The sequence below is a fragment of the Podarcis vaucheri genome (assembly GCF_965113315.1).
Source record: "Podarcis vaucheri genome assembly, chromosome: 1".
In the NCBI taxonomy this organism is placed as follows: Eukaryota; Metazoa; Chordata; class Lepidosauria; order Squamata; family Lacertidae; genus Podarcis; species Podarcis vaucheri.
In genome coordinates, this window is record NC_138759.1 from 69310591 (window position 1) to 69590427 (window position 279837).

A 279837-nucleotide genomic window follows, 5' to 3' on the forward strand; every position below is an offset into this window, starting at 1 on the left:
AGCATTAAACGTCTGTCTGCAGATAGTAAACTCAGTCCTTTACAGCAGAATGCAGCAGAAACAACTGCGGTTGGAATAGCAACATCAAAGGTTTTATTTATAAAACAAATAACAAAACAACAAACTACTCTCACAGCCATCTTCTTCAGCAGGGGAGCAAAGAGAGAGCAGAGAGAGGGAGGAGACATTTAAATAGTTCCCATACTCATACATCAATTAAGTAATTAAAGGTAACCTGCAACATTATGCAATGTGAGAATGAGACATTACAAATACTAACAGTAGCATTGTTGTGAGGGACTTCTGGTGAGGGGGGTGATGGCTGCTGTCAGCTTCCCGGAAGAGCACCTCACTTTCATCTCAGAAGCATTGTCGAGCAGGGACAAAGGAAGGGGTATGTGGTGGGTTCGGGCCGCCCTGGATGTCACCACTGGGGGGGTGACAAAATGCTGGGTGGCACTCAATGAGGGGCCTGCAGTGCTCCAGAGCCATGCGTCTCTCCTGGGAGAGACGCGGTGGCTTGGGTGCGCGCAGGCGCAGCACTGTCCAAACAGTCCACCCGCTGCCTCCCCCCCCCCCAGCTATAGGGTGGTTGAGTGGAAAGAGGCAGGCAGACTCCGGAGGCCCTACAGTGTGCCCTGCCCCTATGGGCAGCTCGCCCCGCCCCTGGGCGCGCTGCCCCAGGCACCCGAGCAGCTTCCTCCGCCACTGTTGTAGAGTAGTTTCTTTGTCTCATTCCAAGGACACAGCGATAAAGTTTAAACTGGACCTTTTCTTAACAGCATCAGCCACTGCCAGTTACAGCAGAAGGAGGGAAAGCAAAAAGAGAAAACTAAACTCACAACTGAGGAAGGCTACTTTCTGTTCCTAGATACAGTGACACTTTAGTGCCTTTTTCTCTCAGTACAGTGAGTATTAATTAAAGGCTATTGCTTATCATAACAAGAAGTCTCTTCTGATGGGATTTCTGGGTGGAAATGGTGACCACCAGCTGCTTGGAGAAGGACCACTGCCACTGTGGAACAGGAGCAAGCAGTAAACAAAAGTAGGGGAAGACTGAGCCCAGGGGAAGCAATTTTGTGTTACCCTTCAGCAACTCCCCTCCATGTTAAGTTCAAAGTTCACTATATGAGAATTTTCAGAACCGGCGTAACATACATTAGCACATATTAACTGGAGCTGGTCCAGTTAAGTTGACCACGTTTTATGCATCTGGCCAAAGCCAATTTATTCCATTTTCATCACACTTATCTCACAAGGGTTATTGTGGTATATATACCGGTAAGTAATATGGTGAACTCCATATAGTGGCAAGTGATATTAAAATGTTTACCCATAGTGGCAATAACACTTCTGTATGTAAAAGAAGGCTCAAATTACTAATAGAAGAATTGCAAAGAGGAAACAATAAGCCACCAAATAAAGGGGAAAACTGACTGTGATTTCCATACCGGGGTGGAAAGCTCTTGCCCTTATTCCTTATTATCACATCGGACAGGAAAGCACTTAGAGAAATTACAGTCATTGCAAAATTGTAAAGGTAAACAAATGTGCAAAGAAAATACAGTAAGAGAAGTAAATAAATTATAATGAATGAGATTCCCCTCCAAGGTTTTCCATAGGCTGTAGGCATTTATAATTATAGGAGGTGGTTGTTATCACAGTAAACTGCAGAGGTGGGATTAAGTGTGCATATAATTAACACATTCAAAACAAGGTAATTGTGTTCATAAACTAAATTAAGTACTTTAAAAGTGAATTACTTGGGTGACACATGACACTAAAATCAACTGATACCTTGAAATGCCACCAGGTTGGTTTGGTGGCATTTTCCAAAGTGCACGCAGATATTTCATCATGTGTGTTCTAATTCAAAATAATCTCTATAAAGTAGAGTGACTTGGTCAGGCTCTGTGCTCCATTAAATGTTTCATATAATGGTTGAAAGGCACCCATGAGAAGACAGATGTGCCTTGAGTGATTTCCTTTGGACTTAGAGAAGATTGATAGCATCAATGTCAATATTGTTGATGGGAAATGTTGAAGCTTAGTGTCAGGAGGGGAGAATCAGTATAAACTGGGTACCCTATACTGCATAAGCGGAAATGTTCCCACTTGCCTTATGCCAACATTATAAACAACTAGGGATGTAATTCAATATAGCATGCATCTTTGTTCAGCTTTCATATGATCTCAGGCCTCTTCTGGTTCACTACAGTTTCAGTTTCACAATGTTGGTGTTCTTTCGATTTGCCATGCTTCATCTGCAGTGGATTTTGTAAACAATTTCAAAACATTTGAACCAATAACAAGGTGTTCACTTACAAAATTGATTGGGTTACTTAACCTTAGTTATCTGACCTTACTTACCCTTCCCCCACAACCTGTAGTGTGGGTGTGGGTGTGGGAGAGAGGGGGGATAAAAACCAACCATAGCACTTTTCAAGGGTTATTTTGAATAATGGGTATGTGGGTGTCTGGTTCTTTGTGTTCAAGTGAACACTTGCTACTGCTGTTGGAAGTGGTGTAGACCCCTCAGTTCATTATAGCTAGCCAACTCTGGAAAGGAGATCTCTTGCATGAAGTGAAGCTAATGCAGCAGGAACCTTTTATGATGGAAAGATGACTGGCATCAAGTGAAGCTAATTTTTTTTGTTAATTTCAGGAAAGGAAGGGGCAGGGCACAATAATCCCATGGACACTTGCAGCATCTCCTTCAGTGTATGCTTGCTTCAAAGGTGGAATGAAACAATGAATTACATGCTTTGTTAGCAGTTTTGAAAACTGCAAACCTGGTGCACATCCCTGGATGCAAACCAGTGCCTTGTATCTGATGCAGAACAAAGTAACCATCCCGTCAGCACAAGTGGGACTTCCCCTCTTCCGCCTCCCCGACACCCCTTTAAATCTGTTTTGTGATTTCCCTCTACCTCTGGAAAAGATCTGGGGAGAATGCAGGGCAGACACAGGAGGAGAAAAGTGAGGAAGTCCCATTGTTTGTTTGTATGTGTGTGTGTTCTTTATTGAAAAATAGGGGGGGAATTATACCCATTATAAAATTATAAGCGCACAAGGTAAAATAAGCCATGAAAAAATGACAATTGTTAAGATACACTCTTGTAATAAAAAAAGACAAAAGAAAATGAAATTTATAAATTTACAAGGTTATTATTTTACTTATTCTAAACTTAACCTAATGCAGTGTTTATAAAAATGTCCATGGCAAGTTTGTACATGACTTGTTCACATGTTGCAATATTATACATATCTTCTGTCCATTCAATGAAGAGACCCACATTTTTATTTTTCCAGTTCATCAATATCATTCTTTTTGCCACAGTAAGGGTGGGGAAGTCCCATTGTGCCCATGGAAATCCTTGCAATATGGGATGGCTGCTGGATCTCAGCCTTTGTCATTAAGCAGCTGTCACTTGCTTTATATGTGAAACATGAACAGCTTTCTTTTGTCTGTCCTAAACTGTCTTTCTTTTTTCCTTATCTCTTTCTACTCAGGTTCACTTTACTCTTATCAACATCTCTTCCCCCATTTTTCCCTCGTGTTGTTGTCCCATAATTGTTGGTTCCCATTGCCCTATCAGTCAATGACTTATTCTCACCCTCTTTACTGCCCCCACAATTCACTACATCCCCAATATATTGCGTTTCAAGCCTATACAAGTTTACTTAGAAGGAAGCCCCATTTAATTCAGTAAGGTTTACTCCTAGTTAGTGGGTGTAGAAATGCACTGCTAATAGTATCTCCATTCTTCTTTCAGTATCACCAAGTTTTTATTGGTAGGGTGTGTTGAACCTCTCCCACATTGCAAAGAGGACCAGCTTTACTAAGATGCAATGCAAAGTCTCTGCTTCAGGCAGAAGGTGTCAGGAGAGAAGCCATTTCCCCATTCTTTCCCGTCTACAAACTCTTTCATTGTTTTTAATAAAAATGGCCAGAGGTGGGAAGGAAGAGGGGATCATTCTGACCTTTCTTCTTATTCTTCGTATGCAAAAAACCTGTCAAAAGCTGGTAGTTCTTGTGGATAAAGACCATGTGATAATGGTCTCACAGGGCATAGGGACCTGGTGACAGCATGAAAGGATAGCTTTGTAGCTTCCTGGAAGTCACCACTCTTCTCAAGGATGAGACCACATTTCAATTGCAGTTCAGGTGCTAGCCCATATGGTGGTACCTCTGGATGTGAACAGGATACATACCGGAGCCCCGTTCGCATCCTGAGCAGAACGCAACCCATGTCTGCATGTGCGTGGGTTGCGATTCACCGCTTCTGCACATGCACACAATGTCATTTTGAGCGTCCGCACATGCGCCAGTGGCAAAGCCCAGAAGTAACCTGTTCCATTACTTCCGGGTCCCGTGGAATGCAACCTGAAAACGCTCAACCTAAAGCAACTTTAACCCAAGGTATGACTGTAATGTGTTCTATAGTATTTTGCTTCTCAAGTCAACAAGGTTGCAAGCCAGAATGCCCATCTGTTCAGACAGGAAGCAATGGTTAACAAAAGTAGCGAGTTGATGGGGTGGTGAAGGACGGAAAGATATCTAGGAGAACAAGACCTCAAAAAAGATTTTCCTCTAATTTCTGGGTAGGTAACTCCAAGTATAAGATATATTTGAATTGGAGTAGCACCTTCTCATTTCCTAGACATTAACTGCCCCCAGTCTAGCTATAGTCAAGTGCAAGTAGCATACATGTGAATCTGTATAAAAAATGCATCCAGCCAGTTCAATGACCCGATAAGCACTGAATGTGGTTATACCAGCAGATGTACATTTACATATGTACCATCTATATCCTGGGGTGTGCTCTGTGCTGTGGCTAAATAGCAAGGCAAATTTTGGGGTGATTTTGCCTCTTCCGAAGTAGAACCATTATGTCAACAAAGCACTCTAAGTCAGATCATGGGCCCTGAAAAGCTTGTTTTTTTCTGTACATCATCTCTATGTTTGTTGTGTTTCGCTGTTTCTGTATAGCACTGAAGAGCTCTGGGTGATATTTTTTTGTTAAAGTAGAGTAGCAGACAGGTGTGGGTTGTTGTTTTTTAAGCTAACCAAAGTTAAAATTTTTAAAATTGCCTGCTGCTCTGCTTTCAGGAGGGTAAGGAATCACTCACAGCTCTACAGCACTCCATAGGCTCCAGTAAGGGTAGTCTCATTTTGTGATGCCTGTTGGAGAACATCCTCTCCCAACACAAACAAGTGCCAGAAAGTGAATCTAGGCAGTGTGAAGATGCTCGTGTTTTTCTCTTAATGTTTTAAGAGTAGACTTAGTCTGTTCTTCAGGGCTCCTGTTCCTGCAAATTTCATCCGCTTCTGCCAAAAGAAGGGGAAAAGCAGAGGCTTTTTTTCAGCCAGAACTCACCAGAACTCAGTTCCTGTACCTCTCAGGAGGACACCATTGCCATTATAAGAGAACAACTGAAGCTTTCATGGTGAGTTCCAGCATTTCTTTTTCTAGAAAAATAACACTGGAAAAGTATGGCAATTTTTAGATTCTCCATAAAACTGAATGGGGAACGTACAATTTAATGTTACACAGAGTGGCACAGAATCCAAATCACAGATCAGCACAACAGAGCACAGGAAAAAAAGTACAGATACAAAGTGAATGAGGGGGCATGCACTCCCCTACTATATGCACAGAAGCCATCTTCTGTTTATGTAACCTTCTTGCTGAATTAGAGCTATTGAGGTCAGTAGATATTTAAAATGTTTGACTTTAAAAATAAAATCTGGAATTGCAGTTATTAAATACATACCAGGTTGCCCGCTTTCATGAAAACAATTGTGCATTTAGATATTAAAACAAAGGTACTATATCTTATCTGAATTGGAAGACAGATTAGATCACTTCCTTACAGCTACTAACCTAAAGCTGCTTTGAACCACAATTCTACTGATGAAAAGTACTTCTTTTATAGATAATAAACTAAGTAACCAAATAATTATGCCATGCCTACTCTGCAGCTGGTTAAAATGATGATACTATGCTTCAGTGATATGAAAAAGTTCTTCCTGTGAGTCACAGTTACAGAAATGCTATCATCAGTAAGCTATCTACCTCTCCCAGATTCATTAGGGAATAGCTCCACATCTATCATCTACAGGTCATGTGGCAATACTGCTTAACTACAGAGTTCCACATCTGGTGATATCGATTGGAAAGACAATTACTATTCTTCTCATTGTATAGCTAAAGGAATTGATGGGAATATCCCTGTGCTCATAAAATAGATTAAGGGACATGCCCAAGGTCAAATTGCAGGTCAGTGGCAGAACAGGAAATAAGAATTCCAGCCTCATGATTCCTAGCCTAGACCTGTATCCAGTAGGTCAGGCTGGTTCTCAAGACATGCCTCACTTCCCAGCTATTCCTCCTGTGCAGAGAGCCAATCAAAGGCCCATTATTAACGCTCAAAGTTAAAAGCCAGCAGTAACACAAAAGTGCAGGGCAGAAAATTGCCTGCCAATTCTCTTCAGAAAAGAGCTCATTATCTTGGGCAAAACATAGCTTATTCCAGAACATCTGTCAGGAAAGAAGCTTATTTCTGCAGACTCCAATGGTGACATTTCTATCGCTATAAATAAGGTGCAAAAATATTATGCTGCATATAGAACACAGTATTTATATAACATTTTGGGGTATCTTTACTTCTTCTTTTTAAGCAGGCCATGGAACTTGGTTCACTAGAAGAAGGACTGGAGGCCTAGTCAAGTGTTTGCTCTAAATCTTGGTGAAGTTTTAAGCTTACACATGCAGCTAATAAGAATATAGATAAGGATGGCATATGAAGGTCATGTCTTGATCAGGTGCCTTCAAGGAGAATTAGTTTTAACTAAACTGGAAAAAGGTCCTGGAGATTTGACATGACTTGGAAAGGATGTTAAGGAAAGGAGAGAGTGCTATATATGGAAAGAGGAGTGTGCAAAGGTCAAGAGAACAACGGGGTGGTATCCAAGCCAGATGATAGTTAACTTGTAGACCAATGGCAGACATGTCTACCCAGAAGTTTTCATCCATTTGTGTTTAAGGGGACTTACTCACATGTATGCTGGCACAGGGTTGCAGTCTAGGATTTGGCTTAGGGTTAGCACTGGGGGAAAGCAAAGATATTGTGACTAACAGCTTGCTGTATTTGAACATAATTTTTATAAATGTCAGTTGTTTGTGGATATTGATTTGGACATCTGGGGATTTTATATTGACTTTGTATGTTTAGTTTTGGAGGGAAAAGTGTGTGTTGTTATTGTATTTTTCTTTTTCTTTTAAAAAAAGGTATACAGTGGTACCTCGGGTTAAGTACTTAATTCGTTCTGGAGGTCCGTTCTTAACCTGAAACTGTTCTTAACCTTAAGCACCACTTTAGCTAATGGGGCCTCCTGCTGCCGCCGCACCACCGAAGAACGATTTCTGTTCTCATCCTGAAGCAAAGTTCTTAAGCTGAAGCACTATTTCTGGGTTAGCAGAGTGTGTAACCTGAAGCATATGTAACCTGAGGTACCACTGTATTTGTTTTTGCTTTCTTCTTTGTTAAATTTGACTAGATGGATAGATAGATGATAGATCAAGACAGACAGACAGATAATTGATGAAAGAGAAACTGCCCAGCAGAGAAAGGTTAAAATGTGAAAAAGCTGTTCCTAAATGTGCACCAACTTTACAGAAAAATGACTAGTGGACAAAAGACTAAATGCAAAGTATCTGTGTTAATTGGAGATGTCCTCCCACCCCACCCCAGCATGTTGAAATGCAGTTGCAAATCCATGTTCCTGCATGGCCACCCATTCATTTAAAAAACCTGGCAAGGATGCTTAAAATAAATCTGCATCTCTTCGTTTTGTACAAGCACATCCACAGCCTGAGAGACACTCAAGAGCCCTTTAAGTGGCATGTGTGAAATCTGTTGGTGTCTGACTGCCTCCCTAACTAGTCCTTACAAAATAAAGGCTATATGTAAAGCTTTCAGATAAACATCACAAAGTATTATGTAATGGGCATTTCTAAAGTCATTCCCCATAGTTCCCACTAGATGTTATTTCAGTTATGCTCCATATTGACCTCATTTTTATTTTTATTTTTTTGCTGAAAGTTTAATTTCCCGCCCTAGGACTAAGCTTCTAAGTTCATTTAGCCAAAGTTCATATTAAAATGACCTGTTGGCAAACAGTAACATCTGTGCACATTCCCTGAGATACAAAAATGCTCTTTCTGAAGATCCTTGCTTCAAAGCAAAACTGTAAAGCCCCTACATTGGATGGTCTGTTGCATCTGGATGCTCTGTGCCACATGGCAATGTGGTAATCATTTGTGATGGCAGCATGTAGAGAAAGCATATTACTTTTAATGTGATGTCACATCCATGTATTGGCTTATAGCACAAATATTTAAAGCCTATTTACACCACTAGCTGCGGCGGTTGTTGTTTTCAGTCAGCTGGTGATCGCTTTTAGGAATGCTGCCAAGAGCAGAATAATTGTGTGGTTGGAGAAATACTCGTGTGGGACTTCCGGGTTGGTGCCTCCGGTAATGGCGGAATTCCTCTGATCGGGAGGAATTCGCCCCATGGGAATTTGGGTCTGTACCGCCACAGCGAAGGTGGAGACCCGTAAAAATCACAGGCGGGAGAAGCCTGTGAGCATGGGATTCGGCGGGCACCTTTTGCGCCTCCCCTACTCGTGGGGAAACCCGGTTTCGGGGATCCGGAGTGACGTGGGGTGAGCGGCGCAGTGCTTCGAATTGTCTGCTTCTTCCACGGAGCGAAGCCGCATAGCTGTCGCTGGAGAGCACTGGCATTTTCCTGTGGACAATTTGACTCCAAAGTAATTACCCGTGAGTAGAGCTGAAGTGGGAGAACTGGATTTTTAAATGTTTAATTTGGTATCGAAACGGGGAGGTTCAATACAGGAAGTCCGCCTCCCCCTTTTGTAAATAAACTGAAGCAATGAGGCTGCAAGCTGAAGTCTTGGAAAGCCTTTTGTAAAAGACTAAATTTCCATCGGCAAAAAACATTTTTGGAGACAGGAGAAGGGGGGGAAGTAGTGGACTGAATATGCCTGTAGGAGAGAGTGAAGAGAGTTAAAATGCCGCTCTGACCCTGGAAAAGGGCTCCTAGCAGGATTGATGTCTTTTGGAATGTTCATTGACAGCGTTTAGAACGTTCATTGACAGGTAGCTAAACAAGAGAATACATTGTTTCTACTGTCTCCGGCTGTTTAAAAAAAAAAAAAGGAGTAAAAGTAACTGAAAACTGAAACTAACTTTGGATTATTGGAACTGTGTTTAAAAGAGGACATTACTGACTAATACAAATAGAAACTGTTTTCCCCTAGTGGAAGCTTTTGAAATTGGTTGCTTTACAGGAGCTGGGCTAGGGGAATTTCCAGCTGCAAGATAAAAAATTGTGAGACTCTGGGATCGACCTTGAATTTCTTAAGTGTTATGGCAAATGGAAAGGAAAAAACAGACGGAATGTTGACAGAAGAGGCCTTAGCGGTCGCGTTAGTGAAAATAAACGATTCGCTGGAACAGCTTCACAAGAAAACAGACGTGATAAATGCGAAAGTGGATGCTGCAAATATTAAAATCGACTTAATTGCAGAAAGTATAAATAATCTGGGACAAAAGGTGAATACCAATACAGAAACCATCCAGAAATTGATACAGGAATCTACTTTGATACAGCAAACTGCAGATGAAGCCAGGGAGAAAGCCCTTGCTGCTGAATGTAAAGCAATACAACTGGAGAGAGAGAGAGTCCCATCCATACAAAGGCAACTTGATGAACATAAGCTGACATTTGTTATGATTGAACTTAAAGAAAAACAGATGAATTTGAGGACCAGAGCCCTACCTGAATTGGAAAAGGAAAGCTTGACAGAGTTTCAGGAGGAGACAGGACTAACATCGGTTGAGAAAGAGAGGTATTTGGGGGTTAGTATGACCGCCAAAAATGTGAATCTATTTAAGGATAACTGTGAAGGACGTTGGATTGAAGAGAAGGGGGATTTGGGAATATGGACAAATCTGAAGTTCTTATTGTTGGGCCGAGTTGCTGTGGTGGGGATGAGGGTTGCTGTGTTGCCGGGGATGTTGCTTTTGTTTCAAACATTGCAAGCTTTGGATGGGATGGATTGTTTCAGGAGGTGGCAGAGGGATGTTTCCAGATTTGTTTGGCAGGGCAGGAAGCCTCGAGTAAAATTTAAGATATTGACGGATGCCAAAGAAGGAGGTGGACTTGCCCTGCCAGACCCCTAAACTTTGTTGTGAACCATCTGCTTTTTGCTGGCTGAGAGAATGGCTGCTTCTTGAAAACACTGAAGTGTTGGATAATGGCAGATGAAGTTGATGGACTATATGGAATTGGCGTAAATGACTGGCAAGATCCGAGACCAGGGAGAAGAGTCGGTGGAAGAAGATTGGAAAAAGTTTAAAGACTATTTATAGAAATATTGTAAAATTAATGAATGTTAGAAGAATGTTGGAATGAAGTTATATGGCTTCAGTAGAAATGTTATAAGGAATTAAGTATAAATAGATTAATAGAATATTAAAGGAAAAAATAAGGCTAGAATGTGTTAAGATAATTATAGGATAGAAAACAGAGGAAGATGGAAAAGAATTGCTGAAACAATTAATAGAAGTGGAATACAAAAAGGGAGATGTGAGGAGGTCATTGGAAATAAGCGAATGAAAGATAAGATATTGAAAATGTTTGAGGTGTTTTTAAACTGTTTTTGTTTGTTTTTGCTTTGTTTTGTTAGTTTAATGTGTTAGTGTTATGTAGTGTTTTTGTAGTGTATTTGTATTGTTCTTTTTCCTTTCTTTTTTGTTTGTAGTGTTGTGTTGAAATTGTTGAAAAAGTAATAAATATCTTTTTTAAAAAAAGAAAAGAGAGAAATACTCGTGTGGGAAGGAGCTACAGGACGGACCTCTCCTATGCAGCTTCAGATATTGAGGAGTGGAATTCAATGTAACCTTAAGGAGATTGTTCCATTTCTGCTTGCCCAGTGAAATAGTCCCCCCCACCCCCTGTTCTAATGGTTGCTCCAACCCCCCACAGCAGATTTGCAAATAGGCATGGGATTAGGAGACGTAGGGAAGCCCTGTTGTACTAACAGGAGCTCTTGCAACGGGCTTCTGCTAATGAAACTGAGTAGTTGAATTCAGCCCCAAGATTGCTGGCCAGCAAAGAGCCTTGTTGCAGTGGGGAGCCTCCATCCTCCATCCAGTGGGTCTATACCTGGCCTCCTTGTATGGCCTGCGAGGCCATTTCAGCCAGGCCACGCCCACCTAGTCCAAATGCAAGGCCCAAATGGGTTTCCGCGGGTAGCCCAAGAAATGCAACATGCGTCACCATTCTAAACTATTCATAACCAGCCCTTATCTACCTGTGCTATCAGCATTATTATGTTTGACCCGCATCACCACGAACCAGTTTGGTGTAGTGGTTATTGTGTTGTATTAGGGTTCAAATCCCTGCTCAGCCATGAAACTCACTGGATGACCTTGGGCCCATCACAGTCTCTTAGGCTGACGGTCTTGCAGGATTGTTGTGAAGGAAGGAACAAAACCATGTATGCCACTTGAGCACCTTGGAGGAAAGGTGGGATATATATATATAATAATAAATAATAATAAATGAGCAGGTTTTGTAGGTGAAGATGTGGTTTTTGAATGAGGTGGATGTTATCAATAAAAAAAACACACCAAAGCACTTCACTCAAGTTCAAGCATTGTATAAGCTTGTAAACAAGCTTTGTTGTAAATTCAACAAAGCAGCATCTTCTATCAAATACTAATATATCTTCAAAATTAATAAAAAAAATGTAGAGCTTGGTTCAAAAGGTATTTCTCAATGGGACTCCCATGTATAAATTCTGTTTTGTCTCCACTTGTTCTTCTAAAGCCAGAAAAGCATTTTCTTCCTCGTTTAAAATTAAACTAATGTAGTCATAGAGTTATTGATGCATCATCACACATTTCCTGTCTCACAGGTTTGGAATACAGTACCATTTTAAGGAGGATGCTGACTAAAACATTGACCTGATCTCACGTGTGTCGTTTAGTCATTTAGTCATGTCCGACTCTTCGTGACCCCATGGACCAGAGCACTCCAGGCACATCTGTCTTCCACTGCCTCCCGCAGTTTGGTCAAACTCCTTTTGGTAGCTTTGAGAACACTGTCCAACCATCTCGTCCTCTGTCATCCCCTTCTCCTTGTGCCCTCAGTCTTTCCCAACATCAGGGTCTTTTCCAGGGAGTCTTCTCTTCTCATGAGGTGGCCAAAGTATTGGAGCCTCAGCTTCAGGATCTGTCCTTCCAGTGAGCACTCAGGGCTGAATTTCTTAAGAACTGATAAGTTTGATTTTACACATTGTGTGTTACCTACAGCTGCTTCTCTTGCCTGCAGTGTTTGCATTGCAGTTTAATAGAGCATGAGAAATTAGAAATCACATAGAATACTTATAGGACTTACTGAGATGCCAGGATTCTAAAACTTGAGTTTTCTGTGTTGAAAGCAGCTAGATCAGTGCATGTTCTCCATCAATATGCATAGGTCTAAGGCAGCAAGGCTCATTTTGTTCCTTTTCCACAGCTTTGGTCTATTTTTTCACGTGTTAACAAGCAGCGAAAGAATAAGCAGAAAGACAGGATCCTGTTTTTCCATCATATTTTTTCAGTGTGGCACTCGGTTAATCTGGGACAGAACAACACTTTGCCAACTTCTGTCCTCCAGTGAAACCTTCCACTCCTTTTTAGCTTGGCTGTGGTACCTAATAAAGGAAGAATAAATGAGACAAGAAGCTGGGAAAGGTAATAATCATGGTCTAGCACAAAAAGCTCTTTGATCTTTCCTACCTCCTTTTTATAGCATTGTGAGACAAGTATGCCTGCATATAAACTGTGGCTTGAAAATGCCAGATGTGAGAGTCAGACCCCTAGAATTAGGCTTGGACTGCCAACTGGGCAAGAGGGACACCTGCCCAGGGTGCTGTCTTGACTCAACCCCTAGCTGGCCTTTCTTTCCAGCTGCCATGGGGCAACCCTTTGTGATTGATAGCAGCCACCTGAAGCCGTGCTCCCTTTCTAAGCTGATAAGAGGGAGCTGCTTCTTTATGTGTTTGTTAACTCTGCTCTGCCCTGCACTGCCCTTCCTCCAAAAAGACCTCAGGATACCAGACATGGCATAACCTACTTTCATTCTCATAACAACCAAGAAAGAAGATTCCACCTAAACATTAGGAAGAACTTCCTGACAGTAAGAGCTGTTCGACAGTGGAATTTGCTGCCAAGGAGTGTGGTGGAGTCTCCTACTTTGGAGGTCTTTAAGCAGAGGCTTGACAACCATATGTCAGGAGTGCTCTGATGGTGTTTCCTGCTTGGCAGGGGGTTGGACTCGATGGCCCTTGTGGTCCCTTCCAACTCTATGATTCTATGATTCTATGCAAGACATAAGAACATAAAATGAGTCTTGCTAGATCAGATTAATAAAATAATGTATCTAGTTTAGCATCCTGCTTCCCACTGTGGTCAATTAGATGCCTCCAGGAAGCCCACAAGCAACAGCCCTCCCTCTTGCTCACCAACAGCTGGTATTCAACAGTTGCCTCCTTCCTTTCTCCATCTCATTTCTTTAGTACAGTGGTTTTCAAACTGTGCTCTGAGAAATCATGGGCACGTATCAAGGAGAGTTATTTGATGAAACCATACAAGTTTCCTCAGAAGACACCACAACTATTTGTGATCTTTCCATCCAGAGCTGCATGAAAGTGCTTGATCGGCTACAACAGGTATGCAGTGCGTCCTCTAGAATAGGCTTCAGGATCTTCTACAGTATGAATGAGGTCCTCTGGTTGTTGCTGTACTCTGACTTCCATCATCTTCAGGCAGCATGGCCGATGCTCAGGGATGATGGAAGTTGTAGTCCAGCAACTGGTTCTCCAAGCCTGCTTTAGAATCATAGACTTGTAGAGGTGGAAGGGACCCAAAGGGTCAACTAGCCCAAGACCCTGCAATGCAGGAATAACACCTGACAGATGACCATCCAATTTCTGCTGGGAAACTTCAAACAAAGGAGAGCCTGCCATCTTCCAAGGTAGTCCATTCCACTGTCAAACAGCTTTAACCACCAGAAAGCTCTTCCTAATGTTTAGTCCGAATCTTCTTTATTGTGATTTGAATCCATTGGTCCAGGCCTTACCCTCTGGAGCAGCAGGAAGCAAACTTGCTCCATCTTCCATGTGACAGCCCTTCAGCATGCAAGGGTTCCCTGAAACGGCTCACAAGTTACTCAGTAGATAGGGTAATATGAAAAGGATATTCAGAATGTTTGGAAACCACTGTTTAAGGAAACATAAATACCACAATAGTCCGGAATTATCCAGGGACAAAAAACAACCCACCCACCCCTCAGATTGTTCCCTCCCAGCCTCCCTTCGGTTCTGTATGCTTATCCATCTCCAAATTGCCTAAAGATCTGAGTCAGGGTTTAGGGCAGCAGACATCTGGCAAAACCTACTGTGAATAAAGTTAAGCTCTGCGTGCTGAAATAAGCACAATGACACTTACATAAGGGATTACACTTCTCAAGCAAATGGAAATGGCTATTGGAGTGTGGGGGAGAGGAGATAATAAATACAGCATACAGGCACAGCAGCTAAGTGACATGGAAACAATTGTAACTTCAAACCTGCGTTACCGCTCAGATTATTTCTTGACATACTGCTCTCCTCTCCTATTTCAAGTGTGGGCTATGCCATAATACAATGCAAAAGGCTACCCTGTCTCAAATGCAGACGTTTTGTACCTGCAGACAGAGCCACAGCTACTCAAGTGCTTTCACATGCAATCCGAGCTTCTGGCTTCCCAACTTTTAGTTCCTTAGCATTGGTACGTTGCGTCTCACATTTCACAATACACCAAAGATGTGTATCAACAGCACAGTATGGCACATTGTGTGGTAGCTGATTCTTCTTTCTGTCATGTGGGTTTTTTATGTGCTTGGTAGTACAGCCAAGAGGAGAGTTTACGAAAGCTTGGTGAAAAATAGACGCTATCCACAACCGCTTTCCTTACCTGCCCATTATGTCTATAAATAGTTATAAGCATGCAACAAACAAAAATGGCCTCCACCCTCCAATTGAGTTCTCCATAAGCACTTTTTTAAACACACACACACAGTTACGTAAAGGGCCTAATCTAGTCAAGTGAGTATTTCTCTCCTTTGACCTTAATTATTTATGAGGATGATGCTCATCATCTTATATTCCACACAATGCCTTCCATGACCATGTTAGTTTGCTTCAGTCTTTGATTGGCCATAAGGCATGAGCTCACCTTGACATGCCTCATGCTACAACTGCAGGGAATGGCTCGCGATTTGCCCAGGGCTACCGAGGAAGAGCAGGATTTCAACTCTAGAGTGATTCCAGCACTGTGCCTGCTACAAACAGAATTGCCACTGCATAGGTCTCCCTATGACATTGTTCAATTCTGTGCATTCTGTGTCATATTCTTGAAGCTAAATTCACATGTGCTATTTCCCCAGATGCAACTGACATGCTTCTCTGCTGTTCTCCTCTTTTGCGTAGTCAGCTGTGTAAACTGAATCTGATACGCTACCAGCCAAAGCAAGTGAGAGGGCTTTTGATCTTTTATTTCCTTCCTTCCTTCGCTAAGTAATGAATGGCCCAGTACTAACCATGTTTATTCAGAAGCAAGTTTCATTGAAACCAACTTCCTAGTAACCAAGTTCACAATTTGCAATCTTGCAGGCCGATCTTGTTAATATTTACTTGGAGATATAAATCACACAGACATCAATCGGACTAACTCCTAAGAAGGTATGTACTGTATAGCTCAGAAGTCCTACATGGGAGTAGGCCGCATTGCATAGGATTGTGCTGTTCAAATCAGAACTTTAGCATTCTAAAGACACCATTTCCCCCTGTAATTCCATTGCTTTTCTTAATAATATAGTAAGTAGATATTTTGCAAAACTGCAAATGGATAAAAATAATATCCAATGTGTTATTAATAGCTTGCCTTGAAATTTGTTAGTTGAAAGCTGCACAATTATACCTGAAGTTCAGTTATATTTCTACTGTTGTAAAGGATGAAATCCTTAGTTTTTACTCTTGAAGGTAGATGTTACTGATGTCTGTGGATACCTACCAAATTATAGAAAGGAATTATGCTGGTCTATGACCAAAATAAAATTTGATACTGATACTGATACAAAGGAATGATATGTTTTAAAGTGTCTAATTATGGTTTACTACATAAACATCAGTATGGTAAATACAGACTGTATCCTTTTAGGAAATGTTCAGCAGCAGAGGATGACTATTTAGCTGAAAACACCAGGTACTGATAATACAAAAAAGTGTTACTGAAACAGCTGAAAATGCTACATTCTGCTGCGTTCTTAAAGGTCCTCTTTGTCAGCCGGGGATGGGCAGGCAACTCAATTCACTTCACAGTTAAAGATGCCATCCTTCAAAATTCGCAATTGTCTGACCTTTGCAATGCAGTTCTCAAGCCAACTAATGTGTTCAAAAATACATATACTATTCTTTATTTTATTCATTTATTTCATAAAAATGATACATCACTTGATTGTAAAAAAACCAACAAAAACCTCAAAGCAATTTACAACTAGGGTAAAGTGTGCATAAAAACGCATGTGTCTGTGAAAATAGCATTCAAAAATACATTATATTAAGGGAATATTTTGCTTTGCAAAGATGTATATATCAGGCAAAATTGGATATAAAATGCATATGAGGAGATAGTCACATTAAGAAGCTGATGAGCTTTTATGCAAATGGATGCTGAAATGTGGATAACTAGAATTAAAGGGTGGAAAATAAGAAACTGAGAGGAGCTACAACTGACAGATAAGCCCATTCTAATGGTCACCATATTAATTTATTCTGGTCTGTGTTCCTGATTTGAACTAAATGTCAAAAAAACACTGCAAGCCATGTTTCTTTCTCCCTTTTTTGGCCCATATTTGTTTGAGCTAAATAATGAACACACTTTCTCGCCACCTTATAGCTCCCACCTACTAATATTCGTTTGAGGGAGCACCAAACACTTCTTTGGGTGTTCCTTCCTCCAAGAAAGTTAACACTCCATGCAAGACAAAGTGGGAGCATGGTCTCTCCCACCCCCTCCATTGCTCTCCACTGGTTGTCTCCAGTGTGCAGCAGACCTTACTGGTGTGGAGCAGACCCCATCTGCAGTCCTCCTCAACTTGTGGAGGGCCACGGCAGGGAGAGATTTAGGACTGTAAGAGTGGTGCACATGCTGAGCCAAGGGGGCGTCCTCTCATCCTCTCAAAGACGCTGGGCTTTGGGAAGGAAGTGTGAGGCTCTGACAGGGTCCTAAAATCCTCCTTCCTAAAGCCTAGTTAGCACTCTCCCAGCTTTGAAAAGGAAATAGGAGGACTCTAGGACCCTGCTAGAGCCCTCACACCTCCTTCCCAAAACCGGGTGCCTCCTTACCGGCCTTTGGGAAGGCAGTGTAAGGGCTGGGGGGGGGGAGGTGTGCCAAATTTTGTCCTCACACAGGTTGCCATACTACCCAGGTCTGCCACTGGCAACAGGGGGGTGACAGCAGGGATGAGAGGAGAAAAGCTTGTCCTAACATATTCCTCCATGTAATGTTAATGATATTGAGAAAGGAATGCTTGAAGGTTTCCAATCTCAGGGATATCTCATTTACTTTCCAGACAGCACATTTGTTGCAAAATTGGCAGGTGGAACACGGTTGTACAAATGTGACAAGACATTTACTGAATGTCGCCCTGGCTCCATCAGACCAAAGGTGTTTTGAACTTACATTTATCAAAAAGTAGCTACTCAAAGGTCTTTTGAAACTGAGTGGAATTCCAAATGCTGCATAGAATAGGGTTCAAAGAGGGGAATGTTGGTGGGCATGCATGCCTGAAGTTGGTCTTTGGGTCATGGTCATAGTCTGTGAGGTCAACAGTGAGGTTAGCAACTTTGCACCTGCATGCTGTGACTTTCCAATAGTGCCCGTCTGCAAAGGTATCTGGTTTTAAATAGCAACCACAGAGGCCCAATCAGGTCTGCTCTTTCCTTCTCCTCCCTGTTCCCAACCAATCACTCCCATGCAAGCTGCACTTCGCCACAGGTGGAAAACATCCTTTGACACCAATGGAATTAGCACCGCTGGTTCCCCAATTCTGAAACTTTGAAAATTTATTTGAAGGGTTTCCATTCCCCCTTTTCAGACTCTTAACCAAGAGTACACCCCTAACTAGTTTACCCAGTTGGACAACCATAATGCATTATAAATGGGGCTGCCCCAGAAGATGACCCAGAAATTTCGATTGGTACTGAAGAGCAGCTGACTGTCTTAAAGGACAAGTTACAGTACATTTCTGTCCAATTCAGAGTGTTGGTACTTACCTTTAAAGCCTGAAATTGTTAGGGGGTCCAAATATCTGAGGTAGAGTCTTTTTCTTTAGGAACCTGCCAGGGCTTTCAGATCTTCTACTGAGACTCTTCTCTGAGTACCATCTTTTTCAGAGTTATACTGTTCGGTTACATATAAGAGGGCTTTTTTTAAAAAAAATAGTTATGGCACCATGATATGGAATATCATCCCAAAAGAGGTGCACCTCGCATTTACACTGCAATCTCTATTCTTTTTGGCTAAAACATTTAAGCTCTCCTGGGCATTTTAACTGGTTAAGGCTTAGTCTTGATGGGGGGGGGAAGGTGCTGAATGGTTTTTAAAGATTAATTTCATTGTGGTTGATTTGCATTTATGATATAAGTGCCTTGAAATTGAAAGAGGATGAAGGGTGTTTTAAAGGAATGAAATAAATGTGAAGTAATATTGCTCAGTTGTGGATATTACAGAAGGAGTAGCAAGATATTGTTCCATTGTTACTGAAACGTTATTCAAGGCAGCAGGGCAATAGCTCAATTAAGGCACTGGCATGTGTGATGGGAAGGTTCTTACACAGCATTGACTTAATCAGCACTGATGGATTACTTTGGCTTAGGCTAAGACCTAATTTAAGTCCATTTTATTTAAAATATACAATTATTCTGCTATTGTTTGGGGGTTGCTTATGGGGAAATGGGCTTGCTAGACATATTGGTGCTTCCCAAAGTCTTCTGTTGGTTTTGAGCAAATTACATTAGGTCTTCTGCATCCATCATCCATTTCTGAGAGGAACAGATGCTACATTTTTTTTGTGGTGTGGTTTAGTTTAGTTTGCCTTCAGTGGTTCATTAATAGCATTTAAATTAACCCCACCACCACCTGCATGACCCCATGTACACATGCATATGATATCTATTGCTGTTAAGGGCATCAGGGAATCAACTGGAATCTATTCCAAAACACTCTACAGCATACATACTTGTGAGTGAGTTATTAATCACCCAGTGTTGCTGCTGTGTCCATCCTTATTATTAATCATCATCATCAAAGGAGCAAACTAATTATTTCATGGCAAGTTACACAGCTGCCTTTAAAGAAAGGAAAAAAAGATCAAGGTGCTAAGTGTTCTGTTTCAACTGGAAAACATAAATCAAATGAATTCTATAAAGAAATGCATACTGTCCCATGTTTACATTGCAGAACTGAACGGTTAGAACTTCCCATTCAACAATCTTTGATGTGAAATAAAAAGGTATGAATCTGAGGAAACAGGTTATTCCAATATTAAATGAAATGCAAATACCCCTCTCTTGCTGCTTCTTTAAAAGATAAAAGTAGGAAGGAGTCAGCCTGAAATCTGCCTGCCAGGGACTCGCTTTAACACGTTTCAATGTCAAAGCCACAATTAAGATGCAATCAAACGGCTATGATACAATATAATCTCCCTTTCTCATTCCTTCAGAGAACCCCGCACATCCTTTGCAGTCAGTGGGCATCAAAACGCAGCTGATTTCTTTCCTTCGAACTTTTTGTTTGAAAAACAATACCTATAGGGTGAGATGCTTTTTACTTCAGAAAAAAAGAGAAGCCGGTGTTTTTAGGTGCACAAATGTATGTTATGATTCCCGGTGACCACAAATTAACTACAAACATGAATTTTATTATTATATTTTATCAGAATGAAAGCATGTGCCTCCTTGAGTCGTTTTGAAAAATAGATCTTTGTTGGGAGGGGGAAGCGGAGAGATCCAGGAACTCCCCGTCTGAGCATCTTGCAGAAGACAAAACAAACAAACAAACAATAATAATAATAAAAACCCGAGGGAAAGCCCAACTCTGCGGTCCCTGAGATGACATGTGGGGGGAGGGGGGAGGCCGCTGCTATACCAGGGATTCGCAAACGGGCAGCGAGTCCGAGTCCTGGCTGTGCATGGAGCTCAAGCCCGTGTCGGAATCCTCGTCGTTGTCGTCGCAGTCTTTGCGCAAGCCGCGCGCAGCCTGCTCCCCCCACACCTCCGCCGTGATCGGGGCCGGGTCGGGGGGAAGCTGGCCCCCGTCGTCGTCGTCGTCGTCTTCGACGGGGAGCTGGAGAGATGGGGCCGCCTCCTGCTCGAGCTCGCCGCCCGCCTCCTCCTGGACGTCGAGGGAGCGGATGGTGTCGAGGAGGCGCTGCAGCTCGCTCTCCTTGTCGGCCCAGGCGCGCTGCGTCGAGTCCAGGTCGGCCTTGACGGCCTCCAGGTCGGTGCTGAGGCGCAGCCCGATGTAGAGGCTGGTGCTCAGCTGCGTCTTGACGCGCTCCTGCTCGACGTGCAGCTCCCCGCCGCCGCCCACCAGCTCGGTGGTGTTGCAGTCCGTTTCGGAGAGGCTGGCGCTGGAGCCCTTGGCGGCCGCCAGCTCCTCCCGCCGCCGCTTCATCCAGCGCTCGTTCAGCTCCTCCTGGATCTCGCCGGCCAAGTGCTCCAGCAGATCCTCCTGGCGGCGCCACTGTTCCTGCAGCAGCGCCACCTCCTCGCACTTGCGCGCGTATTCCTCCAGGTCGCCGTCGAGGGTCGCCGCCTCCAACCCCCCCTGCGCTTCCCCTTCCTTTTCCTCCCCGCCGTCGGGGACCTCCGTGTCGCCGCCGCCGCCGCCCACCAGGTAAGTGTCCTGCACGTAATTGACGCCGTGGCGCTTCATGCGGTCGAAGTGGATCTTGGCCTCGAAGCGGTCGATCTCGCGATCCAGCTCGCGGAGGCGCTTCACCTGCTGGCGGATGGTGTGGTCCTGCGACAGCACGAGGTGCACCAGCGTCTCCATCCTCTCGGCGGCCGGCGCCTCCTTGGCCGGCGGCTCGTCGGGCTGCCCCGACGGCTGGCCCTTGCGCTTGTTGATCTTGGCCAGCTTGCGGAAGGCCTTGCGCACCACGCGCCGCTGCCGCTCCTGGGTCAGCGCCAGGCTGGCCCGCGCCGCCGCCGTGGGCAAGCCATGCTGGCAGGGGCTCTCCTTGCTGGGCACCACGCGGGCCTCGGCGCTGCGCGGGCCCGTGTTGGGCAGCGACGCCTCGCTGCGCACCAGCACGAAGCGCACGTTCTCCTGCTCGTCCCCCCAGGCGGCCCAGAGCCGCAGGATCTTGGTCTTGTTGGGCAGGATCCGCTCGAAGCCGCGCCACTTCTCCACGATGCAGTAAGACTGCGGGACCCCCGACAGCATCCCCCCGCCGCACTCCTGCAGCGACGCCTGCTGCTGCTGCTGCTGCTGCCTCCGCCGTCGGCTCTGCTTGCTGTCCTCCAGTAGCACCCGCACCACATCCGAGCAAGTGGTGCGCTTGGAAAGCCCCGAGATCAGCTTCTCCTCCTGGCAGATCCACACCGAGATCTTCCTTCCCTCCGGCTCCATCAGGGCGCGCCTGCGCTGGGGGCTTGGAGCTGCTGGGGCCCGCGGCTACTCCCGCCCAGCGGGGGATCCCCCATAGAAGCGCTCAAGGGTGCCGCGGCGGGCCAAGTCGGACGGCCCGCGAGCCCAGCCGAGCCATGGCTCCAGCCTCTCGGCTCTTCTCTCCCTGCCCGACGCCGTCTCCTCCTCCTTCTCCTCTTGGCTAAATGGATTCCACTTTGGGGCTCTCCATGATCCAAGTCCTCCGCTGGCCGCGTAAGACGCAGGCTCGCCTCCTTTTGAAGCTTTGCAATCTTTCCCCTTCCCGTCACTCTCTCTCTCTCCCTCCGACACACACGGCGCGTACGCTCAGCCCGGGGAGTCCCGGGAAACTGCCAACTTCCAGAGTTGCAGCTCCTCCTGCTTGCTGCTTCTGTTGCTGCTTCCAGCAGCGCCTCTGTGTGTGTCACAATCGGCTTTGCCTGGGAGTCTGACACTGCCCTTCCTTTGCTGCCGCCTTTTTCCTTTCCTATCACGTGGTTCTCTCCTCCCCCCACCCCTCTCACACTCACACACTTTTCTCTGTGTCTGCCTGAGCAGCTGTACTGTTTGATCCAAGACGATCTCCCTCTTATTGATTTTACCCCTTTCAGGCAAATTCACTCTCCTGCCTGGAAAACAGAAAGGCGCCCACCTATGCAATTGGATCAAATGGCTTGCCAGATGTTAATGTGGGGGGTTGGGGGAGGGAGAGTTGGAAATGCTGCTATCCTGACATCCTACAGCCTCCAAAAGAAAGAAGGTGGGAAACAAAACTTCAAAGCAAAAGGCCAAAATGAGACCACATTTCTTCCGTTTCAGTAAGGTCCCCAGCCCTGTAATTAAAAGGAGTTCATGGGTGCCAAAGCACTTTGCAGATTAAAATGCAGAAGCAAACAGTAAAACTTGCTAAGTGTTATTAAAATCCTTCCTTGCTGCCAGGGCTTGAAGAAGAGAAGAATTAGGCTATAAGGCTGCAGTCCTGCTAGGCATACTAAGAGGAAACTCAGCCCCACAGAGAGCATAGTAGGACTTACTTCCCAAGTAAACGTTGTGCTGTAAGAATAGATTTGGAATACCAAATAAAATGGGCATGTGGGTGTTCTTTTTTAGAAAAATTATAATTGTGTCGTATAATAATAAAACATTGCTTTTCCCATAAAGGAGAAAATAGCAAAATGGTGATGATGGTGATCAATCCCATGACATTTAAAGTACCTTAAGTTTTCCCATCAAGCACGCAATCACAGGGAACTTTCTCCTAGTTCCATTGAAATGAATGGGGAGCTGTGCAAGTGAGCATCTGTGTGCTTCTTTCACTACTCTTATTAATTTCAACTCGAGAAATTCCTGGTAGACACACAGATCGGAATAAACAGAGTTTGAATGGTTGCCACCTTGGAGAGTGTTGTCAGTGTCCATGGTTCCTGCTTGATTTGTGGGCACCTATAAAACTGCCCTAAACTGAAAAAGAATGAAATTGGTATAAATGTATGTGTGCGTTCCCCTCCCCTCCCCCCAAGTTCACATTTGCCTTAGGACAGATGAACACAATTTCCGAAATGATGGGTGGGCTACCTGTGGTTTACCCTGTTATTTTTTTTCATTTCTCACATTGTGTACAGACCTCTTTGTAGGGACTATGCAGCATTCCTGGCACACTTGCAAGCCTAAGGGATGGCAAGGCTGCAGTCCATCTTCCTGGTGGGCAGGGTGTGGTTTTTTTTGGGGGGAGGGTTTGAGCAGGAACTTAAGGGAGCCGAGTTCCCTTACCTTTAAAATAATAATAATAATAATAATAATAATAATAATAATAATAATAATAATAATAATTTTGTCTGTGAGGGCTGGAACGGATATACACCCAATGCCTGATCAAAAAATCCACCAATATCTGTAATCAATAAAGTTGTGGCCATTTCTTATCCTTATTTATTAACTGCTTGAGTTTATTAGTCACATCTTACATTTAGCCATTGCCCCGTGGTGAGGGTGGGTGGGAAGGTGGCACTGCGACTCGGCCCCTCAATAAACAAACAAAGAAAGAAACTAACTAACTAACTTTGTGGTGAGTTCCCCCACCCTTTTCCCAGAAAAAAGCACTTCTGATGAGTTAGTTCTCCATGTACAGATGACTTTTGATATCGGAGCATTGTCAGTCAAATACTCTCCCAGGTGCATTCTGCATCACCCCAGCAATGTCTTCCCTTCATGCACATTATTAATTACATTTATATCCCCCCTTTTTTTAACTAGAAGAAAGTCAGAGGGAGTAACCAGGCCGCCCCTGAACCTTGGGCACTTCTTAGCTTTAACCACAAGCCGCATTGGGAGCCATTAGGACAGCCTTCTCCAACCCTAGTGGCTTCCAAATGCTAGTTTCTTCCAAATGCTAGGTACATTGAACTACAACAGCCACCAGCCCCAGCCAGCATGGCTAATGGTTAGGCATGATGGGAGTTGTAGTCCAGCAACTGCTGGAGGGTACCAGCTTAGGAAGTCTGCCTTAGGCTATCCTTTAGATCGAACCTGCTAGCAGAGCAGTGTGGGAAGAAGAAGCCGCAGGGAGAGAATGCCCTGTAGCCTGCATTCTGAGGTGGTGGTTCCCCTACAAGAATACCATCCCGCGTGCAAACCCAGCATGTTTGGGCGAGCTCTGCTCAACTATAAAGCATCGCTCTGCCCGTTGTGCGGCACTGAGCTGTAGCGTGGCATCCGTTGGATAGACTGCGCTTTGTGTGCCAGGGGAGGAGGGCTGAACACCTCCATGGCCTGACGGCAAAGAACCAGCATTTGGAAGCTTGTTAAAGTGTTGGGGCAGTTGGAGTTTGCAAGGGAAGCACATTAAGTGGGTTAATTAAGTGCTCGTCCGTGACGTACGAGTTGCTTCATTACGACTCCACCGTGATCGCTGTAGGCTGTGTGCAAGCTTAGGCATATTTTATTGGTTTGGTCATGCTAGGTTTTCACTTGGAAGGGTTTCTTCAAAAGCATAATACCTCTGCATATGCATATATATATATATATATATATATATATATATATATATGCATGCATACGTGTATATATAGTACAATGGTAATGACCTCTTGGCAAATCCTCCTCCTCTAGAACCATAGGGCTCTGTTTAAAGTTCCACACACTCCTGTTTGGCAGAGGTTTATCCCTTCCCTGCCTAGCCACCATCCCAATAAGAATTACAACCCCTGCCAGGAGTAAGGGATTTCCATTGGGATTGTGACTGGGGAGACAAAGGTTAAACCTCCCATTCCCAGGCACTGTTGAAAACCAGGGGCCCTTGCACCTAGTTTTATATTTAAAAAAAGAACAGCAGACCACACAGTTGCTAACCACACAGTTTCTGCAACGTGTAGCCTGGCTGTAATTCATGGTTATAAAGCAGTTTTTTAAAAAATAAAATAAACAATGACCCAAAACAAAACATGGCTTCTGAGCAATGAGATTTGGACTCCTAGTTTTTAGTGTTGTGAAACTTGGGACTCCTGATCAAACTCATTAAAGAAACTGGGGATTCAGGAATGTTTGTGGAAGCTAGAGTAATTCCAAGTAGCTTGCGATCTGGGGAGAGAGACCCTTAAAGTCATGTAAACTACATTGCACTGAGTTTAGCTATAACACCGTGAAGCAGGAAGGGGCACATTCAAGGAAGGACATGGTAAGTGAGAGGTGGAGAAGGTCCTTAGCTCAGTGGTGGAACTCTTCCTTTTCAGGCAGAAGGTCCCAGAAGGTTCAATCCCTGGAATCTCCAGGTAGGTCTGGGAATGTTCTCTGCCTACTCTTTTCCGGAAGGGAAGTTAGATAGTTTCGGCATCTCATCCAGTGTAGCATAGTGGTTAGCATGCCAGACTAGGACCTGGGAGACCAGGGTTCAAATCCCCACTCAGCCATGAAGCTCACTGGGTGATCATGGGCCCATCACTGCCTCTCATAGCCTAACCCACCTCACAGGGTTGTTGTGGGGGGAAATCAAGAGTGGGAGAAGCATATGTGTCACCTGGAAATCCTTGGAGGAAAAGTTGGGGCATAAATGCAATCAAGAAATGTAGAACAAGGTATGGTTTATAACAGGAATGGGCAACTCGAGAGCTGAGGGTCAAATTTGGCTCTCCAACCCAGGCCTCACACCATCTCCCCAGATAAGACCCTTCACTGGCCCTGCTTTGCACCCTCCCTGAGTGTTTTTCCTGGCTGGAATACATCCTTGTTTCTTGCTTGTCGGGATGGAGGCTAGAGAGGGGTGTGCAAGGGTGTGGAAACTTGCCTACTTTTCAAAGGTAAGACTCACATTTAGTTTCCCTGCCTGCCTTTGCCTCTGGCCCCGCCCTCCACTGCCACATGGCCCCTGGAAGTTTGCCAAAAGCGGAACTTGGCCATTCTACTGAAAATGGTCCCCCATCCCTATTTTATAAGATCTGAGAGTATTTTTCCCCTGTTTTCTCCCCCTGAGCAATTCATATGGAGGTGTTGATTTAGGACTGGTGTTTAACTTGGTGACAGCTGCTAAGATCCCAGTTACATCACACTGGAGAACCTCTATTAATCTGCCACTCTGTAATTGGCTTTATACGACACATCTGGAACTGGCGACAAAACGTTGCCACGGGGAGCGCTCAGGTTCAATGATTCAGCTGTCTCGCTTAGGAAATAGTGAATTGCCTTTATGCGTAAACAGACTCCATAATTTGTGAAGATAACATAGAGCGGCTACAGTAGCTCATGGAAGAAGCAAGCTGTGGCACCAAATCCAAAACTTAGCAAATGTTGAAGGAGGAGCAAGAGGAAGAAGGCAATGTGCACAGAGTTAGGCCTGCAGCAGACACTCCCAAATTCTTTGTGTGGGGCTGCTGGTGTGCAGGTCAGGCTGCAGCTGGCTCTGGTCGGTTCACAGAAGTCCTCAAGACAGCTTTAATGAAGTAGGTCTGGGACAGATATCTGACAGGGAGGATATTCCAGGTGTGTGCAGGAGCACAGAGTGCTGAGGGAAACGAGATGACCTTGAGATGAATATGTATGCTCAGGATTAAAGGCGTTGAGCAGGAATGTACTGATTATATATATATATATATATATATATATATATATATATATATATATGGAGGGGGCAGGATGTCCTCCCAGTGGTTAAGATGTGCTTCTGAAAGAATGTAAGGGCTCTGCACCTGGGAACCATGGGAGATTGTTCCAGGAGTTGTGTGCTTGTGTGTGTGTGTCCTCAATTCCAAGCTTGAGAGGAGAACTGAGGTTGCCATTTTTACGCTATGCTGCTGAGGAACTTGGAGCACTCCCAAGGCACCATGAATACAGGAAAAGGAAGCTGCCTCAGACTGAGTCAGACCTTTGCTCTATCCTGCTCAGTACTGTCTACACTGGCTGTGGGTGCTGTTCTCCAAGATTTCAGAAACTGAGTCACTTCCAACCCTACCTGGAGATGCTGGGGCTTGATCCTTCTGTGTGGAAAGCAGATGCCCTTCCACTGACCTAAAGATACAGCCTTTACTGACTACAAGGAACAACAACAACAACAACAATTTATTACTTATACCCTGCCCATCTGGCCGGGTCTCCCCAGCCACTCTGGGCAGCTCCCAACAGAATATTAAAAACACGATAAAACATCAAACATTAAAAACTTCCCTAAACAGGGCTGCCTTCAGATGTCTTCTAAATGTCAAGTAGTTGTTTATCTCTTTGACATCTGATGGGAGGGCATTCCACAGGGCGGGCGCCACTACCGAGAAGGCCCTCTGCCTGGTTCCCTGTAACCTGGCTTCTCGCAGTGAGGGAACCGCCAGAAGGCCCTCGGTGCTGGACCTCAGTGTCCAGGCAGAATGATGGGGGTGGAGACGCTCCTTCAGGTATACTGGGCCAAGTCCGTTTAGGGCTCTAAAGGTCAGCACCAACACTTGGAATTGTGCTCAAAAACGTACTGGGAGCCAATGTAGGTCTTTCAGGATCGGTGTTATGTGGTCTCAGCGGTCACTCCCAGTCACCAGTCTAGCTGCTGCATTCTGGATTAGTTGTAGCTTCCAGGTCACCTTCGAGGGTAGCTCCACATAGAAGATTCCTCCATCCCAGCTCCAAGCTCAAGAGGAGAGCAAGAGCTATTCCTTATTGCCCAGAGACTGGAGAAAAATTCTCTCAACCCTCTCCATGCCTCTGAGCTTGCATTCTGAGGTCAGAAGCTTGATGAGAGGTCAGGGGCAAGGCCCCATTCCTTATAAGAGGCAGAGTCCTTATGACCACACATTTTTGGTTAGCTACCAACACCAGCCACACAGTGTGTAAATACCCCAAGAAAAGCTCAAACCAGAGTCTGAGCGGTTGGAATGCAGAACAAAGATCAAAATTAGCAGTGTTGCAGCCAGACAGGAAAATACAGAGTACAATTGGATCAGAAAGGTTCCTAGTAGCTTAACACAAGGAAGCACTGTGTCCAAACCTGACAAGTCATCTTCTTCGCTCATTTAGGCTTGGTAGCCTTTATTCTTTATCTCCTCCCTTCTCTTCTCACTGTCATCTTTTCCTCCCAAGAAAAAGCAGTGTTACTCACAAGAAGGGTTTCCAGAGAACAGGAGCCTTGCCAAAATTTATAAGCTTCTGTTAGGGAGTTAAGAACATAATGATAGTCTGGTGAATCAGGCCTGTGGCCCATCTAGTCCAGCCTCCTGTTCTCACAGTAGCCAATCAGATGCTTGTGGGAAACCAGAGAGCAATACAGGAGCACAAGAGCATTCTGCACTCCCATGGTTTCCAGAAACTGGTATTTGGAAGCATTGCTGCTTCCAACTGTGGAGGTAGAGCATAGCTACCATGGCTAGGAGCCATTGATAGCCCTCTCCTCCATTAATTTGACCCATCCTCTTAAAGCCTTTCAAGTTGGTGGCCATCACTGCCTCCTGGAGGAGCAAGTTCCATAGTTTGACTATGTGCTGTGTGGAGAAGTAGGAGTCCTCTCTTCCAGCAGGGGGCAGTGGCGCACCGGCTAATATGTGGAACAGCTGTCGCTTCCTCAGTGAGGAGAGGACTGCTCTTCCTTCCAAGTTGAACACCATCATGGGTGTTCAATTTTGTGCTGAAGCACCTGCATGTTTAAAAGAAACAGAGTAGGAAGAAAAGTTACACTTGCCTGCCTGAATCATGGCATCCTGAATGAAATGCTAAATAATAATAACAATTTTTCATTTCATACGAAGACATTTTTTCCAGAAGGTAACGTTCACTTTGTGATACAGTTACTGGATCCACCACATCAAAATATTTGTAACATTCCTTGATTCAAGTCAGAAGACAGAAGATTCCGACTAAATGTCCAGAAGAACTTTATGACGGTAAGAGCTGTTTGACTGGACTGCTTCAGAAGGTCGTGGACTCTCCTTCCTTGGAGGTTTTTAAGCAGAGGTTGGATGGTCGTCTGTCATGGATATATTACTTGAGATTCCTGCATTTCAGGGGGTTGGATGATCCTTCCAGCTCTTTAATTCTAACCAACAATCATCCAAGACCAGGTAAGTATTGTTCAAAATGAACTTTTTTCCTGTTCTTCTGATCGCCGAAGACTCATAACCACAGTATTCTGAACAGCAAACAATAATCTTCCATGTACATCTCTTCTACCATATACTCTGAAAATGCTGGGGAAATGAAATTAATAATAATAATTATTTTCCCAGCCACTCTGGGTGGTGTCAAACAAAAGATTTCAAGCCGGGGATGCAAAGGAAGAAAGGAAAGAACCAGGAGTATGTGCTGCTGATTATTTCCTTTTAAGTCTTGGTGATGTCAGGTGATTGTCAGGTAAGTGGTCCACAGAGGACAGGGGATTCTCCTCCCCACCTGCTGCATATGAATACACCCCGGCCTGGAAGCAAGTCTTACCAAACTCTGTAGGATTCACTTCTGAGTAGATGTGCATAGGATTCTGCTGTTGAGTCCCACTGAAATCAGTCCATACATTATTACCAGTCTGTGGCCTGGTTTCTTAAACGTTATTAAAAACCCTCCTTTCAGTGCTGAATATGATCACCTGCAAGCAAACAAGTAAGGGTTTTTAAGTGTGCAATTTTCTTATTAATATCCAGTTTGTTTGCAGGAAATAGAATGCTGCCGATGGCAGCTGAGCCAAGGTGAGCTGCAGCTGAGCTTCAATCCACCCCTTTGAAATGAAGCTGCTCTTTGTTCCTTTCCTGAACAGCAGCGCCATTTGTTCTGCGTCCCTCCCTGGGCTCCTGTTAATCTTATTTTACGAGGCTTTGCCGTGGACACTTTGCACTTGTTGTTTTCCTTATGGCGAGACAAGCAGTGGTGCAGCTGAAGGCACAATAAGGCCATTAATCAGGATCCGCAACAGGCTCTTCAAGAACCTGCCTGGGATTTGAGAGGCATGAATAGGGAAGAGGCTACTTGACCATACATATTCTCTCGCAGATGTTTCGTTTCTCTCGCACCTATTTGTTCCTGAAAGCATAAAAGAGAACGACCAACCCAGGTTGCCTCGGGAAATCTGCCACTCTTCGTTGGGATGCAAATCATGAAACACTAACTTCTCAGTCCATGGTTGTGTGGAAGAGCACAATGAGACATTTCCCCACTTGGGCTTTGTCCTATATTTTGCAAATGGGAAAGAATTTCTTTTCAAAGAGCTGGAAGGTACAAGTTTAGCTAATCAGGTTGATAACTATTGGCTGCTCTGGCAATCTGGAGAAGTCGCACTAGCATTATGTCCTAATTCTTTGCAGATGCTAGTTTTTGCAATTCACTTTCAGTTTCCATATGATGCACCATATGATGCAAACCAGTTTTGTTTGAATGACGTATCTGGAGGGCAAACCCAGGCATCGAGATAACCAAACAAGTAAAGGTAAAGGACCCCTGACCATTAGGTCTAGTCGTGGTCGACTCTGGGGTTGCGGCGCTCATCTTGCTTTACTGGCTGAGGGAGCTGGCGTTTGTCCGCACACAGCTTCTGGGTCATGTGGCCAGCACGACTAAGCAGCTTCTGGTGAAACCAGAGCAGTGCACGGAAACACCGTTTACCTTCCTGCCAGAGTGGTACCTATTTATCTACTTGCACTTTGATGTGCTTTCGAACTGCTAGCTTGGCAGGAGCAGGGACCAAGTAACGGGAGCTAACCCCATTGCGGGGATTCGAACTGCCAACCTTCTGTTCGGCAAGCCCTAGGCTCAGTGGTTTAGACCACAACGCCACCCTCATCCCTAACCAAACAAGTGGTCCTATTTTGAATAGTGGACAGCCTTGGACCCACAAACCTCATTGACCACCAGGCCTCTCTCCACATTTGGCTCACAAGGTTGTTTCAGCCAAGTCATGGCCACCTGTTCCATTGCATACTGTCAAAAAATGTCACCTTTACGACAGGTAAAGATGAGACAGCAAACAACACTGAATTAAAGCCACCTTTTGCAGTCCTGGTTTGAATCTGTCATTCTTCAAATTTGGCACCTTGCTTTGTCGTGCTCCTTTGCCATATTTCAAACAGTGAAAATCCAGACAGAAAAGTTGAGCTTTTTCTTAGTTTTTTTACTTTGGCCCAAATTCACAAAAGAAGAAGCCTTTTTACTGGGAATATTAGAACCAGATATTGCAAAGGAAAATAAGAGAATCTTTCTTTATGCGACAGAAGCAGCAAAAATCCTAATTGCCAAAAATTGGAAAAATGAAACAATCCCAACAAAAAAAGAATGGCAAGATAAGTTATTTGATTATTTAGAATTGGCTAAACTGACACAGGCAATTAGAGACCAATCCAAACAAAAATTTCAAAAAGAATGGGGAAAATATAGTCAATACATGAAAAAGCAGTGCCCTCAAATTAATACTTGGACTTGTCTGGACTAATTTTCACAAAATAAGATATAGTGTAAAAATGTAAGATATAGAGGAAAAATAGAGAAGAAGAACTGAGAAAGAAACAGTTTATTAAGTATACAACCAGACCCACTTTGAGGGGTAAGGAAGTCAAATAGAAATGAATAAGAATTGAAATAGGAATGTATGTGTATCATTTGTTCTATATGTGTAGTTATATTTTTTTGTATTCTTGTCTTGTGAGTGATGTCTGTGTTGGTGTTAGTATAGTAAGTTAATAAAAGCATTTAAAAAGAGAGGAGGAGGAGGAGCTATTTTTAACAGAAATCACCAAAAACGACACTGCCAACATGGATTGCCATAGGTCCAGATTTTCCCAAACATTTTGGTGATTTCCACCCAGATACTGCTTCAGGGTGGAAATTACAGACCAATAATAATAATAATAATAATAATAATAATAATAATAATAATAATAATAAATAATTTATTATTTATACCTCTCCCATCTGGCTAGGTTTCCCCAGCCACCCTACTTTTTGCCAAGGATTAAATAGATCAGAAATTTGCATCAGCCACTAGCCATAGCAATAAAATAAAATATACGGAAGATAGAGGTAAAAACTTAACTATACCATATACATTTTGGAGGTTTATGTCAATAATCAAATAATAGAAGGATCTGATACATTTAGCAGCTCCTGACCACTCCCAAATGTATCTGATCCATGCTGAGTGCAGCAGGACAAGGCACCAGATTCCAACAAGTGTTGAAGGTAAAGCCACAGCTGCAAAGGGACAATCTGGGGTGTGCTCCCCCATTGCTTCTTTGCAACCACAGCTTTACCTTTCCTGCACTTGACATCATATGGTATCTGATGATTAGCAGGTGGGGGATCCTGCCTAAATGACAAGGTGACCCACAGAAGGTTCACTCTGGCCCAAATTGGTCCCTCCATCCTCGGACAGTGTTTTCTGCCATGGATGGAACAGGGATGTGTGGATTAAGAGGGGAACTGCAAGTCTATTTTGAAAGATTTTGCTGTGTTCATGACTTGAAGTTTACAGGTTAACTTTTACAATGGCCATTTCCTGACTGATATAGGAAAGATAGACTGCTTTTTTTAAATAAATAAAAAGCTAAAAGGAGCACACATTCTTCACTGTCTTTTTAGTGTCAGAGGACATTTGGTTGGTTTGCAACTGCTTCAGCGTCTCCTCTGATGTTTCCATGAATTAATAACTAAGTCATTAAAGAAAACCTGCCCTCCATCTTGGGACTGAGAACATCTGTGGACATGATTCACCAGATGATACCTTATCTCTGAATGGAAGCAGCAGGTTTGTGTTTCTTCTTGCCCCTTTGCCAGAACAATTTGCCCGAGGAAGGTTTGTGTATGCTTGGAAAGCCTAGAGTCTGGATTTTCAGTACTAGTTGGTATAAATTAAGACATTGTTGGTCTCACTTGATTTGCGTGTCTTGCTTGCTGGGAGCAATATGGCTTCTACAGCTAAGGATATTTTCATGATGCCATTGAGGTGCATGCGATATGAATATAGTGCTGTTTTTCGTAACTTGAAAACAAAACTAGCAAGGAGTTGTGGGGAGAACCTACTGAAACAAGCCAAACACCAATCCATAGCTCCAGAAGATGTTGAGTATAGGGCAATGGTTCCCAAACTCCCCTGCCCCATAAACCACTTGGTCTGTGGCATGCAATGATTTTTCTGCCTCTAATAGCAATTGGAATCCACTGTGCCAGATGCTGTATGGTTTTTAATTGTAATTTATTGCTGCTTTCATTACATTGTATTTTATTGTAATTACAACTTGAAATTCTATGAAATTAAAATTGTAATACAATAAAACAAAATATAAGAAATAAAGAAGCGACAAAAACACAAGAAAAATAATGGATATGCCACAGACCACCAGTGGAGTAAAGTAAACTCCTACTCTTGAATGAAACAAGGAACAGGTAAGTATGAATGAGACCCCTGGACTGACCCATACATTCCATCTCTGCGTGTGTTTCAGAACCAATGAAAACTGAATTGGTTGGGTCCAATTCAGTTCAATTTTTTCATTGACTCCAAAAGAAATGCACATTCACATTATGCATAATGTAAGTTTTTGGTTCAATAATGGACCATTAAAAAAATAATTCAGTTCATTATACTTTTACTGCCTGCAGTTCCTAGATTTCAAAGTAAAGCAACCCAGAATTGGGGTTTCTAAGGCCATCACCCACCATCAATAGTGCTCATTCATTGAACAGGTATATTGCGTGTAGAATTCAGGACAGGCCACAACACTCTTGGATACCAGCCAAAGCTAGAAGAATTAGGAAGAGCGAAGAAAGAAAAGGAAAGCTAATATTCTCAGGTTCGGAGGGCATGTTGCCAGAGGTTGCTTCCACATGGCATGATACTCTTGCAGCCTAATGTGCTGTCAGCATTTTGTATATTAAATTCCTGCAGGTGGTACCTTCCTGCCCCTCCAAGTTTCAAGGATAGGAGAATGCAACAGTTGTGCAGTGTTAATACTGATTTATCATATATGTACGTTTGCATATGTTCTCTTAATGTCTGCATCCTCCTTGTTGACCTCAGCTGGGCTTGGATGCAGCCCAAAGGCTCGATTGTTGGAAGCTACAAATCCAAAGGTTCTTTTCAGGCAGGCAACATAATACAGCAACTTCATATCCCAGGTATAATTGCTTCGGCAACTGAGGCTCAATATCAACCTTGGCATAGCTTTTGGCACACACCTCCAACTTGCACGGGATCACAAGCTTATAGACTGTAGCTTATTTTAGGGGGTGGGGGGAGGGCTAGTACAGCTCTGAAAGACAGAGAATAAAAAGCCTAATTGTCCAAATCCAAGGCAGCAGAAAGGAAAGCAATCCTGCAATTGGTTGTAAGTTCACAGATACTTGTTGTAAGATAACTTACAAGGTTTTCAGGCCTGCAGGGTGACATGGTTATCCAAATATCATCCAGTTGATGTTCTGCTGCATCCAGAAACTGGAGAAAGGCTGAAATGCAGGTGTGTGGTGGTGGTGGGGTTGCTGAGATAACAACTGCATGCAAGATCGGTGTAATTTCTTGAATGTTTGCTAAAGCTTGAAAATCGCAGGATGTATGCTACTCCAGTACAATACAGTACAGTTCCCATTTGTGAACAGGATTAGGTTTCCTAGAAATCTACGTCCTTTGTGGATATAAAAGGAAATTTATCCATGACAGAAAATATATTGATGTTTGTGAACATGATTACAACTGACATACATATGAATATGGTTGAACTGACCAGACTTTTGCTGGGCTTTCAGCAACTGTACATCATAATCACTCATATTTTGTGAATTGAATATACACTGGAAAATGAGACTGGGAAGATTGGATGAAGACATACTGTGGACAGAGTTCCCAAAATCTGTTTTTCAAGTGCCCTAAAAATCTACTGGAAAGATTTGGAGGCTGTTCTGGAAAATCCTGAGAATTTGTGCAAGGGGAAGGGGGAATTGGCAAGAATCATTTGCCCCTCATTCTGTGAGCAACTGCTGCTGCTGCTGGACTTGTCTCATCAGGATGGAACACAGGTCAGGTCAGCAATAGCAGGCCAGTTTTCTGTTGCAGTTTTACAGATGAATTTCATGATGGGTGAGGCAAATCTGGTTTCTCTGTCAAATAGGATACATTATGAAAGCAACACCATGGTCCATTGTGCAGCACACAGTACCACAGTGTGTGTTACTGTGAATGAATATTTACATATTATTAGACAACACACTGCAACCTTCAGCACATTATTCCAAATTGGAACATGAATGAATGTGAAAAGTTTCAAAAGGTGAAAATTTGGTTTCCCTTCTGCTAGCTATACAAAACAAAACAAACAAGAGAGGAAAACATGAGGAGGGAAGACTGAATCTAGCTGGAATGGGTGCTGGGGATCATTAATTTATCACAGCCAGCATTTGCAACAAAGGCTTTATTGAAAATTTCATAAACAATTGCTCTTTCATGACTAAAGGTTTAAATTGCAGAGATTTTTGGGCCCTTGCCATAGGGTTCAGCTGGGGCTGCTGTTGCTTTGAGCTATATGGCACAGTTTTCAAGGCTCTCTCCCCTTGGAGGAATTCACATCTAATAATATATTCACAAGACTTATTCTTCCGTTATTAGCTAAGTACTATATATATGTGTATGCCTTCTGGTGAGGAGTTGGAAGGAAATTGAGATTCTGATTGTTAACAATATTTCATGACAATAAGAGGCTATATCTTGTAATATTCAAAAAAGCTTCACCTATGCAACTGTGTTAAGTGGTTTGGTGTGATAGTCATTGACTCTCTCAGGCTATAATTCTGTGCCCAATACCAAGGAATAAAACCCTTTATTTTCCACCATTTAGCTTCTTTATTTTTGTCCCCTCCTGGCCTTCCTCTTTCATCCCTTAACTTCTTGATTTCTGCATCCTCCCAGTCCCTAGTCTTGGTGCCACCATACTCCTGTGTTAACATCTCTAGAGCCCCTGTGAAATATCTCCATCCTTGTACGCCTTTCCCCCAGTGAGCAAGAGGGTGGCATTCAACAAGGCCTCCACCTGCTTGACTTTTCCACGGTTTGTTGTTGTTGTTAAACTCTGCATACTGCCCTTCAGCCAAAGATTACAGGGCAGTTCACAACAAAAATACAAAATGTGAACACAAAATGCAGACGAAAGCAAAGGCACACCAATAACCCCCTCCCACAAAGACATTTAAAAGGTTTGAGCAGCCAAAGGCCTGCATGTAGAGAAAGGTTTTCATCTGATGCCTAAAGATATGTAACGAAGGCGCCAGATGAGCCTCCCTGAGGAGAGCATTCCAAAAACGAGGAGCCACCGCAGAAAAGACCTGTTCTTCTGTTGCCTTGGATTTGCGTCACAGAGTGCGCCATGGGAAAGAGTTGCTTCTCTGTTTTCCAAGCAGACTTGGAACTCAAGCTCCAGGACCGGCAGACTGGATGACGACAGAGGTAGCCGCAAAGAATGAGAGCGCAAAATTGTAGCAGCGAGAAGAGCTACACACTCTTGCGAACTGTTTGCCAGAAGGCTTAGTGAATCATGGAAAGACAGAGAACCACCACCAAGGGAGTAGATCAAAGAAGCAGAACCAGCTTAGGTTCCTCAGACCTTTTCTCTGCCTAGTAATTAATAGTAATATTTACGGAAGGATGATCACTGTGTTCTAATTGCTTGTAAAAAGAGGATACATTAATTGGATTTCCCACCAAGGGTGGGGAAAGAGAAATACATATTATTCCCATGTCAAAGCAAGGGAAATTTTAAGTGTGCACTGGCTGTGAAAAAGGTGGACAGAATGTCTAAGGCAGAGATGGGCAGCCTGTGGCTATTCAGATGTTGCTGGACTCCATCTCCCAGTGGTCATGGATGATGGGAGATGATGTCCAACAGCATCTGATTACCATCTTTACATGTTATAGGAAGGATCAATGCCTGTCTTTCCACAGCATGTTCACCATGTATTTCCTGGTGCATTTGAAGGGGGAAATCTAATCATTTGACTTTTTTTTTTGTTGCGCCAGTGCAAACAATGGTCTTCTGAACCCTGCATCCCAGTTTGCTAATAAGGTTGAGGTAGTCTGCTTTGTTTCACTTTAACATTCCTTTACACCTAGGGAATGGGCCATGTGAAGATGTCCTCAGTGCCAAGGCTATGGCCTGCATCCATCTATTCCCTGTGCCCAACTCTTACTCTTAGCTGTGCGATATAGGGGAAAAAAGAAGAGTGCTGCCATGCTAATATGTGGCCTATATCTGGGCCCTGGGCCAAAATGGGGAGGCCAGTTGCTCTCTTACACTGGGACAGTGTTGAACCTGTGAGTCAATGTCTAAGCAGAGGTTCATAGGATCAAACCATTAGGGCCGTATGTCTGATCTGGTTGACAGGAAGCCTGGTGTATTTGAAACAAGGCTTTGGATCCCTGTGAGAAAACTAAGGAAGGAAGACAACGCCTGAGTGAGGAAGCTGAACTGCACATTTATGCATGCAGGAGTGGCAGGCACTTAAGCAGACTCCCATTAGCATTACTTGGCTGTCTCTTCCTTTTCAGCCGGGGCTGGAAATTTCTTTTGAAGGGAGATAATTTTATAAATTGCTGAATGCACATTTTCCAGAGCCTCTGGCATTCGGCAAGAGACACTTTGCTTTTAATTTAGCCCTTCTGTTCCTGTATTAAAAGGATACATTTTCAAAGCAATGGGGGCACAGTACTGGTATAAACATATCCTCCTCACAGATAAAGAGCATGTAGGATGTAACATAGATGTAGATGCTTTGAAAGTTCAATCCCCACCCACCCAGGGGCTGGAGAACAAGTGCTTCTCCCTGACTCCGAATGATATGACAATAAAACGGAAACACGCTTCTTGAGTCAAAGTTCAGCCGTTGTTCTGCTGCTGGGTTGAAGCAAGCTACGTTTCTCACAAATTGCTCTTGCACCATGCCCATAGCCATGTCCCTCTGGGTTGGTTGATATAGAGCACTGAGGTAACAAGTCCTCTCTGACTCTCCTAAATGCCCCACTGTTTGTGATTGACAGCTACTGCCGTGAAATGAGTTGTGTCAGCTACTGTTATCAAAGATGGCTATTCAGTATCAATGAAACCCTACACATATACACCTGACCATTCCTGTCCCACCTAGAATAAATCTCACTATCCCATTTATTTGGAATTAGTATTAGTAGAATGATCAGTTGGTTGTATTCAGATCTTTTGAGGAAGATGAGCTAGGGAGAAGGGTACAGGGAGAAGAAAATGGCTGTTATGTTATAGTGTTCCAGTGAGACTCACCAAAAATATGGCTGCCCACTGTTGGAGGTTGGATATTGGACTAGATGGCTCATTGGTGTGCTTCATCAATGAAATGTATTATTTTCCTAAAGAAATAATGCATGCCAATATATAGTGTAGGAACCAGTTCTTAATAAATTTGGAGGTTCCAGCTGACAATGATTTTATATTAATAGGTAACACCGACCACAATATTTGGCTTGGATCCAGAATAGGTGCTTTGTAAAATAGCTCACCTCCATCCAAGCTTCTTTGTAGGTCGCCCAGCTTGACACATCTGACTGAATCGGCTTTGTTTAACATCTCCCCATTCACTATTGTGAAATTTTAAACAAAAGACCCCACCCCTTTTGAAAGAAGTGATGAAATTTGCAGGCATGGTAGCCACTCATGATTGGATAAAGCCTGCCAAACTAAAGGGATATAGGTCTACCTGTGCGTGCACATACACCTGAAAGGAACCACTGCTAACTCTTTTTTGTAGAATTTGCAGGTAAAATTGCCCCTTCTGATAAAATAAGTTTGGTCAAATTTCAGAAGGTGGTTTTCTTGCAAGAACAGGCTTTACGTTTCTGGAGTGGCTAAAAATAAAATCACTTAATCTTTCCTGTTATTTTGTGGATATTTTGTAGGAGAGCAGCACACACACAAGAGAAATACCCTTAGGTAAGAAACCTGCTAAACAGCAGACAAAAAGGTCCGTGAGCTGTTCTGCAAGCTTCCTACAAGCTTGATGTATTAGTAACAAAGGAGCTGTCCCACTGAAATCTCCTTCCCCACTCTGCCATTTCCCTTGAACTTTGAGAAGACAAATGCTTTGCCCTTGCGGAATAGCATCTGCATCCCAAGCCATGGGATTGGTGAGCACTGGTGAAGCTCCCTTTGATTGCAAATTAGACCTATCAGTTGCCTCCACCCTCCTGATCTGGGCATTTTTCTAGACGTTTTGATTTTGTGAAGCTGCTGCCTCTCCCACTTTCTCCACACCACAGCCTTAAAGGTTAAGCTTTGAGGCATCATTTCACTTTTCACAGACCTTTATCTGCAGAATTTCTATTTCTTCTTAATGCCTGGGTCAGAGGCCACAGGGTGCTCAGGGGGTTCTGCTTTGACTTGTTCCTGCCTTGTAGAGCTCTTGCAAAAGCCCCCAATCCTTCCAAGGCATCTCACCCCATCATTTGGGAATTGTACCAAGCTTTAGCACACCTGGACAAACAGGGATCCCAATTCTCTCAGCGCCAGTCCTTCCGTAACTAAAACAGCACTTTCTGGCACAGGATATCAACAGGCTCAGGGAAGCCCCAAGTTTGAAAAGATACAAACCAACTTTAGCAAGCCCACCTTTCAAGTCTGCAATTCTAAAGTGGGGAAGGGGAAGGGGGACCTGAAGGTGGTCAAACAGTCTCATGACAACAATCAGAAGAGTGGAGCAACTCTCTTGCACACCTTCATCCTTTCCCATTCATTTTTATTTTACAAATGAAAAACAAATTACGCCAGCTCCTGGGCTGGCATAGTTTTCTCCAAGTGGTACTACTGGGAAGGGTATGGATCCTTTGGATTGATGCCTTCCCCAAGCCTACGCCAAACACACTCACCCTCTCTAAGGTTGGACCCCTGACTTTGGAGAGAGAGAGGTTCTTGATGACCTCTGGGATGACTTCTCAGGGATCATAGGCCCGCATGGTCTGAGGGGGAATCTCATTAAAGCAGACCAGTGAGAACCAAGTCATGTCGGTGGCCACTGAATGCTGACTGAGTGTTGGAGGGAGGAGTCTGCATTGCCCCACTGTGTTGCAGGTGCCCCTTGCCCTTTTTTCATTTAGGTAAGGAATAATAATAATAATAATAATAATAATAATAATAATAATAATAAATTTATTTATATCCCACCCTCCCCAGCCAAAGCCAGGCTCAGAGTGGCTAACATCATACAAGTAAGACAATGCATAAAAACAACTGATCAATAAATTAAGATACAGCCCACAATTAATTCAAACAAATTAAAATTAAAACTGGACAAATGGCAATCTTCAGGTTAAAATTGAAGGCGGTTACCAACTGTTTCCACTAATATTATAAGCATCTGTGAGCAGGCTGGGAACCTCCTTCGTGCTTGTTCTTATTCAAGGAGAAAATGAGTCAGAATGAACCCTGACAAAGGCTGGGGTTCAGGCTGCTGCTGCAGCAAATGTAAAGAGTAGCTTTGCAGCACTTACTGAGCTTGAGAGTAGATGAGAGGCTTTTCACTTGTTTTAAAGTTGTTGCAGTGTTTCTAGCTGTTTTTAATTATCTCATATGTAAATTGCCTAGAGACAGTGGTTTAGAAGGCCATTGGCAAATTAATGATGATGATGGTGGTGGTGGTGGTGATGATGATGATGATGATGATATGTGCACCATGCACTTCCCTTCATCAGTGCTCTTTACCAGGAACATCAAAGGAGCAGCTTGAAGGCTGGAAAGTAGGAGCCAGAGCTCAGTGCTGAAGGGGAAGTTGAGGAACAGGCTGGTTGCCACAAAGTCATGCTCTTTTAAAAGCTGCTAGTTGGCAAATTTGATTCAAGAAGCTGCTGGCTTGGCAGGTCTGTGGATTCCAAATTTCCCTTACTATCTGCATTGTCAAAAATCCATCTATGACCGTCTGTTTTGTGTTTTAGTATCTTAGAAGCTTCAATAATATACTAGTTTTGTTTTGTTTGTTTGTTAAAAAAACCCAACCCTTTTATTTTCATAGGTTACATGAGAGCATTTCCACTCAGGACATTAAAAAAAGAGAACAGCAGTACATAACCCATAAAACAGAAGAAACTAAGAGGTACCCATGTGTAGACCTTGCAAAAGTCTTTCCAACAAATTCAGGGTAGTCAATAGCTGAATTAAAAAGAAAAGAGGCTCCCCTTTTGTTCTCTGAAATATTTATATTAAAAATAAAACTCCATCAATCTCACACAAATGCATCTTTGTGGTCCCCCTCACACACCCCCTACATATTCTTGGTTTACCTGCAAGTCGTCTCCACTAGGGGATCTGCCAATTCTTTTATACCAGGCTGTTAGGTTAGTTCCTCTAATATTCTTCCTAGGGCTGCTAATTAATATCCTATCAGGGATTTGTCTGGCATGTTATCATCCAAAATATCACACTTGAGAGTGAACAAGTTCGTTCTACCAAGCATATTGAGTATAATTCATCCCCTGCCCCCCATTTTTGTCAACTTTGTATTATTGTTAATAGTTTTGAATGCCACATAAAAAATTAAGTTATCCCAGGATGCAACTCTTACAGTAAAAGGGTGGGGGGAAGAGGTCAATTGGGGAAAGGCAACCGGTGTGGACTTGCTGCCCTCTAGTGGCTCATAGTGGAGGGGGAAAATGAGTGTGTGTGTGTTAAGAGGAAAATCCAAAATTGGAGAATGGGGAAACTAAGGTTGAGTACAAGGCATCTTTCATTCTGTGGTTTCTGCATCTTACATGCTCACCCACACTGTCATGAGCATGGCTGGGTACCATGCTCAGAGGGCATGTCACAATTGAGAGCATTGAGAGCAAGGGGTCTTCCCATCTATGGCTGCTACCATCACCAGCTTGAAGCTGCTGTTCTCTAGCTTGGTACCACCATTGCGATGGTAATGTAACTGACCCCCTTCCATAGCCACAGAAGGAAGCCCTGAGTTCCATGCAGACCAGAGTCACAGAGTCACTAAGGCACTGAGCAAAGCCGGTGGGATTTATTTATTATGGGGAGAAAACCTGGGGAAGGGGGGGGAGAGATTTGAGAGGGAGAGGGTGAGGAGGAATGGGGCACCAGAAAGACACTGGTGCTTGAAGGTGAACTGGTTTGTCTTTCTGACTCTGACTCCAAGGACTTTCCTGCACACCAAGACAGCTGTGGACTTCCAGTTAGAACTTTATTCTGGTATTGAGGGGCATGGTTTTTTTTTTTTTCCTCCTTTGGTTCTGAGCACACAAACTTCTGCCATTGTTACTGCTACTGCTGCCTCTCTGGGGTTGTTTGAGGTGGTGGTGGGGCAGATTGCAGGGGCTCTGGATCTCAGCCTTATAGTTTGGACCTAGCCATGGCACCAGTTGTGATCGACACAGAAACATGTGGCTGGTCGCTGCTGGGAACTGAAAACTAGACAAGATGGACCAGCGCAGTTCTTAACGTTCTGACCTTCCGCTCTGCACCACTGGAGCTTGGAGGGTGGCTGAAAATCACATAGTTTTGCTCTGCGTGAAAGGATTTCCTGCTTGCTCTTCACAAACAAAATCTGCACACAGAAATTATGGAACCCCAATAGTATGCTATTAAAGAAAGGTTAAGACAGAGATCTGTAGCCAAAAAAACAACAACCCCTGAAATCATCATAATCTTTCACTGCAGCCTTCTTCAGGGAATACAAGTGCAATCCTCCCCATGTCTAGTCAGAAGTAAGGCCATTGAGGTCTGTGAGACTTTCTCACAGATAAGTGTGTATTGCAGGGATGTGGGACTCCAACTCCGTCAGGCCCCAGACAGCAAGGGCAGTAGTGAGGCATGCTGGGAGTCATAGTCCAATACCTGTAGAGTCACATGTTCCACACTCTGCTGCACTATGAAGGCAGCCTTAGTCTTTGCCAGTCATGCATGTTCAGAACTCCCACTATAGTTATTAAAAAACAAAATCAAATCCTGAGAATTTCCCATACATTTTTAATTCAGAGCTTCAGTGAAACTGATCTTATAAAAGTCCTGTAATCATATGGTCCAGTTTCTTGTCTTTGGATAATTTATATGATGCACGTACATCATAGACAAGGAATTTCACAAAGAAGCCACGTATGTACAAAAGCACTCACAGACATAAGTGCTTGGTGGGAAAAATGTTAATTTATTATGTAAGGTACTGCTTTTTTCTTTCTATTCAACCGTTTTGTTTTGTTTTATTTTAAAGAGAAACAAAGGGGCCATCCATAACAGAAGGTGAAATGTTGATTTATATAATTATCGTTAGCAAGATTCATTATAGCTTTCTGCAGTGGTGAGCACTAAATAATAGAATGTGAAATTAACTCTTCTTCACCCAAATACTAATTCTCCTTATCCTCAGCCAGTGCTTTTGTGGAGCTGTAGCTTTTATTCGAAGGCATTCAATGTCACCTTTATTAGCCTGATCTTCCATTTCAAAAAATCCAGACTTAAAATCCCCAATTCGTATAAAGGATAGGCATGTTTGACGTTCATTTAAGTGGACTTTGAGCCTGCCCTTTTCTACAAAACCATTATGAAGAATGTCTGTGCGATGTTCGGCTGACCCTGTGTAAATATGAATCTTCTGGGGAATAATTGGGTTGTCAAAAACAATGGTGAAGTAGCTTTCTGCTGTCACATTCATACCCCAAAAGACACCCCTTCCAGGGGGACACACATTGGCCGGTATGTAATTTCCATATATTTGCATGTTTGTGAAACAGGAAGCAGTAAGGGCATCGCCCAAACTTCCAATGTCTTCATAAAACTCTGAATCTGTGTGTTGTACTTCCAGCTCGTGAAATGAAGAAATTCTCCCTACATGCTGGAAGAGAGAAGGCCAATAGAAAATAGTTTCTCCTTGCATTTTGGTTTTATGAAAATATGTCATAAGCCAGTCTGCGGGAATAACATCATAAAACATCAAGAGAAACCGAGCTAGTTTGGTGAGATCAGAGCTATGATAGAGCTTCCCTATGTAGCCTAGCCTTGAAAATGCTATTGTGGTCCAGGATTCCTCCATCGTCCTTACATAGCTTTGTATAATGGACACAAAACCAGTGGCACAGGCAGTGTCATCCTCTAGCATCAAATAGTACTGAGAGAGATTGGCACAAAAGTTAACTAAATAAGCATAATCTACGTTCTGTTTGGATTTATATTTGATGTTTTTGCCCCAGAGATCTACTTTCAGATTGTGCACAGGAGGGTAGTTTTCTAGAGAGCTTTGTATGACAAGCAGCCTTCCTGCTTTCACATGCGCACTAAACTGAGCCTTCATCTCCTCAGCGTTTTCCTCGTTCAGTTTAGAATCGTTATTGGCTAGGTATATAACTACGGTGATCAGATTTAATTCTTCTTGGCGGCAGTGACTGAAAATGGAATCAATGGTCTTCAGCAAAAGGTGTTCCTTCTTTTTGTGGAAAGCAGAGATTCCAATGGTCAAGAATCCTAGAACAAGTAAAGACTATAAGAATATTGAGCATTTGTACAGCATTTTGTATATTCAAAGCACCGGGTGCATTATTTGAATATCACAACAATCTTGTCAAAATAAAAAAATTCCTTCCAGTAGCACCTTAAAGACCAACTAAGTTAGTTCTTGGTATGAGCTTTCGTGTGCATGCACACTTCTTCAGATATGCATGCACACGAAAGCTCATACCAAGAACTAACTTAGTTGGTCTTTAAGGTGCTACTGGAAGGAATTTTTTTATTTTGACTACGGCAGACCAACACGGCTACCTATCTGTAACAACAAGCTTGTGGCTTTCTTATTATTCATGTCAGCTCCCCATCTGCAATATGGGCAGGGCTTTTTTCCCAGCTAGAACTCACTGAAACTCAGTTCCTGCACCTCTTAGGTGGGCACCATTGCCATTCTAAGAGAACAAGAGAGGCATTCACTGAGAGTTCCAGCACCTCTTTTTCTAGAAAAATAGCACTGAATATGGAGGTGAGAGTGTAAGCTCAATCTACAGCAGCATGGGTCAAACTCTGCTTGTGCAACAATCCTTTCCTGGCTGTCTTCTTTCCCACTGCCCCTCCCCAAAAAGCTGGTCCTGGGGGTGTAGTTGGGGCTGCTGCAAATGAGCAGTAGTGTCCTTGGGTCTACAGTTATGCCTGTGAGTTCATGGCAGAGACTCCTTCACGACTCAGCCTTCTGGCAACTGTGAAAGACCAGCCCTCCTGTCCATAAGAGGCACGCCAAGATCCTGCGTTTCATCCTCTCCTGACCAATTAACACATGCCTTTCTCATGGTTACCTCTTTCCAAAGCAAACAGGTGGTTGCTGGGGTGAAAACTCAGTGTGGCAGATCATGGGCGTGATTGGCTTATTTCTGCTGACTTTGCTAGAACATACTTCAGTAACCACAAGCTATGTCTTAAAGGCCTGTTGACCATTTAGATCCCTGACCACTGGCTGGGGTTGAAGGGAGTTGGAATCTAACAACATCTGGAGAACCGCTGGTAAGCCACCCCTGATATACAGTGTGTTCAGGGCTAACAGTGAGATGAGCGCCGCAATCTCAGAGTCGTCCATGACTGGACCTAATGGTCAGGGGTCCCTTTACCTTTTTACCAGGTGGATGATGGGAAAGTTATTTATTTTTACATTATTTCCCTCCACAAACCATTAAGGTTTCAATTCCCCTCATAGTTACTTACTCTTTACTGAAGGAGGTGATCCCAAGAGATATTTATACTGAATAGGTAAGGGACCTGTAGCACTTTCCATTACATTGAAATCTGGATTGTTCTTCAATATAATATTTTCTGAGTTGATTGTCTCCATTCTATCTGTATCCTTAAATATAACAACAGTAGACTGTTTTTTATATCAGCTGTGAGGCTTCCTTTCTTATAACTCCATCACTGTGTGAATCCTATGTTATATTATTATGCAGAATTCTATACCCTACAAGATGGCATGTCCCATTCCTCAGAAATTCTGCAACTAAGCCCAATATGCAGCATTCCTTCATCTGCTTTACCCTGTCTTGCATTTTAGATATTAAACCCCTGAAGGCAGGGTTATGTTCTCTTGCAAATTACAAAGCTCCATGCACTCTGGTAGCACTATAATAAAATATAGAAATAAATGGTATAGTTCTGAACAATGGGCTGAATCCATATATGCCCATGCAGATGAACTAGTAATGCATCCCGTAATTTGATGTACACACACATTGCAGACACAGCTATTAGCTTTCCACAGGGCTTAGCTTATTGTCCAAGGACTTGGGAAGGAATAGACTGTCAGGTAACCAGAATGTACGGCATGCAAGGACTTTGATAATCAATAATATCACATTGAACTTGGCATATCAGCTGAGGGCAAGTGCTCAGGAAGAGGGGAGGAGTCCACAGAGTTCCATAACCAGGTGTCACCATGGGAAAGACTTTCTTACCCATCTCCACATAATTCACCACTTCCACTGATGGAGCACTGAATATACTTTCAAGAAATTTCAGTTCTCAGCCAAGAATATACAGTGGTATCTCAGGTTAAGGACTTAATTCATTCTGAAGGTCCGTTCTTAACCTGAAACTGTTCTTAACCTGAGGTACCACTTTAGCTAATGGGGCCCCCTGCTGCTGCCACGCTGCCGCCATGCAATTTCTGTTCTCATCCTGAAGCAAAGTTCTTAACCCAAGGTAATATTTTTGGGTTAGCAGAGTCTGTAACCTGAAGCGTCTGTAACCTGAAGCGTCTGTAACCCGAGGTACCACTGTACAGGGAAAGGTGCTTCCATAAGTATCCAGCCAAATCTGTTCAGGGCTTTTTCCTCACCTCCTCTGGAGATGCATCATCACATAAATGTTGTGTGATGTGCAAATAACCTTATGGGGAAATCCTACCGATAACTCTTTGTCACCTACCTTTAATCCAGATTCTTCCCATTTGGGACAATTGCATGTTTCCTTGCTTTGTTTCCAAATAATAGCATACAATACAATGGAGAGTCCAAAGAAAAAGCATAACCTAGAAAAGTTCCCCCAGTAGCAGGCTAGTGACTTCTTCAGGCTCCTGTGCACCATTGCCATTTCCCACCAAGGGCCTGTTTAAATGGAAACGGCCAGTCTTAATACTCTTGCTACAGCAAGAAAAGGTTCTGAAATGGAAATGAAAATTATTTTGTTTCAATATATGCGCATTTTTTTAAAAAATGTGTTCACACTGAGCAAATGTTTTAGAAGCAAAGTGATACAAAATTCCTTTTTGTTAAATCTGGGTATACAGTGATATTATGATCACAAAAATGCTAATCATTTAGAAACATTGCAAAATCAGCTTCTCCCTTGGGTGTGGAGTGCAAGTCTGCTCAGGATTTTAGGCCAAATTTAGACCTTATGTAAGAACATTGCATTGGGGTTCCTGCAGATTGCTGGAAAGAATATCCACACTGGTTACAGAGGAGAAAAAAGAACTCCTGTCAACAGGTTTGCATAGAGATGTTGCTGAGTTCCTTAATCCCTTACCTTGGAATATGAACCTCGGTGACTCACCCTGCTTACTTTAAATATAAGATGAGCATTAAAACCCTCTGAGCTCTTTTCTGGCTTGAGTTTTATGAAGACCAGAGAAGAACTGAAGTAGTCTCTACTAGCCAGCTATCCCCACGCATGCTGGTATCCAGCGCCTCGTCCCCCCACCCTACAATTCCCCTTAATGTTTTTTATACAGTAAAGTATGTTCGTCCTTTTAAGGAAACACAACAGGGCTTACCGAGTGACTCAGCTCACTAAGTACTTGTGCAGCAACGACTGTGCAGGAACAGAGAGGGTGTAAAACAATTGTTCTCCTCCTTATGAAGCTTTGGGTCAGTGGCATCCTTCAGGGTCTGGTCTGGTCTGGTGGGGCCCAACTGCAATTCCTTCTCTCTCTTCCCAGAAGCCTCCAACTGCTACAGAACCTGTCAGCCAGTCAATAGAACTAGAACCTTCTCCTACGATCCTCTCCCACCACTGCCTTTGGATGGGCCGTTGTACCTCAACACCATGTGATAAGGTAGCTCATACGAGTTTATCTATGACCTATATGAGATACCTGTTGTCCAAATATTTTCTCCATTCCAATTGTTTTTTAAACAGGAACGTTATTTCCCTCACATACTTCTAGAACTCCTATTTCTGCAGTATTGTGCAAAGCACAGGGCCTTCTATTGAGCTATGGACCTCCCCCCATACAGGGGTGAATAACTGCAGGTCCAGGGAACAAACACCAGCCCTTCAGAGTCTCCCCAGGCCACAGCCCTCACTGACTCCGCTGGGCTCTGTCTCTGAGCTCTGGCAAAGACTCTTCCTTACCTGGATGGAGGTGGGGGGGGGAGAGAGAGAGAGACAGAGAGAGACAGAGAGAGACAGAGAGAGAGAGCACCAATTGCTGTACAATGAAAAGAGTTTCATCTGATCCTCTGCTCAATTTTGCCTCTAGTCCCACCTACCGCTGGCAGGCAGCCTCAGAAACAAATGTGTCTCTTGGTCTGAAAAAGGTTCCTCATTCCTGTCACAATATGCACATAATAGTGAAGGCTGAAAGCTTACCTTCCAATGCTCTGCAGCCCAAACGTGGGACACCATCTTCTGGGTCCGAAATCCCATGTGAATCGTGTGACCCATGTGAGATCAAGGACCTGGAAAAATGCTTTTTGGGGCACGGTGCCCAAAAGCATGCATTCTGGGGTGCCATGTGAAATCGCAGAGCCAGAAAAAAAGTGGTGTTTTTTTCTGAGTGAAATCTTGGCCCCAAATCACATGAGAGCAACATGCCCTAAATGGCCGCCATGCTCTCACAGAAAAAAGAGATGTCCTGGTTTCTCCAGGGCAGTTGACAGGTATGTGAAAGTGCTTGTATTCAGCTGTTGGTGGGATTCAACGAAGGGGTTGCAGGCATGGAACAAGGTTTGTTCGCAGATAAGCAAATGGACAGTTTCTTGGACATAAGAGCCACTCACCCACAGGGCCCCTAGCTTATCACGATTGGCTGCTGCTACCTTGTATGTGTACAGTATAGTCACTTCAGCCCCGATAGTGCATTCCATGTACACCTGCAGACACACGTACACTTGTAATCCTCGATATGCAAAGAGGAAACAGCACTTAAGCCTTACCAGTTGTATGTTGCCAGGTAAAGGACCTCTAAAAAGGACGACTACAGACCTGCCCTTTTCACTCACAGCACTCTCCCACAGCAAGTCTCCATCCCTGTAGCATGCAGACTGTGGACATAAGACCTGTTCCTGGAAACATTTTAAACATTTTTTAAAAAAGTTAATCTGTGTATGTCCATCAGCGCCAAAGGTCATTTGTGCTAACAAGTCTCCAGTGAGGCCTTTCCACTTCACCCAAATGCCAAGTCAGTAAATCAAGCCTAATAAGGATGTTTTGTGTTGCCCCTTCTGGTATCCGAAAAATAAGTGTGTGTGTGTGTGTGTGTGTGTGTGTGTGTGTGTGTGTGTGTGTAAGAGGACATCTCCAATTCCTCAGGTTCCAACTAAAGAGCTTGTAAGCAGTTGCCAGCCGATGACAGCTAATAAGCCAAACTCAGATGCTGAATGCACAGGTCTAGCCCAACACCCCTGCTGAGTCGACAATCTGGAATTTGGCTTCACTGCCTGTGGCTTTCAAGGATTTCGACAGATGCAGCACATTGATTTAATGTTTAAAAGGGACCCCTGCTGCGGCTTCTGCAGCTTGCTCTATTGCCTTGGGAGTTAGGCGGCAACATAACACACAATAGGAGTGATGCCACTCAGCAATTCTGTGCTTATAAACAACATTCAGTGTTTGGGAACCTGGGATTCCAGTTAAAAGGGCGTCAAGATTTTTTGGCACTTTCATTCCTCCCATCTGCAACAGGAAGCCATTTCCCTCTCCTGTATGAAGCCACAAAATTCTTTATAATAGCACTTATTTCTCTCCCAGCCCCCCTTCCCTATTCCAGGAGTGTCTTCCTTATCAACTTGGTTGAATTAAAATATTTAGCCTTCCGTTAGAGGGCTGTGTTGCACTTCTTACTTCAAAATCAACAAATTGTAAGGTGAACTTCATAGGCAGCAGCTTTTTCAGATGAAAGAAAAGAGAGGTCTGTGGCCCTTAAGAGATTACCAGATTTTTTTACACCCTAACTTTTTGAAGGATTACAGTTCACCTCGTCAGATGGAAGCACTGTTATAGGCCTAGCAGGGTGAGTCTGGGGCTGAATTCTATCCCACCATTATAATGAGAAATGAGGGTGAGGGAATAGATTCTGTGGATTACAGTTAGAAAATGGTCCAATGATCTGATCTGAAACCTGTGTCAGCTTGAAGATGGCCCTTGCCGCTTTTGTGGTAAAAAGGCTAGGAAACGGCTTGTTTAGAATGCTTGACGAGACTGGCATGTTGACAGGTGCTGTGCCTTTTTCTTCCATACACTGTGCTTGGGTGATTTTTTTGGAAAGATTTTGCAGTTTGAGCTGCACCTTTTGGGAAAGGAATTTGTTGTGCTGGGTCAAAGAGAATATCTTGCAAGTGATTTCATCTAAAAGCAGTGTGATGTGTTTGTAGTTTATACTGAAAAGGAATTTTTGTGGTCAGTGCTAGGCAATGGAATTTAAGAAGGGTGTTCTCCCAACATGCTCAATACGAATCTGTCATCAGAGAAGTCTAAGTGGAGAGGAGCCTTGAATGGAATGCTGGGTAGAATGAGGGTGGATTCAGATGTGGGGAAAATCACTTTAGTTTTCCTGATAATAATGCTCATTCTTCTGTCCTGTTTCCTAATGTTCCTTTGACACTGCAGTACCTGTTGCATAATGGTTCTCTGGCCTTTTGACTGATGTACTGGCATGTTGCACTAAATTTCATCCACATCACTGACCATGGTGTGGCACAACAACAAAAGTCACTGGACAAGGTCACTAGCCCCCCACCCTTTCAGCACATGCATGTTTCTGTCCCTCCACGATTCCCCCATGAAAACACCAGGAAATAAACTGCATGCCGGTACACTGGCCGAAATGTTGTCCTTCGATTCCTTCAATTTTCTGAGTTGATGGAGTTGCAAAAGGTTTTTTTTTTCTCCCCTGGAAGCAATTAATATGGAAATGAGCACTGTCTCTGCTCTCTACAAGAAAGCCAAGGCTTTTGCAAGTTACTTCTTGGAATCTTGCAGATACAGTGTGGCTGGTATGGAACATTGCTTCCTTACAGCAACATTCTCTTTACAGATGCTTCCAAGATGAAGGCCTCACACGGAAAATGAGTCCTTGGTGTGTGTGTGTGTGTGTGTGTGTGTGTATACACACACATACTAAGGACTCATTTGTAGTGTAAGGCATGCATACATACATACATACATACATACATACATACATACAGGTATAGGTATAGCTAGATTAAGTGGATAAAAAGAATATGGATTTTTTTTAAAAAAATTATGCATAATGAGCACCAGTCCCATAATTAACACCCATCTGGATGCACCCTGACTTTGCCTTAAAAATATGTTCTGGAGGAATGGGTCCAACTGTTCTCTTGGGTTCATGTTTCTTGTTTCAGGCAGACCCACCTACATGAGACATTCAGAGATTTTCATGCTTTGGGCTATCAGATTCACATCATTTGAAAGACCTGTGTTGCTTGAAGTGTGTGGCTATCATAGCCAAACATGTTTGATAATTCTAAAACTTAGTTGAATTATTTTTATTATTATTTTTGGCCACACAAAATAGTGAGCAACTTTCTCCAGAACTCTTCACCAGCTCGGAGTTTGGGGGGAGGCAGAGCAGGGGGATGGGGGAGAGAGAGACAGTGGTGTGGTGTTCCATGTTGTCAAGTCTGCATTAGCTTCCAGAATAAGATGGGGTATCAGAAGAGACAGTAGACCTGAAGATAAAATCCCTTATTTTTGAAAATACAAAACCCTGTAGTCTTCTATATTTCTCTCTAGCTGTAATCTTCCCTCGAATACTCAAAGTCTTTGTTACTAACTTTTGATATTATGGTAGGCCTAATAAAGGTGTTGCCCTACTATGTTTGTCTTTTTTAATGGGCCTGCAGAAATACTTTTCTTTTTCTGGATGATTTATGATGTTACTGATCAATATTAACCACTAGGTGGCTCCATTTACACGGCAACTCATTTATTCTTTTGACAAATGCAGAAAACCCACCTGCTGGTGGTCAGATGTGCTTTCCAGCAGAAGTGATACTGGTTTATGCATATGGGGGCAATTATCATACTGTGAATCACAATGAGGCATTATTGTCTCTGAGCCATAACCTCATTGTATAGAGAAAACATATAGGCCGTACATAATTCAGCCTTGTAAATAGCCCAGAAAAGTTACTAGCCTGCCATTTCCTTTTACTAGCCAGCTCAGAGACTTGTAGACTGTGTTCCCATGCTAGCCACAGCATGATGACACAGGATACCAAACTCTCAGCAGCCCAGTTTGGGGTTTTTTTAAGCTTACTACCAAAGATGTTGGCAAAGGAAGGAGGTGCTCAGGGTGGGCTTCCATTCCTCCCTAGTGAGTACAGAAATGAAGTTGACTGGTGGAGGAATGGAGAGGCAGTGGCGTAGCGTGGGGGGTGCCAGGGGTGCCGGCCGCACCGGGCGCAACATCTGGGGGGGGCGAGTCCAGAGGGAAGGGACAAGTTCCTTCCTCCGCCGGGCTCCCCGCCGCCACCGCCAGCCTTGCGCCCTAGTGCGCGCGCCCCCCGCCGTCGCTGTGGCTGCGCTCCGCTCATTGCTCGCAGGAGGAGCAGCCGCTGCAGCAGCGCCGCCGCCACCGACGCCTGGCCGGGCACGGGCAGCCTCTGCACCCTGCCGCCGCCGCCATCCCCTCGGCCCAGCCACAGGCGGCGGCTGCTTCTGCCTCCATCCTCCTCCGGGCAAGCAGCGTTGTTTGCACGGCAGCGCCAGTGGCAACTCGTAGGTTAGGGGTTGGGGGGCGCAAATTACTTGCCTTGCCCCGGGTTAGGGGGCGCAAATTACTTGCGTTGCCCCGGGTGCTGACAACTCACGCTACGCCGCTGTGGAGAGGTCCAGCCTTCCATTGCCAATTCAGTCAATTGCCTGCCTGAAATTCTCTGCATTCACCTGCTCACCTACACTTCCCTTACGAGGAATATGCCAAGGTGGGGAGAGGGTGAGCTCTTTTGTGTCTTACATGCCCAGCATCTATTCAGAGGGAATGATTTCACCTGGACTCGCTAATCAAAGTGCTATGGGGGAAGGACGTGGAAGTCATGTATTGCCTTGTTGTTGCCTGTTCAGTGCTCTTTGCTAGTTTGGACAGCCTCCAAAGTGCTTGGTGCACTTTCCCAAAATTGGATTCCAAACTGGATCTTGGTCGTGTATACAGGCCCTTACTATGGAGGCACTATCTCGTTGCCACAACTCACAGCCACAGATAATATTTATTCCTCACAAACTGCGCTGACTTTAAAAACATGTGCAAGGCTCTTTCACCCCTTATGCAGACCGTCTAGCTTGACATCAGTGCTTTCCCTTATACTGAAGGTGCTGTTGTGATGGAGACTGCTGATGCTACAGTGCAGAGAACGAGACCATTTACCCTTTCTTGATGATGGAAGGCCCTATTGTTCTGTGACAGCAGATGCCAAGGTGGCTGATAGCTCAGTTGGTAGAGCGTGAGACTCTTAATTTCAGGGTCATGGGTTTGAGCCCTACGTTGGCCAAAAGATTCCTGTATTGCAGGGGGTTGGACTAGATGACTCTTGTGGTCCCTTCCAACTCTACAATTCTGTGATTTTATAATTTGTGATTCCTCGGATGTTGGAGTGCAACATCAGTCCCAGTCAGCATAGCCACCAGTCAGAGATGATGTGAGCTGTAATCCAGCAATAACTGGAAGGCCACTGGTTATTTCTCCAGTTGTAACCCTTAACAGTAAAGCTGTGAGGTAAGCCAGTGTTGTTGTTCTCCTATTGCCATTGGCCGAGATGGAGTGACTCGCCTGATGCAAGATTCAAACCAGGAACTTCCTGGTGGTTGCAGCCCTGTCTTTTACCAGTACAGTGGTACCTTGGGTTACAAACGCTTCAGGTTACAGACTCCACTAACCCAGAAATAGTACCTCGGGTTAAGAACTTTGCTTCAGGATGAGCACAGAAATCGCGTGGCAGCAGCGGGAGGCCCCATTAGCTAAAGTGGTGCTTCAGGTTCCAAATTGTATGTTTGATAAAGGCTGGCATTTTCCATCTAGATTCCTTGGGGGGTGTGTGTGTGTGTGTGTGTGTGTGTTGTCACAATTAAAGTAATAATTATAAAAATCCAGGCAGTTTTTTAAAAAAACATCCATTACAATATAACCTGTAACAATAGGCACTTTTGTCAGCATTCCCAAGGGAGGAGGAAGCCTAGAGGAACAAATTATCTCGTCATGCTTACAGATGGCCTCTGCAGAATAGAGTAATATAGTTGGCAGGTGCACTTAAGGATTTTTATGACCTCAGCTTTCTTCAGTAACTGAGTATAACTTTGCTTGCTTTTGTTCGCACATAAAAGTTTCTGCAGTTTCCATAAATATAACTAATGTTGTGTCCTACAGTACTGTATAGAACTGATTCTGAGTTAGCAGGCAAATGCTTGAACATTCACATTTTAAAATCAATTAAAGTAGTTATTTAAACAGAAACAAACATTCTGCTAAAGGTTAGTCTGAATTAAAGTAAAAACAAGTAAACAAGTTTTAGTGTTGACAACAAATAGCATTGGTGGCAGAATTAATTCAGAACTCAGGAAATCAACCACTGAAATAGTCCATCTGCAGATTTAAAAACAAAAATATCACAGCATTTAAAACATGCTAGCTTTTTAGAATAACCAGCTTAGTAACAGTTACCCTCAGAGACTGATTTAGCACAAAGTTATTGGCACCAAATTCACATTGGCTCAACAGGACTTGTGAATTGGGAACATGTGCGCTGGATCATGACCTTACGATATAAAAATAACGATCTTCTCAGCACTGAAATCTTTCCCACAGAGGAACATGTTGCTCAACTTTAGATTTTTTTAAAAACCCACATTTTAAAAAAGAGCCATTAGTGAGTGGATCTCCTTGGTGGGAATAATTTACTAAATTAATGCGCTGATTGAATATTTTAGACAACAAGACAAAAAAGGTCTCCCAGCGAAACAAAACATCAAAAACAGCAGCAGCTCAGTCACATTTAAGCAGAAAATTAAAACAGCACACAGTTTTCAAAAAGAAACTAAGTTTCCATGTTTTTGCAAATCAGTTTTCTGTTAGATATGGAGCAGTAAGCAGCACTTCCATAGCCAATGGATAGATTGCACTACAGAGCATGAAACAAGCAAGAGAGATTTTCTGCAATCAAAACCAGACAACCGATCAGAAACTTTAATCTTATTCATTTTGCTCACCCATGAAACAGGGGAGGGAGGGAAATGTACTGGATCATCATGAAACACTCTATCAAAACAAAAGCTTCCACATCTGTGACAGGAAAGTTACCAGCTGCCATATGTCGCTCCAATATGCATATGCTAACACAGGCCCGGCCAATGGAGTTCCTACAAACTCTTCCATGACCCTGTTGTCCCACTTAATGAATGCCCCATTGTCAGCAGTGCTAATGCTATGCAATCTGTTTTGCCATATTGCAGCACGTAGCCCTGCTCTGCTCGGCGCAGCGCATTTTGCCACATAAGGGTAACTTGCCGGATGCCTTGCAATCTGTTGCTCTTGAAGAGGGGAAGCTCTGCTGTCACAATTGACGCAGCCTGTTGGGCCACAAAGGAGGCAACCTCATTGTTCTCCATGTTAGGTATTCTGCTTTGTGGTTCTTCCCCGAGAGCAGCTGTCTCAGAATCTCCGTTTTAAACAGACGACATGCCAGTGACTCCGACTGTTGTATCAAAACAAGCAGGTTCCTTTTATGCGATCGCCACCCAGCTTTTTCAAACCGCATTTCAGCTACGTTCAATTCAATATTACAGCCATGCCGCAGATTCTGACACACTTTTATTGGTCTCAGATGGCTGTATGTAGTTACTGTGCTGTGACTTTTACAGTCAGCAAGCTGTTCGGTGGCAGTAGAATTTGGGTGTCTGTTGCCATAAACAAATCTACAGGGGGTGATTCAGGAATAAAGTACTCTTTATCCCAGAGTGGCAATTTGTTAGGGAAATAAGTGCCTGGTGCAAGATGAACAACTTCAGGGTTTGAAGCAGGGCTCCACTCTTTCATTCCTTTTCCTGATTGATCACTAGTCAACTAATGAATCAACATAGTGATTAATCAGTGTGGACCACTGATTTTAATTACTAGGTCTGATTGCTAAGGGCAGACAATTATTTTGGGGAATTTGCTCTAATACTTGTGATAAGGAATGGAAAAAAAATAGTAAACATGTAGTGGTAACTTTTGATAAATTTATCAAGTTTTCACACATGTCCTTCAGCATCTCAAAGACACCTATACTGACACCTATAAAATGATCATAGATAATTCAACACATTAGACTGCAAAGAAAACAAAGTTGAAACATCTTAAAAGAGGAAGGCTTTACAACCACTGTAATAACAGAATCTGTATTCGAATGATACATCTGTAACAGTGGGGAAGGATTGCCAATTAATGTGCCTATCTTGCGTATCAAGACAGGGCTGAAAAGCTATGATTACTCAATTAAGATTATTTACGTTCCTGGAAGTCTTACCAAATTATCTCAGTTTAAACTCGGATTTGTTTCACAGAAGCAACGAGTTAGTGTGGGACTGCAGGGAGCTAATCATCATCTGTGTTTGCAATTTGGGGTAGCTGGCTTCGCAAACAGTGACACAATGGGATTTCGAAGGTGGCAGAGAAAGCCATGAAGGAAAAGCAAAGAGAGTGACTGAATGCAAGGCATTCAGGCGAACCCCCATCTTATCCTTGTGCTTCTTGAGATGGGCTATATAGGTATGAGGAAAATCAGCGATCCTGGGATATCTGTGATAAACAATGACCATAATCAATAATTTACATCCTATGGAAAGATACATCTGGTATCTTTCTTGTTTTATATCTGCATGTAGAGTAGGGCTGTGCAAGCCACACACACACACACCCCAATCTGGCAATTTGGATCAGGCCCCAACTCCGTTTAGATCAATATAGATTCTCAAATCTGAATCAAAATTTCAAAATCTAAACCTTTGTTCCTCTCATTTATTTACTTCCACTGTGAAACCAAAATAGCCCAAACCTCCCCCACCATACCCCATACAGGTGCATGAAATTTTGAGAGATGGTAGTTCCTCAGGAAGGAGTTAACCTTGCCAGATTTCAGACAGGTAGATCCAGCAGTTGAACCGAAGGATAGCCAGAAGACAAGCTGAACAAATGAATGAGGATGAGTCTGAAAAAGGACTGGGAAACAAACAGGTATAGAAGAAAGGCTAGGTAAGGTACTGAAGGATAAACAAAATGGAAGCTGAAGAGATGCCCCCCACATTCCACCAAACTCTTTCTAACATTCAGAAGAGGCTGCTAGTTTTGACATGTCGTGTCCCTCCCCTCAAGCAGCTGCCCTAAGTTTCACTTTTTTTCTATATTAAAAGAAGAAATTAACACTACTGTGAGCTATAGACTGAACTGTGCTTTGCCATAAAAACCACTGCAGATTTTTTCTTTCTTGCTAAGACAAGTACAGGCTGCATAAAAGGCATTTTTAAGTACACTACTGACCTGGAAAAGAAAAAGGCTCTGTGTTCTACAGTCAGACTTCAGCCTACCACTTTCAAATATGCTTTTAAACAGGACCACTGTGGCCTTACCCCTGCCATTCAGAAGAGTGTTTTAGCAATGTCTGAATTTTTTCAGTGTAGATGAGCTGCTCAGTTGGCTTATGCTTGCTAATGAATTCTGCGACCTGACTCTAGTATTTGCTGTAGAACTTCTGACAGCAGTGTGTAGCCTCTACGTTTTTGCTGGGGGTGGGGAAAAAAACAGACACACCAATAAATTCCAACGACACAAATAAATCACCAGCTTTTATGCTGAATAAATAGGTGTAAAATGAATTATTATAGACACAATGCTTTGAAGTTATTGTATTTAAAAAGGCATTGGTATCTAGGTCTGTGTGTATGCATACCTCAGGAGCAGGTATTGGCGGTTCTACAAAGTTCTTATCACTGTGCAAACTCTGTTATTCTGTTACTAGAGGTCCATAGAATACAGTGCATCTTGTACAGGTCTATTGAAAAAAATTAATGGGCCTATAAGATAAACAGAACAATGTCGCATAGTTGAACTGGTACAGTTTTTGGATTGTAGGTAGGAGACTGCATATCAAATGCTTCAATTTGTTTTTAAAACACCAGACAAACCTCCTCCCGTGTAGAAAACTAGTGTGTCATGGAAGGTCTAGTGTAATTTCCTCCATTATATTCTTGGTTACTACATACAGGGACCTTTTAATATGGGGCACCATTCAGAAATGATCCCTCATCTGTTCTACACCCCTTTTAATTTTTTGCATGTCTTTCAATAACATGTCCAGAATGGCTTGCCTAGACACCTCGCTCTAGCTCTCTTCTTGTGCTCACTTTGAATGTGTGAAGGGGCAAGCGAGAATGTGTGGGGCATGCCCCACCTGCTTGATGCACACTGCCCTCTCCATGTCTCCATCTTCACTGGCTCCACCTTGACCTCCACAGGTCTGAATGGGGAATCGTCATCTGTGATCAGTGCAATGCACTTAAGAATATTCCATTCAACTGGGAGCCCTGACTGCATGAAAGATTCTGTGTTTATTATTGTACAATTATTAGTTATCTGCCTAGGAATAACGCAGCGCAAAACAAATAGTGCAATAAAGTATCAAATCAGATAAAACAACATCAGCACACAAAGAAATAAAAGATACAACCAAAGGGTTGCAATAATCACACAGAGGTGAAAATTAAATGCTCAAATGCTATCAAAGTAGGGACTGGTTAAATATGATCAATGTTAGCTTTTAAGACATTAAGGGTAGTAAAATATTTTTAAGGGTGAACAAAAAGGTCCGTGACTGGAGCCAGAGAGAGGTCACTGCCAAATGTGTGAAAATCTTCCCTTCAGATCTTCCAGCTCAATGTAGGGCTGGATCCAGTGAGAATCTTGCATGTGGAGCCTGAGTACACAGCCCCTCTCCCTGTCCTTTGAATGCACTGAGGTTTCCATGTAATGAATTAAAAAAAACAAGGTTTGGTGTGGTGCAGTGCTGGTTTTGCTGCAAAGAAAACAATCAAAAATTTCTCCACTTTCCTGAGGTGTAGCTGTTCCACTTCAGTTGTGCTAGGGTTCCCGTTAACTGGGCTTAATTGTTCCTCCCCAGAGCTGTGACCCAGGAAGGATCAATGGTTCAAATCCCAGATGGCTTTTGTTGTCTTTCAGAACTAAGTTACACGAAGCCAGCCCTGGGTGTTTTGTTGCTAGGGGCAATCAGAAAATGCCTCTCTTCCCCTGTGCACCCTTCACTTCTCCAGTGGCAGTGGGTGCACAGGTGATGTGTGAGCCGCAGGTGCACAGCAGAGGAAGTGGCCAAAAGTGCAGGAGGCAGATGTGCCTCCTCGCCCAGCTATCCAAAGCCTGCCATCCTGAGGTAACTGCCTCACCTTGCCTCATGAGCCAGCCAGCCCTGCATTAAATCACACATGGAGCTCATCTACACAGCTGCAAGTAAAACGGTTTAAATGTGTTGTAAAGTGCAATATACAAATGTGACACTATATGGCGACAGTGAGCTATGCAAAATTCAAAGTATTTTTCAGAACGTTTGTAAAAAAAAGCATTTTCAGAGTTTTTTTATATGCGTGTAGATTCCACCATGGTTAGAGAAACCGTAAGGCAGCCTTTCTCAACCTTGGCTCCTGAGATGATGTTGGACTACAGCTCCCATCATTCCTAGCTAGCAGGACCAGTGGTCAGGGATGATGGGAGTTGTAGTCCAACATCATCTGGGGAGCCAAGGTTGAGAAAGGTTGCCATAAGGGGCATGTCAGAAGATGCAAGAGCCGCATTAAGAGCTTGTGGAGGTCAGGCAACAACAACCCACTTCAGACTTCCCTATCCCTACTTCCCCCATCGCTCAGTTCATGGGCCAACAGTATGCCATTCAAGGCAGGGAGATCTCAGATTTACTTCTGTCCTTGCACAACCACCACATAGACCTGAAGCTCCCAATACAATGTACCGAAAAGGTAAACACTGCCCCTTTTTCAGTGTGTGTGTGTGTGTGTGTTAAAATCAGACTGTTAACTCTCAATCTCTTTCAAGACTTTGGTATTTCACTAAACAATTATTTTGAAATGCAGGCCTGCTAAGTGGATTTGTGAGCCCCAGGGCAAATTTTAGGTTGCTTGCCTTTCTGGTTTTAATGCACGGATGGGCACAGTAGTACAACATGGTTAGGCAAGCCAGGAGCCATCTTTTTGTCCCAATGCCCTCTTCCCCTTAGCAGCTTTGTTGACATCAAGTTGCACGAAGGCTACAGAGAGAAGAACTAAAAGAAAACACTTCACCCACACACGAACAGTGCATAAGTCGGCTGCCAATTATATATCAAAACATGTTGGTTCAGACAAATCTTTAAAGCACTGCTGAGGTCCAGTTACTTAGTGAAAATCTAAAAAGCAGAAACAAAACATGGCAACTTTAATTCTGTTTCAAACGTACATAGCTATTTAAGGGAAATGTCCACATTTCTGAAATATTTGAATGATCTCTGATGTCCTGAAACAGCATTGTTCCCTGTGGAATTTAAATCTTTCAACTGTAGCAGCTTTACCATGACTGCCAGAGAAGCAACTGTGAAGAGAAACACTGATCATGGAAGATCTGCAGAGCTATACAGTCAACTCTGTGGTGATCTGAGAACAAAAGGCGGGAAAGACTTCCACCTCAGGAAAGTGTATTGGTGAATAAGTTATGTAGAACAAATATCCCTCAGCAGGAGTGTATACTGAGAGAATCAGGAAGGCAACATGAACAGCATAAAGTACAGAATGGAGACAGAATTTCTCAGGAAAGATGGGAAGGCAGAAATATCTATATAAATGTTGACTGATCTGTGTTGCACACACAACACATGCCATACAAATTAATTTCTCTCTCACCATAACTGCTATACAGATGTACTTGAGAGTAAACCCAGTTGAATTAAATGGTGCTTATTCCCAGGTAAGTGGTTATAGTATTGCAGCCTCAGTATATAATTCTACTGATTTTTGGAAAAAAATGCATATCCCTCACACCTTGTTCTGAAGGAATTTTAACATCACAGCTCAGTAGTCTGCATATTAAACAGTTGCTTGAGGATGACAGAACAGTTCAAAAGTTCTTGATCATTCTGATGAAAGCAGCAGACTCCCTCTCTCCAGCTTCACCTCTGACCTTCCGTCTGCCTCCATGAATATTTCCCACATCTTCAAGCCTGCCTGCCGTACATCATTGCCATGACATTTCACCGTGTAAATGAAATAGTTACTAATGTGCTCAACCTATCTAGTATGGCTAGTGCAGGTTTCTTTTCCATTCATTGCCTGGGCTGCTATTTATGCAGCCTCTATGAGTGTTGTGGAAACATATTAATGATTTTATATATATTCCCCCTCATCTCTCACTGCATCTATCAGTTCCATTATCCTGTCAAAATAGCACTACTTGCTTCCAGGGTTTTAAAGAGAGTCGGGATAATGCCATGTAATGAGGGAAAAGGTATTTCCCCCCCCCCCTTATGATCTTACTTCAAATGATGCAATACTCTTACTTCATGAATCTCACATTACTTCATTTTTTAGTCGTCCCCCCCTTCCTCGGTAGCTGACTTGTGTTTTAGTGTAAAAGACTTACTTATAGCATGAGAGGATCCTATGCATACTTTCTCAGAAGTAGGTTTCATCATGTTTGATGAGTCTTGCTCCTAGGGAGAGATACAAAGCGATGGAGCCAAAACATCACCTCAGCATGATTTAAGTGGAGTCAATTCAATCATAGAATCGTAGAGTTGGGACCATCTAGTCCAACTCCCTGCAATGCAGGAATCTCAGCTAAAGCATCCATGACAGATGGCCATCCAACCTCTGCTTTAAAAACCCCAAGGAAGGAGAACCCACCACCTTCCGGGGGAGATTGTTCCACTGTCAAACTATAATAACAAAAGGACTTGTGACACCTTCAAAGCTAACAAATTTATTGTGGCATCAACTTTTGTGGACTACACAAAACACAACCCCCATCGTTCTGCCCGGACACTGAGGTCCAGCGCCGAGGGCCTTCTGGTGGTTCCCTCGCTGCGAGAAGTGAGGTTACAGGGAACCAGGCAGAGGGCTTTCTCGGTGGTGGCACCCGACCTGTGGGACGCCATCCCACCAGATGTCAAAGAGAAAAACAACTACCAGACTTTTAGAAGACATCTGAAGGCAGCCCTGTTTAGGGAAGCTTTTAATGTTTAATAGACTAATGTATTTTTATATTCTGTTGAAAGTCGCCCAGAGTGGCTAGGAAAACCCAGCCAGATGGTTGGGGTATAAATATTATTATTATTATTATTATTATTATTATTATTATTATTATTATTATTATTCAAAATGCCACAAGACTCTTTGTTCCTTTTGCTGCAATAAGCAGGCAACCCCTTCAGAAAACCTGTCATAATGACGTCCCAGCATTCTCTCTCAAAGGAGATACTGCTAAAAATTGCACACCTGGGCAATGCAATTTGTAAGATGTAGAATATTAATGGAAGCATTGTTGGTCTCCATTGGACATCATCTTTCAAGGAGGGGCAACTCTTTTAAGAGTTTCAGCATCTCAAGAGTAATTTGATTTTTCACCCCAACTACTGAAGCCCCTGTGGTTGTAGGACTGCCTGGCAATGTGGTGGCATCAGTGTCGTGGAACGTGGTATAATATAGAACTTCAGTCTTGACAAGTGACACAGTCCTTTCCTTCAGTTCCCAGGCAATGTTTCCACAACTGACGGTTTCTAGTCAAATTAAAACAGATGCAACAATGACTTTATTTTCTTTATTTTCAATCGATACTGTATGAATACAAAGTTTCTAGAAAGCTACAAAAAAATCTACCACTTTATCAAGAAGGCATCAAAATGTGTCACTTTGCAAAGACATGGAACACCTGCAGTAACCGACACAAAAATAGCATTTTTAGAGTGATGAAATAATTGCACTTAACTGTCATGGATATTAAAGTTATCACACATATGTACCGCGAAAGCTAGAATACATATTTTTTACAAAGCACTTTTATAAAAAAATTCTCTGCACACAAACCCTATAATTTTCATATTACTATCATACTAAAGATAAATTCACTTTAAAGCCAACACTTAAAACATTTTTTTTTAAAAAACAAAGAAGGTACCAGTACCTACACACAGACAACAACAAATACAAGAATACTGTACTGCCAAAAGGTTTGATTGAAACTCATTTTGAAAACTTCAAAATATGTTAAGACAAGATTTGAAAAGTTTCATATATATTTTTATTTTTTTAAAAAGAGCTTTCCCTCCGTGTCTAAGCAGGAGGTACTTTGTCATCCAAAGGCAGATTCTACAACCCCCCCACCCAAAAAAAATAACCAGCAGCAGTACAATATTAAAGTAACCACTGACCATATATGAATATGCTTAAGTCACAAACCCAGTTTATACACATTACACAAATAAACAAAGTGAGAATTCCATTAAGTCATTTACAAATGTGAACAAATGCATGTGGCAAATAAAAAAAAAATCAAAAAGAAAACTGTTTTACATAAAACGTACTGATATTAAAGAATTAAAGGCTATTCAGGCTTTAAAAACTGTTATAAAATTCTTTTGTCTTTTTTCAGGCACATATCGTTGTTTTTTTATCCGCAGTCATGAGCCTGAAGCAGAGGCCCATTTGCAATAAAGAGAACAGAAACAAAATGCTGAACAAAAATAGAACTTGTGTGAAAGGAGGTAACTGGGGCATATCCTCTCTGTGAACTGAGTGCACTTAAAGAGTTAACTGACAAAATGTGTTTAGTTTGTTATATATATATATATATATATATATATATATATATATATATATATAGTATCTCATTGCCAGACCAACTTCCTAAGCTAGAGATCAAGACTTCCAAACTTCTTTTATCTTTCAAATTATCCTGTCTTTTTTTTCAGGGGGCTGGCCAGAAGGAAGAAAAGGAACAGATTTAGAGAGAGAAAAATCAACCTGAGTAAGGACTGAAATGAGGACCACTTTACATGTTACTTGCTACCCACGGTGGCTGAACTCAAACCCTTCTCCATACCAGTGATCAACGGATCAGGGAGCGATATTTAAATCCTAAAATTGCAGAGTTGGAAAGAGCCTGAAGGGTCACCCAGTCTAACTTCCCACAATGCAGGAGTCACAGCAAAAAAATTCCCTGGCAGGTGGCCACCCAACCTCTGTTGAAGAGCCCCCAGTGAATGTTTTACCATGCACTGTAGGGGCCCACAGTAGACTGGGCTCGGGGAGAGTGTCAAGGGTGTGCTGCCCTGGTGTGCATTTAGAACGGCAGACATGGCAGATGCAAGGGAGTGCTAGTCTCTGTTGCATGGACTGCCAAGCAAACAGAAGAGCTTCTCAACAGCAGCCACAGACAGAGAAGGTATATTGGTCCCTAAAGAACCATATGTTGCATGACCTGTGTGGATGATGTGGGCCAATGTTAGTGCATTGCTCTGGAACGGACTTCTACTAAATTCTCAAAGACATCCCAAGTCATGGTTTGTGTTTACTATTATTTAGAGTACGGCAGGCAAACCATGGTTCTGAGCTACTTGTCTGCTTTCATTTCCCACCTCTGCACATTCAGCTTCATAAGTTCACGCCCATTGCCAGAATGCGGCAGCTTCCGGAAGCTGAGCAATGCCCAACCTATGGTGGTCTGTTAATTCAGACATCCGAACCATAGGTAGTGGAGAATATGAATCACAAACCTCCTCTGAACCAGAGTTTTAGATGATGCTTTACTACTAGATTGAATTAACATAGCCATGCCTTGTAGACACCCCACTAAGCCATAGTTAAGCATCTTTAATCATGGTTTGGCTTGATGTCCAAACTGAGCCATAGAGAAGGAAGAATGCCCTAGGAATTAGATCAAGGAAAGAAAGTATAAAGATTTCAACTTTTCAAGTTCTGCAAGCCAACTTCCATTCAGTGTAATAGTTCACTCTGTTACTTGAAGGTGACAAAACAGGAAAGTTGAATTCAATGCAGTTGCCAACCTGAACGGACTCTAGCATGGGTAGGAAGTGGGAAAATAGTTACCAAAGTTGCAAATTATTCAGTATAGTGGTACGGTACCTAAATAAAATCATTCTAGAATTCAAGTAAGAACAACATTACATTTGTAAAGTAAGCTATGTTTCAACTGCCGCAAATTGTACCATTATCCCCCCCCCCAATTTTGTACACCAAACAATAAATAAATTCATTCATTTGCAATAAAATATACTCCAGCCACTTGCTTACCTATATCTGTTGCAGCAGATATATTCAATCGCTGTATATTCAATCTATTTGGACACCATTTACACATAATGCAAAGCCAAAATACACCTTGGCATGAATGAGCAAGCATGTGGGTGCACAGTAAGGAAACCACGGCTGCTTTATTCCTCCCTGGCCACGCCGCTGCCACATTACCAGTAGCTAAGCCACAGTTTACCTATGAACCTGGGCTCATGAATTATCTTGCTTCAAGGAAAACACAAACTGTAAGCAAGGTTTGTTCTTGGTGTGCCACTCCTGGGTTGTTTGCAGGGAGACAAACCACAAGCTTGGGTCCACATGTTGTGCTAAGCCAAACGATGGCTTAGTTCCTGGTACCGCTGCAGCAGCAGAAGTGAAGGAGAGTGAAGTGGCTGTGATTTTCGTATTGTGCCCCAGGACACTTGCTCATTCATGCCAAGACCAAGTTCGGCTTAGTGTTAAGTGTGACTGGGGCCCGTGTACTTCTGAAGCCAAGCAATCCTCACTAGATGAAGATGTCAGAAGAAAGTGAACAAATACAAATTTAAGAAAAAGGGAGGGGTATAACTACATATATTTACCACTTTGTGTGCCACATACTAATTTTAAATAAAAATTATTTGATTTTTGTCTATTAAAAACAAAAGTGTATTCACAGCTACAAATCTCCTCTGCCAAGCTTTTGGTTTTACTGCTATTAGTTCTCAGTGATTATTAATTATGTTGTATCCCTCTGAACCAATGTCAGTGCTGTTGATGTCTCTCGAAAAACATGGTGGTATTAAAACGGCACTCTTTCCTACAATGAAATAGGAAATGGTGCTGTTCAAGGGTTTCCCCGAGGACATTTATTCCTAACAACTTGGTGCTAAAAAGCACAGGTCAAATGGACTGTTTCATTTTCTTCTACACTTTCATTTTCAATTTTAGGCATCCAACTGCTCAACTTTGTAAACAAAACAAGTGCAAATTTAAAGAAGAAAACCATCTTTGCAGATTTAGAACTACTATAATAATGATGATGGTGATGATGATGATGATAAAGTCAAATTTGTCCTTTGCCTGAACTTCTGCTATTTATATGGGCTCATGTTACTCAGATGCAAGACTGGATGGAGAGGGACATGGCAAAGGGTGAAATACTGACCGCTTTCCTATCCTTGCCAGCCAGCAATGCTGCATAAACAATCACAAACGGTTGAATAACATAGAGAATAGTTTTTCCAGCATGATGCACTCTTGTGATTTGCAGAAAGCACGCTACTATAAAAAGTACTCTTTTGAGAATGGAGGCCTGTTAGTTTTGACTGTTTCCAATAAACCAAAGGCATTATGGTGATCTCTAAATATTTTTGGTCTCTACAAATTGTCATTTATTATGGCAGCACTTTTCTAAGCTGGAATTTCAAAACCAAAGGCACTTGCATGCGAGAGTGCAGAGAGTCACAAAGGTTTAAGTATTTGGTCATGAGAATTTAAGAAGGCAGCATTATTATTCATACAATTCACTTTTTGCAGAAAATTCTAGCGCTGTTAAAAGGTTTCATTTTGGTATCGATATTCCAACTATGTAGTGACGGGGTGACTTATATAGGACGGTGTTTTAGGGCCAAGCAGCCAAACGGCTTCTCTTCGGGAGATTTTTTTTTCTTTTTCCTTTATTTAAGTAAGCCAATTAATTTACTACATAAGATTGGCATGATAAGCTAAAAGGTACTTCTACTATAGCACTAAGGCACTGCATATTGTAATGCTTTGGCAGCTCGGAATTAAGAAGTTCCTACGACAAAGTAACAGTTAACAAGGGAGATGCTTCCAGCTTACAAAAGAGCTCACAGTTTACAGGCAGCCTTTTGGACTACACAACCCACATAAACATCTGACAGACTTAAGGCTTTCCAGAAGAAACATGCACAGGGGGTTTACACCCAACGTAAAGGTAAAGGCAAGGCAAACAGCTCCCGGGAAGGTTTTACAAAAGTGGAGATGCAAGAAACATTGTGACTCTTCAAACAGCAGAGTTATTACATACATCGTGTCCCAGACTGCATTAACACAAAAGAGAGAAGTGTACCTGGTTTGCAAACTGACTGCTCTTCCACACACCTCAAGGGGTTGCTTTGAGATGCATGTTTATTCTATAAATGTCCAACTTCTTTTAAAAAAACAAATCCATCAAAACCAAAAGCCTCGTAAAAGGTAACATTTTTTTTAAAAAAGTAGTTTTAGACTTGTAACACCAAGTGCTTCAAAATAAAGGGCTACTTTAGATGAGTAAGATGCAGTGCTAATTCTCCGTTAGTGTTAAAAACTGATGAAGAGTTACAGCCATATAAGCATCTGATTTTACAGTTCACAGAGTTAAAATGACTGAGAGGTTCATCTGCTTTAATGTCTGTAGGACAAAAGGCGTGCAGCTTGCAGAGCCTAGAGGCTATACAGTACTGGACTGACTGCAGCATGCCATGAGAAGGGCTGAATAGGAGTCATGAATGGAAGACTGCATGCAACTTGTTACAGTTTTGCAGTGTTCCAGAAGTTGAGTAGCTCCTCTGACAATTGACTAGGGCAAATCTCCAAGCTATTTATACCTTGAGCATTTCCTGCCCCCATGTTGGATTCTAACAGGGTGAAAGGTTTTATGCAGGCATAAAGAAGTTTGCTTTCTGAAGCAGCAATTATTCTAAGCAGCACACTGAATATGTTTCTTAAGTATGCACGAAGCTGCATTTCAAAGTGCAACAGCTACTGACCTAGTGCCTTAATGTAAAGAAAGACATTCTCCATAGTTCATTTCATCATCCTGTGGGCTATACAGCTTCTCATAAGTGGCTGTAGGCCAGGTGTAGGCAACCTAAGGCCCAGAGGCCGGATGCGGCCCAATCGCCTTCTCAATCCGGCCCATGGGCGGTCCTGGAATCAGCGTGTTTTTACAGGAGTAGAATGTGTCCTTTTATTTAAAATGCACCTCTGGGTTATTTGTGGGGCATAGGAATTCGTTCATCCCCCCCCCAAAAAAGATAGTCTGGCCCACCACATGGTCTGATGGACGGCGGACCGGCCCACGGCTGAAAAAGGTTGCTGACCCCTGCCGTAGGCAGTAGGTGGAGAGAGGCAAATCCTTGAATGGAAACTGTAGCAAAGTTGTTGTGTTCCTAGCTCATCAAACTATACAAACCCCACGTAGTGATAGATTTCTGGGTGATTTGCAGTTTCTCACTACCTAACACAACTCTCTTCTATCTAAATTCGGCTGCTGAAATGAAGGCAGCTAACTAAAAGTAGACTTTTGTGTGAAAGAACTGTATGTTCAGTTTAGTTCTACAACTGAAGCCAAATCTCCAAACTCAAAATGTGCTCAGATGCACCATGTTCCTTCAGTCTAACTATGATATATTGATTTATTTTTTACTAGGCTCTGACTGATAGATTTTGGGGTTGTGGTAAAAAGGTAGACCCAACAAGTCTGATGTTTGCCCGCCCTGTATTATAGGTTAACATTTACTAATAACATAAACCAGTTCCAAGACACTTTTTCAGCCTTTCATCATGTCGGGCAATAATATATATTTACAAAAGCTGCCTCTGAAGGGGAATCAAACCTCGTGTGGTGATAATAGATTTATACATCTGTGAAAAAAGCTCTTCCTCACTTGTTCTTAGGAGCACCAAATGTTTCTACAGTGATGGAGGGGATGTGGGATGCACCATGTCTAGGAAGTCTGAAAATGGATTGTAGGAATTGATAATACGATCCAGTGTAAATTCATACGCTTCATGGTTTGAGGCCATTAACTATCAGAGTTTTCACCTTATTGAGTGAACAAATCCTGTTAAGATGGGCCTTCACAACTTGTGATCTGCAAGCCACATACATTGTCAGGCCTGTTTTGGGTGACAGTACTCACTGGTATGAAGTGCATGTTGTTGTTTTTGCTCATGGGAACCATTTTGTACGCGCTCCCATTCCATGTTTATATGAAGATTGTCACCTCTCTTCTAACCCCCCAAAGTACTGCACTTTGTGGTCTGTCAAGTGGCTTGACAACCCTCCTGTTTTTGCATTTTCAGGCAAGCTGAAAGAGAAGGAGATTTCAATGGGGCTCATAAAGTAATAATTGTGTCTTTTTTGTTTGGCAAAGCCTGTGATTTTCTAGCATTTTAAAGACATTAAAAACAGATGAACCTTTTGATTGTATATCTATTATCATCTCAACCACAGTGCTTTTTGTGGTCTTCAGCTGACAGTTTAATTGTAATTCAACAGTCACTTTAATTCCACCCTCCCTTTACATTTGCTTATCACTAATTTTGGTGTTGCAATTTATAGACTCATTAGGAAAAACAAAAACAAATTGTTCATATAATATATAACCACACACAAAAGATTACGTACACCGTAAGTCTAATTTTTCAGTATTTACCTAGTTATTGCAAAACGAGTCATCTTTTAAATAAACAAATGTCCTTATTAGTACAATACTTTATAGCTTTTTAATGCACTAGATATAATTAGTAAAAGGGAGGAAGTCTTCTCGCTTTGCAATACCTGCTTGAAAAGTTAAATGGGTTAGAAGGTTAGTTTTAATACAGAGGGAAGAATAATAATATTTTTTGCCTACTTTTAGGACCTGTCTGCTCCCATCAGGCATTTTTAAGGCTATGTTTGTCATTTGGCTTCAAACAGAAATTGAGTTGCAGTTATAAAATAATTTAGTGAATTACATTCGTTTGTATCGTCCACAGTAATCAGTTATGAAGATAATTCTAAGAAGAATTTGTGTGCTAATTTATGTTTATAGTTAAAATTCATTTCAATTTCACTAGCATCTTAAAAACAGGGTTTTTAAAAATTAATTTAGACAAAACACCTCATAAACTCTTATAATTGCTGTTAAGTTTTCCCATGGCAAACGCTCTGTCTTATATTTTTCTAACACAACAACAACAAAAAATTAAAACTTCCACAAAGGCCTTGAAATTCTTAAATATAGTCTTCCCAAGGAACGGTGGTTTTTTTTAATATATAAATTTGAAGAACACTTTGTTTTAGAAAGAATTTGTACAACTGTACCAGAATTTCACAGCTACAATATATATTGACACACTAAAATGAGGTTTAGAAAAATGTAGGGGAAAGCTCAGCCAGAGGAACTGCCACTTAGTGTTGAGGTTGACAGTCTGTGTTTTGATAAGGAGTTAAACAAAACATGTCTATAAATAACTGTTCAGTCCTTTACAAGCCTGTAGATGTGATGCTGTGCACCATGTTCGCTGTTTGAAACTTCAAATACACAAGCCATGCAAAGTAGGGTTTCTTGCGTGTCCCTGTTCGTTACAACCTGTTTGTGTTTTTATACATATAAAGAAAAGGAAAAAAAGACAAAACATTAGAAACTGGGTCATTTGCTAACACAGGAACAAAAGCAAAATATGTAATTGTAATCACTGGAGATACACACACACAAACACACACACACACACACACACACACACACACAATTTCACTCTCATATCTGAAGAGACATACACCTCTCATCTGTCAAGGTTTCTTGGTTAATGCCTCTCTAATGCTGACTTTTGACTCAATGCATATAGACATTAAAGAGTACTCTGCGGGTATGAGAGATAGACATTATTATTATTATTATTATTATTATTATTATACCATATTTTACTAGAGTGCATAATCCTATCTCCCTTATCTCCAGCACTATGTAGTCTGCAACATATTGAGTAGGACTTCTAATGGAAACCATCTCAACTGGATTCTGACCTAGGTTCTGCAGTTCCATATTTCTGACACAGTTTCTGGAAAAGAATCTGGCAAGGCAGGATCTGCTTTTTGGGAAGCTTCCAGAGGCATATTTTTGGAATACTTCCCGAGAAAACCAAGCTGCTAAGATTTTAAAGGAACAGTTTGCAGGAATCTCCTTTCTCCTCTTAGAGAATGTGCAAAACTGCACAGCAGTACATTGATAAGAGCAGAACCGATCTAGAAGCAAAAAGCCACCGTGAGCCAAAATGTTCTGTTCCACTTATCCCTGAATTTAAGGCCAAGCAAGAAAAAGAACACAAGGCTACGATGGAGCTTTGCCGTTGTTCAATCGGAGCTGCATAACCCAATCTTTAAGGGCTTGGAAGAAGGGTACTGGGTAGGAAATCAGAAGCTAGGAGAGAGGAGGGAGAATGAAAAGAAGGAAATATAAAGGTGAGAGGGGTGGGGTAAACAACAAAGAGGGATCCCATGCAGGTCAGTTTTCCAGAGCCCAAAATGTTCTTAGGGTATTCAAAAGCTACTGTGATAGATCCATTCAAAACAGGTGATTAACATTGAACATAGCTTGAAACGAGTTGTTTCACAAAGTAAACTACCAGGTGTCCCAGAGAAGAACTATTTTCTTGGCGCTCTGAACCAACTAGGAAGTGAATTTACCATGACTTCCATGTCTCCAATCACAGTTATGGTGGGACAGCCAGTGCGGACACCAGGCCCAAAACACACCCAGGCCAAGGAAAAGATTACTGCCCCCCTGTTACTGCAAACTCTATTGCTAAATGAGCAGTGGGTGAATTCTAGAAGTAGAAATATTATTTACTACAGCTAGATTTCAGCCTCCTTTCCCCGCTGGGTTCTAGGTCCAGGGTCAAGGCAAAGAGGCTAATGAGTGGCCAACGAGATAAATGCATCCAATTCTCCACCACAGAGGTCCAGTTTATAAATTGTCTCTGGTGGATTTGCCACAGAAAAGCCACATCTCCATGGCTGCCTCCTATATTGGATCAGTAACTCACAAAGCTGCCTAGCACAGGGTGTTTGGACCGCTGTGTAGATTTAGTAGCAAGACTGGAGGTTCTGCAAGCCAAGATTAAAGCACAGAACCTACATTTGGCAGTAACATTGTACTTAACTCAAGGGCATGTGTCAGAGCTGCTTCCAGATCCCAGCTCACATAGGACCACGCTAGCCAGCGTTCACTTTATAAAAGTCTTTATTGAGTTACAGGTTCCATTTCCGAACTGCAGCGTGCAGCTCTACGTCTTCTACGCTAGACCGACGAAGTCCCGTCTGACTCCCCGCCTCTTGCACACCAACTTAATACCCTAGCTTTGCTCCACCTCTTGCGCCTTTCCTTCCTTCGCTGGGTCCCTCTGCCCCCCATGGTCTCTTCCTTCCGGGACTCTTCTGACGCTGACGCTGACGAGGACCCCCCGGACCCTTCTGCCTCCTTGCGGTGGGCTTTAGGACCTGGCTCCCTTTCCGGGCTGCTTACTGCGCCAGCTTCCGCTGCATTTGAACTTGGCGCGCGCGCCCAACTCTCTACCTTCCTCTTGACCGTTTCCTCGCTCCCTGATGAGGGCGTGACCACTCCTGACTCATGCCCTCCCTCCTGCTGAAAGCCTCCGGAACCCGATGCCTGTTCCCCTTTCTCCTCGCTGCTCTCAGCTGGGAATGTTGGTCCCGACCTCCAGCTGCTGCTCTCTGAATCCCCTCTGGTCCCTTCTTCCTGGGGTGTCCCCCTGGGTCCCCCCCCTGCTCTGACCACTGGTGCTCCCTTCTGAGAATCTTCTGACTCACTGGACAGACTCGGAGATCTCGGGTCGTCATCATCACTCATCCTCCCTTCGGATTCCTCCCCCTCGCTCTCTGTTTCCTCCCTGTCCTGCGTCTCTGCTCCTGAACCCCTGACAGCATGGAATTTCTAATCCTTGCAAAAGGAACCAAATAAAAATCTGCCTGCTCCCAAAGAACTGCAGAAAACTGCCAGAAAAAGTGAAAGAGAGAAACGTTACCAATAAAATTGTAAAGTTTTCCAACACGCTGTTCATCATATATTTTTCTGGTAAATGCTTGAGCTTGTGGATGAAATTGATCATATATTCACACATTGGAGAGCGGTTTATTCTAAACACAAACCGGCCATTCTCAAACCGTGCGTATTCAGTCTAAGGACAAAAGGCAAAAGAGAACAGAACAGAACTGTCAATGAATGAAAAGCTCTTTTTATTTTTAAATGTGAGCCACTGTATAAAATAAAGACACTTTAGGATATTAAAATGAAAATTTATTTCAACTAAATTAAACATACCATGTAGCTAAAATATCGGTTTCTCATAAAAGGAACATGAGGAAATAATGTATTGCTTATAAAATAACCTTAAAGGCTGCCTTAATATTGTGGCTCTGATATAAAATAGGGCTTGAAGGAACAATTAAAATCCATGTTACAGGGGCTTTCCTGTTTTCTCTGTTGAGTTGGGAAATGTTTTGAATGTAGTATTAATATTCTCTATTCAATGTGTTGAGCATTCTCAGGCTCACAGAATAAATCTCACATGGAACTCTTTTTGGTACTTTGCAACTCCAGGAACTTTGGTCAGGGCCACCACTTAATTCAAGTTTTGTGTGCATGTGTGCACTGATTCATTATGGATCATTTGTGAGCAGGAACAGAAGAATGGTGGATCTTTCCAACTGAAATGTAACCCCTGCACTAAAATCCCACTACAGGGAAACATGTGTGCACATGCATGTATGCAAGTATACACATAAACACATGCACAATATACATGTATAAGGGTAAATATAGGGTGCTGCTGCACGGTATGCAGGATGCCCTTCAGATTATCAGAGCTACCAGAGAGATTCGTGGCTTTGCATGTGCCCTCCTAGAGGAGTCTCTTTCCCCTCTTCCAAATGGATAAGTAAATCAAAACTGGGTTGTAAGGAGTCTATTCTATTCAGCCCATAGTACAAAATTATGCAGAGATCCACCAGGATCCTGCATTAGTATTAACTGCAAACCAGGAGTAGCCCATGCAGAGCTCTCCCAAGCTTGTTCATTCAGCCTCAGGCGGCATGGCCAATGATTGGAGATGTAGTGTGGCAACATCTGGGTGTCCCCCAAATTGGCTTACTCTGCTGTAAGCTCAGTGACCAAGGACAGCTTGGAGGAAAAAAAACACTTCTAGAGAAAACAGTGACCTGGCAGTAATCAGGCAAGCAGCAAGTTTGAAAACCATACCTCTACTTTTTCTACCACTTGCTTCCCGAACGAGCAGACTTTGGTGGAACAGGTGATTGTCATGTTTTCTGAGCTCTCATACTGACTAGTTACACCATAGAATGCTCCTGTATCATCTTGGATGTTGCAGTTTAAGTCCGCCTGCAGGAAAAAAACAACAGATGCTTCCTCAACTACCGACATTATTGCAAAAAAAGGAGAAAGTATTTATTATGAATGTCATTTGAAATAAAAATTGATCTGCTTTAGCAATCCCCATCAAAAGCAGACTTAAGAGCACAAAAGAGCAAATTGCATTGATATTTCCTGCAGCTGCAGAAGAGTTGCCAGCAGATTTTGCACAGCAGCTTTGCAAGATGGGACTGGGATGCAGATAACACACCTGCAGCCCCAGGCAAATTTCAAGGGAGTGCCCTGAAACAATTCTCATTGCCAAGGACAACAGCTGCACTATTTCTCTTAGGCCTGGGTTCTGTGCTTCCAAATCGTAAAAGCTTTTGACAGCCCAGGGACTAACCCAAGGAATTAAAAATATAAAGATACAGCAGTTCCATGGAAAGAATAAGGATTTCTCGGCTTAGACCCTGAAGATCAGACTGGAATTGGATTTGGATAGCTAACCCAGCCACATAGTCAACTAACCGAGGTCCATAAAAATAACCCACCACTACAACCCGAAACGATCAGCGACATATATTCTCCAGCCCCATATTTGGCTGGAAATATGCTCTTCAAGTGAAGGATGAATGCTTCTGTAATGCATGTCTGAATGGTGCCTTTGCATACTGAGACTAAAAAGCAGGTGCAAAAATTATTCTGTGTGCCTAAAATTTGCAGCAGAAGGAATGGCTCCACCTCCATCATCCAGCCTGGTCACTGAGATCCAGCACTGAGGGCCTTCTGGCCATTTTCTCACTGCGAGAAGTGAAGCTATAGGGAACCAGGCAGAGGGCCTTCTTAGTAGTAGCGCCCTCCTTGTGGAACACCCTCCCATCAGATGTTAAGGAGATGAGTAACTATATAAACTTTAGAAGACATCTGAAGGCTATATAGGGAACCTTTTAAGGTTTAAGGGTTTATCATGTTTTTATATATGTTGAAAGCTGCCCAGAGAGGCTGGGGCAACCCAGTCAGATGGGCGGAGGACAAATAATAAATTGTTATAAATTGTTATTATTACTGTCTGTTGATTACAGTATATAATGCATTCATCTATCAATATACTATAACTTGTTGGCATGGAGCGCTGCAAGTTTTGCATATCAAGACCCTCAACTATTGGACACGGTGTATCAAAAAGAACCCCACAACATGCCCCAAAACTGAGCTGGCTGAAGACCAGAAAAACACGCCACATGGGTAAGTGTTCTCGGTCTTTGGGAAAATGAGGAGGCAGCCTGCATGTGTCACAATAGTCTTGCCTAAATAGAGTCTTCAAAACAACAGAAAAGCAGCAAATGCAGAAAGATTACAAAGCCCTTTTCGACAAAAAGAGGGGGTTTCCCAAGGGAGCAGCATAATTAAAACACAAATATTCAGTAGTTAAAATTGAACATGGAGAGGTCACTTGTTAAACAGAACAGAGGCTTCAATTACAGTGGAAACGCCGTGAGGCGTCAGTCATATGAGCGTATTAGACTTCCCCTCCTTCTCAATGCGCAGGGCTCAAAGAGCAGAGATTCCAAATTGTGAAGCAATTCACACACACACACACACACACAACTGCATCATCTGGATCTTTGGCACACTTTGCTGTCAGTTGTGTGCTGCAGCTTTGGAAACGCTTCCAGGTCTGCCACATGGCTGGGCTTTTGATGACCAGGCCAAGCTACTCTACTTCCCAGCTGCTCTCTGGCTCATTCAGGGGAACCAGCGCACTTGCACCAAGTTGCAGGCGGGCGGGCAATGGCTTGTGAAGAGCTTTGCATGAGTGCCATAAAGCTCGCCGTGCAGCAACGGTCCTCTCTGAGGCAACTGAGGGGGCGGAAGCAGCAGGAGTGGCTTCTTCCATCTCAGTTTTGTTTCAAATGTGTCTGAAACGCTGGCTAAAGATGGTCCACACAGCTGACCTCATCTCTCTCCGGCAACTCGCTTGCCAAGTCTCATTCCGTTATGCAATAAAAATCACATCTAAGAAAGGGGGGGGACACACACATTACAATAGCTTTTTTGTGAATGAAGGAGACAAAGAATCAACATGCCTCTAAAGACGGCAGCAGACACACATGAGGGACGTGGGAGGAGACCATGTGGCTGAGCTCTTTCTGAACACTAACCACACTGAATTCATTATTTGTTAACAGTGCCTGACAAAGGAACAGCATTATATTTTTCAGGTCACAGCTATTTTACATGATAAGAATAGGAACAAACCTAACCATCCAACTCATGTTACTTTGCCACTAATTATGGCATATATTTACATCTATAAAATGAGAGAGATTTTTGGACATGATTTAATGCCCTTTTATTGTGCAGATTCCTTTATTTCCACTCCACATTTGAATTTCAAAAATGCTTTGGACTTCAAAGCATCTTTTTTTAAAAAAGTGCACTAATTACAATACACATTATTTTCTAGAACTGCTTGTTTGCATTGCAGATTTCTAAAATGATAGGTATTCATTAAAATGCACTTATTAATATCACCCACACTTCTTAGAGAGTTTTGCTCTCCATTTTGCAATGGTGTTCAGACGCACAAATAGGTTTTCATTACAAAGCAATATTGCAATCGTCTAATATTGCAACAGCACAATTCTAAACATGTTTATTCAGAAAACAAGGCTCATTGTCTTCACTGGGACTTACTTGCGGGTTGACATGCGAATGCGTTTATAAAAGTAATCAATCCTTTCAAAAGGAGGTTATGCACTGGACTGAGCCAGCTCAGAGTATGTACTTATAAAATATCTCAATCTTTCATTTCACCTGATATGAAATCATCCATAATATCTCATGCTAACAGGTTTAGTTAGAAAACTGTGCCAAGATACCGCACAGATAAATAGTACACAAAATATGAGAATGTATAGTTAATGATACATTTGTTGATATAAACATTGAGCCTGGCGCATGCTGGGAAATACTCTGTAGTAGGGTTCAGATGTACTCATCTCAGCTTAAAAGGCCAAGATATAAACAAGACTTCTGCCACAGGGTCACAACTATGAAAGGACACCTCATGAAAAAAATGGTATTGTAGATGGAGACATGCCTATTCAACACTTGCAGCAAACTGTGTACATGGTTACACCACAGAGCTACAGGGTTATAGCCACCTTCTCCAGCTGCTTTCTTGAGTTTGATGTAATATATAAATAGGGCAAAAATATGTCTATGTGTCCAATCCTTTCCTTCAAATCTGCAGTAAGAGGCAAGTGGTTGCTCGCATCAGAGTTTAGGGCTGTCAGAGAAAATGGAAGCGGAAGTTTTCTGATGTTCATTTATTCATTTCATGTCCAGGCCATAAATCAACCCAGTGAATACAACCGGTATTCGCTGTTGCCTTCTTACTACAAACTACATTTAATTGATTACATGTCCCTACCCCAATTTGCATTGAATTTCATTTACATTGAAATGAATGGGCTGGAATAAGGTACTGTGATGTAATTTACGTAAATTATGTAAGTTCCACAATAGCAGACGGTGAGAAGGACAACAGTTTTTGATGGAAGTTGAACTGCAGCAGAACAGGAGCACTGCTGCATGGAACAAATATAGGTAAGAAGGGAAAACGATGTCTTCTTGCATATTTTTCTGGGTTACAAACTTTACTACATGTTGCACTTAGCTTTGCCTCTTCAGATCTCGGAAGGCTCACTCTCTGCCAGCAAGGAACATTGGAAAGGCTTGAAGCACTTGGTGGCAACTAATATTCCCTGCTTTCTGCACTCAACCACCGGGAAAAATTAGGAGAGGGAGAGAACCAATGGAAAAAGCCTAGACAGCAGTTCCTCCACCCCTGTAATTATGACTCAGCACAGAGAAAGGCACAAGATGAAGAAGTACTTAAGCCCCTTCACCTTAGGGGCTATAGGAAGGGACCCTTCATAGTTCTAAACAGCAAGAATGGGGTTCCTTTTCACATGGTAATTATAGCATATGGAATGGCTCTAGGATGTTATGGCAAATGCATACCACGGGAGAAGAGTCTGGGCAGACAGACCTAAACTGTGTCGTTTTACCATACCTTCAAGGTCCTAACTTGCTGCATGTGTCAACAGTCCTTTTATGACCATCCATTATCTGTTTGTGGATCAGGCATTCTTTGGTGGGAGCTCTCAAAAATCTATATTAATGAGGCTTTTAAAAAAATATATATTAATGAGGCTTTTAAAAAACATTCACTTTCCCTCCCTTAGAAATGTTATCTTCCAGGGCAATGGGGCACACAGCATGCGGCCTACTTAAATGTATGTGTGATGGCAGCCCTCAGTTTGACTTTACAAAAAGCACTGGCTACACAACAGTCATTAACAGCAGCATTTTTGTGACATCAGGGATTCTTACATGCAGGGATGTCTTGATGGTGCAGTCAGCATTCCTAACCTGTTCCACTAGATGGCAGGTGACAGTTTGCAAATTGTTTCAGTACCAGTTGTAGAGTGAGCATAATGTCGACAAGCAGTAAAGGAAGCCTGCTCTTGGTAAACTGGATCAGTTTTAAAAATGTTGTGCTAACATGCTAAAATTAGCTGCAAATTACGCATGCCTTTGCAGGGCTGGCAAGATTGAAAACCTGTCACGCTACAGTTCTGAATAAATATTCTGCCTTGGTTTTTGAATAAGATTTTGGCATTACTTAAAAAGACAAACTAGATTACCCAGTGGCTGATCGGAACCATGACACTACTACGACAACAGTTATCTGTTTTGCTGTAAGAACTGTCAGGATTGAAAATAAATTTATTAAATCAAGCGGCTGTTCAAAATTAGTGGCAGCACTGAATACTTCAAATAGTTTTGATTGTGATGACTGGTTAAAGTACAGAGACACTGGAGTTGTATAATACTATTTTGACACACTGCTGAACTGTTTTATTGAAGCAATGTTAAGTTTTAACTTTGTTTTCCCTTTACTTTTATTCTACTGTACTGGGTTCACCACCTGAGGTTCCTATGGGATGAAGGTTGATCTAAAAGTATAAATGAATGGGAGCATAGATTTGTAAATCTGGTGGGATAACTGCTGACCTCTGCCATTATTGAAATTTTAATTGGTAAGAAACAGCTTTAAGACAACCCCGACTGGCTGAAATCCAAGGCAGTTCTTTGTAGCCATCAGGGGCTAATAACCATTGATGGACTAAACCTCCATGCATTTGTCTAATTTTCTTTTACAGACATTTTAGTTAGGGCCCTTCAGCACATATTGGGCAGAAAAATACATTAATTTCATCTTTCCCCCTCTGTCTGTACTGAATCAAATGCTGTCAATTATATTGGATGACCCAAAGTTCTAGCATTTTGAACTGTCCCTCCACCCACTTTTCCTACACCAGCCAAGGAAGTACATTAGAACATAAGAAGAGCATGGCTGGATCAGGCCCAGCATCCTGTTCTCACAGTGGCCATCCAGATGCCTATAGGGAACCAGCAAGCAGGACCTGAGCACCACAGCACTCCCCCTTTTCTGCGGTCTCTAAAAAATGGTATTCAGAAGCATGCTGCCTTCAAGAACGGATGTAGAACATAGCCATCAAGGTTAGCAGCCACTGATAGCCCTGCCCTCCATGAATTTGCACACTCCTCTTTTAAAATCACCCAAGGCTATCACTGCCTCCTGAATTCCATAGTTTAACTATGTGCTTTCTTTTGTGTCGCTGTCATCTTTCAATATTCATCTTCGTAGGATGTCCCCACGTTCTACTGCAGGCATAGGCAAACTCGGCCCTCCAGATGTTTTGGGACTACAACTCCCATCATCCCTAACTAACAGGACCAGTGGTCAGGGATGATGGGAGTTGTAGTCCCAAAACATCTGGAGGGCCGAGTTTGCCTATGCCTGTTCTAGTGCAATGAGAGAGGAACTTTTCTGTATCCGCCTTCTTCACACCATGAGAAAGATAGTAGAACATTTAGGAAAACAACAACAGCAGAGTATTTTGAATATCTCACCCAAAATTTTACGAGGAAGAAGGCATTCTGAGGTCCTTTTCCAAACAGCTCCTTCAAGCCGCCCTTCTTTTCAGGGAATTTGTCATAAATCTGGCGAATGTCTACCGATTCCAGCAACGGATCGCTGTAAGAATGGTTGGCATGCCCAATGTGCACAAAGAGGTGTTTGTTATACTGCGAAGTAAAGAAATAAAAAGCGTTATTACTGATGTCATAAGAACTTTGCATTTCAAATGCAAATAACATTTATTTGCATTTGTCAGGGCTGTACACGCTTTCTGTTTGCACAATACCTAGAGGAAAGATGTTCCATGTAATAAATAAACGTGCATGCTAAAATCAGAAGAAAAACAGGAAAATAGGTGATTTGGTGTCCTGAAATGGAATGCAGTGCAAACAATCAGTCATGAAACTTATAGTGTGAGGGAATCCGCCTATGCCTGTCCTAAATCTCAGGTTTTTGTGCAGAAAAATGAGGATTAAAAACAGAATGGATGAACTACAGGTGACCAGCAGAAGTGGCACAGGCTTTAGGAGCCACCTCTGCACTGAGACAGCAGAGTCTGACTTCTGCCTGCCTCACCAGCTTGGTAGGCTGGAGGCAAAGTCACAGCACAGCTGAAAGGAAGCACAGCAGGAAGATTCTTCACAAACTTGCTTTGAAGGTGATGAAGTTAAGTCTGATTTCTGTACAACAGCTGCTAAGAAAAACAGGAGGTAGACAACAGTTTGCAGTTTTTAATTGGATATATATAAAACTGAAATGCCTGGACACTGATTTGTGAAGTCTCTCTTCAAAAGCCTGCATTTATTTATACAGCGGTACCTCTGGTTACGTACTTAATTTTTTCCAGAGGTCCGTTCTTAACCTGAAACTGTTCTTAACCTGAAGCACCACTTTAGCTAATGGGGCCTCCTGCTGCCACCGTAGCACAATTTGTGTTCTCATCCTGAAGCAAAGTTCTTAACCCGAGGTAACATTTCTGGGTTAGCGGAGTCTATAACCTGAAGCGTATGTAGCCTGAAGCGTATGTAACCCGAGGTCCCACTGTGTTCTATCTTTCTTCCATGGTGCAGAAGGCAACACACATGGAGGTTTGACCAGTTTAGTTTTCATTATATCATGTGCCCCCAGACTAGGTCATTGAACCCTTGCTACATAAGGAATTGTTCTGTTCACTTGACAAGTTTTATTTGTCTTTAGCTGTATGACTCTAGATGGATATCAAATATAGTTGACAGGACGGAAAGTCTGTAAATTATTAGATCAACCCTTTTCATGACAGTGGCATTGAGGTTCTAGGCTGCATCTCTGTTTTGCAGAGAATTCAAGGTAGGGTGGATGCTCTTGTATTTTGGACTTGTTGCTCATTTGTCAAAAATCATGGCCACTGGTGAGATAAATAATAAGTAGCTGAGTAGGTCTTATTGTCCCTAATGAAGGGATCGTCAATGGTTGCACCTGTGGAGGCCTTCCCTAGTTGCTGAATTTAGGCTTGAAAAAAGAATTAAGTTGTAGCCAATAGAATATTTCTGTGCAACATCTGAATCCGAAGAGGGCTTGCAAGCCCTGAACTGGTGGCCCGGGCTTGGTAGTGAACTGGATGAGAGTTGATAAACTGACTCTGAATCCTGGCCATCATGGCACTGTGGCTGGGTGATTCCAGAGTCTGGAATATAATTGGTCAACTGCCTGCTTTGGAAGGGTCAGATTCATAGTCTAGAGTGCTCCTGGATCCATCTGTTGCTAGAGGCCATGGGGACCTTAGTGGCCAGGAGTGCTTTTTACCAACCATGGTTGGCAAAACAGTTGTGGTGCTGCCCTGGAAGATGCAGCTGGTGCAGAATGCAGCTGCTCAACTGCTGACTGGGATGGAATACCACCATCATATTGCTGAAAGAACTTGCCTGGCTGCTAGTTAGCTATCAAAGTTCAATATGCTGGTATTGGTGTACAAAGAGCTATACAGCTTGTGCTCTGGATACCTAAAATATAGCCTCATCCCCTACATACACAACTGATCACTTCCCCTGCCCCAGTAGTGGGCACACATGGGCACCTGCCCCGGGTGGCATGGATACACTCTTCACTGCTGATCCATTCTGCACAGTGTCTTTCATGTGGTGGCACCCACCCACTGAAACCTCCTCCAATTATATATTAGGCAAGCACCTTCCCTACTGTCTTTTTGAAACCTGCTGAACGTGTTTCTCTTTCAGCAAACCAAATGGAGATCTTTACCCCAACTGACAACTGCATCGGCTCTGAATTGGTTTTATGTTCATGCTGCTGCTGTTTTTTAAATGGTTCTACACACACACACACACACACACACACACACACACACACACACAGAGTTTAATACATTTTTAAAATTATATTCATACATGAAATGCACAGTAATAACTTGTGCTTGACTGTGGCTTGTGTGTGTTGTCTACAACAGTTTCTTTGGTTTGCAAACACACCCATAGGCGACCCAATGTCTTGCTAGTGGACTTCCCACAGGCATCTGGTTGAGCACTGAAGGAACAGAATGCTGAACAAGATAGTCCTTTGGTCTGATCCAACAGGGCCCTTGTTACATCCTTAGGAATCTGTCTACCAGTTAACTACTTAAAATAACCTCATATGATAAAAGGTAGAGTAAAACAGAGAAAACATATTAATATGTACCTGTAGCCAGCATTGTCATACTTCAGTAGCTTCCCTTCCAAGTCAGGATTTAACACTATATCAGATCTAAATTCAATTCGTTCAATTATGAGCTAGTCCCACAGCTTTTCAATCAATTAGGAATATTTTTGTCCAAATTCCCCTTTCATAATAACCTGAATTATGTTACCTCCAAATACAAGTGGAAAACCTATCCAGTCTTTGCTTACAGACCAGAGGGGTAGCATCAGCCAAAAAGTGTGTTTCTTCTTTAAAGAGTAGAGTTCATAAACAAATGAATGGAGGGAGTGAATGCATGAATGAGCAAACACATGAATGAATGAATAAATGAATGAATGCTTATGAGTAAAAGCCTTTGAAAGGGCAGGCTTAACTTGCATACCGATCAGTTACACAAGAATTACAGTAATTATCGTCCTATTCTGTAACAATAAGTAATTACCATACAGCATCTGCACAATTGCTAGCTTTACCATCTTGCTCGAGATGCCAACTACAAAAGCAACAAGCTTGTTACCCTCTTTAAAACTCATGTCTAAAACTATGTATGTAGAAGTTTTTATGTATACACCAAACTGTACCTCTGTAACACCGCAATTTAAATTAGACTTTCAGGCTTCAAATCGCTCTCCTAAAGCCATCTATATTGAAATAGCCGTAGGGATGCTTACTGGACTTCTTCTCAACAATACCTTAGGCCTCTGAAGTTAAGAATGTGGGAAATGGTAGAATGTTGCACCATCTAAGGACCTCAAGCCGGTCAGAAGTTGGAACAATCACAAATTAGGGATATATTGCCTAAATAACTCTTACAGCTTCCTTCTGAAAATCACCTTGATTTCTAGGAGCTTTGCCTTTTGACTTGTCATTGCAGAATATTCTCTAGGAATAAGTTGGCGCTGGCAACAACGTTTATGCAATGCTTTAGAGTGTATAAAGTATTTCACACGCATTATCACAGCAGAAGCTGCAACCTTCCAACAGTTCAGGGCTGCCACTGAGATTGAGGGGGCCCAGGGCTATGCAATGTCAGCGTGTTGTGATTGCAAGCCGATTCATTTGTGTGTGTGACACAAGCACATCCTATGGCATGTATGCGCAGCCACCATGGAACTTGGGAGAGACCAGCCCTTTCATTGGAAATATTGGGGGGTGCTATCCTCCCCACGGTACCTATGCAACAGTTTGGCTTCACCCCCAAAGGCGCACTCCTCCATTGTTTCCTGAAACAGACAGATGCTAACCAACCAACATTATCACAGGAATCTTTCCTGTAATCCTGTGAAGTAGGTCTGTCTTATTTACTACATTTATATCTCACTTTCTTTCCATGAAACTTAAGACAGCATACATAGGATGAGCTTAGCTTCAAAGCAAGATTCCTGCATTCTGTATCTTCAGCCATAATGAATCCTATCCCTGTATTGTATATAGTTTGCTGAGAATGACAAGATACATACATGTGAGATATAAACCCAGTCCATCCTGGCTCATAGTGTATGCTCTTAGCAACCTCACCAACTCTGAATGTACTTCCCTTCTGCTTTATTTAGTAAGATTTTCTATGAAGGTCAATTCAGGGAGTGGGAGAAAAGTTCTCAAAAACTCATGTTTCATTTTTGTGGGCACAGAATTCCTTATACACAGTGCAGACCTACACATGAGTACTGCAAGTCCTGCATATAGAGTTTAGTGGGGCAATGGAGAAAGAGACTGAAAGTCACAAAATGATTGTGTTGTTAAACTTCTAACTTAGAAACCTAAGAGACACATTGCAAAAGACAGTGTGCTTTTCAAATCCAAAGCAAAGTTAAAGGCAGCTGTGGAGCTACTACAGTTGTTTGCTGATCTTGCCAAAAGTACCAGATGCTGCTGCAGCAACAGCAAAAATTCCAACATGTTTCAGAGGGACAGATGGTATGGCATCATCTCACAATATTCGAAGGACATAAATGTTTATTTTGACATTGCATGTGTGATTATTTTCTCCTTATGTTACTGTAATTCCTACACTAAACAGAATGATGACTAATCCCTTCAGTCACGGCATGTTTCTAATGAACGACAATGACAATGTAGTAGGCATTAAGTGAATAGATTTTCTTTCCAAAAAAAAAAGAACTCATGTTGGTTTAGAGACAACTGTACACCACTTATGAGATCACTCACACTTAAAAGAACGCAGTCTTAATCTCCTCCACACCCTGGAGAAGAGGAGCAGGGAGGCTCTGAATGGGCAAAGGAGCAGAAATAAGCAGGGAGCAGACTTCTCAACTTGCATGCTGATCAGTGGCAGATGGTGAGTGAGGGTCAAAGCCCTTCACAAAAGGCTGTGTCATAAAGGGGCAACTGAGGGGAGAGGAAAAGCCAGTCCAGGCTACCCCTTTCCACCCTGTCCATCCCATCCTGACTGCTGAAGACCCCACTTCCTGGCCTCTCTTCCTCCTCTCGATGCAGTGAAGAGCTCAGGGTCATTTTTCTTACTTCCGACAGAGAACCTTCTGGCACATGGATGGCTGAATGCCACAGCCAGACAAGTGGAGGATCTCTTCAGTGTGGTGGTGTTATGTACTGAGAACAATAGGATCCAAATTGCAGCAGTCTGATTAGTCCTAGAACAATAGGATTCAGAATGCAGCAGTCTGATTGGTCCTAGAACAATGCAGCAGTATGATTGGTTGGCAGGAACCACCCAATCCTGCTCCAGATTGAAGTGAATCCACAACCTGATTGGCTTACAGTAGAATTCCGGAATTAGCCAATCATGTGCAACCCATTGTGTAAATAATGTATATAAAGCAGATACTGTGAGGGGACTTTCATTCATTCCTCCTCACCACTATGAGCTGAATAAAGAGCATGAAATCACTTTGCGACTCTGAGTATATTTCAGGTGGGCTGAAACCTGGAGCATTGATGTACACTTGGGTGGGGCATGACTCCCTTCCTCCTCACTTTTCCAGGACTGTACTTGAAAGCTTCAGTAACAATACCTCTTACAACTCAGTTTTCAGTAGAAGCTCATAAAATACAACAAATACCTTTCATTTACATCATTATCTTTTCTGCCTGTTATATGCTAGGTTTGCAGAAGGTCATTTCTAAGGAGAAAATTGCCCACCCCAGTACTTAAGAGTTCAGGACTGAGATTCCTTTAACATTTTGATGTTATGGCCCTTGTACTTGTTTTTAAGAAAGAAGTTTAAGAAAGAACTTGAGAACATACATTCACGGATTGTTTCACCTGTACTATCTAAAGTAACCTCTGTAGCTTTGAGATGGCTGCCTCTTACTGAACTCTCTCGTATTTGAAGAATGCTGCCTGAAAGGCCATGAAAAATGGCTCTTGTCAAATAATACCAGGAGAAAAAGAAATTATAATCCATTTAGGAATTCAAAGGAACCAAGACAAATTGCTGGTGTCAGGGGATGCTAACATACAAGCTGTGGCAAAACAAAGACAAATCGCCTGCATTTGTTTTACTTGCTAACATACAATTAAGCATATCATAATAATGTGTTTTATTTAAAACTCCCATCCCATCCAAAACTCAACAAGCAGGGTGGAAAACTTCAAACAGTGCGAGTGTTTCATTATATATATGTTGAAGGATCCTGATGTGCTTCAGTTTGTGCCCTCTTGTGCATGGAAAGTCAATAAAAACAAGAACTACCCAGTCACCACAACATAATGCTAAGAAACCTTATGACAAAATGTAAGGTACAGTATGTTTGCTGTTCCAATTGTATTTCAGCTGCATTTTATTGCTAGTCCAAATGCATTTCAGAGATTCTGTGTGCCTCTGAAAGGGCAAATGCAGCCATGGAGAGCAATTGGGATGGAGGCTGTGGTGCAGAGGGAGTTTTAACCCTTTCTTTCCATGCTGTTAATCCAATTCCAGACATACATACAAGCCCACTGGAACTGGGAGAGGGATTCAGACTGAGAAAAAGCTGCAAGGAAGAGAGTTAAAAGCACCGCTCCTATAAGGCCATAGCCCCAGTCCAGATTATTCCCTGCCTCCATTTTCCAAAAAGAAGAGTCTGGTGATCAGATTGCGGTTTTCCTGTCACCTTCTACCGTTTGGTTTTAGGAGACAGTTGAAGGCCCAAACTAGCAGGACCATGTGCTGTATATTGCGACCTGTCCTTCTGGGAAGCCACAGCAATGCCAGGGACTGGATGCCATGTCAGTACCGCTGCCCTCACTGATCATTACGGCTCTTAGGACTGCACATAACATTTTCCTCTTTAGAAAATGAAAATATGGAAACAAGGTCTTCTAACGACCTGCTGAAGCAGAACCAGCAGAGGGAGCTAAAACTGCAAACTTTATTCATGGTGCAATCTTGTACATGCTTACTCAGAAGTAGGTCGCACTGAGTTCCAAGGGACTTGTTCCCACATCAGTGTCCACATCAGATTGCTGCCTTTATTCCAAAGTAGTAGCTACTTTATCAAACGCATCTTAGCAACAATGGAAAATCCACACCAACCTTATGCTCCCTATTCTTAAAGCAGGTTAACATTAGCAAAGGGCAACCCCGCTTTGCTCACTCTAAATTTTTGGCTAATATGCCAGGCACATAATCCTGGAGAAAGTGATGGCTATAATCCTGATGCTTTGATGAGGACCCATTAAGTTCACCGTCCCTGTTCCTTGTTCATAACATTATCAGTATTATCTACTGGCAGAGCAGTTACAGGACATGAGGCATACCCAGCCCTATGTGGGAGATACTAGGAATTGAACCTGATACCTTCAGCATACAAGGCAGTTGCTCTGCCCCTGAGCTGTGGCTGCGACCAGCAGTTCCCCCATATGGAACAAGGGTGCGAATGACCCATGCCTGCTCGTGTGAGGGGTGGGCAGCTTCTGCAGCTTCATGGATTATGTAAGCACACCATTAGATTTGGCTCAATGAAATCATCTCTGGACATATACTTAGAATGGTAAAGTTGGAAGGGACCCCTAGGTTCATCTAGTCCAACCCCCCCTGAAATGCAGGAATCTCAACACGCTGTCCCCCACCCAATTTGACAGACCCTGTTTAGCTTTGCAAACATGCCAACAGTTTTATTGCTGCACCACTAGGAGGAGGGTACCACTTGTTAAGTGTGTGGCTTGGTCATGGGTGACCTACACCTCTAAACCAGGTGTGGTGAACCTTTGGCCTTCCAAATGCTACTGAAGTAAAGCTCCCTTCATCCCCATCCCTGGCAATGCTTGCTTGAGCTGATGGGAGTTGTAGTTCAGCAAGTGGAGAACCAGATGTTCGACATAGCTGCTCTAAACCCTCCAGCTGGCAGGCAATCTCTTATAAATCTCTTTTCAATGACATGAAAAAGGAAACAAACACTGCTTGCTGTGGAAAAGGGGAATCTTTCTATCCTTGGCCTTGTATTTCAGCTGGTGAACAACGAAGAAACTTCTACTCTGCTTCACAAACCACTCCCACCCTATGTTTTCTTATGTGACTTTTTGGCCATATCACCGCAACTGCGGATGGCAAGAACTCAGTAAATTCCACATTCAAGAGAATGCTGAGACCCAATTAGGATGTGATGATCAGGTAAAACCAAGTCACCCTCCTATTTCAGCCAATCAAGTACATCTATACAGCTGGAGAGGCTTGAGCTTTCAGGTGTGAAATGCAAGACCTGAATCAAAAGCCTTTTCAGCACGTGGACAATCAGTGTAAACATCTGTCTCCAAAAGGCTCTGTTTCAATAGTTGTATGTTGTCTTCTAAGGGGAAGGTCATGCCTACATTGAAAGCTAAACTTCATTCAACATGTTGAACAGCAGTATTGAAAAAGCAACCATATTGTGCATCTTAATTTCTGTACTGTTGTGCTATTTTCCGCTCACAGCCTTATTGCTATGAAGAGTACTCTGATGCAAGGTTGCCACAGTATGTCTCTGATCATTATTGTAGGAAAACACTTTATTGATAATGCCTACTTGCAAGGATACACACATTCAATTGTTCCCAGAAAAGAGTTATAGAAAGCATAAGATGAGGCTCCACTCTACAGATGCAAGGTATTTTGCAAGGTATTTGAAGCAAAGAAAGGTTTCGTTTTCCAGGTTTTTCATAAGGGCATTCACTTTTCATAAAGAAATAAAATCTGCATAAAGCAGCAGGTTTAACATGCCCCCCCCGCAAAATGAAACCAAGATGACAATTGACACTGAAAATATTATCACCCTCAGCCTTCTAAGCTCACCAAATCTCTGTGCTATTATAAATAGATGGATAATGATGATAGATATAGATAGCTGAAGTCTTCTCAATGCCTTAAAGCTGATTACAAGAACAAACATCATAAATTCATATGCTCTATTCCTTGAAAGCAGCTAGAGTATATTATAGGACTTGTGAGGGGCACCATGAACCATCCCTGTTGATCACACAAACAGAACATGTGATTTAGAAGTTTCCATGGTACAGGCAGATGTTTGCATTGCATTAGTGGAAAGATGTGATACAAAACTGCAAGAGTAAAGAGGCACAACGACTGCTATAAAGGATATTTACGTAATTCAGGGTAATACTTACAGAATCTGGATCTCTTTGTTGTTCAAGAAAAGCTGAAAATTCCACCAATCTGAGTTTAGTTGTTCCAATAGATCGACCTTGCCAAGCAGGAACTGAGGGGGCTGGAGCCGATGCAGGTTCAAACCCTGAAGCATAAATGATCAGCAAGGTCTTTGCTAGTTTTAGATCATGATTGCATTGTATTATTTATTATTGTGGATGAAGAAAACTTGATGCCAACCTATTTTATTATAACTGTTAAAATTCAACTACTTTTAAGCTCGTTCTCAATTGCTTGGAAATGTGGTTATTTTACATTCATAACATTTGTGTTTTACTTGTTGTTAAAATTATATTGCTGTTTCCTCCCTCAAGTATTACATTCTTCTTTGTAAACAAAAGAAAAGCCTATCCAATATTTTGTATTTGATGTATCAGGACCGTGCAATTCCTTCTATAATACCGTATTTACTCGAATCTAATGCTCACCTTTTTTGGCCAAATTACATTGCAAAAATTAAGGTGGGCATTAGATTCGATGGCACATTTACATTCGCCAGCAAATACTTTTTTTGTTTTGTTTCAAGGATCTGAAAATTGAGGTGTGCGTTAAATTTGATAGTGCATTAGACTCAAGTTAATACAGTAATTAGACAACACTTTACAAGAAAACATTAAAATAATCACAGAAACCTCAGTAAAATAAGTATAAATGAAGTAGTCCAAGACTGATGCAACTCTGAAAGATATGCCATTCATTACTGGGAATGTTTGTATACATAAGAGCCAAGGAGACCAATCTTAATGAAGTCTATAATCATTTTAAGATAAAGTCAATCGAATGATTTTATATTCCTTTAAAGGTAAAGGTACCCCTGCCCGTACGGGCCAGTCGTGTCCGACTCTGGGGTTGTGTGCTCATCTCGCTTAAGAGGCCGGGAGCCAGCGCTGTCCTAGGACACTTCCGGGTCACGTGGTCAGTGTGACGAAGCTGCTTTGGCGAGCCAGCACCAGCGCAGCGCATGGAAACGCCATTTACCTTCCGGCTATAAAGCGGTACCTATTTATCTACTTGCACTTAGGGGTGCTTTCGAACTGCTAGGTGGGCAGGAGCTGGGACCGAACGACGGGAGCTCACCCCGCCACGGGGATTCGAACCACCGACCATACGATCGGCAAGTCCTAGGCACTGTGGTTTAACCCACAGCGCCACCCGCGTCCCTATTCCTTTAGTTTATTGCATACGAGGCCAAAGGGTATGGTTTTAGATTTAGAAAGGACAAAGAAATGTGCCATTTCTTCACAGATGTTCCTACAGTGAGGAATTCTGGAATAGGTAATGCCACTATGGCTCTAAAAGGAGATGTGGCTTAGATGATTCGCATGCATATTCCATCATCTCTGCATAGATAAATATTGCATACACAAATTCACAAATACATTCATCCTAGGTAGATGACCAATGAGACTACTGAACTCCCTTGTGTAATTAAAGGCTGCAACCTGTGGCAGGCACTAAATACGGAGTAGGTCCAAAAAAATTGGATAAACGGATAAATCTGTAATTGTTACCTGAAATTGGAGTTGCGACAGTTGGCTGTATAGGGTAGGCTTGCTGGACAAATGGCTTTATGCTGAAATAAACCATTGGACAATGACTTCAGATATTAACTAAAATATTTAATAACAGTAACAAGAAAGCACATTTTGTTTCTAGTAAAGACAACAGTGTAAACCTCCTTTTAGAATCCCTTCCAGTTGGGATTCAGGCCTCATCACAGGACTGAAACTGTCTTGGTCGCACTGGTTGATGATCTCCGGCGGGCTAGGGACAAAGGTGAGAGATGTTTCCTAGTTCTGCTGGATCTCTCAGCGGCGTTTGATACCATCGACCATAACATCTTTCTGGACCGTCTTGAGGGGCTGGGAGCTGGGGGCACTGTCGTACAGTGGTTCCGCTCCTTCCTCCTGGGCCGTGTTCAGAAAGTGGGGAGGGGAATGAGTGTTCAGACCCCTGGGCTCTCACTTGTGGGGTGCCTCAGGGTTCTGTCCTCTCCCCCATGCTTTTCAACATCTACATGCAGCCGCTGGGAGAGATCATCAGGGGGTTTGGGCTGGGTGTTAATCAGTATGTGGATGATACCCAGCTCTACCTCTCTTTCAAATCAGAACCAGTGAAGGCGGTGACGGTCCTGTGTGAGTGTCTGGAGGTGGTTGGAGGATGGATGGCGGCTAACAGATTGAGGTTGAATCCTGACAAGACAGAAGTACTGTTTCTGGGAGACAGGAGGCGGGCAGGTGTGGAGGATTCCCTGGTCCTGAATGGGGTAACTGTGCCCCTGAAGGACCAGGTGCGCAGCCTGGGAGACATTTTGAACTCACAGCTGTCCATGGAGGCACAGGTTAAATCCGTGTCCAGGGCACCTGTGTACCAGCTCCATCTGGTACGCAGGCTGAAACCCTATCTGCCTGCGGACTGCCTCGCCAGAGTGGTGCATGCTCTAGTTATCTCCCGCTTGGACTACTGCAATGTGCTCTACGTGGGGCTACCTTTGAAGGTGACCCGGAAACTACAACTAATCCAGAACGCAGCAGCCAGACTGGTGACTGGGAGCGGCCGCAGAGACCACATAACACTGGTCTTGAAAGACCTACATTGGCTCCCAGTACGTTTCCGAGCACAATTCAAAGTGTTGGTGCTGACCTTTAAAGCCCTAAACGGCCTCAGTCCAGTATACCTGAAGGAGCGTCTCCACCCCCATCGTTCTACCCGGACACTGAGGTCCAACACCGAGGGCCTTCTGGTGGTTCCCTCACTGCGAGAAGCCAAGTTGCAGGGAACCAGGCAGAGGGCCTTCTCGGTAGTGGCGCCCTCCCTGTGGAACGCCCTCCCACCAGATGTCAAAGAGAACAACAGCTACCAGACTTTTAGAAGACATCTGAAGGCAGCCCTGTTTAGGGATGCTTTTAATGTTTGATGTATCACAGTATTTTAATATTCTTTTGGAAGCTGCCCAGAGTGGCTGGGGAAGCCCAGCCAGATGGGCGGGGTATAAATAAATTATTATTATTATTATTATTATTATTATTATTATTATTATTATTATTATTATTATTTTAGAGAAGTATTTCTTAGTCTGAATTAATGGTCTAAAGCAGGCTTCCTCAACCTCGGCCCTCCAGATGTTTTTGGCCTACAACTCCCATGATCCCTAGCTAGCAGAACCAGTGGTCAGGGATGATGGGAATTGTAGTCTCAAAACATCTGGAGGGCCGAGGTTGAGAAAGCCTCATCTAAAGCTAGTCCATCCTGGGACGAGTGTAGTGTAGAGATTAAAGAGTTGCAGTCCTGAGGAACAAACACAGATTTATAAAATGGAGGAATCCTCTCTCCTTGCTCAGCAACTTCAGATTGGCACCTCAATGTGTATGGGCCAGTGGCCCACCTTAGGGCCACCAAATCCATTCCCCACCCCACCCCCCTTTTCTGCTCCATAGCTGCTTGCCACTAATATTTTGGTTCATTGGTCAAATCAATAAATACACAAAGCTGGGCTGGAGAAGTGTGGAAGCCCTTCTTAGCAACTGGCCTTCTGGATATTTGTGACATGACACTCTGCCATCACCTCCACAAAGAGTGTGATTGGAAGTGGACCTCAGGACTGTGCGCATCTATTTGTTTGTTTAAAGTTTATTAGCCGCTGTTCAGCCAAAGGCTTGAAGTGGCCAAGAAGAGGCATGTAAATGTACAATGGGAGTACCATATTGGTCTGAATATAAGCCACACTTTTTCTCCAAATTCTGACAGCGAAAAGTTAAAGTGCAGTTTATACTTGTGACTTTGCCTTTCCCCCAACAGCTCTGGGGAGGCTTGGGAGCAGCAGGTGGGCTGCGCGCCATTGCGCCACGCTGCTGAGCTGCTCTTAGGGAGGCCTTTGGCAAAGTGGCACGGCTCCCCCCCCCCGGGAGTAACCTGGGAGTGCGGGGCAGCGGTGTGCAGCCCGCTCGCCACTCCCAAGCCTCCCTCGAGCTGCCAGAAAGAAGGGGGGAAGGCTGGCGGCAGAGCAGTGCGGCTCTCTCTCCCCCCCCCCCCCGAAGCAGCCCGGGATTGTCTTTTTTCCTCTTCCCTCCTTCAATTTTAAAAGTGAGGCTTATTTGCGGGTGAGTCTTATATTCGGGCCAATACGGTAATTCATTGTTCTACTGAGGAAAGCATTCAGTCAGGGGAAGCATTTCGGCTTGCCAGATGAAACAATCCCTCCAATCCTCACCCAATACACTGTTTCTTACGCAGGGGGGTTTCTTACACACACACACACACACACACACACACACACACACACCTTTTTTCCCTGGGGGACGGAGGAAAGAAAGCCCTGTTGTGCAAGTGGAGGTCCTTATACAGGGCTTATGCTGATGGGACTCCTTAGTCAATTCCCGTCCACAATAGGCACAAATTAGTGCCTGAGCTGAGGGACAGGTCAACCTTTGCCAACCTGGTGACCCTCGGATGTTTAGGACTACAACTCCAGTCAGTGCAGATGCATAGCACAGTTGTGCTGGCCGGGGCTGATGGGATCTGTAGACCAAAACACTTGGAGGACCATAGGATACCAAATACTGCCCCAGGCTGTGTAAACACCACACATTAAAGAACCACCAAAGGAACCTGGGAACTGTACATTACCCCTCACAGAATTACAGCTCCCAGTTTTGGAGGAGGCAGCAGGTGGGGGAGATTGCTTTGAATGCAGTTTGTACGAAGCCTTTGAATCAAGGAACTTCCTTGACCCTGGGGGTAATAAACTTAATAAAGGTGTTGCTGTGTAATGCCAGGTCAATGGTGAATAAAACCACTGCCATCCACGACCTGATTGTGGATGGAGGATTTGACCTGGCTTGTGTGACAGAGACCTGGTTGAATGAGACAGATGGGCCTGTCCTTGCTGCCGCCTGCCCACCAGGTTTCTCTTACGCACAGCAACCCAGGTCATGTGGGCGGGGAGGGGGGGTTGCAGTGATTTTTAGGAAGTCATTAGTCTGCACCAGGCGTCCTACTGGGAAGACCCAGTTTTCTGAGTGCATGTTCTGGAAGTTGGGCAATAGGGGCAGTACAGGATTCCTTTTGGTGTACCGACCTCCCCGCTGCACCAAGGATTCCCTGTCCGAGCTGCTTCAGGTCGTGGCGGATGTTCTCCTGGAGACACCTAGTTTGGTTGTCCTGGGGGATTTTAACATCCACGCCGACACGACCTTACAAGGGGCCGCTCGGGACTTCGTGGAAAGCATGGCCTCCATGGGGCTGTCCCTGAATAAGTTGGGCCCAACTCATAGTCATGGACATGCCTTAGACCTGGTATTCACCTCTAGCGACGTGGGTGATCTGACACTAAGTAAAAATGAAACCAAAGAAGTGCCATGGTCAGATCACTTCCTGGTGCAACTGGACTTCTCCGCGACCCTTCCCCTCTGCAGGGAGGTGGGACCAATTCGGATGGTCCGCCCCCGCCACTTAATGGATCCAAATGGTTTCCAGAGAGTGGTAGGGGATGCTTTATCCCATGTTGATGGCCTTTCAGCTGATTCCCTGGTGGCCCGCTGGAATGCGGAGTTAACCAGGGCTATCGACTGTCTGGCTCCGAAGCGCCCTCTCCGATTGCATGGAGCCCGGACAGCCCCGTGGTTTTCTTCGGAGCTGAGGGCGATGAAACAATCGCTGAGACGGCTAGAGCGTCGGTGGCAGAAAACTCACTCCGAATCTGACCGGACACAGGTTAGAGCTCAACGTCGAGCCTACCAAGTGGCGATAGCGACGGCGAAGAAGACTTTCTTCACCGCCTCTATTGCATCTGCAGAAAATAGTAGCAGGAGACTCTTTCAGGTGGTCCGCAACTTAACGGAACCACCTTTACCATCGGGGCCTTGTAAAGACCCCAAGATCTCCTGCAACGATTTTGCAACGTTTTTTGCAGATAAAATCACTCATATTCGGAAGGAGCTAGACACCACCGTGGGAGCAGGGCTGGGGCGGGAGAGTGCTAGAGCCCTGTCTGGTCAAGTTGCATGGAATCAATTTCAATCCGTTACCCCCGAGGATGTGGACAGGCTGCTTGGACGAGTGAAACCAACCACCTGTCTCCTTGATCCTTGCCCATCCTGGCTTATAAAAGCTAGCCGGGAAGGGCTGGGCGATGGGCTCTGCGGGGTGGTGAATGCTTCCCTCTGTGAGGGAACATTCCCAGATCCGCTGAAAGAGGCGGTCATTAAACCGCTTCTTAAAAAACCATCTTTAGACCCGGCCAGTATGGCCAACTATCGCCCAGTCTCAAATCTTCCATTCTTGGGCAAGGTGATTGAGCGTGTGGTTGCTGAACAACTCCAGGCACGCCTGGAGGATGCGGACCATTTGGATCCCTTCCAATCAGGGTTCAGGCCTCATCATGGGACTGAAACTGCCTTGGTCGCACTGGTTGATGATCTCCGGCGAGCTAGGGACAAAGGTGAGAGTTGTTTCCTTTTTCTGCTGGATCTCTCAGCGGCCTTTGATACAATCGACCATAACATCCTTCTGGACCGTCTAGAGGGGTTGGGAGCTGGGGGCACTGTTATACAGTGGTTTCGCTCCTTTCTCCTGGGCCGTGTTCAGAAAGTGGTGGTGGGGGATGAGTGTTCAGACCCTTGGGCCCTCACTTGTGGGGTGCCTCAGGGTTCCGTCCTCTCCCCCATGCTTTTTAACATCTATATGAAGCCGCTGGGAGAGATCATCAGGGGGTTTGGACTGGGTGTCCATCAATATGCAGATGATACCCAGCTCTACCTTTCTTTCAAATCAGAACCAGTGAAGGCGGTGAAGGTCCTGTGTGAGTGCCTGGAGGCGGTTGGAGGATGGATGGCGGCTAATGGATTGAAGTTGAATCCTGACAAGACAGAAGTACTGTTTTTGGGGGACAGGGGGCGGGCTGGTGTGGAGGACTCCCTGGTCCTGAATGGGGTAACTGTGCCCCTGAAGGACCAGGTGCGTAGCCTGGGAGTCATTTTGGACTCACAGCTGTCCATGGAGGCACAGGTCAATTCTGTATCCAGGGCAGCTGTCTACCAACTCCACCTGGTACGCAGGCTGAGACCCTACCTGCCCGCTGACTGTCTGGCCAGAGTGGTGCATGCTCTAGTTATCTCCCGCTTGGACTACTGCAATGCGCTCTACGTGGGGCTACCTTTGAAGGTGACTCAGAAACTACAACTAATCCAGAATGCGGCAGCTAGACTGGTGACTGGGGGCGGCCGCCGAGACCACATAACACCGGTCTTGAAAGACCTACATTGGCTCCCAGTACGTTTCCGAGCACAATTCAAAGTGTTGGTGTTGACCTTTAAAGCCCTAAACGGCTTCGGCCCAGTATACCTGAAGGAGCGTCTCCACCCCCATCGTTCTGCCCGGACACTGAGGTCCAGCGCCGAGGGCCTTCTGGCGGTTCCCTCATTGCGAGAAGCGAAGCTACAGGGAACCAGGCAGAGGGCCTTTTCGGTGGTGGCGCCCGCCCTGTGGAATGCCCTCCCATCGGATGTCAAGGTGATGGAAAACTACCTGACATTCAGAAAACATCTTAAGGCGGCCCTATTCAGGGAAGCTTTTAATGTATGATATTTTAATGTTTTTTTGGTTTCTGTGGAAGCCGCCCAGAGTGGCTGGGGAAACCCAGCCAGATGGGCGGGGTACAAATAATAAATTATTATTATTATTATTATTATTGATCCAAGATGAAGGAAGATCCAACTATCAATGAACCATGGGGTTTTCCAGGACCAAACCAGACGTGATATGAAATGGATGCAAGCATTTACCATACCTGACTTTTGTTCTTTAGTTAGCAGCCAGGGTGGGGAGAGGGGGCAGAAAAGTATCCGGACCATGATATGTGAGGGATTAACTTAGCCCCACTCCCCAGGGTTGTGGTCCAAATAGAAACACATCCCTTCCTGAAATTCTAAAATCTGCTCCTAATCTCATTGGATGTAGTGGTGAGGCTGGAAGTAATTTCTGTACAGCTTGAGTATCCCACCATTGACCCTAATTGAAACAGCCTTTGTTTTAATCCTCATTAACAGGCACTGTGGTGACTGGGTAAATGTGCTGGAAAACTAGTATTAAGTATAGAAAGCATTCTGGTCACACAAATGCTTCATCTATTTCCCATGCCACCACTGCCACACTCATCACGTTCTTTAGTTATAGCCTCTGGGATTGAATTCCTCTGGCTAGGTACACACCCTTTTTGGATATACACATGCATTCAAATGAACACATACCTACCAATGTGTACTGCAACATATACATACAAACAAGTGAAAACAGTGGCGCTCAGTCTCAGTTTTCCATCACTTACTCTTGTGAAGATCCAGGCTGTCCTGTTTGTATCATCCCTGGCCAAAACTGCATGGGAGTAAAAAAAATAAAAAATTAAATATTTTTATTTTAACGCACACAACTTTTTTCAATTGCTCTCTTTCAGGGCACATTTCCTATATATATTTTCCACCAAAGAATTTTATAAGGGAAGGGGGAAGTACATTTTATAGAGAAATTAATTGATCCATCCTTCATTTCCTACCAATCATTGTTCTGAAATGTACTTTTTTATTGTAGCCAATTAACTTACTCCAGGTGCTCCAGGAAACGTCGGACGGGGAATTCCTGGCAGGCCCAACTTATTGTGAATCGCTGTTGCAGATACTATTTGAGCTGATGACATAGCGGCCATGTGCTGGAGTGCTTTGTCCTTTGCAGTCTGATCCTTCAACATGACAATTACAGGCATTCATTAATAGAATGGACACAACAAATCACACCAAGCAAGCACAGCTAGGAAGCACATATGCTAAAATTAATTTATTTTTTTTAAGCACAGGAAATGTGAAAAATAAAAGCATACCATGCCGGGGGGGGGGGACGTAGCACAAGGGGTAAAATACATTTGGATTTCCTCAGGGTAAAGTTCTCTGCTCCATATTAACATGACTCGGTTTGAGTATGAATACAATTCCCTACTGTAAATCGGTAGGAAGTCAGCTAGAATTTAACCCAGGACTGAACTTTATTTCCCCCCCCCCTCCCCACAAGAGTCTGAACCATCATTTGAAAGTCTTTGTTGAGCCCAAACAGGAACACAACAGCAGCAACAAAATCAGATGACTAGTTCATAATAGAGATTTGCCTAAATACGCAACAGCCCTGATAGGGGTAATGATCTGAAGGCAGCTGAGGCTACTGTCTTGCTAAAGCTAAGGAGGTTTGGCTCTGGTCACTGCCTGCAGGTGAGACTACCTGGGAATTGCATGTAAGCAGCCTTGGGCCCCATGACAGAAGAAAGGTGGGTTATTAATGTAGGAAATGAATAATGTCATTGATTGCAACCAGATGGGAACCTGAGACCCTGAAACTAACATCTATAAGGATTTTTAGGTATTTCTGGAATCCACCTGGCTTCTCTTTAACAGCTCTCTCTTCAAGAGCTCGGGATAAGGAAGCATGTTGCTTTAAAGGCCACACTTCACTCTAAGAGGCTGGAAGAAGAATAGGAAGGCAGGGCAAGGCAAGGCATGCACTGCACAATATTTCACACATGCTGTAGTGCTAAGCTACTGCTGGTGCCTATTAAAGTTGTGGAAAACTGAACCAGAGGATTTAATCCAACCAAAGTTAAATACTTTTAAAGCCTATTGCTTTCAGCAGCAGAGATTTAAACCTGTACTTAAGGCTTCTGTTGAAACCAAGCTTTCCTTAGGTCTGACTGTGCCCTTAAGGGCTCCACACCCACACCCAGTAAAGTAGGAACCCCAGAAATACTTGGGAAATACTTGTTTCCATATATGTTACTACATATACTATTTATGATACTAAATGCTAAATAGGTTTATTTTATAACAACCCTTAATCTATAAATGATACTGTTCAAAAATCAGTGGTGGACTTGCTCTAATGCAGAGTTTCTCCAACTTAGGTCTCTGACTGTTTCTTGATTACAACCCCCATCATCCCTAGCTAGCAGGACCAGTGGTCAGGGATGATGGGAACTGTAGTGCAAAAAGAGCTTGAGATGCAAGTTTGGGAAACCTTGGTCTAAAGGTAACCCTGGTTATCCCCAATCCCAATTATCAGCCATGCCAGGGTCAAGCTAGAACCATGGGCAGGTGCACCATGGTTTAGATGTGTGGTCTGCAGAGCAGGATCCCTGAAGTAGGTGGCTGGAGCTGGGAGGTACTGGAGTCTAAAGTACAGCAGGCACTGCTCTCTTGAGCAAGCAAGGGCAGCTTGCTAAGCTCCTGGCACTTATGCCGAGTAAAAAACTGAAGAGGGCTCTGAGGCTTGAAAGTATACAGTCCATAGAAGCTCAGGTCCCAGCCTGAAACAATCAAGTTCAGATCCCAGCCCTGAAGTAAATGACCTTTGGGAGTAGACCAGGCAGCAGTTTTATATTTCTCTCTCACCCTATTCCAAAGGCTCATGCTAAGGAAGCTAAACACAACCCAAACACAATGAAGCCCTTGTAGGAAGGTACTCAAATCCTACACAGGCCTGCAATAGCACGTCTAGCCTTAGATTTGAATACTTGGCTGCACAACTGGACAGGACCTACATGTCACTTGCTGGCTGCTTGTGCATAACAGAACCAAGTGAGTGAAGTCAACTGCACAAGGAAGATGCATTTCCCTGGCCTCACTTTCCCTGGCATTTCCCAGCATTCACACACTGAGCTCCCTCACCTCCACCATCACCATATGGGACCACACTGCAGGGAGGTGGCTCCTGTGGGCGGCTCTCTGTGAAGCGGCCTGTAAGCCCTGGATTTGGGGTCCCATTGGGTAAGAAGATACTGGCAAGGCATGGGAAACTGTACTATGGACCTCCAGGTCTTTCTAGGGAACCATTCACTTGTTACGAATAAATCTGGCTTCAGCAGAATTCTGTAGCAGCCTTATTTATACATTCCACGCCACAAGTTCCTCTTGCTTTGAAGGAGAAAATGTTTTGGGCGAAAGCTAAACTTTGGGCATAAGACTGAACGATAAAGGAACACAAGCGCTAAGAGGCAGATTCATTGTTACAAGCAAAATCGCAAGCATGCTAGCCAGGAAAGCATGCCATCCAATATGGTATACGAATCCGCACACATAATTCCCCCCAAAGCCAGTAATGAGAAGTTGAGCAGCTTCTTCATTTCAACAGCTCCTTTAGAAACAGCAGAGGCTAACAGTACAGTTAAAGCTAGCTAAAAGAAAGAAAAGGGGGGGGGAGCCTGCCAAGCACAGCTGAAGTATGTAATACTTGCTTTACTGAAAAAAAATACTTACCATGCTTGTTACCTGGATGCAACAACAAAAAGTTTGTTAAAATGCTTCTGTACAAGTGTAGTTTCTTAGCAAAATATGCTCTAGCACAATTAAAATTGGAAGGTGTTCCTAGTCATTTCGTACACAGAGATTAACAGTTATTATTAATTTTCACCAAGGAACTGATTCATCAAAAGAAGAAAAGGACTAATTGTATTAATGCCTACCACGCTGATAAAATTAAACGACCAGCTTGGCAGCTGCTAGGTCCCCATTTAAAAAGCTGTGGAAACTGCTGTAATAAAACTATTACAGGTTGCCTATTTTATGCTGGTTTGCTGGGGGTATGGGCGGCAGGGGGAGCAGCTGCTCTCAGAGGTATCTCCCCCCCACTGCCCCAAAAAAATCCTGAGCAGAATTCAAGCGGAAACCTGATCAGGTGTTAATGCTTCGAGAAGCGACATTAACACCTGTGGACCCATCTGTAGCCTGCTCTTCCAGAGTCACAGGGGAACTGGCTGAGAGCAATATGGCTGCTGAAGAAACCCGGCTTTTAGCAGCAGCGGGGAGGCCGTAGAGTGAGAAATCAACTTATTCAAACAATTATGCCAACTGCTTGACCTATTTTTCGACTCCTGAGGTTTTGGGGTCTTGCATTATTATTCCAAATAGTTAGCAAGGAACTCTTCAGAGTGAAAAACGAAACGAATCTGCCTCTTTCGACCAGATTTATAATGATAAAAGAGGGACTCTGTTTTGTTTTCTTCTATCACAGGCAACACTCGGTGACTGTACATCTGTTAGTGTCATGGCTGGGCCAGTGGCACTCATGCCAGGAATGAAGCTTGGAGCTTCCACTCCGTAAGCAGGCAGGGCAAGAGAGGGCCAAGCTCCTAACCAGCCCAGAAGCTTCAGGTTGTCTGCCAATTGGAGGAGCAACGTCACATGTCCATATTCCTTTTTCGTTCCCAAAGAGAGCTTTTGCTGCACAAGCATGTACAGACCCCGAGGGGCTATATAATTCATTTGTGGATCAATGAAACTGAGGTCAAGTGAAGGATTATATTATTCAAGAAATTTATAACAGCTGTTTTATCATTTCTTTTAATTACATGCCATTGTATTTGCAATCCATTTGGTCAAAAATTAGCAAATAGATATGTGCATATACATTTTATATGTATCTGTGTATGTTGGGTGTGAGTAGGGAAGAACAGCTAACATAACTGCAGAACGTACATAAAAAAGTGTGTCCTTTTGGAAAGAAATTTTCTATTCAGTAGAATGAAAAATGGGGATGGGAGAATTTCTTACTTGTTTGGAGTCTTAAATCATTTCTTGTCTGAGGGAACCCCAGGCAAGGTGTGGTTTGTTTGTTCCAGAATAACTAATGACCCACTATTATCTGGATTAAATGGCTAATTTGTAAAATAAAATATGATGTATAAAAAAGGCATATTCCAGCATATTACAGGGCATGGATAGGACTAGGTAGCATTCAGGGTCTCTTCAAATCCTCTGATTTTATTATCAACCCTACATAATGAAAAGGAAGCTTTACCTTCCTCACTCATATGCAGCTATTTCTGAGGTAACTCATAACAACTGATTAATCACACATTAAAATGCTACATGACAGTCTGAGCAGCTAGTGAAGAAGACTACATCCAATTAAAACTGGATGGGGAATTTAGGCAGGCAGATTAGTAGTAATTACTGAAACTGGAATTTGGCCAAGATACATGACTTAACACCCGTATTCTCCACCTCTGAGTGCACTGGGATCTTTAATGAACACAAGCGATCAAGACCTTGACTTCCTAAGAAAATGGGTGTGTGTTTCCACTGTCATTTATGCTGCAGTAAATACAAAATGGCTTAATTGTAGTCACACAGAATTATGCAGTCACTAGGCAAATGTGGAGCAGAATTTGTTTAGATTAGTTTGCCTTCAAGTGCCATGATTGGCTTCTGGTGCTAGTAATGCTAACATCATTTTCCTGTCGTTTACAGTAAAGTGTTCCTTGGCTGACTCTCATCTAGTATTGATCTTTGAAACCTTGGAACAGGCAAGCATTCCCCCAAGGTGACCCTGAAACAGTCTTTGAATGTCTCTTGCAATACATTATTTTCCAAAAGGGGGCGGGGCTTAATTTGCTTCCGTATTTTGTCATTTTTGATCCATAAATTTCTGATCTGAATAGCAATAGCTAAATTCTTGACTAAACTGAGAGGCAGTTTTCATATTTAGACATACAGGGACCATTGCAATACTGTTCCCCAAGAAAAATGATCGCCGCCCAAGCAATTATCTACATAGCCTTGTTCCCTAAAAAAAGTCACCCCCTCCTACTTCTGGGAGAGAATTTGGAGGGTATCACATGTGAGGCATGGACTCCAATAAAATATGTGGATAGAGAAAGTGGTTTGTGGGCGATGTTTTCACATAAATGGCCAGAAGGGATGGGATGGAAGCCTAGGCTGGGAGAAGTTGGTTAAAAAGAAAGAAAGCGGTTACAGTTGTACCTTAGTTCTTGAACGGAACGCGTTCCAGGAGTCTGTTTGACTCCCAGAACCATTCGAAAACCAAGGCTACAGCCAATCGGAAGCCGCGGAAGACGTTCAGCTTTTGAAAATCGTTCGAAAACCAGAACACTCACTTCTGGGTTTCAGTCGTTTGGGAGCCGATTTGTTAGGAGCCAAGGCGTTTGAGATCCAAGGTATGACTGTAAACCCAATGGCATTGCCTTTCTGTCCAAGCTGTTGCCCCTGTTTGGCTCCACCTGTAAACGTGTGGAGGAGAGAGAGGATCCCAAGAGCTCACTTCACTTCACTCCACTCCACTCCCTGTGCTCTCCAGATTTGTGATGTGTGGTTTCTATGTGCACAAAGTGGTACACACAGAAATTTTTCTGGAAGCCTAATCATGCAGGGTTCCTGATGATCGGAAAGGGTCTACAAAGATAGCCATGTTCAAATATATAAAAGGATGTCACATAGAGGAGGGAGAAAGGTTGTTTTCTGCTGCTCCAGAGAAGCGGACACGGAGCAATGGATCCAAACTACAAGAAAGAAGATTCCACCTAAACATTAGGAAGAACTTCCTGACAGTAAGAGCTGTTCGACAGTGGAATTTGCTGCCAAGGAGTGTGGTGGAGTCTCCTACTTTGGAGGTCTTTAAGCAGAGGCTTGACAACCATATGTCAGGAGTGCTCTGATGGTGTTTCCTGCTTGGCAGGGGGTTGGACTCGATGGCCCTTGTGGTCTCTTCCAACTCTATGATTCTATGATTCTATGAAAGAGAGAAACCCCATTGCTACCATTTGCCCGATGCACAAAAGTCAGGCGGTGGGGGTCTTCTGCCACTATCCTGCTCTCTTTCCCACGTGTTTCCTCTACGTGTGAAGCCAAACGTAAGAATGAGTATGTGAAGAAAGATTTATTTGAAAATGAATGGTTATGTGTGGCCAACTGCATGAAAAATAGAGTGGTAATGAGCATTGCAGATGGGAGTAGGCAGAACAGCAGGAACAATTGTTGCATGTGGACAGAAAGGAGGATGCTGGGCAAGTAGGGGCTATAAATCAGGTTCTTGGAAGAGATGGGTGATCTTTGGTTCAGAGAGAGGGTTTCCTGCTCATTGAGATGTACCAGTTGTGACCAGTTCATAAGCAGTGACTAAACCAGGCATAGGCAAACTCTGACCCTCCAGATGTTTGGGACTACAATTCCCATTATCCCTAGCTAACAGGACCAGTGGTCAGGGATGATGGGAGTTGTAGTCCCAAACATTTGGCAGGTCGGAGTTTGCCTATGCCTGGACTAAACACAACAGCCCTCTCCCCACTGTATCTCCAGTGTCTTATATTCAGAGTTCTATTTTTCTGTTTCTCTGTAACAGAAAGTATCATTTAGTGATTATGGTGGATAGCCACAGATAAGACTTGCACTCCACAAATTTATCTCATTCCCTTATAAATGCACTTTGTGAGTAACTGCTCTGTCTGGCACACGTACTCTAACAATAATTTTCATTGGGTGATCCCAAATTCTAAGGTTGTGCAGGAGTGTAAGTAAGATGCCTCTCGATCCATCTCTTCTCCTCATTATGGAATTTTATAAAACTTCCTTATGGGTCTCCCTTTCATCTTTTTTTTATTCTGAACTACAAAATACAATGCACCCTGAGCAAAGGCTAAAGGGAAGGCAATCCACCTCACTGAGAATTTTGGTTGCTCTTGCGGGGTCAGACAAAGTAGCTGTACATGATAAAAGGGGAGGGGAGATGGGGGGGCATGTGTGTAAAACACAAAAAGAGCTTTGGAGCTGAGGAAAACAGGAATCAAAGTGTTTGTGCAGAGCACAAGGTGCAGATGATGATCCTATGCATTCCACAAAACTCTTGAGGCTGCATCTGTTATGAAACTGAGTGTAACATGTTCATGATTAACAATTTTATTGTTTTCTACTTTGATTACTACTTGTTTTCAAGTTGCAAGCCATTAGAGAACATTAACAGATATGGGATATATTAAAATTAAATGTAAACCAACATTTACATTTGTTCCCTCCCAACTCTACAATGTTATTACATCTTTTAATGAATCAGAGCCCTGTGTTCCCTTGAGTGCCAATTGGTTTTGAAGTAAATGCCCTAAAAGATTAATATGCTGGCCATGTTACATCCACCATAGTTTAGTTTGCTGTATACAAACTTCTGCAAGCCTCTGACTAGCACCCTTCCTCCCTTCTCATTTTCTGGTTCAGAAGGGTTTGGAAAATGTTGCTCCATTTTTGCTTAGCCATAGTTTGTTGTATCATCTAAACTGACAAATGTGCTTAATGTTAATTACAGCTTTAAAAAACTAAACTAAACTACAGACAAGCATGATGTCCAAATGTGGTCATTCCATTTTTTTAAAACCTGTGATAAAACAGGTTGGAATGGATTTTTTAAAGGCAAGAAATCAGCAACTTTTGTTCATCATCTGTTCTAAAACTAATGTACACTTCAAAATAATTCATTGAGCCTAAGCAACCTACTCAAAATGATTTCGTATCCCAGGGAAATGAAAGAGATATGCAATATAACTTTTCAAAATATATTCTTGGTATAATTAAAAGAAGGGATAATGTGCATTTTAAAAAATCAACAGCATAAATTATGTGGTATTACATATTTTCATTAAAACCCACATAGACATCTAACAAAACATTACTTTAAAAAATGTTCAGGCAAAGAAGCTGCAATTTGCTCTTGAAATGAATTTTACAGTAAAGCATGAAATACTAGCATAAAACAGCTTTCTAATAAGTAATTTTACAAATCTTAGTTCTGCATTTAGACTGTATTGATTAGAATAACCTCTGAAATTATTTGCTGGAGCTAAAAAAAACAAACCATGGAAGTATACAATTGTACTGGGCAAAAGACAGTTGAATAATTGTAGCCATGATCTCCAATTTGCTTATTATTAGAGAAGACAGTAGTAAATACAAAAGCCGGCTATTTCAGCCAGGCAATAGCTAATGCTAAGAGAGAACCCACATTCAAAGCTATTTCAACTTGCTGCCTAATGAGGAGCAATTAATCCATCTTATTGTATCTCAAAATGCAGAAGACTTCATTCACATCAAAGGGAATTTTCCAAGGCTTTTATCATTGTTCATTTATTAAAAACAACAAGAAGAAAAAGGCTCTATAGAGCTATCTTTAGCATCCTAACTGTCAACAGTATTTTCTTTTTACATGCAGGCAGCACGGAATGTACACTAATGGATTTTAAAGCACCACATACATGCAAACTGTAGGCATTTTTAAATTTTTTTTGGCTTCCTTTAATGAATTTTAAGCTTACATGCTAATGAATACTGGAAATCAAAGCCAAATATCTCGTTATCTCTAGGACAAAATACTCTTTTAATATCCATACACCTGCTCAGATCTTTTGGGGAGAGATATCCACATCTATTCCTCCCCCCCAAGTATGAAACTGTTCCAATGTTTACAGAAGTAACACATTATGGCACGCCAATGAAAAAGGAGGAGTTGTGACATTTCCTAGTTTTAGTGGTATTCTCTTCCTGGACTATCAAAATTGCCATCGCTAACATTGAGGAAGTTTCCATCACCTATGGAAGGAAACATTTTCAAACTTGGGTTGGAATGTGTAGACTTCTCCAGACTATATATGGGGTATTCCAGAGGTGTTTCCCACAGCAAGACAGGGCAAGGACTACCATGTGTTCCTTAAGACTCAGGTTCATGCACCTAGAAACCATCCTCTCCAGTATGTGCCTAAAGGTACAGCTGTTGCCATGATAAAACGCTTTTAGAAACCGCTTGTTTGAATGCATATTTATTAAAAATGTATTCAAACTGGCTGTATTCTTCTTGATTATTAAGGCAAAATATGTAGTCAGGCCACACTCTGATTTTAACCCTTTTATCCCACAGTCTTTTGTGGGCAAATGGAGTCGTTCCCTTTGTGGGCAGCTAAGTTTGTATTTAAGCCATTTATCATTTGGCCTTTGGTTTTTATATTTTGGGACTTGATCCTAATACATTATGATGCTTGGGCAAAATATCCTAGAATTTCTGCTTGTGCAACAGGGCTTGCCTCCCTCTGCTTCCCTCACACACGCCCTGGATCCTGGAACAAATTTAGGAGTTGTGCAGGGGAGGAAAAAAGGGGAAGTCCCATTGTGCAAGTAGAAATCCTTGTGATGATGAGAGGCACCACTTAGTACTACTTGGGATAAGCCCCAATGGTTCTCATCATTTCTTCATTTGCCCTTCAATACTGGGTTGCAGCTCCCACAGAACCCAGCAGCTGCCCATAGAAAAGCACTTGGAACAGCTTGCTGGTGGAAGAGATGAAATCTTCCCTGTCCCCCTTCAAGATGTGCACATGTGGATTGGACCTGATGGCTATGTGACAAGTTATGGCCTATCAAGCATCGTATGTCTGAGCTTGTGTTAACTGAGATGGCAACTGTTGGATTGACCACTTCTGTTTACATGATGTTTCTCCCTTGGGTATCATAACTAGAGAGGATGGGCTTGCTGTTTCCCTCCTTGATTCTGCTTATCTCCACACCTAAGGTAAGGGCTAGTTTTCCATATCTGCTTCAGTGGCATTTCTAGATTTCCTAGATCCCCTGAAGAAAGGATGTTGGCTGCACATTGCCCTGCTCCTATAACATGGCACTTATAGGGAACAGTATGCTGCAGGATCACATCACTAGCAACATTGAGATATTCAGAAGATCTGAAAAAGCCCACACAGATACAAATGAAGTCTGAACATGGGCCATTATTGTGAATACATTCTATTCAGATCTTCTGCGGTACATAAAATGTCATAAATTGGAGAGAGACACTTGATCTCACTGCCCTCATGCATTATTCTGTCTGATTGCATGATGCCAAGTGAACAATGCACTAGTTGAACAGCCGTCATCTGTCAGAAATGGGGACACTGCTGAAGTTCAGAATTATCAAATTCAGAATACAGATTTGCCCAGTTTTTAACATTTTGCTGTATGACTCAAATTGTATTTCCCTGAAGACATACTACAGCTCAGAATGCAAACTAAAGTTCTGCATATGTGCAGAACAAGCTTTTAGCAAAAGTCTATTTTCATCCCTAGTCATGGTGGCCTCTGCTTCATGCAGAGGCTTACAGAGGAAGTCAAAACTTGTATGAGACTTTGCATCTTCACAGAAAGCCAAAGTCTCTATCTTCTCTGATTTTACAAAGTAATTGAATAGGTTTGAGAATATCTTGGCTGATGTGTCCCAAAAGAACTGCAAGGGGACACTACTCCTTAGAAGGACTAGTAGTGCAAGAGTAAATGTACTCAGTGCTCCTCCTGGTGCTGCAGGCAGACAGAGAGTAGGCACTGCTATCTCAGTCTCCCACCTAGTCTGCACCAACTCAGGAAGAGGCTTGGTACAATTAGCTGTGTGCCATTTCTAGTACTGTGCTGGAACTGTCATTCAATTTCTCAAAAGTTTTCTTTCCCTAAGAACGAAGCTTCCATCCCCCCCTGCCCTATTCTCAATGCATTTTTGAATTCCTGTATGTGCAGGGATCTGATCTTGAGTTATCATTCAGCAATAATAATAATAATAATAATTTATTATTTATACCCCACCCATCTGGCTGGGTCTCCCCCCAGCCACTCTGGGCGGCTTCCAGCAAAACACTAAAATACAATAACCTATTAAACATTAAAAGCTTTCCTAAACAGGGCTGCCTTCAGATGTCTTCTAAAAGTTTGGTAGTTATTTTTCTCTTTGACATCTGGTGGGAGGGCGTCCCACAGGGTGGGTGCCACTACCGAGAAGGCCTTCTGCCTGGTTCCCTGCAAGGTGGCAGAGGTCTCTTCTTTACAGTAAAGAAGAAGAAGTAGTTTGGATTTGATATCCCGCTTTATCACTACCCTAAAAAGTTTCAAGGCGGCTTACAACCTCCTTTCCCTTCCTCCCCCACAACAAACACTCTGTGAAGTGAGTGAGGCTGAGAGACTTCAAAGAAGTGTGACTAGCCCAAGGTCACCCAGCAGCTGCATGTGGAGGAGCGGAGACGTGAACCCAGTTCACCAGATTACGAGTCTACTGCTCTTAACCACTACACCACACTGGTGTAGTGTGTAGTCCCCAGTACTTTGCAGCCTCCCTAGCTGCCTGCACTTCCTGATCTCAAAAAGCCCCATGGGAAGAGTTACCTCATGACATCTTCCCTGGACTTTAATTGAAGCCAGCAGAACCCAAGAAGGCTGCAGAGTGCAGAACAGTGGCGAGATTATTTGCAGAATGAAAGAAATGGCACTCACAAATGGTCCTTGGCAATTGTAAGGCAAGCAAGAGAAAAATTTCACGCCCCACCTATAGAATTTCACTGAAAATTTATCTCCCCTTTGGTAAAAATGCAAGTTTTTGAATTTGGGAGATGGTCTCACACTTTCCCTCTCCTGTCCCTACCACATTCTTCTGTTGTCTTTGCATAAACTGTGCTGACATAATATAAAAGAGAGCCTATGCTTGCAGGTCCCCTGCAAGAGAATCTCATAAAGCAAGTTCTACTCCACAAAGTCAAAGACATCCTATATTCAAGGAAATGCAGGATAGCCCAGTTCCATTGTTATAATTATGATAGCACTGAGGAAGATGACAGGGAGAGAAAGTACAAACCTCATACCAACTCCCAAAATCATCATGGATTCTGTTCTGGCGAACCATCTGACTCTTGTCTATTTCTTTCTTAAGGACCATATACATAATTTCTACTTCATATAAAATAATATATTTTGCATGGGTGGAGTCACTGCCACTTCATAGATGGTTGTTGTTGTTGTTGTTGTTGTTGTTGTTGTTGTTGTTGTTATTATTATTATTATTATTATTATTATTATTATTATTATTATTATTACTATTATCAGTACTTTTCCAAAGAAACATCTCCTAGTTATATTTTCACTGTAGCAACAAGTTAACTCGAGAGCAAGACTTGTGATAATCAGTGGTTAATTTTCATCAGTGCCTGGTCGCCCAAAGCACATTTTACTGCCGCAACTTGTCTCTTTACGCTGAAGTACATGCTGACATTGTGGGTGTGGCAGAAATTATTACTCGACAGATGTATCAGCAGATTCTTTCAACAAATTCCATGGAACCAGTGCATTCAACAGAAAACATCACTAAACTAAATTCAGTGGAGAGAGAGAGATAGAGAGAGAGCCCACCAGGAAAAAGGACTTGCAGGTATCATTGGTGTTTACTTTGCTGCCTTGCTCTGCAGAAAGCTTCATCATCATACAGGTGGTGCAGCAATAAGAAATATGTTCAAATTTAAAAGCAGTGCATTTTTAAATATTTTAGGTGTGGGTAAGAAACACATCTGGGTGGTTTTCCTGCATGGCAGAATTGCAACCTTTTAATCCTAAGAATAGGCTCTTTGGTAGAAATCGAAGCAGGTAGCCCACGCTAACAAATGTCTGACTTCAGTTCCACAAAGGAATCTGCAGGTGCCCACTATTAATTTAGTACATGGTGTCAGTACACTGCTTAATTTTCTAAACAGGAGCTAAGATGCCTAATTTTAGCCATTAAGTTTGACAGTTTTAGTCTGAAAATGCTACAGCCTTCTGTATCGTTGCACCTTGGGTTAAGAAGCAGTACTTTCAGAGTTCCCTTAGTTCTTCACCAACCGCGACTGCTCAGCCAGCCCAGCTCACAAGCCAGCCACCAACAGCCATACAAGCTTGCCAGCATGCTGCCCACAGCATATTGAAAACCCAAAGCTCCTGACAAGTAGGACAGTTACAAAGCCAGGCCTGTTATTTACATATTGCAGTTCCAGGATTGCGGCAAGCAACATCCACAGTGTTTACCACTTAGGGCAGCATAATCACTTTCTGAAATGCTTTTTGCTTTCAAGTGACTTTAAACAAACAAAAACAAAAAAAGCTCAGCAAAAAGACAGACAAACATTAGTATGATCTCAGATGGTAGTCAAGAAGATGTTATAGTTTACTGAAAAATTAAAACAAAGCAAAAAAAAAAATCACCCCAAACCTAACAACTGAACATTCAGGGATTCTTTTATGCAAAAATCTGGCAACGAAAGCATTTTTTATTACTTCGTCATTCCTCTCAGAAATCAGAAAATGGGGGGGGGTCATCACTCTTAAAGTTTAAGGGAAGCAATTAATATCTTTCCCTAGGTTATGCAATTTAGGAAACTACAAAGATAAAACTATTCCAAAAGCCCAATTCTACAGATGTTTACTCAAAATTAAGTCCCACTGTGCTTAGTGGAGTTTACTCTCCAATATGTGAGATTAGGATCGCAGTCAGATTTACACAAATGGGACTTCCCCTTTCTTTTCCTCTCCTCTTTGAAACAGATGGGGAGACCTGAGACTGGATCTCACCCAAAGGGCGTAACTCAAAGTTAATCACTTCTAAGTCACACTGATTTCAAGCCGAGAGCAGATGCCTAACTCTCCCGCTGAAGCCAATGAAAGTGCTTCACTTTGAGGGGATCATAGCTGCAGTCAACATTTTACTTTGGGTAACAAGTGATTTAAAGGTGGATGTCGCAAATTAGACTCTCCGGAAATCAGAGACAAATGTAAAATAGCCTGAGGTAGGATAGGAATCTAATGCTGATCAGAAAACGTGTTTTCTTTTATCTATCTATCTATCTATCTATCTATCTATCTATCTATCTATCTATCTATTTATATTAAAATCCCTGTAAGTATTTTTAAAATCCCGATAACAAGGGGGTGGGAGTGGGAAATGTACCATCTCAGTTATCAAACTGCAGCTGCATGTGTGCACACATACAAAACTCCTATTTAACTGCAATGCTTTTAGTGCAAACACTAAGGTAATGCTTTTTTTTTGTTTAAAAAAAGAACCTTTAAAAAAGGAGTACACATGCACACAGCAAGTAACATTTTTGAAGGTTGTTAAAAAAAAATAGAGAGAGAGAGAGGCCAGTGCAGAAATCAGCGAAGGGAAGAGATTAAACACAAAGAAATGTAAACAGCCACCACATGCAAGGAAACTAGGTTACAAGAATCACAGCACCAGGCATTCACCGATCAACAGGGAAAACAGGAAGTGAAAGGCATAGCAACCACAAGCCCAAAAGCAGAAAAGCGCATACCTTCAGCTTGGAATGAAAATCACGAGATTTCCTTCTGGCAAGAACCTGAATGTGACTAGACACCTGCAGGGTAGGGGAAGGGAGGGAAACAAAGGAAAAGCCTGTAACCATGGAGATGAAAAGCCCCCTACAACTGGGCAAGCCAAACGTACCTTAATGGCGGCTTGAATTTCTCGAACTTTCTTCCTTGCTAAGACCTGTATGTGACTAGACACCTACATTGTTCAGAGTTATAAAAGAAAAGGGGGGGAAAAGAATAAAAAAGAAAACACAAAAGAAACACAAAAAATCAAACATCTGTTTTTCTTTTTTTAAAAAAATAAAAAAATAAAAGTTTATTTGGGGAAGTTATTTGCATCTTCAGTAAGCTTCGCTGTTAAGAGAAGACATTCCCAGCCACACACCACGCTTTTAGCAGAGTTTACTGATCATCACTGCAGTGACATGATTAAGAAGAAAACATTTTAGACTACTCGATTTATTTTTCTGACAGAGAAACTAGGACGTTGCCTACCGTTAAAGACTGCATGCTCTTTTCTTAAAACCTTTTCAGCTACAGTCTTTGTAGTAAAGGCATGCCTTATGGATAAATATTTGCAGATCTTTTTCAGAACAAATGTTTGCTTAATATCTGATAAGACTATATAAAATTTAAGGACAAGCAGAGTGCCAAGAAAGTTGTATTTTGATGTATTCAATAGCTCATAAGTTCCGTTGCAATTAATTAAGGAACACCCAGTTTCAAATGGAACATGAATGAATATTGCATATACAAATATTGCAGTCATAATTGTGGAGCAAAACTATCTTTGCTAGACTATGGCTGCAATAGAATCATGACAAACTTTGTAAGCAATTTATCTCATGGTCAGTTTCAGTTTCATAATTTTGCACTAAACCAATGGAGGAGGAGGGAAATGTTATGTCAAAAACAGAACACTGGACTCAGCTAGACTGGTAAAGGAAAAGCAATTTATATGCGCTGTATGTGCAATATAACATTGCACCACCAGATGGTGAGGTGGAGTCCCGTTTTTCTCTACCTGTTTTCCCTGTTTAAATTTACAACGCTTTAAACTGAATGAATGAACCAAATACAGGGTGTACAAAGTACACATGTTCCATGGGGCCTCTTTTAAAAGAGTCACCCTGTATAACCATCATGTTGCCGACTACTGTGTGTATCACATTCATATCCTATCCCCTTTCAAAGGTGCTCAAGTTGGCATAGGTACTATCTCAATATCACTACAACAACCTTTTGAGGCAATGAACCAAAAAGTTAAGATCATCCTGTGTTCTTCGTTGTTGAGTGCAGATTGAACTCTGGCTTCCTCGCTCCATGTCCTACACACTAATGGTACTACGTGCTACACATCTGTAAGACAGCTCTATCATTATACTGAGGATAGAAAAGACTGGTGTAACAAAAATGTGCAGGAAGCATTAAACTTCTGTATTGTGTCCTGTATGATGAAAATTACAATTGACCAGCAGCATAAGAAATCCACACAGTGTTTTCTGGTGAAGTCCAATCACAAATCCTTCCTCTTGACATAACAAGTTTAATAAACTGTTTCAATAGCCATCACTTTTTCTGTTAATCATGAGCGTCCATAATGCAGAGAATTTTATCAATCACAAATGCATATATCACTTAAAAAATCAAATCAGTAGGAATAGCAATGTCCACACAGCTCTCTGGCAATCTCCATAACAGAATATTCTATGTAGATAGAAGAATCCTTAATCCGCTTCAGCAATTAAGTATCACATGGTTCCAAAGGCAATAAAACTAAGAAACATTAAAAATCTAATGATTCCCCTCTCCCCACCTCAATGCTCCTATAAAACATCTTCCCAGGGGACAAACTGTCTATCACCAAAAGAAACTTTCAGAACCTTCACCCAAAAGGCAGTCAGATAATTGGCTGGAATGACATGAAAGTCACTACCTTTATAAATACTTCCTCAGAATCACACATAAAAGATACTAATGGAAGTTATTATATCCCACATCTATTCATTAGAGGGATATTTTGTATTACCAGTGCAATTATACAGAATAATTTCATAGCTGTAGGTTTGCATCAGGCAGACCCACAGTCACAGCACAATCTAGTCCTGGGACACAATTCTTACCCTTTATAGACAATCTGTATTATTGGGTTATTTATTGATATATTTTTACTTTTAAAACTTCAGGAGCCCTTTAATGTCCACTTGCGGAATTTCCACACAAGTAGGCTTTCCTGCTGAATTCAGTTTGAGGGGTTAACACACAGAATCAATGGGAGGAATGTGTGGCACCTGACAAAATCAGCTGAGAAAATCCTCTGTGTGAGAGAGAGAGAGGGGGGAGGGAGAGAGAGAATGTGTATTCCTGTAAACTGGAGGAGTTTGTGGAATCTGGCTCAGTTCTGTACCACACCAATTTGATTTAAATGTGTTTTCTAAATGAGAATGCAGGGACTTGGCACTTTTCTAGCTATACGAACAGGTAAGGTGGAGATCAAAGAATTAAAAAAAAGGAAGTCTTCATATGTAAAATGTCTCCATTATAATTCCTAAATTCTGTTCTTTCTCCACTTCAGTTAAAAGCCCTGTTTAGTAACCTTTGGGAATTGGTGGCAGCTCAGTGGCAGAGCATATACTTTTTGCATGGAAAAGATTCCAGGGTCAATTTCTCTCCAAATAGGACTGGGAAAAGGCACCACCAGTCAATGTAGGCAATACTGCACTAGCTTAACGAATGATCTGACTTGCTGTGAAGCAGCTTCTTGTATTCTGAATAGGAAAACCTAAGTTTACATATGACTGGTGCAAAGACTGGCTCCATTCAGACATTACACCCACACAAACCAGAAATGAGCTTCCAAATATATAGGTAAACTATAGTTCACAGCTATTTGTGTAATTTTATTTTCCTTCCACTCTACACAGTCTTTAGTTGCAGCAACAATGGTTTATAAATGGAGATACCACTCCAAACTATCGTTAGCAAAAATCATGATTTCCACATTTGCATTGGGCCCGCTGGTTCACAAATGATGGATTCAGTGGTGAAGCTTCATGCTCCGGCACCAGGGGCAGACAGCAGGCGGGACGTGCCATCCGCAGGGGTGGGGCGCCGTCCACAGGGGCGGGCGGGGGGCAGCTGTGATAGCACCCTACCGGGATCGCGCTGCCAGGGTGTGCTCCCCCCGCACTCCTCTTCCTCCGCCAGTGGATGGCTCGTTGATTTAACTAAGCCATAGTTAAACTTTCTCAACCATGGTTGGCATGGTATCTGAACTGACCGTAAATAAGACAAATGGAACACAACTGTTACTTATCCAGGGAAAAGACTAAGGGCTGAGTGATGCTAATGCTGCCTTTGAATCTCTTATGAACTCTGATGCAAATTCTTCAAAGCCATGTGCATCTCTTGCCTGATTTCGGAAGTCATGTCTGATAGGAAATTAAAATGTTACTTGTGAAAACTAAGGCTTTAAAAAATAATAATACACAAAATATGACATCCAGTTCTGTAAGGAAAGCAGATAGTTGTGGGGGTTTTTTAAGCCTGCAAATTACCTGCAGGTAACAGCTTATCCAAGAAACACAAATAACATTGTAGGTTGGGTTACTAGTCTATTTTTTATGGTTACTTGCCCCTCATTTTTGTTGCTGCTTGCCTAAACTTCACTGTACTTAGATTTCGCCAGCAAAAATACAATTATTTCACTATAAATAAGTAGCTGCGTATACCACTGGCATTTGGCCATTTCCTTCCCTTTTCCCCTCTATTGGCATTGCCTTTCACCATGCCTCAAAACAGGCACAGCATGGCTATGTAGGAACTTCAACCTTTCCCTTCACACACACCATGAGAATTCTAGATGAGTAAGATGGAGTTCAGAATGCAAAAGGAGGATGGTGTCTTTTTTAAAAAATAACAAGAATGTTGAGTTGAGCAGAGCTAAACGGCAGAAAAGCTTTGGTGGGAAGCTACATCAAATTCCAGTCTGCTGCAATTCTGGAGTAGATTGTGGAAGCTGGAAGGGGTTGCATAACTCATTCTGGGCCTCCATAAAAGTTTGTGATTCTTTTTAGATAGATAGGCCTCTCTTCACAAGGTCAATAGTCTTCTGATGCAGAGAGGAGGAGATGGCCTGGCACCTGCTGTGAGCATCCTAGGCCAGTCCTGGGATGCATTACACTCCCTGAATTCCAGGGCAGAAGGTATGCAATGCAGCAAGGCAAGAATCAAAACTCTACTCCCTCATTGTTTTGGAGAGTCACTGGGTTCATGAGCAAATGCACCACCCAGCTCCTAGAACCAGAGGCCTCCATTGACTTTGGAGGAAGGCTTAAAGCAGTCTTTCTCAAACTTGGGTCCCCAACTCTTGTTGGACTACAACTCCCATCAACCCTAGTTGCCAGGACCAGTGGTCAACAGCTGGGGACGCAAGATTGAGAAACACTGGCTTAGAGCCTTCAAAAAGGCTTGTCTGGTCTGGAAATGTTTTCTCCACCACCCATAACTCTGGCCCTGACCTGGATCAGCAGACTCACATAGCAACCCCTGGAAGAGAACCTTGTGTGTATTCATTTGTATTAGAGCCATTGCAGAAAAGTAATCTACCAAAATCTCTTGCCTGCATTCCTATACCAACCAGTCCCAACAAGAATGTATATCCTGCAGTGCCAAAATCCGATATATCTGACCTATGTAGCAACCTTACTAATGTCCAAATAAATGACCTCTGGGAACACATTGGCACAGCCCTCTTCTTAAGAGGTACCAACTTTATTATTATTATTCTGAGCACAGGAAATTTTCAACAGCTCCAAATTGCAGGAACCATAAGTGCAAAATATTAAATTTCCTATTTTAAAAAGTGGGTCAACTAATCATAGTTGCGCAAATAGGCTTGAAATGTCTGTGTGTCTTCGGTGATCAAAATCCTTTTACAAACCCCATGTTTTTATTTTTAAGAATGTTTTAGGAAATCTTGCAGGTGGGGTTATGATAAAAACAAGGCTAAGTGAGATAATAAACATCATAAGGCGAGGGCGATCCCTACTTGAAAATGAAATAGATGCAAAACTCACAAAGGACATGCATAGTGGCATATGTTGATTTACATATGTAAATGAAGAATGTTCCATAATCTCTGATGAAAAATATTACAAGGGAATACAAAGTTACTAGCTCCAGGTGAAGCACAGACAACCCTTCATAGTTTCTGTGTCTCTCTCGGAAGTTGTAATGCACACCAAGCTTTGTCACTTCAGCACATAAATATACTTTGTATTTCTTTCCTGTGTCATAAAAATGTGAGAGAGCAGCTACAACTCTAATAATTCAACAGACTTGAATGGCTTGCACAGCAATGTACCATATTTTTCGCTCTATAAGACGCACCAGACCACAAGACACACCTAATTTTTGTAGGAGGAAAACAAGAAAAAAAATATTCTGAATCTCAGAAGCCAGAACAGCAAGAGGGATCGCTGTGCAGTGAAGGCAGAATCCCTCTTGCTGTTCTGGCTTCTGGGATAGCTGCACAGCCTGCATTCGCTCCATAAGACGCACACACATTTCCCCTTACTTTTTAGGAGGGAAAAGGTGAGTCTTATAGAGCAAAAAATATGGTAAGTAGCTGAAGGAGGTAGATCAGCTTAAAAAATTAAAATAAATAAAAAGAATCCCAAATCCCATCTCATGCAAATAGACAGATGTGGATTCTCTGTCACATTGACAGAAGGACATATCCTCCTCTAGATCTTCCATGAAATCTAAAACCTCTATTTGCCTATTTTTTCATTATTAGCTAGTTTTCAATTCTCTGTCCCATCGGTTAAAAAAAAAAGCCCTTTCTGCCAATCCTGCTTGGATACACTTTCAATACAAAGGAACAGACATATGAGATACAATTAAGCGTCTCTTTGCAGGTTCTGGGGACATTCTTCTTTGTCTGGAGAAATTCCAGTTGTAACTTGCTAATCATGGTGTAAACTTCCTGCTTTTTCTTGCTCCTTTGTCCTGAGACAACATGAGGCTGTTCCTGTTTGAAATGGCTTGAACAAAGGACTTTGGGGAACCGTCTTAAGTTTGGATCTTGCATGGCCTACAAACTGTGTGGATGACTTTACTTAAGAAAACATGCAATTTGCTACCCTTTCTCTGCTCTTTGCTATAAAGCATTCAGTTCCTTTTACTAAAGGATTTCCTTAAATATATTTGGATGACTTTAAAACGACGTGTTTTTATATTGGATTTTTATGTTGTGAACTGCCCGGAGAGCTATGGATGAAGGGCAGTATACAGATTTAATAAAGAACATAAATAAAAATAAAGATAATAATGCACCTTGAAATTTGTCAGCCATTGCCTCCCGAAGTCACCACAAGATCCTTGTTACCACTTTTGCTCCCCAAATATTATTAGGATTCTTCTCATAAGAGCAATTTAATAACGTGTTTGCGTCAAAAGGAAGGATTTGATTTTGGCAGTCCAGGTGAGGTTCTTGCCCTTTGCAAGCCAAATAAATGGGCTGGGAGGACAGGAGTAGCTGAAGAAAACACAACTATGTCCCATCATAGCAACTCAGTAATTCTGAAATTAACTGATCAATGCATCCAATAGTTGTTGTTTTTTAAGATAGGTGCTTATGACTGCAAGCATACGGTGTGCTTAAGGAAGTTGTCACTGAAGTGATGAATGGCATAAACAGCAGTCTTTTATTTCTGAACACAAACTCAATACACTGAAAAAGCAAGGCAGGAACTAACCAGAGCTGAAGCAAAGCCAGCCACTGCAGCCAAGACCGCTACATTCTGTCATTCATTGACATGCACAGTTTTTATCCTGCAGGATTTCCTTACCTGTTTCCTGGTCCGTGTCTTTCCCGTTCTAAGTTTGATGTATCTGGCTATCAGTTCATTCCTACCTGAAACAAATACAGATTTACAATGAAGAACAAAAACAGAAATTCAGCATGAAGGTATAAATGTGAAGAGCTGCACAATTTAAAAATACAGATCAGCAACAAGTATTATGTGCATTTTACAAATGGATCAGGTCCTGTGCCCAAAAATTGTATTTTCAAATGAAATAGCACAAGCAAGCCGGCATGTGGAATGAAGAGACTGATAAAAATATATTTTAAACAGTAGCTTAGCGACTGAGCCACAAGAGAATTCTCCTGCAAAAGCAGTTGCAAAATTCAGCAACATTCTGGGAGGCCATGACTATATGATTATAAAAACTGCAATACTTTTAGAATTTTAAACTACAATTCTTTTAATGGCTAACATGAGCTAAGTCAAAATAAGTAGGGGGAAACAACCTGTGCTTTCTTCTTCCATCCCTCCCCCAAGTCAAAAACATCATATAATACTAGATATGTCTTGAGAAAAGTAAAGCAAGCATCACACGTGTGGGGTTGTACCCAGGAGATTGGCAGAGGACCACAGAGGTCATCTCAAGCCCCTCCTCTCCACAACAGAAGAGTTACTGGTAAATGACATGAGGACATTCAAATAAATATGGAATCTCCCCAGTTCATTCAATCAATTTACTTTTCTCCTTGGCAAATTTATGGCACAATGTGAAATATCACTGCGTTTTTCAGTAGCCAAAGCCTGGCTACTGTTTGCCCAAAATGTTTCTATTAGAAAACCACCAATGTCTTCTGTGTTTGGATCTTTGCAAAATACCAGAGTCAGAATTCTTGTAATCAAGTGTTGGAAGAGTGACTACAGGACTTATAAACTGCTCGCTGGATCGTCCACAGCAAACAAGAAATCTTTTGTGAACTGGAAGAGAGTCTCTTAGTCCATCAGCTGGCTTCAAATGACTTTGTGTGGGCGGACAGGCTAGTAGCTGAGCAAATAACTTGTGTGAACTTGTTGGAAACACCGGTGACAACTGTGCTGTTTCAAAATATAACACCATACGTTTCTGTGTGCTTTTGGCTCCACCTCTCCATTTTCTCCTTCCAAACAGGGTGATATTATTAGTCCATAGAGGTGATTTAAGATTTAAACAACCCCAGTACTGCCTTCAATCAGTTTGGATCCTCAATATGATCTAGCTCTGTGGCACAGCCGGAGATTATGAAGGTATGCTTGTTTGTGACTATTCTGTTACAGAAATCCATCCTGTCCAAGACTCCTAGAGTATATCCCGTTATTATTTCAGCCTCTTGATTTTAAGACATTTTCTTTAAAAACTCAACAGACCTAGTTGTGTCAGGTGCTGCAGATCATCAGACTATATGCTGGTTTTATTTAAATGCTCAGCTGAGTAAAATTCATTATATGTTCCACATTCTTTATCACCATCACATGCCTGTTCTTGGGTAAGCAGGACTATCCCATTCTCTCCCAGCACAGTGGTCATCTTATGAAATGGCAGCAGACATCTGGTTTTCAGGATCTCTGAGAACCTGAAGATATAGCAACTGGAGCCAAGTGCAAAAGATGTGTATGCAGAATTTAAAAAAAATAAATCACCTGGGGGTTTGATAAGAGTCCCAGAGTTAAACTGAAGTCTTTCCACATAAAGTCCACTTTAGGTTACCCTCCCCATCTTGATTTCAGCAGTAACTTTTTTGGTGGGTTGGGTAGTCTTTTTGTTGCTGGGAGTCAGAGAACCTTGCTGATCCACTTCAAAACCTTGTGGTCCCTTCCAATTCTATGATTCTATCTAGAAGTCTATAACTAGATCAGGCATGGCCAAACTTGGCCCTCCAGCTGTTTTGGGACTACAACTCCCATCATCCCTAGCTAACAGGACCAGTGGTCAGGGATGATGGGAAGTGTAGTCCCAAGACAGCTGGAGGGCCAAGTTTGGCCATGCCTGAACTAGATCCTTATATACCTTCTGCCCATCCCTCAAGTAAGACCAACTGGTTGGTATGAGAGAAGCTAAAAAATCACTACAGTCGTACCTCTGCTTACGTATCCCTCTGGATACATAAACTTTGGGTTGCGAACGCGGAAACCCCAGAAGTGTATACTTCCAGGTTTCGCCCCGCATGCACGCGCAGAAGGGCACCTCCAGTTATGATGTTTTCAGGATGCGTCCGGGCTTCCGGAACAGATCTCATTCGTAACCGGAGGTACCACTGTACCACACACCTGAGTCTTGATGAGATCCTTCTGCTGCTCCTCTGCTTCACATCCAGAGGAACAAAATATTCTCTTGGTGTAAGAGGTTGTGCTTTTGTTTTTGTTTGTTTTCGCCTATTTATCTAATTTCGGTGTTTTGAAAATCTGTTCTTCAATCTGTTCTCGTCTTTCTCTCCCCCTACCTCACCAATACATCTCCTCATGGATCCATTCCTTCCATAGTTTTATTTTTTAAAAGAATTAGGGTTGTCAATGGAAATTTTGATAACTCTGTTTAAGAGGGAAGATACAAATAATAAAAATGAAAAGTAATATAATAAGAAGACTTAGATTTCCTATGGAAGGTACTCTAAGGTTACCAGACGTCCCCATTTCCCGGGGACAGTCCCCAGATTTACAAATCAGTCCCCATACAAAATCCATTGAAGCTGAAAAGGTCCCCGGGTTCATTGAAAAAAATATATGGTAACCTTAAGGTACTCGGCACAAATTCTAACACCAAATTTACTCAGGTGAATAGAACATGCAAGTTTTTGTTTGAAATCCTAGATCCGACCAATTTTTGTCTCACTAACTTTTAATAGAGATTTTTGTGCCATTTGGATCGGTGACGTCTGAGAATTATTCTTCATTAGCAGCATTCCTAAAGAAACTTTAAGCCAGCATGAGGAATGTCTGAATGCTCTCAGGCCTTCCAGGATTTTAGCATCTTACACCACAATAAAATTCTGCGTGCCTACCCATGAAAGCGCCTGTGTTAGAGGCGTGTGCGCATGTGTGTGTGCATGCGAGCAAAAAAGAAAAAAGAAAGAAAAATCCACCTTGTGTAGCATTTGCGGCCAGGGGAGAGAAATTTTAAATCCAAATTAGTTAACAAGAAACCTCTCTTGTAGATAAAAGTCAACAACTGATTAAACAGATTTTAAGACACCCGCTATTTTAAAGCCATGAGCAAAATCTTTCTTAAGCCTTTAAAAAATATTATAGGCAGGTGTTAAGTCATCCCCATAGCGAGTGTTTAGAGTGTTCCTCTTAGTCAGTTTTGAGAAGGCTTACAGGAATGGGGTGGGGTGGGAGATTGGGCAACGCTTTCCTATGCAGGCAGCGTTTTGTTCAGACAAGCTTACTGCAGAAGGTCATGTGACATAGGCCAAATAAACAGCATCTGGGGATTTTCAATTACAGACCTTCACCCAGCATGCCTGCACTGTAATCTCTACCAGATGAGGCTCAGGCCTCACTATTTTCAATAATTCACACACTGTGTACACATAACATGACAATAAGGGCATTCATGCAACCGCCTGATTCGCACATCAAAGCTCCCAAATGGCCAGCTGTAAGCATGCTTACTGCTGAATAATTCATTCTTTTCACAGGCTTGAAAAAACGCTCAGCAGGACTTGGCAAGCTTGTGTTCTTTCCTGTGTGGTATGCTAAACTCAAATTTTGAAAGAGGCACAGCCCCACTTAAAAAAGGGAAAAGGGGGGGGGAATAAGAAGGGAGCTAGAGATTCAACCATTTAAATGCACATTTGCAAGGATTCAAATAGTGCGTGTGTGTTTTTTGTGTTGTTTTTAAAAAAATGAAAATTAAAAAGCAGTCAGCTAAATGAGCTTCGGTTCCAAATGAGGGAAAGAAAGAAGGCTAGAGAGTGAAGGCAGACGCACAAAACGCTCTCGTGCTTTTGGAGGCAGGTGTTTCATGTGGGGCTGGGGAGGAGCAGCTTTTGAAGGGTTCTCTCTTCCAATAAGCAGATAGACAAAAGTATTTCTGCCCTGCCAGATGCTTAACAGTTTTACAATTGCAGAAAATTTAATTTCAACATATCTAGATTCCCTCCCAACTGTACACTGCCTAAAAAACTCTCTATAAAGACCATACTTGCCTAAAGGATGGGGAAATTATAATTAGAATGCTGCATTATTATTATTATTATTATTATTATTATTATTATTATTATTGCCTTGCTTCATTTTAAACACCATGCAGCTAGAATTTTAACTGCAAGACAGTTCTAAATGTATTTATATTATATTCTGATAAATCTGTTTTGCTGGCCCTCCAAAGCCACATTCTTTGAAGGAAATCCCGGGCTTCATAATATCAAGTTTTCTTATCTGCCAATCAACACTACAACCAGCAGGATCAACTAGTCATGACCTCCCCTCATAGCAAACACATGCTGCTTACCAGCTGTGGGCTCTGCATTTTTACACCCTTTTCCCTATCATTCAGAGTGGTTTCCTCTTAATCACAATAATCCTAAAAGTGCTAAAACATATCAATCGTCCTCTAAGCCCTGCCTACAAAAGGCCAGCCATCATGCTTTTATGGGCTTGTCCAACAGCAGCTGATACTTCATTCAGCTGCAAATCCAATTTAGCAGCTACAAGAGGTTTAGCATCCCTGGAAAAAAAAAATTGGGTGTTGATCCTTCATGGTTAAGCCAGCAATATTCTTCTGCCATATTGTTTTGCTTTCTCTGTCATATTTGCACTCCTATTGGATTTCCCCAGTTGAGATGAAATAGTACAGGTTTACTTTTGGAAGCATTGTGCTGACAGTGATTTTATTTGTGTGTGCATATTTATGTATCTATTATGCTTATATACAATAGTAAGTATATATTACAATAATATTAGGATGCTTTCATAAGCTAAATGTTACAAATGTAAATAAACTGTAGACTAGTGTAATTATGACAAATACAAAACACACACCGTGTGTGTGTGTGTGTGTGTGTGTGTGTGTCATTCCTTAATATCTTCTTCAAAATATCATTTGCCATGTGCCCATGAGAAAATTCATGTCAATTCCTCTAGATATTGTGCTCTGACCACAAAGCCAATTCATTCGTTCCTGCATGAAATAAGAACTAGGGTGCCGAATAAGGACACTAAAATAATTCATTTCATGCCCACTACTTTCAAATCCTTTGCCACGAACTCCCCAAAGCAGAATGGCTTCTCTCTCCCTTGCATTTTTTCCTTTTTCGTCATCTTCTTTACAAAAGGAACCTTCCAATGACCTGGCTGTAACCTCCTTCTTATCCCATTCCATTGCCTTTAATATATTTGTCCTGAAGTATCCTAGCCATTCATGACAAATCTATAGTTTTGGAAATTCTGTTCTCAGAGACCACAACCCAGCCCAACATTAGATGTGATTAAGCCCATTGGTTGGAACAGTGCAAAACACCTCTTGTTCTGTCTTGGATTTTGGCTTTTGAAAGCCCATCTTGCCGTTAAAACACAGCTACTCCTAGGAGTAAGCATACAATGTTTAATGGTCTTAGGCACCTCAGTTTATACAATTAATGATTCAGATCCCCGCCCCCACAGCAACAGAATACTTAAGATTTACATCGGATGAATTTGCATTTATATACTTTGCTGTGCAATATGAAGTGCATCATGTTTCACTGAGAAATTTGTCCAAAATTAATGTCTACTTAGTGATTTCTCAAAACATCACACAACCTTAAGAAACCACAATCTGCAGTTCTGACCAAGCAAGATGAAACAGAACAACAGATTGTAGAAAGATCATTACAACTATTTTTCTTGCTGCGGTAACAGGCCAACAAACTAATCAAATATGAACTTTATATGTTGAGGTTGTATTTGACTTTTAGAAAGTGCTGATTTATACAGTGCACCAAACAAATTAAAACAAGTACTCTTCTGCCAAGAATTCATAGTGAAAAGTCCAACTTGGACAGAAATCCTTCAGATATGTAGACAATGGGTTGGCTCATCTGTCATGCATGATGGATGAGTTAGGGGGATTAAAATCAGGATTTGCATCATAATAGATAAAAATTAGCAAAATAGAATTTCTCAGTTGGTGGCTTCAGTTTTGCCAAGGAAAAAGGAGGTCCCTTTTTCAGAAGAATTACAGTTGGCTTGCAGTCTTCATTTGAAGAGGCTTTATTCTAAATGCTGATTAACTTTCTCAATAAAGAATGAAGAACGGTTAGCTTGGATAAGTTTCAGATTCTCATACAGTCTTTTTTTTTTAAGCTCAGTTCTTAACTGTATATATGTGTCCAGGAAATGTAGAGTTTTTCACTGTTCACATTACATTATAGCATAAAGGAAAATTTATGGGGAAAGGAGTAATTTAATATGAAAGGAAAATTATTTTCTTGCAAGATTGGAAAGATATTCCACGTGAGAATAAGGCCAAGTCTGTTAATGACATTGCTCATAACACCACTTTGAAGACTCATTGAATTTAGAGAGTTGCCAAAATACTCTGCTTATGTTATGCTAATGTCACACTACAACATGTGCACCTTTCACAGGGATTAACCAGCAAGGCCTAAGAATAAATGGAAGAAACAGGCAGGACTCAATTAAGTTGTTGCCTGCAAATAACATGGTCAGGTCACGCAATAGGGCTTCCCCCTTCTCCCCACACCCCATGCATCCAGACAACTGTAAAACTGTTCTGGAGGCTTGGGGGATCTCCAGAACATGTTTAGAGGGCGTATGGAGGGAAGAGGGGAAGTCCTATCGCACAAGCAGACCTTGTTCCCTATGCACATACCCCACTTAGTGCTACGTTGGATTCGCCTCTTTAATGCAAATATATTCATGTGCGCTGTCAAATGTATAGTTTAGCAAAAGGTAAGGTAAAGGACCCCTGGACAGTTACGTTCAGTCAAAGGCGACTATGGGGTTGCAGAGCTCTTCTCGCTTTCAGGCTGAGGGAGTTGGTGTTTGTCCACAGACAGCTTTCCAGAACATGTAGCCAGCATGACTAAACCTTCTGGTGTAACAGAACACCACGACGGAAACCAGAGCACACGGAAACACTGTTTACCGTCCCGCTGCAGTGGTACCTATTTATCTACTTACACTGGTGTGCTTTTGAACTGTGGGATGTGGGGTGGCGCTGTGGTCTAAACCACTGAGCCTTTTGGGCTTGTCAATCAGAAGGTCGGCAGTTCGAATCCCTGCAATGGAGTGATCTCCCGTTGCTCTGTCCCAGCTCCTGTCAACCTAGCAGTTCGAAAGCACACCAGTGCAGGTAGGTCTTCCAGCTTCACAATGAAGGTTTAGGTAATGGCTTTGCTCCAGCTCAGGGAAGCTCCTACCAGCTGAAGAGGAAGACATTGCTTTGGTCCTGCCCTCCCATCAAAGCCACTGATGCCTTTCAAAAATCTGCTCCAAAGGACTGGAGATCCCTCTGGCATCTCCAGAGGGTGGGGTGAGGGTGGTCTGTGCAAGGGGAGAGAAAAACTGGCAAAAATAGGCTCCTGCTTCTGCTAGAAGGATTTATCCACTGGACCAGAAGCTTCCTGTGGACAAAAGGGAGTCCTTCCATTTGTGGGTGGTGAAATTTAGGACCCACTCAGTGTAACTGACCACAGTGACATCATTTTAAAAAAAATCATTCAACAGAAGTATCAAAAGTTGAATACAAAACACAGTGAATATAAAAATTTAAATAAGTGATCAAAAAGAAAAAAATATATATAAATCACATGGGTATATATTGTGTGGATACATAGCATTACTTTATTAATATCAGGGTACCACATAAATGTGCATTATTAAATGCCCCATAATAAAGAATATGGGTCTACTAAGTATGGAGTTCTATCATTCCAGTATAGTATAAATAAACTCAATTTTTCAATCAGTTTAATATATTTCTATCTGCCGTCACTTCCACTAATTAGATTAGTCAATTTCAACTGTATAAGTCATATACAGGAATCACCAGAAGGCAGAGTAGGGGGATTTCCAGTTTTGACACATCACTATTTTAGTTACAGTTAATAAATAAGCTGTCATTTCAACATCCTCCTCTGATACTATATTTTAAGGTTCTCTGCTTTTGATACAGGAAGGAATGCTGCCTCAAAAGTGTTCTCTCTAGCTACACTATCATTAGTTCAGAAGCTAGTGACTTAATAACAAAAGCTTCTTGCAGGGTAAAGCTTTAAAAACAGAAAAAGAAATCATGTTTTCATTAAGCCAACGATCATTTTGTGAAAGAGCCTGGCCCCTAAGTTTGCATACCCCTCCTATTAATAGTACACACACAAAAATCAAATGCTACAACCATCGTGACAATTCATTTTCTATGCCAAAGAGACTTATGTGGTTTATCTGACAATGTTTAGCACATACTATATTTTTCCGTGTATAAGACATTGCTTTTTGCTAAAATAAAAAAATGAAAAATAGGCAAAAATTAGGTGTCGTCTTACACACGGATAGTGAATGCAAGGGGGGGCATGCGCTTAATGGCAGCAGCAAGCAGGAGATTGGCAGCGGCGATTGGGCAAGTGATTGGTAGATGGGGCAACTGGGCAGGCGATTGGCGGATGCACCAAGTGAGCAGGTGGGCTGTTGGTGGTGGTGAGCAGGCAGGCAATTGGCGGCTGCCGTGAGGTGTGCGATTGGCAGTGGCTGTGGCAAGTGATCGGCAGTGGCAGGCAGGTGGGTGAGCAATTGGCGGGAGTGACCTCCCCCACCCAACAAAGCTAAACAACTTAATTTCTTAATTTGGGATTTTTAAAAAAGGGGCTGTCTTATACATGGGGACGTCTTATACACAGAAAAATATGGTATGGCCAGTGTGGAAAATAAATTTTGCATTTGTAGCAGGTCTAGAGATGTTTTTAAACTGACACAGTGTTAATCAAGAAGATCTGGAATCAGGTTACACAGTATCACAAGTTCAGATGGCCAACAAGGGCCAAGTGGAAAGTATTTAACCAATATATTTTAATTTATTTTAAATGTATCCAACCCCTAACTTTGCTTTCTTAAGTGCTGAGTGAGACACTGCTTATTTGGTCAGAGCAGAATTTGTAGAGATATTTTTCCAGAAGTGCAGGGCAAAAATATTTGCTCTTATTAGTGAACCCACAGGCCTCCACACATACATTTTCATTAAAGACATATTTGCACACGCACGCAACCAGCACCCTTCATTTTCAAATGCAGGAGTAGTTTTGCCGCCACCTATTCATGATCCACCTTATGATCGGGGGGGGGGGATTAATCTGAGCAGTTTAGAAGGACCATTCTGAATTAACAGGATAAGCTTGATCCTTTGCCACTTATGTAAAGAGATCTATAATGCGGATGACAGAGTGGGGTTGAACCGCAAGGTGCCAGGCAGGAAGAAGGTCAGGCATAGAAGATTTCTATCTCACTTGGAAGATCAGCAGCTACCTCTCCACCAAGCTTCACTTTCATCCACAAAGAACTGGAATACTGACTGGGAAATGGAAGATACTTCGCTGTAACTCCCCTGAGATAACAGCACTCAGGTGAAGTTCCTTTAAAACGTAAAAAAAAAAAAAATGCTGCCAGGAGAACAGCATGTGACAGTGCTCTCTAACCCTCTCTAAAAGTGACTTTCTTTTTAGATATATTAGAAAGCAAAATTACTTATAGCTTGTTTATCCTCCAATGAGCTTATATACTTGAAGCATCCTTGTGGCCTGTCATGCAGGTACAGGCTAAGTGCAAATCAAGACCATCTTTTCAGCTGAAATTTTCACATGGTAAAAGTGCCCAAGAATACAAGACTTCAGTATGCCATAGCATGAAAATCAGCTGGGGTGGAGAGAAAGAGGCTTTAATCACATTAATATGGAGGAGTAAGGACTCTTCAAGCAGCCATGAAATTAAAAGATGCCTGCTTCTTGGGGAAAAAGCAATGACAAACCTAGACAGCATCTTAAAAAGCAGAGACATCACCTTGCCAACAAAGGTCCATATAGTTAAAGCTATGGTTTTCCCAGTAGTGATGTATGGAAGTGAAAGCTGGACCATAAAGAAGGCTGATCGCCAAAGAATTGAAGACTTTGAATTATGGTGCTGGAGGAGACCCATGAGAGTCCCATGGATCAAACCTCTCCACTCTTAAGGAAATCAGCCCTGAGTGCTCACTGGAAGGACAGATCCTGAAGCTGAGACTCCAATACTTTGGCCACCTCATGACAAGAGAAGACTCTCTGGAAAAGACCCTGCTGTTGGGAAAGATGGAGGGCAAAAGGAGAAGGGGGTGGCAGAGGACGAGATGGTTGGACAGTGTTATCAAAGCTACCAGCATGAGTTTGACCAAACTGCGGGAGGCAGTGGAAGACAGAAGTGCCTGGCGTGCTCTGATCCATGGGGGTCACGAAGCGCCGGACATGACTAAATGACTAAACAACAACAACAACAGACTCTTCAGCCTCAAAAACAGCAGCACAGAAATCCATGCTTAGCAACTCCTGCTAGATCATATATAGTCGCATTCACATTTCAAACAGGGCATCATGAAATTACTGGAAAATGGGACTCTGGTCCTAGACTGACCCTGCTTCCAGTCAAGCACACTATTGGGATGCTATGCCAGGTGGGCCACCTGACTCTGGGACCAGGATCACAATCCCACTCCCCAGAAATCGTGTGCTGCTCCTTTTGCACATGATGAAGGTGTTTAGTTTCAACAGAATGTGAGATAAAGAGACTGGCATGAGCTTAAGCATGGAAGTGAATGTTCTTTGACCTCTGGAAAGAGGCGGCAATTGGTGAGCAACCACAGAAAAACTTTCAAATATTCACATTTGTGCAGAGGCAGAGGCCAGCAGCCAGCAACATTTCCCCAGCAGACTGAGTGAAGAGAGCTTAATGCTACCATCCGCATGGCATATCTCCCTTCCATTCACATTCTCTTCAGCATAGCTATCATACTGAATGGCTTTAGCTGACAGTAACTTAGAATCTTGACAGCAGCAACTTATATTTCAAGATGACCAGAGGGTTCCATTTCAGAGTTTCAGAGTTTAGAAGCACCGTGTGATATTGATTTGGGGAGCAGTCCTTGGATGGACCAGGAGTAAACAAGGGAATATTCAAATGCCATCATAGTTGCTAAGGCTGTCACAACTCTAGGAGTTAAACCGGAATCAAATGCAAGCAGATCATTAGGGAAATGTGCACGCGTTCTATATTAAAACCCAGCATTTATGAACACAACAGCTATTTTAGGGCCTCTCGCTTTTATAATTTTAGCTTTCTTTATAATCCTCTAAGACAATGACTTTCAAAAGCCTTTGCCTTTTAGGTCAAATATGCAATTTCTATAGCTCCCCATATAACCACTGCAAGATGCAAGCCTCATTCTTAGGTTGCAAGACTGATCTCAATAATATTAACCAAAAGCAGAGGTGCGATTTCATCTTCTTAAAACTGTGTGCTTTACCTGTCTGCTAACAACCAAAGTGGCATTATGGTATTTTAATCCAGATTAGTTTGTCATGTCAAGATGCTAAACATCAACATTATACTCACACAGTTTGTAACACTTAAAGAGATGGATACATGTTCCAAAAAGTGGACACATTGAATTTGTGTCTTATCCTCCTGTAGAACAAATTTCTCAACAAGTCCCTTCATTGTCTTGGTCTCTCAACCCTAGCCCTACCTTCATCCACAGATCAAGCAGCTGCTTTAGATAATCAATGGGTCAAAGCCATACCCCAAATCATATCTTATTCCAAGTCCTCTTTACCAATTTGACCAATTGTTACTAAAATTCCTGATTAGGGGCTGTGTCCAATGCTGTGCAAGTGAAATTCCACTCACACAGTAGGGAATTATCCTTCTTCTTCCCTGTAGCCCCCTGTGCACCCCCAAATTCTGCTACTGCAGGTTCCCCAATCCTCTGGAGAAGATTTTGAGGGTCTACAGGGGAGCGGAGGAGCAAGTTTCATTGTGCAAGCAGAAGTCTGCTCCACAAGTGGGGGGAAAACAGCATTGGATACAACCCCTAGTAACTTCCCAGCTGCTTTTGCTGCAATACAGTCGTACCTTGGTTCTCAAACGGAATCCGTTCTGGAAGTCCGTTTGACTTACGAAACCATTTGATAAACAAGGCGTGGCTTCCAGTTGGCTTCAGGACATTGGACGCTCGGCTTCAAAAAAATGTTCGCAAACCAGAATACTCACTTCCAAGTTTGCGGTGTTCAGGAGCCAAAATGTTTGAGTCACAAGGCATTTGAGAACCAAGGTATGACTGTATATTTAATTCTGCTCGTGAAATAGAATTCCCTGTATTCCATGCCCCTTTCATCCCACACACCATGACCACATCTACAGCACACACACACACTATTAGTAGATATAGTACTGCTTTATCTATTTTACAGCAGAAGCACTTAGGCAAGATATTGTATCCCAGTGCAACATGTACATAACTGGGGACATACCTGTGTGGTGAAAGATATGATTTGCATTTGCCATTCATGTTGAAATGAATTCAGCATTGTACTAAGGTGATTGTTCTGGCCAAGCATTCTGGCTTACCGGATGGAACAGTCCAAACTCTTCTTCCCCCTAAGTGCTGTTCCAGGGGTTTCCCTACCCCCCCAGGTCAATTTCAGAGGTGCAAGGAGGGCACACAGGTGGGGGTGAAGCTCAGCTGCCCAAGCAGAAGTTGTTGCACAAAGCTTCTGCTGACAGGACTCATTGGTTGAATCCCACCCCCTTAATTTATGGCATCTCCAATTGAACCTTCTCATGTAATATAGGCAGAAAATTCCTCTGGCCTAGAGCGACCATTGACCTAAATCTGTGTAAGGTGAGGCTTTGTATCCTGTATCATATTATGCAAGAACTGTGTGTAGATCTTTGTGCCAACACTTCTATATTACATTCTCATCTGTATTGTGCCTTTGGCAATATACAGGGTTACATGCATATGTGCATTTTAACACTTTTCTTGTGGACACTCTCAGTTTATTTCTTCTGCTCATTTCATCCAGAAGAGACTGAAATTCAGTCTATAAAAATGGATTACTGGGGGTGTTCCCCCCACACAGAGATACTTGAACACCCACCCCAATATTCAAGGGTGTGTGGCAAGAGACACATCTCTGTAGGAAAGCAACTCTATACTTACTAGGCCAAATACTAACTGTCTAACCAAGAGATAAAAGTATTGATTAAAAGGGCCTTGGAAATTCTGCTTCATTGCTTTACTTAAACATAAATATTGCAATAGCCCAAAAGCTCAGGGCAGGCATGCTGAAAAACAGGTAGAAAACATTAACAACAACAACAACAACAACAACAACTAGAGTACAACCCAGCCAGCAAGGGACAGTGTAGTTTGGTCATAACTGCTTTAAAATACAAAGATTGGCTTCTGATGAAACTTGTAAGAGAGGGATGTTACAATAATTACAGTATTATTTGATTATTGACAGGTGCTATGAATTGTACCAAATGCCACAACAGAAGGTAGGCTGTATGCAGTAGCTTTTAATACCGCTCTTCTGCATTACCCTAGATTTCCCTGGCTGGGAGGCCTCATTAAACAGCCATGGTCTCCCTCCTTGGCGGCCCTCACTCCAGCAACAAGTGCTTCAGTGCTACCACCAGCATGGATCCCTTCCAGTCCAAAGGCTCTCCTCTTGTACAACTCCAGTCGCTCCACAGGCAGTCCCCTCAATATAGAGGCTTACCTTATTTCCATCATTTCCTACACCTTGAGCAGTTAGCTTTGCAGCTGTAAACGTCTTTTAACACGTTTTTTATTGTGCATTATATTGTAGCAACACCTGCCCCGCCCAGTCACAGTGAACGTCACCCTCGGTTGAGGGTTGCTCACGGGGCACAAGTCACAAGGAGTGAAATGAAGCGTAGTTACCCCTACAGGGTTGTAAAAGGTTTATATAAAGGCATTAAAAAGCAAGGGGCTGAATACATATTTGTTAGGAACAAAATGAAAGGTTGCTTCTGGTGAAGCTTACAGCAGCGATGTGTTTTCTGTCAGGGAAATTTATAGCCCTCTGTCAAGAGCAGGAGTGAGTCACAAAGATTTCCAGGTGCCATGTGTCAGGTTTTTCATTTCCTCAACTAGACTAAAGTACATTATCACCCTAATACAAGCAAGCTTTTGGCATATATTTATCATGTGAACATGTGTGGCCGAGTTTCCTCAACTTCAAAAGAGCCACCGTTTCTCATGGGGGGGATTCCAGAATTTTCGAGCTTTAGTATTCCTAAACAGCAACGCTCCATCGTCTCTTCCTGCTCTTGCCCAGTGAAAATGTGAGCTGCTTGCGGAGAACATACTTGTTCTGCTCTTAAATAAAAATCTTCAAACTTATTGACTAAAATAATGACTCAAAACGTTGATCTGCAGATTAGAGTCCGCACTGATTCCATGGAATGAGAACAAGAGTAAAAGAGCCTATGGCTTGAAGGAGGCATTATGGAGGATGTGAGCCAAGTTTTGCTGGTGATCCAAAATCCTTAAGGGTGGTTAAATCGAAAAGGGAAGGCATATATCAACTGCTACACAAGTGCTCCAAAACAAGTAGCGTTGCACAGATATTGATGACAGATTAATGCTTAGGATGAAAAGAAAGTGAAAAGAAAGTGGCAAAATAATGATCAGTTATCCAACCAAATGCTTTTGAATCTATACACTTCTTTCAGTTCGGGTGCATTACTATTACTAGACACAGGATATTAACAGTGTGATTGGATAAAAAAAAATAGATGTTGCCAATATTCTCAGCTTGCATGTGCACTTGCCTGATATATGGTAGTAAATGACACTTGGCATGGAGTGATGGCAAGTTTGCATGCAGTCAAGATCCCTATAGACCTACCATCCTTCTTCAATATTTTTTTGGCCCCATATTCTTGCCCTGTCAAGCTGATAAGTTGCTCAAAGGAAAATGGGAGCACAGTAAAACTGTAATTATTTCCCAATACCTTTTTCACCTGTTCAGTAAGGCATGAGCACAGTGCATTTTACTGCAAGGATAAGCTCACGAATTCCTTTTCTGTCCTTGGTATATAAAATATTAAAAATCTAACTGTAAAGTTCTTCCGAATGCTCAACAAGTCATTATGGCACATTTTCTGACTCGAGATACCGCATATATACAAACAGGGGAGGCTTATTCAAACTCTGAACTGGCATGAATATGGATCGCTTCTCTATTGTGATAAGTATGCATGTAAATTATCAATAAATTGCATCAAATCTAAAACCTCCAACCGTCTTTGAGCATTTGCACTTTACACATTAAACTATCATCAGTGAGCTCCATTAAGGCATCTCAGAATCATTTGCAACATGTGTTAACTGGGAGGCCGGGGGAAATACTTGAAGGTGGACATTTATGTATTTCCATTATTTAAACCCTTTTAATGCAGCTACTTTCATAGTTTATAAATGTTTGATTTAAAATATAGCCATTTTATCATTTGTACCACATTTACCTCATCTTACCACTATTCTGACTGGATGAGAGTCTAATGTAGTCTACACTGTCTGGTCAATTATGGCATGGACGCTGGGGACCAATTAATGCCATCCATAAAAGCCTGAATCATTCTGTCAATTAACTAGAACTAACTATGTCATCAGATATATTACTGGTGAGCAAGTCTATTTGGTTGCAATATGTCTTGAAGGAGAGCAGTATCAAATGAATCACAATTGACTTGGACAACTGCTAGCATAATTTCAGAAGATGAAAAGACAAATGTGGTAGTTATTAGTGGTCCCCTGAGGAATTACGGCCAAGCAATTGTAATGTGCTAAGACTGCGCTAGCAGGTGCCCACAGCACAAATCAGGAAGAGGGTTAAATCAATATTTTCAATTTCTTTGGATCAATTCAGTGTTTGAACGAGATGGAAACTTGTTAGCAATTGGCAGAATGTGTAAATGAAAAGTCAAACTTCTTATTATTTGTTAAAAGGGAATGGGTGCACTGCATCATGCCCTTGGCACAAAGTAGCGCTTTCATGATCCAGTTGCTTGGGCATTCGCTGAGAATCAAGCAGTTCTTAAATTTTAATAGAGTGCAAAAGGTTAGTTGTATACACGTTGACAATTCAAGAGCTTTAAAAATGATTGAAGTGTCAATAGGAATGTTTTTGAGGTGTGACAACAGTACAGTTATTAATGATTAGTGCAAGAACCAGCAAGAAAAAGAAATAGTTGACTGCTTGAGAGAAAGAGTCCTACCAAGAATGCACCTTAATATCTGACACATTTGTTCTTTTACACGTGAAAATAGAACTGGGGTGGCTTTAAAGTTTATCTCTCTAACCATTAAACATCGCAGGCAAACCTCTTCTATTCACATGACTTGTAAATGACTCTATTAAATGCTGCAGCGTTTACATAGTCATGTTTCTTAAGAGGAAATTAACATGCATGAAAAACTAATTTTGCCATCAGAAGATACTCTTCTGCATTGACTACAGTGTACAACATATTATCATAGTCTAGTGAGTTTAAATAAACAGTAGAATCCTGTGTGGTCCGAATGTATGTCTATGTTTCCGAGCACAATTCAAAGTATTGGTGCTGACCTTTAAAGCCCTAAATGGCCTCGGTCCTGTATACCTAAAGGAGCGTTTCCACCTCCATCATTCAGCCCGGACACTGAGGTCCAGCGCTGAGGGCCTTCTGCTGCTTCCCTCACTGCGAGAAGCAAAGTTACAGGGAACCAGGCAGAGGGACTTCTCTGTAGTGGCGCCCGCTCTATGGAAACCCTCCCTTCAGATGTCAAGGAAATAAACAACTATCTGACTTTTAGAAGACATCTGAAGGCAGCCCTGTTTAGGGAAGTTTTTAATGTTTGATGTTTGATTGTGTTTTTAATATTCTGTTGGGAGCCACCCAGAGTGGCTGGAGAAACCCAGCCAGATAGACAGGGTATAAATAATAAGTTGTTGTTGTTGTTATTTCAATGTAAGCAAGTACAGTGGTACCTTAGGTTAAGTACTTAATTCGTTCCGGAGGGCCATACTTAACCTAAAACTGTTCTTAACCTGAAGCACCACTTTAGCTAATAGGGCCTCCTGCTGCTGCCGCGCCGCCGGAGCACGATTTCTGTTCTCATCCTGAAGCAAAGTTCTTAACCTAAAGCACTATTTCTGGGTTAGCGGAGTCTGTAACCTGAAGCGTATGTAACCTGAAGCATATGTAGCCTGAGGTACCACTGTACAGGATTTCAACCTTGGGGCAGAATTCAACAAAGTAGTTCCACTAGTGCATGGATTTCTGGCTGTACAACATAACTTCCTCTCTCCTCTCCTCTCCTCTCCTCTCCTCTCCTCTCCTCTCCTTGTGTGCCCCTAAATCTGTTATGGGGTTTCCCAGTCCTCCCGAGCAGATTTGGAAAGGCCATCAGCAGGGAAAGAGTAGCAAGTTGCACAAACAGAAATCCTTGCTCTACTGGAACTACTTCACTGAACACTGCGCTTAATCTCTCTCAACTATATCCTTAGGGAAACATACAAACTGGACTTGAGTGCTTGTTGGAACTTTTAGTAACTGACATTACTATTTTCACTTCTAGATTTGCCCCAGTTGGTTTCACTCATTTCAGCATGGACCTTTTTGGTGTTACAAGTTGCAGAACTTGAGTGGGGATGGGCTGATCCAAATCAGGCCTACAATGGAAGGCAAAGAGTTCAAGACCCAAGCTAGGTTTCCAGTCTGGCTTGGGAGACCTGCACTGCCTATTTGTTAAAGGAGGGTAGGAGGAGCCTGCAGAGCTAAGTGACTAATGCCATGTGTAGTTTGGCCTCACACAGAAAATTGTTGCTTCACCATATAAATGGCTATAATTTTATAGCACTATACCTAATCGTGTTAAATATATTTTTTATTTTCTACATTCTCAGGCATGACAACATGCTAGCAATCTTTAAATCTATAAAGAATGTCAAAGATTATATTTCGATATTTCCTTAACATGGGCCCCCATACAACAGACTCTCTTGTCCTTTAAAGTTGAATTACGATGAGGCTCAACTTTTTCAAATCAAGGTTCAGAAAAAGAAAAAGAAGTCAACAGAAAAAAATTGTGAAATTTGAAGCCAGCCCACACATCGTTCAAGAAAAATCAAAAGCCTGTGTCTCCCACTCAGTTCAGACACACCCCAGTTTCTATTCTAGAAAAGCACATATTCTGTTTATAAGCCAAGAAGCTAATTGACTCAATTGTCTACTGTATAAGAAAGCTATAAAACAAAGACACAGAGAACAATAGGAACATACAGCTCTTTTAATGGCATTACAAGAGTTTACTGTTTAACAATGGCACTGATTAGGGAACAAATGGAGGAATTGTTTCATGCAGTTGCCACATAATATGAAGAATGCATAATTTAATTGAGAACTGTATGTCTAGTCATAAAATGCATCTTCTGTGGTATAGTAAACTGGCTTTATATTCAGCACTTATGAACACACTCTCTAAAGATACACATGAAAGATCAACTCTATATAATTCTTTGGAGTCTGCTACATCAGCAATCCTCATTTCTTTGTGAAAACACCATTTGTAGCTCAGTCTAAGTTCAATAGCAAGGTGGTACAACTGATTTCATGGGAACCTACTTGTAAATATCTTCCTTTGCTTGTTTTAGTACACCTAAGGTAAAGGTAAAGGGACCCCTGACCATTAGGTCCAGTTGCGGATGACTCTGGGATTGCACGCTCATCTCGCTCTGTAGGCCGCGGGAGCTGGCGTTTGTCCGCAGCCAGCTTCCGGGTCATATGGCCAGCATGACTAAGCCACTTCTGGCGAACCAGAGCAGCACACAGAAACGGCGTTTACCTTCCCGCCAGAGTGGTACCTATTTATCTACTTGCACTTTGATGTGCTTTCGAACTGCTAGGCGGGCAGGAGCAGGAACTGAACAATGGGAGCTTACCCTGTCAAGGGGATTCGAACCGCTGACCTTCTGATTGGCAAGCCCTAGGCTCTGTGGTTTAGACCACAGTGCCACCCATGTCCACCTATTCTGACTTTTTAAATTGAAAACACTAGTTCTAAACAAATGACTTTGTTCATTTAAATATTTATTAAGTGCTCTTCATCAGAGGATTTTTATCAGTGAAAAACAATTCATACAATATGATGGGTAGTATTCAACTTCATTTTACTCAGAATAGACTTATGGGAATCAATGAACATAACTAAGTTAAGTCCATTAATTTCACCAGGTCTCCTGTGAGTAAAAACTAACTGAAAACTGCCCATAAACACAATATTAAACAAAAGAAAATACAAGGCAGACTAAAAATATTTTAAAAATATATAAAATCAAGGAACGGGGGGGGGGGGAGCAGTTCCAACTAAGATTCTATCTAAAACACCTAAGAGAAAAGGAAGATGAGGTAAAGAATCTGCTAGACTGTCTGCTTGCTCACAAGTAGCCCACACAGCAATCAGCCAGGATGGGCAGCAGATTAGGAAGGGCCATAGCTCAAGGACAGAGTGCATGCTTTGAATGCAGAGGGTCCCAAATTCAGTCACCAGCATGAAACTCAGGAAAGCCTCTACCAGTCAGCGGTAGAGTCAAACTCACAAGCCTGCCCAGCCTGATGAAGAAAGAAGAGAAGGGGAAGCCTCATGGAGCTGCTCTAAGTGCCTCTACCATGCCTTCACGGCAGGCTCTTGACTCCCACTGCGGCTACTGGCATGGAATGGAGACATTAATATGTGTGAAACACCACATGACACGAAGCATTAAGAAAGCAAAGACAAGAAATGGCAAAAAGCTATCAGTACGTAGCCTTCTCATGCTTAGAAGAAAGTCCAGCTGAGGACGTCATGCCATTTTGGGGCACCCAGGAAGGCTGCAGAGTTTGGCCACTGGAAATATGATTTGTAAAATGAAAGAAAGGGCACTTATACAACCTACTGGCGACCTTGAAAGTACCGTATTTTTCGCACCATAGGGCGCACCGGACCATAGGGCGCACCCAGTTTTTAGGGGGGGAAATCAAGAAAAAAATCTTCCCCCCCCAGCCCCAAAGAGCAGCGTACAGGGTGCGCACAACCTCTCCCTGCCGGAGGGGTTGCGCGCAGATATGGAGCAAGCCAAGTTTTGGCTTCCCCTTTAGCCCCATGCAGCCTCTCCTTGCCGGGAGATGCTGCGCAGGGCTAAAGAAGCCATAGCCCCGTGCAGCCTCTCCTTGCGGAGGGGTTGCGCGCAGCTATGGAAGAAGGCAAGGCAGCAAGCGGGATGGATCCTGCTCGCTGTTTTGCCTTCCCCTTTAGCCCCGCGCAGCGTCTCCTTGCGGAGGGGTTGCGCGCAGCTATGGGAGAAGGCAAGGCAGCGAGCGGGATGGATCCTGCTCGCTGTTTTGCCTTCCCCTTTAGCCCCGCGCAGCGTCTCCTTGCGGAGGGGTTGCGCGCAGCTATGGGAGAAGGCAAGGCAGCGAGCGGGATGGATCCTGCTCGCTGTTTTGCCTTCCCCTTTAGCCCCGCGCAGCGTCTCCTTGCGGAGGGGTTGCGCGCAGCTATGGGAGAAGGCAAGGCAGTGAGCGGAATGGATCCCGCTCGCTGTTTTGCCTTCCCCTTTAGCCCCGCGCAGCGTCTCCTTGCCGGGAGACGCTGCGCAGGGCTTTCCTGGCTTCTCTGGGAGGTGGGGGAATTCCCCCACCTCCCGCAAAACCGGCAGAAGCCGCGCGCACTTTAAAAGGGCTGCACGGCTTCTCCTGGCTTTCCTGGGAGGTGGGGGGATTCCCTCACCTCTCGCAAAAGCCCGCAGAAGCCGTGAGCTCTTTAAAGGGGCTGCGCGGCTTCTCCTGGCTTTTCTGGGAGGTGGGGGAATTCCCCCACCTCCCGCAAAACCGGCAGGAGCTGCGCACACTTTAAAAGGGCTGCACGGCTTCTCCTGGCTTTCCTGGGAGGTGGGAGAAGGGACTGATGCGGCCAGTCAGTCCCTTCTCCCTCCTGTCGAAAAGCCCGCAAGAGCGCACGGAGCTTGTGTGCGGCTCTTGGGGGCTTTTCCCGTCTGCCTCCCCCCCTGCATTCGCTCCATAGGACGCACACACATTTTCCCTTGCTTTTTAGGAGGGAAAAAGTGCGTCCTATGGTGCGAAAAATACGGTAAGAACGGTTAATTTTTTCCCGAAATTTCCTCTTCCCTTTGAAAGTTTTCAAATGCAACATTAATTGCCAAAAAGTGGTGGGAAAAATGTGAGAGAAATTTTGAACATAGTGCTAAACTGCCTATTTGTTATCAGCACTATTTGCCATGCTCATCTAGTATTCCAAAACTAACTGCATGAAATAAAATATACACAAACAGTTATATATTATTTCTAGGAATGTGTTATATTTCAGCTAACAGCATTCTGAAAACCATCTGCTTAACAAACATCTGGCCAGAAACTTGGAGCTGAAGAGATTTCCATGCCCCTCTTGCCAATGAGATTTAAAACACTGTTGCTTTCCAGTAATTACAAAATGCTCCAACATGCATAAGAACAATGGGGAATATCCTTTTTTTCTCCCTTTAAGGCAATAATAACATCTTAGTTCCCTGCTTATTTGTTCTGCGGAAGTGATTTTTTAAAAAGTCATAAAAAAGACAAGTTCAATAGCAGTGACGTTATGGGGAATGCAAATATATGTTCAATGGCTTATGGAAATCAGTACAAAATAACCTAAACAGAACGTCAAGTTATATGCGTGATTGACTCTGACCGCCACCGACACATCAAAATGTATGTGTGTGTGATATATATCCAACTCAGAGCTGACTCAGTTATCTTCCCTATTGTCAGTCATATCTATTTAACATCAAAACAGTGGATTCCAGAGGCAGAGAGTTAGATGCGAGTCTGACAGTTCATAAAGTTACAAAGATGAGCACCTTCTGGCCACTTTTCAACATGTCTTGCTTTGAAGTTCATGTGTGATTCATTTAAACTGGAAATCAATGTTTCTGTGTAAGATTTCTATGAGGATTACCCTCAGGGAAGGCATATACGCCATGGAGAGAAAGTAACTCAAGGAAATTTAATTAGAAGCCTTAAATGTACAGCATGTATACTTAGCTAATCGGATCAATTGCAGCCCACTAGCAAAGCATATTCTAATTATCAAGACAGATGAAATTTTGCCACCTCTCAGCAGTGGTGCAAGTCACCTTCAGGAAAATAAGAGAAGCCAGGCAAGGTTTTTTCGTATTCTGTACACCATCGAGTTTTTCTGCTTGCATTTTGCAGAGAAACCCCCTGTGGACTTTTGATTTGTTAAAGGTGGTTTTATCACATAGATTTTCTAGTGAAAGACACCTACCATTCCAAAGAGCCAGATCCTTTTCAGAACAGGGCTGCTATTCTACCTACCGAGTCTAAAGGAGCTTTAATTTCAAGGCCATCTTGAAATTAATTCATGAAAACAAAATACAGATTCTCAGTTCTCACATCTAAAGTGTGGTACTAAGTAAAAATATATGTATATTTTAGCACCAGCATATAAGTGAATGTACCATACAAATGTGTCTATCTACCCTAATTAAAGTTTGTAGCACAGAATCATAGAATCTTAAGGGTTAGAAGGGACCCAATGATCATCTAGTCCAACCCCCTGCAATGCAGGAATCTCATAATTACTAGCATAATCCTATCCTATAGACCTTCACTTGAAATTTAGTCTCATTGTGTTCAGGACCTACTCCAAGAAGGAATGCATAGGATTACTGTGTAAAGTTGCAGTCTTAAATACTCTTACTAAATACCCAAAGGCTCACTTGGTGGGGACACAGGAGAGGGCCTTCTCAGTGGCTGCTCTCAGACTTTGACATGCCCTCCCTAGAGAAGCTAGGCAGGTACCCTCCTTGCTGTCCTTCGGCGGGCAGCCAAAATCTTTCTTCTTCCAACAGGCTTTGGGGAATTGACTGCTTTTAATTAAAGGGCTGGTGCCATGCTGCTTTTATTGTAGTTACTGGCATGTTTTAAACAGATTGTATAGGACTTCCGGGTTAGCACCTCCGGCAATGGCGGATTTCCTCTGATCGGGAGGAATCCGCTCCGTGGAAATTAGGGTCTGGACCGCCACGGCGAGGCGGAGACCCATTAAAAACCACAGGCGGGAGAAGCCTGTGGATGTGGGATTCGGCTGGCACCTTTTGCGCCTCCCCTACTCGCGGGGAAACCCGATTTTGGGGATCCGGAGCGACGTGGGGTGAGCGGCGCAGTGCTTCGAATCGACTGCTTCTTTCACGGAGTGAAGTTGCATTGCTGTTGCCGGAGAGCGCTGACTTTTTCCTGTGGACAATTGGAGTCTAAACAACTACCCGTGAGTAGAACGGAAAATTGGATCTCTAAATATCTTAATTTGGCATCGAAACGGGAAGGTTCCAAACAGGAAGTCCGCCTTCCTCTTTTGTAAATAGATCGAAGCAAAGACGTTGCAAGCTAAAGCCTGGAAAGTCTTTTGTAAAGGATTAAATCTCCATCGGTTAAAATTACTAAACCCCCCTTTGAAGCAGGAGAAGAGGGGGAAAATTTTAGATCGTTCAAGCCTGCAGGAGAGAGAGTGAAGAAAGATAAATTACCACCGTTTCAAACCTGGGAACGGGCTGCCAGTAAGATTGACGTTTTGGGAAAGTTCATTGACTGTGAATAAAATGTATGTTGACAGATTGTTAAATAAGAGAATATATTGTTTCTATTGTTTCCTTTTGCACTTAAAAAGGAGTAAAAAAATAACTGAAAATCGAAACTAACTTTGTTGCTGGATCTGCGCTTAAAAGGATGGATACAAATAGAAATTGTTTCCTCTAGAGGGAGCTTTTGAAACCGTTGCAGGAGTGGAGGTGGGGAATTTCCCAGCTGCAGATATTAAGGACCGTGAGAATCAGAGATTGACCTTGGACAAGAATGTTGACAGAAGAAGCCTTGGTGATTGCATTTTGCAAGACAAGTGCTTTATTGGAACAGCTTCATGAGAAGACGGACGTGATGATTATTAAAATTGACAATTTCGGACAAAAAATGACTGATTTGGGACAAAAAGTGAATACCTATGCAGAAACTACTCAGGATTTGATTCAGGAATCTGTTTTGACATGGCAAGCTGTGGAGAAGACAAAGGAGAAAGTTGTTGTTGAACCTCAAGTAATTCAAGTGGAGAGAGCCCCGGCCTCACAGAGGCAATTTGATGAACATAAGCTGCTACCTTTTATGATCGAATCTGGAGAAAGCCAGATTTGGTGGGATGGAGCCCTGCTTGGATTGGAGAAGGAAAGTTGGATAGATCCTCTTATGCAGGGATGTTCTGGCCTTTGGGATTTGGATTTGGGTCAGGAGGAGATTGGTGCTCTGAAATATCTTTTGGACTTTAGTTCTGACTATGGAGAATGGGCTGACCTGTTGAGAAGGAATAAAGACATTGTTAGTTTGGAGTTTCCCCGAGATCTACTCCTCAGTGCCAAAGGAAGGAAATTAAGAACAAGATCAGCAGAGGATAAAGTAAAGTGCATGTATAAATATGAAGAAGATCTGCAGAAGGGACATGGAAAAGAATTAAGAGCCTCGGACAGAAGGTCACCAGGTTGATGGACCATATGGAATTGATAGAAAGGACTGACAGAATCCGAGACCAGGGAGAAGAGACGGTGGAAGAAGATTGGGAAAAAAGTTTTTTTAAAAAAAATTATTTAGAGAAATGTTGCAAAATTAATGAGTGTTAGAAAAATGTTGGAATGAAATTATATGGCTTTAGTAGAAATGTTATAAGGAGTTATGTATAAATAAGTTTTAGGGTTTTAATGGTAAGATAAGGTTAAAATAAATTAAGATAACTAAATGACAGAAAACAGTGAAAGATGGAAAGGATTTGCTGAAATAATTAATAACTAGAACACAAAAAGGGAGGTGTGAGGAGGTCGATGAAACAAGCTAATGAAAGATAAAAATATGGAAATATTGGATGTGTTTTTAATTGTTTTTGCTTTTGTTTTGATGTATTGTGTCTTTTGCTTTTTTATATGTACTGTAATGTATTGATTTGTATTGTTTATTTTTTCTCTTTCTTTTTTCTCTTTCTTTTTTACTTCTCTCTTTAATTCTTAAACTTTTAATAAATATTATTTTTTAAAAAATAAACAGATTTTATATATGCATATAGTTTTAATTCTATCAATGTTTAATTGCATTTTAATAATTGATTTTTCTGCATTTTTAGTGGTTCCAGTTTTTATCTGTATGCTGCTTTGAATCCCATCAGGGGAAAAGGTGGGTATAAATAAATATATAATAATAAGACTATAAATCCCACTGAACTCAGAGAAAGATTCAATTTTTAAAATCTTGTTTTCAATGTACATTGTTTGGATATCTTAGGGGCTAAATGTATTTATCATCACTGCTCTTATTTTTGGCTAATCTGCTGAAATACACTTCCATTATTTCTTCCACAGAGCTGTCATAAAAACCTTTCCAAAGAAACTTGTAAATGTATAAAAGATTAAAACCCCAATCGTGAAAGTTATATGGTTGTGAATGCTACTGATTTCAGTTAAACTCATTTCTAAGTAAGAAAATACAGGATCAAAGCCATAAACATATTTTTAACTATCAGTAACAAAGAAGTAGCTGATAAGCTCAAGGTTTTCTTCTAACCTCTTTGATGAAATGGGTACTGACCTACAGGTGTTCATGCTATAGTAAATTTTCTAGACTTTCAAGGTGAAACCTTCACCATGAATAGCAGTCACGAACAAAGTAAGTTCCTAGAACTTTTACTTGATCTATTGAACCACTTGACAGACTGTCAAGAGAAAGCATCATATACCGTATTTTTTGCACCATAACACTCACTTTTTTCCTCCTAGAAAGTAAGGGGAAATGTCTGTGCGTGTTATGGAGCGAATGCTTACGGATGGCAGGGGGATCTGCTGCAGTTGTGAGCAGAGGACACAATGGTGCAAAAACATGGTTACAAAGCATGGATCCTCAGGATTTTTGCATTGGGCCACCCCAAACTCACCGTCTGATCACATGTCTGTGGCTGCAGCATGAAACCACAAAAATCATACATCCACTGTTTCGTTTAGAATATTTTTTTCTTGTTTTCCTCCTCTCAAAACTATGTGTGTGTTATGGTCAGGTGCGTGTTATAGAGCGAAAAATACGGTAATTAGAATAAAAGGAAGCATTCGCATTTCAACTTTCCTTCCTGAACTGTCATGTTTGAACACCTTGGACATTTTGCAGGCGATAAAATGTTCAGCGCACTAGTTGGAGTCTGCTTTCTGCGTCCATTTATGTTTCACGTGTAGTCCATCTAGATGTGTTTGGAGAAGGACAAAGATACTTGTGGATTTGAGCATGCATCTCAAGAGGAAGCCTACATAGCATTGTTAATGACGATGCCAGGGGTAGAAGCCGGACCTTGAAGCTGATGTACAATATGTATGTTACAGGCATGATGTGATGACTGCTATTGTGGCACTCATCATGCACTTGAGTACAGTGGTACCTCGGGTTAAGAACTTAATTCGTTCTGGAGGTCCATTCTTAACCTGAAACTGTTCTTAACCTGAAGCACCACTTTAGCTAATGGGGCCTCCTGCTGCCGCTGCACTGCCGGAGCACGATTTCTGTTCTCATCCTGAAGCAAAGTTCTTAACCCGAGGTACTATTTCTGGGTTAGCGGAGTCTGTAACCTGAAGCGTCTGTAACCCGAGGTACCACTGTAAATCGATTCCATGCTGTCAGGATGCTGTCAGCAGCTCCCAGCTCATTGCCCAGGAAAGCATGAAGAAAAGTTTCTTACAGTCCTTTTTTTATTTCAAACTTTACAGAAGGAGCCTATAGAACCCAGCTTCTTGGATAATGGCATTGTCCCGAGTGAATCTCCACCCCCAGCCCCTGTCTCTCCCACTTCCTCATTCATCATCATCATCATCATCATCACCTCCTCTACGGGTGCCACTCTGTCTTAGAGCTCTTTTCTCTTCTGCTTTTAAGGTTCTGGGACATGGTGGGTCTGGAATGCTTTCTATTGACAACGTGTCAGCCAGCTCCTGTTCTGGCTCTGCCTCCTGCTCATCTCCCATTATTTCCCAACTTTTCCCCTCATCTGCCTCTGAGCTGTGACCCCCTGCAAACCACTACTGTAAATCTGTACTGTCTTCTTCTTCTTCCTCCTCCCTGAAAGGGTCAGGATGGGGAGGCGGTCTCAACCACTGCTCCTCCTCCTCTGCCCAGTCCCTGACACATGCGCTCCAGTAAATCACCTGAGAAAAGCAGATCACTCGGGTCACGACCACAGCAGCACGACAGGGAGGCTGGTGTTGCTGTAGTATGGGTGCCAAATGACCGACTTGTACTAAGGGCAAGCCGTCACTGTGACAAACGTATGACGTCAATAGAAAAAGTATATATGTAGATAGGAGCTAGCTCAAAAGCTGTTATGCTTGATGACTAATACTGCTGAAAATTTCAGCTTTCATGTTGGAATAAAGAGTTGCCGTCCCTCATTGTTGAAGACAAAAGCCTGAATGTGTACATACAACAACAAGCTCAGACACTAGGAAAGGATTGAAGCATCAAGTGCTTAGGAAATAAGGCATTCGAACTCACGGCTCATAACTCTATCATGAAGACTCTCATCATTTAGCACTTTTTATCTGACAACAGAACTTTTAAAGTTACAGTCTCTACATTCAGATGTTTCAAAAGCAAATGTTTCCGCTAAGGCTGAGCTGAAAGGGGTAACACTTTAACAGCCAGAAAAAGCATCTTCCCTTCATTTATCCTTTTTTTTCCACAGAGGGCTGCAAAAAGGGGGTGAAAATGTTTAGCCATTTGCAGGGAAGGCAAATGGAGGACAAGTAAATATTTGCAATGCAGAAAGATGTGGAGGGTCAGCCTACCCTACTTCCCCCCTCCTCTCTCCAGCCACTTATTCGCAGTTATTTTCATTGTGCCTTAGCAGTGTCATGTGACCAAATGGCTTCATGACATCATGATGTTATCACACTCACTACATGACCAGGAAGAGAGAGAGAGCTGATTTTAAATAAATAGATAGATAGATAGATAGATAGATAGATAGATAGATAGATGATAGATAGATAGATAAATGGCTGGCTGGCTGGCTGGCTCTGGAGCAGTAGCCAAGAAAGGCAGTGAATAGGTGCAAAATAGTAATAATTTGCATTTTCCAATGAAAATGTTGTCTTGCACCCAAAGGTACTACTTTTGTGTTCAAAATGAAATCACACAAGCATTTATTGCAAGCCTATTCTTGTACTCTAAAGATGCAGTTTGATGAACTGACTGAAACCCCAGTTGTGGCTGCAGTCGATGCATGGGGTGGGGGTGCGAAGGGTCTCAAGGAGCCACAAGACAATAATTAGACTCAAAATATTTTATTTCTAACTGGCACAACGCTCTCTATCTACCTCGGCTGCAATGTGTGTACATGTCAATACAAATTAGCATAAACAGTAATTATCTGGGCTGCAGTATTACACATTGCAAACATCATTTTCTTTATTTTCCTTTTTTTAAAAAAACCAAAAAAAAACCCTTCCAGATTGCTCAGCACTAACACACACAAAAAGCCACCACCCTCCGAAGTATAATATCTATGCAGTTAGCACAGCATATAATCACTGTGTGCTCTGAGGATTTCACAAACATATTTGTAAACGGCATAAATTAAATGGCCTCATGCAATAATTGCATGTTTATCTGTGCCCTCTAAAACATAGGGTTACTAATACTTACATCTTTTTAAACATGTGCTTTGGCGAACGCACAATGTGTAAAGGGCTCTGGCACTGAAGGCCACGGGTGAGCACTTTCGGCAGTTGGCAACTCCAGACAATGTTCCCTCAGGGTGTGCTTCCCTGAGTGCAAGCCTTATGCGCTGGCATATCCTCCAGCACAAATCTCATATTAAGCCCTAGTTTTATTCCACACAAAATACTCTGTGAGGTCACGGGCACTGGAAGTACTCCAGGATTTAAGGGGCCCTACCAGGGGTGTTGCTACGCACTGAGTGAGCTAACCTCTGGAAACCTGACCCACTTAGCATTGTCCCATGTGAGCAGCATTGAGAGGAGCTGATGGTTTCCTCTCCAGGCGCTCATGCTCCTCTGTCGCTATTCCAAAGAAGAGCCCATGCCACTATCATATGGGAAGCAAGACACAAATGGCAAAATAATTGCCACTGCTGCATATAATGTCAACCAAAACTCAGGTCTCCAGCTGTTCTTGAACTGTAACTTCCATCATTTCTGGATATCAGGACCAGTGGTCAGAGATGATATGAATTGTAGTCCAAAAACAGCTGGAGGTCCAAGTTTGGGAAACCCTGCGTTAAACCATAACTTAGCTCTCCACAGTGAAGCCTCCACGAATTTGGAGAAGATAACCTATGCATATAGAGTATGCACGAATGTAGGTATGGACGTTGAGGCAGGACAGGTTGGTTCTCATGGTACCAAAGGAACCATGAGTGAGAGTTAGATATGAGCTGAGCCTCTGCCTCCAAACCTACCTCTCTTATATTTCGGTTGCTGCAGTTACTAGGGTCCTACACCTTACTTAGGGCTTAGGGCAGTTGCTCCTTGGTAAGAACATTGAGGAACCCTGCTCATCATGGGGGAAACAGATAACTCAGCCCCAGCCTTTCACAACCCACAATGTCCATTTTCCTCCCTCGAGTGTCAGCTTCTGCCTTCTCTAGGCCTTCTCTTTTGCCTCCTCTTTGGCATGACTTCTCCAAGGCTCATAAGCCATCAGGCTAAGTCTGCAAGTTTGCAGACTCTCATCAGTGCCTGGCTGCAATATTGGACTCAATGATGGAGCAGGTCCATAGCTTTAGGCTCCTCCTAGAGCCAATGTTTTCAGTAAGCAGCCTTAGTGGTGCAGAGTGACTTCTATTCGCTGGTAGTTGAACTCTTTGCAGTCTGTGCTCTGGTAACCTCTAGGATACTTTACTACAGTATCTCTCTGATGAAAGAGACCAGAAGTTCAGCTCTGATATTCCTCTACTCACAGGCATTTAATGGTTGGTTAATTCTACATCTTTCCATACTTGATTATCCCTGATCTTTTGTCCACTGGTATCGTGTGGTGATATTTCAGTAGTGTTAAAACTATTTTGTAATACAATTGTGTTTGTTTGTTTTTTGTATATTTTAAACTGTTGTAAGTATCTTGAGTGTTTTCTTTTTAAAAAGAAACAAGCATTTAAGAAATTTAGTAAAACTAAACTAATAATCTGCCCTACCATAACCTAGCTCCAGACCATCCTGGCTGATGTATAGTGAACAAGCAGCTGGTTTATAAACTTCTTCCCCATGGCTGTCTTTTATTGTATTTAATTTCTATATACAGTATTGTATTTTCAGTATTGTTTTGGTGCAAGCCATAGAGGGAATGTTTATTGATGGTTGGGCATATAAATTTCACAAGTGCAAAACTAAAAAGAAAGACATGGATGTTGTTGTTGTTTAGTCGTGTCCGACTCTTCATGACCCTCATGGACCAAAGCACGCCAGGCATTTCTGTCTTCCACTGCCTCCCACAGTTTGGTCAAACTCATGCTGGTAGCTTCGAGAACACTGTCCAACCATCTCGTCCTCTGTCGTCCCCTTCTTGTGCCCTCCATCTTTCCCAACATCAGGGTATTTTCCAGGGAGTCTTCTCTTCTCATGAGGTGGCCGAAGTATTGGAGTCTCAGCTTCATGATCTGTCCTTCCAGTGAGCACTCAGGGTTGATTTCCTTAAGAATGGAGAGGTTTGATCTTCTTGCAGTCCATGGGACTCTCAAGAGTCTCCTCCAGCACCATAATTCAAAAGCATCAATTCTTTGGCGATCAGCCTTCTTTATGGTCCAGCTTTCACTTCCATACATCACTACTGGGGAAACCATAGCTTTTACTATACAGACCTTTATTGGCAAGGTGATGTCTCTACTTTTTAAGATGCTATCTAGGTTTGACATGGATGTAGCTGCATCTTAATTATTCATTTATTGAAGTGTTTATATATTAAAAGGTAAAGGACCCCTGACAGTTAAGTCCAGTCACGAACAACTCTGGGGTTGCGGCGCTTATCTCACTTTACTGGCTGTGGGAGCTGGTGTTTGTCCGCAGACAGTTTTTCTGGGTCATGTGGGCAGCATGACTAAGCCGCTTCTGGCGAAACCAGAGCAGCGCACGGAAACGCTATTTACCTTCCCACCAGAGCGGTACCTATTGATCTACTTCCACTTTGACGTCCTTTCAAACTGCTAAGTTGGCAGGAGCAGAGACCAAACAACTGGAGCTCATCCCGTCTTGGGGATTTGGACCAGCATACAACCATATGTAAACAATAAAACCTGAAAAACCATTAAAAACATGGTTGCATTTGCCAAAGTGGGTTGCAGCACCTCTTTATCACTATAATTTGTAATACCTTACATTTGATGCAAGCTGATCAATGAGAAGATTCCAGCGCTGAACAGTGGCAACAGACACTATGGTAGCACACATACATAAGCCATGTAGCTCACAAGAGGTATATTGGGAATCTGGTGAAGGATGCACACTGATGATTCATGTACTTGGGCATTTTAGTATACCTGAAGGAGCGTCTCCACCCCCATCATTCAGCCCAGACACTGAGGTCCAGTGCAGAGGGCCTTCTGGTGGTTCCCTCATTGCGAGAAGCGAAGTTACAGGGAACCAGGCATAGGGCCTTCTCAGTAGTGGCACCCGCCCTGTGGAACACCCTCCCATCAGATGTCAAGGAAATAAGTAACTATCTGACTTTTAGAAGACATCTGAAGGCAGTCCTGTTAGGGAAGTTTTTAATGTTTGATCTTTTATAATGTTTTAAATATTCTGTTGGAAGCCTCCCAGAGTGGCTGGGGAAACCCAGTCAGATGGGCTGGGTATAAATAAAAATTATTATTATTATTATTATTATTATTATTAATTATTATTATTATTATACCACAATATCACAAACATGTTGACAGAAACCTGCAAGGGTCCAAAACAAGCTTTCATAAGGAAATTGTAAGTATCAGACAAATATAGCAAATATCTATAGCATTAGTGTTATACAATGATTTTGCCTTTAGAGCTTCTGGATTTATTTGATTTTGGCAGACTCTAAATCTTAAATGTTGCCACTGAAAGCAACTTACAAAACATTACTTTAAAAACTTTATCAGAGAAACAAAGTCAGCGCAATCTAATCTTGCAATGCCTGATAAAACAAGCAGATCCTCAAATCAGGTTCATCCCCCTGGAATGATACAACCTCTAGATACGTTGTGGCCTGCGAAAAGCAGCGTGCAAGTTTAATTCAAATTAAATAAATAGCCGCATGAGCTTAATTAGACAAAAGCTATATTCAGTAGTTTAATTAGAATCAAGATTAAGCTGCTTGGAATAATCTAAAATGATATTATAGGCACAAAAAGAATTAGGAAGGCTAAAGACAAACGTTGAACATTATAATGTATGACATACAACTTCATTTCCCACTCCTTAAACATGCCGGTGTGAAGAGAGTTACATTATCCATTGATCTAAGGCAAGCACCTTCACTGCATTGCTTTCAGCACCTACTAAAAACTCTTTTTGTTCCAACAAGCCTAGCCAGGCAAGGCATTTTGGCACATGATTTTAGTAGGTACAAGTGTTTTAAAATTACTGGGTTTTCTTCTGTATTTTAATTTTTTATGCATCAATATTGGTTATTTATAGGCATTTAAAAAAAATATTTTAGACTGTATTCTAAACTGCTTGGAAGTTAGATCACTTAGAACCAGTAAACTGCTTAGAACCACTCAGAGTTCCTCTAAATGGTATATAAATTTTGTTAAATACCGTATTTTTCGCTCTATAACACGCACCAGACCATAACACACACATAGTTTTTAGAGAAGGAAAATCTGTAGGCATGCCACCCGTAGGCATTCCCTCCATAACACGCACAGACATTTCCCCTTACTTTTTAGGAGGAAAAAAGTGAGTGTTATGGTGCAAAAAATACGGTAAATAAAATATTGCATCAAATGTCCAAAGTATTCTTCAGTGTTTTGTCATGAGAGAGGTGAACAGAGAGAAGAATACCAAAACGTATCATACACAGGTATATTTAATATGAACGGGGCAGAATACCCAATCTGTACTCCACATTTTAAAATTCGCTTTACATGTTAACTTTTGAAATGATTTTTTTAAATTGTATGACTCTCATTTGTAATATTATATATTTTGCAATGTTCCATCTGATCATTTAAGACGAGTTGTAAACTCCTTAACAGATTCCTTTGGTACTGTTCAGTGGTATAGAAATCATTAAAAGAATAAAAATAATACATTCAGCATGTATACAGTCATTCCACTAACATCTTTTCATGTGGAAATCATAATGTGTAAACAGCACTAGAGTATTATTATTTTATTATTAATAATATTTTTAATTTTCTTGCTATACCACTTTATACTTTTAAGGGGAAAAATCTCAAAGCAGTTTACAATCTACATTAAAACATCAGGAGTATGTGTAAAATAGATTCCTGAATTTTTTATAGTTGCTGCATTTTACCACCTAATGCCCTTTTTCTACCTTTGACGTTTTCATTAAGATGACAGGTATACATTATGTCACTGCAACAAATGAAAGCATTGTTGGCTGTTAATAACTACACTGAGTGGGTAAGAAACAGCGACACACACAAAAACCCCTGGGGACAAAGCTTCATTGTGAACATTAAACAATTATTGCAACATGAAATTAGACAGTGTTGTCATGCAATAGCTGTTTCCCTGCAAGGGAAATGAGGGCAGGTCTTTTCAGACACATGGAATGACTCCAAGCAAACTAGGATTACTTCAAGCCTCGCAAGCTGACGATAGAATGGTACTGAATTCACATTTTAGTAAATACTGAATGTTTGTTAAATACCATGCCTTGCAAAATAAGATAACCCAGTTGCTTATTATCAGTGAGTAAACGTAGATGATTCCCCCCCCCCTTATTACAGTCACCTTAACACTAATATGAGATCTTTGCACTGCTAGTCTACATTTCTAGAAAGCTGGCCTGAAAAGAGGCCATGTGGCTCTCAGAAGGCTTCCCAGAATGCAGCAGAATGAAAGGGAACGCAGCACCCCCTTACCTCTTTCACAGAGGATGGCTTAACACGGCCATTTATCCCATGCAATTGCTTTACTAGTCAAAATATCTAGGAAGCAGATCTCCTGTATAAGATGCATTTGTGTATAAAATCTGGATACAAATTCACAGTTTAAGAATGTCATGTGGAGCAAGTCAGCTAAGACTCTGCAGAGCAGTGGCATTGCTTGGGTTTCCGTAGACACATGTGTTCCCACTTACACACGTGCCAAAAATGGGGGGAGGTGGAATGAGGAAATCCCCACTTACGCACGCCCTGTAGCGGAACCCCAGTGTAACTGGCTTCCATGGGGCGTCCACCAAAAGGATGGGGCTGATCAAGGGAGCTGTAGACTCAAAAAGGCTGAAAACCACTGTTCTGGCATATAGCAGGGAGATGAGCAGCCTCCACAAAGCAGGAGGAGGGTGCTCAGGAGCAATTGTGTCAATGGCCAGAGCCATTTGGATGTTCCAGAGATTGGCCAGGACTTTGACAGAAGCGCCAGTCATATCAGCCAGAAAATCCCCCATAGCCACCTGGAAACCCATTGGATCCATCAGCCTCCAAGGGAAGGGCCATCCTAATAGATGCCTCACCTCTGCAAGGTGGTAAAGGTGTTGAAAACCTTGACCTTACCAGGAAGTGATCTGACCATTACACAGAACTGATGTTACTTTCACCCTCTTCCTGCCCAGTTGAGAAAACAAGGTCCAGAATGTAGCCAACCTCATGGTTGTCATGGCAGCCATGAAGTCCTGAGCCAACCCAGAGCCAGTCGCCTTGGCATGGATGTTGAAGTCTCCCAGAAGCAGCAGTATGGAAGTCCTTAACAACGCCTCTGGGACCAGCTCTGTCAGCTCAGGTAGGGAGACTGCTGGGAAGCAAAGCAGGCAGTAAACCAGCAGAATTCCTAATCTGTCCCAATTGCTCAATGCCAGGAACATACAAACTGGATGGAGAGCCTTGAGAAACAGATGGAATCTCCATCTAGTATAGCAACTCCCGCTCCCTGACCAACAAGTCTGCCCTGATGCTGAACTGAGTATTCTACCCTGCTCACTTACCCAGGTCTGGGAGATACAGACCAGATCAGCCTCCTCATCCACAATCAGATCATGGATGAGGGTGGTCTTACTCCAAGTTGACCTGGCATTCAGCAGAAGCAGACCCTAGGGCTGGCTGATAGGACAACCGCAATTCCCCAGGTTGGATGAGGAACTGGCACACAGCACATTCACTAACTGTCTGCAACATGACTTCTTCTTTGGCGATCACTCCAAGTTTCTTTGCTTGCTTCACTAAGGGTGATATTCAAAATTAGTCATACTCCATTGTTTTCAGAGACTTTTTTCTGCACGGTTAATGTTGGAGATCATCCGGGGAACTTGAAATATGATCAACACACAGCTTTTGTCCCCACCAGAAGTTAAAATAATTAATCAGAAAATCAAAGGCTGATATAGCTTCCCTGTACTTGGATTAGATGAGCTTGTTTATTGGACAGCTCCCTTGCTCCCAAACCTATTTGGGCTTGCCAAGGGTTTCTTTGAGGTTTAAAAGTCATTTTCATATTTCATTTCATTTCATTTCATTTACAGTTTGCTAGGCTGTTCCATGAAAGGTTTCTCCTTATTTTGCACACGCACCTACAAAACAGCCACATTAACCAGAAAGTTTTTAAAGGAAGGATTAAAACCTAGGTTTGTTGTTTTCAACATACTGTGGTACCTCCGGTTGCGGATGGGATCCGTTCCGGAGGTCCGGTCGGATCCCGAGGTTTCTGCAACTGGAGGACCACTTCTGCACATGCGTGCACAGCGGTAGACCGGTTCTGCACATGTGTGCATGGAAAAACCTGGTCAAATACTTCCAGATTTGCCGCTTTCGCACCCTGAAGTTTACGTAATCAGAGGGTAACGTAACCGGAGATACTACTGTACTAAACTACTGTACAATACACATTTTATTATACAGTCAGAGACCTGTAATACATACTAAGCTGTAGCTGAACGTCTTGGGGAAATGGTGCTTGATCCCTAATATCTCTTGAGAATTGTGAGTTGGGTACATTTATGTTCCAAACTAGATAAATTGTGAACTTTAGCAACTTCACTAGTGTCAGTTAATAGGTATGAAATTCATAATTCAAGGTCTTCTGTATTTTATCTGCCTCCCACAGTCAACACTGATAACAAAACAGCCACAAGCTCTGCTCTACAGACTCTACAGAGAGAAAACCCTTCTGTGTTTCAGATTTTATGAAAAACAACCTAAAATTAATTGTAGTTGAAAAGTATGCCATTATAATAGCTTCAGTTCTAAGGGTGCAAAACATGGTTGTTGTGGTTTGTTTGTTTTTAAGTATTTATTCAACGCTAAATCAAGGCTTCCAATTATGCTAGCTTTCAAAGTACTGCTTCGTACAAGGATGTGAAATGATTCAACACACAAAAAGCTTCAGATGAAAGAATAACTTCCGCAGGTTATTCTGCAGGTTATTCTGCAGTTTAGTAAATGATAGAAGTGCAGACGGGGAAGTCCGCTATGACAAGGTATTACCACAAATGGCTGGCTTCCCTTGAATTTCTGAGAGTGGATTTACAGGACTATTTTCCCTAGGAAAGATTTACTATCAATCATATCATAGCAAATATGAAAGCTTGCCTTGTGAACAGTATAACATGTTTTCAAATGTCCCAGAACTGCAGTGCATGTTGAGTCTTTCTTTAATGATAGGATCTACCAAAAGATGATAAAAATTGTCAGAGGGTGAAACAAAAAAATACATAAAATAGACTGCATTTCTTCACTCGTTCTCTTCTTGAATATGCCTTTCCTTCCTGCTTTCAGGACTGTCCCTATGTACTCCTTAGGAGTATTAATTAAGTTCAAAGTTAAATTATATTCTCTCAGAGACATTTGATGCCCTGGCTGGTGGCAGAGGCCAGACTGTGATTCTCTTTGGTTCTATGGTCCTAGGAACATTCTCATTTTCATACAAGTGGGGTCTTGGGTCTTTGGTTTGTGAAAAGATGGCCTTCCCTTCTGGCACAACTACACCCCTGTAATCATGGACACCCTCAATTGAAATAGCTGAAATTTGTGTTTGATAAATAGGACAGTGGTCATACTGAGGTACCCACAATTCTATAACTAAATGTGATTAACTTCAGGAACTCCTGCTGACTGCATATATTGTAGTTTGTATTCATGCTTCAGGAAAAAAATAATCTAAGGAGAAAGTTGAAGCATAAATGAATGAATGTAAGAGTACTATAACCAGAGGTGGCTGTCCAGTGTATTAAAATTGTTCTACATGTTATTTGTTTGCATGTACACAATGTACATACAGCCTTCTTCAGTAAACATTAAAGTAAACCAAATACACTCTGTTGCTCTAAGAATGATGCAATGTATCATCACTCACTTTAAAGCCAGCCACACATTTTGACAAAGTACCAGAGGACCAAGATTCTTCTCTAATTTCCAAATGACTGTGGCTGCAGAGTTCTCAAATGCTCTGTCAAGATTCCACTTTCTGAATTACAATTGTGCTAATGGCACTAATTTACCATAGTGCTAAATTCGTGAATATAGGTGGTTTGGAAAGGTGAATTGAAGGATCCTCCTCTCCCGTCTTCTCTTCTGAATCACGACTTCTCATACAAACAAGATTGGGCTCTCTTCAGAAGACACTTGACCCAGCACATTAACTAACCCCTTCAAGCCTTACTTTTCCCAAACCAGTATGGAATTGTATAATAGCAGCAGGATGCCTACGGTTGAAGGCTTGGAGGCTTCTGGGCACATGCTCAAGGGTATCCAAGCCCTGACTGCCACTGTTAGCTTGGCAGTTCTGATGCTAAAAACTTACAGCTTAAGTGCATTGAGGGAAAATTTGATTACGAATGTTCACTCTGGTATTATTTCTCTTCTGCCTCTAAACTGGGAGTAGACAGAGAGCAGTCTGGGATCTACTGGTAGATTTCTGGGTGATTTCCATTAGATCAGCAAGGTGGGATTTTTTAACAGAATTTTTCAACAACAACAAAATTATAGTGCTGAAATTATGAAGGCTGTTGCAGCTAGGGAAACCAAGTAACCACAAGCGTCCAAGAACTTCTACATCTACTTGAAAAACATTTAACAAGCTCAGTGCGATCAACTCAGGTCTGTTCTAATACTCAAAACAAATTCCTTTGCTCATCATACTTTCATTCCTTTTGCACCAAGCTATGCTTGGTGGATCTTGGGGGTCATGGAGGGAGTTGGTCACAAAGTAAAGCAAGATAATCTCAGCCAATGCAATCCTGTCTGTGGCATACAATTGTGTCCCGTGATAAACCCAAGAGTAGTTTGGCTAGTGTGATGGACAGCAGAGCCAGACCAGAGTCTGGTGATGCAGCCCCCCCTGAAATTCCACCAGAGTGGCTGGAGCCTCTCTCTCTGATTGGCTACAGAGTCAGCTAGCCACAGAGGTGGGAGGAACAGCACTTTGGGGGGAAGAGTAAAAGCTACTGTTTCTGAGGGAGAGAGTAAGATAGGGCTGGATTTGAGAAGAGAGATAGGATAGGATTTGAGTTGAGATGCTAGACAGGTTTCAAGTTGGGAGATGGGGAATGAGATAGGGAGAACTGGTTTTGAGTTAAGTTAAACATACACACTAAGGAGACTATCCATAGCGAGAGGACAGAGCCTTGCAGCTTGGATAGGGAGACTGGGTTGAGGGTCTGGGAAAGGTATGCAGACAGGCGTGTCCTCAGAGGGCTGTGACTCAACCGGGAGAGGTAGATCTTGTGGGATCAGCTCCCGAACGCCTCCGTCATTGTACATTTCGGGTCCCGAACACCGAAAACCTGGAAGTAACTGCTCCAGGTTTTGAACGATTTTTGGAAGCCGAATGGCTTCCAGGGAGTTTCTTTTTTTTTCTCCATTGACTTTGCCAACCACCCTTTGATCCTCTGTTGTCAAATGTTTCAGAAGTTGAACAGTCCTCTGGAACAGATTACGTTTGACAACCGAGGTTTGACTGTGCAGGCTACCTGGGTCTCAATATAGCCAGGAGGGAAGAGTTCTTCTAGGTACTGAAGACTCCCAAACCAGTGACAAGGGGGGAGGTGATCCCCTGAGTCTGTTATACCATTTAGAGGACCTCAGGTGTGGGATGGTTAAGAGGTAACTGAGGAGCTGTTTCTGTGAAGGAAGCAGGATGGTGTTGAAAGAATTTAATTGTAATATCTAAGTGACAGAAAGTGAGTAGAGCATTTTACCATCTATTCTGGAAACTTGAATATTTATCTACTTAAAGTGTACCAACTGATTTTTAGTAACTGAGGTTTAAGAAGTGTTGTGACTTTAATATTTTGTTTAAGCTTGAGACATCTTATAGTTAAATAAGTTAACTTCTACCTGAAAAAACACATTTCCTTACTCACTTTGTTTCATAAACTTTTTTTTTGTTTAATAAAATTTTGCTTGTTTGATCAACTCTTGCCTGAGACTTTAAATCATTAAAATTTTCCTCACACAAGTAAGTCCCTCACTGGATAATCTGTGGTAAATTGTAGAAATTTATTGGTGTACCGTGAGGTGGGTGCACTATATTTAATATGGGGCAGTCAGCAGGAGTGGATCCACTGCATTATTAATTCGTGGTATTAAGGGGTGGATTTGCTATAGCTAGGTTCCTCAGTTTGTTGGTTTTTCTGTGTGTGATCACATGTGTCAGATACATTTTCATGCACATATGTTCACTGCCACACAAGCAGAAAAAGCAAGGCAACGGATAACCACAGAGGTACATTGTGGCTGAAATTTATATTTGGTGCAAACATGCTAAAGTTTTAATTGAACCTGATAATTTAATTTCACCTGAGCTTTTAATTGTTCCTGATAATTTTTTCATGTATTTTTCTTTATCAAAAACATTGCACTATCCAGACAGGATATGGTTTGTGTGACCTGCAATGTGTTTATTCTTGCTTTGTACTACAATTTTGTATTCATGAAGTAAACATATTCTTTAGAAATCTTTTCTAATTGGACCTTAATCTTCAATTTCCTGCCCATGCAAAAAGCCAACTGCCTCCACCTTAATTGTTTTCTCATTATGTTAAAATTCTTTTTTATCCTTTTCAAAAATGAGTGTTATTCATCACAGAGTATGGACTGGGTAGAGCAATAAAGGGGGAAAGGGCTTCATAAATCAGGATATATCAAAACCTGGCTTCTCTTGACTCTGTACTACTGAAGTCTTCATTACTCCCATGCTAAATTAAGTAAATATATTAGTGACAAAAATGTGAAATAAGCAGTTTCTTAATGTTTAAGGGTACTGGGAAAACATATCCCTGTGTTCTAAACACATACAGAGCACGACAAGGGAGATAAAGCTCACATCTATCTCTGAAAATAACCGTAGTAGTTTAATTCCAATGCTAGACCAAGGAACAAGACAAAATACCTCATGTACCAAACACTGTGAAAACAGAGCCCTAGAAATGGCAAAGACAAAACTATTCTCAGCCAGCAGTTTGTTCTCACACAGATGCTATGTATTTTCAACCGTGATACCTGCTTTAAAAATTCAAACATAAAGTGGAGCCCATGCAAACTTGTATTTAGGTCTGTCTGAAAGTACTGGTGGAGATGCTTATGAGCGTAAGTCTGAGCAGCTTTCATTTATGACTAAGCAATCACTCCCACCACTAATTTCAGATTGAAAGAGCAGGTTTCTAGTTAACCCTCTCAAGTGGAGGAAGCAATCTTGGATTTAGGGCAAATCGGAAAGCTGTTAAATGGGATCCTCAAAGGGAACAGCGCAGGCTTGCCCTCTGTGACACTGAATATTAGGTTTAGGCACAGAAGAGCTTAGTTCAAGCCCTTTGGACGTTTGGGGGAAGGGAGGCTTTGATGGGTCATTGTATATTATTTTAGCCTATTTCACAAGGGGCATATGGGGATAAAATGAGATTACTCTGTAATCTGCCCTTGGGTATAGGAGGAAATAAATTCCAAATGAATTAATATTGCACCAGGGCAATACGCTCACATACTTCCTTATTATGAAGCAACGGGACTTCGTTTTTGAGCAATCTGCTTAGTGGCACAAGCCAATTCAAACAAAGCCTATGTGATTTGCCCAGGGTCAAATAGCTAGTACGCGACAGAAGTAGGTTGAACTTTCGTCTCCCCAATGTCACTGCATAATCCTCCCTAGGAACATGTCATAGGAATTCAAACACATTCCACCACTTGACATGAAGGTGGTGTGTTGAATGGGTGTGTGGGTGCATCTGTCTGCTCCCTCTCTCACTTTGTGTGTGTATAAACCGACACAGGCAGAGGGACACATTATTTTCTAACCCTGCAAAGTGTAACGACTATCAGTTTTCAGAATAGAGACACCAAGTTTTATATAAACTTCAGTTTTGCCTCACAATGTTTTCATTTGAATTATTACTCCACATCCTCTTGTTGAACAAACAGCTTGACAGCAGATTTTTAAAAATCTTTAACAGATTTTATGCATTTCTTGTTCGCTATGCTCTTCACTCTACAAGAGGTTATGTGACACTGACCAGACACTGACACTTTCTCAGGAAAGAGTGCAGATGGTACACCAACCAAAATTGTGCAAAAGCACTCCTGGCAACAGCAGCAACCTGTCCCTCCAGGAGCAACACCTGATCTAGAAGATGAACCTAGTCTTTCAGAATAAGTGTTACTCCACACAGAGCTGGCTATATACACATTCTCAGATTGGTTTTTCTGTGTGACCCAAAGCACCTCCTTCTCGCCTGGATTAAATTTTAGTTTATTATCCCAAATACAGCCAACTCAAGAGAATATATGGCAATAAATCTGAAAAACACATTTTGTTATCTATGTTGTAAGAAAACACTATTCCAAAACCAGGTTGTTTTATTAAACAGAATAGGCACCCAAAAAAGCCACTTGTTTTCTGTCAACTAAAGCTATATTAGGGTACTTGGCAAGTTCAAGATAGCTTAGTTTGCATGCTTTATGTATCAATGGGTGATGTACATCAACTTGAAATAAACCCCATCATCATAATCTCGGCATATTTTGAAAATGAAAGAGTGTAGGGGGAAGCAAGAATCAAAGCAACCTTCGTACAAAGCAGCAGTTTGAGGCTATTTGCAGATTAAAATGTAAAATTAAACCAGCTCTCCTTTAAACTAGCCACTAAATAATACAACTTTCCTCTTTTCAATTAAGTGTTTTATATTTCAGATGCACAGAGAACGAGCTCTTTACTAATTTAATTAGTGATGCTGACTTGATAAATTCAGGTCAGTCTATATAGATTCTCTCCTCCTGCCTAAGGAGTGAGTGAGCGAGAAGCAAATGAATTATCAAATTGTTTTATTTAAAAAATACAATTCCATATGTTTCAGACACAGCCTTCTACAAAGAAGTATATCACACTAGCCACCAGATTTATTCTTAATGAATTATGCAGAAACAAAACAATGAATAACTACTACACAATCAAACCTCCTTAATGCACAAGAGATTGGCTTTTCAAATGGCAGCTCTCTTAAAGGAAGTTTTTTTGTTCAATGTGTGGAAGGTGCTCTAATTATAGAGAACCAGGGTTGAGAGATTACTAATTATTCCATGCTTTTAAAAACAAGGGAACTTTCAATAGGTCAGACTACAGCCTGCACACAGGAAGGGATGAATAAGGGTCTTTCTATTAAACTGCAACGTAATCTTGGCAAGCCCAATAATTTAAGGCTTAATGTAAATCACTGCAAAACTTCAACTTCTGTTTCCGAAGAACTTTTCAAAAAATGTTTCTAGTTTCACACAGCAGACCCTGTTCAGCATCTCGCTGCCATGGCGTTTTTCTGCCTTGACAATTCACTTCCGTGAACAGGCATGCAGCCAACTCAAATGAGACCCAGCGCGGTGAAAAGCCCTTCAGGTAAACAGTGTGATAAGCTAAACTGCAAAAACTAGACAATGTTTTTGGACTACGAGGCAGTTGCTATGGAGACAGTTGCTAATTAACTGCATTCAGCCAAGAGAACAAAGGGTTTTAAGGGCAGACAGGACTCGGTATCTTAGAGTGAGCAATGTATAACATCTTATGCAATCTGCACATCTCCCATATCTGAAATACCTGAGCCTTTGCTTCAGCGGCAAAATACCTTAAGAAACCCCAAGCACTTCCTTAAAATTTAACCGCAACTGGCTCATCATCAGCAATTACCAATCAAAATATTATAAACTGTGAGCAAAAATGAATTTGGGTCAGGAGTGTTTGAGACATTATTCAGATCCATTCAGAGTAGCCCCTTCTCATGCTGAAAGTAAATTAGAAGTTGCCTTTGGAACCAATAGTTTCTGAATCCTATCTGTGTGCTAAGGTAGATAGATTTAAAATGCCAGGGCTTTATTTTCATTCCATACTCACATAGCCCAGAATATTCAGTAGGAAAATATCCAGTCAAAACACTATTGCTTCCATATACTGTCAGCACTCAATAAGACTTTTGTTTGACAGTTTTGTATGCCCATTTTCCTTAACCTGGTGCCCTCTAGATGTTTTGGACTACAAACTCCTATCAGCCTCAGCCAGCAAGAAGGCTGCCACAAAGGTCTTCTTTGATAAGGCTATCCTACCTCACAGAGCTGCTGTCAAATGTCAAGCCTCCATTATGGAACCATAAGCTATTTGGAGTAAGGCATAAAAAATGCAGAAAACTGATGTTGTTTTGTTTTGCTTTTTTTATCAAGTCTGACAGACAATTAACACCCTAATTCTGATCTTCCATTAAAGCAGAAATAAAGATTCTAAAACCACTCTTCTTCCATTAGATATTAGGGAGGTATGACCAAAATAGTCACAGAACCATAAAACACAAGGATTATGTTACCATAGCAAAAGCGAATCAAAATAAATACAGCGGTACCTTGGTTCTCAAACTTAATTCTTTCCGGGAGTCCATTCGACTCCCCAAACCATTCAAAAAGCAAGGCAAGGCTTCCGATTGGCTGCAGGAGCTTCCTGCTCTCAAGCGGAAGCCGCATCAGACGTTCGGCTTCCGAAAAATGTTCACAAACTGGAACACTTACTTCCAGGTTTGTGGTGTTCGAGATCCGATTTGTTCGGGAGCCAAGCCATTTGAGTCCCAAGGTACCACTGTAGTTAAGAGGACATTTGACAACATTAAGAGAAAATGTGTATCTGTAACAGGCATCTGTTAAAACTGGCCACTTCAGTTTCATGCTTGAAAAGCTGACTGTATATAGAGAGAAAACAGTAAGGATATACGGGCCCATTCTCACTTTAATGCCATGTGCAAAACACTCATGGGATGGCATATCCAATGACACATTCCTGCTAACCCCTCACATGCTCAGAACACATGGGCAGGTTGTACTGAACTACAGCATTTTGTGTTTTGTGGGTTTTCCCCTCAATCAGAAATAGAGAATGTTTCATCCTTTAACTCCTTGAGATGAAAATGTTGCCCTGCCCAATTCTTTCTCCATATGTGCATTTAATATTTTTGTACAATACAAAGTTTTAAGCAAGACATAAATAATAAAAGTCATTACTGGTGCAGGTGATCGATACTTCATTTTCATCAAATTGCCTTCGGTCTCCAAACAACAATAAAGTACATAAAGAAAATATTATGATCCTTTACTTGTGGTGGAGAAGAATTCTGAGTAGTTGCTTGTAAATTTTCTGACGCCAAGCTAGGTAGACCCACTAGACCTGCCTTTCTCAAGTGGAGCCCTACATATACTGCAGTACAGCTACCATCTGCCCCTGGCGACATGCTGGTAGAACACCAAGTTTGGAAAACCTGCACTAGGTGGATTTAGCCCAGCAGGGCTCCTTATCTTCTTCAGAAGAAGCTGACAAAAGTGGTGTCATAGAAGTCCTACTCAACTGCCAAGCCACTGGGCTGTACTCAGTCAAAGCTCCTCCTATCAGCCAGAAGGGCAAAGTGGGACTTCCATACTGAGAAGGAGGTTACTTTGAAAAACAAAGGACTCTGGGTACAAATGATGAAAGCCATCAACTTCATGCCCAGGGGTCACCAAAACTAATTTACTCTTCCACCAAAGAGAATGAACTCAGACAAAACAATGTGAGCAATTAAAAATAAATCCAGGGGGAGCATTGGCTGTCCAATCGGGTAGATGAGTCACGTTGCCTCCAGCCCTACGCATCCCTCCATAGATAGCAGCACAGGTGCCCATGCAACACTGTCTGCAGCCACATTTCAGGGAGCAAATCCTGTGAAGAAGACAAGAGGCATACAGTACATTTTTTCCTATGCTTTTGCACTCAAGATGGCAGTTCAGCATGCTGTGCACACAGATTATTCTAGTAGGCTGAAATATATCCCTATTTCCTTGGGCTGAATCATACTATGGTGGTGCCTTTGGGACATGTACAGTGAGGTCAGGGCTTTGTCTGCACCACCCTCCAATATGTCCAGTCAGTCTTTCTTTCTTGATGTCCATCAGGGTTTATTGCAGCAGAGCAGTCCAAGTCGGGAAATTTGTAGAAATCAGTGTGAAGTTCCAGCAGTGAAGTCCCTTTTCAAAACAACTTTTAATCCCAGCCGTAAGGCATAATATTTTTGGCATAAGGAATCAATAGTAGGAAGCTCATTTCTATCACACAATGCCTTTGTTTTTTAGTGGAGACAGATAAAACTTTCTGAAAAGACTGGAACAAAATGATACTGACCAAATATATATATATTGAGAGAATACACCTGCATTTCTTGAATTTATTTACACTTCCGTGTTCCCTTTGGAATAGGGGCATCATATGCCTCCAGTTAAATAAATGTTGTATTCATTTTCTCTCTCATTTTCACTTGCTGTCTGCTTCTTTGTGACATCCAATCTTGCCGGTCAAATATTGTGTTAGGCTTCAGAAGTTTCCTGGTGTTTCAGGAAGTGCACTATGGAGATGCCTAACCAGCACTGAAACCTAGTTACGTGCGAGTAAACCTTCAAGATTCAGTACTCTGCTCGTGACGTATGGTCATATGAGCTACCATGCTGAAGGGGAAGTATATTTAAGCATCCTAGTCCTGGGATAAGTTCACAGGTGGTACCCTCACACAGGTGCCAGAACTGGATCTAAAACTAAAGCAGTCATTGCTGAGCACAACCTAAGAAGAGCCCTGCTGCATCAGGCCAAAGGCACCATCTACTCCAACTGACTGTTCTCATAGTGGCCAACCAAGGACCTATGGGAAGCCAGTATGGGACTCTCCATGCTTGTGATCCCTAGCAACTGTTATTCATACTGCCTCTGACAGTGAAGGGGGGGGAGCCATCAAGGCTAGAAGCCACTGCTATCCAGGTTGGTGACCATCATTACACCTTGTGGGAGCAAATTTCATAATTTAATTATGGGTTGTATAAAGAAGTACCTTTTTTTTGTCTGTCCAGGACCTTCCAATGTTCGGCTTCATTGGATGCCCATGAGTTCTGGTGTTGTAAAAGAGATTTCCCCCCAATCCACTTTCTCCACACCTTATTACATCTTAAACACATCTTACTTCCCTTTTCACTAAGCTAGAAAGCCCCAAATGCTGTCAGCTTTCCTCTGAAAAAGAACAACAAAAAAACACTTCCTCCTGCACCACTGTGCTATACGGGGACATTTATAAAGTAAGGGGGCTTCACCTTTCCATTGGGGCAGGGCTGGATGATCCTCTTGCAGATTTTAGCTCTTTATGCAAACCTCATGTACAGCTTCATCCTCCTCCTTTCCTTCAGCTGAGGCAGGATAACAAACGCCTGTACACCCATTTCGATATGATGCTGCAATGGTAATTTCAGGCACAGCTGCCCAGGGGCTTCTAGGTCCAAAGTAGGAACCAACAGCAGCAGGCAAAAGGGGAAGAACATGTGACCACCTGCCACCAGTTAGCTGTCAGGCTGCTTAAATACCTGCGCAGAGGCAATCTTTCTAGCAGGTGCCACTATAGAACAACTTTCGAAAGGCAAAATATTAAAATACAATAATTCATCAAATATTGTATTTGAATCTGATCAACCCTGTATTGGGTTGAGTTGTCAACACCTTAAAGTAGGATGGGAGGACCTATGGCCCTCCCGTGTAGTGTTTGGACTACAATTCCTATAATTTCTTGCAATTTGCCATGTTGGCCGGGGCTGATGGGAGTTAGGAGGTCAAAAATATTGCCTTGCCCCTGGAAGCAATGTTTTAAAGCAGTTAAATAACCAAACAAACAAACAAAGCAAGGACACAACAGGGCCTTAAAACCAGGTGTCCTAAGTGTCAAAAAGCATATACTAATCACCGTATTTTTCGCTCTATAAGACGCACCAGACCACAAGACACACCTAGTTTTTGGAGGAGGAAAACAAGAAGAAAAAAAATCTGAATCTCAGAAGCCAGAACAGCAAGAGGGATTGCTGCGCAGTGAAAGCAGCAATCCCTCTTGCTGTTCTGGCTTCTGCGATAGCTGCGCAGCCTGCATTCGCTCCATAAGACGCACACACATTTCCCCTTACGTTTTAGGAGGGAAAAGTGAGTCTTATAGAGCAAAAAATACGGTATATCATTTTCCAAGGGCATCATGTATCTTATGGGATAAACTCATTTTCACTTTATAAATAAAATTTATTATATTATTATTTATATTATTATTATTTATATTACTATTATTTTATTATTGTTATTGTTATTGTTATTGTTATTGTTATTACTACTACTACTACTACTATTACCCCTGCTTCAGCTACCGAAAAGCCACCTCTAGATTGTAGCTGTTTTGCAGGTAGGCTATAATCAGGTACAAGCAAATTCCTGTTGCACACTCTTCCTTTCTGCATTAAGGAAAGGTAAGGGAAATTGCACTGAAATGAACAGATTGTGTGGAAACAAGCAAAAGATTCCATGTACGATTCAAGTATTTTAAAAGAAAGTCTTCCATTTGCAGGGCTTTTTCTTTCAATGGACAAAATCTCTACCTGCAACTACGCCAATCAAAGCAAGTTGACAATGTGTCTTAAGTGGATTTTTTCAGGTCTCTTGAAGACAATCAAATCCTTGGATCCAATTTCATCCTTACATGAACACTAGTAGGTAAACGTCTTTTGTTTTGTCTACACAAACAGTGCCATTGTAGTAGCGTTAGCATGTGAACGTCTGGCCAGCTTTCCTCCTGAAATATCAAGTTCAGCATCACAGAAAAGAGAAGACATAGATTTAATCCCTTCAGACAGCTAACAGATATTATTATTATTATTTATTAAGTCTGTGTGCCACCATTCATCCAAAGATCTCAGAGCAGTTCACAACATAAAAATACAGAATAAAAACATAATAAAAACATGAACAAGAACGTAACAAACAATAATGCTCCATGAGCCAACAGTGTGACGCGGCAGCTAAAAAAGCCAATGCAATTCTGGGCCTCATCAATAGGAGTATAGCATCTAGATCAAGGGAAGTAATAGTGCCACTGTATTCTGCTCTGGTCAGACCTCACCTGGAGTACTGTGTCCAGTTCTGGGCACCACAATTCAAGAAGGACACTGACAAACTGGAACGTGTCCAGAGGAGGGCAACCAAAATGGTCAAAGGCCTGGAAACGATGCCTTATGAGGAACGGCTAAGGGAGCTGGGCATGTTTAGCCTGGAGAAGAGGAGGTTAAGGGGTGATATGATAGCCATGTTCAAATATATAAAAGGATGTCACATAGAGGAGGGAGAAAGGTTGTTTTCTGCTGCTCCAGAGAAGCGGACACGGAGCAATGGAGCCAAACTACAAGAAAGAAGATTCCACCTAAACATTAGGAAGAACTTCCTGACAGTAAGAGCTGTTCGACAGTGGAATTTGCTGCCAAGGAGTGTGGTGGAGTCTCCTTTTTTGGAGGTCTTTAAGCAGAGGCTTGACAACCATATGTCAGGAGTGCTCTGATGGTGTTTCCTGCTTGGCAGGGGGTTGGACTCGATGGCCCTTGTGGTCTCTTCCAACTCTATGATTCTATGATTCCCTCAAACACATTTAAGAGGACATAGACCAGGGATCCCCAAACTAAGGCTTGTGGGCCGAATAAGGCCTGAGGGACTCGTTTATCTGGCCTGTGGCACCCTCCGCCACCGCTGCCCGCTCTTACCGGCGCTGTGCAGCTGCCCACTTCCGGGTTGGAGGAGCACCAGAAATAGCTTGTGAGCATGCACAAGCGTTATTTGCACATGCGCAAGCATTAATTCCAGTGCACATCCGGGTCGGAGGAGGCCCCTGCACATGCGCACAAGCTAATTCTGGTACTCCTCCGACCCGGAAGTGCACCGGAAATGGTGTGTGCGCACGCATATGAGTACGCGCTCCCCCACCCTCCGGCCCACCACGCAATCAGCGCTGGAGACACCGACCCGAGGCACGATAAGTTTTCTGACCCCTGACATAGACTGTTAATCAGCCCAAGGCCTGAAGAGGAACATATTTGCCTGGCACCTATAATAATGAAGGTGCCAGACGAACCTCCCTGCGAAGAGCATTCCACAAACTGGGAGCCATCACAGCCTTTTGACACACACTGATTCCCGGACTTTCAGCGGGCCGGGTTTAGAAGGCGATTGGGCCAGATCCGGCCCCCAGGCCTTAGTTTGCCTACCCATGAAGTAGATTCGCTTAAAAGCTGTATGGCATGACCCAGTCTATCATGGGCAGGGAACATCCCTATATGGAGGACCAATAGCTGGGCAAACAGGTAAACAGCAGCCTGCACACAAAGGCAGTAGGAGGAGCTATTGGAGGTTCATGTGACCTCCTCCCTTCTCCCTCTTCCCTCCCATGACCACTACCAATATCTCCCTTCTCCTTCACTTGGTATATAGCAGGCACATCCAACACCAAAGAGACAGCAATCTACTCACAGTATTAAAATACTGGCTGTGATCTACCCATTGTCATTGCCAGGTACAGTTGTTGAGCGTTTTTGGGGTGAGGCAAAGTTGTTTTTAGGAAAGCCAAACTTGCTGAGGTGGTTTGGGGGGGGCGATTGCTCAGGGTCATGCGATTGACCGCGATCTACCATGGACACCACGCAATTGAGCGGTAGATCGTGACTGGCATGTTGGACATGCCTGGTATATAGTAATGCAGTCTATTCTTCTGTTCATACAAAGCAAAGATAATTTTATTATTGATACCACAGTCCAGAGTGGCTAGGGAAACCCAGCCAGATGGACAGAATATTATTGTTGCTGCTGCTGCTGTTAGTGGATAAGCTTGTTGGAAATTGCATTTCATTTCATGAACGTTTTTGCACATTGATCAAACCTTTGATTTCAAAGTATGCAGGTATGGCCCACATAGTGTAGCCAGTATGAGCTGAAACAGTGTGTCATAACAAATGTGAAGTGCATGTTGGAGCCATAAGGACCTTTGTTCAAATCCCTGTTTAGTCATGACTCTCTCCCTCTCCCCCAGCCAAAGATGTCTCACAAGGTTGTTGTGAGAATAACATGGGGGGAGAAATGTTCACCACTGATCTGCTTAGCAAAGGGGCAGAATACAAGCATGACAGATAAACAACTGAACGAACAAATATAATGTCTGCACAACAACCATTTAGTTTGCAAAAATACGTGTGGACGGGTTTGTGTACTGTAACTTATCCACCAGCTACCATCCGAGAGGCCTCATCACTGGGGTATATTTTGTGTATGTTGCTGTGAGACAGAAATTGCAAGGCTACATCTTTGTACAATGATTACAGTAACAGTTGAATAAACATGCAACCCAATACTTCACATCTGGCATTTCATCTCTTCCAATGCTACTTCTGGATTCAGATATACTTGTCCTTAATGCTGTGCAAACTTTATGACTTACATTTTTATAGCAGTAGTAATGAAAATGGAACTTCTTGAAGTTAAAACGAACAAGAGGGGGGGAAATCCCATACATTTAGTGGTGAATCAGACAATTATGGCAACTTAAAGCATTTTGTTCCTCCTATTTCAAAAAAGTGACATCTACAAAACATTTTAGCAACAATTCTACATATAAATGAAGCTTTTAAAATAACACTGCCTCATACCAGGGATGTAAAATTTGACTCCTCCAAGAGTAGCATTTTAACCTGAGGCATGGAAATATATCATTGATGCCAGTAATCAGGTACAATACAAACTCAGATTACCACTAATTTGGGAATGCATTTCCCCCCTTTAAGTGTCTGTTCATTTTCAGTCAGCACCTCTCTGTAGCAGATCTTCAAATTAAAACACACAGAGACCCTACTGGTGCACCTTGAGCGTTCAAAGTATTTGAATGTTACACTCTTCCGAAGGGTAAATTGAGGCCAATTAGAACTTCATTGGCAGAGCAGTAAATTCATGACAAACTTGCCTCACCACCAGAGAATCATCATTACCCAAACTCTAGGTGTTGTCTTAGAACACGTCTCACACCTGTGCCAGTCTAATCCTCCATTAACCTTTCTTTCTCTCCCCACTCCTTCAATTTATGTTTTCCATATAAAGCCCAAAGCAACCATAACCCATAATTCCTTGACAAATGCAGGTTACAAATCAAAATAGCGCTCAGAGAAAATTAGTGCCTTTTCTGGATATAGTCCTTCTGAAGGAGAGACACATACAGGGAAGTATCCTGAAAATATAGTGCATAGGGATCACCAGAAAAAAACTAACAAAAAAGGCCAACACTTTGAGCTAACCACAAATACAGATCAGCCAACTAACTTTCAATCAAAAGGCCATGACTACTGGATTTAATGAATGAGACTAATACCAGAGTCAAGATTTACAATCAAAGGAAATGTTCTGTATTTTTAATTGCATCTGTCATGGTACAAACATCAACAGAAGTAGCCACCACACAACAAAAATTTCACAAAGAAAATGTTGACTGCTTGAGTTAAAGAGTTGCTTTTCTTTTCAAGAGATTGATTTTATTATTTAACAACATATGAATTGCTAATGATTCAGAGTCAATTAGCCCTGGGTGGCACACCTACAACTCACATGGTAGGATAAAAGTCTGAAACAGTCAGAACGCTTTAGCCCTGAGTCTCCAGAAGTGAAACTTTTGGAAGGAGCAAAACATTTGATGGACTAAAAAGCATCCATTAGATTTAAGAGGATCTACAGCAACCTCTTAATTAGTTGGGTCACATTTTCTCCACTTCTTCTCCCTACCTCTACCATCAAAAAATAGCTACTGCCATCCCACTTTTCTTTGCTCTGATGGTTATCACTTTAAAGACAATTTCAACCAGAAAATAAACTGGTACTAACTTGGAACTTCTGTCTTGTTCATGGGTGACTGTCAAATTACCGTATACTCCAAACTCTGTCAAAGCTTTGAAATACAGCAATATCTCTGCTATAAATAAGCTTAGAATGCCACCAGAAGGTATTCTTTTATTATTATTATTATTATTCCGCACGGTATCTAAAAACACTTACAGTGTTTTGATTTCAAAATCCTTGGAGAACAATTATGCTATTAGGGCCATAAGACTCTATTATAAAGTCCTCAAAAACATAGCATGGTTTCAATAAATCCTCAAACACTACAAAGCAGTTGCTCAGCTTGAAGAATGAAAACATGAGTTCATCCAATGAGAAAGAGTCAGGATATAAATTCTACTAACGCAGTCATCTGCATTTCCCCAGAGTACTTCTCTTTTTTCCAGAATTATGGCAGTACCTTAAATCAAAGCTCAGCTACAATCTGAACACTGAATTGCCACAATATAAAAATACCAACTGAATTTTAATGTGTGTTTTTTTTAAAAAAAATCTAAACTGTGTATAGCAGTTCTGTAATAGCAATTAAATAAAAATGCATGTTTGATATATTCGCTAAATTGCTGACCGGCCCTTTTGCAAGTATGCTGTGGGAGTCCAATGAATCATAGAATTGTAGAGTGGAAGGGACCTTGAGGGTCATCTAGTCCAGCCCCCCGAAATTTCAACTAAAGCATCCTTGACAGATGGCCATCCAACTTCTGCTTAAAAACCTCCAAGGAAGGAGAGTCCACCACCTTCTGAAAGAGTCCGCTCCACAGCTCTTACTATCAGAAGTTCTTCCTGATGTTTAGTTGGAATCTCCTTCCTTGAATCCATTATGATTCTATGATTCTATTCTATGATTTCAAGGTCCTACTCCCTTGGGCGTAAGAGAAGACAAGCTTGCTCCATCTTCCATGTGATAGCCATTTAGATATTTGAATACGGCTATCATATCGCCTCTCAATCTCCTCTGAACGTTCTCAGATCTCTTCCACCTTAGCCCCTATGCTCTTTAACATCTACATTAAAGCACTGGGGACTGTCATTCTGAGGACTGAGGGCACAATGTCACCAGTATGCAGGTGCCACCAAGTTTCTCCTCTTTTCATACCATCTGAATCATGTGAAGGTGTACAAGTTTTGGACCAGTGTTTGGGGCTAGTAGTGGGCTGGATGAAGGTTAATATACTGAAGCTGAAATCCAGCCAGATGCAGGCATTGTTTCTCATGCCTGGGATTTGGCCTGCGCTAGATGAGGTTGCACTTTCTCTTAAAGAACAGGTTAATTGCTTGTGGGTACTCCCTTATTGTACACCGTCACAGGAAAACCAGGTGGCATCAGCAGTAAGGAACGCCGATAACTTAAATGCACTCTGTGTGGGGCCACCTCTGAAGTTGGTCTGAAAAATGCAGATATAATGCAGAACACAGCCTCCAGGAGTGGTGAGCATTGCTTTCAATTGGGATCCTGTAGCACCACCCCAGTGGATGCCAATATGCTAAAAGGCCTTAAGAACCACTGGGGAGACCTTCTTGCATTCCAGCTGCTAAGTGCAGCACAAGGGTCAGTGGCATGGGGAAGTGGAACTCTTCTGTAGAACTGAGGTACAACTAGCTCCCTCCTTATCGAATCTTAGGGAGGGTGTGAAGACACACCTTTTTCAATTGGGCCTAGGGCTTTCTGTGATTTTCAGACCAACTTCATAGGTGAAGCGTGTTCAAGTTATCAGCATTCCTCACCGCCGATGCCACTTGGTTTTCTGAAACAACAAAACAATGTACAATCAGGGAGTACACATAATAAGGGAACCTGTTTTACAAAAATGTGTTATTTCATCATGCCTACATTGAAAGTGCTGATTTGCTGTGTTGTGTTATGGCTGAAATTGTGAGCCTCCTTGAAAGGACATTGAAAGCAGCATAAATATTAAATGAATATAAATAAACATATATTTTAAATAAAATATAATAATGAATTCACCGCTATATTTACAGTACCCTCAATGGCTCCCCTACCCAGATCTTTTTCTCAAGTTTTACAATTATTTTGGATTTGCTATTGGACAAATCTTACCTGGTTCAAGTTCTAGTGGAAATGGATGTATACATGCATATGTGCTCTCTTGTCAGGCAACTACAGAAAAATAATGCTACTGGGGGGGTATTGCTTCGTTTTGCTTTCGTTCTTGTTTCTATTATGTATTTTATGTTTTTGTCTTGTATTTTTAGGCTGTGAACCTGAGATCTTTGGATGAAGAGCAGTATACAAATTTAATGAATAATGATAATAAGAACAGATCCAAATGCACTACATGTAAAAGACCTGTTTCAAAAATTAATTTATAATACAGTTAGTTCTATGAGGGAGGGAAGGAATATCTTAATCATATGAAGCCTCCTTTGTAGAAAACCTCGGTATTCTTCTTCAGGGAATGTAACCACCACATAAAACAAATTTCTCCTCATTTCGTGATAAGAAACTACCATCACCACATGGATCACTAAAACATAACAAAAATGACGGAAGTATACCAGTGTCGGGAGGGGAAGCCAAGGGAAGAAGGAAAACTGTGGTGTCTGATACAAATTGAAAGAAGGGGAGGGGGAATCCAGCAGCCGGAGGAAGGAGGCCTCGAAAGTTTCTGCCAACAGCAGCTGAGATGCTTCATCAGAAGCCTATTTTTCCAGACATTATGTTTCATTTGGCTTCAAGGGTCACATGACAGCTGCAAACTAACGCCTTAAGGTCTGTTTCTCCCTCTCTGTGACACTGACAGGCTGTGAGAGACTCCAACACCACAGAAAGAATTTTTCCCCCTTGTTTCCATTACATCATCCAACCAGTACTGGGGGGGGGGGGGAGGTAGGGGGTACACAGCTGGTGGCAGCTGCAATACCATCTGCTTTCCACTTACAGTGCATGCTAGTTTGCTCTGCAGATTCCTACTGATCCTTTCTGGGGAAGAGCCTGCGTTTCAAGACAAAACACCCCATTGTGCGAAACATATTTGCAATTGTGGAGGAATAAGTTGCTCTCTAATGCTCACAGAAAGATTCATCAGGTAAGGATTCTGCATCGCTTGGAAAGCCCAGCTGCACAAAAGACAGAAATCGCTAAACACTCGGTGATTAGGGGAGAATAAAGAGCACAGCAACAACCTGCCATCTGCTTTCCACAATGCGAGAAGCCAGAAGGGGGGGGCGGGACTCTGCAGTCAGCAATATTTTCTGAAAGGGAAGGGACTGAAGGAAAGGGAAAAGAAGCTTAAGTCTCCAAAGTCAAGAGATTAGCTGGAGCAACTCGGAAAGAACAAAAAGTAAAAACAACTTATCCCCTAGCTGGGATAAACATCAAATATATGTACGAAATACTGTCAGCACAACTGATAATCTATGGCAGCCCAACTTGGAAGAAAAGACTCTATGGTGCCTTAACTGAAACGATGGTGGAAGTTAGTGAACTTACAATAAACTGTATACAATAAAAGTGCTTTATCTACCCTTGAGCTCTTACAAATGCATTGCCAAATACAAGTTCAAGTTGGATTACATTTTTTAATGTGATGTATGTATTTTCAATACAAACAAGGACACCACCTTATGAATTAATATTTCATGTTTCTTTTAAACACACAAAACTATCTGAAGGTATTTAAAGCTTTTGATGAAACCTTCAAGATTAATATAAAGAAGCAATTTATCAGTTCTAAAAATCCTGTAATAGACACTTCCATAGAATTCTCAGCTCCATCAGGAAAAAGGAGAAAAAGCAAAACAATGCACACAAGTTTGATCTAATGCACATTATGTAATATTTATAGTTTCTTTACAGCTCTGAATGGGCTTAGATTTTGCCACGCTTTTACAACAGATCAAACTACCACAACAGGAGTTCCTTCTCCTTTTTAAAATTATTGGTCAGTGCGGTCATTCTCCCTTCTGTTGCGTCCTGATATAAAGCAGCAACGAAATGCCACTAATTTCATTAGCTCGCCCAATAATGATGGCTAGCACTTGCTTATTTCTTAAGAAGGTGGCCCTTTAATCTGTGCACATGAACAACTTTACAATAATATTTATTGAATTGTTATCAAAATGGCTGGATCTATATGACTTACCATACATTTTGCCTTCATCAGACAATATGATTTTCCTCCTCCCACAAGGGGGATATATAGCTAGTGCCTCCTGAAAGCTCTGCTCAATATCTGGGCTCCAGACACCTTCTGCGTCATTGTCAATTGGTTTATCTGCAGAATCACTCATTCTTTCAATGTCTTCGGCAGGGCTCTCGCTGCCGCTCCAGCTGCTGGGCTCAATGGTGATGGCTGGGTTCTCCAAGCCTTAGCCTGGAAGCTTTAAGAGAATAAATCTAAAAAGGGGGAAACAGCAAAGACAAGAGTTTTAGGTTAATTTTCCTTGACTAGTTTTAGTAACCAGTACAACAGAGCCACAAAATGTTATTACAGAATTTGAAGACTGAGAACTAATGGAAAATAAGCCTCAAGGTCTATTTCTCTGTGGAACCAGACTGAAATTGGCCAGTTTACCTTTGTCTGTATCTAACAAATAAATGGGTTAGAATATTTCATGGTGTATCTAATCTCACAGCAAGTGTAATATATTTATTACAAGACTGGAAGTTTGGAACAAATATGTTGGTTCCACTGACTTCATCCGAACAATAACTATAAGGGTTTCTAGAAGCTAAAGACTACATCTAAGGAAACTGTTCTATTTAAAAATGGCCATTATGCTATTTTAATTCACCTCAGGAGTTCTGGCACAGATGGAAAATCAGCACACTTCCCTTACTTGACCTATATGCATGGCACAGTTCGTGCCCGAAGAAGAAAAGGTGGCCAAGAGTTTAAAAATAAATGACACCTAAAGGAAAGGGTAACCAGGCCAGATTTTACACCTGTTTCAGAAAAGTGTTGGATATAGAAAAAAGTTTTTTGGGGGGTTTTAAAATCTCACTTCCAGATGTGGAATCAAAGTAATAAGAAATAATCTAATATGACAGCACCTGCTAACTCCATTCCACTCATAGATAACATCAATGTTTCTCTTATATTTGTGGGAGATGTACTGCTGATATGAAGGTGTGCTCTAGGCAAAAGACTGTGGTATCAGGCTGAGTTTTTCACAGTGGTAAGCCCACTAAGGATGGTGAAGGAAGCACCAGGAATTAATTTGCCTCAACCTGTCAAAGCATAGCTGAATATCATTAAGGACAAAATGTACACTAGTGGACAAAGACTGGGTTAAAAGAAAAACCAACCTCCAAAAAACATTTGCTTCAATTTAAGCTTCCTTTAAAAAAATAATAATCCAGATGTCAGTACTAAGAGGTTTCTTCTTTTTCCCCCAAAATAATAGGTAAATTGAGGAAAAATATGAGAGAAAGAAAGTTCTGATTGAAGAAACTAATTTCTTTTGGAATCTTTTCATTCTATGAACTCAAGAGACTCATCAGGCATAAGGACCGTAAGCAAAAATCAGATATTGAAATATGTGTTTCCAGGATTGTACTTTCTCAGATGGATATTATACAAAGGAGGTGAGAACTTACTATGTTAGTATGGAACAAGCTGTTAGGGTTCTTTGAGCCACTGCATCTACACAAGTCACAGGGATCACATGAACAAACACCCCTGCACAGACGAACTATATACTTCTGGCCCACCACATGGAAATCCATTCTCATGAACTTTTAGCAAATTCCACACAGAAATTCCACTTGTCTGTGAATACTGACTGAATACTGTTTAAAATTGTTTACAGCTGTTTTTAATTTCTGTATGGGTTTTGTTGTTGTTTGTTTGTTTTTATTGAAGGAATTCTGAGGCCTAAGCCTTGTACTGTGCTAGCTTGAGTATAAAGAAATTATTTGGGAAAGCAAAATTTTGAAATTATATTACTTTTGCTACACATACTGGCAAACTTTCTAGGTTCAAAATTTTTTATGGAAAAAAAGGGTATCTAAAATATTTACTTTTACTTGACCATCCCAATACAAATCCCAAGCGCACACACAGGGATATTGATATACCAAACATTGGCGTGTGTACACACACACAGGCATGCATGTGTATGTGCTGCACTTAAGTAAACGCGAGCAAACACCACACTCAAACATACATCTAGCTGGATGGCTTCACTGGTTATGGACAAGATCTGCTTTGAATTGGTAGCAGATCGCTGAAAGTTTTAAAACCGATATAAATCTGTCAAATATCTCACTGTTCAAAATCAACTTTTCCAGGGCAGCTAACATCTCCAGTCTCTGCCTTGTGTTGCCTTGGCCTTTTCCGCAGGCACAAGAGGTTGCAAGCAGAGACATGCCTACTTCAGAGCAGACAGATATACCTGCACCCCTTTCTTTACAGAGAATATGGTGCTCTCACTTCCACCTGCCACCATAGTAACTGTTAACTACAGTGGCTGTTATTTGTTGATAACGATCAGTGATTGAGCAATTCCCAATTTTTTGCAAGGTCTTTGCATTTTTTACAATCCTCCCTTCAACAAGAACAGGAGATGACTTTGCCATCTGCATCATCTTTGTTTTGTCTTCAGTACATTTGGGGAAATGAAAATCATTTTAATAATCTGGATTAATTCTTTGAAAATCCAATAAAGTAAGGCAAAGCAGCTTCCAAGAGCCACATTGTTGCTTATACTTCTCAGCTTCTTTAGGTTCTTTTCCTACAGATCACTGTCAAATTTGGAGCATCATTCACAATCAGACTCATTTGTGAAGGAAAACAATTTTTTTGTTAAAAATAATAATCCTCAAGTACAAATATATTAGAATTCGTATGTGAGTTGGGTCATCAAAAATACATGGTGTGTCTAATTGTAAATATTGCTTATTTAACCTTTTTTAAAATAAATGCAGAGTTGTAAGTCAAGCAATTTGCTTTATGTTCTCAGATTTCTCAGTGGAGAAAGCATTTGGTTCAGTTGATATACAGCTTCAATATACACAAATCAACATGTTTTATTGTCTGACCTTATCACTAAATGATGCATTCAATATCCAACACAGAAGCCTATTTCTACAAATGCACTCTCATTAATAACACTCTGCACACATGCAAAACCTGTTTGCAAATAACCACGGCAAACAAGAATGGCCAGCCTTTGAACAAATTCAGAAAATCAGTATGTAATTATCCAACTGAGCCCAATTAGTGATATAAAATTATTTAGCATCTGTATTTGAGAAAGAAAACACAAGAATGCATTATAAAAAGGTAGCGCTGAACCTTTTATTAAAAAAACCAATTTACTACATATGGAGCAATTTATCATTTACATTTCAAGTCTGTGATTTTGTTAAGATTCCTCAGGCAGTTCAACCCACTGACTTTTGAAATATGCAAGGTAGCAACCCATGTCAGGAAGACCCCAATGGATGGAGCCTACTGCAGCAGATGCAATTTTCCTCCCTGTCAACTGGATAAAGAAAGTCAGGTTGTGAGCAAGTGATTCTACAACAACAGAATCACCCTAGTATATGGTTTTACCATGAAAGAAATCTCAATAAATATACAGGTAGCTTGTGGTTGCCTTTTGAGAATTTGCGATTGCAGTAGAGTTGCACTACGTATCTGTTTAAAAAGAGTGCCTAGTAAAAACATAAATTTCGTTCCAAAAAAAAGCAAAAAACAAAACAAAAACTCCACACCATTTACTTCCTTTTTGCACAGTTAGAAAAGGAGAAGTAAAAAATAATGAATCTAATTAACTGAGAAGATTTCCTCTTTCTGTCTTAATCCCTACTACTTGCTGAAAGAATGATGCCGCTGGAAAAACCACAAATCTAAGCAATGGTGTGGTGTAGTGATAAAGAGCATGAGCAAATTTGTATACCCTTAATTCAAATTTCACTTGAGTCCCCCAGGTGTAATTTGGGCAGTCTGCCTCTGGATACTGGTGGCTGGAGAACAAGAGTGCTCTCAAGTTCATACCCTACTTGTAGACATCTATCTGGCCACTGTGAGAACAGAATGCAGGATTAGACAGACCTTTGATCTGATCCAGCAGAGCTACTCTTGCGTTGTAGTCTTAGCATTCCCCAACGCTAAAGTGAAGTCTTGTTCCCACAGTTTAGCTGACCACTTCCAAGTTTGATCCTAGCCAACTCTATTAAATCATGTCCAATACCAACACTGCACTCTCTTTGGCAATTTCTTCTTTAGCAAAGTTAAGGCGTGAAAATAAAGGATCCAACAATAAATTCTACTCGGAAATTTCCTTTTATAGTGTTCTCAACCATCTTCCCATAGTCTTTGGCTTGAGTGCATGTCCACCCTGTCCAAAAAAATAAAAAGTCTCCTTTACTACTCCATAGACTCATAGAACTGTAGAGTTGGAAGGAACCACAAGAGTCATTCTAGTCTAACGCCCTGCCAGGGGTGCCATCTATCCCTTAGGACTGTGGGTGCCTGCCAACGCAATTCTGATGTGTGACATTACACGCCTGTTGCGGTGGCCAGCAGCTCCTCCTCTCCACTGCCAGTGAGGCACTGTGTTCTGGTGGAGTTGGAGGTGGAGGCAGAGTCTGTCTGCCTCTATTTCTGAGCTCCTCCCTGAGGAAAAAGTTGCCTCACTAGCTAGCTGTTTCTCTGTCAGAGGCATCACAGCTGCCACCTGCTGGCTTTTCTCATTGACTTTGTGGGTGCCCCACAATTATATTATTGTGGGTGCCCAAGAACCCACACACACACCCCGGAGTTGGCTCCTATGCCCCCTACAGTGCAGGAATCTTTTGCCCAATGTGGGGCTTGAACCCACAAGCCCGGAGATTAAGAGCCTCATGCTCTACCGATTGGGCTAACACAATCCGATCTTATTTTTTAAAGCCGTAACTTTTATAATTGCATATGATTTCACACAATTACTTTTTAATTCATCACCTTATTCATTAAAATAATCTGAAACAGCAAGGACCATGATTACCAGAAGTAAATCGTGGCTTAATGTCAGGTTATTAATTAAAATAATATGAAATTAAAAAGAGCTCTGATTTCTAGATGTTGCCCTGGCATTTGAACTAGTGCCACTGCAAAGTTTGGTTTCCATATTAGCCTGCACTAGACAACAGTGTTCTTGCTAACCTGTTCCTTACAAACACACTCAGCCTCCCCACCACGGTGCTATTAAGGATAAAACCTAAGGCCTCAGGTTTTTTTGTCCTGTTTGCCTAATTCCAGCATATCTGGCTCACTGCCCACTTACTTGCTTTTAAATGGGGGGGGGGGCTAGTTCTGCATTTAAGACATATTTTCTACTTGACTGTAAAAACTCAGGCAAATTGCAAGTCACGACACAGCAAAAGTACAGCAGAACTCTTCTGCTGGAATAGTTGTGTGCTAAGTTTTGCAAAGAAAATAAGTCTTTCAAAAAGTATCCCATCACATGATCATTTCATGTGCAGCATAATTACCTAGTTCATGAGAAACAGTTTTAGAGCTGTGCTAAATTTTCACATTCATCTACATGGCAAAAAATGGGGCTCTCAATGAGTGTGAAAGGTCCTTTGAAGAAAACTCTCAGTAGACTTGTGCTTTTCTGTGCCTTTTTGTGTAGCTTTGACATACTACTGCATTAGAGCACAATTGTAACCACATCTACTCAGAAGTAAGTCCAATTGAATTCAATGGGGCCCATTCCCAGGTAAGTGGAGCTGGGATTTCAGCCCAAATTCTATTTTGGGGCTTCTTTCTTTGCTATGTAATACCAGCCAACAGGGATCATGCAGTGAATGTGATGATACCTCAATGCCGTGTAGACACCTAGATTTGGCAACATGACTACATAAGTGAGGACAAAGTCCTCAAATTGCCCAGAGTCTGAAAGGGAAGGAGGGAATACATAGTGACTGTAAAGGCCATCAGGCCAGCATGGCTTTCTGGGTGGGCAAACTCAAGAGTGTTTTTCAAAGGGAGCAAAAGGGGGTAATGAAAAGTGCCCTTCTGTTATTGTTCAGTGCTAAATCTTGATATACTGGTTTGTTTGTTTTTTTAAAAAAGACAACTACAAAGCACAGCGAAGTGATTGTGTAGTTTTCGAAGGTCCTTGCTCAAATAAGACTTGCAGCCCTTGCATTAACTCTCTCCTCCAACATTGCAATTAGAGGTGGCCTACATCTATACTAGGGACATGGGTGGCGCTGTGCTCTAAGCCACAGAGCCTAGGGCTTGCCGATCAGAAGGTTGGCAGTTTGAATCCCCGTGACGGGGTGAGCTCCCATTGCTCGGTCCCTGCTCCTCCAACCTAGCAGTTCGAAAGCGCGTCAAAGTGCAAGTAGATAAATAGGTACCGATCCGGCGGGAAGGGGAACGCCGTTTCCGTGCGCTGCTCTGGTTCACCAGAAGCAGCTTTGTCATGCTGGCCACATGACCCGGAACCTGTACGCCGGCTCCCTCAGCCAATAAAGCGAGATGAGCGCCGCAACCCCAGAGTTGGTCACAACTGGACCTAATGGTCAGGGAACCCTTTACCTTTACATCTATACTAGAAACCTTTAATGTGAGTTTTTCAAACCAATGTCTTTGGCTGGTACCCCATTCCTAACCTCCACATTTCAAGTGTAGATCGTATTGTATGAAATATTTTAATAAATAAATATGGCCAATGGAACAGTGACCAAGTCAGTAAAAGAATGCCAAAATTCATTAGGAAGGCAGCTTTGGAAGGGCAAAATTGAAACATACAGGGGTTCTGGAAAACATAGTCACCAAGCTAAGGTAACACAGTGGTGTGGCATATCCTTCATTCATTCTCCGCTTACCTAAGTAAAAAGGAAGTTACAGGTCTGCAATGGGCCCTTATAACTGAAACACATGGTTTCAGACTGGGTGGGATTTAACAGGAAAAGCTAATCTACTGTTGCAGACAGTACCTGAATCTCAGCTGCAGGGAATTGCAAGTGGGGAGAGTGCCCCCTTGCTCAGGCCCAGCTTCCAGACTTCCCACAGGCATCTAGTGGGCCACTATGAGAACCAGATGCTGGCCCAGATGGGCCTGATCCCACAGATCTCTTTTTGTGTTTTTAGATGCAGAAATTTCCTCTATAGAAATGTTTAACCATATAGGGACAGAGTCCATTCTTCACAATTTTGCGCGTCTGAAGTTGCAGCCATGAAACACCTGATTGTGGGTGGACCACTGCGTCCACATTCTATGTATGTTTACTAGAAAGTCAGCCCGAGTAAACCATCAGTGCCATTCATGGGTGCAAGTGTGTGCATGTGTACACACCAGCCCCCTACAACTGTCACCTTAACATTTGGCGTAATGCACCATAAAGCAATTTTTCATCCTCCAGTGCTGCTCTTTCCCCACTCCCATTTTCCATCATGGACCTATGTGCGGCTGCACATGTCCAAAAGCTGGGCAATGTCAGAGATTCAACTGGTGTTGCTGTTCCCAAAACATTCCCTGGCCGATTGCCATATGTTGCCATCCCAAACATGTGCACCGTTCTACATAGAGCCCTACCCACCTCCCTTGTGACTCCCCAAACCAGCCCTTTGCACTTGGAAATAGCATTCCCTTTTTGGGCACCTTTGACTGTCTTTTCTTCAGATTCTTCATATATGCCCCACAGGTACTAATGCAGCAGCTTATGCTTCTGCCTGCCTTGGAAAAATGAATGGCAAAAGCCTGCCCATTTTCATTAATGCCCATTGTACTTCTGCAATAGTGAGGAGCACAAATAGTAAGCAAGCACTGCCCACAAGCATCTTATCCAGTGTAGCTTCCTCATGTTGTGTTGTTATGTGCCCAAGTGGCGATATGCCCAAGGTGGGCCTGACATGAACAGCAGTCTTTGCTAAATTTGTGCATGGGTTCACCAAGGCCGAACCTGGGAATCTATTTTCAATCTTAGCATTCAACTCCAGAATATATGATCTAAGAATGTATTAAAGTGCCCTGAGCAGGTGCATTTCTTCTGCCAGCAAAGGACTGGGACAAGGGATTCACCCCAGAGGACAGGATCACACTTCAAAACGACCTTGACCGATTAGAGGACTGGGCCAAAACAAACAAGATGAACTTTAACAGGGAGAAATGTAAAGTATTGCACTTGGGCAAAAAAAATGAGAGGCACAAATACAAGATGGGTGGCACCTGGCTTGAGAGCAGTACATGTGAAAAGGATCTAGGAGTCTTGGTTGACCACAATCTTGACATGAGCCAACAGTGTGACGCGGCAGCTAAAAAAGCTAATGCAATTCTGGGCTGCATCAATAGGAGTATAGCATCTAGATCAAGGGAAGTAATAGTGCCACTGTATTCTGCTCTGGTCAGACCTCACCTGGAGTACTGTGTCCAGTTCTGGGCACCACAGTTCAAGAAGGACACTGACAAACTGGAACGTGTCCAGAGGAGGGCAACCAAAATGGTCAAAGGCCTGGGAACGATGCCTTATGAGGAACAGCTAAGGGAGCTGGGCATGTATAGCCTGGAGAAGAGGAGGTTAAGGGGTGATATGATAGCCATGTTCAAATATATAAAAGGATGTCATATAGAGGAGGGAGAAAGGTTGTTTTCTGCTGCTCCAGAGAAGCGGGCACGGAGCAATGGATCCAAACTACAAGAAAGAAGATTCCACCTAAACATTAGGAAGAATTTCCTGACAGTAAGAGCTGTTCGACAGTGGAATTTGCTGCCAAGGAGTGTGGTGGAGTCTCCTACTTTGGAGGTCTTTAAGCAGAGGCTTGACAACCATATGTCAGGAGTGATCTGATGGTGTTTCCTGCTTGGCAGGGGGTTGGACTCGATGGCCCTTGTGGTGTATTCCAACTCTATGATTCTATGATTCCAGATCTGAGGGTACTGTCCCCAAATAGAGTCAAGCCTTGGCATGCTTCTCTCTTTTTCTAGAAACAGAGCCCTGCCATGAGAAAGTTTTGCCTTGTGATGCAGACTAGGGAGATGGAATACAGTGGTACCTCGGATAATAATAATAATAATAATAATAATAATAATAATAATAATAATTATTATTATTAGTAGTAGTAGTAGTAGTACCCCGCCCATCTGGCTGGTTTCCCCAGCCACTCTGGACGGCTTCCATAGAAACCAAAAATACAGTAAAATATCACAGATTAAAAACTTCCCTGAACAGGGCTGCCTTAAGATGTCTTCTGAATGTCAGGTAATTGTTTATCGCTTTGACATTTGATGGGAGGGCGTTCCACAGGGCGGGCACCACTACCGAGAAGGCCCTCTGCCTGGTTCCCTGTAGCTTTGCTTCTCGCAATGAGGGAACCGCCAGAAGGCCCTCGGCGCTGGACCTCAGCGTCCAGGCAGAATGATGTTACAGACACTTCAGGTTACAGACTCCGCTAACCCAGAAATAGTGCTTCAGGTTAAGAACTTTGCTTCAGGATGGACTCCGCTAACCCAGAAATAGTGCTTCAGGTTAAGAACTTTGCTTCAGGATGAGAACAGGAATCGTGTAGTGGCAGAACAGCAGCAGTGGGAGGCCCCTTAACCTGGTACCTCAGGTTAAGAACAGTTTCAGGTTAAGAACGGACCTCCATAATAAATTAAGTTCTTAACCCGAGGTACCACTGTAGTTCCTGAGGGCCACAAGAAACATTTTGAATGAAACAAAAGGCTGCTTTTTGAGCAGGCAAGACCATAAGTAGACAGCCAGCAATAACACTCTAGCAAACAAAGGTACCACTTTCCCGGCACCTGGATAAGGCAAAGCACTTTGAGAAAACATCCTAGATTCTGGTATAATGCAGGAAAGGCAAAGGGAAAAGTGAAGAAAGGGCTTCATGTGGCAACCCAAACTGTGGTTTGCCTATACATCTGAAAGTTCAAGTTGTGATTTAGGTTCCAAATGATGGTGACCGCAAACTGGTTTGGCATGATGTCTGAACTGAACCTGAACCAAGGCACTCTGAGCTACATCTCCCTAGCAAAACAGGCAAACCAGACTGTGCTGGCAGCAGCTGTCTACAAATCCCACTCTACGTTTTGCACATGGGTGGGAAAAGCCTTCCGGCAGCAGGTGCAAAGAGGTGCGAGAGCCCAGCCTTGCACTTGATAGCTATATAAGCCTTCTGGCAGCCTGCCAACCATGTGGGTCAGCCATCCTTTGAACCTGCCAGCTGTATTCAATATTTCAAAAACAGGTTGCTACAACAGCCCTTTGGCTAGTTATTTATTTCCACAACAATGGATAACCAAGGCAGACCTCTAGACACCCTCATTAAAAAGTGCAGTTGGAGAAAAAAAGAATAGGCTCAACCCACATCCTCAAAAATCCTTTATAAGGATGGCAAAGAGGTGAGTTTTTCAACATGTGCAGAAGGTCAAATTTTCCCTCCCAGAAAACTAGAGAGAAATACCGTCTCACAGGAAACACCTTGCTCACACACAGTCCGCTCCTGGACGTGTAGTTTGGGTATCATTGCTGGCAATCGATTTGCCATTTCGTTCTTTCTGACTCTTTTTCTCTCAACCTTTGTTTCCCTTGTAGGAAGATGCACAGATTGTTAGGAGAAGAGATAAAGTCACTTTCCACCAGCGGCAGAAAAGTAGGATGTTGGCATCCTGCAGAGGTTAGGGATATCATCTTCATAGCTGGGTCTGTGTATTTATGATCTATGTGTTTATTATTTAATCAGCTACTTCCATCACTTATTTATATTGCCCCTCATGTTTCTTCCCCTCCCCCTGCCTTTACAAGAATGTGCTCCCATATCTACAGAACATCATGGAACCCATTTTCAGACATACTTCCACAGCGATAACAATGACAGGACACTGTAGATTCTGGCAACCCTACATGAAAATGCCCTCAGACTGTTAGCTCCTACAACTTGAATCACAGAGTCAAAGAACTGTAGAGTTGGAAGGGACCACGATGATCATCTAGTCTGACCCCCCTGCAGTGCAGGAATCTTTCACTCAACATGGGGCTCGAACCCACAATCCCGAGAATAAGAGTTTCATGCTTTACCAACTAAGCTATCCCTCAGGTTCCATTTGTTGTTGTACTGCTTTAAAAATATTTTAACTGTTTTAGCAGCATGTTTATAACCTGCCTTGAGACATATATCAAAGCTGTTTCATAAATTAATTCAATTACGAATTATAACACAGATCTACACAAACCCCTGCCTTGCAGAGACATCTTAAAAACCCGGCATTGTGGTGATCTTTAATTGCTATCCATTTTAAAACACATCCTACTCTATGACCAACAATGACATTTACCAAAACCAATATCATAGGTTATGTATTCAGCCTACATTTCCCTTGCAGTTATCGCTTGTCAGTGAAGCACCCTCTGTCACCAGTTCAGATTTATGTGGGCAGCCTTGTTTCATCTCCTCATTGCTTATGTAGTTTAGTCCTGTTTTTAAGGTATCAGTTTACTATAAAAATAACTCTGCTGGCATTCACCAGGATTGTGAAACCTTGGAGACTGAGATAGAGGAGACAACACAAAGCATACAAAATATGGTTGCAACAGAAAACAGCCAATAGGTGCCCAAAACAAATTTCTGCTAATAATAATTTTGTTTTTTTTTATTTCCTTTTATTTATGCCATCCTACTCTAAATATTCTGGGTTGCAATGTAATGTATGCCATTCATTCTTATGAGAATCTTGAAGTACATCCAACTGAGGCCTGAATTTTATTGGAAGCTTCTTCCCCACAGAGCTTCTCCTCAAGGCTGTGTCGTGAACATGAATCCTGCAAGCAACTGCACAGCTGATTCTCATCCTGCCCCTTTGGTTGCTGTATTCAGGCATGTACTACAGGCACACGATGTGCGATAGCACTAGAGAAAGTGGCACCCGTTTGCGTGACTGAACGAGAATTATAGAGGAAAAGAGCCTTGAGTGAGTTCACAATGACAGCCATCAATAGCTGCCGAATGATCACTCTGATGGAGGAATATGCACAACCATTTAAGTGGGCCAGCTTCCAGGCATCCAAGTGCCTTGGAGTGGCATGTGAAATTATAATCTGTTCTTCGGCAGTAAATATTGCCCAATACACCTGCACTGGCTAGAGCAGTCATAGCTAACCATTTGTGGCTTGAGGGCCACGTTGATGATTAGCCACCTCTCCAAGGGCCACATGCCAGCACAAGTCCACCTACACCCATGCATGTGTACAAACATTCAGACCACAGGGTGTGTAATTAGTGCCCCTGCCTCAGAGAATACTGGACAATTTAACAACCCCCCTGTCCAGCTATTGGTATGACCTAGTAAGCTGACTCCTATATTGCTATTGCTGTACCTCCCGTTATTTTTGTGAGAAACAGATATACTGTAAGCCCATTCAATCATATATCTTGTGGAGAGACCTTTTAAATGCTTTTGGTTGTCTTATACATGACTTAGGACACTGACAAACTGGAACGTGTCCAGAGGAGGGCAAGCAAAATGGTCAAAGGCCTGGAAACGATGCCTTATGAGGAACGGCTAAGGGAGCTGGGCATGTTTAGCCTGGAGAAGAGGAGGTTAAAGGGGTGATATGATAGCCATGTTCAAATATATAAAAGGATGTCATATAGAGGAGGGAGAAAGGTTGTTTTCTGCTGCTCCAGAGAAGCAGACACGGAGCAATGGATCCAAACTACAAGAAAGAAGATTCCACTTAAACATTAGGAAGAACTTCCTGACAGTAAGAGCTGTTCGACAGTGGAATTTGCTACCAAGGAGTGTGGTGGAGTCTCCTTCTTTGGAGGTCTTTAAGCAGAGGCTTGACAACCATATGTCAGGAGTGCTCTGATGGTGTTTCCTGCTTGGCAGGGAGTTGGACTCAATGGCCCTTGTGGTCTATTCCAATTCTATGATTCTATGATTCTATGATTCTATGATTCTATGACTTACATTTGGGCACTTCATTTATATCCCAAATGCACATGCATGTATTGAAAAACCATGATATTCAATGGCCCTTGGCTACTACTGCTCAGCTGCTTAAGCAGATGCTAGAATGTTATTTTATGAACACATCTTTTGTTCGCTGTTTAAGACTTCACACTCCCACACACTTTAAAAGTAGGCCTTTTTTTAAAAAAAGGTTCTTGCACATCTGCAGCTACCACTGAAAGTAGCAGACAATGAAAAACCTGGCCTAAGATCAAACTGATATCCAAAATTATTCCCACATTGGAGGCAAACTGCAACCCTTGCTTAAACCCAATTTTACAATACAATGATCAGTTATTTCCATTCAGTACTCTCTTCCTTATTATTTGAGATTGTGCAGTTACTGTGCCAATCCACAGCACTATACTGCACTGGAACTCTTAATGGAAACATGTGTTATATGTACAAGCATACTACTGGGAAAAGGGATTTGATTTTACAAACTCAAGTGTGTGATTTTTTAAAAAATAAAACCTTTTTTTATACCTTGATGATTTGGCATCCACTATGGACCAGTAAATGCTTAATCTCAGCATCCTCCTCCCAGAAAGCTGCCTTTAGATTTTTAAGGAGTTTAGGCTTTTACAGTTGGCTCAGTATGGTTACGACGAGAGTGATTTGTATCACGAAGTTTCCCAGGCCTGCTTTAAAGACTTTGCGGAGGCCCCTAAAATTCTGCTGGTCTTTTCTGTCTCTCATGAGATTTCTAACTAAGTATCTTGATACAGCCCCATTACTATCAACATATTATGAATTTGTCACAATTAATTCTTGTAACTCTCATGGAACTAGTTCTATAATAGCCAGTATCCAGTATACTCACTATAATATTAGGTTTCATTATGAAATAATACTATCTTGGGCATTTTGGCATTTGAACAGCTCAAATAATCTGGCTTTTGGCCATTTTCTTTTGGTGTCCACCCTTATGTGGGTGAAGTGCTTTTTTTTTTACGCTGTTGGGGGATTTTTGCAGATTAACACTTTTAATTTGTTTTGTTGTTTATATATTTTGTATTAGACTCCTTATGTGTGAAGTGATTCAAAAACTGAATGAATTACACTGAACTGAATTTTTCATCAATGACTTTCTCACCCATGAACTCAGGCACACAAACCTAACCTTAGAAACACAAGTTCTACAATCAACTACTATTAATATAAACTGGGCGGGGGAGAGGGAGAGACGTTAGGAAATGCTGTTTCCAGCCATTTTGCCTTCATATCCTGGTCTATGACCCCGTTGGGAGTTTCAATTGATTTTCCACACCAGGTGCTTCTTGCATAAAAATGAAACATTTTTAAAAATCCAGCTTATTTCTACTGTATAAATTACCATTTAGAATTGATGATCTGTTCCTTCAATTCCATGAGCTTTGCCGCATCTAGGTATATTATTATTTCAGTGTTTCCTACTGTATCCTTAAGGTGCTCCGAGTACCTTAATTGAAATTGTAGGGTTTTTAAAATGTATTTTAAATTGTCGTAACCCTCTCTGGGACCTTTGGCTGGGTAATAAAATAAGATAAAATATAATAATTCTTCAGATAAAATACAAACACGGTACAATAACATTTTATTCACCTGCTTTTAAAATTAGATATCAGAATAAATGTGACGTGAATAATGACAAGGAATTTTTAAATGATGGCACACTGATCTGGTTCAGCCAAAATGTTAAACTATAGTTTAATCTGGCATGCATGACCCTTCAAGTTTGTGCATTCTGCCCTTCCCTCCTCTGGTGTGGCTTTTGTTTCTGTTATCAATCCATTATCATTTTGCCTCAGGGCCCAAAACTGTATTTAAACTTAGCTGTGGTTCAGGGAAACACACACCAGAACCATAAACCACGTTTTGAAGTTGGTTGGTTTTCTTAAACCATAGCTAAGACTCTGATGATGATTTATTACCCTCCCTTCACCCTAAGGTTCCAGGGCAGGTTACAATTTAAAATAAAACATTGAAACAGTTTAAAACAAATAGTGTGGGTCCTCTATATCTGTATCTATCTATCTATCTATCATCTATCTATCTATCTATCTATCATCTATCTATCTATCTATCATCTACACACAGAGAGCAAACTGAGTTGGTGGAGTGCCATTAAAAATTGAGGGAAGCGAAAATGCATGACCCTATAGCTCATCATGTAGCACTAAACCACATGCTAATACTGTTTCTGACTAAGGTCACTGGGTAACTACAATCTTACATTCAGAGACCAGCCAAGATAAAACAGGCTAAGTGTAGCTTCGTTTAACACAGCCTCCATTATGCCTCTGAGTTCTAGCTGATAGGATGCAATGGTGGGTGAAGACTATCGCCTTCATGCCCTGCTTGTGGGAAATGGTGGCTGGTTGGCCACTGTGGGAAACAAGATGGACCCTTTGGTTAGTTCAAGCACAGCTCTTCTTATTTCCTGAGGGATCACCTCATAGCATTCTTGTAACAAGACCCACCACCACAGGGCAACTGACTGTCTTGCCCTCAGGCAATAAGCTATTGTCATGTGGTTGCGTTGTAGGCATGCCGTGAGATAAACCATCAGAAAAGAACCCCACTTGAGATGCTTGCATCTAAGAAGCAGGTTGGTGTGAGTGACAGGGCTGGTAAAAAATGAGGAATAATCAATAAAGTGAACTAGTTTTACAACATAACCATCCTGGCTCCTATCTAACTGAAACAGAGGCTGTTGCTTGGAAATAAGATAGAGGTGTTTATTCCAGGAAGTGACAGAATAGGCTCGGCAGCAGACACAACTAGCAGGAGACTGAATTCAGGGAAATGTCAAAGATGCGGGATCTCCTTCCTTGGAGGTTTTTAAGCAGAGGTTGGATGGCCATCTGCCATGGATGCTTGAGTTGAGATTCCTGCATTGCAGGCGGCTGGACTGGAGGGGGCCCTTCCAACTCTACAATCCTATGGTTCTCTGTCCCAACAACTTTTCCTGCCCCTCCCACCAAGATGCACTCACTCATGAGACTCTTCTGCCTTGTGGGGAAATTGAGGTGTAGGGGCGGGTGCATCTGCTCCCATCAAGCCTGGTTCTAGGTGACAAGACTGCAACCTTCTGCCCAGGCACCAGAGTAAAACCTTCTCCAGACTCCACTGGGGCTTCTTGCTCCACAGGAAGGTCAGAGGAGGAAGCCAGCATCCTTGATCCCCCTTCGAAAGCGACTGACATGGAGGGGTTAAGGGGAGATTCCCACCTCCTCCAGCCCTTTCTTCCCCCATCAGAACCTGCCAACCTAAACCCAATCCCAGAAGCACTGGGGGGCTAGTGACATTAATGATTATTAATGGACTCTTGGGAACATCTGACATTGTCCTTTTCAAACAATCTTCTCTTTTAAAAAAACAAACTCCTACATCTTCTGCTGATTGAATAGGCATGCAAACATTCACAGGCAAACGCAGATCCAAACTCCATTAGTTGGCTGTGTTTTTTCATGGAGTTTTTGGCTGAAGCAACTTTGGCACAGGATTTAAAACTATTTTTGGAAGCTTTGAAAAACATCCCAGGCCTCTGCTTTTTATTATTTAACACACAATATCTTTCTTTCTATATATCAAGACAATGCTATCCACTCAAGTCCAACTAACTTTCACGTTACTGCAGGGCAAAAAAGAAATCATGATTGAGTACAGCTGGGGGGGGGGGTCTTCAGAGAGCCTTGGTGCATTCAGAATAATTGAAGCCTTCCAGTTTCAAATCCCCAAGATTCTTATGGAGAGGTAAACCTTTTAAAGCAAGTTCAAACTGCAGATTATTTTCTGCCTCTAAACATATCCTATAAGGGCTAAGGCAAGTTAATGGGATTCTCTGAGACTACTGCAAGCCTTAAGACCCAAGGAGCTCTTAAGAACCGTCATTTAGTGTATACCTAAAAACATCATGTGGGATGTGGCCCCAAGGAACTGTACTATGTGACTAGCATCCGATGCCAAGTCATGAAACATTGTCTGGTCCCATGCATGCTTACATGGGAATACGTCCAACTTGATTTCAGTTGAGACTTAGTTCCAGGCTTAGTTTGCAATATGTGAAATCATTACGGACTGGTCACAAACACAAAAAGAAAGGCTTTTTTATCACCATCATCACCATCATCATTGTTATTATTTCACTTTATTATCTGCCCTTCACCATCAGGCCCAGGGTAGGCTAAAACAATTTAAAATTCAGTATTAAAATGGTGTTTTAAGCTGTTTCTATTTCAGCTGTAAACTGCCTTGAGTCCCTGTCAGGGAAAAAGATGGGATATAAATAATGACGGTGGTGATGGTGATGATTAGAAGCAGCATGTCTCTGAATACTGGCCACTGAGGAACAACAGCAGGAGAGGGCTATTGCTCTCATGTCCTGCTTGTGGACTTCCCAGAAGCATCTGATTGGCTACCAAAGGAAACAGAATGCTGGACCTGCAAAGGCCCTAGGCCTGATCCAATTGAGTTCTTGTGTTCCCTACGGCACTATTGTCACAGAAAGAATGCTGCAGAGCTATCCCAGTTCCCAGGCAGCTGGATCAGAATGGGTAACCAAGGAAGCTTCACTTTTTGTGGCAGAGAAACAACTAAGCAGAAGAAGAGAAATATTATGAAGGGGTATTGTGGACCAAGTGACTGCAGAATAATTATTGACAAACTTTCTTTGATCTATCAGGAAATTGGAAAGATCTGCAGCAAATTGGTACCATAACACACTTTCCTTAAGCCTATAAATCTGGATAAGGTAAAAGGAACCAAGTATTGGGGTGGGTGGAAAACGAAGTCTAACACACTGGAGCTGTTCTTTTAAACTTAATTATAGGGTTTCTGAGGAGTTGCAGATTCAAACTTGACTAGTGTTCAAATGCATCCATCAAGTCCCAACTACACACATAAACCCACCAAAATATATATTACCCTGGCTTATAAATCAATACAGAAATTTGACTTCCTTGAACTTTTCAGGCCAATAGTTAATGATTATAAAAGCATATTGCACTCCTCACCAATCTGGCATCATCCAGATGTTCTGGACTACAACTCTCATCAGTCATGGCCAATGCAGCTGTATAAGGCTGCATATACGTGCATTTGGATTTTTTAAAAAATAGTGGCAGAGTTTAATTTTTTTCCTTACACGGAGGAAACCATCTGGTGAATATATTATACCTGTCTAGACTTTTCCAACTTAGGCACTAATTGTATGATAAAATATTAACATACTTAGTAAAGTAACCAGTTTAAGCCCTGGCATTCTTCTGGAAATGTATACTGTCAAGGATGTTAAAGTGCCCCAAACAGGTGTGCTTTTATTGTTAGTCAGATCTTGCCAGAGTACAAACCTAGAGACACAGACAGGCCTTTTTTGGGTTCCAACTCTTTGTCACACTCTAACATTATCAATGATTGGAACAGAAGGTCCTCCTATCCAGATGGAACAGGCTCGGTCACTTAACTTCTGTGGAACAAAAGAAATGGCTTCAATCAACCTGCTCTCTCCAAGAAACAGGAAGCACCTTTAGCTTTCCACCCTAACTCTAAGTAAAACACTACGTTTGGGGACACCATTGTAATAGGGACAAAACTTGTCCCTTCTTCCATACCAGACATTGGGTGGCCAGTGGCCAGAGAACAATACAGAAAAGCAATGCAATAGAAAAGCGATGCATCTCCCATAGTTTCCAGAGTACACAGATCTCTCTGTTCCTCTGACACGTACATGTACAATAACAGTAATAGAGAATGGCAGTGAGATAGTGCCATTCCCTCACTACCACCAAGTCTTGACAAAATTGGGACGCGGGGAATTAATTCACAAACAACTGCTGGATTCCACTCAGGAAAAGAAAGAGGATGAATGCTTGCTTCTATTTGTGGAATATATATATATTTTATTACAGTAGCCTGGTTCTCACGACAAAGGGCTTTGAATTATGGCTTACTACAGGGATGAGGAGATGGGTCAAGCCAGCAGGCCAAAGGCTTATCTTCCCCACTCCCACGGGCTAAGTATGACAGGTGGGTAAGGCAGCCGACCTTTCAGTCACTTGACATCACAACGACATCTGCTGGCCTGTTTCACAGCACTTTGCAAGCCCCACTTATCAGCTGATCATCAGTGCTTTCAAAGCTTGCAAGCCCACTTTCAACCCAGTCACATCTTTACCTGACCAGCACCTGGTGTCATGTGACTTCAGATGCAGGGCAAGTGGGAGTGTCTGGGCCTTAAAGGCTTCGCAAGCCAAACATGGGGCAGGGGACCTGGCCGGCCTAATTACCGTATTTTTTGCTCTATAAGACTCACTTTTTCCCTCCTAAAAAGTAAGGGGAAATGTGTGTGAGTCTTATGGAGTGAATGAAGGCTGCGCAGCTATCCCTGAGGCCAGAACAGCAAGAGGGATTGCTGCTTTCACTGTGCAGCGATCCCTCTTGCTGTTCTGGCTTCTGAGATTCAGAATAATTTTTTTTCTTGTTTTCCTCCTCCAAAAACTAGGTGCGTCTCGTGGTCTGGTGCGTCTTATAGAGCAAAAAATATGGTAGGTCTGTTGGCCAGAATTTCCCCACCAGTGGCTTACTGGGACTGAATGAATTCGATGTCTCACAGAAAGGTGCTCACAGTCACTTTGGTATTCCCCCAGGTCATTTCTGCTCCCACAACACAGTGAGCTATGCCAAGGTTTTGCTTAGGATGCCATCTAAACACGGGCTTGTGATATAGCTCTCTCCTCAGTGACCGTGAGCTGCGGCCAAGAACGAACATCGGCTGATGCCAATGAACCTGGGTTACAGCAACACACTAAGTCAAACCATGGCTTTGCTCGGTGTGGCACCGAAGCAAAAATGACTGGGAAGGAGCAAAATGGCTGTGAGTGCCTCTCCAGAAGCCCCCACATTCATGTGGTCCTGGCATAATTTGTTTTGCAGTATTGTGCAAACTAGGCCAGCAGGGAACTTCTACCTGTTTTGCAGATGCAGCAAACATTTCCTAAATTTATTGTGTTAAGCAACACTTTGGCTAGTCAAATTGAGTTGTTTTCACTATTCTCATCTCCACAGTCTAAAATATGAATAACTGCATATCAACAGATGTTTCTAAGAAACCTCATTAGTAGACCCCTGCAATGGCAGACTAAAGCAGGATCTTTATTAAATCTTTATCCAAGAAGATGCTATTCTTACTGAATTGATTATTCTTACTATTTGAGCATGAAATCCCCAGAGACACTATCAAATCCTCCTGATTTACTATAGGAAGTAAAAAAGAAAGAAAGATAATGTTCCATAAGGCATGTCCTTATAAAGTCAATTCAATATTGTCTAACAGACACATAAAATTGGTTGTTCTTTTTTAAGTATCCAAGAATGCCACAAAAATAACTACGCATTTTACCCAGAAAAGAATATATTTGGAGTCAATAACATAAACTATCTTTGAAGTAGTGGATATCACAGTACACTTGTTGAAGCTTGTGATCTATTCCTTAGGAGTTTTGTAGCACAGTGTCATTAGTAGGCTAAACATGTACAGCTCTTTTTCTCCATAACGCCTGAATCAGGAGAGGCTCTGCAAGCTTTGCCCCAGGGTCTTAATGCAGTGATGGACTGGATAAGAACCAACTGAGTTTGAACCCTAGAAGGATGGAGACCCTGTGGGTAGGTGGTTCCCATGTCTGAAAGACAGACCAGTTGCCTGATGTAGATGGAGTACCACTCCCTCTAAAAGAGCAAGTACACAGTTATTAGGTATTCCTGGATACAACTTTGTCATTGGTGCCTCAAATCTCTATGGTGAAGAATGCCTTGTACCAGCTTATTTATTTATTTATAATAATAAAAAAATTCTATACTGCTGTATTGTTTTAAAAAAATCAAAGTGGTTTACAGCGATAATACATAAAATACAATAATTACTATATTGGAAAGTTTAAAACAGGCAGTAATTAATCATTGTGGAAAGATGTATTAATTGCCTGTGTAGGACTGGCAGAATAGGAAAGTTTTCAGCAGGAGTTAAAAAGTTGACACAGAAAGTGCTTTCTGAATCTCTATTGGCAGAGTTTTCCACAGGACTGGGCTGAGATTTGGTCTCTATTGTAAGCAAAAGGCTGGGTTTCTTATGGTTATAAAATGAGCCTCAGCAACTTGGGTGTAACCATATTCCTCAGTAAATAATTTCAGGGATCGAGCTGGGCTGTAAAGCTTGAACCTTGAACCTAGCTTGGTAGTAGATGGGCAGCCAGTGCACTGCTGTAACAACGGTGTCACATGATCTCAACCAGATGCCCCCACCCAGCATCTGGCTGCCACATTCTGCGCCAGCTGGAGCTTCCAAACCAGACCCAAAGACGGTACCACATAGAGCGCATTACAGTAATCCAGCCTCAAGGTTACCAACGCAAGGACCATAGTGAGCAAGATATCCCTGTCCAGGAACAGCCATAGCTGGCGAATCAGATGAGACTGGTCAAAGGCACTCCTAGCCCCAGAGGACACTTGGGCCTCTAATGCCACTGTTACAGTGGCCCAACTGGCCTCGAGTCCAAGTCAGACACTTAGCACTTCTGGTCCTATGCTCTTCCAGTGGAGACTCAACAAGCCTCCTTGCTTTTGACTTTCAGACATCTCTTGAAGACATCTCTTGCGTCAACTTCTCGTTAGCCAATCGCCACAATGATTACCCACATTTTTATTATTTTTTCAAATGGCATTGTACGTTTCAACAATGGACACCACCCAGATATATGGCAGTATAAAACGAAATAAATTTTAATCTCCGTCTCATTTTCAGCGGCTTTCCTGGGTGTTGTTAAAGTCAACCTGGATGAAGACAGGCGCTGCTTGAAGCAGGTGCCTAATTGCACAGAGAGATGCTGACATTGTCTGGGTTCCTGGCAGAAACTCCACTGAAAGAATAATGTGTGAAGCCGTTTGGAACTAGCCCTGAACTGCTTCCATTAGAGGGAGGTCTCACCCAACAACAAGTCAGTTCCAACAAACAACCTCCCCCCCCCCCCGGAAAGAATACTCCCCCCCCCTCTCTCTATATATATATATATATATAGATTTGGTGCAGAGCCTTTCAGGAAGCTGGCAATCAAGCAGTGTTGGGGGAGAGAGGCCAATGCTAAACAAATACATATGGCTTAGGGGACTATGCTTTTTTGAGAAGGAAGTAAGAGGCACTTAGGCAGCAGACCCACCTCCTCTCATTCCCTATTCTTCACCATGGAACTTTGCAGGTGCTAAATAGCCTCTGCTGCCTGATCATTTTACACATGATTTAGCCCAATGATTAGCCTCTCTAATAAAATGAACCGGGCAGTTTTTGTTGTTGTTGTTGTTCTTTTACTTCTGGTGGCATTACTGCTGAGGTGGCCAAAATTTGCCAATCCTGAACTTGTGAACAATGTAAGCTCACTCTGAATGTCAAAGCGTAGAGGACTGGAGCCAGCTGTTATCTGGGCACAGGGAAATGCACACACAGTTTTTCATGCTGTAGTTACTACTCATAATACTGTTCTTTTTATATAAAAAAAACAACAACTGAGATTTTCAAATTAAAATATGGTACTCTTACCTAGGAGTAATAGTGAGCCAAACCATCATCTCTAACTTGCCGGGCCTTAGGTCTGGTTCAAATATGCATGTACATTCTTTTAATTTTTCTATGCTTTGTGACAGGAAACAATGCCATTTAAAAGTGATGGATTTGAGGTGATGTAAAGAAACATGAAAATTATCTGCGATATTATATTTGTAATAGCCCACTCAAACATGTAAGTCATCATTTAAACTGTGGGGGATTTTATAGTTTTATTGGTTGTTATGTATTCTTGTGTTTTCATATTGTAAAGCGCCCTGTTATCCTAGGATGAAGGGTGGTATAATAATAATAATAATAATAATAATAATAATAATAATAAGGCATTTATCTACAGATAACTTTTACAACTCCTTTCAAATATGGGCTTGGAAACTTTACAAGCAACAAGCAAAACAGAAACCTGAAGCACACAAGGTATTTTAACATGCTGCGACCCTATGCTGACAAAATACTAAATTGCAATATCAGGCTAGTTGTCTGAAGTTACTAACAGTGCAATCCTAACCATCTGTACTCCACAATAAGTCCTATTTAATTCAAGTGGGCTTCCTCCCAGGTAAGTGTAGCTTGGGTTACTGCCTAAATAATGTTTACAACTCACTCTTCTCTATAGACTACTGCCAATAGTTGCCTTTCCATTTTGTCCGATGAAGTAATTTATAACTTTGTTAGTTTGCCTACTCTTATGCTAACAGAAGTTGATCTAATATGTGTTATCTCTCTTTCTGTATCTGAGAAGTGTATCACACATTCCATGTAATCTGTAAGTGATATGTAGGCAGGTTCAATAAATCTGCTTGCTTCTTTGCTATATGCAAGTGCCCATTTCCCTTCTAGTGTGCAACTCCAGCTAAAATATGCTTTCCCTTCTGCAAGTCAAGCTTTCGTAAAATTATCTGTAAAAAGCACTAGCAGCTGCTCACTGCTAATTTCTTCAAACACCCAACAGGAATGGACAGCAACCACTTTATTCTCCATGGAGGAAACAAGGAACAAGTCTTGGATAATAAGCAAAAGCAAAATTTATTGACCACTTTGTGTAGGTCATTGCTGCGATGATCACACACATATGAGCCTTTTGCTGCCTTCATATGTGCTGAGAACCTGTGGCCAAATATGGTGTCCCAAATAAATACTTGCACATGCACAGCAAACGGCCAGCTGAGGCTAATATCACTTATTTATGTAAAGCACTTATATACCTTTTTTAATTAAGGATTTCAATCTGTTTTACAAAAAGTTAAACAATCAAACAAACACATGACAAACAGCCAGCAGATAAAAGTGTAATTAAAAGTCATAGTAAAAACTTTATATGAATGCCTGGCCTTAAGATACAGCAAGGTTGGTAGCAGGTGCATTTTCCATAGGAGAACATCTCACAACTGGGGTGCCACCACTGAGAAAGCCGCCTCTCTCACAGAAATAAGTCTCACCACTGGCATCATGTTAATTAACCAACTTGTACTTTCTATTTCTTGATAAAGTGTGTGAATAATTGCTATAAAATACATTCTCACACAGTAAAGTATTCAGTACTGAGCAATATTTTAAAAAAATGATTAACAGGTGTCACTGGTTCACTTTTTTTTTTTTCAAAACAATGCATAGTACAACAAAAAGCTGGTTTGGGGCACGTTTATTGGAGATTTTATCAAAGTGTTGAATTCCAGAAATTTTTTTTTGTCTCATAAAACATCAACAGAATGCTGCTTTTCAGAAAAACACTCTCAGGAAGATCGCGCCTCCAAAGAAAATGTAAAACTGTTGAGAGCATAGCAAATATCCTTATTTTTTAAAAAAATATTACCCAATGCAAGCATAAAGAGGTTGGCATTCTTTTATCATCACCGTCCAAAAATTGAGTCATGCCTAGGTACGCCAAGTTTATTTTTGATGTATTTTGTTTTGTTTTGTTTTAAAACTGCTGTTCATTGATTAAAATCCAGGACAGTTTGCTGTAAAACAATATAGGGTTATATCCAGTAACACCATCCCATTAGGACAAGGACTTCAACTTGAGCCATGGAACTTCCATTTCTTTTCCTCCCCCTGCCATCCACATCTGCTCCAGAGGTTTTGGGTGTTTTTAAGGTAGGGGGTGCTTTTTTGCATGCGCGTGCACACGCTCTCTCTCTCTCTCTCTCTCTCTCTCTCTCTCACACACACACACACACACACACACACACACATGTGTTGTATAACATTTGAGGGATGCGGGTGGCACTGTGGTCTAAACCACTGAGCCTCTTGGGCTTGCTGATCAGAAGGTCAGCGGTTCAAATCCCCATGACAAGGTGAACTCCCATTGCTCTGTCTCAACTCCTGCCAACCTAGCAGTTCAAAAGCACACCAGTGCAAGTAGATAAATAGGTACCACTGCGGCGGGAAGGTAAACAGTGTTTCCATCACGGTGTTCTGTTGCTTCAGAAGCGGTTTGGCCACATGAGCCGGAAAGCTGTCTGTGGACAAATGCCAGCTCCCTCGGCCTGAAAGTGAGATGAGCACCGCAACCCTCATAGTCGCCTTTGACTGGACTTCACCACCCAGTGGTTGTTTACCTTTTACCTTTTTTATAACGTTTGATGTTACAAATCAGAAATCCAAGTACAAATCCAGCTCAGATCACTGGTGACCTTAGGTATAGTATGTCATCTCACAGGGCAAACAGCTGCACTCTGAACTTCTTGGAGAAAGTATTGTGGTGACCAGGATACAAAAACATAGTGCCTACAAACAGATATCGGCATATGGCCCAAAATAAGTCCACCTGTGCTGGACTCACTGGGCTATGGGAGCACACACTAAGCCATTATGAAGAGGCCTGGGCACACCTCCCTTTTCCACCAAATCCTACCCCCCCCCCCACTCTCAGTCAAGCAACACAAGCTCCCATTTCTCATAACAGCCTGGTATGGTACCCAAAAACAAGGGACAAAGGGAGAGAAAGGCAAACACAGATTGATGAGGATCCTTCCGCAGAGGCACACTGTGCATGGGTGCTCAAACACCCATATTAAACAGAATAGGAGAAATCCATCTATATTAATCACGTTGGACAAAATAGATTCAGGTTATTGGGGACTTCCCCACCCCCACCAAAAAAAGAAGTCATACAATTAAATCTTTACTAAGTGAGAAATCAAACTTAGCATACATAAACATGACTCAACATTTAGTAATCTCTTCCAAAGGACAATTCAGTGGAAAAGCCAATTAAAGTAAGTTTTGTTTAACGTAAACAAGCTGCTGCCTTGGCCATATGTCTTTGTTCTTGTAAATGTAATCCCCCGGTTCTCTACCCTAGACTGGAGACTTTGAAATTCCTCTTAAGGATAATAACAGTAGACAGCACTTGAATGCTCCCTTTGAAGCACGCACTACACAGACTTTACTGCTGACCTTCAATTTTCAACAAGATTAATCCCAGATCTACAGTTGGGGTAGTCTAAACGTGATTATCAATCACAGTTGGTTTTTTGCATTGTTGTTGACCATTTCGAAATACACTGCAAAATGGCAACCGGCAGGATATGAATTACCTGTTCAGCGTTGCATTAATATTTTATGCATAATATGGTCTTTATCTCAAAATGTTTCGAAGGCCTTTTTCTCCCCTACATATTTTATTTACTCTGGAGTAGTCAAGGATATTTGTCGCCTTGCTCTGTACATTGACCAGTGTATAATTACAGCAAACTAAAAACAGTCAGGGGGCATTCAATATTGAGCCAAAGGGAGCTTCCATAAGGCCACAAGAAAAGGAGATGAGCACAATGGGTAGGTCCTGGAAATGTAACAGTTTGAGAGATAAAATGTCTGGATTCTTTGGGAGTAAATGAGTGGATGAATGGTGTCAATACTGGAAGGGGTGGAGGCTAGCACAGAAGTTCCCTACCAAAAAATAAGCACTTGTAGAGGTAGCATATGCTACACACCATTCAGTTAGAGATGGGCAGTAATACTTCAGTAGGAAAGCACATACTTTTGAATACAGAAAGTCCAAGATTGAGTCTCTGGTATCTCTAGTTACTCATACTGTATAGCAGTACTGGGAGACACTTCTGCACCTTATTTCTTAGGGCAGGCATAGGCAAACTTGGCCCTCCAGATGTTTTGGGACTACAACTCCCATCATCCCTAGCTAACAGGACCAGTGGTCAGGGATGATGGGAGTTGTAGTCCCAAAACATCTGGAGGGCCGGGTTTGCCTATGCCTGTCTTAGAGCATCACTGTCAATCAGCTAAGTGGACAAATGGTGGGACAGCATAAGGAAGCGTCTGTCCTCTTATGTCCCACATAACACTTTAGGCTAATCTGAAGTATAAACAACATGAGCATGCAGACAACTGGCAACAATGATTGGATAGCTCAGTCAGTAGAGCATGAGACTCTTGATCTCAGGGTTGTGGGTTCGAGCCCCACGCTGGGCAAAAGATTCCTGCATTGCAGGGGATGGGATGAGATGGCCCTGGTGGTCCCTTCCAACTCTACAATTCTATGTTTCTACGGGGACATTCTCTTCAAACCTGGGCAGGCAGCAAGGGAAAACTGCTTAGAGGATCAGCATGGATTCTCCAAGCCCAATATCATCCCCAAGGAGCCTCAGAATTTGCCAAAAGGTATACTCCTTCACTGGGACGTGGGTGGCGCTGTGGTCTAAACCACTGAGCCTAGGGCTTGCCGATCAGAAGGTCGGCAGTTCCATTGTTCGGTCCCTGCTCCTACCCACCTAGCAGTTTGAAAGCATGTCAAAGCGCAAGTGTATACATAAGTATCGCTCCGACGGGAAGGTAAACTGCATTTCCGCGCGCTGCTCTGGTTTCGCCAGAAGCAGCTTAGTCATACTGGCCACATGACCCGGAAAAACTGTCTGCGGACAAACGTCAGCTCCCTCAGCCTATAGAGCGAGATGAGCGCGCAACCCCAGAGTCGTCCGCGACTGGACTTAACGGTCAGGGGTACCTTTACCTTTACCTTATGCTCCTTCACGGTTCAGAAAGACTGCAAGCAGAGTAAATAGGATGCACATTCAAATAAGCATCTGACTAAAGAGGTTGCCTCGCTGCAAATCACTGCTTTCAGTGGCATGTGCAGTTAGCTTCCCATCTAAATACATGTTGCAAACCTGATGGGGGTTCAGAGGTGCATGACATCTGCTTTACCCAATGAGTCCTTAAAAATGAGGAAGGCACACAGCGCTTTCCAAGTTTGAAGAATCATGGTGGGAGGGTCCTGGGATTGGAGGATGAGCAGCTTCTCTGAAGCAAGTTCACGTCACTCTAGGTGAGTTTAATGCATTTATTGTATTTTTCTATATTGATTTCACTGTTTATTTATACAACTGTAGCACAGAAGTGAAAACTACATGTTCTTTTAAAAAAAAAAGTTAAAAATTACTGTGTATTTGTACAACTGTGGTAGAAAAGTTTAAAAAATTAAGGGTGGAAAAAAGGAGATGTTACATGAGTTCCTCTAATCCTGGGAACATGACTGGGGATTAACTGAACTGCCAAGACTTCACAGAAGTAACAAACGATACCAGATGAAAGCTTGCCTCCATAAGCTGTGTCAACTTCATTATGCTGTTTGAAATATATTAAGGCCAAAGACACTTTCCCCTCCACAAACAGTTAAGTTCCCCACCCATTCGGGGTTTAGACATAGCAGCCGAAGTTGTATCATCACTGGAACCTGAGGGAGGAAATCAAGAGGCTGAGCGAGTTTTTCAAGCTCTCTTCCACTATTAAGTTGTTATTCCAAAATAGTTTTTGCCCAGCTCAAAACTGCAACACTTTTGCTCTCTCTATCTTACAAGAAAAAAAAACTGTGCAGTCCTGGGAAGATGACTCATTAGTAAATCCTTTTCTACTTGCCGAAAACCTGCCCCTCTTCATTAGGAACATAAAAGATAAAAGCTCTTAAATGGCATTAGCTGGAATACGCCTACACACAGTCAGTACAAATAAATTAATTGCACCTGGCCTCTAACAGCCAAAGTGTAGCAGGAACATCTTGTTTCATTAACAAATTAAACTGTAATAGAGTATCAACACTCCTGTTATGAACATAAACATTTTTTGGCAACTACAAATGATAGAAATACAAGGTGAATCCTCTGGTACCTACATCCTATAGCAATGAAATGTACCATATTAACTGCAATTTGAATACTTTTCAAATACGGTACTGAAAGAAATGCCAAACCTACCATTGAACAATTCTGAAAGTTCAACAAATGACATGTACTAGGCGTAAGGAGATTTTAAGTGAGAAGAATACATCAACTGATTTTAAAAAAGGGGGGGTCTCAAAGCTAATGAGGTACGCATCATTCATGATGGCAAAATAGATTTTAAATCTATACTAATATTCCTGGATCTGGGGGGTTGCTTTACAACTGAACACACTGTAATCCAGCATGTTCCTTCTGGAATGTTCCTAGGCCTTTAGCATGAGAAAGCTATGCAGGACCAACCTGAAAAACAAGTTCGACTCAACTAGCCCACAAGCTAATTTTACACCCTCCAACGCACCTTTCTAAGATTTCTTTTGTGCAGACAACTTGTGCAATCCAGTTCCAGGCAATTACTTAACGAAATGCCAAGTACTCTCTTCATATGCCACACAATTTTTTTAAAAAAATATAAATTTTCATTTAAAAATCAAATCGCCATAAAATGATAATAAGTGTTCCATCATATTAAATTAATTTTCCTTTATTCCCCCTTATGGGTGAATAAAGATAAATTGTGGAAAATTTCAATCACCACAGAGATTAGCATCCTGATTTATTTATTTATTAAAGCCAATGAGATATTTGCCTTTCACTTCAGCGCAACTAAGGTTTCAGCCACCACTGCTAAATAAAAAGCAGTTCTGATCCTTTTGTTGTTTCATTTCCAAGAAACACAGCACAATGTGATAAATAGCATGTGTGGGTATGGGTATACATATATATTCTAATATACAAATATCCATATATGTCCTGAGGCACCAGCCTTGGAAATAAGGCTGCCCTTGCTATAGCAGAGCAATTGAATGCAAGTTCCCCTCTCCTTCCATCAGCTATCCCCTAGCAGCATTTATTACATCAGACGGTAGCAAAGGGAGGAAGGGAAGGGAAGCAGAGCCATATTACATTGGTGCAGCTGAGAGACCTGCATCTTTCAGCTTCTCATTTCCATGAACTGCTTTCATTTCCAGCTGGCAATTATAAGAAGGAAGGAAGAACCAGCCCCCAAGGTTGCATTCCTCCTCCTTTTTCCTTTCGTGTTCTTTCTTTTGCATGGTAGGAGGGCAGGAGGCTTGTGACTGATCCGTACAAACCACTCCAGGGTCTATTTTGGCTGACAAACAGGGTATGAAGGTGCTTCAAGTAAATACGTCCACAAAAGTTATTACCATGTAAGACTTTTGTTAGCTTACCTACACATCTACATTGGTGTGCACACTGGCTGCTTTAATCAGGGATGGGGGGGGCCTAGGGCCGTCCAGTTCCTCCAATGGATTCCAATTCCATAATCAGTGGTCAGGGATGATAAGAGAGTTGGGGGAGGGGGTTGCAAGCAAATAGAAATACAGTGGTGCCTCGCAAGACAAAAATAATCCGTTCCACGAGTCTCTTCGTCTAGCGGTTTTTTCGTCTTGCGAAGCAACCCTATTAGCGGATTAGCGGATTAGTGGCTATTAAAGGCTTAGCGGCTTAGCGGCTAAAAGGCTATTAGCAGCTTAGCAGCTTAGAAAAGGGGGGGAGTGGGGGGAAATCGGAACACTCGCAAGACGTTTTCGTCTTGCGAAGCAAGCCCATAGGGAAATTCGTCTTGCGAAGCAGCTCAAAAACGGAAAACCCTTTCGTCTAGCGGGTTTTCCATCTTGTGAGGCATTCGTCTTGCGGGGCACCACTGTAGAGTCGTTGCTACCAAAATTAAGACTGTGAACAGTGCAAAGCCAATAATAAAATTGCACCCGTAAAACAAATTCTCTGGAATGGGTAATTGATGACTTGGCTCATCGTACATCAGCCGTGGAGTGGCATCAAAAAACAACATTACATTATTTGGGCATGGATCCTGATCCAGGGACTCTGTGCATGTGTGCATCAAAGTGCTTTATCTGCCCTGTTATTTAACACTGATGGAGCTGTTTTTTTATTATACTCCCAACTCAGGATCACTTATTGAAGAAGGAAGGTTCAAAAACTAATTTTAAAGGCATTGATAAAATAAGTGCTTTGCACATGTCTCTTTGCTTTTCACTGTGAATGGCAGCTACTGTGCAGGAATGACAGAAGCAGGGCCAGAAGTGTACCAGCAGGACAGAAGGTTGGGCCAGAACTTCCAGTCTCTTTCTCTGCCATGCGTTTTCTGCAATATGCCACTAGATACGACTGCAATAAGCTATCCTGAAGCTTCCAACCTGGAACACTGATAACTATTGCCAAGTTATTTTTACATATATACTCTTCAGTATTTCCAGAACAGCTGCTTTATGGCAACTGAAGACCAAGAAGTACCCATTTTTGGGTATTCTTAAGAAGAACACAAGGAGAGATATAAAATGTGAAATCAACCATCCAGGCTTTGAAAATAAAATAAATACTTGTTGGCAAACCTGTGGTTGAGCGTACAGTATAGAACTACAGCCAGGGTTTTATCCAGTGTTAATTCTTCTCAGAGCAGACCAGTTGAAAATAATGGACATTACTAACTTAGTTCCCGTCAATCCAGTAGGTCTACTTTAAGTAGAACTTAGTTGGATGCAACCCATTGTGACAAACCCAAGTTTGCCTTTGCACAATCCTCAGTTATATCCACTAGTCATCTGTAAGGGAGTGTTGACTGCATTGGTTCTCTTTGCAGCCCAATCCATACCCTCCAACATTTTGGGAAGGCAATTCAGGGCATCCCCACCAGCACCCCCACCCCACTGACCCAACTGCTTGCCCCTTCCCTGCTGCTGACCCCTTCCATGTTTGGTTGTTGATACATAGATACCCTCTCCAGCTATTCATATAGAAGTTTAAAATGACACGAATTATCTTTCCTGGCAAAAAGAAACAAGAGGCAACAGCAACATGACTCCCATCTTCAACGTGACCCAACCACAACCCATTAAGATGAGGCATGTAATGTCTGATATGTAAGCATAGCTCTCCTTTCTTTCATGGGGTTAACACTTGCCCCAGGGGATGACTGTGCAATACTTTTGTTGAGTGATTACTGTTAAAAGGAAGATTCAGCAGCAAAAACCCACATATGCCTCTAATAATTTGCCTCTGCATAATTTAAATGTGTATTCTGTAATGTGACTACAGTAGTTAAAAGAGAGAGAAACATGGAGAACAAAAATCTAGTCATATTTTGTTATACATGGAACCTGCCTTCTGTTCCCACCATTCTGGAACTAGCTCAGAGAAGAGAGGTCTGCACAGCAGATTTGAGTGTCCATAAACAGCAGCAAGGACTCAAGAAAGCGGCCATATTGTAATTAACACATCATTAACCCACCATGAGCTCTGAAACTGAATAAATCACCAAATAAATAAATACCTATGATCCTGAAGCTCTTTACTACAAGTGCATGCCCAAGCTCTTTACTACAAGTGCATGCCCAAGCATTTAAGCATAAATGCCTCCTCCTCTATGCATCTCTACCTTCATTCATATGATGGGTAATCTTCACTAATTTGGGATAACTGCTTGCAAAGGATGAAACACTTTGGGATGGAAGTCATTTTGCAGGTAAATTCTGGCAACAATCCCAGAAAAAAACACGTACTGTATTTTTCTGTGTAAAGGTTTTTTCCCTAAAAAATAATGTTCAAAATTTAGGGTTGTCTTATACATGGGGGCCATCTCTCCCCCCCCCCATTTTCTTAAAGAAGAGTCCCCCAAAATAGGGGGTGTCTTATACATGGGGCATCTTATAGACGGAAAGATACGGTAACTCCTGTGTGAATAACACCTGTGAGCAACTTTGATTTGATGAACCAACACTAGTGACAAGAAACTCATTTGGATTTAATAGGGATAGTCCTGTAAGAATGAGTTCTTTGCTTCTCAGTTCCTATTCTGTTTCCATATACAGGTTCAAAAGTGCCAGGTGGAAAGATGAAGTAATAAAGAAAGCTCAGCAGAAACCTTATTCCAAAATTCAGCCACCTCTGTGCAATCCCACCACATGTGTCTATATGTACCAAACATGCTGTAGCCCCACCAACATAGTGAAGCTGTACCAGGGAAAACTGTTGCAGAATGAGGTGCATTTGAGCTGACAAAGACCTCTATGGAGGCTTGGCCTACAGACCATGCTGTTGATTGTCATCCGTCTACATGTCCCAATTAGATTCCCACCATGACTTTTGGCTCTGGGCCCCAAAGGAGGACATCGCTCAGAATTTTCTACAATATAGAGACCAGTCCCTTTACATAAGTGTGGTGTATCTTTAACCAATCATTCAAAAGCAGTTAATTCTCTAGTAGCATTTTGTTGTTGTTGAGGGACAGATAAAAATGGACCTCAGTTCACTGCCCAATATTCAGGGAAAGGGCTTATCCTCCATAGTCGTACCTTGTTTGGCGGCTGGGATCCGTTCCGGAGCCCTGGCCGCTAGCAGAAAAAGGACTCGGGGCAAAGCGGCGTGCACGTGCGTGGAGCAATTTGCGCTTCTGCGCACGTGGCAAACCCGGAAGTAACCTGTTCCAGTACTTCCGGGTTTGCTGCGGACGTTCGCCGGAATGGACGCTAGACGAGGCAGACATTCGCGGAGGTATTACTGTATACAGTACATGTTTTTATACCTGCTATAGACAATCCATCCATTTTCTGTATAACAATCCATCAGGTGGTATAGTGGACAGGATGTCCACAATGCTATGTTGTAATACCTCCCCTTTTTCTGAATGATTATGTAGTGACATAGGTTCTGAATGATTTAATGTACACAACAAGGATTTTTTACTCCCATTTGTTTACTAACAAAATGTTTGTGGGTGTCACACTTGTGGGAGGATTGCTAAGAAGTTGTTTTTTGAGTGAAAAGCATATGAGCTCAGTTCAGTTCTGGTACTCAAAACGAATTATTGTGCAGAATTCTTTAATTATAAGTGCATTTCTTTTATATCTGACTCCAGGGCATCTTGGGATTCTAGTAAAGATCAAATAATCCCATACACCTGAAGTCTGGCCTCCCCTGTTGCACACTTACTTCAAGCTGTGCTACTGCTGCGCTGATATATATTTTTTAAATAAAAAAAAAAACCAAACCAATCTGCTTAGTTTAACAAATACAAAACATTTTATTGTTTTTCGCTGATATGAAGAAATGTGTTCCTTGTTCAAACTATCTTTCTGGGGCTGCAAAGCTGCAGCTAGTCATAACCAGGCTTAATTTAGTAGTGAAACAATTTCTTCTGCCACTGTTGGCTGGAAGCATAAACCTATTTCCTGGGTCAAGGAGAAATGCGCACTATAGAAAGAGCAATTCCTCTATCCATTGAATCCCAGAGGGCCTCATTGCTATAAAGTACATGGCCTTTGTCAACCAGGTTACCTAGGAGTGAAAGTTATGTCACATAATCTGCAATTCTTTTCCATACTGTATACCATCTGGAGCCAAAGTCAAAAGCTAATCTGATTTTTCTGTTGGCTTTTTTTTTTTTAATAAAAAAAAAGAGTGCCTACTCAGGTTGGATATTGTATGCCATCTGGCAAGAGAAAGCATTTATTCACATCTACTGCTTGCCTGCCTATGAACTGTTCACAAAACCAACAGCATAACCCTTCGTTTTCTTAATTTAAGAAGGTTTTATAAATTTAGGAAGTGTGTTTTGTATGAAATCCACTTATGGAGTTATTCAGCCAAACGTCATGCACCTCAGCAAAGCTCTTTCTTGGAACTCAGTGTTTTGCATGGACAGGGAAATGAATATTATGACAGAGATAAGCACTGGAGAATCAATGCAGCCATATGCCCGGATAAAATAACCTTCAATCACGAATTACTTTATAAGGAAGAAAAGCTAGTTAAAAAGTTATTGTGAGGCGTACAGAGCAAACATTCCCAAACCATGTTTATACTGAGCTTGCCAAAATCAAAGTAAAAATTAACCTTTTATTTTATTCCATATTCATTCTGATTTTCAACCTATATCATGCCCCAAAGGACCAAAATGTTACATGTATGGGTCAGTATTTCTGCACTGGCGCCCCCTCCCATTTGGAAAGGGTTGTCACATTTCCCCCTACTGTTCCACGCAAGGTTTTTGCAAACTTCAAAAATCTGGAAGCCATTCATCATCGCACAAGATGCCCCACAGACGTAGCACTGTAACAAATGAGCAGAAACTAATCTCACAATTTACAATGAAATTCCTATTGCCCAGTTGATAGCTTCCAACGACAAAGCAGGAAAAGGAAACAGGAATGTTATCAAAGTCTATTAACAAACGATAAGGAAAGCAAACCTGTTATTCATGCTGGGCAAAGAAAACCATTCATTCACAATGAATCCTGCGAAACCAGGAGGTCAGGCAGTTATGTTTTCATCTGGTTTCCTTTTTTTTACTTATGGTGGAAGCATATGCTGTTTCACACATTACCTGAGGTTTCCACAATGTATATCACCAACGAGGAGCTACAGCCAATCTCTTTAGCACTAGTGTCATTGTAATAACTGCCCTGAGAAGTGAATTCTATCTAGTTAGGGATATGTATGATTCGCCTTAAGCATTCAGGTAAGCAGGAACCTCTTACTTCATGATTAAACTAGAAGCTTCTAATTAACCACAGTTTCCTGCTTAGCCCAAACCACCAAACTATGGTTATCAGCTTCAGAACAAGTCAAAACAAAGTTTAAGATAAATAATCCAAGTTTAAATTAAACTTAAAATTTGAAATCCTGGCTTGTTTCAAAGTTAGGAACAAGAGTTCCCTTGTTTAGATGAAAAACAGAACTCCTGATAATTAGTGGCTTCATAGTTTAAATGGCAAAAGGGAGGTGCGGGAGGAGTAGACAGGCCAAAGGCTCATCTGTATTTCAGTTATAACACAGATACAATCATTTAACAGCAAAAATATCCAGCAATTCTGTTAAGTTTTTAAGTACTGAAGGGAAAGGAGACCTATGCCCTACTTCAAGGGAACAAGTTGGTCAAGATATAATCTCCCTTCTCTCGTTTCTAAGATGTGCAGCAGAAAATTCTCAGCAAACTTTTAAAAGTTGGTACATCTCAGGCTTAAGATGATTGTCACAATCTTCTCATTTCTCCACAGTTTGAGGAATTTTCTCCCCTCAATTTTTTTTTACGGTGTCTTCCAAAAGGCACTCCATTACAGAGTTAGATATCAGGTGATTTGGTCTGATTTATAAGCACTCATTGTGACACAAAAATCAACCAAAGGAAATATCCCAAAAGGCGTTTGGAAGTATCTTTAATAATATATATATATATCCTGAGAGGTACAATGTATTTCAAGCCACATAAGATCTTTTCTCAAAATCTACAAAAATATACAAATCGGTTTATTATTAATAAATTATTATTAATAATAATTATAATTTGCATCCTGCTGCTCCTCATGTGTGAGCCCCAAGCAACAAATACCATATTTAAACACAATAAAAGCAGCAGGCATCATGTCACAGAAAAATAAATCAACAATCAAGCACAACGATACATGTAATCAGCAAGGTAACAAAATTTATATTCTAAGTTAAAGGAGCCACCTCAATAAACTGCAAAGTCCCTATAGAAAAGAGAGTTTTAAAAGTGAATTTGGAGGGAGGGGCATAACAGCGAACTGGGATTTTTTCCTAGGCAAATTAGAGTAATCTGAATCTTTTAAAATTGAGTTCTGTAACTGGGGAGCCACTGCTGAGAAGGCACTACTGAATGAAGTGAGACTTCACATAGTAAGAAATGTTAAGTCTAGTATATTCATTTTGCACCGCAATCATGTTTGTCGCAGCCAAACTAGTATTTCCCACAGTAAAAGCAAAAAGCATGAAAGAAGCTGCACACCTCAGGTCAGTGTGTATGTGGTGGAAGGAGGCAGAGTCAAACAGGGCTCCTGACTACACTTGCACGACATGTTTGCAGATTCACATCTGCCTTTCACACTCGGTGTGTTTACTTTGGGAAATAGCAGCATTGGCACAGTAAACATGATGGCTGCACAAAGTGTGAAGCAGATCCTAGTTAATCTTTTGGAGGAGTTTTTTCTTCAATGAACATGCTTCACAACCTAGGCAATCACATTTTAAAAGGAGTTGTCTGCCAGAGAAACGCATGGCTTCCGAAAACAAAGCAGTGAAGTCATCTTGGACAAGTGCCATCAGGCAGGCTTTTCTTATGTGTAGCACATCTGCACTCTGCCCGATGTATTCAATGCCCATAAGCTGAATTGTTATTAAAATGTAAATATACCAACAGGCTCTGATTTTAAGAAAAATAAACAAATGGTGTGGCCCAAATGCCAAGCAAAAGATTCGCCTAAAAATTACAATCTTTTTCTCTCCCCCCCAACCGAATCTTTAATTTGATTTTACACATTCTCAAAGAATAATATTATATTTATCACCCTTTTGTTATAATAGTTTAGATCTATCGGCACAATTTTCTCCTTAAAGGGAATGCAGGATCGGTTTCTAACAAACGTGCCTGACTTAAAGTGAATTGGCTGGCGCTCTTAACAGGAAAATTGAAGCGTGTCAGTTCTTTCGTTTCTCTTCGGGAGAAATGAGAAAAAGTTCAGATGCACAGATAAGAAAATGTATAGCAGTGTAAACACTTCTCTTCTGTGGAAAATCCAGTTCACCAGGCCGCAGAGTGAAGTTGAGTGTTTTGTGTTGTCAAGCTATCTATGCAGGAAAAACCTTCGCTTTACTTTCAGTGTCAATATACCATCAAATCTAAGATTTGCAAGCACAGATTAACACGCCCTCCTTCTTTTTTAAGTCATACTATGGTGGAACTCAAGATTTTTGTTACCTCTGCCCAGCCTGTACTATGATCCTTTGAAAACTTTCTGTCGCAGCCATTAAGATGATTTTGGAATGACATTTGTGAGCAAACTGTAATCCAGATTCCCAAATTCTTTGATTGGCAGGTACAATTGAGCAACAGACATTTAAACTTCTTTTATCAATAATTCCTGCCAACAGTTATCTAAAGATTCCAAACAATAATCAAGTTTGTAACTTAGTTTTGATTTCACTACCCAAATTGATTATCTATACCAATTTAGCTCAATTAAACAACGCATTTTAATATTTAGATTTTATGCTCTACGGAATATACTATCATCTGATTCAATATAATTCCATATACATATGAATATGTAATAAGATATCAATTTAAGCCCTAATGTCCTCTCTCCTAAATCTTTACTGGTCAGAACCCTACTCTTTTCTCCCCATCTCCCATCCTGTTCATTACTGTCCTGCATTTCTTGGAAACATCCTCAGTTTGAGGTGAGAGTCCTAACTCAACCATAGCTGAATAGCCAAAAATCACAATTTTATTACTAGTTCATGTTGCGCAAATATTTGCACAATTTTTAGATGGCTGAATAAGCAAACTTATGTATTTTAAACTTAGAAAACTTTTTAGACTGACTCTTACAAATAGTTATACGGCATGTATTTCTATTTATTTTTCAGCTAGTATATGCTAAAAAGGCAGCATGGAATTAAGGCTGTTAACTAAAATATAGATGATTACATGTAAATTGAAAAACATCCACTCTCTCACACTTACGTCTCCGAATCTTGTGTAGTTTTTAAAGATAAGATGCTGTGTTCTTAGAGCAGCTTCAGGCACTATATGGGGTTGGGGGGAAGAGAAGAAAGTTCCCTTTTCTTTTTTTATTTCCTGTACTGCAGCCAAGAGGAATTGCAGACATACCTCCACTGCGGTAAGATGGGTGCACTCTGCAAAGTACCCTTCTGCAAGAGAGATCTACAAATCCTCATTCTGCACTCACAGCAACCTCTGAGTGACTCTAACCTCCTCCACCCCATGTGACACCCAAAGATGCGCTGAATATAATAAGAATCACATTTACACCAAATTAGCAGAAGAGGAAGAGGTGGTGGTGACAGAGATATTGCTTTCTTTCGCTGAACCTGTGTCTGTTGCCTTCATTTCGGGCTTCCAACAATGATTACAACTCTGTCAAGTTTGAAACTTGCCCAGTGCCTTTTTTTTTTTTTTTACTGGGTGGCATAAATTCTTTAAGTAAATAAAATCTTGCCAAGTTACCGTTTGTCCGATCCACTGCCCAGCTACTCTTTCCCTCGCACCACTTGACTCCTGCATTTTCTCCTTCTTCACCACCACACCCTGACTTCATCTGTAACTTGGGAGAACCATCTGCCACGCTGTCACAGTGCCCATCACCTGGCAGGTTTCTCATTTCTGACTGCTTGCCACTCCCACCAACTCAGCTGAACCCTCGTGTCGTATTTAGAGAAGCCGATTCCTTCGTCAAGACCTTTTCATTTGCCCTGGAATTTTAAAGGGTTTCTGTTGCATCAGCCTGTTTTTTTAGTTTGTATTGTCTTTTATAGCCTCAGCTTGTAAATTACAGTGGTACCTCGGTTTAAGTACTTAATTCGTTCTGGAGGTCTGTTCTTAACCTGAAACTGTTCTTAACCTGAAGCACCACTTTAGCTAATGGGGCCTCCTGCTGCCCCTGCGCCGCTGCCGCACAATTTCTGTTCTCAACCTGAAGCAAAGTTCTTAACCCGAGGTAATATTTCTGCGTTAGCAGAGTCTGTAACCTGAAGCGTATGTAACCCGAGGTACCACTGTACAGTGAAGGATGTTAGTGCATTGTATCCGCGTGCTGTTTCGAGTAAATTTTCTCTATTGTTCACTTCTCTGGAATCCACGGGAAGAAGGATGGTTTAGAAATATTGTTTTAAGAAATAAACTGAATATTAAGCTCCATGTGAGCTGCCAGGAGTGTTCCCCTCAACTTATTTCTACAAATGCAAATTTCCTAGAGCAGGTAACTTCAGCCTTCACAGAACCAAAACTCCACCCAGGCATTTGGGGACCCATTTCTTAATCTTTTACCAGATACCTGGTAATAATGTTCCTCTCACAGCCCACCTTGCATCAGACCTTGACCCACTTGTAGCAACCATAGTTGTTGTTGTTGTTGTCCATTACATTTCTATACTGCCCTTCATGTGAAGATGACAAGTCAGTTTACAATATAAAAGGTGAAATAGAGACTGACAATTTATTAGATAAAGTGAGCCAGGTGCAGAATTTCCTTTCCAGATTTGAGGTAACCTGACTGCTTAAACATACACTCCCCGCATTGCCATCCATCCTACATTGTAGCATTCCAGCTGCAGGAAATAGGAGATGTAAACAGTTACACTTCCCGTGATGCAAGCATGTGCGTTGCAAGCCACCCCTTGAACCAGTGTTGTGATCCTTCTTAGAACCATGTCGAGTTCCTGCACCACATTTTACAAATTAGGATTTGTAACTCCCACAAATTCCCTCCTACACAGCCACATTGGCATTGCCATCCTATGTGTGTTCACACAGAAGTAAACCTCACTGAAGAGGACTTAGCTCTCAAGTAAATGTGAACTGGGTGAAAACCTAAGAGAAAATTCCATGCCTCTTGCTATAACCAGTTCACAGATTAATACGTCTGTTTCAATTTTCCCCTGGTTAGGTTTTTTTTTTGGGGGGGGGTCAGGTCAGGTTTAATGCAGCACAGCAAAACTGCAAATGAAAAGAGTCGGGTCTGTATTATGACTGTCTCATGTTATTACAGCATTTGTTTGCTTTTCAAAAAGCCTTCACCTCACAGGGCGCTATCTAGTTGTGGTGTCCTGAGTGTGCAACACAGACTTCTGATTGCGGAAGCAAACCTTTCCTCTCCTCCATCCTCCATCCTCCTCCATCCTGCATCTCTGAAACTTGTTCTGGGGGGCGGGGAACCCTCTTAAGCAGACTGGGGCATGAGGGCTGCAAAAAGAGGGGGGAGAAACCAACTCCCATCACATCTATCGACTCCGGATTGGATTTCACTCACAGCTTTTATTTATTTAAAAATAATACAACATCTGATAAATGGGAAATCTCAAGTGACTTTGCATCACGTAAAGGTAAAGGTAAAGGTAAAGGGACCGCTGACCATTAGGTCCAGTCGTGGCCGACTCTGGGGTTGTGGCACTCATCTCACTTTATTGGCCGAGGGAGCCGGCATACAGCTTCCAGGTCATGTGGCCAGCAGGACTAAGCCGCTTCTGGCAAACCAGAGTAGCGCACGGAAATGCCGCTTACCTTCCTGCTGGAGTGGTACCTATTTATCTACTTGCACTTTGATGTGCTTTCGAACTGCTAGGTTGGCAGGAGCAGGGACCGAGCAATGGGAGCTCACCCCGTCACGGGGATTTGAACCGCCGACCTTCTGATCAGCAAGCCCTAGGCTCTGTGGTTTAACCCACAGCACCACCCGCTTTTATTTATTTAACAATAATACAAAATCTGATAAATGGGAAATCTCAAGTGACTTTGCATCACATACTTTCCTTTAAAAAAGAAACCCTTCAATGACTCAAATTTACAACGTCCTCCATTTGTTAGTTTATTGTTATTTTGCTGATACAGTAGCTGCTAAATGCTTCTTTAGAAGCAAGTAGTGGGGATCTTTTCACGTAAGCAAAAAAAGATGCCCAAGCTCTGCCTGTACAATAAATATACAGGCCAATATGCCGCAGCAAAATGTTGCATTCATACAAATGCAAAAGCATTGCAACAAAACGCCTTTTCCTTGAATAGCCACGGCATAAAAATTCCAATGCAAAATTAAAACACTGGTTTACTCTTAATGCGTATTACTAAATTAGATGTTATGACAAGTGCAACATTAAATTTTTTTGTACAAGCATTATATTCTCCTACACTTTTCAAAGTAGCTCCTTAGCATAATTATTACATTTAACATGTAAGGCAGCAATTGCTGTTACACAGCACCTGCCACTGGTCCACCACATAATTACATACCACTGACCTTTATATAAAAGCATCATGGAAATGTTGTTACTAGAAAACTAAATTGCCTTTCATACAAACACTGAACTGTAACTACCGTGATTTCTCGCCCCCCCCCCTTTAAGAAATACGTGCTTATCCGAGGGAGGAGCTGAACTAATTGAACTAACAATAATTTTCCAAATCTCGCCATGCAAATAAAGTTTCCGCCATCTCAAAGTGTAGTTCAAGGTATACACACAGATGGATACAGAACTGAAAATATTCCCTGAAGTCTTAATGGTGGGGTTATGCAGGATGTCATTTAAAAGCTATTCACTAACAATGCCCTTTTCCCTTTTAGCCCCGAATCCTACTGTACAAATTCAACTGGGGGAGAAAAGTCAATTAATTGAAATTGTGTGTGTCGGTGGAGTAGCATTGGAAGCAGCTAACGTGGGGAGAAAAAGACTGTGTGCTATTTACTGGTAATAGTTGCAGCAGGATAACGGTTGAGCGACTGTACAGATCCAGCAGAGAGGATGCCCAGCCATAACCTGAACTGAGAACCAACCCCTGAACTCACTGGGTGGCCTAAGGCAAGGAATTTTTCCCTCAACCTTATTTATTACTCTGCAGGTGCCAGCAAGCACTTCAGCAGGCCAGTCTTCAACTGAAGAAGTGTTAGATTCAAATCCCAGCCCAGCTACAAACTCTCCAGGTGCCCTTGGCAAGTCAATCCTTCTCAGCCTCAGTCATCACTCTGTAAAATGGGTTTATCTTGCTCCTTAGCTTTTTTACCTGTGTGTTTAGTCTGTATGCTGAATTACTGACTTTCAACCTATCTCATAGAATCATAGAATGTTGGAAAGGACCCTGAGGATCATCTAGTCCAACCCCCTGCAAGGCAGGCATATTCAGCTATCTGAATTGATTGATGCATTTTGTAAACTTGCTTCTTTACCCCACCCTAACGCTTCTCATTTTGCAAAGTGAATGTTTGTTGTAAGGTAGTCTGAGCACAGCTTACTGTGGAAAGGCGATCCATAAAGAAATTAAATCAAATCAACAAATGTGAGGACTACAGGAACACTAATTCACAGTACGGTGGTACCTCTGGTTACGTACTTAATTCGTTCCAGAGTCTGTTCTTAACCTGAAACTGTTCTTAACCTGAAGCACCACTTTAGCTAATGGGGCCTCCTGCTGCCGCTGCGCCGCCAGAGCCTGATTTCTGTTCTCAACCTGAAGCAAAGTTCTTAACCCGAGGTACTATTTCTGGGTTAGCGGAGTCTGTAACCTGAAGCGTATGTAACCTGAGGTACCACTGTACAGAAGTTATAGGTAATTACAGCTATGTGTCTTAAATCTATATCCACCTTACGAACAGAACTTCCGCAAGGTATCTTACGAAATATCTGGATAGAAAAAGAAGGATTTGTACGAGAATGAGACTGCAAAGCATTTGTTCCCTACAAGGGAGCAGCACACAAGATAATAATAGTTTCTGCCAATCGCTTTCATTGAGGGCACGGTAATATCTCTGTTTAAGATTACTATTTCAAGTTGAGCGACAAAGTCCTACAGCTGTCGTGCACACATGCTATTTTTAAAGGTGCAAAAAAAGTGTTCCTGACATAAAGCGTCCACCCGCAGGCACTCCTACATTGACACAGGGCATGGAGCCCAAGAATCCAAGCCATGGGGTGCCGGCGTGGGGGGAGAGAATCTAAAAACTGGACTAGAGCACCCACTGTTACTCAGGCAGCGGGGTGGGGGGAGCCTCTGAAGCAAGGTGAAAGGAAGTTGGCATCTTCACAAGAAGAGCAGCTCTGCTTGTTCAGGACAAAAGGCCCAATGAGTTCAGAGTCCTGGTCTCTCAGTAGACAAGCAAGGCTGGAGTACAACAGCCGCACCTGCAATTCACAGCATCAGGTACTGAGGAGCATGCCACCTCCATCAGGGGAGGTAAAGCATAACCTCCCCTGTGATTGTGTGTGCCTCTTATAGTGGGATAACTCTGAACAGAGCACACCGGAAAGCAGCCTGATGAAGAACATTCAAAATGCATTGGGGTTCAATAAATTATATTTCTGCACACCTTAGAGGACCTCTGGTCTCCTGCTCCTGCACTGGTGACTTCCCTCCTTTTTTCCCTTTGCCCCAACCAGGTATAGATGCACACAGACACAGGGATGGGATTGCACTTGGCCCACGCCACATTGGAATGGATATTTGAGTGGACATGTGTACACTCAAATACCCACAGGTTCCTGGTACAGAGGTTGCAACAAAGAGGTGGCACCATCAGGCATCATCCCAACATCCCACCACAACTACTTGACTATGATAGAGCTCACTGGGTGACTTTGGGCCAGTCACGACCTCTCAGCCTAATCTACCTCGCAGGGTTGCTGTGAGGGTCAAATGGGGAAGAAGAGAACCGTGTGCACCACCTTGAGCTCCTCAGAGAAAAAGGGGGGCTAGAAATGCAATGGAATAATGTAATAGAATAAAATGCAGCTGAATGAGGAACAACCGTCTGCTCAGACATACACACACATTACAGTCGTACCTTGGAAGTCGAATGGAATCCGTTCCGGAAGTCCGTTCGACTTCCATAACGTTCAGAAACCAAGGCGCAGCTTCTGGTTGGCTGCAGAAAGCTCCTGCAGCCAATCGGAAGCTGCGGAAGCCCTGTTGGACGTTTGGCTTCCAAAGAACGTTCACAAACCGGAGCCAAATGTCCAAGTACCAAGGCATTCGGGATCCAAGGTACAACTGTATGTTTCTGGACATCTAGAGGTAGGGAACTTGCAATATAATGACAGACGTTTTGTGTATACGTATATAAATCAGAGTACTTGATTTTTGACTACTAGAAATAATGTGAACAACAGGAGGAAAGCTTTCTAAGCAACTGTGCACAAGTGGAAGGAGATAGCCTGGCAATATAGATCCTGAACATTGCTCTCTGCACCCATCGCCAGTTTGTGAACACACAGGGGCTAACTAGGGGCACCCAGACTGTGGAATCCCCTCATCTTGAAAGTGTGCTTATCCTCTTCGATTCTGATATTCAGGCAGCATTTGATCACCCACTCATTTGGAAGCGGAAGATTACTTCCACAAGCAGCATCGATAACAGAATTGTTAATTTCCTGAGGGTCTTAAAAAAAAAGAAGTTACTAATGTGTGTGTTTTTGAGGGTAGCTATCTATTGTTCTTTTTATTTTTGTCGTATACCACTCTGAACTTAATTTAGAGGAAGGACCATTTTTTAAAAATGCAGTGGATAAATAAATAACGAAATATGATAGCATCTGACCCATCTGTGACAATAGTGGTCATAGATAAATTCCTGCAAAGTACAGGAGAGGCAGTTTAAAGAACACAAGGACTGCCTGGATCTCTGTCTCTCTCACACACAAACACAAAATATTTTTGCCAGCAAAACAAAGTTACCCATGAAGTTTTTGTATTGGTGGCTCAAACACTGGAAACATTATTACTGAATACTGGTCATCTGCACTGAACAGACTCTTGGTGCCAGCTTTTGCAACAAGTGCGTCTAACTTCAATATATAAAAGTACTTCAGGGGAAGCTTATTATGCAAGGATTTTTAAAGTATCTGCTTCCAGACATCATCACCCACCCTCAAAAAAAGGTAGCCGTAAGGAGGGCAGTAGAAAGATAGATTTCCAGGATTATCAACCTTCATGCATGTTAGACTAGCCATATGCCTTATCTCTGACTCTGTTACTTAATCAAAGCTACATCCACAAAAACATAAAAATGAATGTAACAAAGTTCTTTAGCTGGGGTTATTCAGGAGGTTGTGCACTTCCCACCAGTCCTGTTAGCGTGTTTCAACAAAAGGCGCCTACAGGCAACAAAAGGTTGGATCTCAACTATTGCAACTTCCTATCTGTCTGTGAATCCTAGATGGGTTGTAAGCATCCTTTGATAAGAGGGGATTTTAATATCAGTTCCACTTGAGTCTAGCAGTATGTCAAGCCCTGTGAACTTTTAGCTAACTGTACGGCTCTAGTGAGTGAAATTTGCAGCGTTTGACCATAGCAGCGCTTTTTGCCTTCAACACAGATACCAAGAAATACACTGCTCCAAGTATCTGAGGTTCGTATATCAACCCATGAATTTGCACAGGTCTCTACAGCAGATTAATAGATATCATCTTCTTTTTTACAGATGGTGGGAGTTGAGGGAGCGGGACTTAAATTTATGTAGAGGCAAGGAGGGCGGTGGAGAGAAGAGAACCAACATTTAAAAGCCAGCTTCCAGGCTTTTTCAGCTCTATGCTAAAAAGCAAGCAATCTCCCGTCTCAGATTTCCCTATAACACCCCCAACTGCACCTGCTTGAGTCCAGCAGCTGCAGTTCTTCCCCAATGCCAGCTTCACTATGTCTAAATATGACTCATTAGGTATGCTTACTGTTTCAGTGGCTTGCGCCATGCCTATATAACTCTTACGAATATTCTTTTCTCCTCTCACACACAAACACATGGTTCCCTCCACCCAAAGCACTCTTACAAAGTCAAGAATTAGTAGTCAATAAAGACAGAAAATACGAACACTAGTTAAATTTTGCACTAGTTATACTGAATAAGTACATATATACACATACTATTTTCTACCACCAGACACACATCCCAAGATCAACTGAACTAACTCCACTGTAAGTATGTTTGCAGCCATATTTACTTATCAGACAAGACTGCATCTCCTGGTTTTCCAAGGGAAAAGATGCATAATAGGCATGGGGAATATTTGGCCCTTCAGATGTTGCTGAACTATTAACGTCCATCAGCCCCAGGAAGCCAATGACCATGGATGATGGGAGTTGTAGTCCGCAACGTCAAATTCTCTACACCCGATATATAGCATCAGTTTATAAGCAATTGTTGTATGAAATATTATAAAGATTTTTTTTCCTTAAATATGTTAATTTATCTATTCATTTTACTCATAAAATATATACACCACTTGATTGTAAATTAACGTCAAAGCGGTCTACAAAAGATAAAGAAGTAAAATCAAGAAAAAATCACAACCATACTTTAAAACATGCAGAAGTTAAAATATTAAACAGAATACAGTGGTACCTCAGGTTACAGATGCTTCAGGTTACAGACGCTTCAGATTACAGACTCCACTAACCCAGAAATGGTACCTCGGTTTTAAGAACTTTGCTTCAGGATGAGAACAGAAATCATGCTCCGGCGGCGCAGCAGCAGCAGGAGGCCCCATTAGCTAAAGTGGCACCTCAGGTTAAGAACAGTTTCAGGTTAAGAATGGACCTCCAGAAGGAATTAAGTTCTTAATCCAAGGTACCACTGTAAAATTACCTCAACTTTCTAATGTCAGTTAAAGTGTCGGCCAAAAGTCTGTATGGGCTACACCAGTCAAATCATAAAACAGCATGCAATGAGTCGGGTGGGAGGACAAGGGTACTGTGGTGTGATAATAGGAAATAAGGATGCAAAAGAGTTCTCTGCCACACCTTGAACAGCACAAGCCCCCCTATCTATCTTAAAAAAGCAAATTCTTATTACTTCATGCATTTACATATACTTTTTATGCAGTTCAAGAACATGTCAGATGTGGACTTACAGTGGAAATCAGCTCCAACCACAGACACAATTTCCTTTTTATCCACAGTACTGTTTGAAAGAGGGAAATGTGCATAATTCAGGCTGTTGCGCATGTGGATATCCATTATGCGCTTGGGGGAGCAGTGTGTGAAAGCCTGCTCCTCCAACACAGGAACTGAATCTTCAGCCAAGGTAAGCATCAGAATTGACCATAGTGAACAAGACTCTATTTTATTTAATTAGCTGATTCACATTTCTGATCTGCTGCATCCTGAGATAAACAACAATAAGGCCCAGTTCAAATGCTTACCTTGGCTGCTCATCTTGTTCTTGTGGTAAAGGAGCATCCTCGGGTTTTCAATGCCCTCCACTACTCTCATAACTTAATGTGTCGTGCAGACAGTCCATGTGGACATTCATCTCTGCATAAACCCAATTTGTGCAATTCTTTCCCCTCAGGGAAAGGTGAAAGAGTAAACAACCTAGTATTTCATGCATACAGGAAGAGAAAATGTCTGCCCATGCTTCAACCGTAGGAATTGGACAATAGTCTTGGGAAAGCATCTGAACGGAGCCTAAAGTAGCATCCTAAAACTGTGGGGTGGAATTCTTTAGTAACAGGGCAATTCTATTAAAATGTCAACCTGTAGACACATTTTAAATATATCATTTCCAGGTTCTATATCATTTAAAGATAATGTTCTAAATTTTATAGAACAAACACCCACATGGCATCTTACACATTAAAATAAACCCTGTAAACATGATATAAAAGATGAGTCATTATTTTTTTAAAGACTTTTCTGCAAGAAAATAGCCAATAGATTAACGGACCTTCATAGCATTGACTCCTCGTTTTCTGTTTTAGTTAAACAGAGAAGGAATTTAAAGCTAGGAACAAGGTCAAACAACCCTAGGCCAACTAAATGTATATATTAATAACTCAACATAGCATTAGAGTTTCAGATAAAATAATTTAGTAATAGCTAATTTTTTAGGTTGCAAAACAAAAAACAAATAGTAAAAAGAAGGCATCTAAACAAACTGTGGCATATTTCTTTGTCATTTTGGCTGAGATGATCAATCCAGCTCACACAAAAATGGTTTATTGTACACTGAAATTCAGAGAAAATTACTTGCATCCACTGGGACTTTGACTCTACTATTACCGCTGACGAATCTTGAGAGGTTCCCAGAGCATTGTCTAGTCCTGTTATGTTGGATGAGTTTCAGTTAGTAAGGCTCAAGGATGTACACAAGGTGCTTGGATTAGTGAAGGTGACCACCTGGGCACCGGACCCTTGCCCCTCCTGGCTGATGAAACTAGCAGGGAGGGGACAGCTGGTTGGGCCAGGGGGGTGATTAATGCCTCCCTGCAAGTGGGGATGGTCCCTGCCTGCTTGAAGGAGGCAGTAGTAAAACCACAGAGATCCAGTAAGGAGGGCTTGTCATTACAAACGCCATCTCCAACTTCTCAAAAGATTCCATCAACGGTGTCTCTGAAAAATTTTACACATCACTTGGGAAGACAGGCAAACTAATATCAGTGTACTGGATGAAGCAAAGATCACCAGTGTTGAAGTAATGATTTTTCAACATTAACTGGTCCTGTTGTGCTGATGCCTGATGATCGTCTTCCAAAGCCGAACTTAAAAATGAAAAGCGTAATGCTGGTGGTCAACAAAAGAGGTTTAAAGATTGTCTCAAGGCAAACCTTAAAAAATGTAGTATAAACACCGACAACTGGGAAATACTGGCCTGCAAGTGCTCCAGTTGGAGAACAGCCTTTACCAAAGGTGTCATGGGCTTTGAAGACACTTGAACTCAGAACGTAAGGGAGAAACATGCTAAGAGGAAGGCACGCTTGGCAAATCCACACTGTGATCAACTCCCGCCCAGGAACCAATGTCCTCACTGTGGAAGGATGTGTGGGTCCAGAATTGGCCTCCACAGTCACTTACGGACTCATTGCTAAAACCATGTTTATGGAAGACAGTCTTACTCGGCTAAGAGTGATCACCAAAGAAAGAAGAAAGAAGTAACACATCTCAGTTTCTACCTATCAAAAATCATAGAAGAGTCATTATAATCAATCTACTCCACTTTCAGTTTTTAATCTTTCCTCCTCCATTCATGGCTATTATTATGGGTATTTAATATTAAAGCTATAACCTATGTGCTCACTGAAGTTGATGTGCATCTAATTCTGTGATAGACAGTTTTTTCAATATATTTATTTAAGTAGCACTAAATGCCTGCATTTAAAATCCACTCGCTGCTATCACTGGGCCTTAGAGCTTATCTGGCTATTTACAGTAGCTACAGGTATGGCTATCCTAGGACATTACCACTTCAGAATTCAGGCTGGAGTAAGCTATTGTGAGTGCTTTGATCTCACAAAAAAACCAAGCATGTTAAGAAGAAAATATAGAATCCTTGTCATCACTATTCTCGTTTTCTGTGTTAAGAGTGTTTTGGAGAAGAGGAAACAATAGTAAAAAAATGAGAGCTACTCCCTACTTTGGAGCGGTACAGTCTAAACACTACTGTATAACTTCAATGAGGGTATACGTCAGCCCAACCCTACTGAGACCACCTTTCAAGAGAGTGCATGTAATTTTTGCCCAGGCAGGCGCCTTATGTGACCCATGAGAGCAGCAAATAACCAGACTGCACAACAGTGATGGGATAAAATCAGGCCAGCAGTAGGCATGGCAAGGGTTGGAATGACATTGGGTCCCAGGATCAGTTGAGTCTGGATCGCTCCAAACCTGTTCCATAGGAGTCGGCCAGTGTTGAACCTTGCTGTGGTGCAAAGCCAAGCAGACAAGGTCTCACAGGGAGACCAGGGTGCAGATTCCAACCAGGCAGATACCAAACCCATGCTTGGGTTTGCTGTGGTCAATTCTCCTCTCAGGCCCCTTATGGAGCCCACCATATGCTATGTTGATCCTGACCAGTGCCATTACGGCCCCCATACAATGTTCTTCCACATCACAAAGGAAAGCCATAATTTCACTGAGAGAAAGGCAGAAAAACCCCAACCAAGTGACAATCGGGTTGAGAGAGAGAAATTCCTTCCTGTCAACCAGCGAGCCAAAATTGCTCAGTGAAGGCTCTAACCTCTCAGAGCAAAATGGCTGTGAGCTCGGGCTCATGGGGCAGCTTTTTCCTGTGAGCCCATCACACAGAGAAGATATTAGGCAAAGCCTAATTTTGCTGTAATCTATGGTGCACAGTGGGGACGCGGGTGGCGCTGTGGGCTAAAGCCTCAACGCCTAGGGCTTGCCGATCGAAAGGTCGGCGGTTCGAATCCCCGCGGCGGGGTGCGCTCCCGCTGTTCGGTCCCAGCGCCTGCCCACCTAGCAGTTCGAAAGCACCCCCGGGTGCAAGTAGATAAATAGGTACCGCTTACCAGCGGGAAGGTAAACGGCGTTCCGTGTGCGGCTCTGGCTCGCCAGAGCAGCGATGTCACGCTGGCCACGTGACCCGGAAGTGTCCCCGGACAGCGCTGGCCCCCGGCCAATAAATGTGAGATGGGCGCACAAACCCCACAGTCTGTCAAGACTGGCCCGTTCGGGCAGGGGTACCTTTACCTTTACCTTATGGTGCACAGTGCCACCGGGAAAAGATGTCCCATGCTTATTGGGCTTAAAACTGGATTCCTGTAGGTTCAGAATATCTCAAAAAAATTCATGAGTGAAACACATGTATTCATACAGAAATTAAAGGACTATATTTGGTGGTGGGGGAGACTCACTAAAAATAAAATGTGTGTGCAACAGGAAGGATCTGCTTATGCAAATGTAAGTAAACAACTCTTATAGATTGGTTATATTTTGTTTAAGGTAACGTATTTGAACACCTTACTGCTTTGATGCTGTTAATAAGAAAAGCTGTTATAGGAGCCTTGCAAATCCATTTAAATTGATTCTAATTAATGAATCAATCACTAGCCACTGACTGGAGTGAATAATTTGCTGCTGCAGGCCTCTAATTCCTACCTGAAAATCCACATTATAGTGATAAGTTGCTTCTTGGTCTAACACTGAACTACGCTGCTTTTAAGTCAGATTTAGGATATTTTGTTCAAACAGCTAGGAAATCCAAGTCCCAGAATTATCAATTCAAAATTGCACAGGACTCAAATTACAGCAAGCAAAGAACTGGAGATAGGTTAGGTTCAACAACAATACAGTTCTGAATTTTTTAACTTTAAGTATCTTTCATTAAGCATCTTCAGGATAACATGATCCTTTATGGCACCTGAAATAGAGTTATTTGTATATAATTTGATTATACATTTTATTGTTCAACACAAGTCTCATTAGAACTGTGACAAAACAGGGGCTGCTCCTTCAAGTTCTAATGCAACATTTGACTTTGGGGCCTGCCTGTATGCCATAGGTTAGCATGGGTATTTTTCTCTGAATTAACGTTGGAAGAATGCTTCGCTCAAGTAGCTACAAAAACCACCACTCCCCCAAAGAAATAAGTCCACATCCACAGTGAGAGTTCCCATTTCAAAATTTGAAAGGTGGGGCATAACTTCTCCAATAAGGAAATAATTTTATTAAAAATAGCCTACTGCCTTTAGAACAGGAGTAGCCAGTGTGATGCCTTGCAGATGTATCTTACAGCTTTATCACCCACAGGTGGCCATATTTTGCCTCTACTTCCAGTCTTTGCTATTATTACCTCTTACCTGTTTCAGAGCACCTCTTTCCATCCTCCTCCATCACTGGACATGCTGACTGGGAGTGATGGAGATTGGGTCCAGAAGCATCTGGACAGCCACAGGTTAGCCACCTCTGCTTTAGAGCACCATAGATTTTCAGCAGTTTAACTATTTCCAAATCATTGCATTGTTTTAAGATTTCTCTATGGTAACTATCAGGCTGATACACAAAGCACGGTGCCAAAGTGTGGTCCCTAATCAATCTCTAAGCCATTATACTGCCATATTTGTTTTGGCACAGAAATGTTCAGGTTAGATAGGAATAGCAGCAAAAAGAATGGGAAAGCTAATTGCTTTTTTTGGTTGTTGTTTCTGTTTAAGTCAATACTATCAGAGAAGTACGTTTTGCAGACAGTGCAAGGGATTAAAATTAGGGCTAATTTTGACTTTACATAATGAACACAGCTGAATAACATCCATTTAAACAGTAAAAATTAAAACTGAACACTATATGCTACACTGTGGTTCACATTCAGAAATAGGTTATGCAGTCAGAATGGCCTTGGTTATGTAGAACCAACCAGCTTTCATTGCAAGAGACAAGCCAGGAAGGTTGTTGAGGAAGCAGAATATGACTTCTTTTGTTTTACTTCTTCCAAGGTTTCTCTCTTCTCTCCAGCCACTATTCTTGACTTCTGTATCTTTGCTGCCAATTTTTTTTAAATTAAAAGGCAAAACCAAAGGGGGGGGGGCTGAATGTAGCAGTTTTGGAAAAAGCTGCAAGTACGTTCATGAGTTCATGAATGTCACGTCACTCATTTTTACATCCTGAATGTTTACGGTTGAAAAATCCAGATAGCAGCTCTGATTCACTCTTGCATATGCCAAGGTATCCAGACATCCAAAATCAAGACCACAGATTATAAACAGCTTCAGCAAATTGAGTCAAGTGCCTTTGTTCCTCAGATGTACATCTTCCTATTGCTTACAAAAGCACCATACACTAACCACTAACGCTGTTATAGCCAGCACTAGGAAAGGAAGTTATTCAAGTCTGGATTTCCTGCTTATGGATGTAGCCAAGAACTGAGAAGCTTGTAGTGGTTTCAGGAACTGAGTCATCTAATGATTCATGGATAAGATACTGATTTTAATATGTGCCTAATCACAAGACTAAAAAAACTTGACAACCAGCCTAGATGAGGTTTAATTTCTGGCTTAAAGCAGAACAAATCTGTATTATGGCTGAGGGAGGAAGAGACCCCAAACATCACAACTCATCATCACTTTCAACTTCTTTTTAAAATGTTTTATTTCCCTTTGTATTCTAAAAGGCTTTTAAAGCATAAAAAGGAGAGGGGGGGGAAGCTTCTAAGACAAGACCTATCCTGACTTACAAGAAACAAATGACAGGTGGGATATGCTATTGTGGTTCTTAGAAACAGATATCCATATTTTAATCAACAAAATCCGCTAGTGTATTGCTCTTACCAATCCACAAGATTCATGTAACTAATGGGGGTTGAGCTAGTGGAAACCAACTAGGAGAAGTTCCATGTCCACGACTGATCAGCATGAAAGCAGAAGCTGGCACACACATTACCTGCCTGAGTACAGGAACCTGTACTCTTGAAAGCAGAGACGTTTCCAAGCGCAAATACGGAATTCATAACTAGCCACCACTTTGTAGGTCTGAAATGTTTTGGTTGTGGGGGAAGGGTATATATAGTAACCTAAACTGCAGGCTGCCTACCTAAGCTGACGTTTGAGAAGGAAAACTGAGTTTTCATCTGTGGAAAAATACTGGCTAGCTCCCCCCCCCCCCATTTCTGAAAAGGAGGCTCAGATGCCACAGTACAGTAACTCTGGAAAAGGAAAACCGTTGTGGGAGGCCTCGTGATTTTAGGATGCGTGTTTTACCAGCGTGTTTAAAAAGAAACAAAAAAAGTGTAGCATGCTTTTAAAAAAAAGTAAAACAGTTGACAAGAAAAGGCCAAAGTGCACTCTGTGGCTGGCAGTCATTTTATGGCTTTAGTCCTACAGCAGATTTACTTAGATGACGTCAGTGGCTCCAATCCAGCTTTTTCTTTGGTAGCATTTACCACTTGCCTCTTGAAGCCTCCACTGTGCTACAGAGCAGCAGACCATAATCAAAATTCCCTTTGTGAAATAGAGTTTACCTCAGGGCACACAGGCCTAGCTAGCTGAATTGAAGGCTCTTCACCCTGCACTTCATGCCTAGAAATAAATAGCCTACAATACTGTACTTTGCCTCAGTACAGAAGAACCATTAAAAGCAGGCTGATACCTTTTTTAAAGGTTTTTTTCCCCTTTTTCTTTTGGTCTGCTCCAAAAATCTCACAGGCTAGAGTATTACTTAATATTCCAGACCTATCACATATCATGATAATACTTTGCAGGCTATTAGGGCCTCATTTAGAATGGGAAATGCTTGTACTTTATGGAAGGTTTTCCATACATACCATTCTAAAACATCTGCCAAACAGTGGTAGATACTGTGGTAGTCAGTTCCTTTCAGTAGGAGGGCAGTTTGAGTTAGACCCTCTGCATGGCTGCTAGGATTTGCCAGCCCAAGGGCAAGATGGAATGCTGCTTTCCTACAAACCTTGTTCAAAAATTGATAGGCTTCCCCCAGAATATGTACTCCTTCATTCTCTTCCACAGTAGATATTACTATCCTCATTTATTGTTGACCATAATGATGATTAACTATGGTCATGCTAACTGATTACCTCTGAACCAGAGCTTCAGACCTACTTCAAATTTAAAGTTTCAAATTCAGAAGATGGAAGCCCCAGTTAGCAAGAAATGTGGTTGATAATACAATATCACCAGGCATCTGCCAAAGACCCACATCTCACTGGGGCAAACTGACAAGAGCCCCCTGGACCTTATGCAATGAGTAGATCAACTCTTTGAGGGAAAGGAGCCTGTGGAGGTTGTCTTGCCCAAGGATCTTCCAAAACCTGGAGGCACTGATGCAAATGGGGCTGTCTAAAATAACACTTTCATGAGCTCCATTAACGTGAGAGGCTACCACTGGATGGATCCCATTTCCCACTTCCCCTGAACACCGAATGCTCAACATTGAATTGCCACATGTTCAACAGAAGCATGTTCGGTCTTCTACATACACACAGATGTGTGTGTGTAAAGCCCCTACATACTTCTGCTGGGCACACCAGTATTTGGAGGTGTGGCTCACAAGCATCACATATTCTGCAGGGTCAAGGATGACAAGGAAGTGAAAAATTGCTCTGGAGAAGGAATGGTGACTGCAGGCTACCTCTTAATTGGGAAGCCAAGGTCTGCGAGATCCAGCGTTGCATTTCCCCCAGGCTATACAAAACCTCAATTCCGTTCTTTGCCTGCCACAATCTCTCAACTGGACAACCTGCACTCTTCCCAGCATGAAGCAACTGTGACACTCCCAATCTTTCTGACCAGGCACACCTCTATCCCCAGGTAAGGTCCTTTCAGTGCTAGATAGTATTAGTTATGTTTTTGCTATGCAGAAGACTGGGAAGTCTATATGCTACACACAGGCTAGGAAGGAAGGCTCGCTGAAATCAAAGAGACTAGGGCTGGACTGTTCCCATATATTCTGAAAGTATGAAAAGGATCAGTAGCTGAAGGAGGGGCAAAGTTACTGAAAATAATCCAAGTATGTTTAGGACTATAAGAAGTGTCCTGCTTTATGAGACCAAATGCTTAGGTTATTTTGCATGCTGTTTCCCAGGATGGGCAGATGATCATCAGAAGTTTAAAATCAGGACACAGGGATAAAAACCATCTTCCTCTGTTGCTTTCAGGTGACTTATCTTTGAGAATGTTGACTCGGCACATGGAGGTACTATACAATCATAACGACTAGTAGCCATTGGGATCCTTATCCTCTATGGATCTGTCTAATCCCCTTTTTAAAGTCATCCTGGTTGGCGGACATTGCTACATCAAGAAGCAATGTAGAGCAAATCTGAGTTCGATAAAGTTCTGTTTTGTCTATCCTCAATCTCTCACCCTTCGGCATCACTAGATGACCTTAGGTTCCAGTATGAGAAAATGAAAACAGTCTCTAGCCACTTTCTCCACATTACACATTATACATCTGCATCTCTCTCACGCACGTGCATGCACACACACACACACACACACACACACACACAACTCCAGCTAGTGTTCCCAGTTGAACTGTTCTGTCACCTTTTCGACAGTAAGTACCAGCAGCATGTTTCCATTTCTTGTTCAAGTGGAGCCTATCCCTTGTCCCAAAACATCCCTAGTACCTAAATCCAAACTCTTGCTCCTGATACCACCATCTAATCCATGCTGAAACCCCTTAGCTGCACCTGATCAAAAACAGCAAAGTAAGAGATGTCAATATACAAGTGGCACATAGAAATTATCCTTCCAATTACTTTCAGGATGGGAAAACAAAAGCAAAGAGCATTCCTAAAAGCGATCACGACCAAACAAAATATATTTCTCACCAACATTCTAAAATGCCTTCTAACATTATCAGTCCCAAATTATTCTCAGTTAAAATAACAGTCCAAAATTAGTTTTAAAATGCTTGTTGCTTTTTCGGGAAGATAAGACTCCTCCATGGCCACATGCACACACCATGCCTGCAGCTGACCCAGTTTCCTCCAATTCATTGAATACACAAGATATGCTAAAACTATTCAGAAAATGAGACCTAAGCTGGCAGAGACCTAGTGCATATCCTTAAACAAAAACACTGCCAATCTGCCCTGGTCATCATCAACACTGTGAAGCATACTGAAGAAATGTTGGGACTTGAAATCAGTGGTTAAGGTGGTCTGAAAAGAAAGAATATGGTGGCACTAAACAAGGGCACTGCTTAGAGAGATACCCTCAAGCATGTAGAATAAGACAAGCTAAGCAAAGAAAACAGAAGAGGGTATACAACTTTAAACAAGAATGGTGTTGGGATGAAGGGGCCAAGGGAAAGGCCCCCTGAGGCAATGAATGTTTCGCAGGGTCAGAGGGCGACATAGAAGGATTCTATCCCAAGGCCATTTAATGAATGTGAATGAAAGACTATTACAACTGATACTTTCTGCTACACGATACAGAATAGGCAATGATGGGGCTTCTACCACATTCTGGGTCTGCTGAGAATTTACTGTGTTCTTTGAAAGACCCAAATCAAATAAGATTAAGGTAAAATTAAGGATAAGATGTATTAGATTTTATTACAGTGCATTAATCATATTTGAACCCTGAATCAATAAATACGATGACGCAAATATTCTTTTTCCAGAATTTTTTGAAGATCACATTCATCCCATTGATTTGATTTAGCCTGTTTGTTTAGGCTGCAGACCTATGCAGTGGGCAACTTCCTTTGCCAGCCCTAAATAAATATTTTATTTACTGAGATATTTCTATACCACCTTTCATACACAACAAGGTGCTCTACAAAAAACAGAAGCACAACAACATAACCAATTCAGAATAAAATAATAGCTACTAGGGTCAACGGCAGATAGTTAAAAGAAACCAACTGGAAATAAAGGCCAGAAATGATGATGATGATGATCCTGCCCATCTGGCTGGGTTTCCCCAGCCACTCTGGGTGGCTTACAAAATATCTAAAAACACACAAAAAAACAACAATCCTTAAAAACTTCCCGAAACAGGACTGCCTTCTAATGTCTTCTAAAAATCAGATAGTTGTTTGTTTCCTTGACATCTGGAGGGAGGAGTTCCACAGGGAGGGCACCACTGCCAAAAAGGCCTCAGAGCCATGTATATTCAGCATACATAAATGTAGGAAGCTGCCTCAGTTCTGAGGGGAGACAGTGCCACTGAAAAGACGCTCCCCGCCTGGCCGCCTCTAAGCAAACCACTGGAGCTCATGCCACAACATGTCTCAGATGCAAACCTCTCTCAGCATCTTCATACTTTCAGGTGAAAGGGGCTTAAAAAATTATGCTTTCCACAGACGCAAAGTAAACTACAAATGCAAATCATGACCAAACATTTAGAAATTATGAAGCTGGACATAGGGAAAGCATCACAGGTTTTAAATCCGACTCCCAAGTTTGGTAGGTAGCCATATGACAGTTTAGCACCTAAGCTACACTCTAGAATAGTGGTATCCAAACTGTTTCTTTTTCCATGAACCACCTGAAAACTGCTAACAGTCTTGGCTGACCACTTTCGACTTTCCTACCTGTTGCAGGAACTGGAATATGCTATGCTAGAGGCTGCATGACATTTAATTGTATTTTATTGGTTCTTTTATTTCTTACATCTTGTATTTTATTGTACCCCATATAATTCAAATTGCAATACAATAAAAGAAATAAAAGAATCAATAAATATACAATTAAAAATCAATATGAATGTTGCCATTCATCACCCAACTTCAGCCACAAATCCACAGACATTTCGCAGGCTGCCTTAATGAAGCTGATGGACCATTGGTGTGAAACCCTGTTCTTTGATACATTGATGCACCCTTCAAAATGTTTCCTTCAGAATTGTTTTTGAAGAATACGATCCACTCACTAACGCCAGAAGGATGAAGGCTTGAGGCAAACCACATCACTGTCATGAGTCAAAAGAATTCAAGGACTGCAAAAAATGCAGAAAGAATTCCAGAATGCTTTGGACCATGCCCTGTGTTCTTTGAGCTTTACAACTAATCCACAGTTTCTATTTCTTATTTTCATGACCAGTTGCCTGTAGATGGGAGAGACCAGCGAGAATCTGCGATAAAAACGAAAGGACTAGAAAATTTGCAAACAGTTATGCTGCAAGATATTTGTAATTTGCAACATCACTGTTCACATGCAGGGATGAACCAAAAAAACAAAAAAGGGGGTTGGGAGAGAGAGATTCCACTGAAAGGATAACTGGCTAAAGGAATATTGGACACCTGAATGAGTGGAGCCTGTAGCTGCTGGTGATTCAAACACGAAGCATATCAAAATGCTCTCGATAAGCTAAACTAGCAGATAGCTTATCTGAAGCATATACTAGCCATATGGTGCCACAACTTCTGTTGCCTGTTGCTAGCATAACAATAGGCTACTGCAGACTTCTACTGGAAGCACTATTTGACAAACTGTCAACAGCATTCCCTCCCCCCAAGAGCTCTGGGGCAATGGCGTGCATGTCTATTTGCATTAATAAAAAAAAAGCAGGTGAACAAAGAGTAAACCAGATGTCAACTTTAGAAATCGAGCTGTCTGGTTTAGGAGAGTTAACAGAGGCAGACAAACTGCTAGAGCTCAAAGCTAGACAATGAGCTTCTCTCAAAACACTCTGGGCTAGGGGAGTGGCTATTTAAAACACTTGGCTTCTTTTATTTCAGCACTGTGGAAGTGAATTCTGCTCTTAAGTGCTGGCTCAAATGAAGTCATTTTGTTTCACTGGGGGTTTCTTTGCATTTCAGCAATGTGAGTGTGCACTGTAGCGAAGAATGAAAATGCATGATTTTTTTAAAAAAAATGACTTTTCACTTTTAAGCATGAAATCCAATACATTAACCAACTTAATGCTTTGATTCTGTACAATACAGACAAATCCTGTGAACAGTTCATTTAAGTTTAAACAAAATGGAAGTTATTATCCTCTTGTGCAAGAACTTTTGAACACTAGGCTGAATTGGAATTTATAACCCTGTCTAATGCCATAAAGGCAAGGTGTGAATAGTGATAGATAAGAATGATTTACAGTTGGGCTTTTATAAAACTGACAGATTCACATCTGGTTTACATTGCAGAATCATACAGATCTTTTTTCATGCTGCAATTATTTCTGTTCCCTCTTATGTTTTTCCTAAAAGCATCTCAAAAACATTGACAAAACACATATTAATATCCAGAATAGTGGCCCATGGTGTTTAACTGAATGTTAATATCTGGATTTTGTGTTATTTTTTCCACAATGAAATCTAATAAACTAAGTGCAATGTACCGGGGGGGGGTGTGTGAAAGAGAGAAGTACACCCCAACACAGTCAAATACAGATAAATTAATAGATCTCTCTGTAGCAATATGAAAAGTCAAAAACATAAAATCTGAAAATGTATTTTCCTATAGAACTGAATATATATATAACATTTTTGGGTTATCTTTTAGGATTCCTTTCATGTTAAGTTGAGAATGCACTTTGAACTCCTTCCAAAAAAACAGTACTGCACTGAATTATGATAATTAGAAGACTGTGTACATAAAAAGGTAGTGCAATTGATGCATACTTTGGAAGAAAAAAATCTTACTGCACAGAATATAAGTTCAATATGTTCTCACATAATTAACATTTCCCATAATTAGCAGCAGTTTTCAGTTTATGTCCCAATAAAAGTAATAGCATCCATTATCGTTTTAGATTCCCAAGCAATGGCATTGTAATTGCTTTAAAAACCATGTTTAACTTTTGCTCCCGATAGCACTTTTGAGATACCAGCTTTTTCCTCTCAAAAATTATGCATCAGTTTGGAAACACATCAGGCAGTTGTGTATCAATGGCTAGAACAAATCAAAGACATGGGGAAAGCTAGAACTCTATGGAGGCAACTTGGATCAGTAAAACAGGGCGTAGAAACAACACTCACATTGTCAAAAGAAGCAAAGAAGAAAAAGGCAAGGAATTAAAAGAATAGTAACAGATGTTACTGATTTTATTTGGCCGCCTTTAAGCAAATATTACCATCATTTTAAGGGAATGCTGAAGATTTGGTTTGTCACAAATTACTTCTCTTCCCTCCCCACTTGAAATTGTTCCTCAAACCCACCTTCTCCAAAAAGTTTTTTCCTTGCCACTTAGGCCCTTTCTTCAGTTGATTTTTTAAAATACCTTAAGTACACACAGCTGCAGTTGACCATATTTATCCCTTGTTATTATTTTTGTCCTTCTCTCTGTGGTATCTCCCACTACTGTAAGTGCCTAGAAGCAGAGATCTGGATTTTTTTTACTTGTGCTAAACCGTGTAACACACCACGTGTTTAATGAAACTATTTAAACAAATAACTTTCTGCTCAATCATCTCAAGCTATAAAGTAGGGAAGTACCCTCTTACAATATGGAGGGTGCTTTTTTAAAAAAAAAATCCTCTCAGCCTGCAAAAATTTCCTAAGGAAAAGGTACAACAACAAATAAAATGCACCATAAAGTATGTCTGTGATCCTAAAGCCTTTTTTTTTTTTTTTGCCATTAAGCTTTGGGACAGTAAACCTTCAAAAGTAGACCTGTACTAACACCTAGGATTCTTATTTTTATATATAGAACTGAAATCTTAAATTCTCCCACCAAAATTAAGAGAATTTAATGACACCACTACGGCCAGATATTCCTCTCTTTTAAGTCTTCAGACTCCAAACAGCATTATAAAATTTTATTGAGAGATTTAATGTTTGGCTTGTTTTATATTTTAAATACTGTGTTTGCTTTCTGACCTTGGGTTCACCCGAAGTAGGTGAGATATAAGTTTAAAAATAAAAAAAGAGTTTCTAGTAGCCCTATCCTAAATCCTGCAGCATTTGCAAACCAGTGTCAGGATGAGGCTTCACAAATGGTTACATCAGTCCAGCATCACAAGCTATGGATGTTACACAATTCATGTAGGGATATTATACACAGCTAGAGAAACTCAAGTGCCTCAGAGTGCGTATGGGCCATGAAAACACAGGAAGTTGCACTCATTATAATCCCAGATTATGAACTCCACAATCATAAAAGCACAAGAATGAGACTACTCTGGAAACTGATGCCACTCTGTACGTCATACGACATGTTATACAACAATCTAATAATAATAATAGTAGTAGTAGTAGTAGTTGGTTGTTATTTTACTGCTCTTCCGCCTTGTCTGCCCCAAGCATTGGCAGGAGAAAACAGAAAAGAAAGACTCTCAAGGGAGCTTCATGAAAAAAGGTGCTGTTAAAAGTATTTCTTAATACTTTTGCCCACTATCAAATAGAGATTCCACATACAGAAGCACATTTCCTTAATACACATATACATCTGAATACATAACTCCATTTGAGTTGTGGTGCTCTCTGGACCACAGTGAACAGGCAAGATGAGACTTTTTATGTGGATGGGAGGACCTGCAGATCCAGAGCTGGACTGGGATCTTGATATCTAAAGATGACGATTCAGTGAGGACTAGCATCATTCATGCTTTTGTAGGTAGTGCAATTGTCACATTTCTAAACATAACACAGCTAGTGATTTACACAGTATACAGTGTTAGTTTAAACTGAAATCAACATACAAGGCACTGCTAATGCCTTTCCCTAGTTACCTCATGTACTGCACAATGCTAGCCATGTCTACTCACAAGTAAGCCCTATTGAATTTGATGGGGCTTACTCTCAGGTAAGTGGAGTTTGGAATGCAGCCTACTCCCAAGTATCAAGTCCAGTAAGAGTCTTCAAGTCTAGCAATACAAGACCCAAACTTTCAGATTTTCTCTCACATAGAAGGTTTCATTCCAAAATAGTAAATAGCAATAATTCAGTTTCAATGCAGTAACTGAGTACTGTATCTGTAACAACACACACATGCCAATAAAAGCCCAAGATACTTTATCTGCTGTGTGTGTCCCTTTAAGAAACATTTCCCCCCCCCCTTTGCTGTTCCTGTAACAGTGCCATAAATCTCTTTATAAATCAATGGACCTACAAAATCGAGGAACTAATTTCTGTTCAAATTTGTGCCCTGTAGTACTTTATGGACAGTGTAATATTTTCCAAGTTGCATAACCAGGTGATAATATATAATCATTGCTTATACTTCAATTACAAAATTAGGGAAATATTTTAGTTAAAACAGTGGTGTAAATGACGTTCTTCTGTTATATCATTTTCTGACAAACCACAGTATAAAACAATCTCATGTACATAAACATATTAAGTATTAAATCAGCAAAGTTTTGATCACATGACTACGCATGCACATACCATTTTAACACGAGCGCCCTGATGCAACAAATCTTTAAATCCTGAACTAATGAAGTAGCTTTAGGAAACTAGGCAGCAAGTTCTACTATTTCAAGTGCAATAAAAAATGCATTATTATATTAGAAAGATCACTGGTTTAAAGTGTGAGCGCATATGCTCCATCTTGTATGTGTTTTGGGGAGGGGGGGAAATACACAGTTTAAGAGATTATTCCTTACTGTCACACACAATCCAAGCAAAGCTCTGAATTATGGAAATGAGCCTCAAATCAGGTTTTTTCACAGTAAGTACAGACTACACAGCCATCTTACTGCTAAAGGGTATGGATTCACAACTACATTTTGCTACAAAACAAAAAGGGTACTTTTACCCTTCAAGTATCTCATCATAAGAGGTCTTTGCATTCTGGCCCTCCTATACACATAAGCAGTCACATTTAACACTTCATTGTTCTTGAATAACTGGGATATCGATTGTACCCTTTTGCTGTGTTGAAGCCTGAGAATTTTTAAAGTAGGGTTGCTGATCTCTGGAATTACATCTTCTACAGTTTGGGACTTTCTGCCTTCAAAATAGCTGAGCTTAACTTTCATTATCAAGGGAAAGCACCACAAAAAGCCTAGATTGCTTCCTAGACCTAGATCATCATCCAAGCAAGAGAGAGAGAGAAATCTACTTTCAAAGTATTAAAGTAGCTTTCCAGTCACACATACATTCTTCAAACACCAAAACCCTTCCAGCTGGAATTCACTAAGGACCCAGATCTCGCTTGTGCTAGGACTGTTCTTTTCCACTGTTTACTAAACTTCCCTAAAAGCAGATACGATTCAACTAAAAAGCCCACATAAAACCAACATTACACTCGAGTCTCCTCCTTGTGATAAGTTTAGTGGACGCATTCCAGGTTTTGGTACTGCATACAAAACGAAGGCATATCAAACATGTATCAAACATACTTTCCATATTTTCAGCAGCACTAGGCATCTAAAACTATTTGCGAACACTAGGCAAATTTAACAATGAGGTACACTACTGTCTCATTAATACTTTAATGTCATTCCGCATAAAGAAAAACATAAAAGCCATTACAATGGTCAAAATAGGGTGCTAATCAATACACCAGATATTTGATCTTCCTGGATGCATCTAAAATATTTAATGCAATTAGTGCCTCCAAGCTATAAATTATATTGTCAACAAATCAGCACAGAAAAAGAATTGTGAAAGCTTGTCTAACTGCCAACAGAATTTCCTTAAAATAAAAAAGATAATACCCTTGAATCAGCTCTAAAATTCAGATAGGCCTGAAGAGCTTTCTGTTCACCTTTTGAAGTGTTATGAATTCCCAACATTCCATTTGAAAAATATGTGGCGCATGCATATATAGAGGCAGCCTCTGGAATAAGGCAATGTAACATTGCCCTCTCAATTATCTGAAATCTCCTTAGCATGCACCATCAATACAGTCTAATGTCCTTGCAGTGGTATTTCCCAACTATTTATAGAGATGGCAAAACACTATGTACCCAAGGGCAGCCATTCCAAATTTAGGATTTATTAAAAAACAAAAAAAGTTGCATGATATAAGAGCATGTCTCCTGTTACTATTTGTGTTCCCATTGCATTGTACACAATTACCCTTCCCTTTAAGCAAATTCAAGCTGCCATAAGATTTACACATCAATATAAAATCTATATTAAATTCAGAAAATGCAGTCATTACTTTTTTTTTTAAAGAACCACACTTGATACTTATATGTATGTATCTCAGAAAACTACAGCTAAGGGTGCTATCTTTCCTTTTTTATCAGCAAAGGGAATAAAATGCTAAGTGCTCCTGATAAGGAGTTTTAGCAGAGCTACTTTTTTTTTATTGGCCACCTTAAATCAGAATTTACATGTATAATATTTTAAAGTCACCCCGTGCAAATGAAGTGTGATCTAGGAAATGTTTTAGAAGATTTCCATATTTTACATCACTAGCAGCCATTTACAATGAGAAAATAAAGAACATACCTGCTCGCTAACTTTTGAAACATTTATTGAGGTCACTTTTCATTTCCCCAAATCAAAAACAGATACTTGCTTCTAATCGTTTAACGACTCTCCTGAGAAACACAGGTGGCTGGTATTTCATTGTTTCATAAATATTTTTATACAGTGACACCAATGAGCATTAAATAAATCCATTAAATCAAGTCCAGGGTTGTGTGTGCTTCCTTCCACCCCACCACCCCTTCGAATCTGAGTTTTACTGTCGGAGTAACACAGTATCTTCCTCTCTCTGTGTGTGTGCCTTCTTGTGTTTTGCTTTGGATTGTGATAAACTAATTTCCCACCAAGACTAAGTGGACTTCCTTTCTTTGAAAGTGTGAATTCTGTGAACAAAGACTACTTTCTGCCCTCTGGGAAGCAGCTCCATTAATGTGTAAAGAGGGGATGTGCAAGATCCCTTTAAAAGGTTAAGGGGAAATAAATAATCCTAGGGTTCCTACCGAAAGGAAGTTTTCCAGGGACAATATCCGCGTTTTGTTGGAACTGCGACTTTGTCTTTTTTGGATACAATGTTTCTGCTGACTCCGGAAAATTTTCCACTTGAATGTGCAATTAACCAGCAGTGGCAGCAGCAGCAGCTCTGGAGAAAGCAAAGAAGCAGCAAAAGAGAACATTCCTTCTTTCATCTTTAAGAGGGAAAAGAAATTAAAAAGGGAAGAAGGGGCGAGAGAGAGAAAAGCAAAAAGCAAAAACTCAAAGCTCTTAAAAGCCAGCTAAATCTCAGATCCAGCCACTTTTCCAAAGCTCGGCACTAGGGAGAGAAACTCGAGGGATAGGATCAATTTACTTTGCAAGGCCTGATCTGCTCCCAACTTATTCCTTCTTGGCGAAAAATGTGAAAAATGCCAAAGATTTGTCTGTGTGTGCGCGCGCGAAAGAGTGAGTGTGTTGTGTTTGAGGGCGCGAGCGCGCGCGCGCGCGCCCCAGGCTGCAAAGCAGTGACTCAGGCAACTAAATGAAAGCAGCAACAGCAAGAAGGAGCAGAGCGAGAGAGGGAGAGAGGAACGGCCGCCTGTTGCAGCTCTGCCTGAAAACCCCCCAAAGCAGCCAAAACTCCACTCAGAAACAACTCCCTCCATCTCCCAAGGCGACTTTCCGGATTTCGTTTAATTTGCCCCCCCCCTCACGTTTCCCAGATCACCTGCAGAGATTGAGAAGAGAGGAGGAGGAGGAGGGGGTCGTGAAGGAACGAAAGAGGGACGATCGGCATGATTCTCCCAAGTAAATAACAGAGGACAAGCCCCCCCCCCCCGCTCCTCTTCTTGCCACACAAAGCAACGCGAAATCTGCAGGGAAGCAGCCAGCTCCCTCCAGCCCCCACGCGCCCCAACAAACAGCCAGACACAGACCCGCACAAAACTTACCTCCACTCCACTCCCCACCTTTGCAAACACCACCAGCCTTTTGCAATTCAATTGCAAACTTCTTCCAGCTTCCCCCTGGGGACTTAGCTTGCTTAATTTCCAAGCCTTGGTGTTGTTTGGTAATTTTGGTGGGGTAAATTTTTTAAAAATTTTTTTGCTTGTTTTTGCTATTATTATTGTGGTGGTTATTTGGAAAAAGAGAGAGAAATCTCTTAATGTGTGTGTGTGCGTGTGTGTGTGTGTTTGGGCTCTACAAGCTTGTTGGCTTGCGGGATTATTGCAAGCCCTTGCCAGTGCTTCGTGACTGCCCCCAGACCGGTGGCGGGCAGGGCGGGCTGGGCTTTCGAAACGGGCTTGTGCGGCGCGAGCGATGCTAAGAATGTTCGGAATGAGAAGAGGAATGAAATGAACGCGAGGAGCGGACTCTCGACAGCGGAGGCGGAGCCACGGGCCGCGACAGCCCGGGGAGGCGGAGGGGAGGAGCCACCGAGCAGCTGGTGACCTCATTGGAAAGTCCGGGGAGGAGGAAGCCTGAGAGGAGAGGGGAGGAGTTTCTGGGGGGGGAGGGAGGGGAGAGATCAGATCGCATGGGGAGGGGCGGGGGGAAGAGGTCACCGAGAGCCACCTGAGCATCAGCCGGAGGGCAAGAGCGCGGCGCTGAAATGGGATCCTCTGCTCACATGCCGAGGCACAATCGGGAAGGCGGAGCGTGGCTGGCTTTGCGCACCGAGAGAGAGGGAAGAGGATCGTTCCAGCTGCGACTCCCATCGGAGGATACAGGCAACAGGATTGCAGTGCCCTGGGGACGGACGAGGCTGATGCAAACTTTCTAGGGCTGGGTTGCGCGCGCTTTTGGAGAGTTGGTGCTTTCCTCGTGAAATGGAGGAAATAACGTCAGGTCGTCCTTTTTTATTTTATTTTTTGCACAAAGAAAGCAAAATTTAGAAATACTTGCACAAAGATGCACAAACAAGCCACGATTCAGAGACGCTCGGTCAGATGTAAAATCGAGACAGCAGCCTGGAAAAGAACTGCAGTTTGTGATCCGAGGGCTGAAGCGCAGGCAACTCTGGAGCTTTGCATCGCCCTGCTCGCGATAGTCCATATCGCGTGCCTTTCTTGTCCTTGTGACATCATCGCACCCTTGTGGAAATGCACTCCCGAGGGAGCTGTTGTAAGTCACTTGCAATTAACTGTTTGAGTTCCACGTGGAAATGAGAGACATTGAAATGTGCAACACACGGGGGGAATGTTTGCCACCGGGCACTTTCTTGGGGGCGTAGAACAAAGCATATAGTGCAATTCTAAAAATGTCTACTCATAAGTAAGCACCACTGCGTTCTGCGGGACTTAATCCCAAATTTATAGGATTATGCCCTCCACCAGGACCATTATATTCTGATGCCATAGAATATACATGTTTCCCCTCATATACAATGCACACCTTTGACATTATGTTCCATCAGGAGTTAAAACGTTTTTTATTCATGCGAGCATTTACTGGAAATTAATTATGGGCTAACTGTCCTCTGCTCATTGCTTTATTATGCAGCTTGCTGTAATTTTTTCTTGTATTTTTATTTCATTGTTGTACACCACTTTGGTACTTTTTAAGTGCAAAGTGGTGTTTATTAAAAGATTTATAAAAATCAGTATCATACCAAGAAAATCAGGACAGTTGTGTTATTGCAACTTTCAGTTGCCATCCTAAAAATATTTTTTTCTCCCTGTCCCATTGAGATTTTTCTCTGTTCCATATCTGGCACAGGCTTCTAAAGCAGAGTTTATTAGTATGGCTAGAACAGTTGCCATTAAAAAAAAAACCTTCTTAAATACCTAAAACTTAGGAATGTTGCATGTATTTATTTATTTATTTATTTTGTATTCTGCCCTTCATCCGAAGATCACATGGTGGTTCACAACATAAACATTCAAAATGAGAACACAAAATGCATAATAAAGCAAAAGCAAACCAATAACTCTTTCCCCAAACACATTTAAAAGGCCATAGAACTGTCAGTGTTAAATAGAATGGATATCCTTATACTTGTTACAGAATAGTGACAAGCCAAACATCCAGAGCAGCCTTTCTGCCAGGATAGATGTTTATGGGAGAAATGGAAAGGAAATAAGGAGGCAAGATAAGACATGCCTCTCCACCAAAACAATTAATATAGGAAGCATGCAGTCAGTACACGTGCCCAATGTCATCTTGGAAACGATTCCTTAAGAAGTCTCCCAGTATGGGAGGCTGCTAGGGTAGACGGTCAGTTTAATTCAAGATAGTTTCTTATAGAGAATTACTTAGGAAAGTTATTCTAACTTTCATTCCTCTGATCCAGTGTCCCCTTTCAACCTCCCTTCTGTTCCCCATCCATTGTGCTATCAACTTCTCACTTAGGCTGCATCCTGTAAATGATGTTGTCTCTTCCTCATCACTTTAGCCTGCCCCTTCTTGGATTTTTGTCCCTAGATCTGCTCTTCTTGGCTTCCCCTTGGTAGAGTACCTCCTGGCGCAGCTGGATTTGTCATGGCAGCTGTGAAAGAACATATAAGTTCAATGTTACAAGCACAATAGAAAAAGAAGCTCGCCACTCTGAAGTGTCAACAGCTATTTTCTTCTTCCAATAACCCCCAAATTCCAGACTTCTGTTTCCCCATCCACAAATACAATTCTCCTTCGGTGATGACAAAACCAGATCTTTGTTGTTTAACAAAAGTTCATGAGTTGTACAAGGAAAGTAGCAAACTCAGAACATGATTAAAACAAAACAGTTCAATGTTGCAACATCCAACATTCTACGCTGCAACCATAATAATAGAACTGTAGGGCACCACAGAAATGGTACCATTTATAATTCAACTCAAGCCTTTAACACAAAAGTAGCATCCCCCTCTCCACTTTCATTGTTCTGAATTGTACACCTTCAGTGACGTCCAGTATTTAACCACTTAATACTTACACTGGTGTGCTGCACCGCACACAGTGCCTTGTAATCTGCTTCCTAATTCTTTGCAAGAGCAGCAGATGCAGCCTAAAAGAAGTCGGGAGACAAGGGAAACATAAGAAGAAAACACAGAATAGAACCATTCCAAAATACACTAGATGGGAAATACTTTTGCTAGTGTTGTTCCCCCCTGTATGATGATCCTGTTGGTGATCCTTGATCTCTCAGCTTCTTTTGAAATAATCAACAAGTAGTCCTACTCGGATGGCTGTCTTGGGGGATGCTGATCTGCCCCATGGGTTCTCCAGTGTGGGGTGCCATAAGCATCTGTTTTATCCCATATTCAACATCTACATTAAACCACTGAGTGGAGCCGTTTGGAGATTGAGATTGTGTTTTCAGCAAATGTAATTCTATTTCTCCTTTACATTGGCAGGTGTGGTGGTAGAGGTGCTAGACCAGTGTCTGGATGGACTGATGGACTGGATGAGAGCCAATAAACTGAAGCTTAGTCCAGATAAGGCATTGTACATAGGTGCTTCCTTTGATCAGACAGCTGGGGTTCAACCTGTTCTGAATAGGGTCATACTCCCCCTAAAGGAGCAGGTCACATTGGGGGGGGGGGTACATTTTGATCCATTACTGTCACTGGAACCCTATGTGGACAGGTATAGCCTCGATTCTATTGTCTGCACTCTGGTAACTCTCAGGTTAGATTACTGCAATGCATGGGGCTATCTTTGAAATGGGTTTGGAAACTGCAGCTTTTGCAGTGGCCAGATTGTGGCAGGAAGTAGGTTTGATCATATAACACCAATTATGGCCCAACTGCATTGACTGCCAATTAAGTTTCCATGCTCAAATCAAAGTGCTGATTTCAACCTATAAAGGCTGATGTGGCTCAGGACCCCAATACCTTAGGCATTGCCTCTCCACACATGAACCCACCCAGACACTTCATTTATCATCTAAGGCCCTTTGTGTGCCCCCTCTGAGGGAGGTGGAGAGGGTGGCACTATGAGATAGGGCCTTTTCAGTTGTAGCTCCAAGACCTTAGAATGCTGTCCCCAGAGAGAGATGCACCTAGTCCCATTGCTATCAACCTTGAGGCACCAGGTGAAGATGTTCTTATTCACCTGGGCATTTTTGCTCTTAATTGGTATTCATCTTTTATGTGGTGTCATGAACTGGCAGGACAATGGGGAGGAGGAAGAGGATTCTGGGGGATGGAGTATAGCCAGGACTTGGACAAACCAGGACAAGCAGGGCATGGGGAAGGAAGTACTCACAGGGTGGTGGAGGATGGTGATGGGATGAGGGTCAGTGTACAAGAACCAGAGCATCAGGACCCATCACCAGAGCCAGAGGGGCCCCCATCTCCATGAACACGGTGGACTCTGAGGAGTGGGGAACAGTGGAAGGAGTGCTCTAGGAGGTTGAGGCAGGCAAGGGCTCACAGCTCAGTTACCTTGTCTAGGTAAGGCTTGCTAGCTTTGGGAGAAGGTATATGATACCTCAGTTGGAGTAGGTTTTGAACAGGTGAGGGTCACATGCCTCATCAAGCTCAGATGCTGCAATCAGCATGCAAATTCCAAAGGGAAGCAGAGCAGAGGTCCTGTGTCTGCTCATCTGCATGCAGAAGCCAGGCCCTGTGACCAATAGGATTTTTCAGGACTGGGGCCTTCCTAAGTTTGTTCTGAAGAGGCAAGGCATAGCCTCACAGGTGAGGCCGATTGGTAACTCACTGCACCTGGTGGCAAGAGCTGGGAAGGGATATAAGGTCAGCATTTCCCTTTGGCTCATTGCTACAGCAACACGCTTCCTGCCTTGGGTTTCTTGCTTCCTGATCCTTGAACCTCGGCTTTTTGACTACCTGCTTCTTGATCCTCGGACCCTTGACTTCTTTACTTCTTGCTTCCTGACCCTCGGACTCTTGGCTTGCTGACTCCTGGCTTCTGGACTCCCATTCCTGCTCCCACCCCACCATCTTGCCCCTGGGCCTGACGCCCCCTGCCAGGACTTCAATCGCCTGTGAACCAGACTGTGACACCAATGTTGATGGACCTAAGCTTGGAAGCTCTATGGGACAGTGCTTTGGGTTTGACTCTGGACTGTATCTTAGACTTCAGACTTAGCTACTTGGATTGACCCTGGACTGTGTTTCTTGTTTCCTTTGCTTGTGTGGACTGACCCTTAGGCTTTGAACTTTGGACTTGCTGGCAGGTAGGCCAGGGGTTCAGGATAGGGTGGGAGACTTTGTCTTTTTTGTATTTTTGCATGCTGAGCACTTTTAGTTAACTATGTTAACTGTATTTCAAATTCGTTACTGAATGCTTCTTTTAAAAAAGTTGCTTTGAGACTATTTTGTAGTAAACAATAAAGATAAATACAAAGAATGATTAAAACCAACTAAAATATTCAAGTGAGCACACTTTCAAGTTCTCCAGAGTTCTTCATCAGACTAGAATGTTTTTGAAAGCAGAAAGTTGACGAGGGATTGGGGGGGGCTCAAGCAAAGTTTGGCAACACAAGCCTCTGACTTATGGAAAGCCAAATTAGCCTTGGCTACAAAAGGAGGATTGATGTGAAAGGCAAGCCTGTCTTCATCAGAAGAAATGCAGTCCTTTCCCTACTAAGGCTCCTGTATCCCTTACCTTCTTGATGGAAGCATTCAATGAAGGAGGGTCCATGGCAGCTTTCAGGACTAAGGAAAAGTCCCAAGCGCAGCAGCATCAGTAAAGTGAATACATGTACAGTGGTACCTCAGGTTAAGTACTTAATTTGTTTCGGAGGTCCGTTCTTAACCTGAAACTGTTCTTAACATGAAGCCCCACTTTAGCTAATGGGGCCTCCAGCTGCCGCCGTGCCACCGGAACACAATTTCTGTTCTCATCCTGAAGCAAAGTTCTTAACCTCTGAAGCACTATTTCTGGGTTAGTGGAGTCTGTAACCTGAAGCGTATGTAACCCGAAGCATATGTAACCTGAGGTACCACTGTATTATTTCTATATTTATTTGGCATTTGCTCCTAATAAAATGTTTGATGTAAGGGTGATGGCGGGGGGATAAGAATAGTCTAATTTCAAACTGCCCCAAATGTAACTGAATAGCCTGAGAAGCAAGTGAACATGGAGTCTTCCATGTATTTCTGTAGCAGAGAACCTGCTGTGTCTGGGTCCCAACTAGAGAAAATCTCCCTTTCCTAGCTAGCTAAGAGTGGGTGGGTGATGGGGAACATCTTAAGGAAAAAGCGGTGGAGATTGAGAGCAGCAGAGAAGCCTTGCTTTTCTTGAAGGCAGAACCAGAGGTAGTGAACATGGATGGAGACTTCTCATAGGACTTTCTGTCCTTGCCTTCAGTGGGTGGCTGGGTGGGTTAACCCTTTACTGAATGCTCTCCCTCCAGGCATGTGACTGAGAATGTGTCTACTGTTCAAGGGGTGGGTCTTTCAGTCTTGGACTAACTGCACATTATGGAAAATATGTCTGGAAACCCCAAGCCATTTTTGAAGTCTCCAGAAGAGACTATGTAGCGCAGAGAAACAGCAAGGTGAAGAGGGTTTTTGCATACTTCACTTCTCCATTCTTTTCCCTGCTTCATCTTGCTCTCTGCTAAGCCCCTTCCCCTCCCTACGCAGGACTTCAACTTCACGTTTCTACATGTTTGGAAACCCACCAGGGGGAAAATATTCAAGGTGTGATTTGGATAGGAAAAGCAGCAAAGAATTAGAGGCCCCCTTGCCCACAGTACTTCTTTGCTTTCTAAGCTCCCTCCCACAGTGGCTTTTCTAAAATGAAAATGGTGTCGGGTCTTTGTACGCACTTGATGTGAAATAGGCTAAGGTATAGTTGCATGCATGCCATACATCAGGCATAGGCAAACTCGGCCCTCCAGATGTTTTAAGACTACAATTCCCATCATCCCTGACCACTGGTCCTGTTAGCTAGGGTGATGGGAGTTGTAGTCCCAAAAGATCTGGAGGGTCGAGTTTGCCTGTGCCTGCCATACATTTAAAGCATGTGATCTCCCACAAAGAATCCTGGGAATTGTAGTTTATTGAGTATGGGGAACCATAGCTCTTTGGGGTAAACTGCATTTCCCAGAATGATGGGTGTGGGGAGTCATGTGTTTCAAATGTATGTAAGTGGCATGCAAACAGATTAGATTGGAGGTATAGCTTATATTGGTCAGAGCTTTAGCCACCATCTGACAAGAAACTCATTTTTAAAATTTACTTGGAAGGAAGCCAAATTGATTGCAATAGCCTTACATCCAAGTAGGAATGTTTAGAATCACATCATCTCCTTCCGTGTCTGGAAAAGGGAAGAATCTGGTGGCTGTAAGCTATTTGAGATAGGTTCTGACTAACAGAGTTATTCCCTTACAGAGATTTCTGGCAATTGGTGTAGAGCTATTGTTAGCCCCCGCTAAGGACAAAATTGGCAGTGGTGCTTGGCACAGCAGAATTAACCACCCTCACCCAATATTGGTTGATGCTGGTCTCTGCTACTCATCCTGACATATGTTGTTCTCTGTGTGTAATTAAAGGGCACAGATAGTCATCCTGAGTAAGATTAGATTGTTAGCAGGACAATTTCCTTTGTATATAACCACTTCTGAATTAGATAACTTTTGTTGTTGTTTAAAAATGGCATTCTTAGGGCCAAGCTAGACAAAATAAGTAACCAGTCTCCAGTTTTAAACTGAAATGTACTATGGAGAGATGGCTATAAGTTTTATTGGAGCAGTGAGTGAGTGAGGGTGGGTTTCCAAATCATGCTTTCCAAATCGTGAGGGGAAAGATAAGGTGTTTCCCATATAGTTTTCCCTGAGGGCAAAACCTGTGAGGAAAAAATCAGACCTGCCTCGCACTCTGATCTCTCTCTCTCTCTCTCTCTCTCTCTCTCTCTCACTCACACACACACACACACACACACACACACACCACACACACTCTTCTTTAAAAAGAGGGTTGTGGAGAAAGCATACTATCCTTAAATTTCATCTAGTTTGGCCCTAAATTGTGTTTTATGTGACAGAATTGTATAAACACAAAGTTAAAATATTTATATACTATTTCCAGTTGCAGTTTGATTTATCCCAATATATCAAATTGTCCCCATGTTGGGGAGCACCAAATTGGCAGGAGAAAAACATCCAGATTGGTGTTGTTTGAGGGCAACATCATGTGGACTATGCAAATTTTATGAGAATACAAACAGCTGCAAACAATATGCTCTGGTGAGGACAAGCCCTTTCTACTTTGTACAACATCTAGCCTGATTCAGAGTCCTGGATACCTTGAAAGTACACACACTGTTTTGCAACATTGTGGTTGAGCCTAATAAAAATATTGTTCAGCTGTGTACTGATACAAAGTTTAACTTTTCTTGCATGTTCTTTTTTTCAGTGCTTGCTTGATCTTGCTTCTGAGCTTCAGAAAGTGAGCAACTCCACCAAGCCCACTTGCATTAAGTCAGAATAAACCTCAGACGGGGACAAAATCAGTGATACGATGCTAAAGCATCTCAGTAGAAATCAATTTGATTCACTTCCCGTCTGAATATGGCACTGTGAACATCGCCTCCCCTCTGCTAAATATATTCTGGACAACTGTATTACCGGATTAAGTGAGCAAAAAACTTCACTAATCAGGTAATTTTCTTTGTTCTTTTACTTTAACGTAAAGATGGCCAAGCCTAATAATTTAAATAACGGCAAGTGAACTTTTTATTGAAATCATCACAATTAAATGCTTGAGAGCAAAGGTGTTCCTTGCTGTGGGTTCCAAATAAATCTCATTTGCTATATACAGATAAATTGGGTTTGAAAAGTTGTCTTAGCAGGTAACCTAAGTTACTTATCAAGCACCATCCATTCGCATGGAATGATGATGACAATGGGAATATGTGTGTGTGTGCTTAAATGCTCTGCTAAGTATCTAGAGTTCCTTTTTGTGTAGTTGCCTGCTGTTAAACATGAGGTGTTCCTCCCATACAGAAGATTGAAACTACTACTGGTATATTGTATCAGTAGTGGCAGAACTTAATGTGTTAAGAAAACAGACCCAGAGTTAGGAGGGGATAACATTTGGGAACTGATTCAGCAGAAGAATAAGGACAAAGACACAGAGCAGGGGAGGATAAACAGACATGGCCAGTAAAAAACGGTGAGTTATATTCCTCCAGAGTGACCAATTGAAATAATTGGCTTTGACAGCATAACTCACCTGTTGGGGGAAGGAAGCACATGGACTTGATGCTACCTGAATACTGGAGGTGGTTCAGAAAATTAGTCTGCATGTAGAAGAGTGTTTCTGTGTTAGATTTAGGTGATGCTGTTCAGAAAGTTTGCAATATGTTTACCATTCTGCTCCATAAATTTGAGGAAGGATTAGGCAGTGAGTTAGTTTAGATTTGATCCTGACAAAAACTAACTGAACCGGACAAACTAGATACTTAGGATTTGTAAACGATTGTGCACTGCAAATCTGATATAGTAAGAAAATTAGTGACAATAGCACAGAGGGTTTATATTTCATTTAATCTAGGAGGTGGATTAGAAAACAGCAACCATGTTGGGGAAACTGGAAGGAAAACTGCTAACTGCCATTATGAAGACAGGTACCGCTGGAGCGATGAAGCCGAGGTAAACAAATAAAGGCTTTATCTAACTCAGAGTGTAAATACAGTTCAGCAGTGGCACAAAATGCCAAGGAAGTTGTGGGTTGTCCTTCCGTTTGGGTTTCTAAGAACTAATTGAGATAAGACAGAAGCCTCTGAAACTGATTCCATATACTGCCAGTCCCGAAATATTTATAATGTGACCACCATGCTTATAAATTGCTTGCCACACGGACTGGTCCAAGTATGTGGAGAGCCTCCATGTCAGTACACATACATCTGTGTTGACACCTTCCGTGCAGTCAGAGCTCTAAGGCAAGCAGCTTATAGATATTACAGCTCCTGCATGGGATCGTTTTGGGAAACGTCACCGAGAAAGCCTTAATGGGCCTAGAGTAGGCAGTGGGTGATCATCTGCCCTTTAAGTCTAACACATCCTACTATGGGAGGATTTTAAATCTAAGGCCTAGATCTGATTTTGTGTATAAAAAGTAGCCTCAACTTATCCCTAATTTTGTGGGTGTAATTTTTGTGCTCATAAATTATTGCATCCAGTGTAAACCACAGGTACTGCCAGTGGTTTCTGATGTCTAACTGCTTGTTAATTCACTCAGCAAATTACTGTTCAATTCATTGTGGTTACAGAATTACAGGCTCAATTTATTAGAGGTCACTGCTGAAAATCAGGTGCTAAATGAGCTTTGGATGGGAGCATTTTAATTTAATTAAATGTCCAGTGGAACGGAGCCATTTCAGAATCCTCATTGCTGATTACTGCTTTGCTCAGGTTATCCTGGGTGCCTGTGCACTTTGCTTCAATTCTAGCATTTCCTCTTCAGCTTCTACAGTCAGAAAAAGTTAGATTTATTAATAACCATGACTGTAGGTACATGGTCATACATAAATTTAGCAGAATTTGTTTGTTGAATTTTCATCCTGTCCTTCCTTCTAAGTGCTTGGTGTGGTATGCTTCAACTGATTCCATTTTATCCTTGGAAACAATGCTGTAACACAGTGAAGTTGAGACTTACTCGGTGGCCAGAGGTCAATCAGTGATTTTAATCGGCTTGACAGGGGAACTGAAGAACCCAGGTCTCCTGGTCTAATTACAACACTACCCACTGAACCATACTGACTCTGCTTACGAGTCACCTTTAAACCTAATATAAGTGCTAAACAAATATCATATTTGCTACTCTGAGTAAGCAGTCTGAGTAGTTCAAACTAAGCAAGAGCACAGGGCCAGCCCTGCTATTGGGCAGATTGAGGCAGCTGTCCCAGGCAGAATGTGCTGGGGAAACAGAGCACTGATGAGTTGCTGGAGGACAGAGCTGTGTGTACTACACAGCCTGTCCTGCACACATTAAGCTAGCCAGCTACCCTCAGGTGTAGTGGGTGATGCTCTCTCCTCACCAACACAATTAAGAAGGTTACGGTAAGTCCTACTCTACCTCACTAAATGATGAGTGCCACAGCAGAGGTTACCGTAAGTACCAAAGGCCTGTGTAAATACCGTAGTCGTGTCTTAGCCTGGTGTTTGAGTAAAATTCCGTTGCTAGCCTGGTTGACCTCATTATGAGCAATCTTGCAGCATACCATCTTTTGTCCTTTGCCTCAAACAACAAAGCATCTTAGGCCAACCCTGAATGAGCATATGACTGTATAATATAATAGGATTTTGTTATTATTTTGCTACTATCCCCCCCCCCCAATATTACCTTTCCCACTTCCTCTTTCAGCTCTATGTGCTTTTGAATGGTCAGGTTAATTTGACTGGGTCGACCTTTGCCCATTTCCCTTGGGAAAGTGGTGTGTGCCTCTTCATTTTCTGACTCTCTCTCTGCAGAGAGTGGCTAATTCAGAGGGTGGGGGACAGAAGTGATCAGAGGGGCAGCACCCAAAGCACTTGCTCAAAAGTCCCAATGGGTCCAAAGGCCTAAACAGTTAGCAGCTCCTGTAGTAGTAGATAGCAATTAACATGTTGCACACTTGCAGCCAAAATATGCATCAACAGTGCAGGAAGACCTACTAATTGTTTTCTTACAAAGATGCATTTGTGAAACATGACTTATTGCAATGTTTAATTGTATAGCAAATAACAATTAATATGTAATTTTCTAGGAATGGGTTTTAACTTGCTTGGTTTCCATAAAGGCTGCCCCATAAATTCAGGTTATAAATCCCTCCAAGGTAACAGATGTTTGTTAAATGTGCCAGCTTGATTTGTACAGTAAAAATGGCTTTTAGAAATGTTTGAGCAAGCTGCTTACTCACACTCTCATCTTTCTCTCCTCTGCTTTTGACACCCCCACCCCCGGTTTCCACCCTCTGCACTCCACTCAGCTCAGAAATCTCTGGTGACCTTATTGCAACATCGAAAGGTCTCAGTTTAGTCCTCATTCTTCTCCTTTAAACTTTATTTTATGCAACTGATTACTCTTTTCTGCTTGACTCCCTTTATAGCCTTTGTTATCCTTTGCTTAGCTGGTTCTACTACCTTTCCAATGTTTCCATTGGTGGAAGCTCTTCCCCTGCTTTCCCTCTCTCTTCTTGCTGGACTGATCTTCTCTCTTTCTAATCTTCACACTGTCTCTGGGTGTCCTTATTAAACCCCATGGCTTCTAGACTTTCAGTACCACCTCTATACAGATGACCCAGCTCTAGCTCTCTACCTTTGAATTGTTGCCTCCTGAATTGGAGATGTCATATTGCCTTCCCTCCAATATGATATCTCCATCTTCATCTCTGTTGTCTCTGCTCGGATACTGTTCTGTCATCTCAAACTCAATATGTCTGTGAATGAATTTCTCATGTTTTCTCCCAAGCCCTCTTATCCCTGTCCACTTTCCTTATCCATTGACAGTGATAATAACTAGGTTGTTGAGCAAGCATATTACCTTGGTTTTTATCATTTATCCCTTGTTCCTTTATTTTCCACATTCAATCTGTTGCAAATTTATGTTGTTTCTGCTACATTTCAAAATCTAAAACCCCTCCTTTCTGTCCTCTTAGCAAAACTTCATTCATCTGACCTGGTTATTTCTCACCTCTCCTGTAGCAATCTTCTCTCTCATCTTGCATTGTCTCACCTTGGTCCCACACATCCATCCAGCATTCTGCTACCAAAATCATTCACATCCCTCATCACTCTGATCATGTGGTATCACTCCAATAATACTTACACTGGCTTCCTGTCTGCTTCCAAATCCTGCACAAAGACTTAATCTTTACCTTCAAACCCCTCCCCCTAGTTTTGGCTCTGCCTTTCTTAGTATATAATAAAATTGCAAAGCTGTCGGCATGATGCAGTTCATACGGCTGCCAAGAGGTGCAACATAAGAACAGAACAGCAAGTAGGTGCTATGGACAAGCCTGACAGGCAGGTGGGTGACAGGGCAAAGCAAGTGGGTTGCATGGGTAGCAGGTGGCTCAGGTGAGCCACAAAGGAACAGGCAGGATAGGCCAGGGCAGCTACCCAAGAAATGTCCTGAGGCTCCCAACCTCTCACCTTAATTGAAAGGTATCATGTTTGGGTTGGCACTGCCTGATTTGAAAGTTCTGTCCATGATGAAGGCTTTAAAACATTTGAAAGGCTCCAGGTTGTGGAAGACTGATTAGGTTGGGGAAGGGATTCCCAAAGACCTACACAAGATTCTCCCTTATGGCACATGGTTTTTGATTCATTTACTGTAAGGAAGGGTTTTCTGACAGCACTGTGACCTCATGCTCATGCTCTGCTCCTTTCCCTGAGGACAGAGATGAGGAACTTGTGGCCTTCCAGCTGTTGTTGCATTGCTGGCTAGATGGGATTTAAAGTCCAGCAATACCTGGAGGGCCACAGGATCCCCACCCCTTACTTAGGAAGGGCTACAGAAAAAGATGAAATCAGAATCTGAGTGCATGCATAAAGAGAGCGGCAGCAAAAAGAGATAGTAGACCAAAGCCTCAAATATAGGGAGGAGAACAAGAGGGTCCTGAGATTGTCCTGAGCTCACAAAACAGACTGCAGCTGGAAAGACTTGGCATTCACAGCAATCCTGAATTTTCACGATGGGCCCTGTAGTGGCAATTAGTTTTCTGTTGTATAATATTATGGTTATTTTTATATTGAGAGGTACTTGAGGAAGGCTTGCTTCATGATCTGAAGTGAAATTGAAAATAGTTAAAGCAAAATTAAACAGCATGTTCACAATATCCTGTATGATGTTTGAATTGTTTATTTATATATATATTTAAAAAAAAAATTCCCCTGGCATGTTTTACTTCTAAAATCCCTAGAATAATGTTGGGGTAGAATGTTCCACCCTCACATGTTTCTTTTTTCCCAAATGCCTCTTCAAGCTGGTATTTGGTGACCTATTGCACCACCAGTGCCATCTGTTCGAGAGTGACATTTTCATAGATTTTGGCATGTGATAATCTAGAGCATAGACCTTGTTCAGTTGCTGCAACTGCTTAGTGACAGCAGGAACAGAGATTGCTCCCATGAAAGGGTGCAGGGAAATTAAAATTGTTTGGCAATTCCTTGTAGGGCACTCTCCCGCCTCTTGCTTACGCCTATCTGAATTTGATATAGGTGACACCTTGCAAGTCCATTTCAAAGTGATTACCAACCGTTGTGAGTCTGCTTTGATTAGGAGATGTGACTCAAGTTAGGGACACCTAGAGACAGAAAGCTGAAGCCTTATGACCCTATCCTGCTCTCCAGATTTTGCTCACCAGATTTTCTTTAGAAAGGGGTCTTGTTTATTGAGGGCCACGAGTCCCCAAAGCTGTAATTCTCCAGGACTTATTCAGTTTTATTTTGTCACTATAGTCAAGCTTTCAAAATGGGACAGGCTTAAATCTCCCTTTCTCTGTTTTAGCAGAAGGCTTTAAAAAAAAACAAAAAAACAAAAAAAACACAGCCACTTTGCTAACCTGCTGCAGGACTGAAAAACACATTTTAAAATAATAATGTTAAGTCCTCCCAGTCTAACCACCCATGGAGCAAAAATGGTTTCCTTAAAATACTACTACTACTACTACTAATAATAATAATAATAATAATAATAATAAATTTACAAACGAGAATACTTTGTGTCTGGTGCTGCTCACTCACACAAAACAGCAGTGAAAGTAAAAGAAGCAAGAAGCAAGGCTGCTCAAGGAACACACTCCTAAGGCTTGGCTGGGTAGACTGTTCATGAAGCAGTCCTGACTCCTCCGTAAGTTGCTGTGCTTGATTGTCTTCATAATAGCAGATGCGGTTGGAGCCTTCAATAGGGGATCCCTGACCATTAGGTCCAGACGTGGCCGACTCTCGGGTTACGGTGCTCATCTCGCTTTATTGGCCGAGGGAGCTGGCGTACAGCTTCCAGGTCATGTGGCCAGCATGACTAAACCGCTTCTGACAGAACCAGAGCAGTGCACAGAAACGCCGTTTACCTTCCCGCCGGAGCGGTACCTATTTATCTAGTTGCACTTCGTGCTTTCAAACTGCTAATTTCAGGCAGTCACATGGGAAGGACCTCTTTGCCATAGCTATACTTTTAGATTAGTATCTAAGAGAGCTGATTGGGTCAAGAACAGGAGATTGACAGAAATGGTTGCTTCTCTGAGTCCAAATAGAAGCATAAAAAGTGTTTGGGACAAAAAAGAGTGTATGGCTTGAGATTTTGAAGGGATTTTTTTTTATTTTAAACTGCCTGATGTTCTCAATAGGAGTCCTGTGCCCCAGTAGCCCAACTGGGCCACTGTTGATGGCTTGGCTTCCAGTACTATGAGTATTGTAGGAGACTGCCACCCCCATTGCAAGTTCTCTAGCACACCAGTCGCAGTCTCGTCTCCCTTGCTGTTTGTGGGTTCTGCCTTCTCCAGTTAAATCTTGGAGTGGGGAGCAGATGCCTCATCGGTAGCTTCAATGCACGAGCATGAACACAAAGGCACCATGCAGTGTGCTGCTTGCCAGTTTGCACACTGCACCTATTCAAGTAAATTTTGAGCTGTTGATAACATATTGGCATCTGTATTTTCTTGTATATCTTAAAAGAAGCTATTGAACTGTTTTCCAGGATAAATATGTATATACACACACATCTATACATAATGCAGCCATTAAGAAATAAGGAGGCAGAGCTTTGTAGTTGGAGCCTATGGTATGCAGCACCTCGGTTCTAGGGAAAAAGCAAAGAGGCCCTTACTGTCAGTTTCCCCCCAATATTAACCATTTAATGCATCCCTGAATCTGTATGAAAGTTGTATCTGATAAGGGTGTGCAATGACCACAATATTTACCTTCTATCTTTGGAAGCAGCTTAATCTTTTTCAGATATGCTCTGTGGCCTTTCTATTTGAGTTGTCATTTGGGTCTGAAATCTAACCTGTTAATTCCAAAGTTCTGTCCCCCCCCCAAAAAAAACCCTATAATGGGGAATCTGCAGCTTTTGTCTACCAAAAGTATACAAATTTTTCAGGCAAAAGAGAGTGGATTCTCCTTAATCCTCCAGAGTGGATTAAACTTGCCAAATTTCAAGCTGAGGAAGCTGAGCTTCGAAAGACCTCTGCCTGAAACTTTGGAATAGCCTCTGCCAATGAGAGTACTAGCTTATGTGAACTAGGACTCTGATGTTTAACCCATTGAAATCAGTGGGACTTAAAAATTGCCTAATTTGGCTCCTTTGTGCTCTCCATTTCCAACCATAATGCAGCCAGGAGAACTCTGAAAACACGAACCAATGAGCGTCATATTTTTTAATGTGTACTTTATCATGTTCCTTTACCACATGTCTAATGTAAATATTGCAGAGGTTCCTTGATACCTCAGGCCCAAAATGAAGCAAGTGACCTGAGGCTCAGCATTCGTACTCGGGAATTTTCTTGGACCACCCTGAGACCTGCAGGTATAGGGCGGTATATAAATTCAGTAAATGATAATGGTAATAAGGGGCTGGGCTGTGATTTCATGTAGAGTTATAATTGTTCAAACTAAAGTTGAGCCAAAGTATTCATTGTAAGCTGCCCATAAAATGTTATGTTATGGTATAACATAAATAATGCTGAAAAATCAGTCAAAAGGGTGGGTAAACATTTGTGGCACCTTTTTTACCCCACAAAGAGCATGCTCCTCATTTTGACAACTTTGGTCATCTTCAGGGAAAGGGCAATAATGTCCATGTGGGGCATTCAGTTGTCAAGGGAACCTGGTCACTCTCACGCCTCTGTTTTGCACTAAAACTACCAGGGCATGGAAAAATAGGGGGCACTGGTCTGGTTGCTTTGGCAATAATGAATCTTTCTTCCTCACGCACGGGACTACTTGGGTCATATTGTGTGAAAGAAATGGAAGAAAATGCACCAAGGTATGTAGAACGTGCCATGAAGAAAATTGAAATAGGTGTGTGCAAGTTTTTCAGAGGCCTATATTGCAATCTTTCCAAAATTTCTGTATTTGTGCTGAAGATGTTCATAACTTCACACACTGACACAATTCTGCTCCTACCACTTTTGGAGCTGTAATTCTTCGACTGCCGCTCAAAGCAGAGATCTCTCAGAATACTCCAGTTTTCCTTCTTTGAACACAAATGCCCTTCTTCCATTTCTCTTTTATTTCCCCACAATGATTGAATGAAAACCACTCAAGGCAGTCATAAATTGGAAGGATATGAAGGCAAAGATCAGTAGCCTGAGATGTGGCCTGGCCAGCTAGTTTTTCTACAAAACAGCAGTGGGGGTTCACACACAACACTGACTAAAAACATTTCTGATCCCTTCATTTCTGATCCCACCCAATGTTTGATGTCAGAAGAAGCCCTGTGCAAGGACTTCCGCTCATGCAGTGGGGCTTTCCCCCTGAAATTGGCTCTGGGATGGTCATGGAAGCCTCCAGAACATTGTGCCAGGGGGTGGAGGAGGGAATCATGCTAATCTGTCAAGCTGACATGCTTGCACTGATGGGACCCTCAGAAGATCAGGCATTGAATTCATCCCCAGGACTCCTCCAGATAAACCAGTCTAGAATGAGGCTAATATTACTTTGTATAACAATCATGAATAACGTGTTGCGTCAACTAATTAATGGTCTAACATGTGCTAAGAGGCCAAACATGTGAGAAAAGGGAAGGATATAGTTTAGCAGGACTTGCAGATCCATAGGTCCTCTTCCAGGAAGGGAAAGAATGAAGCTGAATTGTTATGCTTGAGGATATTTAGTGAAACTAATTTCCCTGTAGCCTATCATTCCCTCTAGCTAGGTACCTCATCCAATCAGAAGCAGTGCTAGAGTAGAACAAGTAACCTTCTGAACAGTAAAATGTTGGTCCAGGTGACTGTGTAGAAGAGAGTATATGGGCTGGTGCAGTTAAACCAGGTCTGTAACTTGAGGGGGAAAGAGGTCCCATGTGGCATGTTGTTGTTGTTTAGTTGTTTAGTCGTGTCCGACTCTTTGTGACCCCCATGGACCAGAGCACGCCAGGCACTCCTGTCTTCCACTGCCTCCAGCAGTTTGGTCTCCCATGTGACATAAAGAGCTACAACTCCCAGAGTTCTTGCACACAGGCAGGCAGAAGGGACAGCTGGTGCAAGGCACAACACTTCATAATAAGCAGGGGCTTATTATCCCAAGGACAATGGGAGCCAATGCTTCTGGTTGGATTTACAGACCCAAAATATGTGAGGAAATGTTTAGTTCACATACACACAACATACTGTCAGGTCTGGCTATAAGCACAACCATGGGTGTAGCCAAGGGAGGACAGGGCAGATAGCTGCCCCCCTTGATCAAGTAAAACAATAGAAATCTTTCACTAACTGACCAATCACATCGGTTCTGCCCCCTCCAACAAAAGTCCTCCCCCCCAAGTTCTGTCCATCCCCCAACTGAAATCCTGGCTACACCCATGAGCACAACACAGGCAGCTAGAAACTTGAGGGGATTAAAGAAAGGAAGCTAAAAGAAACCAATTAATGTTGTCACTTTTTCAAAACAAACGAAGGTCACATTCACAGCATGCATTTAAACCACTGTGATGAGACTTTAAACAGTCATGGCTTCCCCAAATAATTCCAAGAGCTGCAGTTCGTTCAGGGTGCTGAAAGTTGTTAGGAGACCCCTTTTTCCACCCCAGAGCTACAATTCTCAGAGTTCCTTGTGAAGAGATACGGACTGCTAAACTCTGGAGAATTGCAGAAATGGGCACAGTTGGTGCTCTAGCTTAAGCTGAGCGAAGACATTCCTGGTTATTGCCACTTGAAAATCTAGGACTGGCATCCAGACTGCAAACCAGTTATTTCAAGGGGGATGCCTGCTCCATCTAAAACAGACTAAACCCTTCTCCCTATCACTCAACTGACAAGGAGCAGTTACTGTCTAGAATGAATTTCAGTGTGCTTGTTCGCATCCAGTCCATCACAACTGCAGCCAATAGCTCAGGATCTGCTTCCCTGGTTTACCTTTTAAAGGAGTCAGCTCAGAAAGGGGTAAAGTAAAGGTAAAGGGACCGCTGACCATTAGGTCCAGTCGTGGCCGACTCTGGGGTTGCGGTGCTCATCTTGCTTTATTGGCCAAGGGAGCCAGCGTACAGCTTCCGGGTCATGTGGCCAGCATGACTAAGCCGCTTCTGGTGAAACCAGAACAGCACACGGAAATGCCGTTTACCTTCCCACAGGAGTGGTACCTATTTATCTACTTGCTTTTCATGCTTTCGAACTGCTAGGTTGGCAGGACAGAAAGGGGTGGGGAAGGACAAATAGCCAGTCTCTCCTCTTAAGGCAAATTGTCAAACCCGGTACTTTTTAAAAAAATAATATTTATTAATTTTAAAGGGTTACAAAAAGAAAAAATTTAAAAAAAACCCAGCATATTAAAAAGATACAAAACATCACATCGCAATAATAAAAAAGAAAAAAGTGAAAGAAGAAAAAACAAAAAATAAAATAAAAAAGAAATACAAAGAATCTTCCCATAACTTATCTTTCATTTGCTTATTTCCTTGACCTCCTCACACCTCCCTTTTTTGTATTCTAGTTCAGTTAACTATTTCAGCAAGTCCTTTCCATCTTTTCCAATTTTTGTCCTCTATTTTATCTTAATATAATGTAAATTTACTTTCCCTCCTTCACCATTTAGCAATCTATTTTTTCTTAATCCTTTATAGCATTTCTGCTAAAACCACATTATTTCATTCCAACATCCTTCTAACATTCCTTAATTTTACAGTGTTTCTGTAAATAAGCTTTAAATTTCTTCCAATCTTCTTCCACCAACTCTTCCAAACCCGGTACTTTCATACAGACTTACATAAACTGAGTAATTGAACAGCTTTACTTAGGAGCAAGCCGCAGTGATATGGAAGTCATGTTCTTTTGTTTTGGAATTACTGTTTTATTGTTTATGCAGAGTTAGGAGCATTTATGTAATTGTAATTGGTTAGTGCTGCTGTTGGAATCCATCTCTTCACAGGAGGAATGAGCTTTTGGGGATTAGGTCAAGCTGCTGGATAGTTGCAGCGCCTGCTGTGGCTGTAGAGACCAATGCGGGAGAGACATGTTTTGTTGCAGCTGGGGCAGAGGAAGGCATCCGGTTGTGCTGCTGCAGATGCACCATGGCTTTCTTCTCTGGCTGCTGCTGTGGATACATGACTTGACTGTCTGTCTCCAGGCACTGCAGTCATCTGCACGGGATTCCCACATGGCTTGGTTGGTGTTGCCAGTCTTCGTGCAATGCTTGCAGACATCTTTGTAACTCAGAGTTGGTCTGCCAACTGGCCTGGTGCTGGGAGCCAGATCCCCACAGAGCACGTCCTTGGGGATTGTGCCATCTTCCATTCTGTGAACATGGCCAAGCCAGTGTAGATGTCACAGAGTCAGGAGTGTGAAGATGCAGAAAGTAATTCTTTAATCAACTAAAATACATCCAATTTAGCAACTAAGAGTCCTTTATCCAGCTGACCATGATAATAATTGCTTTATGGGCTTAGCTGCTACAAGATGTGATGGTGGCTGCTGGTTTTAAAAGGAGGTTAGCTGATCTCCATCAGTGATTATTAGCTATAGGTGGAATCCAATTGATGTTGCTCCTTTGATGGAAAGCATCCACCAGGGGAATGTGGCATACGCAATTTTGGGCAATTTCTCCTTCCTGAAGTCTCCCATGTCCCATCCTGCTCAACAATGGAGCAAATTTTGCAGCTGCATGGACAGGACAAATTGCAAAAATATTACAAAAATATATATTATATTTGTAATATATTATTACAAAAATAACCCTTCATCGCTTCCATCAGTGGAGCAATACACACTGGATTTCACCCAATAATGCCCAAATGGACTCTTCATGTGAAGCTCAGAATACCAGTTGCTGGTGATGAACACAACAGGACAGGGGAGGCTTCTTGGGAACATCTGGCTGGCCATCATTGGAAGCCAGATACTCATCCGGAAAGATTTCATTCAGGAGTGTTCTTACACATTTCCTGCTCCATTCCCATTGGAAATTCATTCAGTTTAAGAAAGGAAACATACAGCATATGACATGTGGTTTCCCACTGCCTAACCACACAGTAATAGAAATACAAACATTTATACTAAGGTGTCTGTCACTCCTCAACAGTCACTCGGGTTTTATTTGCAGGTTACATTTTAAGGGTTTCCTTGAGTTTGTGACTTTCATGTGATCTGGAGTCTAGAATTGCATTTGGTGGCTTCCTTTATTTTCAGTGGAACTGACCTGGTTACATGTCCAGAGGCATCTTGCTGACCACCACTAGAAACAGAACAGTTAGATAGAACTTCGTCTGATCCAGCAAAACAATATTTATGTAAGCTGTTCATTAGATGCCAGGAAAGAAATAGAAAAAGAATTTAAAAGACTGCTTTCCCCAAACTTACATATTAAAAAGAAGGCATCACTCTATGAGTAGTCCTAATATACATTGAATAACAGTACTGAGAATCTGTGTCAGGCTGTTTCATTTATTCCCCCCCCCACCCCGCTGCATTAATATTATCCTTGTCAAATATCCATGACAATGAAAGCATCAGCTAAATCAGCTTCAGGAACACAGAATGTGATATTGAGAAAAAGGGCTTATTTGTCAGAACGTTACCTAGACGATTAAACATTTACAAAAATAAATAAGGAAATAATAGCTCTGGCAAGCCTTATTCAATTGAAACACAGCATGTGGATGGAGGCTTTTTGAAAACTATGCCAGGCTATGTAATTTTATCCAAAAGCGGGGAGTAGGCAAAGGAATCAAATCTTCCCTGACGGGAAAATGAAAAATGTTGTTAACAACATTGCAGGCACTCCCCACCCCCACCCCCCACAAACTCCAAGCCTAAATATCATTGGAAGAACTGGAACGAGCAGAAAATAATAATTTGCTGTCATCTTTTATTTCCTGTCGCATCATAGCTGTAAGTATATATAAAAACCTGATCCAGATAAGAAACTCTTGCCCACCCTCTCCAGGTCAAACTGATTCTGTTTGTTGTTGTTGTTGCTGCTGCTGCTTTTATCTTTTCTTCCCAGATAGAAGCAGCTGTAAATCACTCATCCTTCAGAGGCTGTCTCATCAGAGTAAGTGTGGAGTAACTTGCCCTGCGGATCTGGAGCATCTCACCTCCGACATGGCAAATAGTTATTTTTAGGCGCTTGCAGTAGCATGGTGAAAAATGCCCAGCCTGTGCTTATGTGATAACTGTCACAGGGGGGAGCAATTTACAGCAGCTCCCAAATGGCAGTGGTAATGTCTAGACTAGCCCTCCCCATAGAGGTTTAGGCAAACCAAACACCCTGTTTATAATCTAATCAGAGCACCTCTGAAAGGTCACTTTCCTGCATGCAAGTGCTTCTACAGTATGCCAGGGAGTAACTATTACATTAATTCTGACGTTCCAGGAGAAGAAAACATTATCTGGGCAATCAGATAGGCTTTATGTATTTAGGATTACAGGCCTATATAAGGCTATATGGTGGAACGCAGTCAGTTCACACATTGCACAGCAGCACCCCCAGATTTGCAACTGAGTTTGCACTCAGCGGGAAGCTGCAGCTTGTGCCAGCTGTCTGATGAACATACCTGTGTGATGTTGTTTGGTTGTTTAGTCGTGTCTGACTCTTTGTGACCCCATGGACCAGAGCATGCCAGGCACTCCTGTCTTCAACTGCCTCCCGCAGTTTGGTCAAACTCATGCTGGTAGCTTTGAGAACACCATCCAACCATCTCATCCTCTGTCATCCCCTTCTCCTTGTGCCCTCCATCTTTCCCAACACCAGGGTCTTTTCCAGGGAGTCTTCTCTTCTCATGAGGTGGCCAAAGTATTGGAGCCTCAGCTTTACGATCTGTCCTTCCAGTGAGCACTCAGGGCTGATTTCCTTCAGAATGGATAGGTTTGATCTTCTTGCAGTCAAGAGTCTCCTCCAGCACCATAATTCAAAAGCATCAATTCTTCGGTGATCAGCCTTCTTTATGGTCCAGCTCTCACTTCCATACATCACTACTAGGCAAACCATAGCTTTAACTATACGGACTTTTGTTGGCAAGGTGATGTCTCTGCTTTTTAAGATGCTGTCTAGGTTTGTTATTGCTTGCGTGATACCTGTGTGATACCAGTAGAATATACCAGTGTGTCAGTATAATAGATGTTTCCTAGATGCCTCTGTGACATTGACACTCAAGATATTTCAAGCATAGGCTTAAAAATGTGATGTGTAAAGCACACAAAACTAACTTAAGCTTCCCCCTTCTACAGGAAGGGAGGCATTCCTGTACACTGTGTTGCCACTCACCCTCCCTGCCCCTGGAGCAGAAATATGAGCACCAAGGCCTTGTGCAACACCCCTCTTCTTGCCAAGTTTGGAGGGGGTGGTGTTCTGGCACCTAGGTAGGAGAAGATGGAACCTCTTTGCAAAGTGTTTCTGGTACCCAGGCATCCTTGTGACATACACTGTCTATTCCCCTACTTGTCTAATCAGAGGTAAGTTCTGTTGAGCTCAGCTTCTTAGGAAGGGAGTACAGGGCTGTGTACATTCTCCCATGTATACCTCATCAGGTGAGCTCTCACCAGCAGTTGGGGAAGCAGTGTACACACAGAGTTGGCCACTTTCCATATCTATCCTGTATCTATCCTGTTGATTCTTCTGAAATACTAAATTTTGATATGTCGTCCCTCCCCCCAATCCAAATTGAGAAAAAGAATCATCTAGCAGCATTGTAAGCTGGTAATGTGTGCACAGCACAAGATTGCAGTCCTTATCTCGTTGCATCTATATACAAAGCGATAGAGGGCTGCTCTGCTAACCTTGAGACTTGAAAGGTCTTTAGATAATCATGCTACAAAACAACCCTGCTTTAGTGAACGCACTATGCTGCAGTGCTTATAGTAATAAAACTAACCTTGAGATGAGCACTTACTCAGAGGAGTGAGTCTATGCAGAATATGTCAATGCAACAAACAGATACAGATTATCCTTTGAATGAGGCCAGTCGGTACACAGTGCAGGCCAAGAAGTAGAAGTTTAGAGTGCTGTATTGTACTTTATGAGCTGAACCTCCTTGAGGACAATTTAGAGCTAGTTCACATGTTGAAAACTGAGCAGTCATGTGACTATATGAAGTGGGGCCATGAGCACATCTCCAAAGATACACACAAAACCACAGTTAATTTGTATATAAACCTGTATCTATAATGTCCTGGATTTCTGCTGCAATCCTTCCATTTATTTTTTAAAGTTGTAGGTTTGAGGGTGTAACACCACTACGTTGTTAGGTTGCAAATTCGTAAACAGACATTCTTCATTTGTATACGCGGGGGGTGGGGGGCAGAGTTATCATATTGGGCAACAATCTGCTCATCTAAGTCCTCCTCACCACTATTTAAATATTCTCTGGGTGTAGGAAGGTATTCAGCATAGCACTGTGGGAATCATTCTATCAGCAGAAGCTTTTGAGCTTGCCAGACTCTCGTCCCTGTGCAGGCTGTTCTGAGGGTTTCCCTCATTTCCTTCACCCCTCAAGCCAATTGCAGGGGTGTGTGGGGTGACAAGCCCCATGGTGCTAGTGGAAGCCTTTGTGCAGGCTTACTCCAGTGTGACTAGTTAGTTAAAACCTACCCATAGTTCATAATGAAATTTAGTTCTTTCTATTTAATACACAATGCTCTTGACTTGGCTTGTTCTGTTCCTTTCCTTGCAGGTTCTCTTAATGTGGAAAACCATTATCAAATTGCCACCAACTCAAGGTAACATTACTGCTTTCCCCTTCTCATTCCACAGCATACTGCTTTTTGGTGTGCTTTTTACATGTTGGCTCAAACTTATGGGAACAGATTTTAGCATTCAGGTTGTTGGTTTTTTTAAACTTATACTGGTAAACAATGTATCTACCCTTGACATTCCTGCTCCTGTTGTGTTTTAGCAAGCAAAAGCAAAACAAAACACCAAATTGAACATGAAAGCTTTGCTGATTTCAGTGGGACCTTCATGCTTAACTTTATCTGGATCATGTGCATTATCTATTGCATCTCAAAAAATACAATAGAAAAGTACAGGAGAACCAAAGCTGCCTCCTAAGTGAAGCTGCTGTTTGAGGGGATTACAGTCCACTCTATTAAAACAATTCATCTTCTGGAAAGAAAGAGAATGGGATTTCTTGTTGAAGACTGTTGAGGAGACAATTTCCCAATAGTTCTAGCCATGTCCAAATGCAGCATGATGTGTGAATTTGTGATAATACATCCCTCTTTACAGCTTGCCATGCTGAAATCAAAGCAGCTATATGTGCTATTGCCATCTAGTGGAAAGGTAAGTTAAGAATGCAAGTGTTTATTTAATTTTGATAGGAAGTTGATTCCTGACCATCACGAGTGATTGCATCCATTTTAACACTATCCAAAAACATAGAAACCATCATATTAACTTTTGCTCATTTCCCACCTTGTCTGTTGAAATGGTTGTTCTCTTTCTCAAAAGGTCTGCTGGGCTGGCAGGCAGGAAAAAAATGACTCCTTCTTGATAAAACATACTCTGTGCCATTTCTTAGGGCCAGTTCACATGTTATGTGGTAGTAGTGCTTTTTGACCCAGGCACACCACTGTTTTGAGCAGCAAATGCTATAAAAATAGAAACATATTTGGAAATTTCAGTGGCCTTCCACTAAACAGCCAACTGGTGTTCCGCTGCCCATTCCTCCTTTCAGGTAACTGTGTTTGCAAACACAGGTTCTTCCTTCACACCAACCCTGGTGTATATGCAGCAGACACAGGGTTCCTCATCACACAAGAGAGGAGAGCGGGGCTGTTCTGTTGGACCTGTCCTTTCTACCATATTCCTAGAAACTTCTTCTTGCAGCCCTCAAGCTTAAGACAATATACATGCCCTCCTGCCATTACACAAAGCAGCACTGAACCATTGGTCAGGGTCAGACCTACCATCAGGCAGGCTGAGGCAACTCCCTCAGGCGGCTGAGGGGAAGTGAATGGCAGCAAGATATTGGAAGGCAGAGCAGTGTGTGCTTCACAGCCTTTCTTGCACCCCAAAAGCCAGCCTTCTGTTCTGGAATACAGGACCCAGTCCTGTTGCCAACGTAGAAGTAAGAGTCCCCTGCCAGGCAGGTTGGCTTCTGTATGTGGAAATGGGGTGCGGGTGCCATCTTGTTCTTCAGCTCAGGCTGCAAAATGTCTCAGGCCAGCCTTCCCATTGGTTTACATTTAAACAAACAAAAGAAATGGATCACTGAATTTATTTATTTAAAATGGCACTCTCTCTGCCAATTCTTGCTTCTTCACTGCTTCTTGTGGAAGTGAATTCCATAGTTTAACTATGCGCTGTGTGAAAAAGCATTTTGTTTTGGCTGTCCTGAATCTTTCAGCAGGCAGCTTCATTGGATGTTCCTGAGTTCTAGCATTAGGTGAAAGGGAGAGAGAAAATTCTGCACACTAGGTATTATATACCTATATCCCAGCCACTCTTGTTTGTATGTTTTCCAAAAGAAAAAGTCCCAAATGTTATAACTCTTTCTCACAGAGGAGTTGCTCCAGCTCCCTGTTCATTTTAGCTACACTTTAAAAAAAAACTTTCTCCCATGTCTATTATATCCTTTTTGAGGTGAGGTAACCAGAACCGTACATGGCATTGGTTTTATTTTCCCCAGCACTGAATTTGTCTTTTTCACAACTGACACACATTGGGGTAACATCTTCATCTAGCTAAGGTCTTGTTCCTGGTCGGTCATGGCCAGTTCAGAAACCATATAAGAAATTAATATTTTTTCTCTCCAGTTCACTTGCTTACACTGAATTGTGTTTGACATTTTACTGCCCAGTTTGGAGAGATCCTTTTGGAGCCCTTTCTATTTCCCACTACCTTGATATCATCAGCAACTTGGCTACCTCAGTGCTCATCCCTCAACCTGATCATTAATTAAGGCATTAAAAAGCACAGGTCTCAATGCCATTCTAGAAAATTCCACTTTCTGCATCTCTACACTGAGAGAATTGTCCACTTATTCTTACTCTCTGCTTCCTGTTTTTCAACCACTTACTGTTCCATAGGGGTCTTCTCTTCTTATTCCTTGATTCCACCTCATGCCTGTAAAGTCAGAAAAGGATTGAGAAACAACTTTGTAAAACTTAGATTATATATTATTTTACTTTGCTGAAGGGGAAACGAAATCTGTACTGAACCTTTGGAATGGAGAGACAAATAATAAATGAGCTGCTTGGTGCTCAAGAGCGGCTGGAACTTGATAAAAGTGCTGTGGATGCCAGCACAAAATGGCTGCCATGGGCAACAAAAAAGAAAAGGGTCATGGTACTTTCTAATCATGAGTACCATCACAAAATAGGACTGTACACATAGGCAAGCACACCCACCACCACCTTGTGTGGAGAAAAAAGCCAAACTTCTGGTACTTTTGATAAACTTACCTTGACATCTATCACTCTGTAGATCTAGACTAGGTCAGGGGTGTAGCTAGCTGCTCCAGCACCCAGAGCAGCGGGGTGCGAGTCGCCCAGGGGGACGGCCCACAGAGTCTTCCTGGCGGACACAAACCCCACGCTGCCATTTCAGGCAGAGCGGGGCCCCGAGCCACTGCGTCACACCCATGAGAGACACGTGGCTCGGGCGCGCTGCAGGCCAGGCCCCGTGGTAAGTGTCCCCCCCCCCCGTGCGGTGTGCCATTTTGTCACCCCCTCGGGTATGACCGCATGCCCCTTCCTACACCCCTGTACTAGGTTACCCTTTCCATGACCCATTCTGCCCCAAGACTCTGTGAATTGGAGCAGCTTGAAATGCCAGATTTATGTTTTCAGGTAGGTGTAAATAATGTATCTTGAATCTGATGTGAGTTGAACAAAAGCCAGTCAATACTCTGCTGTGAGTCATACAGTGCCATTTAATCATTGATTTAAATTGGGATCGCTGTTTAAATATCAGTGACAATATGGCTATAAAAGTGTGCAACACAATATGGCTATTAAATTAAAAGGAGATGAGTTATGGTAACCTTAACATTTGTGTTTTCTAATGTTTAAATGTTTACAATAGCAACCTAAAAGGAATCCAATCTACCAGCACAGCTGGCATTTTTCAACTAGCATTCTGAATGTATTTGCTTCCATTGCTAGGATGAAGTATGCACTTTTTAAGTGCAGTCTGTATTTAATTTAGGACACATTTCAAGAATAGTGTAATAGTTTGTATCTCACTCTTGCTCTAGTTTCTTGCTTCATAAAACTATCTGGACTTCTGGTCACATATAGACAGTAAATTTGGGTTAGAATATGACATTTTGATCTAAAGCGGCTTGGACCAATGTTTCCCTAGGTTAAAAAGCTTTGAGCAAACCAAGGGCAAAACAAGAATTACTAAACAAAATTACTTATTGAGGAAAATGTAATTCCAGGCACATCAAAGGAAAGTTAATTTGTTCCAGCTAGTTCCATCTGTAATTTCTGTAGTATAGGAAGCATCCATATGCATTTATTAACCGTTCACAGATAAAGTGAGGGGAAGTGGTATTAACAACAAAAAATGGAACTGCTTGGGTGACTGACAAAAATCCTCTCTCCCCACTATTTCTGCAAGAGCTTTTCTTCCTGCCCAGCTCCAACATCAGCAGCTAGCCATGCCTGGAGAAAAATAGCTTGACGGAGCAGAGCACAAGAAGTGTCTCCTTGCAACCAAACATGCTATTTCATTTTTTTTATCTTTTTTAAAAGGGGATTCCATTTGCATGTGAATGCAGCAATGGATGCAATCTTGTATGTGACTAGTGACTACTCAAAAGTAAATCTCATTGGGATTGATGGGATTTACTTCCAGATGAGAGTATAGGATTGCATGTGGCTGTCCTGCCATGTCTTGTTTGTCTCACAGTTTTCATCTCACAGTAAAAAAAAATGTTGAAAAATAAACTCGTTTATTCCACTTTTTCAACTTCTGCTTCCTTCTTCACACATGTGAACAGAGAATGGTTTCAAGTGGCTTAGTTTACTGACTTGTTAAGGGAATCAACTGGTGAGACAAATGATTGTGGCTTTCCCCCTGGCCCTTTTAAATTCTTTCTTAGAATGTGTTTTTCCAACATGATCTCATAAAAAATTATGGTAAGCTAAAACTGATCTAATATCTCTTGCTTGTAAAAAGTGTTTGTGTGTTGGCCAAGTTAATTAACGCTTTATTGCTAGTGTGGTAGACACTGATTTGCTGTGTTCGTATGTAATGTAGGAGGCATAATTATATACAAATCAGAAGTTGTTAAGAAGAAAAGAATGTTCGACAGACTCTGTTACCAGACACATCATCTGTTAATCCCCCTCAACACCTTTTCTCCATGGCTTCCAAGACACAGTTCGAACACAGTGGGCTCTGAGGCGTAAGGAGCAGCTCAAAGGGGCTAAGGCAGGCACTAGCTGATCAGGTGGGGCTCGCTAGCTCTAGGAGGAGGGGTGTGATTCCTCAGCTGGAGTAGGCTGGGAGCAGGTGAGGGTCACATGCCTCATCAAGCACAGATGCTACAATCAGAATGCAAGGTATAAAAAGAAAGCAGAGCTGAGGTGCTGTGTCAGGTTGGTTGGACCACAGCTTGGTTGTTCCAGGGAGCTCTTCTCGACTGTGCTCATGTGGGACTGACCTCCAGGTGCCTTGACCTCTGGGTTGGCTGCAGAGGCAGGAACCTGGTCTGACTTTCGAGTTTGAACTTGTGGCCTCCATGCTAGCATCCGCTGTGGGATCATGCAGTCCAGCAGGACTTGCCGCCAGGTACCCAGGTGCCGGAGAGGGTTCCTCCGCCACTGCTGGGAGGAGGTGGTGTTGGAAGTGGAAGAGGGGGAACAGGGTTTAGTGAGCAGGAAGAGACTGTGATAGAGGGCAGTTCAGAAGCAGAGGCAGAAGCGGAGGCTGGAGAAGGGTCAGGGCAGGCTGCTGAAGAAGCCAGGGTGTCTCCCCCTCTTGCTGTGACTAGTTCCCCTCCTGGGGTCTCCCAGAGGATGAATAAAGAGGGTGGAGCAAAGAGAGACAATATGAAGGAGACTCAGGTTGCTTGGGAAAGACCCCTAGAGAGTGGTAGGAAGGCAGGGACCTTCATTACTTATAATTGCCTTATTGGGGCAAGATCTACTGCAGGCATAGGCAAACTCGGCCCTCCAGATGTTTTGGGACTACAACTCCCACCATCCCTAGCTAACAGGACCAGTGGTCAGGGATGATGGGCGTTGTAGTCCCAAAACATCTGGAGGGCTGAGTTTGCCTATGCCTGATCTGCCGGGAAGAGTTGCTATGATCACTAGGCCTGTGCTGTTTGGGTTTCCTTGACTAAAGAGTTAACTTCACTGACATCTGGTGTTTATTGCTGACCTGCTCCTGACTTTGGCTTCTGACAGGTGTTGTATGGAAGATGAAAATATGCGAGGTGTGGTGTTACTTATGTGGTTGTGTAAAGGAGGAAAGGTTATTCGGGTTGTGTGGTTAATGGCTGCACAATCATGTGCTTTGGGGAACAAAGTCAGGTGTTGGCATGCAAGTCCTGGATTGAGGTCCCTGCACCCAGGAATTGGGCAGATTACTTGTCCTAGACAGAGTTGCACTCTGTTTGAAATTGCAGCTATGTAATGTGGAAGATGCTCCTTGCCTTGAACTGTTATCATTGGAATCCTAGTGGCCACAGTGGCTTGGAGCACCTTTTAGCAGCTTTGGCTGGTGCACCAATGATGGGTGTTCCCTGGACAGGGATAGCCTTGCTACAGTGACATATGCAATGATAACCTCATGACTGGATTACAGGAATGTTTTGTATGCAGGGCTGCTTTTAACATTGGTGTGGAAACCTCAGCCTATGCAGAATGTGGCAGCTAGATAGCTGAATGAAGTGTCCCACCATGAGCATTTAATACCTTTTACAAGAGAACTGGCCCAGCTGCCTATTTGCTACAAGGCAAAATTAAGGTATTGACCTATAAGGGACCAGGTTTCCGAGGGAATGCCTCCTCCCCTATACCTTATTCACCTGGTCATGCAGATCTTTTGCTGAGACTTTCCTGCTGGTACCGCAGCCTGTAGAGGTTCATCTCAGTTACTGGAAGGGTTTTTGTCACTTGTGGCACCCCCTCTTGTGCAATTCCCCTCTCTGAAAAAAGGCAGGCACTAACAGTGAAGCCTTCCCAGATCATTAAAGTATGCCTGTTGTGATGTATGTTTTGAAGCAACTCTTGTCCTGACTTTAAAAATGCTGTTGGATTTCTTGCTTGAGTGCATTTTTAGTGCATTTTATTGTGAATTTTTTCATGACAGGTGGTATAAAAATATTTTAAATTAAGTAAGTAAATGACTACTATATTTGTGCTTGGGCTCCACCACCCCTCTAGAGCAGAGATTCCGAAATTGTGGCCCCTGGACCACCAATGGCCCATGACCTTCATTCATGTGGTCCATTACATGTCTGGGGATTTGATGTTGGCAATGGCACATCCATACATAGGATTTCTATATTTTTATTGCTTCTTTTATTTCTTATATTGTATTCTATTGTGTCACAATTTGAATTCTACGTGGCAGCTTTTTGAAGGAGAGGATCTAAAGTTCTTTAGTTGTGTGGTTCTTTGGATCTTTGCAAACGTTAGCAACTTTCTCAGAAATTATTAGACAGGGAAAGCATATGCTTTAAGTGCCAAGAAAAATAAATAAATCCCAGAAGAAAAACAAGATACCATGTACAATTTCACAGCATACATAACATTTATTTTCATAAATGCTATTGAATCTGCAATCTATTAGACAAAATACAATTAAAAGCAACCTTTTAAATGTGTAACAGTTGATACACTTGATTACAGACAATAACGTATGCACAGGACTGAACACCAATTAATGTTAAACGATAATCAGCATTCTTTGGATGATGGAATACCTGCAGTTCTGAAGTTATTAACTCACAGTATTTCCAATGCCAGATGAAAACAGAACAGCTTATCTTCCGACATAACATTAGATTGAAATATGCATTTCAATACAATTTTCTAATCTGAAGGATTTTGCTGATTTACAATTGATTTTATATGTGTATTGAATTAAGAACACACATACACACAACAGCAGTTACCGCATGGTGTTTGCTTGTTCAGTGCAGTGGGCTAATGCTCATTGATTATACCCCACCCAGTGCACAGGAGGGAATTCAAGTTCAAAGACTTAGACCCCAAACTTTTGATTTTATAAAATGGCTTGCAAAATTATGGAGGTTGAGTTTACTGAGTGTCTGTTTTGGCAACATGTTGCCACTTAACTGGTAAGGAAATTCCATTTTTAATATATATAAAGGACGTTGAGGTTTTATATTCTGTAGTGTATATTTAAAGGACATTTTCAGACAGAAAACTCAACTTTGTTTTTTAAAAAAGTTCAGTATGTAGCGAATTCAAAACCAATATAGATTTCTGACTACTGAAATAAAAACATCACTTTTAAAATAAACTATTTAGTTAGCTGTGCTAGTGTTGGCATGGAACATAACATTCATGAAAAGAATATAAGGAAGATTTATTTGGAAAGCAACAATATTAAAAGTAGGTGAATTACACTGATCAAGTGCCATTTATCTTAATATCCATGCAAGCTGTATTGATTAACAAATTTCTCCTGCTGCGAGCCTTCTATAAAAACCTCTTCTAAATGCAATCATCATACATAATCAAAGACATCATAGAATCTCTTGCACCTCCACCCATAGAATCAATAGAAGCACTTTCCAGGCCTAGATTTCTCATGAGAAATAGATTACACACATATAAGATAAGGAGGGGACTGGGAGTGGAAGGCAGAACATACGAGCTCTCGTTCCTGACTACGTAGCCTGGCCAGTTTTGTGCCTTTTTGAGAGCCTTCTAACAAAACTGGGTATTTTCCTCCAAAACCACAGAAGTTAAAAACTTTTGTTCTATCTTTGAAAAAGTAGGTTCTCTGGATTGTCCCTTTAGCCAGTCTTAATATCTAGCTGTACCTTGGTGCATGGAATTAACACCACACTTGACAGAATTGGATTCACCCCAATATGTTTCACGTACGTTACTTCTTAGATTAACTGACTGCAGGATCTGTCAAAAGAGGCAAGACCACAACACATTTTATACTGGTGGCAAACTGCTCACTTAGGTATAGGCTTTCCTCTAAAAGGCAGTCAGCAAAAAAGAACAGCACAATGGTCAAAGAACATAGAAAAAAGGGACCCTCCTAGAATTAATGGAGGAGAGAACGGTCCAGTCCAGATGCTTGGCACCTACCAAGCTAACTTGCCTGCAGGTTTGCTAGTGTTCAATGAGACCAGAATGGAGGAGGGGGAAGCGGAGTTGGAAACAGATAAAATTATGTTGCCCGTGGCAGTTTTATAGCACTCCAAGGCAGTAGTTTTTGCTTTGGTCTTGCTTATCTGGCCCATCAGACTACATGCTTTTAAGAATACTGGTCCAATAGAGGAATGAGGTAATTTCAATGCTGCCCTTACATTTTTATCATGTTCTATAAAATGCATTCTGACCCTAGTATTAAAAATATAGCCCCGTTCACCCTAAACACTCCTTATTTTAACAATAATCTAGGGAACAAACCCTATGTAGACTAGCAATTTATAACAACTAATGCCTCTATTTTGCCCAATTTTTAAAAAGTCTATATTTTATACAGAAATAAACCTGTTTATATATATTTCTCTATATTTTTCAGATGCAATAAATACTAGATATAATCTGTAGAATCTATAGGTGATAATTCTCTATTAGAAATATAAGACAGAATCCATTTTTATAGGACAAGTAGTGCTTGGTTATGGAAATAATTAAACTACCGTATTTTTCGCTCTATAAGACGCACCAGACCACAAGACGCACCTAGTTTTTGGAGGAGGAAAACAAGAAAAAAAATATTCTGAATCTCAGAAGCCAGAACAGCAAGAGGGATCGCTGTGCAGTGAAAGCAGCAATCCCTCTTGCTGTTCTGGCTTCTGGGATAGCTGCGCAGCCTGCATTCGCTCCATAAGACACACACACACATTTCCCCTTACGTTTTAGGAGGGAAAAAGTGAGTCTTATAGAACAAAAAATACGGTATTTTTCATGTTTATAGGTGTCCCTGTATAATTGTAGAAACTGCTCTTCAATTAAAACAAATACTTGCTACGAAACATACACGAGCTTACCAGTTTAGTTACTTTTGCAAAATCAAAGCAATGGCCTTCAGGACCCCAGGTGTCAATCACTTGTGTTTTTGAAGATGGAATCAGCTGTCATTTACCCCCAAGATACTTTGCTGGTTCCATTCTCAAATAAGCACTCTGGAATTTCAACAAAAGACACATCTAAGGAATAATTAATCTCGCTTCCTGAAAGGCTGAATTTATTCTACAAAGAAAGTGCTACCAGCAACATTATTATCGGTGGATTTTCCTTAAAAACTAGGCTAGGTATTCAAGCAGATTCTCCTGTTCCAAGTTATGAAAAGGGGAAGCCCTGTGATGTGACCATAAAGGTCAATTTGCCATGTGCATAGAGCTATACATCCACAGCCTGACAACCTGATCTAACTAGGGACCATATACAATTAGGAGGTTAAAAAGGAACCTCACATGCATATGGGTGCTGCATATATGGTTTCTTCACCAATCTAGCTGCCAGAGCTTTTTGGAAAGCGGCAATCATGTTTAGAAGGGGGAGTTAAGAGGGCTACATTTCACCAACGTTTGGTGTGACAGTTGTTTTTCTGACTGGGCTCCATGTGTATAGCTCTGGTTGCTGCTACACATGCGTAGCTGGATCAGGAATACAACTACCTTCCCATTTCTCAGTATGACATAAGCTTCTACACCTTCAAGAAGAAAGCTTGCAAAACATTGGTAAGATACGTAAATATAACCACTATTAGTACCTGCATGATTAACAATAAATAATCTAGCATTCCACAAATTACAGGGGATGTTTCAGTCCTTGCCAGAAAGCCGCTTTCCAATTAAATAATGGTTCTAACATGTAACATGTACATCACTGTAGAAAGGACTAGGTAGCTTTTTTTGCCAAAACATTTGGTCTTTATTTAGGTGAGGGGCTGTCTTCTTGGTTAAATATTCAACATTTTGTTCATTCATTCAATGGAAATGTTTATATTATACAGAGTCCAGCATTTTCTTCTTAGCATAAGTAACTATTAAGCTTCCTCTAAAAATGACAAGACATGCCTAATGTTTCACATTGCTTAAACTCATCAGTTACTCCCAGTGCTATTTTTCTAGAAAAAGAGGTGCTCACCACGAGCAACTCCTTCCTTCTCTTAGAATGGCAATGGTGCCCACCTGAGGTCCAGATGAAAAAAGCCCTGGTTACACCCCCTATTTATGGAATTCCATTTATTTTTTAACGCACAACTGAGTGAAACCCATTGTTTCTATTTATACAAATCTAACTGATGTGAAATGATAATATAACGATGTAGCAGCTAAAGACTATCTAGAAATTCAACAAAGCAAAATTAATATCAGAAGTCTAGGACTTTTTTGCATTTTGTTTCTTTGAAAGGGGTAATCTAGATATTTTTGCTTTGGTGTAATTTTTTCCTTTTGCTCAGCATAGCTATAAGGTAGATATCCAATGCCCACTTAATGACTTCAAGAGATGGGGAATTTTCTGTTTTCCTTGGCAGCCACTGACTTCAATAGTCCTTTGCTTTTGATTTTAACTTTGATTCTCTAACAGAAGCCACTAGGCACATGGCATTTTGCCTGGAACCTGTGCGCAAGATGAAACATGCTGCAGTTCAAGGGGACCAAACCAAACTGAACCAGAATCTATAGCCAAATACCCATTTAGAAAAAATATATTTCAGCATGCTGGAACAATACCTACAATCTCTTTGTTATCCTGAACTTTAAAAAGAAAACTAATAACTGGTTCAAAGGGCAATGAAGTTGGTAACTGGTAGTTGGTTAACCAAAAGCTGGAGGACACTAACCATGGAGAGGCATTTCCTAGGAAGGCACTGAAGAAGAAGAAAGGAGCGGGAGAAACAGGAGAGGGTTCTGGGTAAATTTAATAACTTTCTAGTCCATCCATTCTCCTCTCTCCCGAATTCACTTTGATCCCCTAATAGCAACTGGTGTCCCCCCCCCAAACAAGGACATAAAAAAACTAATACTGCTAAACAGAACTTTCATTTTAAAATATATGGCTCCCTTGAGCGTCAGCAGCCATGTTTCCTATGAATCAATTCCTTTTTTCAATTAATGTGCTGTTAAAAGCAAAGAAACAGGTTAATAAAAGTTGGTAACTTCAGTATTGGGCAGTTAGCCTATCACAACGTGAAGTGACAGTCTCAGGCTAGCTAGATAAACATGAAACTACAGAATTGTGTTGTCATTAAATAGGGGGAAAGGGGTTCTGTTCCTTTTAAAAATTAATTCTGCAGATAAAGAGTAGAATTTTGGCAGATACTGATTCTCTCTTGCTGCAGCAGCCCTATGCTGGGAGGTTAATCTGCTAAAATTATCCCTTCTATGAAAATACAACCCTGCCCCATATTTAATCCAGCGACGCAATGGAGGAGTTGCTTCGTGTTTATCCAGAGTCAAGTGCTTTCTGATATTACCAAATTAGCCCATAACAACTCTATTTTGAGTAAAAAGCTACTATTTTGAGTAAAAAGCTACTATTTTGAGTAAAAAGCGACAAAGAAAGGGCAATTATGTGATTGCAGAAGGCACCATATCCTGAAAACACTGTGCTGTTCACAAAGGAGCAGGTCCCTCTCCTTGGTTTTAATGAAAATTACAGTATTTTTTGCTCCATCGGGCGCACCGGACCATAGGGCGCACCTAGTTTTTAGGGGGGGAATAAAGGGGGGAATTATTCCCCCCCCCAGCCCCAAAGAACAAAGAAGCCAAGACTGCGGTCTTGTCTTCCTCTTTAGCCATGCGCAACCTCTCCAGGTGGCAGAAGCTGCGCGCGGCTTTGTTTTAAGCCGCGGGGC

The 279837-nt window shown here is 42.1% G+C and overlaps 3 protein-coding genes across 15 annotated transcripts; all 3 read right to left on the minus strand.

The window, feature by feature from the left end:
• Positions 1-20082: 20082 nt before the first annotated feature.
• RASSF10 (Ras association domain family member 10) lies at positions 20083-26896 on the minus strand. The gene has a single exon (XM_082194275.1). It carries the CDS (start codon positions 21816-21818, stop codon positions 20325-20327), a length of 1494 nt encoding a protein of 497 aa, XP_082050401.1. The 5' UTR covers positions 21819-26896; the 3' UTR covers positions 20083-20324.
• Positions 26897-43398: 16502 nt separating this feature from the next.
• Positions 43399-48206, minus strand: LOC309515982 (alpha-1,3-mannosyl-glycoprotein 4-beta-N-acetylglucosaminyltransferase C-like). 2 transcript variants are annotated; one of them, XM_082194367.1, is made up of 4 exons: positions 48009-48206; positions 47162-47340; positions 45947-46085; positions 43399-44728 (listed from the first exon to the last, which is right to left on the minus strand). In XM_082194367.1, the coding sequence occupies exons 2-4, from the start codon at positions 47324-47326 to the stop codon at positions 43596-43598; spliced, it is 1437 nt and encodes a 478-aa protein (XP_082050493.1). In that variant the 5' UTR covers positions 47327-47340; positions 48009-48206; the 3' UTR covers positions 43399-43595. The 2 variants fall into 2 exon arrangements, with proteins under 2 accessions (XP_082050493.1, XP_082050492.1); XM_082194366.1 differs by having other exon boundaries at positions 47162-47394; positions 48009-48205.
• Positions 48207-63303: 15097 nt separating this feature from the next.
• TEAD1 (TEA domain transcription factor 1) lies at positions 63304-243181 on the minus strand. Of its 12 annotated transcripts, XM_082194448.1 has the most exons (15): positions 242774-243181; positions 241859-241998; positions 176691-176944; positions 120062-120126; positions 113341-113403; positions 113189-113251; positions 101526-101537; positions 98834-98968; positions 98561-98607; positions 91749-91810; positions 90198-90322; positions 80959-81132; positions 74836-74976; positions 73604-73756; positions 63304-71151 (listed from the first exon to the last, which is right to left on the minus strand). In XM_082194448.1, the coding sequence occupies exons 3-15, from the start codon at positions 176836-176838 to the stop codon at positions 71038-71040; spliced, it is 1302 nt and encodes a 433-aa protein (XP_082050574.1). In that variant the 5' UTR covers positions 176839-176944; positions 241859-241998; positions 242774-243181; the 3' UTR covers positions 63304-71037. The 12 variants fall into 12 exon arrangements, with proteins under 12 accessions (XP_082050574.1, XP_082050578.1, XP_082050584.1 ...); XM_082194452.1 differs by lacking the exon at positions 241859-241998 and having other exon boundaries at positions 242783-243181; XM_082194458.1 differs by lacking the exon at positions 113341-113403 and having other exon boundaries at positions 242774-243180.
• Positions 243182-279837: the final 36656 nt, after the last annotated feature.

What these genes read in the sequence shown, in the direction of transcription:
- RASSF10 (XM_082194275.1), bottom strand. Translation starts at nt 21,818, where the DNA reads ATGGAGCCGGAGGGAAGGAAGATCTCGGTGTGGATCTGCCAGGAGGAG.
- TEAD1 (XM_082194452.1), bottom strand. Translation starts at nt 176,838, where the DNA reads ATGAGTGATTCTGCAGATAAACCAATTGACAATGACGCAGAAGGTGTC. An exon ending in AACAAAGAGATCCAGATTCT is followed by an intron (nt 81,133 to 90,197) that starts GTAAGTATTACC and finishes TTTACTTCGCAG; the next exon opens with TATAACAAACACCTCTTTGT. An exon ending in TCTTCCTCGTAAAATTTTGG is followed by an intron (nt 74,977 to 80,958) that starts GTGAGATATTCA and finishes TTTTTCCTGCAG; the next exon opens with GCGGACTTAAACTGCAACAT.
- LOC309515982 (XM_082194367.1), bottom strand. Translation starts at nt 47,326, where the DNA reads ATGGCAATGGTGCACAGGAGCCTGAAGAAGTCACTAGCCTGCTACTGG. An exon ending in GGGAAGAATCTGGATTAAAG is followed by an intron (nt 46,086 to 47,161) that starts GTAGGTGACAAA and finishes GTTATATTTAAG; the next exon opens with GATACAGATAGAATGGAGAC. An exon ending in ATCACCTCCTTCAGTAAAGA is followed by an intron (nt 44,729 to 45,946) that starts GTAAGTAACTAT and finishes TACTTGTTCTAG; the next exon opens with GATTCTTGACCATTGGAATC.